Raw genomic sequence first — 287,318 nt, 5'->3', positions numbered from 1 at the left:
AGTCTGTCCTCACTCTGGACACTTGCAGTTGTCACACATGGAAATCAAATGTGTGATAAGCTGCAGGATTCAAACACAAGTGTAACTTATTAACACATGTTCATATTTTTATTACACAATCAGAGAGAAAGAAAAAGAGAGAGAGTGCAGGACAGACAGACAGGTGGCAGTCTCAGGTGTATACACTGCTACAAAACAGCACAAGAGAAGGAGGATTTAGTGTTTGTGTTATTACGAAACAAGAAGAGTTCCCAGATGGTACAGTGAACACATGTGTGACTCCTGTGATTAAAGCATCTTTCTTTCAGCGTAACGAGTGAACCGTCAGCTCGTTCAAACACACGTTAAAGTCCGTTTGGCTCGACACCACCGAACAGAGGCAGCAATATAACATAGCTAACATTAACAGTGCAGTGGATCCTGCTTGTGCCGTGATATTCAGGACCGCAAACCGAGCAGCATCACTGACTTTCAGCTTGTTGTGTTTGTGGATATATGACTGACTTTAATTATCCACAAAATCATCACAATCTCTGTAAGATTAAAGTCGACTATATATATTTTTTTTAAAGTAAAGGCTTTAAAACCAAGTTAATTCTGAAAGTACAGACATCGCTAATGTCACATAACTTTCCCGACATGTGGCCAACAATAATGGTTTAATCTTCTTCATTAAAAAAAATATTTGCGCATAAATAAGTGACATAATATTCAGTACTTACTTCTGAAAGTTTACTCTTCCTCCGCTCCGCTTTCTCCGTTTTTTTTCGGCAAAATTATCCACACCACCACCGCACTATGAAGTCTGGGATATGCTGGGCCATGAAGGCTACACCGACCCATCCTTAAAATTCAGGGAAATTAAGGACGCATTTGAGGGCCGCATTTCGAGCAGCCTTTGAATTGGGAAAGCCTTCTCTTGTCGCTGTGACGTAATCGGCCTTAAAATGCGGCCTTTAAGGCTGCAAACCCCAAATCCGGTCATTGGTACTTCCTGGCTTGTGTACTTACTAGGTAACAAAAGCTCAACACTGCCCCAAGCATCCTGGAGCACTTCCGTTGTGTTTTGGAATTTGCATGTGTTTTTTAGTTTGCAAGTGTTTTGGATTTTGCAAGTGTTTTGGAGTTTGCATGTGTTTTTTAGTTTGCAAGTGTTTTGGATTTTGCAAGTGTTTTGGAGTTTGTACGTGTTTTGGAGTTTGCATGTGTTTTTTAGTTTGCAAGTGTTTTGGATTTTGCAAGTGTTTTGGAGTTTGTACGTGTTTTGGAGTTTGCATGTGTTTTTTAGTTTGCAAGTGTTTTGGATTTTGCATGTGCTTTGGAGTTTGTACGTGCTTTGTCTCTAGGGGCCACCGTACCCTTTTGCTGACCTGTCAAGGTGTGGACTCCATAGACCCCTGATAGCAACAGAGTCCTTAAATCCTGTAAGTTGCAAGCTGGGGCTTCCATAGATGGGAATTTGGAGGTGAAGTCAATCCTTCAAACTTTTCCTGAACCATTTTTTCTTTGTGACAGGGCGAATTATCCTGCCGAAAGAGGCCACAGCCATCAAGGAGTACCATTTCCACGAGAGGGTGTGGCTGGTCTGTAACAATGCTTAGGTAGGGTATACGTGTCAAAGTAACATTCACATGGATGGCAGGACCCAAGGATTCCCAGCAGAACATTGTTCAAAGCATCACACACATTACACAACAAACTGTGATGCATTGCGTTTTCTGACACCTTTCGATCAGAACCAACATTAACATTTTTATCATTATTAGCTCCAGTAGGTAATCTGTTGGATCGGACCACACAAGCCAACCTTTGGGAAGCAAAGGTTGGCTTGTGTGGTCACATGCATCAATGAACCTTGGCCGCCCATGACCCTGTTGCTGGTTCACCTGTGTTCCTTCCGTGGACTAATTTTGATAGATGCTGACCACTGCAGACTGCTCACTCTCTTATCATATATAAATCGAAAAGAATTTTAGTTAATAATATTGGCATAAACCCGAGCTACGAGCAAATCACTGGGGATTGAGGTAAACAAACCCAGTATGCCACATAAAAGTAAAACTACAACACTACTACAAAAACAACCTTACAATTTTTCTTAATGCGGGAATGGATTTTAGCACAAAGGGTTAAAAAAGAACAAGAAAGCATTTTTATAGTAAGCGACGACTCTCCTCTACAAGGACAGTTGCAGACACACACTTTATTTACTAGCTTTGTCTGTGTGATGGCTCATATGTGTGCCTAAGATGTGTGCATAAGATACAAAGATAATTAAAATGGCAAGCCTGAGAATGTAACAGACAGTAAGGTGCCAAAAGTTTTACTTTTTCTGTCTTGCCTCTATCTAATTCATTTACTACAGTGTCTGGTTTTCTGGCAGGGTGGTCAGAGATAATGTTAATCTTGGTCAGCAGCAGTGGGAAGTCATGCAGCTCCACACAACACAACGGATTGGAATGATAACGAAATATAGTCAGAGGCAGACACAGGGAACTTATCTTGGTGCTGAAAAGTTTGCAAGTGGCCATGTGTGACAATACAATCCTTGAGTCATTCTGTTATGTTGATTTTATTGCATATTACAATCTGATGCTAAACACTAAAACCTGACAACACGACAAACCCTACGCCAATGTTTTAATGTCATGCTCACATGTTTTCCATGTGTATAATAATATAAAATAATATAAAGTAGGTTCAGAATGAAAAGGCAAACCCAGGTAAGAATGGGTGAGAGCTGACAAGTGCTAGTTACCAGTGAGTTAAATAGAGCAGGTGAATAAATAACCTTTTCTCTTTTTTAATTTCAGTACAGGGATCATTCAAGTTTCTAATTGACAACTCATCAGACTCCCCGCTATTATGACTTCATTATATCTGAAGAGATAAAAATTAATGAGTAGCAGAGGCCCTGGATGGATATGCCAAACTTAGCATTCATTTACATTAAAGAGGGAAACTTTCAGTTGGCCAGAAGCATATCTGTAATGACTTTAATCTACGAGAACTTCTAATTTAATGCCATAGTTCATTCATTGTTATTATTCTTTATGACCTTGTATATTTATTACTTTAAGCTCCCGTGTTCCAATTCCGCTTGATGATCCCTCATTACGCACATTTATTCTTAATGTTTACTTTTTCTAAACCCATTCTTCTGTAATTTCTTGACCCCCTTTTAGTGCTGCAGTTCCATTTCCACTCTCTCCTTTCTCTCCTTCTCCTCCGACAGGGATAGGTTTCATTACTGTAGTCAATCTGGGCCCAGTGGACAGCTCCTCGGCGGCACTCTGCACCTCAATATAATCCTTTTAATTAAAGGCCTGCCCCCCCCCACCGCTGCCGCCCTGCTCCCGCCTCTGCCCTTTTCTCACATGGCGCCAGCCTTTTGTTCACCCAAGCACTCACCAGCTCGCTTCATGTCAAGCCACGCTCTTGCCATTTCAAAAGAGGAGACGTCACCTTTGTCTCTACCCCTTTCATGTGGCTTTAATCTCTGCCGCAATATTGCAAAAAGTGTTTTGTGTCCGTGTGGGTGTGTGTGTCAGAGTGACTGGTGCTGTCTGTGTGTGAGGTTCATCTAGCTTAGGGCTCATCAGGGTTAAATCAGCCTTTAAAAGAGCCTGATTGCCTGTGATTGGGTGCTGATAAGAGGCCAAAAGGTGGGGTGGCATTTAGGCTGAACTGTGCTGTAGATTCTCTATATTGATTCGCCATTATAAAAGCCCTTCCCACCTGTTATTCTTCTCTGGTTTTGTTAATAGAAGGCATCTTCTTCAAACTTGTTGAATTTGGCGATTTATGTCTTTCCTTTTATTTACTGTGTGTTATCGGGCTGTGATGCCTTTTGTCTGTCTGTCAAAAAGAAATAATAGCGAAATCTGTCCATACAACCCTACGCTAAGCAACAGCAGCAGTTTATTGTTACCTATATGCAAAAAAAGGAAACTGAGTTAATCAGTTGACTTGAGTCAGACAGGCTCATTACTTGGATTACATATCACCAGCCATAATGTTTTTTCCTCTTCTGTGCATCTGTTTTGTTTTGGGTCGTTTTTTTTGTTTTTGTTTTTTCATTCCAGGGCCATTAGAGGAGCTTTATCATGCCATCGTCACCACCCCAGCCCCCAACAAGCCCAGCTTGGTTCTTGTCTTCTCCTATTCCCCCGATGACTCCCTGATTGATAAGAAAAACTTCTTAGCCCTCCCTCCACCCGTCTTGCCCTTGACCCGTCTCCATGCACTATTCATTGAGGTTGTTAAAAGTCACATCGGGCTTGCTTGGATTGTCTGCTGTTTGAAGCAGGGGGGGCGTTATCAATCACACTGCAGAGGATCTCTCCACTTCCTGGCCCCCAACCTCTAGGGTTTTATGCATGCGTGCTGGTTTGCGAGAGTGAGTGCACTCTGTCCCGAGTAGACAGGGCATTTATTCACTCAACTTGCAAGTCTGTTGGTGGTTGGCGGCCATAGCTAAAATGGTCTCCACCTCAGTCTGTCTCGCTTGCTCTCTGTCCCATCTTTCAGACTGGGATGTTAGCATGCGCAACAAGCAGCCAAAGCCTTGGCCCCTTTGACAGGCAGACTGTGGGGAATAAGACAAGTTGGAAAAGAGGAAGATGAAGGAGAAAAAGGACCGAGTCACAGTGGTGCCCTAGAAGGGTCAGCTCGGGTGTTGGCGCTGCCTCATTAAGAATCATGCAGCGCTGAGTTTAATGACCATGCACGGATGAACGACGCAGGCCGGAGCTGTGCTGCATAGAGGACGCTATCATGAAGACAGAAATTGGAGACTGGAATGTCTGTTTGTGGAATCAAAAGTACAATTAGAGAGATATGGCAAAGCATGCACACAGCACTGCACACGTGCTTTGACCTTTCGTGTCACTCACAAATCATGCCAGCCTTCCTTCCATGTTGTCTCTCATTATGTTGTGATCGATTGAAGGAGACAACGGGTTATTCACGAGCAACACTTGCAGGTCAATACGGTTCTCCCTATCTGCCTTCAGTGGGTGACTGTTTTATTCTCTCATTAAATGGGATTCGACACTGCCATCCTGTTTGCATTTGGCCGTATCTCTCCATGACAACCAATTAATGCATGTTCAGGCACCCCTACAGTAACCCAGTTAAAGGATACAGAGTAATTCAGCTAAACACGGGATGGCAGCTTGGTGTCTCTTTTTACCACCACCTCCTTGAAGCATAAAGGGTTAACTTCCTATGGCCACATTTTCATTTCCTGTAGTGGGCTGTTCATATTGGTTGGAGGTGTTTATGTGGAACTCTCTTTCTCTGTTTATTACACTGCCAATGACAGATCAGGCTCTCTGACCCCTCTGGCTAGCTTTAAATAAAAGGAGTTTATTCCAAGGCAGCAGCCTCACTGTAGACCGCTGACATGAAAGCGCCTGAAGAGTGCCAGGAAAGCAAACGGCCTGTTAAAGGGAAATTATATTCCTAAACAAGGTTTGACAATAAACGCATGAGGGGGACAGATAAACAAAAGGTACTGTACCTCCTCTTATTGCTTTTCAACAGAGTGTATGAAAAGGCACAGGGGATTTGGTGTGCTTACTGTGCTGTGTTTACTGGTTCTACTAAATATTTTTGCTCACCTTTGGCTTTCCTCTGCTACATCTGACTCTACCATATGCTGTTTATTGGCTGGCTTTTCGCAGATCTCTAATTCAAAGTCACATTAACCTCACTTTGTGATGGAAGACTATTAAAGTTAAATACGCTATAACCAGACATCCCTGTCAGTTTGAGGACATAATCAATCAGTCAAACTGTCAGTTTCCATTTTGTTTTAGAAATGGCTTCTTTCAACTTTGAGAACGGGAGCCAGAGTTTCTTAAAAACACAGCATAGGCATGCTGACGACATTATAATTTGCAATATATCCAGACACAATTCATGTAAAACTACTCCATCCATGTGTATCAACTGAGAATTTCTAAATTAGCCATAATTTTGCAAGAAATCATGAGTGGATGTGGCCATAGGTCATGTCCTTAACAACGTCTATTTAATGGATCTGATTCAAATTACAGTAGCAGAGCAGCAAATTGCCCAAGGATAATGTGAGGAGAAAAAAATGATGCAATAAATGATCCAAGAAGTATAAACACTGGCATTTTTCTTTTAATAAAACATTAAGATTTATTAGATTGGCAACGGGAATAACCTTGAAGCGAAAACGCTCGGTAGCCTTTCGAATCCTATGGAGTAGCGCATGAGAAGGGGGGAAAGCATCCTTGTACGCTGAGATGTTTTGTATCATTACATGCAGCCATTATGTCAGGCACTACTGAGCATGCTCTGAGCTGTCCAGCAGTCCATCGGGGGGCGTTGTTATCTCTTCACAGAGTCGTTTCAGTCTCTGTGTTCCCCCCAAAGAGTCAATGTTGCAGCACATCAGAAAGAGCCCTCGCCTCATTAAGCCATTGATATTCTGTGATGCTGGCGCCCTGCTGAACACCATATATAGGGACGGCAGTGCCAGGAGAAGGACACAGTGTGTGTTTTATGACGAGAGTCTACTAATACGGAGGAAAATGATATTATCATGTGGATATGGGCACTGTCTAGTATGTGGATGTGTGTCTGTGTGGAGTTGTGCGATTAGTGTGTTCACTGGAAACTGTGTGACGGAGAGTGAGAGTGCAAGTATGTAAGTGTGTGTGTGTGTGTGTGTGTGTGTGTGTGTGTGTGTGTGTGTGTGTGTGTGTGTGTGTGTGTGTGTGTGTGTGAGCGTGAGCGCGTGAGAGAGAGAGAAACTCAGTATTGCATCCACAGCCCTGGGCAAACCCACTGTTATAAATACTGCATTCTAATGGTGACTTTATGGTGTTGCCTGTGTGAGACTATGGCCCCCGGGGGACCACTTCCCCACAGATATTCTCCTCCCTCATCTTCCTCCCCCTTCTCCCCTTTTCTTTTCTCCCCCGCTATATTCTCCCGTTTCCCCTCACTCAGAATTTACAGCCTGACTGGGTAAGACGGGAGCTGTAAATCCCCTCCACCCCACCCCCACCTTCACTGAATTATTTATCTGTAGGCCGCGTGACACAAGCAGCAGATGAGGACCCTGGTTAAGGAGATAAAAGGTGGAGAAAGTTGGGGCCTAATTGACCATGATGGTGAGGTAATGGAGAAATATTCGACGCATGTTAGGGCGGAGCGATTTTACTACATTAAGAAGTGTTATGTGCGGTGGTGTTTTAGTAAATAAAAGGAGACTGGCAACGCGTTCGGGCGCTCGGGTTTGTTCGTGTGTCTGTATGCGCTGCACAACAGGATTACTGTATGAATGCTATCGGTGTTAGGAGCTTAAGACATCTTGAGCTATGTGTGAGTCAGCAGCAATGTCAATGAGTCATTTGTTTCATTTTGCATCTCCAAACAAAACGCAGACCTGAAAACAGCGGGAAGGAAAACTCTTTAATTAAATCATCCAGGCTTTCAGCAACACGCTCATCTCGCTGTGCAACGTCTCTATCTTTCCTCTGTTTTCCCACACTGATGCAACCACTTCCTATATATTGTACTGTTCAAATGATAAATGGTGATAAGAGCGGGCCATTAATACACTGCACCACAAAAGTCAAAGGGGACGGGACGGAAAAGTGAATGTGATGTTCTCTCAATGCCTCCACCCCCTCTTCCCCGACTTCAGTTCTAATAGCGCTGCAGCCTCTGTGAGTGCAGCCCGATTTTTCTCCCTTTCATGCACTGTATTAAGCAATGACATGGCAGGATTGCGCCGACCCCAGGATGTCAACCACCTCATTCTGATGACCTCCAAGTTTCCTTCTAACAAATGCCTCTGGCTCAGGGCCAGGGGCTTCTATAGAGTTAGGGTGTCTGACAAGAAAAGCGAGGGACAGGGGTGGTTGGGCAGGAGAGAGAGAGAGGAGGTAAGGAGGAGGATATCTGCAACACTAATAGATCGTTATCGCTCCCCCTCACCATTGGCCTGGAAGAACACCAGGAGCAGCATGTCTACTGAGATAAATAAAAGAAAGCCTCCAGATCGATCCTCCCCACCCCTCTGGTTTTCAAGGGGCCTTGGTGTGACCTTTCCACATGATAACGTGGTCACAAAGGTCACCTCCCACCCCACCCCCACAGAGGCGAGCCGAGGGTGGGTGGTGGAGAATCGGGATGGAGGGGAAATTATTCTCCCCACCCACCACTCCAACTCCAAAGGAGTCCCAAGGAAGATTGACAGAGTCACAGCAGCGGATTGATCAGATGACGATTGTCAGGTTGACCTTTTCTGAAATGCATCAGGAGGTCAAAAGATGGCACGTCCTCCCCCTGCTCAATGCCGAGGTAAGCGGTGCCACATCCCTCGCGTCACTGTCTTATTTGTGTCAAGTGACAGCAAGGGAGCAATCTAAAGAGCAGTGGTGCTGGGATCACATCTCTGTTATTCCTCAGTTGAGAAAGGTTACAGAAACAATCTATAGGAATTTAGATTCACTGCCTGTCATCAGCATTCTCCATAACAAACCGTTGTCTCCTGAGGAGAAATCCACATTCATTCTCAGAAGACAATGAGACAATGTTTTCCTTAGGCCATTTGGTAAATGTGTATCGTTACCTGGTAGAATATATATTTCTGCTGACAGTTGTTCCCTTGATGGTTGTTTATTGTGTCAAGGCAAACACAGGATATACACGGATGATAATATGGTGTTTGAACAAAGACTCATAAAAAGCGTCTTTGCTGATGTCTTTCTCATCCTGTCTTCCAGAAAATATACGTTTCATTTGCATTACTTTCACTGGGAGGATTTGGCTCTCACTGCATGTCTTTATTAACGTGCAGCTGAATTACTCCTTTTTTCACTTTGCAAAAGTCAATAACCTGAATTCGCAAGGTTCTTTGAAACCAAACAGCATGTTGGTGGTTTACTTTTTCTATTTTGAATAGGAACCTTATTATACACTCGCACGATACACAAAAATGCATCCAATTTATTTCCTCCTTTCATCCAGCTCAGTGTCGTCAGTTTTGATTGAATAGGGACAGCCTGTTCTGCAGCTCATAACCTTGACACAGGTAAATAAAGACGTAAGCAAGAGTCCAGATTAGGTCTTATCTTGAGTAAAGGTACTGCTTGGTGTCAGGTGCAGGGGCGAGGTGATGAAGATAATAAGCCTTTTTTCAGATGGGAGAGGACACCTTTAATTCCCTCTGTGCTCCACTGAAGAGAAAGTATTCCTCAATGTCTTATCTCTGCATCATCTCCTCTCGCTGAGCGAAGAGCCTGGACACATCTTAGAGATAGCAAAGCAGCACCTATAGATTGCAGGCTAGCACTTCATATCCAATCACAGCTGTAATCACAGCTACTAACAAATTCATAGAGAGGGGAAAAAAAGTTTCAGTGTGTCCCAGAATTTATTTCAAAATGGTGGCAAAACTGGCTTGTATTTCCTATTTTCATGCATAATGTACTGTGCATAATGTACGGTGCGCGCCACTATCCCCAGCGACGGTCTGTGCATGCCCAGGTTGCTGGTGACTAGAGCTAAACACTTAGTGTAATTGAAGAAGGCAATGTGCAGAAATCAAGACGGATTGGTGCTGCAAACGAGGGCCACCTCCCTGGAGCCTCAGTCTATTAACACTGTCACTCTGCTCATCAGCCCAGCACCTGCTTGCTCCCCCTCTTGGCTGACTTTAATCATGCTCACTAATAAAAGCCAATATATCACAAAACTACTGTAAATGATGTAGCATAGGACCTGCTGTTAACATGGTAGACACACAGGTAACTTAAACAGACAAAAAAAAGAGTTCACTATAAACCCATGTGGTTTAGTTTGACATACTAACACACTGTGGGCCAGTGGGATCACTCAGGTAAAATGATGAACCCGAGTCACAACAGGAAAGGTGTGGATGGGAAAGGGGGGTATTATTTGGCTACCACACTACCTGTCTTAGAGGGCCAGATAGCCCATGTGGATGTTTAGAATGACTGCGTGCAATAAAGATGAATTGCTCCTCCTCTGTGTTTATGACTTGGCGTCGGTGTGTTGTCAGAGGCAATATAGCAGAGATGGTAAACAGAAACAGGTGCATTTGTTTACTGCTAATGGGAACTAGTAAAGCTACAATGCTAATGTCCTCTTCAGTAGCAGACTCTGGGCATCTGCTTGGTGGGAAGTCATTATTGTCAATATGCATCAGTAATCAAACAAAGCAGTTAAAGCAACTGATATGTATCTTTGAGCACGGCAAATGTGGAAACACCAGAATCAAGAGCTTGCTTGGGATAAACTATGGCGGGGGGGAGCAAATGCAATGGCGTGGTACTCAAATTACCTTTGATTTGCTATTCAAAAGTTATGTTCACGTTGGTTACTGATACAGATCGCTGGCTAATAATGCAAAACCTCTCGGGTAATGACAGTGAATTTTAATTGGAAGGGGAAAAGAACAAGCAAGCTTAAAATTGTAATATCCTTCCCATTTTAAAATTGCCCACTTTATTTCATCCAATATATTACAGTGGATGGAAAACTCCCTGGCCACCCTATTCCAGCTTCTTGGAGCCATCTTATGCCAAGGAAGTTGTTCCTTAATATGTTGGATTAAGGTAATAGTCAATATAGAGGTACTTTAAATTTCTCAGAAATTGTCTGGCACTGGCAAACTGAACACCAGACTTGAGAAGACATACATAGAAATCAGGATATTCTCACACAACCATTTCTATGGTTTATAGTTCATGGTTCAAAAAAGAAAAAATGTCCAGCGAGCAGCAGTTTTGTGTGATAATGTCTTGATGAGGTCAGAGAAGAGCAGCCAGAATGCTTCAAACTGATATATAAACTAATATAAGCAGACATACTACAATAGCCACTCCTGTAGAATAATAAAGTGAAAGAAACTAAGGCGTATTCATAGAGGGTCAGCCTGGGCAGATGTGTCTAAAAGAATTTTTGCTCCAACATTTAGATAGCAGGGTCAGAATTTGGTGCAAACAACATGGAAGCACGGATCCATTCAGCCTTGTGTGGTTTAGGCTGCTGGAACTGTAATGATGTGAGAGATGTTTTCTTGGCATACTTTGAGCCCCTTAGTACTAACAGAGCATCATTTAAATGCCACAGCCTACATGATTATTGTCGTGGAGCATGTCCACCCCTTTGTTTGCCATTTTCTGGTGGCTTCTTTCAGCAGGATAACTTGTTACTTCACAAAGCTTAGATCATCTCAAACTGGATTCTTGAACATGGCAGTTCACAGTAGTCAAATGGCTTTCACAGTCACTGGATCACAATCCAGTGGAGCGTCTATGGGATCTGTGCAAATATCCAGTACTGTAAGCTTTCCAATATATCAATTAATTAAATACTAGTGAAAACAGGCTTGTGAAATAATTTCCACCTGATTGAGCCATTATAAAATCGGATCTGTCCCATGAATAAATATTAAAAGGAAGCTACAGTGTATTTGGCAGTGGAGATAAAATCTTACAGTACAGGATGCCCTACAGTTGCACCTGCAGGCGCCAAACACTGATAGTTTGTTTTGTAAAAATACTGTATTGTATATATTACTGTATTAATATAGAGTACCTTTATTCAGTTTGATAGGTTTGTAGCTTGAACCTATTCGCTGGAACGTTGAAGACAATATAATTACACAGCAAGCAAGACACGAAGTAGGCAAAGTTCTTCATGTTTCTCGTGCACGGGAGAGAACCGGACAAACGCCGTTCCTTCGCTTGAACCCAGTTGCTCTCGTCCGCTCCCCCGTAACACTGCTCTTTTATTGAGGTTACATGAATATGCATAGGTTCATTAACATATGACGTCTACATACAAACAAAGAGTACCTTGCCCGTGTGTGTGTGTGTGTGTGTGTGTGTGTGTGTGTGTGTGTGTGTGTGTGTGTGTGTGTGTGTGTGTGTGTGTGTGGGGTCAGAGTGTGACCCCATGAATGACTTCCCCAAACCTGCTGGTCTGGAAGTCCAACAGTTCATCTAAACAAAAGGCACTTAGCCTAAAACAGATATAGCCACGTTTGTCCTACCATAAAACAATAAGAGAACGTACGACCTCTCCCATGCTCCCAGAGTGCTCTCTAATGCACACAAAGTTTGCAGACTATCAAGGATCAAACCTCTACCAATCTACAACTAATTATAAAACTCTAAGCATATATAAGTAGATATTTCTAAGCATAAATGACAATCAACAATACAAAACCTAACACAGTTTCAAGGACTTACACTTCACCAGTGAAAATGCTTAAACTTTAAACTTTCTCTTTTCTTTTGGTTTTTCATTGTGGGGGGGGGGGGGGGGGGGTTACTGGTATTTTTTTTCTTATCAACATGTATCAACATGCTCTGCAAAAAGACATTTCACTTTGTGACCTCACTAATAGCAAAAGTTATTTGTGTGTTGTCAGGGGGAATGAGTTGTCAGTGCCTGAGGTCGACAAAGAGCCAAGTGCCTGAACACGGGCCTCTGCTGCCTTGACGGATGCAAGGAAGAATACAGTGAAGCAATGGCAGCAGAACACCCCCCCCCCCCCCCCTCCACACACACACACACACACACACACCGCTACACCTTCAGTTCTCAGCCACCCTATAATGGAGAGTGCTTTTAAAGACAGTGAAGCCACAACACAATGTCAGAATCAAGCTCGTGGAGGAAAAAAACATCAGGAGACAGAAGAGCAAAAAAAGGGAAGTGTGCAAAAGAACGAAGCAGGATGGGCAACCAGTAAAGCAGGCTGGTCATGCGTCAACATAAAGACTCAGATCCAACACAGGAAATGAAAAGGAGGTGGAGGGATTTAAGGAATTGGAAGGATTGGGGGGGGTAAAGGAAAAAAGGAAGGCAAGGAAGAAATCAATATTTCTGCAACGTGGCCACTCCAGCCACTTCCAATGACAGCAAACATCATGAAAAGATATGGGAGCAGGGAAAGGGAAAGAAATGAAAGAGATAAGAAGAGAACAGTAAAGTAAATGACATCTGAAGCTATTTCCTCCAGGGCCCTGCCTAGTGTCGAGCCCGGAGGTCTCAGCGGAGTTATAGGCAGAGTTAAATTTCTATTAGCTCTGAAAGGAAATTTAAGTTCTCTGTCTCTGGAGAAAGACTCAAGTAGAGACGCAAAGTACCCCCATTGTCATGTGACAGATGACAATAGCGTGACCTTAAAACTAGCCACAAGATTCACCTCCAAATAGTTACTGTCGGTGAAAATAGTTCAAAGTGGGAGGAAGACATTTATGATCATGATGTGTTAATTTAAGGTTACAAGCTTCCAGAGCTTTAAAGCAAGCAATTTGTGCTTCTAGGTCAGGAGATATCAGCTTTGATGGAGATTTTTTTTTCCTTTTTAGAAGCAATGGAGGACACTTGACAGTGGGCTCGATGATGATTGTAATGGTACTAATAATGACTGTGATTGTTCTTTTGCTTTTACAGCTTCCAGTTTCACAACTCACAATTAGATAAGTTTTCGTTGTCCTTTCTGACAGACGTCTCCCCCCACCCTCACACCACCACCACCAAAGCTATTAGTGTTATAGACCTCTCCAAACATCGTCATATATAGAGACACGTAAGTGAACTCTATATAGGAGGCTCAATCAAAAGAATTATTATGTGTGCTGAGCTTAGTTTGGTTCGATTCTTTCAAATGTGCTCAATTAAGTCATAAAAGGAGGGTTTTTTTTTCTCTTTTTTTTAAGCAGACTGCAGAAAGAATTTCTCCACCAGGATTTTAAGGAACATTTAATTTTGACCATAATTGATCTTTTTTTAAAAGTTTATAGTCGCCACCTGTGCATCCCTTTTCTTACATTTAGAGGTTCGGTTGTTAGCAAGACAGTTTTTTTTTCTTTAATTTCATTGTTGTTGACAGTGTAGTCTGCATGCATCTCCTTCCTCTTCTCCCTGCTGTGTTGCCCAAAGGCGTTCCCGAAAAAGATAAAACATCTTGACTTAAAAAAGAAGCAGGAAAAGAAGCTTATACATGTTGCATGACTGAGAACGTTCCTTCAAGCTTGATAATAACCGTGTACAGATTGTTTATGTTTAACACTTAAACCCCCACGGACTGTCTCAATACACATGAATGGCAGATATGCAAGTACTTACATGAATCTTTGTAGAATTTTTGTGTACCAGACCTTTGCACACTTCTATGAGCCACCTGGAATGTACTGATTTGACGCTTTCAGCTTTGGGATCACAGTCCTAGTCTTCAATTTTCATGGAGATCAGTGTGATCGGTATTCAAGTGGTGTCTGATGGTCAGTCCACTTCTGAATCTCTACCCATACCCACTCATTGCAGTGATCTAGTTCAGCAGGTTCAGGCCCTTGCAAAAGAGCAGGAGGGACAGTAAATCATCTTGGTATATGATACACATCGTGGAGACTTGAGCGATGGCCTTGGAATGATGTTTGTCACATGTGCATTGAATTCTTGATGAATTCCTGTCGGCCTTGTGGCAAGAACTCCAGTATTCATGTGGGGCTCTGAGGATTTTCCTACAGTCTGTCCAGGGAACCACTCAGGTTGGTCTGCCTAGCCTTAGAGCAGGGATGTCAAACTCGTTTTAAACTGTGGGCCATATACTAGCCTAGTTTGATCTTGTGGGCCAAACCAGTGAAACAGTGTAAAGAAGTTTAATCAGACATGTAATCCCTGAGATATTTTAATATAAAAAAGAATTCCAATTTCAACAATATATCTCAGTTTTTATAAAACAGGAGCTTTCCATCACTTAATGGTTTACCTATTATTCATTTACTTTAGTGTAGCATGAATGGTGTTTATCAGTAGGGAAAGCTGTAAAACCAATAAAAAAAACCCAGTTCAAAGTCTAAAATTTATGTCATCTTTCCAGTAGTTTGGCTTGGAGTCTTGGCCAGTATTGGTCCCCCAGCCTTATGTTTGAAACCTCTGCGTTAGAGTTTTGGTTATGTACACTCTTCAGTAGGTGGTGCTTTGGATCTGTAACACTGGTCCTAATGATGGGTCAGCACATGCGCATGATCAGCTTGCAGTGAGGGGCTTCATGTTCTGGAGGGGCAGATTATTGGATCTGCAATGTGTTAGCATAGCTGGGTGAGTACCTGTTGTTAGCAGTTCCCTCATTTGTGCTGTTGACTTATTTAAGAGTTCTGTGGTTCACGTCTGGCCCAGGCCCTTTCCAGCTTTTAAGGACTGAGGCTTCTTTTCTGGTGATTTTCTGTTGTTGAGAGCTGTTTTGCAATTCTTCTTCTACACATATTTCAAGTATTGTCCAGTCTCATCTCTGGGTGAGCCTTTTGCTGCTTCTCCACTGCAGACACAATATGGGTCTTTTGAGAACAAGCCTTTTATTCTTTTGACCTCTGCACCTCTGTTGTATGTCTTCAGCCTATAGCAACCAAAGCTTCTTTGTGGCAGGCTGTAGAGCCTTATTTATGTACATCTTGTTATATCTCGTATCCATCCAAGACCTGACTCTCAAGCCCCCTTCTGCATCTCGATTAGCAACCTCCAGGCCCTGTTGCACTGGCATAGCCATAAATATGTTTTTCATCACTAACAATTATGCAGAGAGTGGAAAAGAATAGGAAAAAATAAATAGCTAGAAATTGAATACATTGTTTTTTAATTGTTGAATATTCTGTTATTTGCATTATTTTTTACTATAACAGAGGTGGGCTTTGTGGAACCCAAAACAAAAGAAGCAGCCAATAGCAATAAAGCCAAGCAGGCTAAAACACATTCATATTACTATCACAAATGTGAAAAGACAGATTAATATGACATTTTAGAATTTCAATAAACTCAAAAAATACAGTACTTTCATAACCACTTGCTTTGCACTGAGCATCCCAATTCTCCTGCTAAATAAAGCAAATGCCTCCTCACAAAGTGTGCACTGCACACACACACAGTCTTATTGTTTTCCTTGCTGTTTTCCTGGTGCATTTTATGTTGTAGAGGGGGGCCTGACTTTGATGGAGCAGGTGATTTTAGGCTGTGCCGTTAGCAGCAGAGAGATAGAATATCTTCCTAAGGCCTATGGATAGCACTTTTTATGAGCTGCTCATTGCTGGAGCTACATCAACCTGTCCAAGGCCACCATTGCACTAGGGTCTTTAACTCCCTGCCTCCATTATCCACCTCCATCATTTCCTGTATCATACAAGCTTTTTTTTAGTTTGTGTTTAGTATGAAGAAAAATACAATTATTTAACTGGACAAATGAGATAAATTAAAAAGTGCTATTGCTATTTATTTAATACATTTAAGAGATGATCATAGCAAATACCATTTTTAAAGCAAATTAATTAATCCTAATGACAACCCAACCCTTACAAAATGTACTCCCAACAAGTAGATAAGGAAACTGCTTAAATAACCAATTACACTTTGTTCAGGTTGTGCAGATTTACACTCACACACACTTTCTGAACAACCCACTTATACACAAACAGCCACACATATGTTTTTTTCAGTCTTTTACCAGAGATCAGTGGTGTGTTTTGGCATTAAACATTACCACAAGCGCTTCCTGTTTCATATAATCCATCCTTAACCTCACAACCACCCACTTGCCATCATCGCTCTGCTCTGCTCACTGACCCTGGTTCACCATATTAGTAATATTTCACCCTTAGATCAACACATCTATGATAAGGCAAGGGGCTGGTGAGAGGATGGAAGGGGGGGAGAAGAAAAGACGTGGAGGATGGGATGCGATATCAACAGCAAAGCGAAATTATTGCCAATCAGATTTTATTCACAGCTCAACTGCTAGACAAATTGCGGCTCATGCCGTTTGCCATGGGTCAGGGCGCTGCGTAATTTCATTTTAATAAGTCATTTTCCAGGGAGGGATGACACTGCAACACACACAAGTACACATGCCTGGGCACACGCATATGCACTCACACATGGCCTCACACTCAGACGTATCACCGCCCTCTCATACAAACAAGACTATGGGACCATGTCTCGAGGGTTGATATTTTATGGAGTGAAAGAATTGGATACACCACCAGTGATCTTGAGAGTGACTTTAGTATGAGAGAAGGGCAATACATAAGAAAGAGAAACCTGATTGAAAAGGTCACCCAATACTGTGTTTGCGTTTATTCTATCTGTTTTTGTTTTTGTTTTTTTTAAATTGGCTGCAAGAAATGCAGCAAAAGGGGGCACGGACATGGAGAAAATTAGATAAATTAGAGAAAAAAAAATACGATCATTTTAGACCTTTATTTTTTGGTCCTGGACAACTTTAATTTTTCAAAATTATTTGTAAAATCATTTACATGTAACTCAGAAATAAATGACAGACCTATATATTTTGAAAAGAACCCAAATGTAGTTACGCCAATGCTCATTTTACTGCATATCTGAATAAACAACACTGAAAAGAAGATGAGTATCACATCACAGAACTGTAGGTGGGCAACTTTGAACGTGTAGATACCAAATTATAGATGTACATTAAATGTGCCAAAATATATGCCTTTTTTTTCTTTACTCTGTATCCATCTGCTCCATTACAATTCTCCACAAGGTGTGAGTTGAGCCAAATTGATTGGATTAATATATATCTGGGTAAATAAACAACTCGTGCCTTGGGGGGCTTTCTCTGCAGCATTTCTTCAGAACTCCTCAGGAATCAAAGGCGCTAATATCAACAGCTGCCATGTGGAATAACATCATGCACTCATGAAAATGCAAGTCCCATATATATCAACATCAAGAAGAAACCTGTGAGAGTTACCGTGTCAGCGAAGAAATGTACAGTCAAATCAAATTCCCGGTGCTGCAAAAAAAAAAAAAAAAAATCACTTCTAAATACACCATAAATTCTTGATAAAAATGTGCACTGGATTCAAAGGCTGTTGCACAGGCTGCCTGTCATGTTCATAACTGGGTCTTTGAAGTCAGCTGTCAGTGGTCGATGCTAAACCATCTTCAGAGGTGCGTCAGTGCTCCTGTTCTTTCAAGTTCCCCTCCAGCGGCCAGTTAGCGGGGTGATGTTCATTCTGAACGTGCAGTTGCTGCTCTGGAGATAGGCCTGGTCAATCCTCCTGTCAGAGATTTCATCCTCCTAGAAGACATGTTTGCGTAAAGTCTAGCCATCCTCAAAGAGAATGGAAGTCTGCAGGCGTATTCAGTGGGGTGCAAAATACAGGGTTTCCAGACACAGAATTTTAATGTACTGTATTTCTCTTTATGATTTCCATATTGAGGAGGACTTTGGGAAAAGAAAAAACTAAAATCATGTTATTTGGGGCAGAATGTAGTACGCCAAAGCTCATCAGACTCATTGTATGTAAACATATCTGTCGCGGCTTCCTGATTAAGGTCCCCATTTGCTACCAGAAGTATATTTTGAAGCTTATACGAGAAACTAAACAGGACATTCAGAAATACTGGGTCAGCACAGTCAAGCATGACAGCCAGCAGAAATACCACCAAGTCGGGAAGCTATAGTCTGAGGTGCGGAAATGGAGATAGCAGCACAACTAAAGATACAGCCTGCAAGAAGAGAGCAATAGTCCTCAACAGATAGGGAGCCCTAGGGCTAAAAGATAGGCCCATAGCAGCAGAAACATTTGTGACAAAATGGCTGACATTATCTTTTAATTAGATTCACGCTGTTTACTAGCTTGTTTGTACCCTCATTTATACATTACCTGATATGGCTTTTCTTTATCTCATGTAGGCTTGTAGGAGCTGATGGTGACGGTGGCGGCAATGATATACACAAGGTAAAGAAGCAATGTTCACGTAACGCTTTCTCCAATAAAACTGAATCTTTTTGCTTCACGTTTATATACCAACCAAGTAGGTGAATAACTTTTGCGTAACTCAAGTGATTTTTAACAATCTAACTGTTCCAAGAGGAAATGCCACGGACGGCCCAAGGCGGACGAATTTATCTTTCTGAGCAGTGGCTTATGTGGGAGGTAGAACTTCACAAATGTACTCCTCCAGCTCATATGTAATATTCTATAATGCGATGTATGCACACATACATCAGTTTAATGGAAGATGCAAATTTCCTCATTAAAGACAGAAGCACAAGTCCCTCTTACACAGAGTCAATCCATAATTAGCTTGTTCCCCTCACTGGCCCTGAAGCATTTGCTTTAGTACTGTGTGGGGCCAACAAGCTCAGTTAGCCTCCCTCTCGGTGCCCTGTGTCATATTATAAATGTTGCAAAGTTAGGCACTTATGGGTTAGTTTCAGGAATATCATGTGGCAATTTAAAGTATGAGATTCATAGGACAGATTAGGGGTAGTGGTATCTTAATTGTTCCAAGTAAAGGAAAAACAGATTTCTCCTTTTGTTTTTTAATTCATTTATTTTTGAAAACTAAATCAAAGACACAGCCGCTATCATTATAGTGGTGCCGTTTTACTCTTACTCCAAATTATAACATAATGTAAAGATATGAGAAAGGAGGAAGTTTCAAAGATGTCTAGAAAAAGAGCCAAAAGAACTTCCTGCACCCATCGTTTCAAAGTGGCCGTCACTACAGTGCAATAAAACATCCTTATTGCTCTGCTAGTTGTTACATCAACACATTAAGCAGTCTAATAGTTTGAGCAAACTTGGTGACCTGGGATGGATTCAAATCAGTTCATTTTTTTCAGACCCGTGATTTTCAGGCGTCCACCTTAACTTCAGTAACCTGAGATTCAGGCTTCTATATATACCCAGCTTTACACAGGTTTTCTTGTCAATATTTCACTTCGGGAAATAGCACATTCCTTTTCGGCCTCAGTCAACAGTAAGTGACCACCTAGGAAACAACAGTGGAACCAACCCACCAGAGAAATCAACTGCTAAAGCCTGAGTCCTTTGGCTAACACAGGGCCCCAGAGGAAATGTGTATTCTTTGACTGAGTGCCAAGTGGTTGCTTGAGGTACCAAAAGGTATACAGTGGTTCACTGGAAATTCTTTTCAATTGCTTTGGTTGCTACCAGTGCGACTTGAAATGAAGAAGATTTTAACTTTTTACCTTTATATTTTATACCTTGATGCAACACAGTCTCCATTTCCAATCTAAGTCAGAAGTTTTACTACCACATGGGTAGTAGTTAGCAAGTCAGTAGCTGTGTCCCAAAACCTAGGCTGCATCCTTTGGAGGACCCGGCCTTCGCAGTCTTTGTGGGCTAGGTCCTTCGAAAACCAAGAAGGCCGGAAGTGCGAGGCTGTGAAATGGGACGGCTTTCAGATTTGCGTCACCGCTGGACACTGCCGTAAATTCTCAACTATCTCATACTTCTGTTTAATCAGTTTTCTGTTTGGCGTTGATTCAGCTGTGTTAAAACCCCGGAGGAACCCAATAATAAAGTTTTATTTAATCTAATCTAATCTAATAACTTAGATCTGAAAATGATGAAGCTGGGAGTCCGCTGTTCTCGCCGGCTCTAGGGACCCTTGAACCCACGGCTAGCTATCGAACGGGTGGGTAACAGACGTCTCCGAAAACGTTGGAGCACTTTTTTCAAATATGTGATATCGTGATAAACCGAGCAGATATTTGAAGTTTGCACAGCTACATTCTCGCCTGAAAATATGTTAAAAGTTTATTTTATGACCCAGAAAGAATAATAAGAGTAATATTAAAACTAAGTAGCTGCCACCATATTTGGAAACTGGAATTGGCTGGGTCGCGCTATGAATTCTGGGATACGGTGGGCCATGAAGGATACACCCGACCCATCCTTCAAATCTGGGGAAAAGGAGGACGCATTTGTCGGCCGCATTTGGAGTCTACGAATTGGGACAGCCTTCGTCGCGTTGCTGTGACGTAATCGGTCTACAAATGCGGCCTCAGGAGGATGCAGCCTGCGTTTGGGGACACAGCTAGTGTCTTCCATGCAGACTACAGGAGACTATGGCAGTTTTCTAGCCATCAAAATGATCACAAGAATCTTTTCGTTGCAGCATCCTCTTTGCGACCATTTTCACTCGGCGACAGCCAGTATCTCCCAGCAATTGTTGGCCAATGGACCAATGTGGTTGAGATCTTACCTACCTGATTGTTGATAGCACTGCAGACCTCCGAAAGTGACGTTAAACTCTCCCCAAGGCATTAATCTCACATCTTGAATTGGACTGTCTAAAAAAAAAGAAAAAAGTAAAGAAAAAAACTGCAAGTGAGACAAAGTGCAAACAGATTGTTTTTATTAGAACTTTAAACAATGCGATTTCTATTATAAGCCATTATCACAGGCTTTTTAGATGTTTGTTTGTTTGTTTTGTTCAGGCTCATTGAATCCGTCACTGTTTACATCTGCCTTGCAGTCATCTGCTTAGTATGTATCCCCACAGGCTGCTGTGTGATTGGGGTGAATGCTCATCTTCTAAGACACTTTAGACCTTTCACTGACAATATCCTTGTTTACCTCTAGCGTTTTCTTGCTCAGTGCATTCCCCATTTAAACACCACAGTGGTCAACATTCACTTTCTTAGAGTATGTTAAACTATTCTTAGCCGGTGACCCAGTATCAACATTGGACCTGAAATGTATAGTATATCACGTCTCTGTCTTGTGCTGACTTTTCACTTTGTTATATTTAGTTTGTCTAGATTGCTAAAGTACTCTGGGCACTGTCATATGTCTTCATACCTGTCAAAGCATGAAGACACATGTTATCTGAAATAATGGTTTAGGATAAATGACAATGATGCAGGGTGTGCAGAACAGAGGTGATTTTCTTTCTAATGCATTTTATCACCAACTTAGTGAATGTCCGATATGCTGAGACATAACAATGTTCTCTAGTGTTTTTCCCTGTAGTGATGCATTTTAACTACTCTCTAATCAGCAAAAACACTGTTTTCATGCAGATGTTTTAGAGAATCCTTTTTTTCCCCCATGACAATTACGCAAGCACACAAGCATTCAATTAGGCACGCCAAGTGCCCTTGTTGAGGTCACTCCTTTCACAGCTTAAAGGTGGAGATTCCATTTGAATTTTCACCTCTTTTATTCCTCGGTCAATCTGGGATTCTTTAGTTCTCTTAAATAATGCATGTTTCTGCTTGTGGTGGAGGGATAAAGTGGCTCTTAACGTGAGCTCCCACCCAATACGAGGCTCTCCCTGTCAGGGGGCCAGGTGAGCCGCCTCTGAGCATGCCACCACTGCTGTGGAGGTAACTTTCATGCTCCACTGGGCAAACATTTTCCAGGTCACATTTTTCAATTACACTGAGAGGCAGGTCCCCCAGGCAACCCCCCCCCAGCAACAACCAGCGAAGCACACACACACACACACACACACACACACACACATAAACAGACTAACCTCCTCACCCTCCCCCTTCCACCCTGCCATTCCCACACTCATCCTGTGTTTAGCAGGATAGCATCTCCTCCTTCACCACCTATCTTGAAAAAACACAGTTTAGGTTTGGGGAGAAAACACTGTGTTTATAGGGGTGACAACAGATTAGGTTGCCATTTTATGAACTCGGCAAACAAAAAGCAAGGCATGCAAACTGATGAGCAAATTGAGTTATAGGCAAACTGTCCCTTAGCAGCCAGACAGAGGACTCTTTGTTCTGTTAAATCTGTCAAAGTTCCTCAAGTTCAGCATGAGGTGTTTATCTCCTTATCTGAATACTTTGAAGTTTCACCCTCTGTGTGTTGCCTCAGGCGTATGGTGAGATATGAGGAGAGTCTGCTTCATCTGCCTAATGCTGCTTGTGTAGCTAATAGTCCAGAAAACACTGCTCTGTGAGGCCACAAACGAGCACTTTAAATGATTCATCTTTGGCTGTCACATGAGAGCAACTTGCCACGCTCTGCCACTCTGTCACTCATGATTTCAAACAATCTGAAGGTGTTAGAGAAGTCAGAGGATACCAGCGTCTGTTAAGAGATATAGAGCACTCTCTGCTCAGTTACCTGCCCTATTTTTCAACGAAAAATGTTTGTGATATTGCAAGTATCTCAGAATTTCATAACTGTCAACTGATTACATTTAAAGAAAAAAAAAAACAGTGAGCAGAACTTTTAATTTATCATTCTCCCAAGTATTGGCTGTAAGGGCTTGTAGCTGTCCAGCAGCTACTGACAAGCCAGTATACGTACATGTTCTTACCACTCTGTCCTTCAGTTGTGCATAATACCCTCATGCTGCCATCCTCACACTTTCAATGTCATGTTTAGCAGGTAATCAATAAAGTTCCATTTTGACTTGCTCAAATCGTCCGAGTTATTACAATCTGCCCTGAATATTAAAACCCATCAAACTGCTGTCACAATTGCCTCTTTTCCACTAGTACCTACTCGGTTTCTGTAATTTTCCGTTACAACTGAGTACCACCTTAATGTGGGTGGGGTCGTTACAGCAACGCTGTCCTGTGGGGTAATGCGAAACTAACATAACACAACATTGGAGGCCATTGAGCCGATGGTAGACTTGTTGCTAAACCAATGGTATACCTATGTGCCTCGTCACTAGACGACGATGTTGGTTTGTGTGACCCTGTAATCATTTCCCACGTTTGCGGGTTTGATTCTTGAAGGAGTCATTCTCATGACTCATTCAGTAGTCCCGCTCTCTGTCCCATCAGTGACATGCAGTCTCTTGATACTCAACTCTTTGACCAACCCTTGATCGTGGCTCAAGAGTTGGCAGTTCGTCTTGTAATCGGACACTGGTGGCACCAGTGTCCGGCAGCCTCGCCTCTGTCAGTGTGCCCCAGGGCAGCTGTGGCTACAATGTAGCTTTCCATCACCAATGGGTGGATGACTGTAGTGTAAAGCGCTTTGGGGTCCTTAGGGACTAAGTAAACCGCCAGTCTATTTACCTGGTGGTTGTGGGTAACGCATCCTTATTTCAGTTTTCAGCTTTATTTGTCATATGCAAGTAAGCACACGGTCAACACTGCAATGAAATGTGTTTGACGAGCAGAAGACAAGTCTCTCAGCTGTAATAAACAATATAACACTATAAGTTAAAAAGTTGTATAGGTCAAAATTTCTGTAATGTGTTTCATTTTAAGCCAGTTCAAACTCCAAACTCCCATTAATCTGTGTCCTCAATCATGGCTACAACCTGACTGCTGATGCATGAGCTGTATCAGATATTACAGACTACACTCTGGTTCAGGCTAAATATTGCAGCAGATAGATTAAAAACAGCACTCAGATCAGATACCAAAAAACAATATTCGAGCATCCACTCAAAGCAAACCAGCACATACGAACAGAGCACATGGCAAACATTGTTGACTCCCTTGAACAAGATCTTATTTAAAAGCAAAATCAAAAAAGATCACATGGTGTGCCAGCTGATTTCATTATTTCATTCACTCAAACCTTAAGTTGTGGTTATGAGACATTAAGATCCTTTAACAAATTAAATGCTAATCCATATAATGGATTTGATAAGCCGAGAAACAAGTATGATACATAAGATACTAGCTATGCCTGTTACCACAAAACCACAACTGTGTGCAGTGCACCTGTCAATGCAACAGCAGAATTTGCTCTCATATAAATTGGTTCAACTATTGATTAGCTATTCGGGCACCGGTGCAAGACAAACACTATCTTTGGCATTTCTTAATTCTCTCATGGATTTTTACTCAAAATTATTTGCAAAACACATGTCTCTTTCATAATGTCTCTGAATTAAATTAGTTGACACATGGCAACAGTTCCTTGGTAACCCTTGCTAACAAACTTACATTTGCTAACAAACTCAGAAAATATGCAGAGGTGTATGGCAGCATCAACAAGAAAATAATTTAGAGCCTTTAAATGTTGTGGTAAGAAAATACATATAAATTTCAACTTCTCTGAAGTCTCAAAGCAGATTGGAAAACCTAGCACCTCCTGCTAGGTTTGCCAAAAAAATGATATAATTAGATGCTCATTTGCAATAGTAGCAATACAAAGGGTGCCATCGTTGCGTCTTCCAGTTAACACACAGCTTCACACAGCACCTGCCCTCACTCTCAGCTGATGTAGCTGGTGTTCACAACACTACAAGACACTTTATGAGGAATTTCAAGAGGTCAGTAAAGCTCCTGTTTCAACAATGGTTAAGTACTAAACAGTTATCATCAACTTTAGCTTCAGACCACGTGCGCACGGGCTAACGTTAGCACTCCATTATTAGCGAGTCACTCTTGATTCATCATCGTTAGTGGCTATGGCTAATAATAAAGCTATAAGATTATATCAGCTCAACATTATCAGTCCTGTAACACTGATAGATAGTGTTAATTTAAAAGTTTCTTTTAAAGTCGCAGATTTAAGATGAAAACGTCCAGCATCATCAAAACAGAAAAAGCAGTGGCCTACCTTACCAGCCGTATTTAATCCAGTGCCAAGTCAGCTGAAGTAACGCACTGCCTCAGAAAACCTAAAAACATAGTGGAAATGTTATCCAGTATCAGGTATTTTCCTGGGTATCAGTACTAAAGTCTAGCATCTTGACAACCTTACCGCCACAAGAAAAATAGTTCAATAAGTATTTAAAAGGGCTTCAAGTCACCAGTGCACATGGGAAAATGGGATTTTTGCAATAACCCGATGATGCACAAATTATAATAAATTACAACAAGTATAGATCAATCAGACTGAATATGTTCGGCACAAGAGTAAAGCTGAAAGTTGTGCTCATGATGATGATCATTGTGATGCCATGTAGGAATCTTCTGCTTTATAAAACTGTCTGGCTCTATTTCCCACAATACATACGTAATACCTGTGTTATATTGCAGAAATCCTCAAAACCGATGCCTTTTTTATGTTAGGGATTATTACTGTTGTAAACAAAAGATACCTTTCTTTTGAGTCACTAGAAGGTTTGACAAAGGATCACTAAGCCATTTTAGGAATGAAAACACATTGCGTATGCCTTCATTTAAGTGGTGATAACAGAAAAAAATGACCACAGCTGAGCAATGAGTCATGGAGTTGTGTGAGACTGTGCAGGCAGAGAGGATGGCACTGCAGGCGAGTTGGATGAGAGCCAGGGACACTGTGTCAGTGGGGTCAGAGCAAGCTGGCATGACTGGTGAAAGCACATAAGAGGGCACACGAGCATCCGCAAACATGCACACGAAAAAAACTACAATTAATAAAACATGAGTAAAAGCCACTCTAAGTGATAATAATTTAAGCTATTTACATGTTTACACATTCAGAATATCTCTGCCCTCCTCCCTTCGTTGCACACTCACAGTTAAACGTGTTCAGCAGCGTCTAAGTCTTTCTGTAAAATGTAAATGCAGATTCACAAGCATCTTTCCTGACAAACCTTTTGGCAAGAAAGCATCATTATACTGTTCCGGCAGACGGAGAGGAACATTTTTAAAAGAAAATACATTAAATCGCAGACAGACTATTTCATTTCTGTCATCTGCCAGACTTTGTCATGCTCTCATCCATCTGTTTATGCGTAATATTATGCATGTGGACCCACCAGCGCTAGCAACAACCCCTAGGCATGACTATGTCATACCTGCTGATTCTCCCTCAAACACCTGCTGCCTCTGATCTTAGCATCAACTAGTATTGCTTAGTTTTAAGGTTGTATCCCCCATGTAAAATGTGTGCTGACAATCACCTTCTCCAGTATGCTAAATGTGTCACAGGGCAGGTGTCTCAGAAAAGGTAGTGTGTAGCATCAGTACCACACAGGAGTGTTAATTAGACACACTGACAACAGAGTCAGGGCTGCTGCGATTGACGTACGAAGCTCCTATGACGGTTAGCACACACAAAAACGCTTGACTCTGACAGTGTGTCGGTGCAGTGATCACCATAGAAAGAGAGTTGACAGATTTCAAGCCAAAATTAACCAGCTCCAAGTAAAATACAGTGCAGAACAAAATTCAAGCAGATTTGGAAAGCAATGCTGTTCTGTCAATCTGAGACAAGGGGTTATTTAAACAGAAAGAGAATTTTTAATCACAACGAAAGCTGTGCCACAGTGAAAAATGACATCCCTGATCCAGGTGATAATGTATAATAAATGCAGGCAATATACTAATTCTTTCTTCTTCACAATGCACAGGGGGTAATCTGGACATGTTGTTGCTTTACTTTGTCTTAACAAAGAGCACTGGTAGCTTCCCACTAATTAAATATACAGCATATAAAGACTGCTGAAAGAAATCCCCCAAAAAATAAATAAGCTGTAATCTGAATGAAGGATAGCAGACTTAGGGTCACGTAACTTGCACTCAGTACAAAGCGACGGTCTATCACTCTGCTTTTTCCAGATCCTCACGTTCTCTGTCACGTGCATGTAAAAATACACACAAGAGCAAGCATACAACGTATGGCATTACAGCCTGCAACACTCGACATCAGTGCAGACAGATCCAACAGCTGCTAATTGACAGCAGTAAGGAGAGAGCCAGAGGAGGGGGAGATATTTTTAATTACACACCTCAATCTCCATGGCTGCAAAGGGCGGGAGGACAGAAGTCGCGCCAACAGGTTGAGATGGAGATGAAGTGAAACGGCGGCGGGGGAAAATCGCTGGGTGACATTTTCAGTGGCTTCTTTCTGCTGAATGATGTTTGCACGACAGTAAGCAATCTATCACATGCACACAAGATCAACCCAGAAACAGCCGCTGATTGATTGGAGATCAAATTGCAAATGTATATATATTGTTCAGTGGTTGTCTGTCTGTCTGTCTGTGTGTGTTAGCCCTGTGATAGACTGGTGACCTGTCCAGGGTGTACCCTGCCTCTGGCAGAGTGTTGGGCTGATACAACAGTATTCTCCACGACAGCTTAATCACAGAGTCATGTTTTGAACACTGTGATGGAATCTAAGGCACGACTGCCCTGCCCTGATGTTTTTGTGTGATTCTGCTCCCTTTTTCACAAAAGCTACAGATTAGAAGTCAGATGCAGCCACTGGCAACAAGAGCACTAATCCAGTCGGTACGTTCATCTACAGATCCTAATCCTTTAACGCCACGACCAAGCGTGTGTAATTTCCTGCTGTAAATGTACTTATTTTTCCTGTATGCCATCAGGCTTTTTTTCCTCTGCTACCCGTTCACATCAGAAGAAAACGGTACAGAAGGCAGGTTTGCTGTGATCTCTACACCATAGGCTATGTGATGAATTTTAAATTCCGCTTAGCCATAAAATTGAATCTATCAAGTCTCCAGTGCACCACCTGCCCCCTGTATTTCTCACTCCAAACCTCTCCTCCCTTGAGTTTTATCATTTTGTACAATCTGAGTCCTCCTGTTCAGCTCTGAGTTGGGACAGTTAGATTATCTATATGAGAGATTTAGATAAAGAAAAAATGACTGTGGCTTCACCTAAAATGACCCAAGATATTACTACTGTAGTTTGCTTTCCAGTTGTACAAATTCAAAACAAGTGAGGACTATTAAAGTGCAAGCATTATATTGCAAAGATGTGCTGTCTGAGATAAAAGCCCTGCCCTGCCTTGACAGATCGAGCTAAATATCTACCTAGACGCCACATAGACTAATCCCTATTCAAGATTGGAAGTTCTGTGCAAGGCTGTAACTGCCTTTCACTCACAGCGGGGCCAAGCACAACTTGCAAGGGTTAGTTCTAAATGCGAAGTCCACAGCGATATATTTTCTGCAAAACACTTTTCAAAGATGTTTCCTTGGAGGTATTGAAGGGAACGTGTTTGAATAGCATGTGCTCTCAGCACTTGGCACTGAAGTAAAATTATTTTGACTTCACATACCTGACATCGCCTGCCCAAACACACTGGACTCTGAGCTCAAAGGGAACAGGCTACAAAAGCACTTTTCCAGCCCTAGGAAACAGCTGTAGTAATAAACTAATTCCAAATCTAATATTTTAGGAAACTCTGAGCCATCAATCAGAAATTTGATGATAGTTATTTAGTAACAAAGAGAATAATATATATTTTTTTGTATAGCACTTTTAAAAACACATTAAAGATAAGTGCACACGCCCAATCACACAGTCAGACATACAACATTAGCATTTCTAACATTTATTCCTCATACACACTTCCATATCTGCATCAGAAGAAGCAAGGGCAGCTAAAAAATAATGGACAAAAGGTTTAGGAAAAGCTAACATAAAAAACAAATAGTTTAGGATTTAACATAACAGTCAAAACAGGGATGAACTGATCAGCTCATGATCAGATGAACGGAGCGGCTGGCTGTTGTTATAAGATCTCAGCTATACAATATATGCAGGAGCCTCGCCATGTAGGGTTTCATATGTTATTTGTCCTTTTTTAAAATTAATTCTGTATTTTACTGGAAGCCGGAGAAAAGAAAGAGAGTAGGTGTGATGTGTGAGCACTGGTTAGTGTTTGTTAGCAGCCTAGCTGCTGCATTCTGGACCAGCTGAAGATGGACAAGAGAGGACAGAGAGATGTACATGAAAATTGAGTTACAGTACTGAAAATGGTAGAAAATTCAAGTTTGTAATTAATGTTCCAGTATTGTTGGGAGTCGGTTTGATTTTTGCCAATTTTCCTAGTGAAGGAAGCATTAGTGTGCTCATTAGTTAACAATTCCACCTTTATGATTCTTTAAATTGCAATAACAATATTTACCTGTTGTGTTTTCCCCGAGCGCCAAAAAAGCTGCTTAGCTGGATGAAAGTACTTTGTTCTTGAAATGTGATATATGTGAAAAAAAATCCTGTTTTAGGTTGGTGAGTTTTTCGTTTTGGGGTTGTTGGGTTTGTTTTGATTTTTTTCCAGATTTATAGTTATTGCAAACATACAAAAGGCTCAACTCGGGCTCAACTCAACCGGCTGGGCCCTCTTTAAGTGTTTGCATATTCTCCCTGCGCCTGCATGTGTTCTCTCTGAGTACTCTGGCTTCCTTCCCACAGTCCAGAGACATGCATGTTAGGTTAAACTGTGATTCTAATTAGGCCCTAGGTGTGAGGTGAGTGGTCTGTGTCTCTGTGTTAGCAAAGCTGCAAACCAACAACAAAGTGTATCCCGCCTTTCATTCTATGACAGCTGGGACAGGCTCCAGCTCCCCATGACACTAAAATGAATAACAGGAAGAAAACAATTCAACATTTGGATGTATGGATGGCTGTATGGAATGACTATGAAAACTTTAGTTTAGTTAACTTTAGTTGTGTTCATATTTAGCTGACCTTATGTTGAGTAGCTACCTGTCTAGAAACCTTCATAATATTTATTCTGAATAAATAAAATCAAAATGTAACCTTTTACACCTTTGTGCTTGTACTCAGCCCTTCATAGCATGCAGAGAGTTCGAACATGGCTTTGATTGTAAAAGGCTATATTTTAACTTAAGCCATGATGTTTTCCTCATCCTTATCATGTTGGTTTACTGCCCAAAACTAACCAAATATGAAGTGAAAATGAAAGTAAACAGCAGGTCAAAACAACATTTAAATTCAAACACCACATACTCAAGTCTCCTGGGTGAAAGTCCTTTGATTTATGCCACTGGCATTCCCTTCGAGCTCCCTATGCAGACTTTTGATGCGCTTTCAAAGCACTCCTCCTATATGTCTTTTCAGCAAGGCATCGGCACCGTGATTATATGAGGTGATGTACTAAGCAAACCAGCTGGTAGAGGAGGCTGCTTGCTGGCAGTATCTATAGGAGTGATAACAACTGATAGCAGCTATTTAATCAGCTGATAACATTTATAACAGATGGGAAAACTTTCCCCTGCCAATCTTTGTCCAGAAATATTTCTTTGTTGCCTAGCAACATCACTGTGACTTAAGACTCCACAAAGTCACTGACCACCTAAAGAAATAGTCCTACACAAAGCCCCTGTCAGTTTTGCATCCCAGTTTTTGTATGGCTAAAGTAAATGAGATGTAGCACGTTAATTAGCTTTACACTGGATGGTACATTTAACTCTATATAAATAAGCATTTCAATTAATATAATCAATGTGAATGTACTTATTTATCTCGTTCACATGACTTAAAGCTATTCTAATGGAAATAGACTCAAGGAAGGGGACGTGGCTTAATAATTAGAAGGGAGCAAACCACTCATTTGTGCACTTAAATTAAAGTAAAAATAGCTCTCACATATCTGCTGGGACCTAATTTTAAATTCAAAATCAAAGAAAAGCATTTATGGTGAGCTGCAGGTCCTATTCTCTCATCGCAGCGTTCGTAAGAATATTTGAATTTTTTTGCATTATAACTTTGGTGACCTTGCAAATGACTTTCTGTCCGAGAGTGCCAGTAAACTGTTGATAAGTACGGCATTAAAGTGACTTTCAGGTTTCATTCAATTGCATTTATGTGCATCTGATGTGCCAAATTTAAATTTTACTGTATATTCCTCCCAGGCTAAAAGGGTTAAATTAAATAGGTTTCACCTTATGCAGCTGTGACCACGCTCAAATACATTTAAAGCTAAAAGTTAACATTTAACATTTTCATCATTATTTCATCTCAGATCCTGAGTTGTGTGAGCAACAAATCCTTGTAAAATGTGAGACTGCATGTTCCCTGACATCAATGCAAGAATGGCAAAAATATTAAGTTTATCACATTCAGAAATGAGAGGGACACAAGGCTGCTTGAATAATGAATGAATAAGCACCACATATCAACATACCCCCATTGCATCAAACCATTTCCCCTCTGCTTTCTCTACTTCATTTTTTCTCCCATTTATCACTAATTTGTAGCCATGGAAATCAGCATAAATCCACTAAACCCAGGAGAGAATTGGTAATGACATCTTTCACCAGAGAACATTTTGGTAAAAGGGAGACATGCTCGCGAGCCTGCAGGGTGAGGATTAGACAGCGTCTGTTATGCAATCCATACTTGTCATAAACTACAATCTCACTTGTGTTGCCTGGGATATTGAGATGTGCATTAGCACAGAGGAGAGGAGATTATCATCATGAAGGATGGCAAGCTGTTTCTCTCCTCTATTCTCATGCACACACATTCAAATCTTTTACTTGACAAATCACTTCTGTTGCATAAACAAGAAGTGTTGAGATGTTCTCCAAAAAAAAAAGGTGGTTCTGAACGAGTCTTTTCACTTCAGAATCAGTGTGAGACTTCAGCAAGCGCACTTTGGATTCTGTGTGCAACTACATGTTTACTATGCAAGTGGCGAAGTGACTCAGCTCTTTAAAGATAAATGACTCCACAGAGTTTTGTGTAGATGATCAGATTAAAACCGCACTAATGAACTTTTTTTTTCTAACAGTAGGTCAAATGGCTCCCTGTATGGTAAAAAAATAATGACGCTAATGACAAAAAAGAAAGATCACCCAGCTCTGCGGTTCCCTTCACCTCTGTGGAGAATGCCTGACCCCAGGTATTGTTTTGGCTCTTTCCCACAATTTCTCACAGCTCAAGTGTTGCTTTTGGTTGCAGCAAGCAAAAAATCCAATTAAAAACTAACTTTATACTAACTGCTCGACAGGAGACAAAGTTAGTGCCAAGCTACAGAGTTTAGCTTTTAGCAGTTACAGAACAGATATTTGCATCCTGATCTCATGTCAAAGACTTTATGGAGAGTAAATATTCAACTTTTGAGCACAGGTCTGAGGGACTGTGCTGTATCCATTTTCCATGCCTCAAACACTGCTCCATCCATTCATTGTCTTCTGATAAGCTGGAGTCTATCCCAGTTGCCCAACCTGTGAGAGGCAGGGTACACCCTGAACACGTTACCAATCTTAGCCCAAAATCTACACACTCATGCGCTGATGGATTCCTCAGAGGCAACTCTGGGTTTGGCATTTTCCACAAGGTTATTGATTGAACCAACAACCTTCTATTTAGCAGACAACCCACTCTAAGCCACAGCTGCCCATAGTAGCCCATTCAGACTCACCAGTTAATCTAACATTTATGTCTCTGGACTGTGGGAGGAAGCTCAAATCCCAGGAGACAACGTGCAAATCACTGCAACACCAACGTAAAAGTACATTTTAGGATTTTGAATTTAATGCATTTTGGCACCCCTTGCAAAATTACAGCCATAACTATTATTGCTTGTACTGTGCAAGTCTGAAAAGTAATGAAAGGCAGAGTCAACAGCAAATCGGTAAAAACTCCAACAGTATTTAACTCAAGCTAAAAAAAAAAAAGAAGAAGAAAGAAGTGGAAGCTAAAATGGCACCCCAGAGATACATATACAAATAGCTCGTGAGGAAAAGTTCTCACTCTGTCATTCTCCTTCTCACTTCTCTTCTTCCTCTCCAGTCTACATTTCTCCCACAGTCTCCAGCGTCTTTCGATATCCCTTCTCCTTCATGATTGTACAACTCACCCAGCGTCTTTAAACTCTTGCAATTCCTTTCTCTGTCTTGTAGGCATTGTTAGGCATTGCTCTGTAAACAGTGAGAAAGTGGAAACTTTCTGGCGAACACTGTCTTGGCAGTCAAGCATAGCAAAGCAATAGCAAAATATCCTTCCTTTTTCCACAGTGGCGGTCTGCGCTGTCTTTTAGCTGACATGTTCAAATCAATAATTCACTTTCAGTGAGTGCTGGTGTTTTTGCATGTGTGTGTGTGAGAGAGAGAGGGAGAGAGAGGAAGAGCTTGTCTACATGTGTGCGTTTGTTTTTGAGACTCGTATCGGCCATCAGGAAGGTCTCAGTGTTCTGTGTGTCTGACAGATCGACGTGTAGGTTTATCAGGCAGATCCTTGGCCTGATATCATTTTCACAGGCAATTAAAGTCTGCAGCAGGTGCTGGATCTCAGCTAATAAGGACTTACATACTGTCTGTCTTTAAGGTTGAGTGACAGAAAAATAGAGAGAACACCGAAGCGTTAGTTCATCACAAGCGAACGTCTGTGTGTTTCTGCAGGAGTAGCAGCGGGTTGTGTGTATCATTGCATGTGTGCGTATGATCTTGGAGACACGTGTAGGTGTGTGACAAGGCCATGGACATTAATATTCTTACTGCATAAGCAGGTTTGCCACTGGCACTATTATCTTTGTGGAAAAACAAAATGAACAGCACAATCCGTTTCCAAAATGGCCTCGGCACGGTGCAGAGGATAATCATATAATTTGCAGATTTAATTGGAAATATAAATCCCAATGCACACACCATTACGGGCAGCTTTGATATACACTTTGCCGATTGATGCATGATGACACCTCGCAAATGTGGAGGGTCACCCGTGTCACTTTTAAATATCACAGCACCCCAGGAAACCTGATTGGAGCACCAACAACACATTTAAATAGCTGTCCTCACATATTGCTGAGCGAAATTACCTTTTCGACTGTCTCTGCCTGCTGCAGATTAGATTGGCTATATTTTTTTTCTGTGGTCATTTTCTCCATTTGACAGAGCATGGCACAACTCAGGTTGTTGCTGTTGGGGGGGATTTTTGCATTAAATTTTACTAATACCGCCGGTGTGCTGTATTCCGACATTTCAGTCTTGTATTATATGGAGTATGTGATAGGGCTATTATAGCATTATGATATTTCATCTGGCAGTGAGCGAGGTTGTATGGTGGTCCACCTGAAAAGGCTGCAGGCTCCTTGTACATCGCCATACAGTATTGCAGCAGAGTGTAATGCTTTATCAATAAACCACTGGACCGTTTGCTGTTTTCATAATGGAGTCGTGAAAGCCAGCGCTGGCTCCTAATTACCAAGGCAAACAGGGCTTGGCAGCAATTCAGTGGAAAAAGTGCAGAGGAAAGGGATGGGAATAAGAGAAGGGAAAGGACACAAAAGGAAAGACCTAAAAAAGAACACAATTTCATTCCCAACTCAAAGCTAATTATATCTGTTGAAGCAGGAGGAAGGCCGTGTTATGCCCAGTGGACCAACCTCAGAGTTGGTATCAAGATCCCTATCGCCGCCTTATGTCTGCTGCTCTGATAAGACAAGTCCAATTCAAATGTGCCCTCTAAACTTTACCTTCTACACTGTAGTAACTTTATCAGAGACTAAGGTAATGCTGGTGGCAAGGAATGTATGTCATTAAGGAATCCAAGGCTGCTGTACACGGTACCACTGGCAAGATTTTAAAATGATAGGAAAATCAGACAAGAGAAAAAAAAACACCAGCACATCAGCAGGGGCTTTTAATCTATACTAAATAAGAAATAGTGGTTGTTAAAATTGGGAAAAAAGAACCAAACAAAACACAATTTAAAGGGGCTTTTAGTGAGGTTGTGGGCTGATGTGCACCTCTGCTAATTGGCCACAAGGATTGCTCTTTTGTGCTTCTGTTTGCATAAAAAGGGGGGTTTGAGCAAAGAGAAGATAAAGTAATTTTTTTTATTTGAAATTAAAGTGAAGTGGCAATGCTTCTACGATCCACTCTTTGACACCTTAAAAAAACAAGTACGCCATGGGTCAGGCCACTACTTACGTCCAAATTGACCAGCACTGACATTTCTTGAGTTTTGCCAGTTAAATAGTTGTTTGTTTGTTTGTTTGTCTGCTTTTTTGTTGTTTGAGAGAATGTGGGGTAGGTCTTAACCCAAAACCAAAGGGCATCACTTAGCATTAACAGCCTGAGCCTCTTTAATTTCAGCATAATTCACTGTTGGAAATAGGGATGAAGCTTAGCTTCAGCAACCACGCCTTGCATTCTGATTGAACCTATATCTGTGGTATGTTTGAGTAATGATGTTCAGTCTTTACCTTTTGGGATTTAGAAGTTGCCCCTGGTGTGAGGCAGTGGGCAAACAAGAGGGGTTGTTCCTTGCGTCTTCGGGTCAGGGAATGGGTCCTGACTGTCGTCTGCACTGATGCGCCAATGACAGTTTAAAGTACCGGGCCTTCTTGGAGTCCCTGGGTGGGGTGCTTAAGGGTGCTCTACGTGGGGATTCTGTCGCCTTACTGGGAGTCTTCATTGGTAAATGGTAAATGACCTGTCCCTAAGGATTAGTAAAGCGCTTTACACATCAGTCATCCGCCCAGTCACACACTGGTGATGGCAAGCTACATTGTAGCCACAGCTGCCCTAGGACGCACTGACAGAGGCAAGGCTGCCGGACACTGGCGCCACCGGGCCCTCTGACCACCACCAGTAGGCAACGGGTGAAGTGTCTTGCCCAAGAACGCAACAATCGAGACTGTCCAAGCCGTGGCCCGAACCGCAACCTGCCGATTACAAGACGAACGGCCAACTATTGAGCCACGATCGCCCCAAGATCAAGTGGGCAATGACAGTGAGACTATAGGGGGATGTGATTGGGAGGAAGTGCCTGCTAGCTCAGAACCCGAGCGGTGTTCTGTTACTGGACTTCTGTAACAGCCACAAGCTGCAATTTGTCCATAACAAACACCATGTTTGAACATAACATAAGTAGGCCACAGGTCAATGAGTGATTTTGTAATCATATCATCATATCTGTGTTCTGGATACTCGGGTGAAGAGAGGTTCTGAGCTGCCAAGTGATTACCACCTGGTGGTGGGTTGGATCAGGTGGCGGGGGAGGAGGCTGGACAGACCTGGGGCACCTAAACGTATTGTGAGGGTGTGCTGGGAATGCCTGGCAAAGATCTTCAACTCCCACCTCTTCAACTCTCACCTCCAGCAGAGCTTCAACATTCCCCTCAAGCAGATGGTGGACACCGGAGGTGCAGGGAACCATCAGGCTGAAGAAGGAGTCCTATCAGGCTTGATTAGCCTGTGGGACTTCGGAGGCAGCTGATATATGCCCACAGGCCAAGCAGAAGGCGACTTGGATGTGGTAGCCTCCAGCTCACACTGAGAATGAGAATCAGCACCTCCAATCCCCTGAACGGCTACCCTGAGGTACCCTTGAGCAAGGTACCATCCCCACACGCTGCTCCCCGGGCGCTGCACTGGTGGCTGCCCACTGCTTCACTGAGTGAATGGGTTAAATGCAGAGAAGAATTTCCCCACGGGGATCAATAAAAGTGTACATTATTATCATTATTATTATTAAGTCTTCGGCCATGGTCCTCAGCCGGAAAAAGGTGCAGTGCCCACTCTAGGTCACGGACGAGTTACTGCCCCAAGTAGAGGAATTTAAGTATCTTGTTGTCTTGTTCATGAGTGAGGGAAGCAGGAGATTGACAGACAGATTGGTGCTGCAGCTGCAGTGATGCAGACGCTGTACCGGTTCATCCTGGTAAAGAGAGAGCTGAGTGTAAAAGTAAAGCTCTTTACTGGTCAATCTACATAATCCCTCTCACCTGTGATCACGAGCTTTGGGTAGCGGCCAAAAGAACACGATCGTGGATACAAGCGGTTTCTCCAAAGGGTGGCTATCCTCTCCCTTGGAGATAGGGTGATGACTTCCAGCTGAAGGAAGTGGCCAGGGAAAGGGAGGTCTGGGCTTTTCTGCTTAGGCTGCTGCTCCTGCGACCCGGCCCGGGATAAGCAGTAGAAAGTTGATGGATGGATGGATTTAGAAGTCACACAGCTATCCACAAATGTCTTTTTGGCCTTTACTACTTCAGGAACACCTCCCTTAATCCTGCATCACCACCTCCACCACCCCACCCTGCTCTCGGGTGAAAATAGATATGGCGTTAAGAGCATATTGATCCAAGAGACTCTAACAACAGCACTTTACCATATGACAACAAAAAACTGCTGTACGTTTGTAATGTAAGCTGTTAGGCAAAATGACTTTGACAGTCTTTGATTAAAACCCTAAAGTCATTCCATTTATCACTGGCCTCACTGTTTGAGCAGGTGTTAAATCAATAAGTTAAATTTCTGAAGTTTAAAGATGTACATTGGAAAAATTCAAAAACAATCATATCTTATTATTGGTCATATTATGGAGTGGCTGAAATTATGTATTCTGTATTCTAGGGTGCCTTCACGTTTTTGTAGATAAATATAATTACATTGCGATTTTCAAATAAATTACATTGAAATTCCACTTAATTACAGAGGAGTTGCACCCTTAGTCACGAGCCATGCTATAAAGTGTTACTGAACATTTTTCCAGTTACAGAAACTTTGTGGTGGAATGAGTGCATGAAGAGAGGGAAAAAATAGAGGGGAATGCACAGCAGAGATCCTGGTACGTTGGATAATTAGGCAGAGATTGGAGAGTGGCAGACAGAATGGGAGACAGGCACACTGGCTGATTCACATGCTCACAGAAAGCAGCAGCCAGCAGCCATCTCACGACAAACATCTGAGAAACTCTTTTCCAGACAGATGAGATCAGAGTTTGGTCTCCTTCATAGCAAGGGGAGGTGGGGGCTTTACGACAGGCATAATTAAAGTCGCCTCAGACTGAGTACTTTCACTTTTCCTCAGTCTCTGATGAGCCCAATTCTCTGAAGTCTGTCCCTTTAGGTCAAACACTCTGAACACAGGCATGTTAAAGTAACCTCCTTTTATCCTAATGATCATAACCCATAGCTAATAGAGCACCAAAAGCCGGCTAAAATGATTCAGAAAGTGGCCTGAATATATTCAATTATAATGATAGAGTTAGCAATGGCACAGTGGAGGCAGTGGTGACTTTCCAAGCCCTAAATGTGCTGCGGTCATCAAGATCATTATTTTTTCATGTGTTGCAAGAGATGGAAAAAAGGACATGATCGGGATCAAAAGCACACAGGGAGCATTCCTAGTTTCTTTGTCAATTTACATTTTTACCAATGCTTTATAAGGCACATGGTAAACTTAATGTTCATGTTACTGTGGCGTTCTGCGTTCATAACCCTCTTAACGCTTAGATTTTATCTAAATCGAGAAGTGTATTTTAAAACTGTGCATCTCATTTATTTGCCTGGCATTCGACCATGAACCCCCGCCCCCCTCCCCAAAAGAAGCACACACAAAAAAACACCCAAAAGCAAAAGGGAACTGTGACAAAATTTAAATTAGCTTCGTTTTTTAAATCTTAATCGAAATGATAGCAATATGGATTTGGGAAGAGGGTGTGAATGCAGGAAATGAAAAGCTTCTTCGTGCCAAGGGAGAAAAAAAAACTTTGCATTGACAAAGTGGCACAGAAAGGAAATAAATGCTTGTTGAATTCTTCACTATCACTGCATACAACACCAGGCTGATGAAATTGTAACAAGCATGATTATTACAATTATTCGCGAGTCTAATAGGCTACGTTCACACTGAAGGTCTTAATGCTCAATACCGATTTTTTGATCAAATCTGATTTTTTTGTCTGCTTGTTCACACTACAAATAAAATGTGCCGCAAACGCGCTCTAGTGTGAACCCTCAAAGCGCAAAAGAAGACGTCACACACAACACGCTCTGTTTAGACCCAGACCAACCAGTTTTGTTTGACTTATGGCCCTTAATATAAAGACTTGTTTCGGACTCTACGTTTCCCAATTTTGCTTTAAGTTATAAAGTTATTTTGTTATTTACAAACGGCCTAATAATTATTCTTATTGCTGTTTTAGAGAGGAGCAGTGCTTCAAAGGATAGTTGCAGATTTCTGTCAGAATCTGCAGATTATACAGTACAAATAAAATGTTCACGTTGTCTTCCCAACAGTTTCACTAACATCTACACTGGATGGCCAGGAAGCGTTCACGATGTCTTCTCCGGCGCTGATAATTGGCGTCTGTCTTGTGTCAGTGACGTAAAAGACGGCTTTAATGCGACATGACCATTCAAACAGCAGTCGCTTTCTAAAACATCAGATATGTATCGGATTCAGTACCACATACGAAAGTGACCCAGATAGGATTTGAAAATATTGGATTTGTGCCGTTCACACTGTCATAGCATGATCGGATATGGGTCGCAAAAAAGTCGGAATTGATGCGCTTTCGCCTGCAGTGTGAACGTATAGTCTTGTAGGCCATGTAGCAGTTCCCCATTTTGCTGCAATATCATCTTTTCAGACTGCAGGGCTCTTTTTTCTTTTCTCTCTTTTTTTCAGAGATGCAAAAGTGGTGTTAGGAAATAAATAGTGAGAGAAGCTGATTTAGTTTTTGTCAATGAGTTTGAGTATATTCTAATGGCTGTTTGGTGAAGGAGCTTGTTCTTGTTCTTCTATTCATGTGAACATACACACACATATGTGAATGTGTGTGTGTGTGTGTGTGTGTGTGTGTGTGTGTGTGTGTGTGTGTGTGTGTGTGTGTGTGTGTGTGTGTGTGTGTGTGTGTGTTGTTTTGGTGGTGGTGAGGGGGGAGTTGTTTGTTTTGTTTTTTATTTCAAGGGCCAACACATCGGTGGGGTGATGAAGGATGACAGTTTCCCATTTTTAATTGCCATGGTTCCTGTTGCCTGGTTGCCTGGGGGGGACAGGAAGGGTGCAGACACAAATATTCTCTAATGAGTATTAATCTAATCACTGTCTGATATAAACAAGGATTCTGTAATGATGTCAGACCCCTACCGCCATCACTACCTAACTCTGGCATTTAGGCTCAGGGAATTAGCATTTCTTAAAAAAAAAAAAGTCTTGACAAATTGAAGGACATTCTTATGGCAGGGGGCTATAATGATGGCTAGAAAAATTGCCTCACCCATTTCTTTTCAAGAAAGTATTTGACTCTCAAAGGGGCAACTTTTCAGTTATTAATTATGGCACGGTGTTTCCTTGGGAACTGAATGTGCCTGGTGCCAGCGGCTTTGCCAGGTTCTGAAATTTGTCTTACCTGTGATGTAAAAACGATCAGGTTGATCAGAAGTGCACCGTAATAAAGGTAACTGCACATATAGCTCAAGGAAAATATGTGTCTGTGTTTCAAGAGCTCTTGGCGTTGAGGAGATTACTTATCTGCTGTTGTCATACACACTAGCAATGGCGCTCACTCCAGGGGGAAATATAGCTACTTGTGTACTCACCTTAACAAAGAAAACAGAGAAAACTGCACCCTTGTCTGCCTTGTTTACCTCACTAGATTGAGAGGGTTACCTCCAAGGGCAAGGGGACATGAATAATGCCTACCACCTGCACCTGTTTCCTCTGGATGCTGCGGCTTTAATTACCTCAATTAGCATTTGGGAGATTGTTTGTAAGGATCTGTATCTACAGTGATGGAGCATACGCTCAAAGGGGATGCTAACTCATTGGAAAACACAGACAAATTGTCTTCCACTGTAACCTTCTGCAGCAGTTGTGACTCCGAGCGTACTTAGAATGAGTTCTGTGCTCAGACAGAGAGATAACGATAATGTGTTGACACATGATCAAATAACATGCCATGCTGCTAAAACTTAGTGCAATGAAAAAGTAAGACGGAGATGTAATCTGTGATCTGCAGGAAAACAAAACGGCATAATTTAAAGATGCAAGATGACAGAAATGTGAACTAATAGAATTTCTCTCCTCGCTATGACAGTTTATTAGAAGTCTGCAGGGGGAACTGTGCAGGTTTCAGCCCTCTTTTGTTGAGTCTTCGAGTCCAAAGTATACCGCACCATGATTTTGTTCCTGCTTTACCCAGTGATCTGTAACATGTGATTTGTCCCCTTTCATTTCCATAATGGCTTCTTGAGCTCCCTCATGGAAACATACGGAGAACCCTTCTCACTGTATAGGATTTGTCCTGCACTAATGGAGCTGAGATTGGATTCTGGCACTTATGTGTGCCTAGATGATTCCTCCTTTTTAGCGCCGTTCTCCTTTGCCTCATACATAATACATAGGTTTAAAGCAGTATTGCTTTGCAGGAGATCTCATTTATTAACATGGGAGTCTCACGGGGATCAGAAAGCTCAGCATCAAAGTTTGCTTCAGCTCTGCTCTCATCATGACTAGGAACACTTGGGATTTCCACCAACAGGTTGGATTATCATCAGTATTATCAGTGACTGTGTTTTTAAACAAACTGCCTGTCTGCAGTTAATAAGGAAAGACCATTTGTTAAATGCTCACTGTATTTTTTTTCCTGATAAGATCAGTAGAAATCCAAAAGCTTGAACATTTCTTAGGAGGGAATGCTGCAGAAGGTGTAGACCTCAGTTTAGGAGCATCATCCATATTTAAAATAAGAATGGGGAACAGCTAAAAGACCTAGCTGAAAAGATCAGAGAAGTGAACCATGAATAGGTAAGGTGTTAGCGTTCAGCTATATAAGCAAAGCCTTGAATTCTGAATTTAACTAGAATGAAATAAATAGGGGTTATATTGTTGATATGGGATTGCTGAGGACGACTTACAGGAAACTGTGGGTTGCAGTGATTTGAAAGGCAAAGGGTTTAAAATAAAACTTACCTTTTAAGGCGCAACACTTACACAAATGTAATATTTAACAGAAAAAGGAAAGCATCTCTGCAAATCTGCATCCAACAGTCGGAAGCCCCGAAAAAGAACTCTTGCCCCAAGTCTGACCCGAACTTAAAATAGTGCTAGCCCAGAACAATTACCTCTCTCCCTTTTTATACCTCTCACTCGCTCGCTCACTCCAAGAGGGAGGCACATCTCCATAAGTTATTTCATTATCTCACAGCTCCGCTTTCTCCCTCTCTGCTTTGTTTTTCTATCTCCCTGCGTGTATTGCTTCCTTTGGGAGGTCACACAGAAGGGTATGGGATTATCTACTAAACAGAGGACATTCCAGAAATGATTTTGCAGTCAAAGTGTTGGATATAATAATCTGAGCTGTCACACGTCTGCAGCGTTTATTGGCTGTTTGGTAAATGGCTGCGTTCAAGTCATCACCTTTTACATTTCTTTTTCTATTTAGAAAAAAAAACACACTTTGACTTTCTTTTTTGTTTCTTTTACATACACTTAGATTTGGGCTGTTGAGAGTCAGAACATTAAATTTGTTGTTATGAACTTAATTCAAGGTTGTGCCGGTTAATGGCTTCTAAAAGAATGACTAAACACCAGCTGTGAAATAGTCAACAGCGAAATGCTTAAAGGTGTCGAAATGGTCAATGAAACAACTGGAGCTTTATACGACGAAGGAAAAAAATCATTTGATACTCCAGATATTTGGCTTCTTTGTTATTTCATAGCAAAATTATCCACAGTGCTCTTTGGTGGGTGATGGTTTTAATGACTGCTGAGTGTCATTAGGCAAACAGTAGAAATTATAGGAACTGTTCAGTGTGAGAAGATACACAAAATCATCTTTTGATTGTCTTCTAATGTTGCAGAGGCAGTTGCATTGTAATTAGCAGTACTTAGTAATCTGAGGTAGACGAAAACAGTTTTTTTTCAAAGCCCCTTTTGATACAGCCTCATCTTGAGGCAAACAACAGTTTCAGAGGTGTTACGAGGAGATTATTTTTGCGGTTGAAGCTTAACTCCGTGTTAGTGTTCAAAAAGAAGTTATACAAAAAGTAAGCCTTTAATTTATAAAAAGATTTTTTTTATTCGCTGGCTGTGTGTTTGCCTGTGTTACATGGATGGTCTTGTGACTTTGATCAAACGAGTTCAATTAAAGAGCGCGATGAGCACAAAGTCCCGCGCGTACGTGTGTTTGAGAGTGCGTGTGCATACAGTGTGACTATAAGTGTTTGAAGGTGTGGGTTCCCGCATGTCTCTGTCCTCTCCTGGTCTGACTCTGTAGTGCTTTGATTTGAGCGCGGTGATCCAGCTAAAACTCGGAGCAAATACGCGGATTAGGCCGCAGCAGTGCCGATAACACTCTGATCAAAGTGGCCCCGCTGCTCCGACAGGCACAGAGAGGAAAATATGTTAAAGGAAGAGGCACTGCACACACACATACACACACAGTCAAAGTCACACACTTTTTATCTCCACTAACAGACAGACAGACAGGAAGAGATTGTCCTGTTTTATTTTCCTATTTTCCAACGGCTCTGCTGTCAATAGCTCGGCAGAGAATTTATTCCAATCAGTCCGGGCAGAGTCCATCCCCAGGGTTGCCGAGACCAATAACAAATTTCTGTTCTTCCCTAATGGGGCGCATTCAATCACCCTCCTGCTTTTCTTTTATACTGTCTCCATTTTACAGTTGTATCATTAACTTCTAACAAACACACACAGTGAAAGGATCTTTGGGCAGCAACGATCAGTTTATTGTCTAAAGGTTTCAAACCTTATACTGATTCTTTTTTTTAATCATTGTTGTACCACAGCCTGCATGATCTACCCACACAGGTATTTTCACTTGTGTTATCTGGTTAAATCTGATTCTAAGACTCTAAGACTGAAGGGGGAACACAGCTGATTGTTATCTCCCTCTCTATTGTTTTTCTGTGTGTGTGTTTTCATCTGCCATTGTATGAAAAGCACAGGCTGTACTAATAAAGTTTAACACTTGCTTTGTTATATTCCTAGTAAGCCTTAGCAGTGTCACGATGACAGCACCAGCACATTAGCAGGCCACTGAAACATGGAATTCAGCCTTCATTCGTTCAATTATTTGCCACTGTGTGTTCACACGTTGTGTGAGATGTCAAAATGGTGTCTGTGAAAAAAAAAAAGCTGCTGTGCGCTTTTACACTTTAATTTCGCGTTGTGGTGACGTCATAGTGAACCATTAGTTTTTCACCCGTCTTCCATATAAGAAGTATCTTGAACAAAGTTAATGTTTTTACTGATAGTCATACTTATTTCATAGGAATGTAAGTGTCAGTACTGAGGATGAAACGGGTTCAGCTATCAGTCTAAAATCAGACATAAGATAAGATAAGATAAGATAAGATAAGATAAGATAAGATAAGATAAGATAAGATAAGACTTTATTGATCCCACAACGGGGAAATTTTTGCGTCACCTCAGCTCAGGTACAGATATGTGAAGGAAATACAAAAATACAAATAAGTACAATCAATGAAAAAAAGTAAGATAATACACTATATACAATGGTAGCATACACAGTATGTGATTATGGATATAGTTGGAAATATTTTAAGACATAAACTATATAGCTTGGAAGGTCATGGAAGGTCCATTATGCATGAAGTGGTGACCGTGGATGTTCATAAGATACAGAGTATGACTATGTAATGACATGCTTACTCACTGGTTTAGATCCCATTACTACACTAGGCTTAACACTGTTACTTAAATCAATAGAAAATGACCAAAAGGAATATTCCAGCTGATAACAGAAAACTCAAAATGCTGTAGCATCAATTTGGAAACCAAAATTGACCCTTTATGTTCACAAAACGGTATGTTTCATACTTGATTTATGCAGAATTTCTGCTTGTTCATAAAGCTTTAAACTTAATATTGTAATCATATAAGTGTTCATTATACATGTTTATGCACTAAAAATGTGACTCATTTGTTCCTCTTTGCACTAAATGGCCGTGTTATACGTTCTGTTCACTTTCCACCTTTAAGCAACAGCAGGTGCACATTTATCGGAGGGAAAATCAACTTGTCTGTAATATTGACGACCTAATTAATTTAGAGGACAATCTCTCCTATTAGTGTAAATCTTCCTCTGTCTTTACTGTACTCTGTGTACACAAATGCACAAATGGTAGTAATGAGTATTATCTATGCATTACATTTTAATAATTTTAACAGTTTAAGTTAAATGTGGTCACTCAGCCGCCTGGGAGAAGGTATTTCAGTTCATTACATTTACACTTATTTCGCTGCCATATACAGTAGATATCAGAGTCGAACCCCCTGAAGGAGTCTTGCTGCAGTCCAGCAGCAGAGCTGAGGAGTTTAAGGGTTGAAGTGCTTTCCCTTCTGCCGGCACCAGCTCATTACTTATCCATGAAGGACTGTTAACCACACTGAAATAGAATCAGATCTATTCACAACAATGGTTTTAATTAGATCTCCGTGTGTGCACCACAGTGCGTGTGGATCTGTGTGTGTATACGGAGTGTGTGCTTGTCAGTGGACAGCAGCAACCTTGAAACCTGGGAATCCCAGGTGAAACGTGACGATGCACTTCGTGTGTTTATCACCTAAGACTAATTGATTAATGTGTTTCACCGCTGATGTCGTCCAGAAAACAAATGGCCCTCACCACACACACACACACACACACACACACACACACACACACACACAAACACACACACATTGTTGAACTTTATGTAATTAACGCCTGAATGGACCATGTTTTTCAGATGCGCCAGAGCTGATGTGGAAAATAGGAGGGGATTAATGCAACCCTCTCTTAATTCCACAGTCTGCTTCAACACAAGAGGCTGACCCGATATAGTCAGTGAATCCTATGTAGTTAATAGGGTAATTAATACTTAAGTCGTCTTAACACTGTACCATTTTCTATGGTACCGTGACATCACACCTTGTGTCCACGAAGGGCGTCAAGGGATTTTGGAACAAATCTCTTCTCAACCATCCAATTAAAAAGCTCATCAACACGCATATTTTTTTTCCATTTGCCTGCTTGGTGTGGCAACATGCTGCTTGCAACACAAGCGGCTATTACCGAGATTATTATTCAAGATCACCTCAACACTGCAATCATATACTTTATTCAGCATGTGAAAGCACTATTATGGGATTAATTGAAGCTTGAAAATATTTCACATTAATCCTGTCATATATCATATTTCACAGTCTGATGTCTGGTCAGTCTGATCTTTGAGTAAGGTTAAGTGTGACATGTCAAGGACTCACGTGAGCCGGGAGGGGGGGTAGGAGAAGCAAAAGGAGTGCCTGATCGGAGCGATGGGTGACAAAGGAAAAGGGGAGTGGAGAAGATAGAAGAAGACTACGAGGAAGAAAAGGTGAACGAGAGAGAGAGAAAGTAGGGTGTGATTTCCTGTGCGACAGAGCCCCATAGCAGACACAGAAGGAACAGCAGGTAAGCAGCGCTGTGAAGAGAGATCCTACGCTGATATATTTTGTCATGTCACATCACTTCATCCATTGTGGCCGCTGAAAAGACTTGTTTTTGTTGTTGTTGTTGTTATTCTATGAAAATAGTTAATTAATTAAGGTAATGTATCCAGAGAAAAGCAGGTAAAGAGTCAACATGATATACTCTTCTTTTCTTCTTTCCACTGTCTTGGTCTACATGGAATTTATCAATCAGACTGAACAATGACTTTGCCTGCTGGGGTTCATCAAGCTTTTCAAGGACCAGACTCTGACAGAAAATGTTAAAGTAGAAATTAGTTCTAAGAAACTCTATTTATATGAGACTAAATCCACTGAGAAGGGGAAAACATGACTTCACTATTGTCTCCTAAAAGAAACACAGAAGGCTGGTGGGTAATAAAACTAAGCCTTTGGTAATATCTTAAATCCCATTTGATTTAAAACAAAACTCTGTTGGCAACCTCGCCTTTTTTTTTTCTTTCAACATTCTTTCCTCTGGAAGCTCAAAGTTCTTGATTGTATAATATATAAATACACTTCTTGAATTTCCTGTAGCGCCATACTATTGTATTGAGTGCAGTATTGTTCTTTTGCTTTTTATGCTCACATATCAGTGGATAAAAAAAAAATACTTACAATCAACACATAATAAATAAGAAATTAATTCTATTTAAGTCAAACTCCTTTCATTGCAATATCATGTGTATTTAATTTACTTGACAGTAGGCTTTTTGGTTGTAAGAGGTTAGTTGTTTGGTCCCAATCAATCACATAATCAGTAATCATCTAAAAAAAAAACCTTATTAGGAGGTAGTGAATAAACTAATGGTCATAATCAGAATCAGAGAAAAGGACACAAGTATTAACACTAATCCTTCTGGGATATTGCAGGTATTATAAGTGCACAGGTGTGAAAATATATGTTGTGGCGTACAAAACGTGATGGAGTACAGCGAGCTGGGTTCAGTCCGGTTCGGTGTGTGTCGGTCTGACCCAAGTAGATGAATTAAAGTGTCTGATAGCAGCAGGAAGGAACATTTGTAGTACAACTGATGGCTCAAATCCACCAATTTGACTTCCCCTCTCAAACAGTCCACTCTTTATTAATGTTTTACTGCTTTAATTAGGCTTAATTACACTTCTATTGGTGGCTGCAGAATGAAGACCATTAGAGAGTTGTTGGTGATGACCAAGTAGATGAAAGATACATTTTAGTACTAGCTTACTTTCTTTTGTCTGAGCGAGCTCAAATGAGGCAAACTGTGAAGTACTCTAAATGCAGGTATCCTGATTAATACATTCACTTTTTTTTTTTTTGCTTTTATTTCATTTTGTGAAACTTTAATCCAAAACCAGTGCTGAGAAAAGCAAACTAGTTCGATCAAAATGCAAATTATGACTGTATTATAAGCATTATGAATAGTCCTGCAAACATAAATTCCTCCTCACAAGATTTTTAAACTAAGGGACCCATTCAATGGAAGTTACAGTTTCTCTATCATAGTTTTATTTTTAACAGATTCTTAGGTTGTATTGGCTTAAAAAAAACGTTTAAAAGAAAAATGAAGGATAGCTCTGTTTAAACCCAACCACAATAGTTTTCTAAGCCCAGCTAAAATGTTTTTAGCCTTATACCAAACTCCTTGTAAAAGCAAAACAAAAAAACAAAGTAAGTCATATATTCCCATGTTGAAGTTGAACTACAGTGTCTTGAATTATTATTTTTCCATCACAGTAGTATATATATTGCAAACAAGCGTCCTTTGGTGTGTTTTTATGATATCTGGAACAACACTAAATGAGAACACCTTTGAACATTGCAGGAAGAAAATAAATAAGTACAGTATTCTTAAGCATGGACTGTGCAGCATGCACCTAGTTGCCATGCTTATACACTGATTATGCTAGTGTTTTGAAACCAAGCATGTTGAGCAAGGCTTAGGTCTACCTTAAAAAGCAAGGACACCGCATATAAAAAAGCACCACCCCAAAATACCACCCTCCATCGTCCTATCTATGCAGAGATTGAAAGCATAAAGTCACCTTAAAAGTCTTTAATGAGGTCATAGATCAAGTACCATAGACTTCTACGATCTAACTTCTTTTTACAAGCAGAGGTGTCGCCCCCTGCTGTCCATAAGAAATAATGGAGGCTTCAAGGACTTCCAAGTTGGCTTCACTTTTCAGCTCATGTCCATCTCTTATATACAGTCTAAGGATTCATCAACAGCCAAACCTTACAGGGCTTAGTTTAAACTTTTTACCTTTAAATATGTGTTACTGCGCACACTCATATGTGTTTCTGATGTTACGAGCTTTGATCAGTGAAGAAACAGCATGCTTTTTTTTGAAGGTAACATCCAAACTGTCAGACTAAAAACCACAGAATTCAGTGACATTATGAGTCAGACGTTTAATTGCACACTAAAAAAGAGATGAAAGGTCAGCGTGGTCAACAAAATGGCCACAATGCTCTGCGACTGTACTACATACTGTTTTCAAGCCTTAAATATGACACATCCAGGGAAAAGCCAATGAGACAAGTGTGACCACTCTCAATTGTGTGCCTCCTCTAAATGTGATGACTACACACAACGATGCGGCACAATAGTAAGTGGCATAGCAGGGTCCAAATAAGCAGCTGAATGAATGCATTTTTCAGACACCATTATTCGGATGTGGCGATGCGCGCACAACAAACGTACCCCACAACAAACGGAGGCATCTGGAGGAGAGAAAAAAAGTTCCTTTCACTGAGCTGGCATGATAAGAGCGTCTGTATTTCCACTCCCTTTATCACTTCCAGTCCCAGACAATGGATTGAATTTCAAAAGCCAATAAACAAGGGAGATGTCCATTCTGCATGGCAGTTATCACAAGCTAGCGTCCCACTCTCATTTGCTCACCCTCCCTCCCTCCTTCTCTTCCTTCCCCTTTTTTCTGAAATGAGCAGGAAAAAAGAGATGAAAATTAAAAGTGGGGAGGGAGAGCTGTGAGAGAAGAAAAGGAGCAGAGGAGATGAGACACCTTCATGCTCTGGCTCTTCTTTCATTGGACTGATAAAGGAAAGCATCAAGGCCAGGGGTGGATGTGGGTTTTTTCTTTTCTGTTAACTGAATGAGGCTTTTGAGGGTGATAGTGAGGAGCCGCTCCCCTGAGAGATGTTTGGAGGAACGGGGAGTGGTGAGCCAACATAATAAATATTCTTATCTGTTATTGTCATTGTAATGGGACAGGGCAGAGGGAGGGAGGATGCAACAGCGGATAGCTCTGTTGGTGCCAAGGGACCTGACTGTGTTGACATGCAGAGGAGAGAAAATCAAAGGGAGAGATGGAAAGTGAGAAGGGAAGGGGCGAGCATAAAAGATTTTAAGCCAGGGGGAGTTTGTGTGTAATTATTGATGGGTTGTCCTGGTAGGGAAAGAGGATATGGAACAAGAAAAGGTGACAGGCAAGCTTTTCTCCCACAGCCCATTTACTGTATCACTCACTGCCAGGTGTTCTCAACAGGTGAGAGGGAGTGCAGTTAAGTTCAAAGGCATTTCATAAATGAGCTATTATGTCGGCTTTCTTATATCTTCACTTTGAGGAAACATCAGTTGTGACACTGAATTAAATGCCTAAAAGACAAACGTACTTGGTATTAGGATTTTTGCACCAAAACCAGTTCATTCAGTTCATCTGATCACTTATGCTGTAGTTAAATGTTTGGTGAGCTTCAAGTGCAAAAGTGCCTTGATGAGGGAAATATGATCTGTATTGCAAATAGTGCTGCATTGAAGCTTTGTTAATATTAGGAAATGAGGTCGTAATTGAAAGGAACAAACACAGGCAATCAGTAGAAAACAGGAAATGAAGAGGAAACTTTAATGTTTTGTCTACTTCCACTTTCTACCTCTGTGAACTTGAACCCAGATCAAAGGCATTAGTGGGCTTTGTCGCTTGTAGTGAACAATGGGTCTTTGTGAAACATAAAAATGCTGCTGTTTTTCTTTTGTTGTTGTTGTTGTTTCATTAGGGCCCATCTCCACAAATTCCAGTTTCTGGGACATTATTTTTTCAGACATTCAGCTGTAAGGCCCAGGATTTTCCAAGACGGGAACATTTTTGGGGCCGGGAGCCTAGTTTCAAGTGAATATCGTATTTTCTGTGGTGCTAGAGGTTGTATATTAATCAAATATACTTCCTAAAGAAAAAAAAAACACCTTAGGCAGTTAACCCTAAGGAGTAATAAAGAGGCGATATTGAGTCAGGAGGGTTATATATAGACCACCAATCCATTTTAACAAATGCTGCCCGGTTTCTTCTCATGGGGGGAGCCTTCACTGCGAGCACCGTGTAATGAAAGTCTTCTTCATTACTCACATGACTAACTCATCACATTGATTTGCACTTTGGTAATTTATGAACACTAAAAGGGGAAATAACTAACCACAGATTGCCTGTGTTTTATCTAATCCTTGCTATATCATATGACGTTGATAGCTGCATCTCAGGTTAAGTGGATGACGGCCTGGCATCGGTGCCGCACTGGGTTTAGCTACGCCGACAGATACCATTTCTAATTGTAAAATTCCTGCTAAAGTCATTAAATGAAAGATTACCTCTTGTTGTGTCTGCTTTTTATAATTTGGACTAGTGTTTGCACATTGGTGTCCATCTGTGAAGCTCCATGGCTATGCAGAGAGAAAGATTATGGGAATTTCTTCTATGCAGAGGCTATGCACTCGCAAGGAATCGTCCAAAAAACAGTTGACTGTTTGGTGAGAGGTGAATGCTGATTGGCCGATACGCTGGCTGAAACAGGAGACATGACAAATGTAGTGGAGTTCACATTGAGGAGTAAGAAACACAAAAACTAAGAAAGATCAAAGAAACCTGTCAAAAGCAATGGCTCGATGTGGATCTGCAAACCTCTGCACTACAAATAGCCCTTTCTCACTCGAACCGTCCTGTGACGTCATCTGTATGCGGCATGAACGCCACAACAATGGAGGACGTCAAGGCGATGGTATACCTGCTGCTCAGTCTGTGGCTTTTCGTCAGACTTGGGAATCACATTGGTTTTTGTGTAGCTATTTCCCAAATTTCCAGGTTTCAAACAAGGCGGTTTTGATTTTTGTGAAGGAGATGCCTTAATGGCTCATCGAGTGATGCCACTGACTAGCCAATCGGTAATCGGTAGCATCCCTCAGATTACTTGGAAACCCGACCGAGCGGCAACTAAAAAAATACCTGGTACCAAGTGCTACCACCTAATGGAAAAACCTAAACCCTAACCTGAGCCGAGCAGTGCTGTGCTGAACCAGCCCAAGGAGGTATAGTAGGAAAGGACTATAATGCGTGGGCAGTCCATTACCAGTTCAAGGGCAGCTACAGACTGGCCATCCTTCTGAAGAGAGGGTCAGATGCGGGCAGCGTCAAAGATACGAGCTACAACTGGTCTACAACTGATCTGTCCACAAGCCAGCCACAGAGGAGAGTGAAGTTACAATATTCAAAGAGCAGAAGTAAAGCTAAGTGTTAAAAAATAATGAAAAGCATCCACTGCAGTCACTGTCTGTGCATTTTTTGCTGTATTTTTTTTTATCTTTAATGATTTTTTCATGCTTCTCCTATTCCTGGTTGATGATATAAATAATTGGCAAACTACGTGGTTACGTAAATAACAAAGTAGATGTAATCATGTTATACTATTCCTACATTGTTAAATAGCAGGGTCTAGAGGTGCGTCTGCAGGAAGTCCACACTGTAAAGTGTGGCCCGCTGAAGCTGCTAGCAATCTCATACAACCAGTGGCTAATGGTGCTTTTATGTGTTTCCCATCTATACAGTGGGGCAAAAAAGTATTTAGTCAGCCACCGATTGTGCAAGTTCCCCCACCTAAAATGATGACAGAGGTCAGTAATTTGCAGGGCAATTTCCTTTAATCTGACACAACTGATGTCAGATTCATATTCAACAAGTCATTGTTTTCTCTCATTTTTTCCTGCAGTCACGTACAAGCACAATTTCTTTACTTTTCCAGCTGACGACATCTTTCAAAAGGCAGAATGCAAAAACAGATCATCGAGTTGTCTTTAAAAAGATGACAAGTTACTATTTGGTCATCAGTTTGTTGTATTTATACATTTCTGCAGACTGCATGATATATTTGCACAAGAGATTTTCTCTCTGTCTGGCAATGTTTGTCTGTCTCTTGGTGCACCACTGTACTATCTAAATGTGCTAAATGCAGTAAACATAATTACTATTATACCATCTAAATCAAATTTTAGCATTGTCGTCATCCATCTTCACGTGCACACTGCAGCCCTGAAATTTTATAGACATTTACAGTGGGGCAAAAAAGTATTTAGTCAGCCACCGATTGTGCAAGTTCCCCCACTTAAAATGATGACAGAGGTCAGTAATTTGCACCAGAGGTACACTTCAACTGTGAGAGACAGAATGTGAAAAAAAAATCCATGAATCCACATGGTAGGATTTGTAAAGAATTTATTCATAAATTAGGGTGGAAAATAAGTATTTGGTCACCTCAAACAAGGAAAATCTCTGGCTCTCACAGACCTGTAACGTCTTCTGTAAGAAGCTTTTCTGTCCCCCACTCGTTACCTGTATGAATGGCACCTGTTTGAACTCATCATCTGTATAAAAGACACCTGTCCACAGCCTCAAACAGTCAGACTCCAAACTCCGCCATGGCCAAGACCAAAGAGCTTTCGAAGGACACCAGGAAAAGTATTGTAGACCTGCACCAGACTGGGAAGAGTGAATCTACAATAGGCAAGCAGCTTGGTGTGAAAAAATCAACTGTGGGAGCAATCATCAGAAAATGGAAGACATACAAGACCACTGATAATCTCCCACGATCTGGGGCTCCACGCAAGATCTCATCCCGTGGAGTCAAAATGATCATGAGAACGGTGAGCAAAGATCCCAGAACCACACGGGGGGACCTGGTGAATGACCTGCAGAGAGCTGGGACCAAAGTAACAAAGGTCACCATCTTTAACACACTACAACGGCAGGGAATCAAATCCCGCAGTGCCAGACGTGTTCCGCTGCTGAAGCCAGTGCATGTCCAGGCCCGTCTGAAGTTTGCCAGAGAGCACATGGATGATACAGCAGAGGATTGGGAGAATGTCATGTGGTCAGATGAAACCAAAGTAGAACTTTTTGGTATCAACTCAACTCGTCGTGTTTGGAGGAAGAAGAATACTGAGTTGCATCCCAAGAACACCATACCTACTGTGAAGCATGGGGGTGGAAACATCATGCTATGGGGCTGTTTTTCTGCCAAGGGGACAGGACGACTGATCCGTGTTAAGGACAGAATGAATGGGGCCATGTATCGTGAGATTTTGAGCCAAAACCTCCTTCCATCAGTGAGAACTTTGAAGATGAAACGAGGCTGGGTCTTCCAACATGACAATGATCCAAAACACACCACCCGGGCAACAAAGGAGTGGCTCCGTAAGAAGCATTTGAAAGTCCTGGAGTGGCCTAGCCAGTCTCCAGACCTCAACCCCATAGAAAATCTGTGGCGGGAGTTGAAAGTCCGTGTTGCTCGGCGATAGCCCCAAAACATCACTGCTCTCGAGAAGATCTGCATGGAGGAATGGGCCAAAATACCAGCTACTGTGTGTGCAAACCTGGTAAAGACCTATAGTAAACGTCTGACCTCTGTTATTGCCAACAAAGGTTATGTTACAAAGTATTGAGTTGTATTTTTGTTATTGACCAAATACTTATTTTCCACCCTGATTTACGAATAAATTCTTTACAAATCCTACCATGTGGATTCATGGATTTTTTTTTTCACATTCTGTCTCTCACAGTTGAAGTGTACCTCTGGTGCAAATTACTGACCTCTGTCATCATTTTAAGTGGGGGAACTTGCACAATCGGTGGCTGACTAAATACTTTTTTGCCCCACTGTATGTTGCATCTTCACTGTGTGTAAACAAACACCTGGTTATTCTCTGTGCCACCTATGAGTCCTGGTTACATCCAGCTGCTGCTTATCGTTCCAACACCACCTAACAGAGCATCTTTTTGCACACATCTGCTGAACTTCATATATCATCATTGGCTATATTGATTCATCATCTGTACACACCACACTCCAAGACCATGCGCCCCGTTAAATGGTCAGCTCTGGACATTTACTGTGAGTTATCATGGTAGGGTTCTACCTATAGACTCAACAGACTGGTCTCCAATGCCCAGTGGACAATTACAATGTCCAGCATGCAACAATGTATTTTCAGCTAAATGGACTTGCTGTAACATACCGCTTTAGCCCTGGGACTTATATATACATTCTCTTAACAAGTTCTTGATGTATGTGATGTATATTCCATTTAAAGCACACCCTAACTCTCCTCTTTATAGACAAGACGTCACACAGAGCTTTTAAAACATGAAATAGCCTGTGTTCTGCACGTCTCACAGCCTAATAGACTGACACGTCAAAGCTCCTCTAAGGGACTGGTTTGCTTTTACTCGTTTTCTGTAAAGATCACTGTAAAGTGAAGCGGGTGCTGATATTTGCTGTAAGGCAGATGTGGGTGGAAAAGTGTGATTCTTTTACTTTGGATGTCTTTTAAAGTGCACATGTTGCCAAAAGTTGTATTACCGAAATCCACCTGTGTTATTTATTTTGTGGTGAAGGCACACACAGAACAACCATGAACACAAGTCAAAGCTTCACAAGCAAACATGGACATAGTGTTCTCTGTCTTATTGTGATTTCCTTGTAGTTTAGGCAAGCTGGCTGCCAGCCTCCACGCTCAGTCTGATCAATTATTTAAGCTACCTTGAGCTCTCTGGGTTTTCCCGGGATTTATTAGGTCCAGCTGCTGGAAGTCTGGGACAATGAAAAACATGATGCATGGAGAGAGAGAGACAAAACCACAGAGACTCATCAGCCATGTGCCACTTAATGCCAAGCAGGGAGCATGAGTAGTGGAAGAGCTGCTTTTCAAAGCAGTGTATGCGATGATGTCTTTGCTTCCCAGCGGACTGCATGCTGGCGGGAAAGTTTGGCAAGTTGAGTGCCCATTCTGCGGTGGATGATGGTGCAAGTGACATGATAGCAGACTGCGCCTGAGATATGATGCTTTAAAGTGAAAGGAATGAGATATGGGGGAGAGGGGGAAAAAAGAAAGGCAGAGAAAAGAATGGTGTGTGTGTTGTTTGCCTGAGCAAGAGTTTATTTGTGCAGATGCTGCTTAGCATTTGTGTGTGCGCGTGTGTGCATGTTTTCTCCCACACAGTGGCAGCCTGCAGCAGTAATGAACAGGGCCTAGGGATAGCTGAGAGGATGGGAGGTGGCAGATCATAAATAATCATTTATCCCACCGTTTCCCCTGCTTCGCTGCCTGACAGACCAGTGGCTACACAGGCAGGGAGCAGCCAGCAGCGCGAGCTGAGACGCAGCTGCATCAGCCAGGATGCATATGTGGCCTCGGTGCTTTGGGGCAGATTTTCTTCCCAGCAGGTCCGTCTCGTTGATACTCCAGCGAAATAGGCGAGAGGAGAAACTACAAAATAGTGAAAATGATTTGTAACCCGTGCAAGAAACACAGAGAACATTTGCACAGAAGAGCCGCCACGGAGACAAAGCCGCTAACAAGAAAGGCTGCTATAAACTTTGAGAGAGTATCAAGTAATGAAAAGGTAAATGAAAATCAGAAGCTGGTCTGTATTGTTTTCGTGTTATTTATCTTAAAATCAATAGCCACCTCACCCATTAACTTTTAATGTGTACTTCCAATTGGAGCCTGAAATTAAACAGTGCTGGAGGAAATCAGCAGCACATAATGGCAGAGCCCTGGGGGGAAATTCACTCATAAACACAGGTTTGCCGTTCCTGCGGAGGAGGGGTATCCACTTGTGAGTGGCAAAAATTCATTTTGAGCACAGGGGTGATAAACCGAAGATCTATGCTGCACTTAAAACCATCGTCAAAAAGCTTAGTGCTATTAGTCAGGCAACAAGAAGCATTCGCGATCTTTCACAATAGTGGAGCCTATTGAAGTGCAATGGCTTGTGCATCCCAGCAGCAGGATACTGATGAAAGGAGATGCAGAGAAAGAGATATTGTACTTTCTTGGTATCCATAAGTCCCAGAGCTCCAAACTTTGTATTGCATTCACGCTTGATGAGAATTTTCTTAGCAAGCAAGGAGATGGGTATAAAACAGAATTTTCTAGAAAAGCACATTGTTCAGACTGTGCAGGAATAGTTTCACACTGTGAGATTTCCTTTGGAAATGCACTCGTTTTTAGAGAGAGAATAGAGATTTTTCCTCTTTTTTCCTTCCCTTCCTGTCTTTCTTAGCTGCTGCCTAACTACATAGAGGGACATGTGTGAGCTCTAACTAATACAAACTACAGTGACTGCACTCAACACTCAGAGAGCAACATTAATCAGTGCTCCAGCACCTCGGTCTTCTCCAGCCAAGCAGAGTAAATCAGGAAGAAGTTGGACAGAGAAAAAAGAGGAAATGGCTCTGATTTAATTTATGGTTTCCGCTTTCATGTCGCCACATGCCTGACTAAGTGTCAAAGTGGCATTTATGATGTATGAAATTAAATTACGGAGGAACACCGCCACACACAAAGCACAACACACCTGCAATGTGTTCTTATCTCAGCAGCTTTACTTGAAAAGGTTTCCTCAGTCCTCTCTTTTTGCCTGTCTACACATCACAGCAAGAAACCAAATTAAATCTATATTATGCTCGTAATCAAAAAGAAACTCTTTTCGGGACATTTTTAAAAAAAATTGGATTAACATTTTGTGCATTTTCACTCATATTGACATAAATTTGAGTAAACCTGCAGAGAAAATAAAAATGCCTTTTTTTAATGAACGCTTTGATGAGAAAGTACTGTTATGTTTTTCGTTAACTCTCTCAGAGCTTAGATTTGTACAGTTCCGCTTTGAATGTCTACAGTAGGCCCCAATATGCCGAGAGGCAGGAGTGTCATGGGCTGATTAATGACAGAGAAACGATGGATGTATATTGAACTTAGTCTTCCCAGTGCCCACTGGTCAGATGGTTACGTGCAGTAAGGACCAGAACTTATACACAACATAATGATGTAGCATTTTATGAATCCCTACTGAGAAATTGTCTTAATGTTCTCTCCTTCCAGGTGGTTTAGAGCAGGGGGTCAGATACAGTTCAGGGCTGCTACAGCTGGTAAACACTCAGTGAGTTGTAAGTCTATCAAATGCACACTAGGCAAGGTGAAAACACTAGAGCTGATTTGTGGTGAATCTGGAAGCTAAACTGTAATTTTGAGCATCATTTTCAGTCGACAATTTGCTTACAAATAATGGAGATATTTTATTGTAACTAAAAAAAAACAGGCAAATGTAGATGAGATTCTCTGGAGTAACAGAGCTTTACTAAATGAATTCTTATTGAAGTTTTGCCATCTTGGAGCAGTTATTTTGGCCTTTTTTAGCGTCTGTCTAGTTGCCAGTGGTCACCTGAAAATAACAGCAATGTATAAAAGCAGCATTAAAATATGATTTAAAAAATCCTTAAAAACTGCTCTAAAAATCTTGTGATTTCACACCCAAAAAAAATGAAGAGCACTTGAACAAAGCACTTACGTATATTTTTGCTGTGGTAACAGGTAGATACTCCTGTCACCGCACAGTTAAAACTGCAGTGAACCTCATCTGTGGACATGCATCAGTGCACCAATATGACTGCCTTATATGCATCCCTATTTGAAGATATATCTCAACAGTTTTCTACGTATGATTGTTTGCATGTCATGTCTATAATGGGCTGGGATCTTAAACTGATCGCGATCAGACTGGCCAAATACCAGCAAAACTGTTAACACTAACGACACCCTCAAACATTAGTTATCTGAGCTTAGAACCAGAGCACAAATGCTCCTGCCACCTCAAAATGTAGAAATTGTTTAGACCCAGTATGATGTTAAATCAACAAACATCATTGATAGAGTCCAGTTCCCACAAGAAGCTTGTCTTACAAAAATGAATTACTTCTTTTTTGTCCGTAGGTGAAGAGCAAAATATCTTGTACATTATTGCTCCTCTCCTCTCCGCAACATCAAAACATCTGCATCCATCTTTCTTCATCATTTTTCCATTATGCCACCTTTAAACAGTGCAATCCATGCACAGGCATAATTCCTACTACGAAGTCGCAGGTTTTGTGGATCCCATGAAGCCACAACTTGTCTTTTATTTTCGCAGCTGACGGTGACAGACTGCGTTTGCTGTGAATTAATTGTGACAGAGTCGCACTATAAAATTCACATTATTCTGCCTTCTGTTGGAAATGACAATTAGAATATATGCACGGGAGGAACTGAAAGACTCTGTGGACTTCCTATGTATTCCGGTTGTCTAAATAATGTACTGCAGGTGCTTTTACCCACTCCCCAAAAAGACAACACTTTGATATTGCACATAACCAGTCAACAACCAGAGTAGCTACAACTAATCAAAATGCAAAAAAAAAGAATGAAACTAACAGCTGTGTTGAGGTGGATCTGTTTGGATGACTGCAAAAACACAGGTGAAACCTGTCTAGTTTGTGTTAATAGTGGAGAACACAAAGGATGTTTTATTAGGAAATTTACTTAAATTTGCCTTTCCAATTATGCTTAATGAAAGAACATAAACTAGACCAGGATTTTTGTTGCCTTACCGTATATGATGTTCAAGGCTGCTGCAAAGCAGTCGGACGGCAAAAATATAGTTTTGTTTTTAAATGTTCTGCTGCAATTACCTGACACATTAGTGTCCCATTTTAAAGCCTTCACGCCCTCCTTTTTAAACCACTTTTGTCATGTCTTACCTTCTAATCTATCTTGCCTACCACCTGGCATACAAGCTACGGTCTGCTTTTCACTGTGGCTGAAAAACCACAACGCTCAAAAAAGCCTTTCTAGGCTTGTTGCTGTATAATGTTGTCTACCTCTAATATTATCTCAGCCTAAAGAAGCACAGTACATCTTTGCTTTATACAACTTTGAGATGTGATTCATGCATATTTATCACTTTGTATTATTGAAAAGCTTTTAGGGTTCCGACAGGTAACAGCAATCTAATTAAGTCAGTTTGACCTAGCATTTTAGATTTTATGCAGCTACTTAGCCGTGAGAGGCATTTATCTGTGGCTAAAATTCATTCTGGCCCTTCCAATCTGAATAATGAGGCTTTGTCTAATCCCCGACCTGGTAATGCTTCCTCCTCTTTTCCTCTGTGCTTAGATTCTTCCCACTTCAACTTACCTTCCTTAATCTTGTGTCGGCTTCTTCTCACAGGCAGTGGCCTCTGTTTTTTGCTTTTGTTTTTATACACGGGTGAAAATCTGCTGAGTAACTCCTACCGCCACCTCCTAACTCCTTCCTTCTCACCCCAGCCCCTCACGTAGACACACACTCATACACACACACCTACAGAAAGTGATGGGAGGAAGAGGGGAGGAGAAGGTGAAGGGGGGTTGCTGCTGCTGCTGACGTTATGCGGCTCACAGGACTTGCCCGTAAATGAACTCATTTTTCATCCTGCCTCTCTCCCTCCTCCCCCTCCTGTTAATGACTGGCACTTTCCTCATACGGAGCGCCGGCCCTCTGAAGAGCCTGGCGAGTGACAGAGCACCATTCATCTCCTCATGACGGAGGACAGGGGGGTAGGGTGAGAGCGGGAGGTAGGGCTGGCAGACGGACACGCGGACAGATGCAGGGGAAGAAAGAGACGAAGACAGGTTGCAAGCAAGGCTAGATTAAGGAACACTTCTAACAGTGGGAGCAGGTAAGAGATAAAAGCATATAGGGAAGGGGAACTGGCTGCCACAGATGGGACGGGCACATGTTCTTCTTTGCTGTGCCAAGCAGCTTAAATGCCAGATGAACCATCAAGTAAATCAATAATCAGCATATTTGATATTGATTTTTTTTTTTGCTTTGCTTTCTCTCTTTGATCAATACAGTGGAGTACAAGAGCCTTATCCCTGCTAATAAAAACTTTCTTCCTTGCTGTTTCATGAGATTAGCAACTTTATTATTTGACCAGTGTTTTCCAGCTTGTGGCCATTATCGGCACAAAACAAACACCTGGTAGAGTAGATATGATTTTCATTGTTGGGTAAAAACTCTTTCTTCTCAAGACCGAGCTAAATCAGAAAGATTGTCAGGAAAGCCAAAATAATCTGCACATAAAGCCAGACGACATGGCTACAAGTGAATTTAACAGGCAGCTGAATATGATGATTGTGTCTGATAGACCACTGAGAGAGAGCCCATTAAAGCAACAGCCTACTGCTGCAGATTCAGGCACAAATCTTGGATGCTCAGCACTACCTAACAATACAATATATTTTAAATATCAAAGTCTCCCCCTACCCTCTACTTGAAAGTCTAGTAAAAGTCAGAAACTTTGTTCTTCGGACTACAGCAGTGGTGATCAGCTTGATCTGGAAAGATGTGCACACTTCCTTTTCTCTTATAATACACAAATAAAGCTTAAGATACAAGTAAATATGAATTATTTTTGATCACCAGGAGAGTGTCAACTCATCATAAGGTCAAAAGGAAAAAGTGACATCAGATATTTTAGTCAATACCTTTTTTATTAATGCAGAAATGTCGTGTTTTATAAAAAAGAGTAAATTAACCAAATCCAATTCTGTAGGGCAGCAGTTTGATAGCCAGGCCTTACCACCCAGATACTTCCCTCCTCCATGGGACACCATGATGTTCCCAAGCCAGCCAAGAAGAATAATCTAAGTCTCCTGGGTCTTCCCCGGGGCCTCGTCTGACTGGAGCATGCGTAAAACACCTCAACTAGGTGTCATCCAGGAAGCATCACAGTGAGCCTGAACCACTTCCTTTACATGTGAAAGAGAATCAACACTGCTCTTAAGGTCTAGCAAATGAGCTGAGCTCGACCTCCTATTTTCAGGGATTTGTTGAGTGTTTTGCTTGCTGAAGGACAAACTGACACAAGAAGCCAGCAATTCAACTGTAACAGGTGACCCGTTCTCTACTTGAGACCCACAGCACCTACACTCACAGATAGTAGTGTTTTGTCTCTGAGCTCTTGTCCTATTCTAACACTGAAGTTTCACTTCAACACCTCAACATGACTTCTTCGAAAGTCATATTGATTTTCCAGTGTATTAAAAAAAGTATCATCACCATTCCAGGCCTTCCAGTCTTTGTTTCTATGCTCTTGAGCATGTTATGTTACTGATTTGTGCTAAAGCAACATGCATTTACCTTTATTAACCCAGAAGATTTACAATTTGTAAAAGACGATTTCACATAAAAACATGCACAGGTGGCAGCATGTACTTATATTGTCCTTTGGAGATTTCTAGTAAACACACACACTTGTACTGGCACAGATTTGAATTTAAAAAAGAAATGAAAGCAAAGATGTGATGTGAGATAATATTGCAGTTTGTTAATGCTTTAAAACTTTTAAATTAAAATTCAAATAGTAACATAATTGGTCATGTAAGCCTTAAACAAAGAAGATGAGCAGTTAGTCCCACAAAGACCCCAGAGTTCCTCGAGATATCAAATATCAAATTATCATAAGTGCTTAGAAGATGTCTGCCATTGGTGAAATCATCCCGAGCTCTTGATTAAGAGCACTGAGCAGATCAAATACACCCTCTCATTACATATAATTAGATAAAGTATAAATATGCATGAGCCACGGATGAGCATCTCCATCTCTTGATCGCTTTTAGGGGTCAACTTTCTTGCTCTTTCACAGACTGTGGAACACTGTGTCAACTCAGGTGTGCTCCAAAACAAGTCTGATTAAAAATTCAAGCAAGCAGTGGAGAAAAACACGCCCCACTGTTCAACACAAATCTAATTGCATCGCCTGTTTCCTCTGCTATCGCATTACCTGTTGGCGAGATGACGGATCGCTGAGCCCAAACAATGCTATTAGAAATTTGGTGCCACTGACTCAGATCGCAGGTTCAGTTTTGCAAGTAAACATTGTTGTGATACTGGAGAGTCTGATTAATTATGATAAAACAATTATGTTTATGACAGAAGCACTGGTAGACTAATGTCTCGGAAAACTCAAATCCATAATCATAAATAATTAAATTTTACAAAATGTCACCTTTTTAATGAATTCTGTGGGCTTAGAATTGAAGGAGTTTAGAGCTTGATTTTGCACGTTGGGATTACTGGGATTATGTTGTGGTGCTGACAAAGTGGTAAAGCTGCTACCCATAGTGTTTTTACCCTTTTTAACTTCCATGAAATAAAAAAAAAAGTTCTCAGGAACACAGGTTGCTGTCTTTTTTGGTTTTTTGGGTTGTTTTTTTTTGGGGGGGGGGGTTCAATCTTCACCAAAAACCCTGAAATAGACAGTGATTTGACATCGCAGACTGCCTTGACCTTGAATTGATCCAACGAATTCAATGGGACTTGATTTTTATTTGGCAGACACACACTTCCACAGTGGTTTGTACAAGAATCCAATCAGTGTGAGACTTTTTAAAACTTTCTGTCAATGGTTCTTTGCCACGTAAGAAAAAAGAAGAAAGAATACAATGAAGATGATGATGTGGAAAAAAGCAGATCACAAAATCAGCCTGCACCTGTGTTAAAAAATAAAAATAAAATGAACTACAAGGAATTTAGACTGACTGTACTTATACATACATATAATAGGCAAATGATTTTAAACCTCAGAATGCATATCATCAGCCATGAGTCAGTGTTTCTGTGTATTTGTGCATGTGCACATGCTGTGAAAAGCTGTTTGTTTTTAGATTTTTTTTCTCCCGCTGTGTGTGGCAGATGGAGTCAGGCTCAAAGTGACACAGCTATAAAGCAACACCTGGTGGAGATGGGCTGGTCAACCGCTACATCTGTGGCCATCGGGATTGAGTGCGTGTATGAGTGTGTAGATACATGTGTGTGCCTTACAGCCAGCAGAAGTGTTGGCACACCGCGACCAGTGTGGGTGATGGTGCCAGCCTGAATTATCGGTGAGATGTGCCAAAAAAAACGGGAAAACACATCAGCTAGAAGATGCAAAAATTTAAAAAAAGGTAGGTGTGGAAATATGGATTACCTGATTTTTATTTTTAGGCACTGTATGCATGTAGCATTTGATAAAATAAAAAGTATTTGCAACGCTTTGCAAATTGAGTGGCTTACAGTAAAACAGAGATATGACTTTTACAATGAAGAGTTTATTTTCCTCTTAAATTAAGGTAAGGCTGGGGTGCTAGCTCAATTTCCATTTCCCTAGGTCATTAACTGCCTTGCCCCCAGCTTTCCTGTCTTCTCTCCACTCACCTAAAACAATAAAGGTAAAGAAGCCCCAAAAAATAAATTAATCAACTTGATCTTCTAGCGTTTGTGAAATGCAGCAGTCATAGATAAAATGTTTCGCTCACAAACACATGTTTGGTTTGCCTTAATTTAGTTTGCATAAATTATTCCCTCAAACAGGGAAGAACAGATTTTACAGAATTTCCATACCATTCGTAACTACATGATCAAATAAAAAGTATCTGCTGCTATAGAAACATAAACCTTTAAACAATTATAAATGATAATCTAATGCACAAATGAAATGCCTGTGTTATGCTCTAAAGCTACGAAAAAAGAAACCTCGGAGATAAGTGCCTTTATAACTCATGCACATGAATTCCAGACAGCGTCAGTGAGAATCAGGTCGGGACATTGTCTGAATTTGCCCTTTTTCACAAGTAGCACACAGCAGGAGACAGTCCTCTTTAGATCCATTCTCACCAGAGGAACAGCCAAGCCCACTAACATCAAGTGTTGTCCAGAAGTGGCCACGGCCACCCGCAGGCATCTTATCGTCAAGCACATCCTCATACAGTAGGACCAAAGAAACATCCAGTAAGCTCTGCTTTTTCCAGGAGAGCTTTGTTTTTGGAGAGCCATTTCCCTGCAACACTTGTTCGCACTTGGACAACAGCATGCCAAATTTAAATAGTTGTTGCTTTTGAGCTTTATTAAGAATTAAATAAAAATGCAGCAAGTGTTGCTGATTTGTTAAATTAGTTGAAATTTATGTGCCACGTGGTGTACTTCTAAATGTCAATCATCTCATCCTATAACTGATAAGAATGAGTGATTAAAACCATGACAATGACTACTTGATGTGCAGTCATTTGCTACTGAAGAAACCAAGGTAGCTGTTTCAGCCTGGCTACCTCCATGTGCTCATAGGTGGTTGCTGCACTTTTTGCATTTCTCTCAGTAGAATGGAAATTCTTTTAATTAGACCGTTTAAAGATGCTGCAGCTGATCCGACCTCCTATGGGAACAGTTGAAAGATGGAGGAAGGACCTTTGCAGCATGTTCAGGAATAATTACACTTAAAACGCTAATTACTGTTTATATTTTTAAGCATAGTATTATTAGTATTTTTTTTTATTTGTCCTGTCCTACAATGAGTTGCTGTGATGATTTAGCAGCTATTCATGCTATTCAGCTCCTTTAGTTTCATGTGAGACAGGAAGGATGGCGCAATCTGCATTTCCATAAACATTTCCTAATATGGTAGTTACTGTGCAACATGAAAAAAAACAACAACAACAAAGACCAGCTGTTTTCACTGCTTTTTATTTCACAGGAAAGTAAATGCAACCAAAATTCTTCATATTCTTCAATTCAAATTTTCTTGCCCTTCAAATGTATTTGCCTGTGCTGTTCATCATAAACAGCAGATTATAACTGTACCTACTTTGATATATCTGCATGGTTAAGAGATTGATGCAGCCATCTCCACCCTATCAGCCATGACATAGCATGACAGAGACTAACATTATCATAAAAGAGCATCAATTTAACTCCAGTAACGTTTAGATAGCTGTGTTTTGTTTATTCACCTTTTGTTCATTACTTATCTGCTTTAATCATTTATGCATTCCTCCTGGCTATTTGTAGTAACAGCTGATTAGATCTTTCACATAGCCCATGGCTAGCACAGAAATACCCCCTAGGGTACTTCTGCCCCTGGTAGGGAATCAACAACTTGTAGAAAAATTCAGGCCTGTATTGCATATGTGAAAATATTTTACGCCAGAACGTGGCTATCAACTTCCCAACCACCACACAATACAAATATAGTCTCATAGACAATGATGGGGGGGAAGTGTCAACGTGCATCATACAGCAAATAATCTTGTTTAAGTCAGTTACAAGATCTGAATGTGAAAAAGATAACAGTCCTTTTCTGAAGTTGTAAAACACACAACAAAAGCTGGTACATAAACTTTACTTTCTTCTTCATATCACCAAACACATGCGGCAAAATTAAAAACTCATTACATTTGAAATGCTGACTAAAGTTTCTCAAGTTTGCATGTCGGGTGACTCCTGCTTCTTCTGCTGTGTCTCTACCTGCCTCTGCCCACCTTACTTCACAGTTAGCCATTCGGAGCCCTTTCTTGTACCAGCAGCCCACAGCCCAGCCAGTCAGAAGTCATTACACCCGCTATTAACTCCTGCTCAGCTTCATTAGGCATGCAAATTGAGGAGGGACAAAGACTTGAAAAACTTTACTCTGTTCCACACCCCCCTCCTCCTCCCTCTCTTTCTTTCCTTCCCATCCTCCCCGCTGCCAAACTCCCACCTGTGTTCAATTAAGCCTGGATCTGTATTGAATAGTCTGATGTGAGAATTTGTGTCGAGTCTCCATAGTATGGAGAATCTAATTGGCAAAATATCTGACAACTGCAGGTTCAGTAGCGTGACCTTAGAGGTTTGAAAAAAACAAAAAACAAATCTGGGCTTGCTGACTGCATTGCTGTCACAGGGTGATTATCAGTTTGCAACATGATGCACTCACAAAGTACACAACTTTACTGTCATCGTGCAGCCTTTCCTCCAGATTCCTCATTGTGTTAAATTTCACACTGTGGATAATGTGAAATTGTGAATGGCAGTTACCACAAATAGCTTCTTCAAATATTCACATGGATCACTATTATTTCAAAATTTCAGCAGTTTATTATGTGCAATCACGCACAACTGAAGGTGAATGTGGAGATCTACAATTTACCAATGTGCTAAGCTGGTCATAATTTTAAATGGTGTAGGTTTCACATTTCACTCCATGACCTCCATTCCTCTTTAGTAACCCTCTTTTTGTCTCTGCTGTCTAAAGCCACCAACATCAGAGGCAAGGCCAACATGGGTCAGGGCCAATCCCTTGCTCTGACGGAGCATAAATGTATTACCAGCGGGCTGAATTACCAAGGGATAACACGGCGTGTCGTGACATGCCACTGTGCATCACACAACAGGTTCAAACAGGTGGAAAATGTATTCAGAAGAGAGGAATAAAATCAGCCTCTGTCAGAGTCACACCTTTAACACAATCTGTATTCAACTGTATCTTATGCTGCGAGACAAGCTTTGAGCAGCAGATTGGATATTAGGGTTATGGATTTTAAATCAAATAATGACACTTATTTATCAATGAGAGAAATTAGCACAGAAACAATGACAAATTCTGCAAAGTCTTCCAACGTTAGTATCATTGTGCTTTAATGTGACAATACTGTGATCTTACCCAAAGCCAGTCAGTCTGCTCACCTTTGTCATCAATGCAGAAGGATCAAGACTTAGGAGCAGTCAGCAGTCAGCTGCGCTTTGGAGGTTTAGAGCAGATATTCTGTAGTAAACAGTGCCTTCCACTGATTCATATGAGAACTACACTGCTACGACAGCCATGTACAAAAGATGGAACTCCAGATAACAGGTGCTGAGATTATCATAGTTACCCAGGGTCCTTTATTTTTTGGCTAAACCTTCTCCTTGCCTTTGTCCGTCCATAAACCCAGCAGATCACGAGTGTTGCTGTACATCTCTGACACGAGATAAAATATAAATAACATGTAAAGGAAATGTGTGGTGAAAATTTGATTGTAAATTTTAAGCAGGTCTGTCTATATAATCGGTGTACTTCTATCCACGCACATGAACATGTAGGCCTTCTTACCATCAGAAGCAGGATGAAGTGTTGAAGCATGTCTCTGTGAAAATCTTGCCAGTGCTAAATGGTGTCGTGATGCGGACGGCCCAGAGACCAAGGGCCAGCCGGAGGACAGGTGGCAAGCTAATCATGTGGAAAATGAGAGCCTGGAAGGAAAGTGTAAGGGTGGGGATAGGAGCTGATGAGGGGTGTCCACCTTGTGCTCACAGGTCCTGGCCCGACTGGGAACACGACCAGCTCTGCGATCCTCCGTTCTGTATGCCAAGTTAGCCCCCATTTACACCCAACATTACCACAACTGTATTATCCATCCAGTGTTTCTCACTTGACCCCCCCGTGTGACCCTCATTAAACAATTTCACAAAAAATACCTCAGTAGGTCATTACACCAACATAAAGAGGATAGGTGATACATGGTTAGTGTACAAATGCAGAATTCACTGCATGTTCATTACACAAAAAAAACCTAAAAGCAATGTGAAAAGTTGTTGCGTCTCTGGCCTCAAACCTCAGCTAATAGCTGTGCAAGTAATGTCTTATAGAGATTTCTTATACTAGCAGCGATGTTAAAGGGAGACTGTAAATACGAGTGGATGGGAGTCATTCCAACCAGAAATGCCATTTATTAAGATACTGCAGCTTTTATTGACTACAGGGCACTGTAGTCACAATAGTATTAATTAAAGGTTAATGATGAATAGCAGGATGTAATACTGTGAAAAAAGCAGCACCAGAAGATAAGCTCTGAAAAATCAGTATATATAGATTCAAAGAAATAACAGTCCAAAGTTTAATCTTATTAGCAAACATTAACTAGACAGTATTAGCTAATCTGTTGATTTTTAATACTTTTGTAATTCAAAAGGTGCTTCTGATTTTGTGGTGTAATCGTATCATGTATACCTGATGTGCTAAACATTATTTTGTTACAGATTCAGCATCAGTTTGCCGAAAATTAGTCTGCAAATAGCTTTTATTAACTTTTAGTAAATAACAAAGGTTGTTTTGTTTTTTAGTCATACCCACCCATAATGGTGGACTCGAAATCAGAGGTGTCAGACTCGCACCAGCCGTGCTAGTAAAACTACTGCCTAATAACCCATTAAAAACCACCTCCAGATTGTTCCCCTGACTTTCAGAGATTTAAGTGCACATTCAATAGATGAGATGTGTTTTTTTAAGAGAAAGTGCTATTTAAACAAAATGTCTCACTTTTTTTCACATTACAAAGGAATGCTGCAGTAAAAAAAATAAAAATAAAATCTAAGAAACGCTTCAGTGCTGTTCACTGGGTTTACACTGTAAGAAATAAAGAAAGAAGGGACAGGAATTAACAGTAATTTCTAGATCAGTATTTCCCAACCTTTTGGAGCCATTTTTGCTTTCTTCGGACTACTGCTCATCTGGGTCGGAATTTTCTCCATGACCCAGGTCAGATTGACAATTTTTTATTTATTTATTTTTAATACTTATCTATTTCTCTATCAAATATTTATCGCTGCATTGTCTCACCCACAGCATGGCCATTATGTAATTTCTTCTTGGACTTCTTCTGTTTTACTGGCAGTTTTACTGGCCCATTTAATTAGAGCAGGCAGTTGTACTGCCCTCTAGTGGAAGAGCATGTAATTAATCTGCCCGTTACGCCGAACCAGATAAGCTTCAACGGCACACCCGATCATTTCTCACGGCACACCTATGTGCCGTGGCACAGTGGTTGGGAAACACTGTCCTGGATAATATGCTATTTTTTATATATGGTTACTTTTCCCATTGTTGTGTACTTTTTCAGTGTTTTCTCTGTAACGTTGCCGATCTCCGACTGTATTCCCATGTGATGTCTTTGTTGTGTGTGCAAGTCGGGGGGTCCTATTCCTCTGCGGGGCAACCTGCATATGGCCATTAAAGCATTCATTCAATTCAATTCAATACTGAAAAAGGGAACTTTTCTGTTAAATTGAATACTAACAACAAAAATCAATACATTTTCTTTCATTTAATAGTCTATCTCTTACTTGGTGTATGACTAGGCCATGGATTGCCTCCATATCAGCAGGAAGTCTGCAGAGCTAATAGATTACAGTTAAAGGTTATGATTTAAAGCCATCGTCGTTTTCAAATCTACACATTTTTCAATGTGGGCATTGTGTCATAACATCGGTTTTAGATACGGGCGACACGGGCGGTTGCCCGGGGCGGCATCACAGGCATCGGCAAAAAATAAATAAATAAATTACTCATGCTGCCCCGACATCATGCCAGCGCATATCGGGAATGTCGTAGGCACCGATTGGTTTTCTATCGCCCATTTGCTGGGAGTAAGGGCGCCCTCCGTTTGCGAGGTGCGCCTGCCGCTTGCTGCACAGGGAGGAGAGGGCGTCTAATAACCAACTCACAAAATAAAACAAAATTAAAACAAACCAACAAACACGAAAACACCAGACATTATGATACAGACTAATAATTAGCACCGATGTTTTTTCGAAATTCTATACGCGAAAAGTGAGCGCGAGAGCCCTCAGTGCGCCTGCTTGCTAGTGATGTGCGGATCGATCCTGAAATATCGATTCCTCCGATACCAGTCATTTATGTTTTAGAATCGATTCTCACATTAAAATATCGATATTTTAGTAATTTAGGGTAAATTTGTAGTTTACCATTAACATGAACACAGTGGAAAGTAACCATATCATTCAGATTGTCTACATTCGAAGGAACTACTTCCTCTTCCGCCTTTCATAGTAATGTGCGAAATACGACTGCATAAATGTCTGCAGCCCCTTGGCATGCGCACTCACAACAATGGCTGAGCGTAATTGGAGTCATGTATTTTACCTCCACAAACAGCTGAGCTGGTTTGCGATACATGTGGCAAAAAAGTGAGGTGTTGTGGCAACACCACTAACCTTGTCAAACACCTCAGAGTCAATCATATCACAGAATACGAAAAGCCTATGTTGAGGCGAACTGAAGAGGAGGAGAGGGACAGGTGCTGCTAGGGCGAGACAGACGTCTCTCATGGAGTCCTTTAGTGCTGCAGGCAAGCAAGGTGTTCAAATAGCGCACAACTTCAGTTTTTTTATTTCTATATGATGAACTCTGCATTATTAAGTGATAAGAACAAGTAATCTGTTGTCCTTTAATCATTATGGCACTTAAATTTGAGATACAGTAAATAAAATAAGTTTTTGTACAAAGTATCGGTATCGGATCAGTATCGTTGATACCACCCTGAATTTTACTTGGTATTGGATCGGAAAGGAAATCAGTGGTATCGCACATCACTACTGCTTGCTGCTGAAGTCAAAGTAAACTTTATTGTCATCTCCGCTACATACAGTCCAGTATATAGAGACACGAGACAACGTGGCTCCAGTTACAGCAGTGCAAGAAAACAAACAATAAATATAAGAAGAGTAAGAAAATAAATATAGACTTTAGGACTGGGGGTAAAGGATCAATAACAATTTAAAATTTATAATTTACAGTTTGATTATTTAAAGTCTCACACACAACCTGTCGACAGGGCAGGGGGGCGGCTGCTTCCAAATAGAGCACATTTCATTCATAATGTTGTAAATCCAAGCCCATTATGTATTATTATGTATTCATGATTTGAACCCTGGGTTGTGCGAAATCCCAGAAATAAACCCTAGACAAAGCATATCTGTGAACTAAGGTGTAGGTCTATTAGGTTATCTTGTGGTGATCCTCGGGTTGGGGGATGGGTGTTCATACTGGAGTGCAAAATTAAAACCAATGGAAGATGGACAAGAAAAGTTCAAAGCCATCAGGTGCTCAGTTTAGAAAAAATAGAAAAGAAGAGGAGGAGAAATGAGCAAAATATACAGGTAAGCGGACGTGTCATTGGATAATGGCAGGTCATCCTGAAACAATCAGAATCAGAATACTTTATTAATCCCTAAGAAAATTATTTGGGTTACAGTTGCTGAAATGGTAAAAATAGTAACAGTAACAGACTAAACTCCAAACAATACATCATGTTACAGATTTTACACATTTAAGAAATAGCACTAATATATACAGATCACTCAGTTATAAATATTAAGGATTAACAGAGGCGATTATAAATAAATATCAAGAAAATTGACAAGAATATTACAGAGTAGAAAAGTGCATGTGTTCAGCACAATATTACAGTTTTTTACAGACGCTAGGACACATTTCTCAATACTTACGTCACTTTTGCAGAACTCCTCACACAGTGAGCACAACAGAAGTCTATGTGGGCTAAACTGAGGATCAGTTATCATTGTTTTGGCACAAAATGCATTCAATGACTACATCTCTCAAATTTCATGAATTATTTTCTCACTCACAAAAACTGCCATAAATCTTTGTACGTACAGGACATTTTGCATGTACTTACATACTGTTTTCAAAACTGTTAAACTTATGGCCAAAACAATAACACAATGCAAAACTTGAAAAGACAGCAAAATCCAACAGCAATATTTTATTGAAACATATTTTAAATCTAAAAATGCAGTTTAACCAGCCACAGCTTATTCCCATTGTAGATGAACATCTACACAGGTGTTACTCCTTCAATTTTTCAACTCCTTCAATTCTGGCAGCCAGAAGATTCTTTCCTAGGTGTATTGCCCTAGATGACATAAGATGTGATGTGGATGAGAACCTGTGGCCAAATGGAGAAGACCGAGTAGAATAGCATTACTATTGTATGTGTATCAGTGGATGGTGTGTATACAAATTCTTGTATTTTGGGATTACTTAGTGCAAAAAAATAAAAACACATAAACAAATATTAACGAATTCTGCATGATGTCTGATTCATTCCAGTAACATATATTGAAATTATAAACAGAGATGTGTCCTTGTTTTACACAAGAAAACACTGTGTAATGCTACATGTTGTTAGTGTTTTTTAGGTCATTGTTTTGTGGGTGACAAAGTGTGTTTGTCGGCTGTCAACCTTTGCTAGTGTTCTGGAAGAATGAGTTTATTTGAGACCTGAATAAAGTGTTTTGGTACACTGAAAAAAAGGGACTGGCCATCTCTTGGATTTATGTAAGCATCTTGCATGCATTTAACACAATTGCCTCATGTTTTAAAGTTAAATGTAACTATATAGTGTAAAAACTACATGATATGCAGAAAGGGTGTATTAAATTGTTCATATCATGTTCAGGTGACGTAAGTCAATAAGATAGCAACGTTAAATCTCGTGAAACCACGCGTGATTTCATCTCGCGGGCTTTGGATCGTGGTTTAAAAAAGGCATCCATCTCAGTCAAGTCGAGCAGCCAACTCTACGTTTTTGGTATGTCTTGATTTTTTGAATTCATTTTTACCATAATTCAGCCAAATGTAGTTAAACGTCTAGAGTGTCGCCATGTAACATGCTAAAAAAGAGCCGTTAGCTTATTTGCTGTTTTATCTGTTGTCAAAGAATTGGCGCTTTTTCATTTGAATTTGTCTTTGGCACAAGAGCCGTAATATCACATTAAACCTAATTACGAGGCACTCATAACATAATTTGGTTTTCTGTGTGAATAGATTTGTCAACTGACTCTTCAGTTACATTGTGTATTTACTGCACCGTGGTGTTAGTGAGATTTTGGACATTGAACAGCTTTAGCTAATATCATCAGCGGCATTATGCTAGCTTACATCCCTACCCCTCCTGCCCTCACCTGCTGTCCTTTTGTTTTTGTTTTTTTTGCTGCACATTGAGAGATGACCTCTATTCTGCATTTCACCAGGAGTCAGCTGATGGATTGTGGGTTCAAGGTGTTATGGTAAGAAAGTATATTCTATTTTCGTTTCTGTAACTTAATTATAATAGGTTTTTTATAATTATTAGGTGCATGCATACTCACCCTATTAATACAACTGAGAGATCCAAAATCTGCCATAGGTTTAACTTATACCTGTATGTATTGCCAGAAAGGTGATTACTGGACTCGCATTAATGCACACTTGAACTGAAATGAGGTTGTAACTTGTGGGTTGTTGGGTTGCAAATCAGAAACAAACATCTTTGGATTTTTTTTAATCCCATAAGATCTGGAAACACAGTTTTTATTCAACAAAAAATTACTGATTAACCAAGCACAGTGCCTGCTGTTATTTCAAAATAATTTTATGTCATTTCAGATAAAATGCAGCATTCCAGTGCATCCCAACCTTGCCTTTACAGTCAAGGTTTCTGACGGAGCTGAGTTTTTCTCTGACAGTCTGCTGAAAGTGTTTGCAAAGTGATCGGGGGAACAGGGCACAAAGCTAAAGGATGTAGCGGCCATAATGACAGTAAGAACTTTAAAATTCTTTAACTACAAAGTGTATATGTATTGCATTAGGTCAGTAAAAGATTTTTATGCTACATCCATTGAAACAGTCAACTATTACCTGTGAGTAATGATTCCACTAAAAGGATGCCATAATTTTCGTCATGCATTTACTGGCCCACTGAGAAAAAATTATCTTTTTTTAAAAATAAATGTTCTGGAAACTATATATCCATAAAGTTGATGTCAAACAGGAACTTTTGATATTGCTTTGTAGATGCTGGTGTTGCATGTTGACTGGTTTAAAAAGTCAAGAGTTTTTGTCTGGGATCATTTTCTTCTGTGCTACTGAAAAGTTCACAAATCTCTGTTTTCTTTGTTATAATAGTCAAGGATGACATTAATGCTCGGAGTCCCTCATCAAAGTGCTCCGCATCTGTGTGAAAGACAATTGCAACATCTTGGTGCAGGAGTTCATGGTGAGTGTTTTATGAGTAGATTGTGGCTTTGCAACATTTAAAAATGCATTTAGTTATCCACTTGATCCTCATTGGACTGGTTAGGACCAGTAGTCCTCTTTAATAATTTGAAGTTCACATGAGGCCTGGTAGTGAACTCGGCCGCCGGCCCTTGAGGCCCCATCCCCACCCCTGTATTAGGGGTCACATCAGTGTGAAAAAACTTTAAATTTGTCATTCTAATGAACAAAGGAAAATCCCACCAATATTTATATTAGCTTTTGTTTGAAAAAATGACCAACTGACCAACAGCTAACCAAATTGTGGGGCTGAAAGTCTAAATTCTAACATCTTCTGAGTGACATAACCTGGATTTCTGATGGGCCGGTGTCTTTCTAACAAAAACTAATGTAAAGCATTTGAAATTATTATGTTTTTCACCCTCTCTTAGAAACTCTGTTAGACCATGAATGGCAGCATGGCAGGCCACTCTTTGGCTATAGCTATTTACTATGTTGCTTGCATTGGTTTAAATTACTCTAACATTAGAACTGGTAGATTCAAAAGAGATGAGTTTAAAAAGGAATCTTAAAGAAATGTTTTGTGTTTAACCAGGACTTGACTGAGGCCACTGCACAGATTGAGAAAACCACAATGAACATCTGTCTCCAGAGGATGCACCAGGCAATGACTTTTCTGATGTTGTTCTTCAAGATCTGGATAACGTGACCTTTGCAGTAGCCATGCTGTTTGGACCTTTTTTATTCCTTCAACATGAGTTACCCATCACAACTCTGCTACACTTTTGAGGTGATTCAATGGGTGGTAATGGAGTTGGATGCAACTCAGCTCTCAAGAAAAGCTCACAACTAAGACAAAACTGCTCCTGCAACGAAGCTCACTGTTATGCATGTGAGGTGACCAGCTCTAGGTGAGAGGACATTTAAATCTCACACTTGTTCTGCTGCATTTTTGAAGCTCAATTCCAGGAACGGATCGCAGGGTTCATTTTTATATACTCTGCAACTGCCATGAGGACGAGCCGTTTTTGTTGTTGTTTGTTTTTCCTTTTGCTCTGTACAAGTTCTGTTTGTCTGTTTGGCAGCATTTTTAAATTTCTCTTTGTATTTTTTCTTTCTTTTACTAGTGAAGAGATGTAGCGTGAACAGTTATACAGTCTAAATATCCCATATGGGTCGTGTGAAATGGTATTTTCAGTTTCATTCAGTTGAAGTAAAGAACGTTGAATATTTCTAAGTGTGCTGTTTTGAACCAAGATGTCACAGTATGATCAGTGCTGTAATTTTTGACAGTCACTGTATCAATGTTATTTTTGCGTCTCTTGAATAAAGGTTTTGACCTGCAAGTGCTAATTTCTTTAGTTATTGGGGTAAAATGGGTAGTGTTAATAGGAAGGTGTTTGCCAATTCAGTAACCTAATTTAATGTTAATGGAAACTAACATTACCTCAAATTGTTTAGTCATAATTGTTGTTTAACTGAATCTTGACGTTAGAGGCCTTAAATAGAATGTTTTGTATTGTTCTTTCCCAACATTTTTCAAAAGAAACAGTCCAATTTCTTTGCTGTGATTGATTCCAGAGAACACGGAAGAACTGACATTATTTAACTGTTGATTTATATAGATTCAGTAGAGGAGTAATGTCAGTTTAATTCTTTACCTACTGTCAATGCAGTGAAATTAGACATTTTGTTTTGAAAGGTTACTGGTGGATGCCAGCAACCATCTTGGAAGAGAACAATACAATCTGTTATAAGGCCTCCATTTGAAAATTGTGTATTTGATACTAGAATATAATAGCAAAATGTAATTTGAAGATAACATGTAGTATTTAAGTGACCAAGTAGTATTGGGTAAAAGTTATTGAATCGTGTTGGGATAACGTGAGAAAATTGTGAAGGATTAAAATATTCCAAGAGCTCAAATTACTTCATCAAAACATGTTTAAGTCACATTTTATCAACACAAATTGCACAAGTTTATTGAACATGAATAAATTGTGTTAATTTAACTCAATTGTTTAAGTTGCTGCCAAAGCAAAACATCTGTGTGCAACAAATGTCCACCATTGAATTAAGTAAATCCAACAACATATTTTTTTCAGTGTAGTTGTAGTGCATTTTGAATGTGAAATGAACTGCTTTGCCAAGGTGAGGGTCAGTTAGGAGAATTGTGTGAAGAGTTTTGCAAAAGTGACCTAAGTATTGAGAAATGTGTCCTAGCGGCTGTAAAAAACTGTAATTAGTCATTGTCAGTTCTTGATTTGTCCTGTTCTCATTGTATGGCGGATAATGATGGCTGTTTGGTAGCTGTTTGCATACCCTCTCTCTCTTCATGTATGTGTGTTTCTCTGGTGAAATTCAGTATGGTTCCAACAAGTTTTATGTTAATGTACAATCCATAATATGTTTTGTGTGTGTGTGTGTGTGTGTGTGTGTGTGTGTGTGTGTGTGTGTGTGTGTGTGTGTGTGTGTGTGTGTGTGTGTGTGTGTGTGTACAAATATATTTGATTTTGTTGTATTTTGTAATCCCGGATGTTGTGCACCTTTTCCAGCATGTGTTCGTGTGTCACTCTACTTGCAACCTTCGTCTTGTTCCTCCCATGTGCCAGATCATCACCATCGCCAGTACTGATTATTTCAATAAATTGCACTATTAATACAATGCAAGTCTTGTGAACTTTCAGTTTGGGTATGTGTCTTTTTAAATAATCTCATCTTGTGTGTGAAGTTATTTTACAACCTATTCGCTGGTAGTATTCATCTGTCATTGTAATGATTGTTTCATGCCACTTTATTGCAATACTTCTTTTTGGCCTCAGTGGGGCACTGTAGTGAGCTGTAAGGGCAGAATAGAGCAGACAAAGAAAAAGCATTACTTTAAAGTGAATAAACCCTTTCAGAAAAACAGAGAGTTTGTACCTAAATACTCCACTGTAAACAGCAATAGCTTTTTTGGTTGGAATCAGATTAAAGACAGTGGTGAGATTAAACAAAAACAGTAGTTTTAAAGTAGTTAAGTACTTTTAACACCCAAAGGAGCAACCTCCAAAGCGGAAAATTAAGCTAACGCTAAAGTGCCAAAAACTGCAGCTCCCCTAGGTGCCACTAGAGACTGGCTCAAAAGCGAAGTCAGTTCCCATAGATTCCCATATTAAATGGCCAGCTTTGCAACAATATTGACCTCTATGGATAGTTTCTGCCCTCATAACAACAGTATTGTCCTGTTTCTGATCTTTATTGTTAGGTAGTTGCTAGCCGACATGCATAAATCAACCTTTGTGGATATAGATAAGACATTATTACGGAAGAAATAAAATTGTTTTTCTAAGGTGCTGTAGGTGAAAAACACTACAACTGGCTCATTTCAGCCTGATCACAGGTGTTTGCTTGGATACACAATGTCATCATAAGATCATATATTGATTGATACAATCAAGCCTGATATGTACCTCTATGACAATTTTGGTTGATTAGCTCGTGATGTGTTAGAAGAGTTTGCAAACACATACACAGAGATATTTTACATCATATCAAAAGATAACTCATCCACCTGATACCTCAGTTAGGGATGTGGTTGATTGACAGGTGTCCTAACATAGGCAGCTGCAGGCCATTGGTGTTTGTGTTTTTGGTATTTTTTGGAGCACTTTAATTGCTTATCTAACTAATAGTATGGTATGCTGTGTGCTACAGACCTTTCAAGAAGTTTGTTTTTTGTTTTGGTGAGTCAAATTTTAGTTTTTTATTAGTCCATTACTTCGCACTTATGTGTCCATGTGTTGCAACCATACAGCTTCTGAATGCAGATTGCTAACCAAGCTTAATAGTGTTAGCTACTGCCCTATACCCATACCCATACATAATTTCAAATATATAATTTCATAGATAGATAGAGTCATGTATGAGTGCAACTTTATTTAAGCTAAAATAACATGCACAAAAGTACAGATTGAGCCAAGGTTGAATGTGGTAACTGAAACGTTAATTCTAGTATTAGAATGTGATACATAAGTTATTAAATGGCTTTAGGTAAGCCTGTATTGGTTTAATTTTAAATACCTCCAATGCATTAATTGTGTAGTCGTGAATGTGAAAACAGGATGTAATGTTGAAAATGTCATTTCTAAATAGATGTAGCTCGAAAAATCTCAGCTAGTAGTTTTCTCTCAAAACGATCTCAAATGTCAAGCATAGTGAATGCATTCCAGAGCCCACTTTGAAGAAAGTGCGACAGAGAGCCACGATGTTGGAGCCATAAAAGCTAAAACATCTTCACAGAGCAGAGGACCACAACAATGTCTGTCTCCTGGGCTAGCCCTTCTTTGAGAAAATAAAAAGGGCTGCAGGGAAGGAAAAACAGGTCAATATCACAGTGTTTTTCAGTGGGGAATATTGCTGTATGTGTTTGAATAACATCCTGAGGGGAAATATTGATCAACACTAGAGCATGAAAGAGAAAGCTCCCTAAATGCCTTCAAATTGTTCCTAAATTGCTGTCAAATTAATGCCATTCACATTATGTTATCGGCATTTGGTGGGAGGAAGTGAGATTCTTGGGTGAAATTGAGTGTGTTGCATTTGCAAGTATTGTTTTAAATATTTATTTTATTGTACACTTGAGTGCTTAAATTCAGACTATTACAATGTTAACCCAAATGGTTTTTATTATAACTCTGTAAATCACCAAGCATAATCCATATAAATCAAATCTGATCATACTTTTCCTCCTTTTTCAGTTCACCTTTTTCCATAGTGAAAAAATTAGCTACATTATTAAGGTTTTCTGATCCATATAAATAATAATGTTATCGCTTGTGTGATCGGTGAGAACAGCGGCGCTACCCCTTCTGCCCCACAGAAGAAAAAAAAACACTCTAGCGTGATGACACCAATTGCAATTTAGATGTAGTGTCACACCCCTCCAACCCCACACCCACCCCTCGACTTGGGAAGGCAGAGGAAAATTAAATCACGTAACTCAGGGGTTTCTTTTTTAGTGCAGAACCCCAAATTAGAAATTTAGTCTCTCATCCTACGATACAGACTCATTAATATTTATTGGTACTTTTACTTTGTGGGAACACACTAAAAGTAGAGCTGTGACCCACTTTGGGCCTGATCCACAGTTTAAGAATACAGATTATGCTCCATTTTAGATGCAACTGAATGCTAGTAATGGAGTGAGAAGACATTAAATGTAAAACAAATGACATTAAATCCCTTTAGTGAATATGACAAGTATATTATAAATGCCAGGAAACTAAGAGATGCACAGAGGAGAAAAAGACATTTCTTGCTTTAGAAAGAAATGTCTTATCAAAGTTGCCAGAAGGGGAATCAACTCCCTATCCATATGTTACATAAGGTGATGTTCCATGACATCCATCCTGACTCAGACACCTTTTAGCCAAACTGCAGTAACACTGTTCTGCTTGCACATCCATCTGGTCCAGTACTACCAGTGGCAGCCAGAAAACAGGACAGTAACATGAGTTAGCTGCAAAGGTTGCTAAATATAAAGAGAACAGTCAGCGCAGGTATTTTTACCCTTTTAGAGTTCAACACCACTCACATTGCCATAATATCAGGAGCTGCGTGGTTATAATGAAGCATGTAAAGTGTTCTTTCCGAAATAAGGTTTAATGGCATATGCATCACGCCAAGTTGAATGGAGTGTTTGGCTGTACTCTGAGCAGCTCCCTGTCTGTTAAAGATAGATCAGCAAGCAAGATGAGGAGAGAAAATAGCATGGGAAACAGGGGAAGAAGGCGAAAAGCCTTTTTGTCCCCGTCACCCTATTAATTTGAGGAGAACGAGGAAATGCCAGCAGGATTAAATGCATTACTCCGACGGCTTTTTCCCCACTTCTTTTTTTTTTTTTTTTTTTTTTTTACAAGTTCAAATTAAAGGATGGGGTGGAAGGAGGGGTGGGGTGGGCATGGAGGAGGGTGGAGTAAGAGAAGAAAGGTGTTAATTGCTTGCCAATCGATAATTCTATAATTACTTTGTGACAAATGGCTGGTTGGCGGTGCTAGGGTAGGTTCAAAGGAGGGTGGGGAGAAGGGTGGTCAGTGGGTGTGGATGTTAAAAGGGATCGGCCATGATCAGGAACGGAAATATTTGCTTTTGTGCCTGCAAGCCCGGCTGCCCCAGGGATTTGTGACAGAGAATTTATGCCAGGTTTAAGCGCGGAGCTGAATCCACCTGGGGCGGACGTCTTAGTGGGGGGAGTGCATGTACACACATGCATGTACTGACACTCAGGCTACGAGTCTCGGCACAGTTTACCTGATATTTCTCCTCAGGCTGAGTGAGTCTACACGAGACAATGGCCAAGGAGAGTATAAAAGCATATTAAAGACAGGCTGGCAGATTATCATTTTTGCACCATTAAACTGTCACGCCGATTCAAGAGGAGAGAGGGCTGTAAAAGGAAACCTGGAGAGAGGGGTTTGAATTTGGCTAGAAGACTTTGAGTCTTCTAATGCCTGTCACAGTTCACTATTTTCCAATCACAGTTTCATTATGCCAGCCAGGCTTGAAGTGATGGGAGTCTCTTCGAGCCGTAGGGGGAGCTTTAGGCAGACAGCAGGTGGGCTATCTGGAGACCTGTACAGGTCAGGGCACCATGACACCTGGCGCCCCCTAGCTGCTATGGCTGGGCGGGGGAGGGTCAGCAGGGCCAACAGGAGATTGATGGCCCACCTTCATTCATGTCGAATCACCTGTCAGCACGCCCCTGGCACTGAATCCATTTTGTTCCAAGCCACCATTAACCTTGGACCACTTGGATTCATTCCTCGTCTCCGTGGACCAGGCCCCAGCAACCTTTGTCTACTTCAGCTGCCAAACTAGTTACTGGCTTTAACTTTTATCATGTGCACTGAGCTTCCATCAATACGGTTGACTTTTAAACGGTAAACATTGAGATGTGTTTGCAGAGAAAAAGCAAGACTTTATTCATTCTCTGAATTTGGGAAGACTTCAAAAAGCCCAGTGATGCAGTAATTGATGACATCAATCTCAGGGCCGTTCACCCCACACCCCCTTACTCTACATAGTTTTGGATATATCTACTGTACTGTCATTGTTACATGCTGTTTTAGGATTTGATATTGTATGCATGATCCATCCATATATGAAGCATGGTTATGAGCAGATGTTTGATCATTTCACAGGCCTATAAAAGGGCGATTGGGCTGCCAGTGGCCGCTGTAATATTGATTGATGGTGGGCAGGTGGGGGCCACAGTGCTGCCCTCAGACAGACTCTGTTTATTTATACAGTCTGCCGTCTGCCCACCTTATCCACCACAGGGCTGCATTCAGTGAATTTACAGTCGTAGGGAGGAGAGAGAATATGCTAATGATGCCGCGCAGCCCTGAGAAGAAACAAAACATTTTCAATTCAAAGTTTTCCACACCATACTATCAGGTGTATCACATTCAATCTTGAATGCATGTTCAACACATAGTGTGGTGTATACAGTAACCCAGCTCTCCACAGTACCAAAGCAATATTTGCAACTCTGTTCCCTGGGGCATACATAAATTGGATCCAATAATGAGAGGCAGTAATGATTGTCTGCATATTTGGTGTTGATTTTCAATTATATATTGCTGATATTATTGTCCTGGGTGCTGTGCAGTGTGGTGTTAAACTGAACTATTGTGTAGAAATGGATTCAGTGTCATATGCAAAGGAAGCACTGTCTTTAGACAAAATTTTGCTGTAGCCAGCCTCTTGCCAAGCTTATTCAAATCAGTAATCCGCGTGACCGGTACGCATGCATTTGCAGCCTGCGAGGTGCCGCTAAAACTTCCACTGTTTGAACAGAAACTAAAACAGAAAAAGAAAATCAAAAGGTGCACATAGCAATAGCATAGCGCACTGTATATACCCTATTTCAGTGACAGAGAAAGATAAAATGAGAGAGAGGGAGATAGTCCTCTCCACACCATTAGGGATGCTGAATACTGAAGTCCTTCTTCAATTCTAATTTTCTAAGCTTTGAAGGAGCCGGTGGTTGGATGTGGGCTGCCTCTCAGAGCATGTCTTCGGTTCCACTGAGCACACAGTAGCTTAGGGATCAGCCTGTGTCTCTGACAGGAATGTGTGCCACTGAGTGTTGGCCTGTCCGCTGAACAGAGCTGCGAGCCTCAGATCAGTGGCATTGGCTGGCCTACGGGTTGTTCTTTATGGCTGTGTCGCTGAGTGGCTGGCTCTCTGCTGTGCACACGGCAGCCCTCCAGATGGATGCTGGGACAGCGGAGGCCACAGGGCTGAAAATCCCATCAAGCAGCAGTTCCAGCCCCTTGCACTGAGAAGATGAAGCGCACCGGCACACCAGGGGACACAGGCCAAACCCTTCTGCACCTCCATCACCCTCTCCCTCTCTCTCTCCCCCCCAACCCCAATCCCTTCATGTACCTCTTTCCTTCCTCCCTTCATCCCTCTGTTCCCCTTTTTTCTTCCTTTTACAGGAGAAGACTGCATGCCCAACCAGCCAGAATATGGAGTGTGGCCCTTGGGGTCTATGGCCCTTGCTTGTTAAATAAAGGAGCTGACTGGCTGATTGATAGACCCTCAGCAGTGCCTGCACCTCACATGTTTCCCAGTTCGCTGCCTCATATATGAATCCTTTGCTGGTCAGGCCTGCGTTAGCATTTGTTAAATGCAGTATTTGATGGATGGCACCAATTTTCCTCCAAAACCTAGATGAGCCACCTAAGCACCTTTCCCACTCCCCTGGTTTCTTCTCAGGTGAAGCCCATGAGCGTGAGGGGACATAAGTGTGCTAAAACAGTATCAATCAAACAAACTTGTGCAAGGCTGCAGCGGCAACTCAGTGTTTCAATAACGCATACGTTCTGCCATGCTAGACAATTCATTCCACCTCTTACCCCCACCGAGGCACAGAGGAGGTGCCCTGTCGGCTGTCTTCACCTAACTCCTTAATTAGACAATTCTGTCACTATTTTCTTACAGATATTACACAATAATTTATTACAGTATACTAAAACATAGGAATATTCCATTAAGAGCTTAATATATTTTTCAGAACACTGCTAAAGTGCTATTTATCAGTACTGTGAAGCTAAAGGTGTTGTCAGTTGTTTGTTTTATATGATCAATGGTTATTCGTCTATCAGCTATTGATTCAGTGCGTAACACAAATCCCAAAGAAAGCAGAAAAAAAGGAAGTGCCATGAAGTATATTAACTTATTAAAGTTATTCAATACATAATTGGTCTTGCACACTGTGCTCTACTATCACATCAACCCTCAAGCTGACAAATCTTGCTATCAGCACTGACTATGTCCCTGTAATGCCAGAGGCATGCTCTGAAATCGACAAAGGCTGCAGAGGAGTGTCAGCCTGATGCAGTGCATCGAACAGACAGGTGAAAAAGATAAACAGATGCGAGACCAGTCTCTGGGGTGTTGGGTTCATTTGTTACCTAGCGAGGACAGACATATTCCTGTCAGACAAGCCGTGGCAACACCAGATGCGAGGTCATTCTAGTTACGGAGAGAAAATCTTGGGTTAAGGACAAAGATTCTCACTTCACACAAGAGATGGCCATGAGGTTTTATTTCCCCTGTGGTCATCTACGATAAATGCTCATTCCACATTTAGCTCCAAGGAGCCAGAACGCTTTTTTAATAAAAGTGAGGCTTATTTGTCACTGTCACCTCCACAGTTCGGTTACTATGGGTGATCTGACAATAATTCAGACAAAGTACGTTCACTTAAAATTATTTTTGTGAATGAGTGACCTTATTTAGAAATGTATAAAACATACGATTCATTAATTACTTTTTTTTGTAGTGGTTAATTAACAGTAAGTCGAATAATAACATTTCAACAATATATGCAAACATTTCTGGGGGAAAAGACAATTTTCCAACTTAATTGTATTTCATGTAATGTCCTTTTTGCCAGATTTTCTCAACAACTGGATGTAATAAGCCAAGGAATGTCTAACATTTTATAAGTATTAGGTTTTTCTGTGAGAGAGATGTTTTTGATTTAATACACAGAGCGCAATCTATAATGAATAGTATGCGCTTTGCTGCGTAGGACAGAGAGCAGACACACTGAAGTCTTATAGAGGATATGGGAAGGTACTTGAGACACACTGGCTCCTAACCAGAACAACTGGCGTCTCTCCTCTGCAGATGGACACACAGGTGGGCTCACAGGTGGAGAAGGAAGAGGGGGAGGGCTCTGCCAGTTTTGTGTCCTTCTCGTTGTATGTGTGCGCGCACGTCTGCTCATGTGTGCAAACGCTTGTGTGTGTGTGCGTGTGTATAGGTGCAACATCTGGACCATGGTCCACTGACATGTCAGCAAAAGGTATCATCAGTGAAGCTACACTGCACCCTTCTGGACAACCGCAGCAGCACATGGCCTAAACAGTCTTCACGTCTAGGTTCGTTTTTACTGTCGGAAGAAACTTGATTAAAAGCTCTTAAGAGAGCTTGTTTTATTTAAATCTTTTTCCTTTTGTTTTTAACACATTAAAATACAGTGAACAACAACATTTAAGTATCTTTAAAAATATATAAACACACAGCTTTTGGAAACCTTAAAAGGTATGTTTCCATACACTGAACTAAGTCTTAAGATAATTCATTAAACTGGTATTTCTTCTGCATACAAGCATCTCCACTTCTAATCCTTTTCCAACCTTTCTCCCAGAAATCTCTCAGATGGTCCTAAAGCTCCTAAAGATCTTACATAAATTATTGTTCAGTCTATGAAAAGATAGGCACAGCCAAACAATATGATTGTAGAAAGAACACTGACAAATAATATTGATCCGGGGAGCGCACAGACAGCTAATCAATGAATGTATGTCCTCCCTGCACAGGCTGCAAGTCCAGATCAATTTTGAAGACAGATGAGACATTGGCAAATAAAGCGAAGTAGTTCTGAAGCATATCCCGCTGTTGTGAAATGGAATAAATTCCCAAAACATATGAAAGATCGACTCTAGCTATGAGGAATGGAGATGCCAGACTGTTTGAACTCAGAAAGAGCAGTCGTGTTTTATGCCGTAATTGTAATAAATATTGTGGCTTCTATCTCACAGTGTAGTAAGTTTATCTTTCTTATTCTTGGTGTCTAGTCATACACTTTTATATCACTTGCTCTCTGGCCTCACATCATGAACCACCTGATGATTTATTGATCTGAACACAGCCTCCAAATAACCCGCAGAATGGTTTCATCACCTTGTCATTATTGCCCCATGATGAGCAGGTTTCAAAAAGTTGGAAAAGTCCCTCAAGGGTGTCTCTTTCAATATTGAACTGATCAGCACATTAGTTTTCATGTATTGCAGACTTAAAAGAGGTTATAGGTTGTTACTGGCTTGCTGATTGCATGGTCAGCTTACTGACCTAAATTTCACATTATTTTTCTTCCATGCTTGTATCCTTAAGATTTTATTTATTTTGTGTGTAAAAAGTCAGACGGGCATTGTTGGGGGATTAAAAACAACTGTCAGGCATATCTAACAATTTAATATTGATTTTTTTTTTCATGCAAAAGGTCTTCAAGCACAAAATATGACAAGCCTGGATTCTTTAAAGCATTAATGTGCAAGTTTGCACCACCTTTCTTCAACACAGCCTGAATTCTTTCAGCTAAACTTTCTGGTAAGCAGTCTTCAGAAATAGTTCTCCATACTTCTCGAAGGACATTCAAAGCTCTTCTTTGGATGTCGGCTGCCTTTTGTTCTGTTTTATGTCAAAATTATTCCACACTGCGTCAAAATGTTGATGTTTGGGCTCTAGGGAGGACAATTTATCTATCCAGGTATGCTTTTACTGTACTGTCAGTGTGTTTGGGATCATTGTCAAGTTTTTAGCTGCTGCCAATTAGATACCTTCCAGATGGTGTTGCATGGTGGATCAAAATCTGGCAGTGCTTTTCTGCATCAGTTTTGCCAAGATCCTGAGACCACTGGATGAACTGCAGTCCAAAACCATGACAGAGCAGTTGTTCTGTTGTTGCTCTGCAGACACTAACTGTTGTACATCTTCTGACCTACTCCATACATACTGACAATTTGAACTGAAAATTTCATATTGTGATCCATCAGTGCATCAGACTCGCTGCCCCTGGTTTTCATCCCAGTTTTTGTGTAATTTACCATGCCTCGGCCTTTTCTCTGTGTTCCACTTGCTTAAGGATGGGTTCTTGACAACCCCCCTTAAACTGAGACCATTTCTGATGAGCCTTCAGAAAAAAGTAGATGGATCAATTGAAAGGCCAGATGCATCTCATGTTGTGTGTAAGGTCTGGATTCTTTTCCCATTTCTTAAGAACATGATTTTTAGACACTCTGCTGTAATTTTTTAGGCCAGTTGCTTCTTTTTTTTCTTGTTGCAAAAAATGTATTTTATGCCTGTCAGCCTGTGTTATCTTTGGCATTTTTCATACATTCAACAAATTCTGATTTTCTGCAACAAGCTGTAGCAACAAAGTGCCTAAAGATACAATTTAGAAAAAGGTTTTGTTTTTCGGTTCGTGCCAAGTTGTCTGTGTAGTGAACACTGGTGCATCCCTTGAGTTATGTGCTTTTATTGTGCTTGAATGATTATAAGTCAGAATTATAAGAATCAAGTGGCTTAACAAACAAAAATATATTCCAGTGAAAAACAGTCACAAGGACTGGACTGAAACCAAGTCTGACTCCTTGGAAGCAAAATATAAATAAATGAGGGATGGCTCAAGACTTTTACACAGTGCTGTACATTCATACAAACTGGCATTGGATATGCTGCCCTTTCACATTGGGGAAGAAGAAACCTTCAGTCAAAGATTCAGCTTTCAGTCTTGTTATGTGGCAAGGTGGTCTTAGACTGAAATAGCCTTAGAGATTGGCTTGGCCCAGATGCTAAGTGAGAACAGCTATAAATAGGTAGAACAGCTGTGATGTCAAAAGGCAAAAACAAAATTCAGTGGATGTCAACATAGAAGCTACATTTCAAATGGCAAAAGTTCAGCATGAACCCACAATAGGTCAAAAACAGAAACCATGAGAATATTTAAATTAATCCACAGGAAGTCAAAAAGGGACATCATTAAAGTTGATTTATCCATTTATTCAATTTTAAAAGGATTTTGAATTTATGTCAAAATTTAAAACAAATAACAATGAAACAGACAAAACCAATAACAAGGTTGGGTTCTTGGATAGCCTTTGATATGCCAGTCAGAGGAATATGTTACTTAACGTATTCTAGTTTGACGAGAAGATCAATATCTGTTGCACCTCTTGATAATAGCATACATGATATTACATACTGTACTTTGATCTATAACGGTGTTGGGGGAAAAAAATAAATAAATGGACATTTGTAGCTACATAGTGAAAAAAATGATAGAAAAGCCTGAGGAGCAAAGACATTGTGTTCTGCAACATTAACATTACACTTCAACCCATTTACACATCACAAATATTACCTCACAATCAATACATTCCCATTTCCAGAAAAGTTCAGATGTTGTGTAATATTTATATAACTGCAAGATACATTTATATAAAATTGCACCTTGTGAGTTGTATACATTGTTTGTTTGTTTTTAATTAACAGTTGAGCAATAGTTTTAAGCAACTTCTTTTATCAACCCCGTTTCTTGAACTCAGAAGACCAAATGATGATGCAAATTAAAAGCAAAATGTTTTGTCTTTGTTTTCCCCTGACACATAATTTCAGCTGCTCAAAACCTTGGTCTCCAGTATAGGCAGGCCAGTTTAGCACCAGGACTCTCCATGATCTTACTGAAATAGCCAAGGCCTTCCCTTAAAATAATATTAATAAAATTAAAATAAAAGCCATACATTGCCCAGAAAACTGTGTGCAGTGTTCAGCATTGAGTAAAATGTCATTTAAACTGTGCCCTGCTAATAGGCAAATGAGTACAATTTTGACTGGCAAGAACACAGGACAGGTTTCACTTGTCTTCATTCATTTTAAATGAAAAAAAGTAGTGATGTGTGTGGATCTTGCTTAATTTTTTTTTTCTTCCTTGAATAGCAGAGATAATGTGCATTAACTGATACAATAACAATGTTTTTGGTCCAGTTAGTTTAAAGAAGTGTCATTCTACCACCTCCAATTAAATATGGGCCTGAAGTAATTAGCAAATAGTAATATTCTCTTCTTTTATTCTCTTTACTCTGTATTGACATTTCTTTTAAAATAGGGCTGTGATAAATGCATTTAAAAAAAATCGAATAATCACTTTGCAAATAGTTATTAATAACAGGCACATCACTGCCGTTTAATTAATCAAACAAACCAAGATTACAAATAAAATCATTGTAGCATTACAAGTGATTATTAAATTACACTAAATTTACAAAACCTATCATTTTCATTTTTTTAAATTATACCAAAAAAATGCTACAGAACTGCTTATTATTTTGGACGTGGCAAACACTGCATAAGACATGAAAGTATTACTGCCTTTTTAGCTGCATACAAGCTTAGCCAAGATCATTAAAAGAACTGCGAGATACTTCAGACGGCCTGAGAAAACCATTACCTGAGTCAGAAAGGACAACTTTCAAAGCTTAATAAAAAGGAGTCTCGTTCTTGTCTAAGAGTAGTTACATGACTCGGTGTTGCATTAGTGAGAGCTGTGCACTTTGTAATGATTAAACCTCAAGCACTGATTCTAATGAATGAAGCATTAAAGATAACTTCCTGAGAAGTATCCAATAACGACACCCCTTCAGTCGTCCTCCCACCACAGTCTGTTTGGCTTAAGCTGAAATTCAAAGTGCTGCGAGGCTCAAATAACAACTTTATAGCATTCACTGGCAATTAAGCTTAACTTCTTTCACAGTTAGTAAATCCCCTTTTTAACAAATGTCTCAAGTATGTGGCTTAAAGCAGCACAGATAGTTTTAAAAATCTTACAGACACACAAAAATATGCTTAACTAATGAGTTTTAAAACATACCTTCGTTACTGTAAAATAATAAGTGGTTTGGCACATTAGTCTTGCTAGATCTGGTAAGACAAGTAGCTTATGGTGGCCATTGTTGGCTAATATTGCAAGCATACAAACATAAAAGATCGGTGTCTATCACATTTTACCATTTACAAGATTAATTCTGCCAGACACCAGAAGTTATACGATTTCAGTTTAAATCACACTAAGCTATGATTCATTATACCATAAAATACTAAAGACAATGTTGTAATTATTAGTTTAAATCAAATTGGGGAGAAAAAAAATCAGTGATGATGAGATTTTAAATGTTTTTGAGTGACAATGTTCACATTTGTAAAGTAATGTGCTGTTAAAATTTTAATTTCTATAAAAAATAAAAAAAAAACATTTTTTCCCCCACAAATCTGTCCATATAACATCCATCCACCCATCCATCAATAAAAGGACTTGTGAAGCTTGTCCCACAAGCAAATCGGAGCGTAAAATAATGAAGACTGTTATTTACCTCCTGCTACACCCAAAGAAAATAGGCAATTTCATCCAGGTCTACAGGATAGTCTGTGAGGTGCAATGGTTCCTTGATATCAAATCTCTCCCCCTTGTAGCTTCTCCAATGGCCAGCTGGGAGGTAGATGTCTCTCTCTTGCTTTCCAGGCTCTAAAACTGGGGCTACCATGAGGTCATCCCCAATCAGGAACTGGGAGTCAATTTTATAGGCTGTCTCATCACCTGTGGCAATCCACCACACTGGTCGTATGATTGGGTCCCCAGTGCTCAGCACCTCGCTGGCCAGCTCCAGGACCCTTGGTGCCACAAGACTTTCATGGAGGGCGGTGTATTTCCGAGCAATTTCAACTACATCATCGCCGTACTCCCACGGTGGAATAGAAAACTGCATAGAGGGCATGAAGGCTGACAGCTCCAACCAGCGGATATAAAGTTCTCGGTCAGGTAATCCACGATTTCCATATGTGCGGTTCACATGCGCATTCCCTCCAATCATATCTGGTAAAATGAACTGGTAGCCCAGAATGCTGATGGTAAGCACTGCAGGAATAACAGATTTGAGACCCAACTCATACCCCCAAACTGAGTCTCTGTCAATTGGTCTGAAAAAGCAGGATATGTTCTGGGACTGGTAACCACTGCGCGCCTCAGCTCTGTCATTGTACAGGCTTGCCATTTCTGTGTAACGTCTTGTGAAAATACTCGGGTCCCGAATGGATTCCAAAGTCTTAAATTTCCATGGTAAGTAGTTAGCCTCTCCTGCCTCAAATTTAAAAGAGGACACCCCATACCTGGATCGCAGTGAACGTAACTGGGAGGCAAACCAATCACGGGTTTCAGGGTTTGTGAAATCCAAGATGCCACCAATGCCATTCCACCAACGCACTAAGGCTGACAGTTGGCCTGTAGGTTCTCGGACAAACAATCCCCTCTCCACACAGGTATGGAAGTTTTCTGAATCATGATTAACAAAAGGGTGAATCCAGAGAGACACCATAAAATCATCTGACTTCAGCTTATGAAACATAGCAGAGGCATTGGGGAACTTAACTGGGTCAAACTCAAAGTCCCCATAGTGGCGGGAATAGCCATCATCCAGTTCCATTTGGCTACAATTGAAGTTATACTTGCGAATGTTCGCAGCATATGTCAATAGCTTTTCTTGGTCAATGTCAGTTTTATGTAATGCCCATGTTGACCAACTGGGATGGCGAAACATAACTTCGGCAGGCACTTTGTTTGGCTTGTTGAAGTATCTGCGGACCATGTACTTGTGTATGGATGTTACATCCGATCCCACACAAACTCTGTAGCTAAGTTCCGCACATGGCATCTCCCCTGGGTTTGGCTTAAAGGAACTATCATTATACCGTGCTTGGAAGTACATGGTCTTCTCTGTGTCATTCCAACCCAAATGGAAGGGCACAGAGTTATTGATCTTGATGGCAGTGGCATTAGATGAAATCCAGTAACTCTCTAAAATTCCACCAAACTCATCACGATTCGAGTAGATGTCACTAGTAACAAATGGTTTTGGAGCCTGTTGGCCAGAAATAGAAATAGGCCAGTGTTGAACTGCTGACACTGCGCCTCCATACCAGTGTGCAAACTTGTATGTCATTGCATGCTCTACGGGAATATCAGGAACCACTTCCTCCCAGCGCACACGGTAGCATTGGACAGTATCCTTGGGCCGTACTGTCTCAATGAAAAAAATCAGTTTTCTGTCTGTGGTGCGGACGCAGCTCAGAATCTCACCTTCTTTAGAGCAGGAGTCTAAATCAAGGGTCCCTGACCTGTCAAGATTCAAAAATAACTATAAGCATTATCTCTTTACACAAATCTCACATTTCTGTTAAATGACAAAAAGTTCAGCACATATTTAAAATAATGGATTTGTATATCTAAAGGTCTCATTTTTTCTGTATATGGAAACTTAAATAGCAAAAAAATAAATAAAATTAATTGAAATACCAACCTGAAATCCATTCTGAAAACGATAGACCCTCCCTGGTTTCGGATGATGTAGCCATCTTTATTCAGATCCAGCAGCTCAGTCTTAAGCAGTTCCGCTTTGCGTAAAGAGGCTATGTAGTAACACCACGCAGTCACAGCTGCAATCACCAGCACTAGCCCGATTACTCCAGCTCCAACTAAGGGTCGAGTGTCCTTGCTGAGTTTCTGCTTGGGGATAACATCTGTAATTGTGCCCCCCGCTCCACCTGGCACCACTTGGTACATGTTTGTGCTGTTCAATGTGCAAATCCCAAAGTAGCTTTTCCACAGATCATCAATATGTTTTACAGGAAACCTCTTCTGTTTGACACTTGGAAGCTTGTCACATCTGTTTTTCTTCCTGCCATGACAACGATATACCAGTCTTTTAAAAAAAATAAAAAATTGGTGACGATGCAATATTTGTAGATTTCATATTAACACAGTATTTTGAGGAAATCAAACTTCAATTACTATTTTGATTCTTTATAAGAAAAATGTGCAGGTGTTTTAGTGCATTCATGTTTCTTTCAGTAGCAAACAGTCAGAATATACCAATGAAACTATCAAAGGACCTCCAGGAAAACAACCCCAGCCCCATCGGTGCTCTCAGTCCTTCTTGTTTCCCTGTCAGTTCAAAGCCTCCACTACATTTCCTGGGTTGTCTTACATGCTCTGCATTGCTGAACAAAGTGATTTCACAGCACTTAAAGGTATTAGGCTGTCAGAATGTAAACTTTAAAGATGTGTTTGAGATTTAACCAAACAAATCTACTGCCAATTACCCATAAAAAAAATAAGTAGATGTTCCCAGCAGTAATTCTAACCTATGAGTTCAAAATTGAAAGAATACTCATTTGTATGTAAGGAGGCGCAGAAGCAGAAAAGGGGATTTGGGCCTTAAACCTCTGCCAATGTCAGGAAGGAAAGTAAAGAATACTAAACATTGTGTTCTATCAAGCCCAACAAACCAAAACTCCAAGTAACCCACACATCATTCGGTGCAAGTTTGACAGCAGAGTAAACAAGTCTAACAAAAAGAAAACAGACAGAGATCCATTTGTAGTGCACCTCCCAGCGAAGGGAAGGCAGAAACTCTTATGGGTAAACTAATTAATGGCTGATGTTAGTTATTGTGGCTTTAACTAATCAGAGGAGATCTGATAAGAATGCACAGCCGATCTAGCGGAGTTCAGTCCTCTCCAACTCAGCTACATGCTCACTAGTCCTAACTACACTTGATGCTCATGCTCTGCCCTGGCAGCAGGGGTCGATAATAAACAAATGCTGGCTATTAATTAGCAATCTAATTGACTGATTCTGTGTTCAACCAGCCCTGGTATAGATTTCCCCCAACAGCAGTAGTGATAACATAAGCCTATCATTAATTAACAGAGAACTAACTGCTGGTAGCTCTGAGATTCAATCAAGCTGCTGGACCCAGTTAGGAAATTTACCAAGAAAGTCAGAAGATCATTTACCATTTCTAGGAGTTATTTCTTCTTTATTGTAATGGAAAACTACAAGGGTGGGTTTAAGAAGTTAACCTATGACAGTTTGTGATTTGATATTGATCATATCAGGCTGAAACCAACACTTTGGTCAACATTAATAGGTTTTTTCCACCAAGAAGTACCTAATTGTTTCATCCACACAATCCTGGAAAACTGTGCAAGAGGCCACAGTGACATCTTTCCATTTCTTACAAATATGCACGTGTGTGTAGACCAAATGATTTTTGCTTAGTTTTATGGAGCTAAAATTTAAAAAATAAAAATAAAAATGTGGCCAATCCTTTCTGCTCCAGTTTCAACGGCTTCTCACAAACAAACTCAAAGTTTTCAAGTACAGCATGTTCTTCTTCTAAAAGCTTTACACTGCATTTTTTTTGTTTAAGGTATTATCAAGAGGGCTCATATGCACCATTTCAGCTGATTCACTATCTACCATCACATGGAGGAAAAACAAACAGTGAAGTGCTGATAAAATCAGAGTAGCCGTATGAGAAAGAAACCCTCCATCAGTCTAAATCTAAGCTCGTGCGTGTGTGCAAAATTGACTGTTGTGTGCTGTGGAGTTTTTGCTTATATATCTGTCTCTTATTAACTGCATAAATCGTGCACTACAGACAATAACAGCGCATTTCTAAGCATGTCTGTGTCTGTCGATGTATAGAGACCAGTCGTTGGTTTTGCGCCTTAGTAGGTGGTACGAGAAAGAAGAAAAATAACACGTAATCCATGTGCACTATAATTTTCGCTCACACTTGTTGCCCTTTTCTCTTCGGTTTGTTAGATTTTAAATTACATTTATAGTTTATTTTTGTGTTGTTTTTTTTGCCTACCGATCAGCAGCAGTCCCCCCGTCGACTCTAAGTACAACTTGTTTGCTTCTGTTCACACAAACAGCCCGTGAAAGGAATCAAAGCGTGCTGCTGGGTCTCCGCCCTGCACACGTCCATAAACGCCTGGGAAATGTAGTTCAGCAGAAAAGCAGCGCTCTGTGTTTTCTCATTCTGCTGCGCATGTGACAGTGTTGCATGCAAATTACGCAATACTTCACAAAGAACCCGATGAACCTAAAAGTCACCAAAAAAGTGCAGTGTATACAGAAGTGAGGAGTTGATCCTTAGCAAAGTGAGGGTAATGCTTCCTTTATTTGCATCGATAGTGACACTCTTTCACTGCATTTGCTCTGGTAGTTGAAGACGGCATCATACTGTATCATTGTACTGATTCCCTTTTAATTGACACACGTTTTCCTCAGAAGATTAAAATTACAAAACTTCACGTACAGCACCTTAGGGCCTCAGAGCCTCATTTGATCTTCAAAATCATCCCATGAGAAGATCTTTGGTACCGATTGAGCACTTAACTGCAAAAGTTTCCTTGCATTACACAATGAGATAACAGCTGCGCTTGTACACTCTACATGATTCACTCTTACACCTTGTCTCACTGGGTTAATTAACAGAGAATTAAGGAAAAGTTAACAATTGCTGGAGAGTAGCCTCAGGCTCTCCGTGGATCTTGGAAACCAGAGCTCTAATAATCCTAATAAAGGCTTTCAGACACAAACTCTGGGTGTATGATGTAGTGTCCAGCTTGGTAGGGCTTCACCACATGGAAACAGCTGTAGCAACCACTGCTGAGGAACCAAAAGAGAGAAAAAGGACTATCAGCAGCTATTATTAAATGCACCAAAACAAAAATGGGGATATATTTCAATATATCACATTCGACTAAATAATCACCTGTTATCCCGGCTGCTGTTAGAACAGCACCTCTGGTATTTTGTCTGTACAAAGCTGCAAGGAGCTGCAGGAGTTTGGGCTCTTGTTTGAAGCGGAGCAGCTGTATTTTGCCTGTTCGAAAGAAGAAAAAAAAAGTTTTTTAATAGAATTACTAGGTTATAAATCAATAATGTTCATCAACCCTGAGACCATAAGAACAGGCCAAAGGTTATTTGCCTACCTGAGCTGCTGTGTTGAATGTGGATGAACATGCTTTTGATAACCAAGTCTGCTGCAAAGAGAATCACTCTAAATCACTGAGTATTTATCTCTGGTCTGTTGATGGAATATACAGAATATATTTACCTTTGTGGGCTCTTCAAAGCAGTGCTGAGGTGGATGTCAGTGCTCGGGGAAGGCTCGGTCAGTTGTAGTTTCTGCAGTTTATCAGCAGAGGGCATGGCTTGTACTGTTGATGGGTTGACAGGGGGCATGTGTTGTGTTTTGTCGGTTGTATTTAGATAGCTGTCAGAACAAGTTGCAACAGGACCGTGAAATGAAAAATGTCTGACAGGGGGGAAAAGAGGGCGGCTGAAGTCCACAGGGGGCAAGGGATGAAGAAGTGCATGGGTTGACCTATTGTTTGACTGAAGGCTCCTGGGAAACAGAAAGTCCTTGGGAGGCAAAGAACAAATGGGACACATACATGTAAATTTTCTTAACTCTATTCATCCTTGCATGAATAAATAAGCACGGAGAAATTCCTGCATAATAGTAGGATACAGCTGTTATGATTCACAGAAAAATGTGCCCAACCAGTCAATTAGTAGGACACTTTTTTTTAATATAGCCAAACAAAATACAATGCATAGAGCAGTAGGTATAATTGCCTCAGATAATCCTGTCTGCCTGAAATGAGCTATATTTTTCATATTTTCTGAATCACCCAGGGTGATATAGTATAACTTCTCATTTTGGAGACAAATTTGAAAAAAAGAATAAAGAAATTCCAAAATTTCCAACAGTCACTCCGGCCTTTCATTCACACAGATCACGTAGGCAGTATTGAAAGCTGTGTGTCTTACCGCCCGGGGCTGAGGGTTGTTCCTACGGTGGGCAGAGGTTGGTCGAAGTTGAGCTCTTTTCACTGTGCCTGGAGATCTGAACTGTTCATTGTACACTGTGATGTATAGTTGGGGAACCATCTTCACTGACTGCCTTACTTACTTTTCCACGGCTTACATCCAGATCAGCCTGCCTGAATGGAGCATGCAGCATCACTCACCTCCCCCTGACACCTGCTAACTCCACCCCTTCCCCGAAAACAGTGTACCTCCTCTTTGTATTACCTTTGTCTGTGTGTTTGTTTGTTTGTTTGTTTGGAAATATTGTCTAATATTTATGGAGGTTTATTATTCCTGGAGTGTGAATACCACCTATTTCACTGTCATATTTATATATTATTTATTCTATATTTATATAACAACATGACATTTCTCTTGCATCAGTAGTTATAAATTCTGCATGAAACCCTGTCAACCTCCAAACTGATAAAACTTTTTGTTTAACCTGGAGCTATTCTGATTAATGTACTCTGTTGGAAGGAAAGCAGATTAAGGGCATCCTTGCTGAAGCAGAAAAACTCTTTGTGCTACCTGAGCACTCGGCCACTAATCCTCCTTAGCTGCAAGCCCCCTGCAGAGACACACATACCTGGGGTCACAGCCCATGACCTATTTCCCTCCCAGGGGCCTTTACAAATAAGCCAACACCAATCTCCAACACTTCTGGCCGTTCGGCTGCCTCGTAGTTAAAATAAACTCAGCGCTATCAGATCAGCAGAAAAGGAGTGAAACAGCAGAGAAATGGGGCTTCTAAAAATCTTCACCACCACCACAACCACCACCACCCAGTGTCACCTCTGTTCACTGTCAGCTTGCCACATAAGCATTAATAATTTACCAAGCGCTGTAGGGTGCCTTTGTGTCTCCAGCGCTCTCACTGACTTATCTGTGACAGGAACTGGCTGTTCATCTAGTGAAGCGGTTGGGGCCTCGCTTGACAGCCATGTTAAGCCCAGTCAAATCCACGCGAACAGATGCAGAGCAGAGGATATGGGGAATCATAGTAATGATCTGGCAGGAGTGTCCTTCACAGGAGCTCAAATCAGATCCAGGGCTGTGCGTTCCCAGCTTTGATACAGTTTTCATACAGCTTGAAACAACTTCTTTATTTCGTTTCATTTTGTTTCAAACGGCACACTCGGAGCCTGTTAATGTAAGTAATTTTCACAGTTAAGTGACTTCAAGTGTAATGAAAGGTACAAACATCTTTTTTTTTAAAAAACAAACAAACAAACAAAAAATTTACATTTCAAAGTAAATTCCCACTTTATATGAGATGCATGTGATCATGCAAAGAGGCTTCCTGCTGCACACCCGGCAAATGTCCAACATGTGCAGAGCTGACTTCAAAGCGCTTGTCATGGAGTCGGTGGTCGTAGTCGTAGTGGATTCAGTGGTGCTTAGTTTTAACTGCTGCTTTTAGTTTTGTGTAGAGAAAACCGAAATTCTGTTAAAAGAGAAAGAATAGGTTATTTTAAACTGGTAGTGCTTTTAGACTACGCAGAATGACGAATAAACAGTGCTGTAGCTGCACTGTCTACAGTTCCTTGTAAACAGTGCAGTTACATGGAAATATGGAATACAGTATGATTAGATAATATAATATGGACGTCAAAGAGTGCATTAACACACCTGGATTGCGTAGTAAACAATACCCAGGTAAGCAGCAATGCAGCCTCCCAGGAACAGATCAAAGGCTGCAGGCTTCACTCTGAATTAAAAAATGCACATTAGAGTTTTAATGGCTTATTAAATTTAACATATACACTAAAATTTAAAAACAGATATAATAATACCAATATCTACCTGTACATGACTATTGGTTGGCTCATTTGATCAAAGAAGGTAATATCAGGATCCCTGCAGGAAGAAATGTTGTTGATCATTATTATTGTTGTCGTGGTATGACCGATTGGATTGAAAAGATGTTCTTTCTACTCAGATAGCTGTATTTTTTTACCTCTTGTCCTGTCGGAAGGTGTGTCTGTGGACTTGCTGCAGATAGCGCTTGAATTCGTGCTCCAGTGAGTTGACCAGCAAGATATGACTGGGTTCCTTATCCAGCAGCTGAGTAGCCCGAGGGACTGATGTCAGGAAGGACATCAAACTGGAGATACGACTGTCCTGAATGTCCTGAATTACAGATTTGGATGTGGGTTTTGCAGAGGGGAAAAAAGAAATCACACAAAACTCAGCTTCTACTCTGCATGCATCAGTTCTTATGATTTAAAAAATAGACTCTGTTTAGACTTTTTCAGTTACATGTAGATATAAATCTTTAAGAAATGACATTAAAACATGTTTGAATAAATAACCTCAGTGATCCATCCCTAACCTTCAGATGATCATGAGGAATAAGCTGCTGAAAGACTCAAACACTGTGTCATGTCTCTAAACTAACACCAGAGGTCAGCACTTCTCTGTACATACCAATCAAAATAACTGGGAACTTACCAGCTGGCCCTTGAAAACTTGCACATCCTTTGGTGAACCCTTGTGAAAAATAAACACACAGTTATGACACATTAACATGGCTATTTTAAAGCAATGCTGACGTAATGAAAATTTTTTATTATATTTTCAGTATGCTGTGTTTTCATGCATTCAGTCACCTTGTCAGAGAGATTGTACATGTAGCGGGCCAGCGCTTCTGCTATGATGATGCCATTTCGCTTAAGTTTCCGGAAATCCACTTTTGACCTAGAGGTGATAGTCACATGAGTAAATATCTTTTAATGCCCTGTGAAAATACACTTGACTCAACAATCTGTTGGACAAAAACACAGTTTTGTATTTTTGCTTACGTACACCACCGCGGTGGATTTTAAATCAAACAATCAAGACGTGTTTGAAGTGCAGGCTTTCAACGTTGATTCAGAGGGTTTTACATGATAAAAATCTGCCTAGCTGAACTGTGAACAATGAGTTTTGCAGCATTTGGCTGAATCTAAGTAGAGAGTATAGCCCTGTACACTTCCAAATTCATCCTGCTGCTTACATAAGCAGTCAAATCATCAATAAACAATAGTGACCCAGTCCCAACGTCTCCCACACGTGCCTATGCTATAACATTGACTCCACAATGTTTAACAGATGCTTCAGATTACGAGCTGTTTCTATCCATCTCTGCACTTCTCTCTTCCCATAATTCTGGGACAAGTTCGACTTTCATTCATCTGTCAAAAGACTTTTTTCCCACACAACTGGGTAGGCTCAGATGTTTCAGATGTTTTCTGACAAAGAGTAATCTGGCCTCCCTTTTCTTTATTATAACCAATGATTTTCACCCTCTGTACTTCCATCCCAAAGGCTTCTTTAAATTGTAGATTGATCCATGATCTATCTCCTCAAAAGGGTTCTTGACTTGGTTAGATATTGTGAAGTTGTCTTAACCATGGAAATAATTCTGTGATCATGTACTTTAGCTGCCTTTTTTGGTCTAACCAAACCACAGACCCACGCCTTTTTAAGAATATACTTGCGTTCTCTCTATGATAGTTAGTTCTGAATTTTTCAGCCTAATGATGGCTCCCCTCACCTCCACTGATATCGCTCTGAGTCTTATATTAAAAATTACAGTGAAACACTATAAAACAAATTGAACGCTTTGAGTCAAACTGAGATATTATATCTGCTTCATTAGTCATGAAATGCAAGGGAACAGTCCTCAGCTGGCTATGAGACTGCTTGTCAGTGTATTGTCTAATTAATTTTGAGCCTCTGAAACTGAAGGACTGGATATATAAATAAATGTCTGTCGGTGTAAACCTTTTGTAAAAGCTGAAAAGCTGACTTTATTCACACATTAATTCTTTTACTTAAAATACACTATTGTGGTGTACAGGGACAAACAACCTGGGCCTCAATGCTCTCAAATACTACTAATAATAATATCCATAAACAAAACTTGCATGGTGTCTAGCATAGAGCCACGAAGTTCAGATTTAGGATCTTCCAGATGAGACAGAGTGAAGCCCAGGATCCTGCGTAGGCTGTAGCGCTCATGCTCCCAGGCTACAGTAGACTCCACAAGATTGATCTTTTTATGAACCAACCCCACCTTCACCCAGGGAAATCTGGAGGAAACCACCTGGAGGGCAATTAAATAAGATATTTGCACAAATGACTAAGACTGATGAGATCTGGTTGCTTTTCTTGCACGTGTAGAAACAGCTCCGCTGGTTACCTCCTCCAGTTGTTGGATGAAAGACTGCATTGGCGTGTCGGGTTTAGGAGGGCGGGAGACGTGCATGTACAGCTCATCGCCGTTGGCCAGTGTATCCAAGCACAGGACAAATGCCACATTGTCATGGAGAAGGCTGGACTCTGGATGGAAAATATTTAGCTTTAAAAACCTGACATTTTGTGTTTTAATTCACATTAGCACATACAGCACACAGCCCACTCATGTTCAGTGAGTGGCAAAGCTGAAAACTCACCAGCGTGGTCCAAATTCTCTTCAATCCACCTCTTTGTTCCAAGGAAATTGTATTTTCCTCCTCCGGTCAAGGAGAACATTAAATTAAATCTAAAACACACACATACACACACAAAAAAAACAAAATTATTCAACAGCTTAACTTATTAACTATAACTGACCTGCACTGGCTGTTAGTTTTCCTCAAGGGTATTTCCGATCACTATCAGTCACTCAAAGCAACATCATTAGAGCCATGCAATTACAAAAGCTTTCACAGTCCAGCTGAGGTTACAATGAAAGCTAAGTTTGAAGATAGGTGTGGTCCCTGAGTAGTGAGTAACGAGGCCCTAATTTTCCTTTCCTGTTTTACTTTTCAGTGTATACTTCCTCCATACAGAATACAGTATCTTTATCCAGCAGCATATTATCTTGTTCAAAGACAGGCACAGCGGGAAAATTCATTGGAATTGCTGCGTGTTCATCTGCTTTGTAGAGACATTTATTAACTTTGCCTTTGCTTTGTAATCTTACAATGAATTGGAACTTACTTTGGTCTGGTTCTGGGACTACTGTAGAGTTTTTGGAAGAGACGGGCCAACTCAATTAGGATTGTGACACCACCGGCATTTGAGTCTGCTCCATAAGACAACCACTGTAAAATGCACACAAGCACATATCCATTTATCTGCTAAAATTTACACCTAATTTTAGAGGTGTTTTACGATTTGACTCACAGGGGCAAGCCCATAAGAGTCATAGTGGGCTGCGATGACTATAGTGGGTGCATCCTCTACTGCTCCTAGAAGAACTCCCTGAAATAAACATCCCCAGGCATATATCACAGAACCAAAGTGCATTTGCAAGCAGATTGAAAATTATTTAACTGATATTGGATGATCGAATCAATTTTATTCCTCTATGGGGAATTATTGGGTCCCAAACGCACCTCCAGTGTGATTATAGCATTGTCAGTGGTGGCCTTAATTGGGGCATTGTTGATCACTAAAATCTGAAAAGCTGTAGCCGTGACCATACTGCGGAGGACTGTCAACAAAAGAAGAAATGCACCAGAACCGTTAGTAATACCATACCATAACTTTCTTTTTAGTTTTCCCCGGGCATTAGTCCAAACAACCACCATTAAGCATTTGCATGTATCTCGTTGTTGTATCACTTACCTCTGACAAAAATGGATGATGTCCGGGTGGCTGCAGCCTGTTTCACCTCCTCATACATGCAGAGCAGCTGTTCATCCTCAGGTGCCACATACACTGGCATGAGGGTCTCCTTAAGCAAGGTCTCGCTTTCACTCACCATAAATGACTGAGAGACAAAATGCTTTACTTCAACCAAAGGGCAGAGAAACAATTGTAATCTTGATTAAGAGATTCTTAATATCTTCCTTATAATCCTGTTTTCTTCTGATTTCCTTAGTAATTGAGTGATGTGTCAATAACAGAATGAATGCTTTTAAGTATTATAATACCTCTACTGCATTGTGAGGGATACTGGAGATATTTTGGGGCAGCAGGATCAGGATGGCAGCTGCATTTTGTCGTTGGGCCTCGGAGTATTTTTCTGTAGTGAAGTCTTCCACCTTCATTATCACACAGCGGCGGGTTAACGACGGCTCTTCTGCTGAGCGTGCCTCCGCAACAACAATGGCTCCACGACAGCCTCGGCGGACGAGACAAGAGAAGGCAAATGATACATAAATACCAACTTGGGCAACATAGAAACTCTACTTTAAACGCAGCTTCCTCTTCCTGTTTTTTTACACAGAAAAAAAGCCTTTAGCAAACCAATCTGTTTCCAGTGGCAGTGACCACAAGCTCTCAGTGGTCAAGAAATATTAGTTCCCTCAGTCAGCTGTAATTTTTAGGTTAAAAAAAATCCTGTTGGAAGACCTTGCCTCGGCTTTCCAGCTAATCTGCACATTTTAAAAAAAATACACTGAAAATGGTTTCCTTAGAATTTGAAACATAATTTATGCTCAGAATAGGTTCTATATAATTATCCAGTTTTTCCTATATTCCTATAAAATGCTCTAAAATTGGTTACCAGATTTGTAGTGGTTTCATGAGCACCCAGGTTAAACTATAATTTGAGTTTAGCACAGACAAACTCTCTTCCTGGAACATACTGATTTCAAAATATCCTTTCAGCACCAAAGCTTGAATATGCATCATGTGGCACATTTAAGGTCAAACAAAAAACAAGCAAGACTTTAAATTTAGAAGCAATTTTATGCTACAGATTTGTCATTTTTCTTTTTTTATAATATATAGGTGTGTCTGAACTTACCATACTTATGCTGTCCCAGGTTGTACTGTTGCATCCTATAGGCAGTGAACTCATAGGACGACACGGCAGGGAGAGCGGAGCCATGCAGAGACTGCACGCAAAGCAGCAGTGCAATGGCAGCTGTGCTCTGCAACATGATGTGGCATCCAGTTGTGATCTCAGGCTAGGGAGGATGGTTAATGTTAGACTTCATAAGAGACCAGACTTCCTTCAGTGCTGTACAAAAGTCTGGAGCCACCCTTCATTTATTGCTTCCACGAAGCCAGGCGTTCTTGGAATTTTTATTTAAAGTGGTCTTTAGCAATAATTCTTCATGCTTTCTGAAGATCGTTAGACAGGGGCTTGTTTTTACTTATACTGAAACCAGTCCTTGTACCTGATTATTTTAAGAGCTAAGCCACTTAACACTAACATACAAATTGAACAAGTGGAGGAAAAGTGGAAGGCCTAAAAACTATCTAGAGCAGATGAACGCTATTTGGAAGTCATGTTCTTAAGAGATAAGATAATAATAATAATAATAATAATGGATTGGATTTATATAGCGCTTTTCAAGGCACCCAAAGCGCTTTACAATTCCATTATTCAGTCACTCTCACATTCACACACACAAGATCCACTAAATCCACCTGACACAGAACTCAAGAGACGCATCAGTTGGCCTTCAGTTGGCCTACTGTTCACTGAATCCTCAACAGTGGAAGGATGGGTGTCAAGAAGCAATTTAGAATCCAGGGATGGGGAGAAAAGGCTGAGGTGTGCCAAATTATACAAGAACTGTGAGCAAAATCAGTGGCAATTGTAAATTTTTGGTTCAAATCATCATTAATATGTACAGATTTCTACCTGTAATTGGTACAACAAGCCTACAGCTTAAATGGTGGAGGCTCTGTCATGCTTTCGGGCTCTTGTCAAAACTGATGGAATTATCAGTGCCGAAAAGTGTCATCAGATTTTGATCCACCATGCAATACCATTTGAAAAGCATTATGAGAATGATCCCAAACATACTCCCAATGCAGTAAAAGCATACCTGGAAAGAAAAACACAAAATGGCTCACTATTAATCATGGATTGGTTTCCCCAGAGCTTTGACCTCAATATTAACAACATCCAAAAAGAGCTTTGATTGCACTTCTAGGCCTGGAGAACTATTCCTGAAGATAACTCAAAGAAGAAGCCTGAAGAAGAGAATTCAGGCTGTATTGAAGAATAAAGGTGGTCATACCAAATATTAACTTTCAAGCTGGTTAGAATTGTATAAACTGTTTTTGCCTTTTAAACCGTATTTCCATTTATGTTTCCACATGTTAGATATAAAGAAATGAGGGGTGACTCAAGACATTTGCACATTATATCTATTATAATATTTTGTGTTTAAATAAAGTCTTTGATAGGGCCAGCAGTGTAAGGCAGAACAGATAAGGGGACAGTAATCACCCTATTCACCACAGGTTTTACAAATACCATACAAGTTTCTAGATGGATGAAAATGAGGTATTCATCATCACCTACTAACCAGTATATGAATCTTAACCAGGAATTCCTTCGATAAGGAGCCCTTCTCTGTTCACAGTGACATTTCCGAACACAAAGTCAGTCACTAACAGAAAATGTTCCTTACCTGTCTTCCTGAAGTCTTTTCTCATGAGGCTTTCTTTCTTCCTTCCTCAACTTCGGTGTTACTCCTTCCACATGGACACATGCTACCGTTAACTCCTGGGATTCAAGGCATCTAGGTAAGCCACCATTCACCATCTGCTCCAGAGGGATCAACTCAAAGCTAATCACAAATGCCCAACCCCCTGCACTCACTACTCCATCAATCTATTGTTCCCTCCCTCCCCACCTTGCCCACCTTGGACGTAATGTCATATACTTCAGTAGGCAATCACCCATTACCAGCAGAGTCTCTGCAGGGAAGGCAAGGAAACTCTTCCAGCCAGTAGCTGTTTGTTTCATCTCCTGCAGGGAAAACTACCAGAGTCTAAAGAATATAACTGGATATTACAGAGTCACACGGCACCATCAAAGTTGAGATATCTAATATTTATTTTAATTTTTTTTTGATATGTTGTACTATACACAGAACTTTAACACTATTAAAATCTAAATGGAACCTGTTCACAATCATCATAACAACAAATAAAAAGCTTCAGTCTGTGTATGAATTATTTCCCACATGTGAAAGTAAACAAAAAACACACAACTGCAAATAAATAGCATCAATTACAAGAAATTACCCTAAACTCAAGTCAGTGAAGAAGTCAGCTACACCTTAATTTATACATCAGCCACAAGTATTGCAATCGGTAGAAGATAATTGTGATGACTTGTGTGAAAATCCATTAGGATGATGTTAATGGTGGAAAAAAAAATACAGCTCCACAGTCACACGCAATCACTTCCTCATCATATATGCTAACTGTGCATCCACCTACTAGCTACACTGGTGACATTTTAAATTACCTACTGTGCTGTTGATGGACTTTTCTACTTTTTGCACATGATTTTATTGTCTAAACACATGGCACCTTTTTGCAAAATGTAAACTATTTTTAGTGTGCACTTTTCTAAATCAAATGCTGCAGGAACACTGAGGTTCTATCAGGGATAAAAGGGAAATAAGCAATATTTTCTGAATTGTTAATTCAGATAAATAGTTTTTTAGTTATCTCTATCCAATCAACTTTTAGTTGTTTTATGCTATAAATACGGTACTACTTCCTTATATATAGTACAGTGCAAAGGTTCATCTCTTGATGACCACCACTACAAACTTAAACGTAAACAACAAAAAGCAAAAGCAAGATCACAAAGCAAGAGTCCTTTAGGAGGTAAACATTACACACTGTATCTCCAATCGCATCAATCTTTTAGATCTTGATTGTTACTGGTGCTTTTTGTAGTCTTTCATTATCATAACAGAAAAACATAAAAGAAATCAACACATTATCAGCTTTGACAGAACCCCCAGAAACACAGCCGCACATCTAACAAGAGACTCAAAATGAGGCTCTGCACCGTAGATGCGCAGTATTTGTAACTCCTTGAATATTCGTCAGTACTTCTTGTTACTATACACTGCAATTGAATGTAAAGTGCACACAGACTCACATGTACGTTATCAGCTACGTTTCATTCAAGCTGTAGAGCTCATCGATTTTGAAATTATTTTAAAGAGATGGTGTCTCTGAATGCTTCATGATCATGAACAGTGGTACACTTCTAAAAGCTCATTACTTGAATTTTTCTGAAGCAGCTGGCGCGACCTTACGTGATCATTTCTTTTGGAGTCGATTCACGTTCAAGTGACTTTTACCATCAACCAAAAAATAAATGTTGTCTGCAGAGTTCTGCCAATCTCAGAGTAATAAAATCATTAAAAAGAAAGAAGGAAAACAAAGAATGCTCTTTCAGTACATTTAAACAACAAATAATAATAATGGATTGCATTTATATAGCACTTTTCAGGACCCTCAAAGCGCTGTACAATTCTACTATTCATTCACTCTCACATTCATACACTGGTGGAGGCAAGCTACAGTTGTAGCCACAGCTGCCCTGGGGCAGACTGACAGAGGCGAGGCTGCCATATCGCGCCATCGGTCCCTCTGGCCATCACCAGCAGGCGGTAGGTGAAGTGTCTTCCCCAAGGACACAACGACCGAGACTGTCCGAGCCGGGGCTCGAACCGGCAACCTTCCGGTTACATGACGAACTGCCAACTCTTTGAGCCACGATCGCCCCACAAATAAACAGTTTCTATAGAACCTGAAAATAGTGAATGGCATAAAGCACTGTCAACATATGCTACACGTACAGATCCTGTCCCCACATCAATGAGTTCTATTGTTACTCAAGTAATATGCACTCGTTTCATACTTTACAAAAAAAACGTAAAAATGAAAAGGGATGGCATGTTAATGTTCCTATCTAAAAAAAGAAGAAGAATGACGGGAAAATATAAGATTAAAAAAAGAAAATCAGCATCCAAGCATTATGAGATCACTTCAACATGCTTCAGAACCCTGTATGTGTGACCAACACTACATCCCTACCAATGTATTTCCCATTTCCCACCCCTTTTCTTTCTACTACTTTCCTAAGTTTATGTGAACCGTCACCTAGGGAGGCTAATGCAGACAAACACACTTTAAGTACACATTTACTCGCTGAGCTGACACTATATGGTTTCACTAGATTTACTGATATTACAGTATGTGAACCTAAATGAGATTAACTATGTTTCTGAAAGTACATTAATGTCTCCTCAGCACAAGGATGTGCTAAGGGCTCAATAAAAACGGATAAATTATCTGCACAGGCTGGTCATCTGGGCACAGTGTTAACAGGCAACATGCATTTTTCTGCTTCTTTTTTTTTTTAAACTAAATATAAAACAACGGCCCAGTACAATCTTTGTGTTAAAGATAAACATGTAAAAGAAAAAATAAATAAAAAGAAAGGAATCTGGATTACTACTTTATTATAGCATTAGTGTTTTATCGGCAGCTGGATGATTTAGCACGGTGTTCCTGGGCTTAATCGCACACATCATGTTTGACACATATATACACAGGAAGACAAAGCAGACTGGCTGAAAGAAAAGAAAAAGAAAAACAATGGCCACTACAAAGCTTCCGATCTCTTCTTGTCCTTTGTGTACATCAGTAGAAGAAGTCATCTGCTTGGATGGGCAGATGACGCGGTAATAACAACCTGTCACCATCACACGTATTTGGTTGAGCTCCTGTCATTTTACAGTTTTTTTTCTTCACCAGCGTTGCACCATCGCGGTCTGTTTAAGCCAGAAAATCCACAAGCATGAGATGGAAGTTCAAACAAAGTCGTGTGTTTCTCTTAGAGGTAATGTTTCTGCCATCAGTCGAGTCCCTTTTGAACCAACAATGCAGAAGTAAGATGCACAGATCCTACCATAGGAGGAACATGCACAGATACTGTACATATTCAATTTTCGCATTTATAAACCCTTGGTTGTTGTTTTTTTCCCTTTGTGCCTTTGCCAGCCTTTAATTTTTCTTCCTCTGTTGCCACTCTGGTCAGTTGTTGGCCTCAGTACAGGTGGCATGGAGGAGACTGTGTAGGTGGGGTTAGTGCTACTGGATTTGACAGGCTGTGGAGGGAGCAGCCTGGCAGCACATACAAGTGGGGTTGACTGCTTTAGGAGGGATCAGATCCAGATCCTCATCATCAGGAATCTCATCAAGTCGGTAACCGTCCTTCAGGAGCTGGATGTTCAGGTCCTGGTTGATCTGCTGTGAAACCCGAAGAAACAAGTATCAGGCATCAACTTTCTATGCTGATTCTAGAAATATATAGCATAGATCAATAGAGAGAAAATAAATCTTTGTAGTCTAAATTAATAAAAAGACACACAAAGCAGAAATATAGCAGAGTACAGAGAACTTACTAATGTAATGGCTTGAGTCAAGAACCCCAAAAATATAAATAATTTATATATTTATTCTACTCTAAGTGGAAGAAATGAAAAGGAACAAATCTATCCGGATGACAATTATGGAGAAGTCATTACAGGTGAGTGTGAGTGAAAGATCTAAGACGCCAGTGTACACTTGAATGGACGCACATACGCACAGACATCTGGTGTGACAAAGGAAGTGTGTGATCACATGGCGGTTTTCGTGATTTCACCACACGATGCTGTGAAACAATATAATATGTGTATAAATACCTGGTCCCTCAGACATCTCACCTCGGCTGAGGAATATCCTGATGAGGAGTATCTGGACATGTCAAAGTCATCGTCACTGCAAGACACGACATCAGTGGTTAGACATTAAAAATGGGGTGGGGGGGCGTCGATGAAACAGTAAGTTGTAGTGATAATGAAATAGTGGGAATTGAAGCCGGTCGCAGCAGTTGCAGTAACAAAACAAAACTCAGTCTACTGATTCATGACTGCCCGTATCACATTTACAGCCTCTATTGGGGTTATTTATTCTCCAGATAAAGATATTTAAATTTTAAGACTTGCAAACCTCCACAGTTCCACTAGAAACTCAGAAGCTATTATCCAGCATAATGCATGCAGTTTACACTACCTGAGCAGCACTTCTCTTTGAAAAGGGATTATATTAATTAAAGGTGTTATATTCATCTTTCAAAGAAAATCTGAATGTAACCTTTGAAGGGAAACACAAAGTGGTGAAATTTCCAAACTACTGGACCTCACAGAAACATTTTTTCCTACCGTAGTTTCATGTTAAACACTCTTAGTTAAGACAAAGCTGTCGTAAATCGCTTATTACAGCCTGATGAATGTCACTCATGCACGATGAGATATGCGCTCATGAGATCTGATCATTAGCATAACCAACGCCTCCATAACTACTCTATATTTAGCAGAGTCAGTGGAGGCTTTAGAGGACCAGAAACTATTAAAAATGTGTGTTTGATCAGGGCTGTAGTGAGAAAAAGGAACTAAAAGTGTTAATTAGAATGTGATACAACATCTTTGGTAAGTGGTCCGTGACTAACATGAAATTTATCAAATGACGGAGATAAGAAATAACAGAATATTATAGCCTGCATTAGGTTGTGTTAAAGTGTTGAGTGATGCTGGACAAACAACAGCAGAACGACTGTGAGGCATTTGGCTGAGAGACTTTTAGGAAAAATGACTGTATCATGTATGTGGCAATGAAAAAATATGTAATTAAAAATAGTAAATTAAATTTTCTTTCATTTCTGTATCATATTTAAGCTCAAAATGTATTCAGACAAAGGTTTTGTCTATTTTTGTCCTGTTGCCTTCGTAGAGAAAGATGATATAGAGATATAGAGAGAGTAAAACAGGGAGACATTGAGTGAAGGACGTGTACATGAATCTAAAATGTGAACAATGAACAAATGGGCATCCCGCGAGGCTATGAGTCAGAGAAAGCTTGTCAGACAGAGTATATGATGCAATACATGATGTAAGCTTTGTTGGCTATCAGAGAGCTCGTTTTACAAGAGCGGGTTTGCCACATGTAGCAACACAAGGGGGTGCGAAGGGTGGGACTCATCTGTGTCAAATACTGTCCTGCTGGCACAGGGTGGATGTGAGCGCTCTCTTTGAGCTGCTTTTGCCTGTCCAAATCCTCACCCCGCTATCCTCTAATCCGGAGCCCTGGGAGAGGCTTTGCCCCTTTTTAGGATACCGGCTGTTAGGGACTCTCTCAAGTTACTCTTTGGATTAATATGCCGACGTGACAGAGAAAGGCCTACAAAAAATACAAGTTCTACAAGGCAGTTGTATTTTTAGCTCATCTGCACTCTTCCTAAAAATCTGTCTGTAAAAAAAAATGATTTTAATTAAGTCGACGTGACAACATGTACGGTACCTACCTGTCTGTGTCCAGCGCTACCAGAGGCTTCTCATCTGGGCTCTGGTCTAAGGAGGAGTAGCCTTTGTTTGGCACCACCAGCCTTCAAAAGAGAATGGAGAAGAGCACACTTCTATATTAGAAGTAAACTTAAAAAAGCAATCAGCACATGTCCTTCACATTTGTGAAGAAATCTAACACAACATTACCTGCAATACCTGCAAATGTAAAAGTCATAGAATCAAATAACAGCATTTGATATTTGTGATATGTATGCCATCCATCCACCATCCATTCCATTCATTTCCCCCTAAAAAGAGGCTAATCTGTAGCTTTCCAACTGCAGGCAGTGCCAGATTATCTTTCTGCCTGAGAGAATGTGGGTTAAGATCAGTGGGTAGCCTTTCTTATAGTTCCACTAATCCACCAGGGAGTGGGATTAAACAGATGCGACAGTAATACTGCGGGTTGCACTTGTTTCACTCACAATGTTTTAACACTTGTATCAGCCTTCCCACTCACAAACCACCAAATTTGCCTTTGCTAAAAAGCCCAATTGCATTCTGCTATAGCATTAAGGAGTCTGATGGCATCCAAAGCAGCCCTGCAGCAAATAAAGCCTTTTCAGAGGACGCACAGTCCTCATGTTTTGCATTTCAGGAGCTTTGAGCTTCAGACCTGAATGGGGAACTGAAGATAGAAAAAAATGCTAATGAGCGCAAAGTGTAACATTTGTGGCTGAGCGGGTCAGAATAACAGAGAAACAAACAGGCAGTGGAAGCCGCTACCTTGTCCTGGCATTCTTCTTGGGTTGTTGATTGACAGGACTTCCCACGGTGCCATTCTTCACCGATCCCTTCCTGGCAAGGTCCCTCTGTTTCTCTGGGCAACCACAGGATGCGAGGTCATCAGTAAATGCACCAATTAAGCTAAAAACACTGGCATTGTTCCTTGACTGTTTTTTTTTTTTTTTTAAATCGAGTTTCCTGTTTTCATGTCAAAATTGCTTTATCCAAATGCAGCCTATATAATACAGTATGCCACAGTGTAGCGAACCAAGGCTACTGTGCGGTGCAAGGTCATTTTAATATGGCATCTATTAGGACTGTCCCATATCAGCCAAGTTTTGATTGGTTGTTTAGCCACAAAAAAAGAAAAAAACATCAAGGTCAACAAGAAGAAGTGGCAACACACACAGCATCCGTTAGACAGCTGGTCTCTGAAGTTATTAGACAGTAAGAAAGACTGAAAATAATAAGGAAAATAATTTCATTGACATCCAGTATAGATAAGAAATATCACATGGTGCTTGATGTTTACGGCCTCATGTTGACTTTGGATGACACAGCAAAGCAAACCTGCATACTGTGGTATCCCACAGCAAAGGTAATTGATTTCTAAATGATAAACATGAAGACATGTCATGCATTGATTTGCGGTGTGTTGACTACAATACCTATTTGGACCTGCAGCGGCGAGGGCTTGTAGTTCATGGCCACACTTTCTCCCTTAGTGTCAGGCTCTGCCTCTGAGGTGGAAGATGCTGCGGGGTCCTAGAGAAAAAGAAAGATGTGTTAGGTTGTGTTTCTTTATTTATGACTGGCATTTAACTCTTTACTGTAGAGGTATGTGAGACTGAACAAAGTCCAGTCAACTCACTCAGACGAGAGTGATTGTCTGATTTATTACTAACCAACAAAGCTGGCAAATCAGCCTGCTTTAGAACCTACTCGGGTAAAGCACCCTGGAAAGTTTCCTGCAGCCTTCTATCGCTGCTTGGATTGCAGCATCAATAGGCTTGAGTGTTCGGCCTATGTTAGCAGCTCTCTCTTTCATGTGTGAGCAAGTGGTGATTGCATGGGGAGTTGGCTGTGGGAGAACAGAGGGGGTTGCTGTTGAAGCCACGCTTTCGCCAGATTGAGAGAGGGGAGGTAGGCCGCACTTGGCCTCCTCTCCTCACAGAGCTGCACATTATGTTGATCCCACAGGCCTCCCCTTGTTGCGCTGTGTGGGACTCAGTGGGCCACATGAACGAAGGCTACCAGGCATTTGGCTTTCGATAACTTTGAATACTCTCCAGAGAAACGGGTGCTATATTTAAAAAAGGCTTTAAGCAAATAAATATCTGGAGCTGAAATTTGACACTTTAAGTTAAAAAATTCATACCAGTGGTGTATCTGAAATAGCGTATGCTCCCTGTCTGAATATGCTATGACAATTTAAAATGAATAAGTAGTGGTGGATGGCTAAAACACTTACAGTACTATACCAGTTCAGGTCAATTCTAAAAGACAAATAGAGCTGATCTGTAATCATTTAGCAGAGACAGTAAATAGATTACTGTTCCTCTCGGAGAGGACATGATGCTGCGTTTTGCAATTGTAAAGAATGCAAACCAGAACCGCACCAAAATGTAATGGGTTAATATTTTTAGAATTGCTGAATAATAAAAGAGATGCTTTGCAGTTACATATCAGTCTGTTTATGGGTGAAAAAAGCTGAGTAAGCAGACAGTGCTGGCAATTATGTAACATTAGATAAGATAAACCTATTGTGCCTCATTTAAGGAGCACAGTATTCATCTACAAATTATATACAGCCAACAGTTTTGCATTTACAGTAAACACGTCTGCATTTTATTTATATATTATGCACTCTGTGCCAGTTGGACATGTAGAGCTCCAAGGACAGTAGAGCAAAGTCGATGATCTTCTGTGCTGTGTTGACGACTCTCTGGATTGCTGTCTTTTCCTGAGCAGTGCAGCTGGCAAACCTCACTGGGATGTAGCATGCCAGTGCACTTTCAATAGAGCATCTACAGAAAGACAAACAGCAGCTCTGTCCTCTGACAAGTTACAATTATGACCTCAAGAAAAAGATAAGCTGAAAGATAAAAAGCTATTTTCAACAAGTGACCCATAGCAGGTAGCTCTGCATGTTTGATTGAGGAGTTTTTACACTGGATGCCCTTCCTGACACAACTCCAAAGGGGATTTGTGTCTCCTCCCAGGATCAAACCAGGGATCTTTCACATATTAGACAAATGTGAAACAAGTGCAGCCCAATGTGCTATGGAGCCACCCGCAATGTATGTTAGATCCAAATTCCAAACAACTGTAAAACAGAGTAGTTTGTGTGTGCATTTTCAGCAGCGCAACCATTAAAACAAAAAACAAAAAATCATGAAAACTGCAATAGTGGATACGATACACACATTAAAGGAGGTTGTGAAATCACAGCACACAGATGAGGTATTCCCACCATAACAAGCACAAATGTCTTCTGTTCTGTGACAGGCCCATCCCTTAGAACCTCAGGCTTACCCACCGGATTTTTACTTTGCTTCTTCGTGCTTTCCTTCCACTACAGAAAGATGCTGTGATGTTGTACGGTCACACCGCCTGTCAAATAAATCCTTTTGAAATTTTTCAGCAGAGCCTGCCAGTGAATAATGAATAGGATTCGGTATTAAGCTGTTTGTGACAGAAATTCCTGCCACTTCTTAAAAAATAGGACAGCACAATTACAGACGGCAAGTAGCAGGTACCCACGATAAGCAAGTTAAAACAGGCCCTGGAATATGACAACCCAGAACACCTTGTATTAGGTAGAAAGTTGGCCCAAAGAATTGAATTTAACATTTCCAAACCCAAATGATAATCAAGCCATTGTGGAGGATATTAGGTGGCAATGAGATGCAATGAGATGAGATTAAATTGAACTAGATCTTATAAAACATGCATTAAGAGCATAGATATTCCCCAAAGACCCTGTATTGACTGCTGACAACTACTGATGAAAGATTAAAGGATGATCTATGACACTTGGGGCATTATATTTATTTATATGTATGACAATAAAACATGGGCCATCGGCCTGACCTTCATCGTGCATTCGCATACACATTCATCCACTCTGTCGTCCTGCTTGCAACCTCTTTTCTACCTGTGATGATGAAGTGCCACAAGGTTGCTGACACGGCATAAGCACCAAGCGATTGCTAGGATTATGCATCACGGCCATCCACTAGCCAATAGCAGCTAAGACTGATACATCAGGTGGCCTTTAAAACAACTGAATGCTTTCCTTATGCAAGGCAGTGATGACTATATTGCTGTCTCAGTGCGTTGCAGGGAAATCTTCCATAAATAGATGTAGCCTACAGTAATCACTGTCAGATGTTCTTGTGCTGAAGAGCATAAAAGGGAAGTTCTCAGGGAAGTTGCTTTTTTTTCCCACTGAAAGAAAAAATATCATATAGAAAAGGAATTAAACGGCTCAAACTTGAGTATTAATCTGATTTATTTGTGTGAAACAGAGTCCTGACAAAGAGGCAGGTGCCATGAGCATTCAAGCATCTCATTCACAATGAAGTTATTAGCATTAAAATGCACGGCCATATGTGGCTCAGTGGCTGAGATCGTGAGCTGAACTATAAAATAATATTTTTAAACCCACATCGCCTTTTACAGTTGAAAGATGAAAAGGAATACACAATGTGATTTCAAGACTTTTAGGGCACGTGCTGACCAACGCCACTGTATGCACAGCCTAAGCAGGGCCATCTCTGATTCAGCTTCACAAGGAAACCTCTCTGGATCAAACACGAGTGCAGACGGATCTGATCTTAACACAGCAAGGTGATCGCTGCTGCACAAAGCAAACGAGACTTTGTGAGGGAAGCCTGTTCTTGTGTGATTTCCTCAGGGGTAGTAAGGCTGGAAAAGCACGGGTATAATGTGAACAGTATGACTTGGAGCACTGCTTTTGCCTAACCCCCTGAGGCAAACGCTTAAAAAGAAAAAAAAAAGAAAAAAGGGCAGCTGTTTGAGGCTGCTTTGTTTCACATGTGAAGAAGAAGGCTTCTGTGTTAGTAATATCTGGCAGTGATGTCCTGTTGATATAAAAGCACTTAAAAATGAACGCAAAACTGAACGCAGGGAATGAGGCCAGTTGTTCAATTTGTCAATAGTGACCACGACTTATTTCAAATCTAGAGAGAGAGAAACATTATAAGCAGAAGGAAACGGTAATGACGTAAGTTGCTGGTGCTGAAGTAAATCCATTTCAATTTTTTCTGACAGGTCTCGAAACTTGTCAGTGGGTAAAATATGCAGGGACTATCCTCTTACTTTGGGCCTGCTCGAGCCAACTATTACCACACTTCAGTCCGCAGTATGGGTATTCACGCCATTTGGACTCACCCATCCCGACCCAAATAAGACGTCACCAAATGACGAAATGTGAAAACAGTGAGCTGTGTCAGCTATTGATGTAAACAAGCGCATACTGACGTGAATTTGAAAGAATCACGATTTCTGCAAAGTGCGCAGTTTAATTGCTTTGAGAAAAAAAAGTAACGGCTTGTTCATCTATCAGTTATTACATGTAATGCTAATATATTTATCGTACAGAGAAACCAACAGACGCGTTCCTTTCCTTTCCATCTATAGATGGTCGATTTACACCCATCCCACAGAGCCAGCTTGTCCCAGAGCTCCAAATTTTTATCAGCTAGCTCAGAGGCAGATTACATGACACGGCTATCACTATAAAACCACACAGGCGACACTAAAACTTGCCCTTTTGCCTACATTATAAACTGATTTGCATGAGATTTGTATTTTGTTTTTTGGGTGGGGGGATTTGTCTTTCGTCTCTTACCAGAGGCTGTGTCTCTCCGTTAACTGGAGGCACTTGGAACCTGTCGATTTCTTCCATCATTTTGCCAAAGCGTCGCAGAAAACGATGCAGGGGTTTAAGCTGTACGTCGAATGTACTCGAACTATGCCAGGTTTATGGTGGTCGGCAGTCGGCATCCTTCGTTAATCAGCATGATAGCTGCTCGTTTTCTTCCATCCTGACAGAGGTGACTCGACAGCAAAACAGCAGTACCGCCCCACTTCCGGGTCTATAAATTATTCAGGCAAAAACCGTCCAATCAGAGATGAGATCCCCACTGGAACTGCGCCGTGAACCAAATTCGTTTTTTCAGTTAGAATTGCAAAGGCAAGCATACGTGCGTTTTTGTGTTTTTTGTTTTGTTTTGGGGGGATTTTGGAGGGGGAAGGGTGTTTGTTTGATTTTTTTTTTAAATTTAATATAAAAATACACTTGTTTCCTTTCCATAATAAACTCTCCTTATTTAGTATAATTATGTCAAAAGCATTTAGACCACTTTTTTTTTCCTTTAGCTGATAAAATTAGAATAATACTGCTAAAATAGTTCACTAATAAAAATGTTCAAGTGTTGTCTGAGGGACTGAACACATCCAGCAGTCTCCGGCTCTGCGCCAACCAAAACTGGTTGTCTTGACAACCTATATACAGCAGCAGGCTACGAGCAGACAGCCCCTTGTTCTTTCTTTCTTTTCTATTCTTTTTTTTTTTTTAGCTTTTAACTAGTTTAATTTTGTTTTGTTTTTCCCTTTTTTCTTTCGAACTTTCTAAACTAGCTTTAAAAATCAAATTGAAAATGCCGGTGCCTAACAACAACGCAGCGTTTGCAAGGAAGGTAAACGTCAGCTCAGTTTAGCTGGCCTGAATTAGCTAACTAGAATATTCATGGTGTAGCTTCACGGATAAGTAAAGCAATTGTTAAGGACCTACTGTAATATAACCCACCGTATAGCTGATTGTTGGTTATTTTCGCACAGGGGTCAAACGTTCAGAAGGTACCTGGAGCAAAGTCAACGAAAGCTGCCACTAAGAAAAAGGTGGGTGTGTTTATTGGATAGGTTTTGGCGTTTGGGTGACGGAAAGAGAAGAGTGATGAATATACTATATCATAACATAATGTGATTTTTATTCATAAATGTCTTCTCTATGCAACGTTACAGGATGAGGAAGAGGCTGTGGAGACGGGGACTGGATGGGAAGAGTGGTCTCAGGGGAAAGCCCTTGTGAGGCCTCCAGATCAGATGGAGCTTACTGAGGCTGTAAGAGAAGGATGGAAATACTAATTTCTCAGGTTTAAGACAACCATGTGGGCTGAACTGAAGAAATTTGCGCAGACTTTGATGCTGTTCTTTATCATTCAGTGCCTATATTAAAATTGTTAGCTATAATTAAATTAATTGTCCTTGTGTTAAGGATCTCTCTATGTTGATAATGAATAGGAGCTGAAGGAGGACATCACAAGGATTCTGACTGCAAACAACCCACACGCCCCTCAAAATATTGTCCGCTACAGCGTCAAGGTAAAGAAGCTAGATCCAGATGGAAAAATCAAAATCACTGTTTATAGATGCAATGAAAGTATACAAAATACAGATTAAGATGTGGACTGTAGACTGATGATTGCTTCACTGTGAGCCTCTTACGTTTAGCATAAGAATAACTTGTTTGCCGCAAGTGTTATTTGTTTCATCTCAAATAATTTGATACAATCTATGCAGGTAGTCCCCATGCATTCGCTTCTCCTCTCTCTTTTAATTTATAACCAGACTAAACAAGCACATTTCGTTTCTCTCAGGAGCGTTCCTACAAGCCTATCAATGTTGTGGATCAGATGGCGGTTCACTGTGTTTTAGAGGGCAGCCTTGTGCATCAAGACTCTGAAGAGGCTCGTAAACTTAGAGTCAAGGAAGGCTTAGCTCAAGGTATTTACTGAAACATCCTACAACAGAGGATAATATGTATAGATTTTGCTCTACTTTATATATATGATGTATAAGATAAGTCAAAAAGTCTTTAACCACCCTGTATTTCTTTATATTTTGCAAGGGGGAAAAGACATTAATTGAACATTTATTGAAAAGGAAATGGAAATACATTATATACATATAGTAAATATAGCAGTAGTAGTAGTAGCTGTAGTAAAAACAATACTGTATTTAGTACAGTATAGTAATGGACTTCCTCCATACATAGTGTTGACGATGTCACCAAAAACTTTAAAACTGGGATTCATTACTCTATAAAACCTGTTTCCACTGATTTTTAATGCAGTTCTTGTATAAGTTGCTCCCCAGTTCCCTTGTGTTGTTAAAATGGCTTCTTGACACTTTCCACTTGTCCAGTTTTCTCTGATTTTTTTAAGGACACACTGCACACTATGCTGAGATATGGCAAGTTTTTAGCTCATACCTATTTTGGAAAATATTGCTTAAAACCACTTTAAAAACTTATGAGAAAGTCTGGCTCATTGAAAAACAAAATATAAAGAAATGACGGTTGCTTTCACTCTGTAGTCAAAAAAAGAAACAAACCCAAAAACTAATGATTTATTCTCAGAATTTGTTTTTGTTGCCTGTAGTGTTATATTTTCCCCTCTGTTGTAGTTGACACTTGATGCCTCAAGGTGTCGCTTTTGCCTTGCAACATAAAATGTGAGAAATACCCTGTTTCGCAAAAAGTGAGATCCCAATAGTGAGATATCAGAGATATAATAGATTTTTTTTATGTGTCTAGAGATTGCAACAGTTGATGCCACAGCAGAGTCTGAAGAGGAGAAAGCAGAAGCCTCGGTGAAAATTTTTTATAAAATAAATCTTTTCCTAAACTTAACTCTTTAAAGCGTAAATTAGTCAAAGTTTGACTTGCACTACAAATATCTGTTTGTTGGTTTTCCACAGGTTAATCCTATAGTGGATGGAGGGGATGTGGAGGAAGCTGCCGATGAGGACAGACCAGACAGTGCTGTCTCCAGAATCAACAAGAAAGAGCCAAAAGTGACTAACCAGTTTAACTTCAGTAATCGAGCCTCTCAGACTCTCAATAATCCAATGAGGGTAGGTAGGAGAGGCAAAGCCAGTATTTTGTGCAATGGTTGAAGTATTTGCTTTTAATAATAAAGTGCATTAAAAACAGTTTCAATGAGTAGATAGAGAGATTAACATAAACTCAAAAGTTTCAGTGAAGTCATTCTTAATTTCCTTGCAGGATAGAATCTGCCAGACTGAACCTCCTCCACGAAGCAGCTTCTCTGCTACTGCTAATCAGGTACTGGATTCCCTGATGTGATTAAAGGATATGTTTAGGCCACATTTGTTTTCTCTCTGTTGAGCATCAGCGAATATTTGTTCCCCTATCATTTGATGCTAATAACTCTGTTATTGGCAGTGGGAGATCTATGATGCATACGTGCAGGAGCTGCAGAAACAAGAGAAAAACAAAGAGAAGCAGAAAGGCATGCACTCACAAAAAGATAATGGCAAAAGCAAAAAGGTGATGCTGATGGAGACTCAGGTAAGTTGACGACTGAAAAACTTTACAGCCTAAACTCAACATGCATCTAATATTTGTATTTTAGCACATTTACATTTAATATGGTTTACACATTCATTTAACAATCAAAAAATCTGGGAGGTGACACAAGGTCCTTAGGGATTTTTTCAGGAAGGGCATCCGCTGCCACGGTAACCCTTTGGGAATAAAGGAGCAGACAAAAGTTGCTTTATCTTGCTGCCATACAAACCATGTATATAACACCATATTAATGCATTACTAAGGGTTTTCACTGAGCTACTCATAAAACAAAATCACTAAATGACACCATAATTTTTATGTTCTCATAATAGTCATGTTTATTGTTTATTGCATGCTTTTGCAATGTTTTCATCCAGTGTAATGTCACATTTCTGTTATAGAGTGAAGATGTCACCAAATGGACCATGGCATCAAAGATCCTTGAACGAACGATCAGTCAGAATACATTTGATGACATAGCACAAGGTTTGTTTTGTTATTGTACATAACAGATAAAGAACAATGAACTACAGCCTGATTTCATAATCAAGCAAGGACATTCTCATCTCTTTTCTTCTCCTCTAATTTCTCTCCTTCTATACCGTTTCAGATTTTAAATACTTTGAGGATGCCTCTGATGAGTTTAGGGAGCAGGAGGGAACCCTTCTCCCCTTGTGGAAGTTTCAATATGACAAAGCCAAGACACTGTCTGTCACTGCCCTCTGCTGGTAGGTTGACTCACTGGCTCTAGAACGTTACCTCAGAGAGATGACTGGATTTCAATGATTGTTTGTTTCCTCTGCTGGCATGATACTGAGTCACCTGTCCTTAACAGGAATAATAAATATCAGGACCTTTTTGCTGTGGGATTGGGATCATGTAAGTTCAAAGGCAGAGAGCTGTTAGTAAGCACCTCATCTGTCACCGTCTTAGACAACTTAAATTTATCTAAATTGTGTTTTCTTTCTTTTTTAAACAAATGCTGTAAATTAATAATCTATCTTTTTTTGCAAACCACTCACTTGTGTCCCTCTCTTGGCCAGACAACTTCAGTAGACAGGGATGTGGCATGCTTCTCTTCTACTCGCTGAAAAACCCTGCCTTCCCAGAGTACATCTACCCCACCAGTTCTGGTGTCATGTGCCTCGACATTCATGCACAGCATTCCCACCTGGTGGCAGTGGGCTTCTACGATGGCTGTGTGGCTGTCTACAGCTTGAAGGAGGAGGGACAGGAGCCTGTTTACAAGAGTACAGCCAAGACTGGCAAGCACACAGATCCTGTCTGGCAGGTGCGAGTGGATGGCATGACAGTGGTGGATAGGGTGACAGAAATTCAGGATGTGTGCACTGTTCAGTCTAATTTCTGTCACATCTTTGCTTACTTTGTGTCCACTTATGCATTTTGCCATTTTGAGAGCTGAAAATAGCACTAAGAACAGCCTACTTTCACTCATGTCATTCATGCTACTGCAACCCAATACAGTGTACTTTTTTTTTCTAGGTCCGCTGGCAGAGTGATGATATGGACAACAACCACAATTTCTATTCTGTGTCGTCTGATGGCCGAGTTGTGTCCTGGACACTCGTCAAGGTTAGCCGAGGAGATATACATTTTGTTGCCGTATTATATCTGTAGCTTGCACTCAAATTAGGTTCAAATTTCTCATGTGCACTGCACAAAAGCAGTTTGCTTTGGCTTTTGTATTTGTTTAAATCTAAGGAAGAATCACTGTGTGTTTACATGATTGCAGAATGAGCTGGTTTTCACAGACATCATCAGACTGACACTGAATGGTGCAGTTTCTGAGGGCACAGAAGGTGCACAGGCTCCCAGCATTGGTAAAGCTTCACTCAAATATAGTTGTTACTGTATTGATGGTAAAAGAATGCAACATTCTTTCAGTCTGGTATATCAGGGTGGTGTCTGTAATAACGTGTCTAAATAAGGTCCTTAACGTTCTTTTTTCACAGCGTCTGGTACATCATTCGACTCCCACAAACAGATTGACTACATGTTCCTAGTTGGAACAGAGGAGGGAAAAATACACAAGGTATGTATCAAGGATTTCATGCAGGTTTTGTAGCCACATGGCTAAATCCAAGAAAAAGGCCAGATTTTGTTCACTGGTAAATGTGACCTGCTTAAAACATTGTTTAGAGAGCTGTGTGCGTGCCAACCTTGTCAGTGCTCCAAGATAATGATTGTTGAATGAAAATGACACTTCCTTCCAGATTCTCACCAGAATCACACCAGAGAAGGACTTTGGTCACAGTTACTGGAGAGGTGTTGATGGGCGCACAAGCTAGTAAACAACGGTCTGGAAAAAGGTTGCGATGAAAACTAGAAAAGGGCAATTCTCCATTTTACAACCCACATAACATGTTTCAGTAAAACTACTTCAAGATAATAAGAGGTAAAAATCAAATTTCCATCTAACCGCCATATTAATAATAATCAGTGTATTATGTTTTGTAACGAATAAAAATAAATATATTCTTATTAACATTAATCTTTTATGGCAGTCCCTTGGTTTTTATGTTAAAAGGGTTACATATTAACTACAAAGCATCACCTTTTTGCATGGTTATTGTTTAGAAACACCATGCTTTGGAAATTGCGTATTGTTACATTGACCATAAAAGTAACACCTATTACTATAAAATTGTTCAGTTCTTACCACAAAGCAGATTCAGACACAGATATTAACCTAAAACTGACAAAATAGCTTTAGAATTATTCAGCTCATTTAACTATTTTAAAGAGCCATAGCAGTGGTTTTCATTAGGTATGAATCAGTAAACGTACACATTATAGCTGTGTGCGTCTATAATGCATACATTATAATTCATATGAAAATCAGATTATAAACCTTATTGCTAAACAAAGTTTATATGCATAGATGAAGGCATTCTAAGGTATTGTAATACGTGCTACACCCTGCTATCATTCTGATCAAAGGTTGCGGTAATTTAGTTTATCTTGCTGTTGTCTGTCTGTACAACTCTTAAGGATAATCATGGCTTTACACCATCTGCCCCTATCTGTTCTGAAGGATGGTTTCTCATTTTGTTCTTGGTACACTTGGTGCTCAGGAGTAAACAACTAGACATTTGAACATGCAATTTGTTTTGTGACGATTTGGGAACTTCATAGACTTAATTTTAAGCAGTTAATGTCTCTCCTTAAGAAGAGGCTCTCTGTCCTCTTCAGACAGTTTAAGTAGTTTTGGGCTAACTGCCTCTTTCTTCTGTCCTCTATGCTGTTCCCCTGCATGGTTTGGTTGCTATAGGACATTTGCCCCCCGAATGTGAGGTGAGCTCCACTGGCAGGGGTATAAACCACTGCAGGTGGTCAGTCATCCAGGTGAAAAATATAGTGTTAAATAAATTAAATGAATGATTCTTGTTGATTTTTGTAGGGAAAATAAATACAAGTTTTCTGATGCAATCTTTCTCATTATAATTTTATTCAGTTTAACTTTGGTTTCAAAGGTTTCTACCCATTGCCCGTAAAAGGCTGATGGAGTATTGTCATCACCCCACCAGGCGGGCAGGTGGCGTGGACACCTAAGTTTGTGAATGTGATAACTTGAGAACAAGGTGACATAATGTCGGAGCTTCAAACTGATATCATAGGTGCATCTACTAAAAATTATGAGTTTGAGAGGTCAGAGGTCACCTTTTTTGAAAATCTTGTGAATGCGATAATTTCAAAACCCATAACCCTGAAGGTGGGAGATGAACATTTTTTGGCTTGGAACCACAGTTTTAGGACATCAGTAAAATGTTTTCTCAGTTTGAAACTGTTTTTTCAGTTTTCCTGGACCCTGATATTCATTTATTAGCACAGAACTGTTTAAACACTTTAGATATTAATGCAAAGAGCAAAAGTTGATGAAAATTAACATAGTGGGAAGTATCTCACATTGCCATAAAGAGAATGCAGTGTGATCATGTATGAGGATAATTTGTCATTTCTCTGTAATTACTCACACAGGCTTGTTCCCATGTTGTTCAGAAGACAGCATTGTAAAATCAAATTATTTATGATAATAAATTATTAACATTTGATCCTGAGTTTGATCCTGATCCATAAGTAAAACCAGCCATTAATTTAATGTACTAGCTGGCTGTGTTGTACTTTGACTTGATTGAATTTTTTTTACAAATTATAACACGAACAATAAGTACATACATAATTATATCCTCTACATTTTGGTCTGTACACCATGTTTCTCACCTTCCTCTCTTTGCAGACTTGCCAAAAAAAAAACATGGCCTGTATGATAAAATATGTTCTGTCTCCTCAAGCTTCAAAGGTGCAGAGCCCCAGAAGAGGACAGATTACAAATCTTTCACTTAGCTGCAGGTCAACAAACAATCTACCAGCGCTCAGAAATTCAACAGTTTTACCAACACCCTATAAAGCTGGTTTTATCCCAGATTGTCTAACCTGTCCTGTCTATAAATCTGCTGCTATTCGGCTCTTTTTAAATTCTGTTCTGTCAATGCCAAACATTGAAAATCTAAAAGGTAATTCAAAGTTGAGCTAAAGTGAATTGTAATTATTACTCTAGATTAAAACAAGCTATTGTACTTGAAAGACTTTTTATATTAGCTGTCAGTGAAAAACTCTACCCAGATATGTAAAATATTCTCAAAGAAATATTCAATTTTAGGTTTTTCATAATTTCATTTTAGAAATGTAGCTCAAGTCATGGACATGTTGAAATATCTCGACAAACTTGACAAACATGGAGGTACAGACTCTTCACATGTTAAGTACATTGGAGACACCAATCAGGTATATGAATCCTTAAAACTACCACTTTTGAGTAAGGAAATGTTTACATTTTAACAAAATCAAAATATTGAAATTATTGGCTTTAATTAGATACCTTTATAGTAATGCAGTAAGTTGTTTTGTAGTTGTCTTCTGACTATTCAACAATCCTTCAGCACAGTCTTGTTATTCAAACTTTGGTATCTGAAGTTGGTGATGTCAGACAATGAAAATACTACATTTTATTTATACCGTATATGTGGCCCAAATTAAGACTTTGCCTTCTTTTCTCAGTGCTCTAAGACTTACTCAAGCCAGTTTCTGGAGACCTACGATGCCCACAGCATGGCGGTGGATACCGTAAAGTGGAACTACTTCCATCCAAAGGTTTTCGTCTCTTGTAGTTCAGACTGGACTGTCAAAATCTGGGACCATACCATCAAGTAAGACTCAAACAAAGTAATACTGTGAAAGATACTTGCACCAGCTGTAAATATGACATCATTTGCACTGTAGACACTTTACACACTGTGTCTGATCTACTGGGCTTTACGGACAATAATTTGAAAAATATCAAGTGATGCCTTGTTGATGCCAGAAGAACGAACAGTAACTCAAACAATCACTCACCCGTCACAACCAAGTTATTTGCAGTTGATGCAGATGGGCTACAGCAGCAGAAGAACACACCTCGTGACACTTCTGTCGCCTAACAGCAGGAAACTGAAGACGACATGATAATAATCTCATTCATCCTCATTCTTCTTCTAGCTGAAGGAAAATATATGAGACATTCTTTTGTTTAACAGGAAACATATGTTGCAGTTAGTTATAGAGTAGCAGTACAAGTAAAATCTTTATGTCATCATCCTTAGCAACTCTACTAATTCGCTTAAAAATATCTATCTGTGTCTATTCAGTGAAGAAGGAAAAGGTAATTATCAGTCCTACAAGCTTTTTGTATTGCATATTAGTCTTTATTACCTCCTTATAGCCATCATGGCCCAGCATCATTTCCTGACTTTATTTGACTAATCCAAAGTGCCTCCCACGACTTGCCAACACAGGCTGCTTGAATGAATAATGATAGTAATCATCAGCCCATTATTAGAGATAGGGCTTTCAAGTATGATTTGCAATAAAGTACCCTAAAGATACAAGGGACATTGTTTTCTGGAGAAAAAAGATATGGCTAAAACAACTTTTCGTAAACTCTACCACATAGGTGGGAGGTGTGGGAGCCCTGCTTTTGCTGAGGCTCATCTATCCTGTGAAACTGTCAGAGATGTCATTAGCTATTCCCAAATGAACTGAGGTCCTTGTCGCTATATAAATGTGATGCATCAAGTCTATTAATCACATAAAAAGTCTGCAAAATATGCACTTTTGTAATTAACAACTTGGATGAAAACCTTGAATCCTGGTAGCTCTGCCTCTTCATTTACAGGAGTGTGCAGTACTATTCAGCTGTAAACAAACATCTCATAAATGACTCTGTGTCAGATTTATTAACAATTTGCACCTTATTTTATACATATTCTACACCTAGCCATGTGCATGTTGTGCATCGAAGACTCACAACAGATTTAGACTCATTGTGTCTGTCACCTAGGTAAAGTAATCAGTTACAACGGCTTCTACAAACAATGGCGAGAGAGCATCCTTTTTAGTTCCACCAGCCACGCATATTACTTCCTGCCGTAGTAAATCAAACAACAGTTACCCACATGCTGCATGTGCAAATTGTTTTAACGTGTTAGCAAAGTTACAACCTATAAAAGTGTTACTTACTTTTTGCTCACTTTCACAGACACATGCACACGCTCTCTTTCTTCTCAATATTTAAACAAGACCTGCAGGTACCCAGTTCCAACTCTTAGAAATATCTCATTTCATGAGATATTCTTTTTTCCGGTAGTGTTCCACAAGTTAATAATGAGGAGAAATGGTGTGAAGCAACCTTCTGTTTGATGTCCATACATTTTCTCTGACTGGCCCTGATTAGGCATCGGTGTCTGGAAACAGGTGGATCATAGAAATAAAGTTCTGCTTTATGTTACGAAACCAATTTGTTCTTTATGGCAACAGGTCATACCTTTACACTGAGAGTCTTTCTCTCTGTAGACTCTAACAAGTAAGTGTTCTTGTTTAAATTTTATAGACATGTTGTGTCTCATGCGGTATACTGAAAATCATATTTCCCTCTCTGATATAATGTTTCGATGTTTTTCCAGCACTCCAATGTTCGTCTTTGACCTACAAGCAGCGGTTGGGGATGTTGCCTGGTCTCCATACTCGTCCACTGTATTTGCTGCTGTAACAACAGATGGAACAGTAAGAGTCTCTCTACATTATTTCCTAAATTTTGCAACCCGCAGCATGAGCGTAATAGATTTTGCATGTTTTGGCCCAAGAAATACTCGTCTAAACTACAGTGTGTGGATTATCCTCAGCTTTATCAAGAATGCTTAATTGATAGGACTAGAAAAATGTAGATATCACAACTGTGTCAAGCTAATTGATTAACAGTGTGGTTACATATGAAATATAATATATTCATAGTTTAGAGTTGCAGAGAATGAGAACACAACCAGTAACCAAAAGCTTGTCTGAAAACTGTGATTGCAGCCACCACACGTGCTGCTTACCTGAAGTCCCTTTTTAGACTTGCACTTCTTTCCTTTAATTCAATGGCATTTGAACCTGTCAGCTGTCATCAGGTAGATGTGAAGGTTACGTATGTTCGAAACAGATTGACAAAGCCAATAACGTTAGTTATCCCATGTCTTAAGCTTGACACTTTCCAAACTGAACATGTGAGATAACAAACAGCAGCACCAGCTACCACCTGCCACCCACTTTATTATTATCCTCATAATATAGTTATAGACTCAGTTGGCTAAGCCCTCGGCCTAGCCTCAGGCAATCAAGTTTGTTCAAACACAGCTTCATGTAGCAAAAGCGCTTCCTGCTCTCCCAGTAGTTATTGATTTCAGCCAAAAGTAATTTCACTGGATGCTGTGCTGCTTATCTCCACATATTTTCTTAGTATGGCTGCAAGCTGTCCCCATCTGTTTGTCTTCACAGCCTGCGCCACATTATAAAAGTCCAGAGTGTTGTGTCTGACACATTTCCTGTCCAGCGTGCCAGTGTGAAGTCGAGTGAGAGTGACAGGGAGGAAATGAGAGATGAGCAATTTGAGAGACACCTTATGTGGCAGTGTGTGCATGTGTGTCTCGTCCTCTCCAGTGCCAGGATTCGGTCACAATATGCCCTGTAGTATGCCCACTATCATAATTATGCAAATGATTTTACATCCAAGCCCAAGTCTTGATCAGACATTTACGTGAGAAACCATCCATTTTCACACCAAATTCACAATTTGTAATCTTAGTTATACATATTGCTACTTGTGGGAGCAATGCATATATCAACACTTTAATTGTTTAATTATAAATATCTTCTATGAACGAAGATATCTAGAACGTTTGTGATTCTTGGTTATTTTAGCCTTTAAAACTGGATCAAAGGCTATTTTTAACCATTTAAAAAACTCATTTTAAGTTCATGAGTTGGCATATATTTCACATAATATTTGTTCTTTAGAAACCAGAAGTGCCAAGATTGTAATTTACCATTTTTTCCCAGTGTGCTGAGCTCAAAATTGAATGGATCTGGTTAGACTGGTTTTAGGGATGCTTTGGCATAAACAGCTCTACATATTTGATGATTACTGAGTATGCAGGCACTAATAGTTCAAACTTTAAAGAATGACAAAATGACAGCAGAATCACATTCACTGTTGGGTTCTCAGCGCGTGATGTTAATCGGCATAATCTTCCCTAGGATACCAGTCTCCTTGCAGTACATTTGCAATTTTCTGTGACAAGTGTCTGATTAGCCTTGAGTGACTCAGCATGAGTTGTGTCCTCCCTGACGTGTATATACTGTTGATGACAACCTGACCTGCTGCTGTTGTCTCCACACTATAAAATGTCAGGCACTGTGTGTGTGTGTGTGTGTGTGTGTGTGTGTGTGTGTGTGTGTGTGTGTGTGTGTGTGTGTGTGTGTGTGTGTGTGTGTGTGTGTGTGTGTGTGTGTGTGAGAGAGAGAGAGAGAGAGAGCATGTATGCGTACTTGCTTGTGTGCATGGGTTCATAAGGATAATGACTTGCCTGGCGGGCTGAGGTGTAAGAATGACACAGACTTGTGTGGTGCAAACAAATATCTCTTCGCTCTATCTGTCCCTGCCTCTCCATCTGAGCCGACTGTCAGGGAAATAAAGTGTCAGCATGAAATAATAAAAAGTCCAGACTCATCTGCACATTATTAGCCTTCAAGTCCATATTTGCTTCCCGTGCATTTGCTGTTAACCTTTTGCACACAGACTGCTGCATCTTTTTATTTAGCATAACTTTTGTGGAACTTTTGGATTGCCATCAAAAATGTTGGATTGGATTGCCAAATGTTAAGGTCAAGTGAAAAAAAAAATTGATGTAATTGTCAATGCAACTTAAGTGAAGTTTGCTCTGAGGCATTTTAGTCCTTTGCACATTTGATTTCATTACCACCAAGTCTGCAATGAAATGATTACAGTGGTTAAACTATTAAACTATTAAAAATCCTTATTACATAAAGCTTTGTTCTCTCCAGTATAGGTTTGGCACTTTAGAAGTATAAATTCATCACAGTAAAATGTCTCTCTGCTTCAAGTTCTTGCATGAATTACAGATGTAGTCTGTGCCCTGCAATCAGGCATGACTAATGTTACATTAGTGCTTAAATGTGAACAGCAAAAACACCGTAGTTAATGGCTGCAGTGACAAGAGGTTGCAGAAAGTCACCATGCCCTGGTGGAGTATGATGATTGGTTACAAATTATGACTATGACACTTTGTGTGTAACTGATGCACACAGACAGTGTGAATCCAAGTGATCCACGCACAGTCATCTTTCTGATAAAAGGAGTGGGCTGCGCTTTGCAGTGGAATCGTCTAAAATGCACTCAAACAGAAAGAAATCTGTGATCTGGTTTCTTCTGGATAACAATGGCTGTAAACTCATTGGTATGTTGGACCTGCCAACACAGTGCACAAAACACACATGCTCATGTGGACAGCAATGCACACTCACTGAATTACTAGGAACACCCTTCCTTTCACCAGATGGTCAGTCTTGCCTCCCTGCAGAGAACTGTGCACCACCACAAAGAAGAAACACATGCAGGCCTTACTTACTTGAAATATCTGAATACTTCCTATTGTTGTTCTCAGTTTATGAGATGTGGGTTTGTTGCACATACAAACATTGTTGTTTTGGTCTACCACTGAAATGTAAGTCAATTAATCAGAGGGTCACAACTATTAAAAGATTGATAAATCTGTACCACTGGTATGATCGCTCCTCTTTTTCAGGTTCATGTTTTTGACCTGAGCGTCAACAAATACGAGGCGATCTGCCAGCAGCTGGTGGTGGACAAAAAGAAGACCAAGCTGACCCACGTCGAGTTTAATCCCATCCATCCTGTCATCATAGTGGGTGATGACCGAGGCTATGTCACCAGCTTCAAACTCTCTCCCAACCTCCGCAAGAAGCCGAAGGTTAGAGTCTTAACAAGCTTACCGCACCATTCGCGACTTCCACTTGTTCCACATCAATTAAAGCAAATCAAATGATTCATTCAGTCCAGTGTCCTGACCCCGAGCTAATTTTACTAAATAGCAAGTCTCTCCCACCCCCACCCTCCATTAGCATTACTAATTGCCTTTGTTGCTTTTTTCCCTTTATATTTATCCCAGTTAACAATTAGCCTCATTGTGTAGTGTTCTTAGTAAATGAATGAGTGTATGAAAAGCTACAATATAAAAGAAAGCTTACAGCATTTTTTTTCTGTGCTCTGAGTTTGGGATTTTAAAATGGTGAGGGCATAGAGTGCTAAAACATTACGGAGAAAATGAAGAGTAAAAAAGTATTTTTTGCTCTTCATTTTCGTATTTTTAAACTTGTAGCTATGAAATAAATCAAAAATTTACTTTGGTCAACTCACAATTTATAAGTCCCTGAAGACGCTGTTGCCACTTATGCTAATGGTTAATGGGCTGTGGAGTAATCACATCACTCTGTCTGAACATAAAAGAAACCGGGTGGCACGCTGAGTCACAACACTTTAATCAGGACACATTTAAAGTCAGCCCTACAGCCTCTCTATTCTTCCTGTGCATTGTTCACAATGGTGCATGTAAAATAGAATAAATTCTAATGACCAGTGTAATATGCATGCTGCATTATACATGGTATTGCCAAAACACAAACAGGTCCCTTTCACCTGCCCGCATAAACACGGTTTATAAAAGTACAGCATAATAAGGCATGTACACACATACACACACTCACAACACTGCCTCATTAGCGACCTAGGACCGTAGCCCTAAAGCATACAATTGGGGAATAATTGCTCAGTTCAGCACCAGTGACAGGGCTCAGAGCAATTTGGAAGCTACTGAAGCAAATAAGTATAAGACAGTAACACCCACAGTTAATATTATCAATAATATATCTTGTAAAATTCATATCTTAGCCTACCAAAACTATAAATATACCCAAAAGTGGTCTAGCCAAACTAGCCAATGTGTTGTACTTACCAATTGTAAGGGTTTCTATAAAGTAGATCATAGTCTTGGCGCTAGTACTATAAAAGAGTCCAACCCTTCTGTTATCTTTTAGTGCTCTTCTCTTCTCCCCAGTTTCTAAGTCATTGTTTGGACATTCCAGAATGAACTGCAGCTTTTAGTGTCCAAAATAGAAAATATGCAATGCACATCTCAGCAATAAACAGTCACTAACTAGACAGCATTACATACAATTGTTGTACTGTCCAGTAGATTCTGCCGTGTTACTCAGTGAGTCCATTAACATCAAATGACCCTGTGTATGTTCAGTACAACACACTGTTTAGCTGTTTTCAACATGAATGTGTTCATCTCATCTCAGCCTCCTACTTTCATGCCCACAAATCAGTGATGGGTCGATCATAAAAGTCGCATTATGAAGTATTTTATGACTTATCGTTATTGCCTCTTAAATAAAACTTCCATATTAAAATTTAGTTTTCTACATAATTTGTGTAGCATTGCCAAAAAATGAGAAGACATCAAATTGAAGGCCTTACAGTAAATGGAGAAAATTAGTACACATTCATATTATACACAGACAAGTCTGCCGTTTTATGTTTTTGGAAAATAACCAGAAAAATAAGTATTTGGAAAAATAAATCCGGATATATTCAATTTGAGACAAAACCTTTATGACTGAGATCAGTTTTGAAGCTTTATTCACTTTGAGTTTAGCCTTTCACTCTGCTCTGTGAAAACTCATCACTGCCCAGATATATTATCTTGAGATATGATGGTCTTTCTTCAGAGGAACACCTTTGACTATTTCAAATGTCAAAATAGCCACACCGAAATATACAGCAAATATATTTTTTCCAGGGTTAAATTGAGGCGTTAGCTGCTCAGCTGTCATTTTTCACTATGTTCAGTTATGACTAGTTCTAGAAATATTCACTGCATCCCACCTACATACAGATACGTTAAATAGTACAGCACATACATTTTTTTGCTTTTAATATTAACAGTGTTTGAGTTGGTAAACAAATTGTCAAACGTCTGACTGTTTTCTTTTAGTAAGATGAAAAGTTCACACGAGATGCTTCGCTTCAGAATTGATTACATAGTTATTTCCATAGGTTTTTGAAAAATGACACTTTTTAAATATAATTTTTATATAAATTTAATACAAAGTCCTCCATTTTCATCATTTCATACTCTTTTTTTTATTTAAAATACCACAGCACTTTAGAAGGCTTGAACTTCATCGCAACACAGAGGTTTGCAACAGGGTGTAGTCAATACCTGCAGGGGATGGCCTAATCAACAAATGTCCTTTTTTATTGAATATAATGATTTGGATGAAGTAATATCTAATGTGGATTGGTAGTTACAGTGTAACAGATGGATACACGTATATCATTGGTTAATACATACTGTTGCATCTGCTCATTAATGTGCCCACATGCCATTCTATTTTTACCTGTGGCTTTTTGAGGTTTATTCTGTTGGGCCTCTTAAATCAAAGCCGTATTAAGTATGAGTAAAGCCTGTAACAATTGTAGAGGAGCTTTGATAAGTTCTAATAAATATCCTCTCACAGAAGTGAAATTAACTCCTGCAGCAAAATAGAACTAAAGCTGTGCCATATTATATCGCTCTTAAGAGGCTGTGCTTTACTACACCCAGGAGGATTTAATGTCATCTCACCATAACTTTGGAAGATGGCTTTGAATTTGCCCTTTAGGCAGTAGCTCTGTGTCTCCATAGCAGATTTCACTATATTCAATAGACTAACATAAAATCTCTGCTACTTTTGACCCTGCATCCATTTCAATTTTTGTCTGCTTTTATTATCTTGCCCTCCTTTTTAACTCCCTGCTGGGTTTGTGGTTTCCCACAGTGCTTGGTAAGTATAAGGTCAAGTAATTTCTCATCTGTACGCGTGTGTGTGTGTGTGTGTGTGTGTGTGTGTGTGTGTGTGTGTGTGTGTGTGTGTGTGTGTAATGTCTATAGGCCAAGAAAGGTCATGAGCTGCCTAAGGGACCAGAAGTGGAGGTAGCGAAAATGGAGAAGCTCCTCAGCCTGCTAAGAGAACCAGACCAAAACTCAAGTTAAGGTGGTCACCTTGGTTTCTAAGCCAAACACAAATAGAGTGTTTCATTGCCGTTCATGAAAAACACTTATTTTGTTCACTCTATTCAGTAAACATCACATGACAACAAACCGATATGTATATGTTTATTAAAATGTGTTCTTCCAGCTTAAGTTAAGATGTCCATCATTTATTCATAATCACATCATATTTGTTGTTGAAATTGCTGTTCTTGGTGCACATTAACCAGGCATTATGATTTGTCTGACCTCCTCTGCAGGCATGTATAAAGCTCATTTCATATGTATGGTACAAGTTAATTAAGCTAAATAGCAAGGGGGAAAGTCACAGCATTGGACAGGGAGATAAATTACCCTACTAGACTGGGCACTTGTGGACCACATCCAAACAACTGGCACACATAGTCCTGGGCACCGTTCCAGGGATGGTAGCCTTTTAATGTTCCATCTACTGAATGGTTTCTGCCTTTATTTTTTGTTTTCATTCCTCTCATTCTTAATGATCTGCAGTAAAGCGCCGCCCAATGCTCTAATGCTCACCTAGAATAACATTTTGCTCTTTGTCTCCCAAGTTCTTTTTCTTTCTGTCTTTCTGCCATAGAGAGTTCCTTTATCCTTTGGGTCTAGATGTGATCACATCCAGCAATTTCTCCCTTATGAGTAATTCATTACATTACAATTTCTCCAAGTGTGGTTGGAGAACGCTGCCTGATCATCTCATGTTTGCAGATGTGTAATAAATGAGAGTGCCTGTGTTGTAGTAATGAGAATGTGGCTGCAGTTATACAGTTATGTTGTTATTGCAGTAATAGGAAGCATAAAGGGTGGAAGCTTGGCTAAAGCACTGCCAGGTTTGCTTATTTTCAGCTTTCTGGGTTCTTGCAGCTGCGTGTATAACACATGAGGATTATATGGAAGTGTGGTCAAGTCTTTAGGGAGAGCACTTCTACTACAAAGGTCATAAATTCACTGAATCTTCGCTAGCATGTCCAGAAAATAATTTTACCCTTAGGGCACTGACTTTTAAGCATCATTATTACGTGATATTCAGCAAGTTTCTGGAATATGTGGCAATTAATTGTTGATCAGTTAATCAGTGATTCATTCAACCTCAATATATTTATGTATTTATATAATATCTAATATATGTTTAAAGATATGAACTTCTTTGTTTTCTGACTTTCTCTAAACTTAATCCATTTACTCATATTGTGTTTCATATGAAAAAGAAAATGATGAAAAGGAGTATATTAGCAGTAGGTATATTTTCACGCATGGAGTAGGAATATATTTTGAGAACCTTTTCTTTCTTGCTCCTTTTTGATGTACGTGTGATCTCAGCTGTAATAGTGGAGAAGTGGTTGAGTCTTAATAATTTGCAATGGGATGTTGGTAAAACTGAAGATCTTTACGTGATCAGCGTGTGATTCTGTCCAAAGCGAGCTGCCTGTCACACATGGCTGCAGGCAGATGTCACTATGAGGGCTGCTATTTCAACTAAGCATCGCTAGTTCTTATACAACACCCATAGCAAAAGCACTGTGCCTCACAGTCCACTGATATTTATGAGTGACAGTGACACACACAGACTCCACACGGGCTCAAGTCCCTGTTCTGAGTAACATACTGTTTCTCTTTTTTTTCAGGCCAACATATGAAATAAGAGGATATATATTTAGAAACCTCCAACAAGTACTAGTCATTCTTCATGTACTGAACCCCCCTTTCTCTCAGTCTGTACGTAACCTGCAGACATCCTTGTGACCATGTGTTCCTCTCGAGGCTTTTTGTGTGTGCGTTAAACACAGATTCGCACCGGCACTCCCCCGTGTGTTTTGTCAAACCAGTTACCAGATTTGACAAGTGATCGCTGTTTAAAAATAGTTCTCTCACTCCACAACAACTCATCCTTTCTGTTTTTGTGAGGCATTTCTGATTTTAGAGCGACAGCTGATTTCTTTATTTTTTTTTAAATTTTTTATTTTTTTGACACTAGGAGAGGACAAGCTTCGTTATTGCTTGCAGTCAGGCTCAGTGCTCCTTCACTTCCCTCTCCTGTGGAGGAGTACGCTGAGGTCATAGCTTGTTGCTACACTTGACTCATTCTTCATCAGTCAGGAGGTTAACAGGTACTTGTGCTCGTTCATCTGCTGGGTTTCTGCTTCACTTGGAGCCAGCACAGGCTGCCTTTCTGGGCTAGAAGGAACCCTGCAGGCTCGGTAGAGGATTAGACAGAGGAGGAGAAGGAGGATGGCAACAAAGGTGTTGCAGGCGATGGCCACCAGTGCAGCTGTGGACAGTCCTGTGCTTCCTTCTGATTCCATATTTAAGACTGGACAGCAGTTCCCAGTGATGTTTAACCTAAATTTGAGCTTTTAAGTTGGCTCCTTGATGTCCTTAGTTCATTAGTAAGACCAAGCAGCAGCATATTTATTTAGAAAGCATGAATCTATAGGAGGTGATGTCCACAGAAGAACTTAACATATATCTCCATCATATAGTTAATTATGGTAATTATTGTGGGATAAAATTAATATGTAATATGAACATCAAAGTGGAGTGTTCCCTTCCACAAAGCGCACACTGTATTGTGCAGAATTTTTAGAGAAGACAAGCACAGGAAAGTTGGCTTGCATGTGTCACTTAAGATATGAATGTTTGCTCCTCAAGGTTCTGTTTTTCCTGATAGCTTCTTTAGGGTGACACACCAGTGCTCCGACATACAGAGGAGGCTCGCAGCACTTTCTCCCAGTGATGATTTCACAATAGTCTGTATTGTCAAAACACTGCTTATGATTCCAGTAAACGCCTGCAACTGTCTGTAAGAGAGAAACAAATAGAACAATTAGGAATAATTGAACACCTGTGGAGCATGAAATGGAAAGTGGAGCACAGTATGTCTCAGTTAACTCATCAATCTTTTCAATCAGTCTCCTTCTCCTTGCTGTTCATTGTTTTATATCAGTTTTATACTATATACTAATATATGTGTAACATTTGTACTATTTTTTAATGCCATCTCCGTCTAATTAATGTCTTTTATAATAGAAGTCAGCATTTGAGAGCACACACAGGCACAGAAGAACACAGGGATGAGGATCAAAACACTGGACACATAGGCAGGATGTATAAACAAAAGATTAATTTCAGTTTGACTTGCTGTAAACCCAAATAACCACGAACACGCTCAAAAACACACGAGGAACTGAACACAGGAACACGAGAACAGAGGAAGCAGATAGGAGGAAGCAGGCGTAAACACAGGCTGTGCAGGCAACCTGATAAACAACAGTGATAGGGACAGGATTAGAAACAAACAGGGAACTAATTGAATACAGGTTAAGCTAACATGGGAGGCACCAACAATTAAATAAAGAGGGAAAAAAACAAAGTCTGAAGACAAAACGATGGCATCACTCCTCCTCCTCACAGTGTAATGAATTCAGGTCAGACTCAGTGTCCTTCCATTTTGTGGACCGTTATTGTGATAATGCATCAGCTCATTTCCTTAGATGTCTCATTTAAAATGACACAAAAACTTTGTAAAAAGATAATTAGCTCATATCTGTACCTCAGTTTTTTATTTCTTCACTAAACTTGAATTATTATTTTCAGTAAAATATAGTCCTAGAGAGTGTATTTTAAAATAAAACTCATATATCTCAAAGGCTGGATCTTGTGATCTGTGTCAGGATAGGTAATGTGGATTCGAAGATCAGGTTCATGACTTTTTACTTGATGATCAATGATCCTTTTGAGCCATTTGAGAAAGAAAACTTGAGGAAAGCCTTTGCAAGAATACTGACTCCAAAAAATGCTTCATGACTGAACTGATGGCAATTTTGATTTGACTTTGATTTAAAAAAAAAAAAAAAAAAAAGCCATTCAAACTGTAATCCAGCATGCTAATTTTTTACTACTACACAATATGGTTTGTTTCTACTCTTTACACACTTATTAACCAAATTAATTATCATTTTTAGTAAACAGAAAAGCACACTGTATTGCCTGAACAGACAGAAATCCCCTACTTTGAGGAAGAAGTGAGAAAGAGTGTTCAGTAAGACTGTTGACTTAAAAAAAAAAGATTAAAAAATCACCAGAGTAAATTTTACTGTATCATATAATAAGTCACCTTGTTTCCCCGAGAACAGGCAACTAAACTTAGAAGGTGGATTCCAGATATCTTCTTTATTGTGAGTATTAATATATTATATATAAAGTACTATTACCAAGGATTTTCTCAGTTAACCATGCAGAACAATGGTACTGTAGTGGTATATTGAACTTACTTTCAAAACAAATGCTGAACCTCAACACTAGCTCATAAATGCTACTGGTAAACACTAAATCATTACTGGCCAGAGGATTCTTGGGCAAGGTAGCTAGGTAAACCTCACCACTGTTTTCAATCATGCAAACACTAAAAACAACACATCTACAAGGTCTAAACTCAAAATTACCGAAATAGCATTAAATCGGTCATGATGGTTAGCCACCCCTGGTATGAATGGAACATCTGTTTGGAGCTATATGAAAGCCTTCCCTTCCAGCTGAGTGGCTACGCAGGCAGCGAAAGGGAGCATATGCCCCATTTGTACACAATTATGCACACCATATCTACTGTGTTAAGCTTAAATTTTATACAGCCGCCGCTAGGTTGATGCAAATTGATCGCAGGCCACTGTAGCTTCACATGCACCAGCTCTGCTTGCACACGAGAATTCGATTTCATCTGGCTCCACAACCACAGCTAATAGAGTTAGCGCTGCTTTTGAAGCAATAATATCAGTTTGTGATTGTTACTAATCCAAATCAACCAATGGACTGTGCATTCCTACTAATCGCATCCTGTTTCCCTGCATAACTCACATGCTACAAACTCGCTGCACACTGTGCACTTTGATTCACCAAAATAAAGTTGTGGTAACCTACTCTCTCCCCCTCTCTCTCTCTCTTTCTCACACATACATGCATACATGGTTGCTGTGCTCATCTTTCTTGACAACTGAATATCTTTAATAAAGGTGGACCAGTTGCTAATGTAGATGCACATTAACCAGACAGAAATTCACTCCCATTATTTTCCCATTTGGAGGATTAGCATGTCAATATGTTTACACTGCAAAAGCACTTACCAGTGAACAGTGAACTTATGTTGCGTGTGAATAGTGTTGTCCCGAAGATCGCTTTTTGAATCTTGTTACTTTCTAAAAACATGAAAATTCATTTTATTTGTGAATATTTTATTGTAAATGAAACACGTCACTTCATTTTACTCATTGCTATCATCATTGCCATGTAAAAGCACAGAGGCATCTAGAGTTTAAGGCACTACAATCGTTGCTCATCACTGATCTTGGGATTTGAGGCCTGTCCTGATCTTTGCTCTGCATTCTCAAGTTAGTGCTGAATAGCATGAGTACAGCCACTTCCCGTGAGGAAAAAAACGCCTCTTCAAACCCAGTGAATCACATGGATATAACCCTCTATGTGTTATTCACGTGACTCAGTTGAATCTAGCATGATGTCTATCAGTCAGTCTTAAATCTGCTTGTCTCACCTAACTATTGAGAAGCCCTTCTAATTCCAATATCTGCATGGAAGTGACAGCGCTGTCACACCTAGACTCGCTATCACCTCTTATCAGTCTCATGTTAATCAGAGTCCCCTGCGTCAGTTGATTTCATACCCCCACATGTGCAGTTGGAGACCTGGCTGCCTGCAGAGTGTGACAGGTGGATCTGATAAAGTCACAGAACATTTGATCTGGATTTGGTGCAGCCTTCAATCCTCAGGTGGAAAGGAAGCTCCATTTTTTTCACTCTTTAGTGATTAAGGAGGATACCTCAGTCACAACTGGTGATCTCCCCCTGATCTCATAACTCGCTGCGTACTTAAATAGCACCAGCTGGCCCCAGTCCTATGGAAAACATAATTCTAATAACAATCTTAACTTCAAAACACTAAGAATGTTAAGACTTTCCAATTTGTTTTTATCACGCTATGTGTTGCTATGGAGCAAAGTCTTACATTCACAGTAGTTGCACACTTACCCGACACACTGAGGCATCAGTTTTTCTACTGTTCTTTGAATAAATATCCCAGCGTATAAGTCAGCCATCTTCCATTATTCACATGGATAACAGTTCCTTCTCCAGCTGTCTGCCATACTCTGCTCTCCCCTCTGTCTCCCCCGTTTCTTTTCCTTCTCCACCTGCTCCGCTGCACTACAGACAACTGAAGACGAGGCAGGACTGCGCACTGTCTGCCAGAGAGCTCTCCAACAGCAGAGATTCAGAGGGGCGAGAGGGAGAGAGAGAGCGAGAGCGCGAGAGGAGGGGCCGTGCAAGTGGATGTCAGTGGTGATATCAAGCGTAGGGAGAGGGGAATGGTTTGGATGTAATTACACAGGCCTCCTGCTGCAGACAGGAGGAGGGGGTGTGAAGGTTGTTACGGGGAACAAGCAAAGCTGCCTGTCAGACAAAACAATGACTTCTGCCTTGCATCGCAGTTCACAGTATGGCCAAACAAATAATTTCAGCTGTCAAAAGCAGGAAACTGGGAATCAAACAAGGAGAAGCTAAATTAAGACTCAATCATAGACATGGTTTGTGGAACTCCGAGCACAATGCTCATAACTAATCTTCTAATTGAGGGCCCGGTGGCGCCTGTGTCTGGCAGCCTCGCCTCTGTCAGTGTGCCCCAGGGCAGCTGTGGCTACAATGTAGCTTGCTATCGCCAGTGTGTGAATGTGTGTGTGAATGGGTGGATGACTGAATGTAGTGTAAAGCGCTTTGGGGTCCTATGGACTAGAAAAGCGCTATACAAATGCAGGCCATTTACCAAAGTGTCCAGCAGCACCTTGTCCACTTTGATCCTACAAGTGTCCCTGACCCCGTGGAGTGTAATAGTGATCCATTTATGTTTTTTTAATATGATTTACTCCAAGTGGAAAAAAAAAAAACTTTTAAGTCAGAACATATGTTCTCTTCTTTTGCAGCTTATCTCAATACTACAATCAAAGTGTCAACATATCACTGCGGTTGAAAGTTCCTGTAAGTAACAGTATCATATGAGCTGCATTAACACAGAGATGTAGTCAAGACTACTAAATATCTGAATAAGCAGAGTGAGACAATCAGTAATGCAGCATTTGTGGCGCACACAGCATACCCTCATGTAACAAGTCACCAAACGAGGAGATCGTGTTCTGTTGCAAAAACAGGTTTCTGCTGCAGATTCGGTCAAATTGTTCTGTCTCGTGATCTTTTATTGTTCAGGTTACTCCAAGTTTGACACGTTTGAGGTCAGTGTGGTGTATTAAGAAGTATTTATAGCAATGTATGATGGGTTTACTTGATTAAACTTGTCTGATTACAGCCAATTCTGGTCGATAGAATCGTAATGTTACAGTTTGCTGTGGATGACTAAGCGCACGTTAACGTTAACACATTTCAGTCAGACTAATATAAAAGAATCCGTCCTCTGTTTTCATGGCTCACTGTCAGAAGCTAGAGACACTAGAGCATTTAGCTTGAGGCCCCTCTGCAGGACAAAAGAATAATGACAGGGCAAACAAATGTGATTACTGCTGGCTTTAGGGTGCTGCTTTGGACCTGTGTTGCAAAAGGAATTGTGGAGTCATTGTCAGATTTTACCATGCTTACAAAAGCATCTGCATTGTGCAGTAACTGATTTCGTATCTATTTTCTGTTTGCTTTTCTGTATACTGTTGGTGATTCACCTGATTAGGACCCAGTATGTTGAAAATGTTATGGCTTTTCAGTCTACAAGGTGTTGTTTTCAGTGTGTGGACAATACGCACTTGTCCTATTATTGGCTTCTCTTTCAAACAACATGCCGCATATTGTCAGATTAAATATTTGTGCCTTGTAATTTACAGATCTAATTTTAGTCTTGCTGTTGCGCTTTTAAACATCACGACATGTAGTTCGTAAGGCTTTCAATTTCTGCTGACTGTTGTCCAGATAGCAGTGCGCTGTGCTGCACAATCTTGAGAACTGTTTAGGAGAGATAAGGTTGTATAACGTTCTCTGTGTCTTTCACGCTGACCTGCAGTGTGGCTTTTCCACCTCTGTTTAATGCGCATTTGTATTTCATGGTTCAGTGGGGTTACCGTTCTATTTTAAGTTTTCATTTAATTTAACGAAATACCCAAAAAAGCACAGTTATCCTTAAATAAGATGTTCATGAAGTCAATGTTTCAGTCGTATGCCGCTTCCTGAATGTACTGAAAGTTTGACTTTGTCTGTGGTGTGTCTCATTTTTTTCAGCAGTCAAGCAGTGTAAGATTTAAGTATTTTAAAATGTACTTCTATCACTTTGGTGTGCCACTTTTTATGTGTAATGTATGCAATACATCGTCGTGTTTGTCTCTGAATAGAAGTTACAGTCTTTATGGTTGCCTTTGCATGATAATTTTTGTAATTTCCTGGAGCACAGATACTTGGGGGCCGCTGTAGCAGCGCACCGAGCCGAAACACGCCCACACGTAGAGTTGATTAACATAACTTATCAGAATGGAACTGTAAGGCTGCAGGACGTGCAGTTCACACAAACAATCTGTTTTCAAACTGGCTGCACTTTTTAATTCAGTGAAGTCGTGCTAGTCTAAGCCTGCATTTGCCTTTGTGTAGAGTGTGATGACGTAGCAGAGATACAGGACAGCCAAGCACACCCAGTCAACTGTGCTGGCACAGTTTGTTCCCAGGTAGCGCTGTGATTAATACATACATTTATGTCATCACATGCAGCGATTCCACTTATATTTAACTGTGGTGATTGTAGTGTTGTGTGTGCTTTGGCCTTTTTAACATTGCAGGGTTTCCCTTAGAGCCCGTTTTACTAAATTCCACCTAGTTAGGTTCAAATATGCCCCTTCACAACTTTAACCCTGAATGTTAAAAAAATTATGCTTACCCAGTAGTACTGTACAATAGTACATTATAAATCTTTGCTTTGAGTAACAATTTGACTTCTCACACTCACACTTGGTTGTGATTCTGTTTTACGATGGAGACATATAACACTGGCTGCTTCATCAATATCACATTTACAGTAGTGATGGTGATTTTGAAAATAAAAACTTAAACTAGAAATGTTGCCAATGAGGTGCAATGTTGTGCTTTTCTACTTTATAATGGTGTTTAGTTCTCAAGATTAATCGTGACCTTGCCTGTATAGCTGCATGCAATTCATACGTCCAGCTGTGAAAGTAATATATATAAATGAATGAATTTGTTCTCGTTAGATTGCTGTGGGTGATCATACAGACATGAGGATGACAGACTAATTGGAGGGAGTTTGTGTCTAAAAATGGGCTATGTGCACAATATCCTTATAACAGGTGAACAATGGCTGCATGTTGATTTACTTGAACAAGCCTGTGGTGAGCGGATCAAATGTAAACACTGGTTCAGTCAAAGGATACAGTTCAAGGAAATCTGAACTTTTGTACAGGGGAGTTAATGTGCTAAAGACCACAAAGTTGTTTCATCTTAACTGCTTGCCCAGGTAATAAACACAGTTTAAATCTATTACTTGACCATTAGGTCGTACGGTTGCCATAAAAAGTTTTCCGTGTGGTGGAATTTAGCATCTAACTGCACGTACGTCACACATGGTAAATGTCAACAGCCATTGTTTGTGTTCTGTGTGATCACAGTTTTCATGCACAGGACAAATTGCAGCACGTCAGAAAAAAACTTTTTGGTTTGTGCTTAAAGTATTTTTTTTTTTTTAATTAGTCTCAGTTGGAAAAAAAATTGCAGGCCCATAAAAAATGAACAAAAAAATGACAATAGTATAAAAAAATGTTGACCCAAACATTTTTTTCAGCACCATTTCATAAGCCTGAGCGCATTACATTATTAAATTCTTACATAACAGGGTAATCATCTCTCTCAACAACCATCCACCTAAACTACCATTAGCATCTGTAATGATCAGGACTTGGGAGTGCTTCACGAGGCCAAAGTCATTGTCGGCATAAGCAGCATCATTGTTGACGTGGGTGTCTTTGAGCTCCCCTATTAACACAGCAGACTTCTACAAATACAGGCTGACATTTTCTCAAACGACTGCAAATGTATTTTATCAAATGTGCTGACCTTCAGCGTCAACAAATTCAATTTCATTGTTAGTCAGTTAGCATTAAATGTAACGACGATGGCGTTCAAGGTAGCACTCTTCAGATATTATGGATTGTATTCAGGGTAAAGATGAGTTCAGGCCCCCAACTTTACTCTTGTGTTTGATGCTCACACACTGTCCCCGACAACATTTCCAGAAGGTAAAACTATAGCTATAAAAACCCACTGGACCTTAAATAGAGCACAGCTAACAGGCAGTCTAAGCTGTCTGGTCAAACCAGTGGAGGGTTTCACAGTGAAAGCATCACAGCAAAAATAGAGCTGCGAGAGAAATGGATATTAAAGTTCATGATCCAAATGTATCTGAAATAGGCTACTGTGTCTATTTGTTATCTATCTAGCTTATGCCATTTACCCCAAAGCATGTGACCTAATGGAATTTTTTTTAAAATTGAGGCAAAAGTCTTTAATTCTGAGAAACAATATACATTTTGAAAATTAACAACAGTACCCATTTTTTCACCCATCCATCAGTCCCATTCTTTGGAACACAATAGAAATAATTAATTATAATCATAATTAATCAGATTTGACAGTCATTCACTGTCACTAAAAGGAAGAACTGATTTGGTTTTGGTTGTCAAGGGTCAACAAAACACTTTCTTGGTAATAACACAAGAATTAATTAATATCACAAATGTCCGATAGGATAAACATGGTGACATTTCATATTGAAAAGGCCATCAGTTCCATCATAATGTTTGTAAAAACTCTGTAACCCAGAAAACAGATGGAAATCTCCCATTTTACCTATCCTATAGATGCATGTGGTAAGCAGTAATATTTAGGTCAGCTGTGGTGTTTAAACAATGGTAATTGGCATTCAGGTGCCCCAGAAAGTAACCCCCACACAATTACATGACAGTACCAGCCTGAACTGTTGATACAAGCCATGATGGATCCATTGTCTCATGTTGTTTTACCCTAATTGTGAGCCTGCCATCCACATATTGTGGCAGAAATTGAGACTCATCAAGCTAGGAAACATTTTTCCAGTCTTCTGTTATTCAGTTCTGGTGAGCCTGTGTGAACTGTAGCTTCAGTTTCCTGTTCTTAGCTGACAGGAGTGGCACACAGTGTGCTCTTCTGCTGCTGTAGCTGATCTGCTTCGAGGTTCAACATGTTGTACATTCAGAGACGCTCTTCTGATTCTTTACTTTTGTGCTGATCCCAGCAGATCAGCACTTTCTGAAATAGTCAGACGATATTAAATTCCAGTCATCATTAAACTATATGTGACTAAGCGGACATGAATTCAACCTGACTGGCTGGCAGATGCATGGTAGAAATTCTAGTCTTAGTATGAAAAAAGAAGAAAGGACCTTTTCGTTTTTGAATATCAGGTATCTAAATGCATATCGCTCTTTCTCTGCTTGCACAGCATCATTCCCACAGTGATCCTATTTCATTTATTCCAACTAGATCAAACTGCTGCCGGATAGGAGGAATGTGTCATGCGATATGTACACATGAAGGGTCTATGCAGTGCTAATGGAAGCGACTTGTTTGAGTGGCCTATTTATGCGCACCTCGCATGAGTCATGGAGTGCTCTCCAAATTTACCGGCTGTAATGCGGCTAACAACACAACAGTACAGCTTCATGATGAATTATTGATGTGAATGCAAGCTGAAAAATAATATGATTCACTATTCTTGTGCTCACAAAGATGGAAGTCATAATCTCTTTTTGAGGCAACATGAAACATATAAATGGAAACTATTTTAATTAATTGTGCATGTGTGAAATTTTCTTCGGCACATATTATGGTCGTCATTTTCCTGTCACAAAGTCTGTCTTGATCCCTTGATAATCTTACAAAGTGCTTTTCAAGTCGCCTTATCCCCGCGCTCATTTTATCTTTTTTTTTTCCATCCCGTCCTTTCGCGTTTTGCTTTGGTGTGACATCAAAGAGGTTGCACTACAATCACGCTGCATTTCTCTTTCAAGTAAAGGGAGATAATAGAACAAGATTACTGCCAAAAGTGATTTGTTAAGTGCATTAGAATAACTGCTGAAACTTGGCAGCGGGCCTGTTACATCAGAGGGACTGCTATGAATTGCACCTGCAAGTAGGAGAGGTTTGAAAGAAGAAGAAGAAAAAACACTGCATAACTGCAAACCAAATTGCAAACTGCAGATTTTAGTTTCTCTATATGTGGAGCATGTATGTGTAATACGTCTCTCCCTGGGGACCAGGGAAAGCATCATTACCCTGCAGATAGCTGTGCAATATATGAAAACAGTCTGAAAGGCTTGTTTTTCAGTAGCAACAAGAAAACAGTTATGAGTCATGAGTTGAGACTGAAATGGACGTACAGGATCATGACTCTCCCGCTTAAACCCGTCTGAATCATCCCTTTATTCCCTCCCACCTTTAGGCCACTTTATGTTGCTTCATGAAAGGATGAGTTTTGTTTGACCATGTGAGAGGCTGAGCAATCTGCCACACAGAGGGCAGATCTGCTATATTTAGCTGGGCATATGCTGCGACATATCAAACTACAGGGAAAAGTCCCGGCATGGAAGGTCGTAGTTCAAGGCTCAAGTTGTGAACTTGAGGCTGTGCAGGTCTGTATAAATACTTTGAATTGTGTGTATTCAGGGTAAATTATTGAAAAGCGATAGGTCGTAGGGTCTAACAGGGTGCAGACATAGAGATCTCAAATGCATGTAACATGATGCTTGGTTTGAGTTTACTTTTATGTGATCGTAATGCCAAATTTTACTCAGTCGTGACAGACCACACAGGAAGGAACGCAACTGCAGCAATAGCTCTTCAGTCAACAAGACAGAATAATTAAAGTGGCAAGAAATGTCTGGAACTGATTTTAATACACATATATTTTTAAAAATGCATTTAGGCAGCAGGCTCGTGCGAACACAGCTGAAGAAAAAGAGTAAACACCAAATGCCAAATATTCTAACATCCAGTCCAAATATGGGGCAAGTCCCCCCAAAATATTACAAGATACTTTATTTCCCATTGTGTAGTATCTTCAGGAGTTCTCTCATCAGACCCTTGCTGTCTGGTAAATGCAAGCAACTTTTAAACCTCACAGCCTAAGTTTGTAACACATCTTTAAGTCTCATGAAAAAAAAAAATACAATAAAAAAACAGCAATTGTAGATAATCATAAACACGAGGCACAAAGTCAGGGATATAACTTGTAATATAATTTTTCCAGCATTGGTTTACATTTATATTAACTGCTGTGTTTATAATCAATCATCACACTAGGCAAATAAAGCTACAGAAGCAGAACTTGTGACTGGATTTGATTTCACAATTGTGTGTTTTAACATTTCTGTCATCAGAGGAAAAATTAATTTATTCTTCTTATGAATTATTTATTCTTCCAAAAGTCTCTGTGTGAACCATGGTGGCCGCCGATACGCTGCACTGCGATACACATATTTCACATGCTCTTTGTAACTGCTACAGGAATGAAAATAACATTTGTTTGTTTACACAATCATTTTCATAATAATTCCAGGTTTGATGCACAGCAGGGGATTATCTATAAATACAGTGAAGCTAATTAAGACACTCTGTGTTCTTGAAAAGGTCAATTGGGCTTCTACCTCGGAGAGATACATTTGTAAGTTATACTCTACACTCCTAAATTATTTTCATATTTCATTGTTATCAGTTGTTGTCTTTTCAGATTCTTTATCCACCATTGTGGTTTAACATAACTGGTTTTATTATCATTAAAGAAGGCATTACGTTCAGGATCTTTATCACTCGAGCTATGAGCAACAGTAAACAGTGGATTGTTTACACCTTTGTGGAAAGCTGCCTTTTGCAATCAAATCTGGAAAGACATTAGTCACTGAAGTCTACATGCCCACCAGATTTTACATTCACTGATTTTTTGTAAGGAACAACATAGACAGTAAAGTAAGCACTGTACAGGCTAAAGTAAACATGAGGTGAGTCTGAATCCTTTCGTTGGCACCTGAGCTCGTAATGAGTCTTCAACTCTCTGCTCTCTCTGCATCCACTGCACTAAAAATCCATCTGCAACACAAAGTACATTAAATGAATGACTAATTTTTCTATATTATATGTAGTGGTGAATAGTCAGTAGTGGCAAGTCTCCCATGTACAATTAAATCTATATATTATATTTATTCGATATGCATTACATGTTGTACACTGCTCCAAAAATTAAAGGTACACTCTGTAATCAGAGTATTGATCTGGTCAGTTAAGTAACAGAAGCTTTTGTTAATTAGTTTCAGCTGCTTTGATGTTAATTAAATTAACAGCAGGTACACAACAGGGACAACAGTCAAAACAGGATTTTTTTTATTACTAAACAAATATGTTGGACTGCGTTCTTCCATTTGCACAACATCTCTAAAATTAGAAATATCCCGTCTCAGAGTGACGCTGAAAAACTTCATGCATTTATTACTTCCAGGCTGGACTACTGTAATTTTTTATTATCAAGATGTCCTAAAAACTCCCTGAAAGCCTTCAGCTAATCCAAAATGCTGCAGTAAAAGTACTGACAGGGACTAGAAAGAGAGAGCAGATTTCTCCTGTTTTGGCTTCCCTTCATTGGCTTCCTGTTAAATCCAGAATTCAAAATCCTGCTCCTCACATACAAGGTCGTAAATATTTAGGCCCCATCTTGTCTTAATGACCTTGTAGTACCATATCACCCTATTAGAGCACTTCGCTCTCGCTCTGCAGGCCTACTTGTTGTTCCTAGAGTATTTAAAAGTAGAATGGGAGGGAGAGCCTTCAGTTTTCAAGCCCCTCTTCCGTGGAACCAGCTTCCAGTTTGGATTCGGGAGACAGACACTATCTCTACTTTTAAGATTAGGCTTAAAACTTTCCTTTTTGATAAAGCATATAGTTAGGGCTGGACCAGGTGACCCTGAATCCTCCCTTAGTTATGCTGCCATAGGTGTAGGCTGCTGGGGGATTCCCATGATGCACTGAGTATTTCTTCTTCAGTCACCTTTCTCACTCACTATGTGTTTATACACCTCTCTGCATTGAATCATACTTGTTATTAATTTCTGTCTTTCTTCCACAGCATGTCTTTTGTGCCCTCTTTCTCCCCTCACCTCAACCAGTCGGAGCAGATGGCCCCGCCCCTCCCTGAGCCTGGTTCTGCTAGAGGTTTCTTCCTGTTAAAAGGGAGTTTTTCCTTCCCACTGTGGCCAAAGCGCTTGCTCATAGGCGATCGTATAATTGTTGGGTTTTTCTCTGTATGTACTATTGTAGGGTCCACCTTACAATATAATGCACCTTTAGGCGCCTTCAGCATAGCCTCAAAAGCTTGGAGGAGAATCCAGGAGAGCTGGACCGGGCTGTAGAAGGTCCTTAGCCCGTCAGCAGGAGTAACTGCTCGATTGTGCAAGAAGAAACAGAATGAGGACTACAGAATGACCTCCAGCAGCCCACTGGTGTGAATATCTCTGACCAAACAATCAGAAACAGTTGTCATGAGGGTGGCTTGAGGGCCTGACGTCCTCTAGTGGGCCCTGTGCTCACTGCCCAATATCATGAAGCACACCTGGCATTTAGCCTAAAATACTGGAATTGCCAGGTTCACCACTGGCGCCGTGTGCTTTTCACAGATTAGAGCAGGTTTACCCTGAGCACATGTGACAGACATGAAAGGGTCTGGAGAAGCCTTGAAAAATGTTATGCTGCCTGTAACAATTTTCAGCATAAGTAGTTTGGTGGTGGGTCAGTGATGGAGGCATATCCATCAAGGGACACGCAGACTTCTACAGACTATGCAACGGCATCCTGACTGCCATTAGGTATCAGGATGAAATGCTTGGACACATTTCAGACCTTATATTGGTGCAGTGTTCTGGGTTCCTCCTGGTGTATGATAATGCCCAGGCTCATATGGTGAGAGTATGCAGGCAGTTCCCTGGAAGGAATTGATACCACTAACTGGCCACCACACTTGCCTGATCTAAATCCAACAGATCACCTCTGGGACATTATGTTTCAGACAATCCAGTGCCACCAGATTGCATCTCAGACTGTCCACAGTTTCAGTGATGTCCTAATCCAGATCTTCCAATCTCATTAGAAGCATGCCCTGATGTTATCAGGCACGCATACAAGCACATGAGGGGCTACACGAACTACTCAGTACCATCAAACGATGTGGCGTCCTTTTATTCCTAACACATTAGATCTAAGTGTTCCTTTAAATTTTTTTGAGCAGTGTATATTATATATATTTAATGTGACCTTTTACGCTGTAATATTAAGGTTCCAATAAAAGATTAGGCTTGTATTTGTCACCCTCATTCAAGTCAAGTCAAAAATCATTGACTTGACTTTCACTAATACGCATGACAATAATAATAGTACTAACATAACTCATGAAATTAGCTATGTGTAGGGTCATGTCTCAAGTTATAGTTGCAATATTCCAATATAAAGTTTTTAGAAATTCACTTGAGAAGTTTTTATGAGTGGCAACAGTGCTGAGGCTGTCTTACTGTGGTAAAATGAACAGTGCAGGAGATGGCGATGATGAGAAGCCCGATGATGACTGAGGCAATAGCCACGTAGAGCGCGTTCCTGCCCAGCCGCCTGGAGCCTTCGTAGTCTCCGCTGTAGTAACTGTTTCTAGACTGGAAGAGAGAAATCACTGTAAAGAGTAAAAACTCACCGGCAAATCTGCTAAAAACACAAAATGTGGTACGCAGAGCTCTCTGAAAAGTCTATGAAAAAAGTTTAATCAGTGGTTTTGTTTTTTGTTTTTTTTTTATTTGCCAAGTGAAAGTTTATTTCCATCAACAGGCAGCATGAAAATGTAATTTTCCAAAGCGGAAGATGAAGTAAGTTTGTTTGATGGGCAGAGCAGGTGTCTGTGTGACTGGGTTACATCTTAGGGTCCAGCACATCAGAACACTGTGTAAGCGTTACATTTAAAGCAGCCTGGACAAGAACATGTTTCATTTCTCTCTGACTCATTATTTCCTTAATATTAGAGCACAGAGCATGCATAGTCTAACACAGAGGCGTGGGCAATTCATTCTCCCAAGGGGCCACGTGACACACTGGAACTGTTGTGGAAGACCAGAGCAATAAGCTGAACTCTGCTCAGTATTTATCTCTTTATAAACTGCTACTGGTAAGAGTAGATGCTACTATCAGTCGTTAGCTGTGGGCTCTTGGGAAAATTAATTGCCCGCCCATGGTCTGACATGATATTAAAACCCCATCAAGTTTTATTGTTTAGACTTACCATGATAGAGAAGACCAAAGCCACAATGTTGACGGGATATGCAGGACAAAAGCATGTAAAAATGGTCAAACAAAGGTAGCTTTGAAGAGGAGGTGGTAGTTCCTCTACATAACCACTGTCGAAAAATTCGCTCCCACTTAAGGAGCTCTTTAACTGTGGATTTAGCACTCCAAGTGCCATCGAATCTGACAGCAAGAGGTGAAAAACCGAAATTTAAAAATGTTACAGAGAAAACAGAAGCTAAAAGAGTGTTCTAAATACAGCAGGAGAGCGTTTAAGTCTAACTTTTAACTTTGGAAAAAAATAATGAAACCAACAGCTTAAAACTCAGCTTGAAAAGTCTGGTCTTGTATACCGGGTCTAATCCTTCCTCAAAGCTGGGAAAAAATGAAGTTTGTAGGGAGAGAAGGCGAAGCAGAGCTGGGAGAGGATCACTAACCCTGCTGGCCTCCATCCAGAACTCTGACCCTGATAGAAGTGTGAGGGATCAGACTGTTTACCACTGCTGGCAGCCCACACAAACATAGTCACTGCACTGCAAGATGGATTCATGTTCTTAGCACAGCACGACACATGCATGGAACTTCTGATGAAACAATGCACCCTGTTTTTTAGTTTGTCGGGTTAAAGACTGTGAAAATTATGAATATGGGAACAAGTCCTTCAGGCATATTCACTGTATTTGTTTACTCTGTCAACTCTATCCATGCAGTTTTGGTGAAAGTTCTGTTGTTAAATTTGCTACCGAAGGGAAGTCTATGAATACTTCAACCCACCAAAATTGGGAGGACTTTCATAGACTACAGGTAAAAGTGGATGCAGACTTCTTGCAAGACTTCTTGTTGTTTCGTTCAGTACAGGAGTCTTTGTGGTGGGTCAAAATGTAACTTTATTATTCTGCACTTGTAGTTCTATCAAGTGTGACAAGATACCCAACACCACTGGCTGAAATGTAGCCCCAAACCATGACAGAGCCTCCACCATGCTTGACAGATTTTCATGCCAGTTGTTTTTTCTCTGTTTTCCTTCCTTAAAAATGGCTTCTTGACAGCTTTCCTTCTACTGAGACTATTTCTGATGAGGCTTCAGCTAACAGTAGATCAAGATCTGTATCTCTTAGGTCCTATGTCAGGTCTTGGCTGAATTGTTTTTTAAAGACATGACTTTCAGGTATTATTCATCTGCTGTAGATAGTTCTTTAGGCCACTTCCTTTTTTGTCCTCCACCGCTTTCAACAAATTTTTTACAGACATGCAGCACACCTTGCTGAGATATGCCAAGTTTTCAGATAATAGCGGCTTGGGAATCACGGTGTTGGTGCTAAAATATGTCTATGTCTGTCAATCTATGTTACCTTTGGTATTTTTTATAGTCAACTAAAAAATGGGAACGAATTATGTGTTTTTGTGACAGGCTGCTAGTAACAATGTGCCTAAAGATAGGATTCTCTGTCACTCATCACTGGAGTTAGGTGGAGTTTATATGTTGGAATGACTCACAGTCCAGCGTTTAGTAGTTTAAATTAACACAGACCAAAATGTTTTTCGCACCAGGCTGCAAACATGTTTATCCCTACTGTAAGGTTGTGCATTTGATTAAGGGAGCGAATCCAGCCTCAAATGGCCATTCTGTGAACTGCAACTTTTGGCACTCGTGTTTTGGCTTCATTTTTCAGCCTCAGCAGTTGAAGTTTGGCAGTTACATACGCCGACTATTTGTGCCAGTATACCAATTTAAGAGGTGGCATTTGCTCTTAAGATTTCAAACACGCAGGTCAGTTCACATGACTTCAGTGCGCATGTGAACAAATGTTGGGTTAAAAAAAAAAAGGAGTCACAAACACTTTAGAATAATTTATTAGGATTTTCAAATTGAAACTGTCAGGAAAAAAAACAAAGAAAAAAAAAGAAGAAAAAAAAAGAAAAGCATTGCTGTAAAGCTTGGCGGGGGACAGCCCAAATCTTAAACTTTAACCGAGCTCATGTAGAGCTACAAACTCCATTCAAAGCATTGGCCCTTTTCCTTACAACAGCACAACAAAAGACATCATTAAAATCAATATACAAGGGGAACAAGATCTCAAAACAGAAAAATATAGTTTCTTTTTTTTCTGAAAATAAGTCTTAATGCCGCAGAATTATCCACTTGTCGTCTGCTATTACCAATAATAGTACTATTTTCATTTGTAAGGTAAAAAATAACTTATTGCTTTATTGTAAGTTAAAAAGTTACAGTGTTGGTGTCCAGCAGTAGTTTGTTTTTTTTTTCTTTTATCATGTCCCAGCCCGTCTGACAGAGGAACTACTGGCTGGATCAGGAAGTTTTCTGCTGTGCTGAACATCAAACAGGCTGCAGCAAGAAGGCTGAACAAACAGGCTACTTGTTTTTGCAAAGGTTGAATTTGTTCCAGCTTTTTGACTTTTCCTGCCAGCCAGCGCCGTCTTGTACTGAGGCCCCCGTATCAGAGCCGACTGGGAGCGAGACCCTGTTCCATTTCTGGTTCCCTGCCCAAAACCCTGTCTGTTCACCACCACACTGAGCAGCAACTATATATAAACAGTTATCTGTTGGTTCCAGAGGTGCACAAATTTATTAAAACGAAGTGTGGAATGGGAGAGAGTCAGGGGGGAGAAGAGCAGATGAACCCAAATGGAGCAGGGCAAACGTTCTGTTTTTTTTTTTTTCAGTACCAAAGGAAAAAAAGGCAATCAAAACGCTCCTTCGCTGACGAAAGTAGTTCCATATTACACCTTGATGTATGCGCACAAACACTCACTCGCACGCACGCACGCACACACGCAGACGCAATCACATGCACCTTCAATAGTGATAAGAGGAAAGAACATGATCGTGATTTTTCTACAACTGCTTCTCTGAGAATGTCCTTCATTTGTTTGTCACGGTGGAGAACACCGCATAAAAGAATTTTCTTAAAAGAATTAAAATAAACAAAAACATTAAGAAGAGAAACGCGCAAAAAAAAAAATATATAATATTTTCAAAAATCAGGAAGTGAAGTCAAGTCCCGAATCGCCAGAAACCCCTTATTTCTCCTGTTTTAAAGTTGTTAATCATCCAAAGTCCCATCGTGGTTTCATAAACTGTTTTCCACGAAGACGCAAGAGACAAATTCGCTTATTTTTTTCTCTCTCTTTTTTTTTTGAAAGACTTAAATCAAACAAACAAAAATATGACCTGGTAACAAACAAACAAAAATGTGTCAACTGAAAAAAAATATGTCAGACAAGCTCGTGGAAGTTTATTCGCCAACAGCTATCCTGGATAGCGTTGCGCTGAAGTGACGCTAGAGTGGACTGCCCCACAGTGTACACATAATGGCGTATGCATACCCATAAAAGTAGTGAGATGACCGCAGAGAGTAGTAAATGACATCCAGTCAAATTGCTGTTAACCCTTTTCCAAACCAACCAATGACATGCCAGCCGGTTCAGTGACCCCTCCCTCCCACACCCATCCCACACCCACCCTACCTCACCCAATGTCTATTTACAATATTTTACAGGAAGACATAAAAACATTGCTTTAAAACCAATTACAGAATAAAATACCTTACAGATTATTATGTCAATATTAATAACAATATTACAAAGGTTTTTTTTTGTTTGTTTTTAGAGACTACCAAAATATACATTTAACTTTTGTTGTTGTTGTTGGTTGTTGTTTTTTTTCCCTCCATGTTTCTGTGAGACTCGAGTTAAAAAAAGGACTGTGTTGGATTTGTTCTTCCTTTGTTAAAAACGGCTTTGAGACCCATCTCATCTCGCACAGCTTTCTTTTTTTTGCCTTCTTTCTGCTTCTGTTAACATCAGCACGACAGCTGGGAAGGATTCACGATGGAAGTGAAGTTTAAAATGACGATAATAAAAACTCAAAATAGTTGTCTGTGTCTTTGTCAACGGTGACAAATGTTTCCTCGGAGATTTTTTTTTTTTTTTTTTTTTTTTTGCAGTTTCTTTTTCTCAGCTTCAAAAGGAAAAAAATGGATAACTGAGGGGGGAGAGGGGGTGGGCTCTAGTTATTAGACTACATGATGAGGACAAAAGAGGAGAAAACAGGGAAGTTATGTTGAAGTGAGATTAGTACAGCAGAAACAAGAGTTCTGGATTTAAAAAGATATTCAGTCGGTGGGCGGAGCCATATGGAGCCAGGAGAGCCCGGTAAAGAGCCGGTGGCCGGCCAATCAGGTTGTGCCATCAGTGGGCAGTCAGCATTGTGATTGGCTCATCAGCAGAGGAGACGCCCTCCCATCCCTCGGTGACCTGAGACTTCTCAGTGGTAGCCATTAGTGAAGGCAGTAGCAATCAGAGGACCCTGAGGACACACACATACACACACATAGAGGCAAAGATGAATACACTTCTAGCAGCTTTGTCAACACACGTGTGCATTCATGCATGCATGTAAGTCTGAGTTGGTGGGTGAGGAAGGGAGCATGTGACCTACCCCTATACCATGGCTGAACCCTGTGCTGGGGGCGGGGCTAGCTGCACTGATGTAGCTGCTGACTCCTGAGTCCTGATTGGCTGCAGCGTACAGGTCAGCCATTGGTCCAGGGCTGCTGGTGCCCAGGAAGCCAGCTGTGCGTGAAGGGGTGGAGCCTGAGAGCCAGGAGAGTCTTAAACACTGGAGGGTTTTCTCTCTCACACACACACACACATAGAAACATGCACATGTCTAAAAATATTCCTTTATTTCTCCAACCAGGCCATCACGCACGCGCTCATTGTGAGTAAGGCGAGCATGCAAATTTGTAAACATGCACACACTCCTGCTGTTCACACTCTTTCGCAGACAAACAGGGACATACCTCTAACTACCGCGGCGGCTGCTGCAGCTGCTGCCATTGGTCCGTATGCAGTCAGGGGAATGGCTGAGGATTACACAACAAACAAAACTGTCACACAACACGTATGTCATGATCTACAGCTCAGTGTGGCTGAACAGAGAGCTGACCCAGAGATCTGACATGTCATTTAAATACCACTGGTGTAAGGTTTAATGATCCAACATCCTATAGCATCTGGCTTGATGCATTAAATAAGATACAAAATGATGGCTAAAATCAAAGAGGATGGCGTTTCCAAGTAAAAATGTAAGTACAGCTCAGAGCCACTAGATGTCAGTGTAAAGGCGCAGCTGCTTGTAGATCGGCTGCATGCACAACACATCCAAAGGCTAAAAGTATTTACCGGCAGAGTTAGGAGCAACCTAAAAGCTTTTAGCCCAATATATCATCATATCTTGTCACCTCTGTCAGAAGTAGTCTTCAAAGAAAAATGGAACTCGTTAGATCGTTTAGTGTACATCCATAAATCGCTCCATCAATTTCCTTAACTGCTTATCCAGTTGAAGGTTGATGGGAGGCTGTAGCCCACCCAAGATGAGTTTAGGCAAGACGCATGGTAGACCCGGGGTAGGTCACTGGTCAGTGGGTTCGAAAAGAGAGACAGACAATCACACACTTTTACATTCACACCTATGGCCAATCACAGATTAACCTAACATGCATGTCTTTGGACTGTGGGAGGAGACAGCATGCAAACTCCGCACAGAATCCAGCCGGCCAGGAGGTCTGAGCCAGAAACCTTCTTACTATAACAGTGCTAACCAATACCTGGGGGTTCATATTTTATGGTGCTTAAGGGAAAAAGACATTTTAAGGCGACCTCCACAGTAGCTTCGCAAAAACAACCGATATGTTCACAGAAACTACTTAAAGTTTGATTCTTGAAAAGTCTTACAAGGTCGTTTGCATTACCTTTGAACCCTATTTCTACCTGCTGCTGGATTGCCTCACGTGTACATAGGCGGACTATTTCTTAAATCAAAAATTAAATCTAAATCTGATTTTAAAAGTAAAAGTAAACAGGTTTGTTTTTTGGGTTATGCTGCTTTTGTTTTTGAAGAAGTATCCCAGTGATTCAGGGTTACTGCATTTAGTAAAGATGGTCTTCGTGGTTTAACTTGGGTTTCTGCTGCTAAAGAGCTTCGGGTTTTCTTTTTAGGTTCTCAGAGGGGTTGCGGCAACACTCACCTGCCAGCTCAGGAGGGTGGGATGATGTCAGGAGGGGGGTCCTCTCTAAATGGAATTCTAGAAACAGAGAAGATCCAGAGAGAGAAAAATGTCTTTGTAAATAGTCGCCATCCACCAGCCATACTACAAAGGCACACACGCACACAGAGACAATGTCAACACAGATGCACGAGCACAGAAAGTAAAAACAAAAGAGAACAAAACAAAAAAAGAAAACCTACTGTAAGGACAGGCAGGAAGGTGGGAGCAAAGGAAAAGGAGGGGCGATACGGCCAATTGAATGGGGCTTACATAAGCAGATCAAATAAACAAAGAAGAATATAAGAGGAAGAAGGTCTAATATCACAAATGAAAGGCAAAAAACATCAGTAACTAACATTCGAAACAGAAGACAGTGTTTCAGAAAGTGCAGAGGGTTTAAGTTACAGACAAGAGCACTTTAAAATCACACTTGCTGCAGCTGAAATGAAGGCGGCATGACACGCGAATCTGAGCGCGCACATGAACCTCTAGCCACGTGGCCGTTGCTGTTCATACATGTTTCGCCTCGCACTGTTAAAAACTGTCAGCATGCTGCAGCCTGTAGCCTTTAGCCTTTACTCTGTCCCTGTCTGCAGGCCTAAAGAGAGTCAGTGAGCTGTGTGGCTTATGCAGACGTACCTGGGAACTGGTAGGTGTATCCGGGCGCGATACCAGAGTAACTGCGGCTGGTGTAGGTAGCAGTCTGAAAACCCGGGTAGCCTGTTGGAGAGAGAAAGAGAGAGAGGATTAATTGACTGTATAAAGGAGCATGATGGCGAACTCAGAAAATGAGTTTTAGGGGAGGCTGCTTGGTGTGTGAGCAGAAATCACGATGAGTACACACAGGCAGATCTAGCCATCTGATCTATCCAGGTTTATTTTTGGAACCACCTCAAGAGTGCAGTCATACATTCACCTGCTGCAGTGGCAGTTAGCTAAGCGATCTCCTATAAGCTAATTTCCTCTGCTCTTGTACAACAGAGTGCAGCTACGAAGGAGTTACAGTAAAGATGGCTATTATTAACTACTGAGTGATTTAAGGTCATTTATTTGATTTTGCTTTCCCTCATCCGGGGTTCATTTTAATCAACCTCGGAATATTTCGAAATTTAAGGCGACGCTCCGGACACTTGGTGATCCAGGCATACACATTAGCTTAACGTCTGCGGGAAATGGGGTCATTAGAGATGAATTACACATGAGCCAGACCTAGTAGTATGAGTCACTGACATTTACAGGCCCTTACTGAGATTATGTATTACGATCTGAAATTTGCCAGTAGAGGGCATCAAACAACCACAAACTACAGCTGATGTAGCTCTCGGTTTTGATTTCTCAATGAGGATCTCTTCATACTGTATTTTTACTCCAGCGTGTGGAGCCCTTCAGTCCGTGACCTCTAAACATTCGATACATCACAGAGAATAACGTCATTGAAAGCAGGCGTTTAGCTTACGTAGCCTAAATATTTCTGAACGGAGGGTGCACCTACAATATGACATTTCTTAATTTTTAAAGCAGCTCCTTCAGTGTGAATGAGGAAACCTAAGAAATGCGTTCAAATTGCTGAGCTATTCCCAGTTAAATTAATGCACAGAAGACATTTTCAAGGCACTACTGAAATTTGAGTCAATATTGTGATTTGGTTCCTTTTCTGTTATTTCTGATCAGCAACACATACAGAAATATGTCTCGTTTCGGTGTTTTTCCACATTCTAGATGTCTGAGTTTATTCTACTGTTACTTTTTTTGAGTATTTTTAGAATAAGTACAATCTAAAACTAAGCTACACACACATACTTGCATAATCTATTATTTCTGTCTTCGTAAAGAAAAATGGTGTCAGTCAGTGCTAGCACTTGATTAACAGTGATTTTTTCAGATACTGCATTTGCTGTTTGTTTAATACTTTACCTAACATGCCAATGCCCAGCATAAAAGCGTCCATCCCGTAGGGCATCACCCTGGAACGGCCTCTGGCTGAGCCTGTCGGCGTCATCACCTCCTTGGGCTGGGCTTTCTTGCACTCCACCTGAAGCAAAGAAAACAGGGAGTTAGTAAAAAAAAACTACTGAAATAAAGACACTCAACAGTTACGCCACATGATTCGGTCTGGCAGTTGGGACACTGGGAACAAATCCCTACACCACCGAGTAAACCACGCTCTAAATATTTTTTACAGCTCACGTCCGTACCATTTTGTTGTTGATCTCATGGAAGTGGATCTCACACACTTTCTCAACCACATCTTCATTCTCAAAGGTAACAAAACCAAAACCTGGAAAAGAGCGAGAGAAAAAAACTCTTAAAGAAACCCTTGTAACATTTGAGCAACATTTGAAAGCATGTTGAATTTTCCACCTTTACACGGGCTCTGGATATGAGTGGTTATAATGAGATGGAAGAACGAGCACAGTTATCAGAAAACATGTGATCACTTTAATGTCTCCCTTTTGTAACGTGCAACCCAAAGAGCTGAGGCCAACCTCACAGGTCTTGCTTGTCAATTAAGGTGTTAGCATCATGGAGGAGAGGGGGGATAGGGCGTGGCTAACTCCACCCTGCTCCTTTCTTTCTCCCCCCTTCCCCACTTGTCTTAACTTAGATCCTGACTTTGTATAAACAGAAGTAGGCGAGAGCGAGGAAAGACAACGTTAAGAAAAATTTGTTTGTTTGAATTTTTTTTTAGCTAGATCACCAGAGCTAATGACTCCATCGTGGTCCCACTTAAGCGTATCAACATAATGCGGGCGGGTGCACATTTGAGTATAACTCTGGGTACGCACCTCTATGTCTGTTGGTTGTTTTGTCAAACATGAGCATGGCATCATCGACCTGTGAGAACAAAGCACAGAATAGATGAGCTCGGACATCTTAACACGCGCGCGCGCGTGCACATCATTACACAGCATGGGGTGCCATTGTCCCTCTTTAGCATCGGAGTAAGAGGAGAAAACAGATGGAGAGGGTGGAGGGCAGAGACTTGGGCGGGGTGACAGGTGACAAAGGAGAGAAGAAAAAAAGAATGGAAGGGTGAGAGGGGAAGAGAGCGACGGGGAAAACAGGGGGAAAGAGGGCGCCGTGTAAAAAATTAAAATGAAATGCAATATATCAGCGGTAAAAAAGAGGCGCTGAATGTTTCCCATTCTTCGCTCTGCCTCCAGGACGGAGGCAGAGTTCTTACAAACTCTGTCCCGCTCTCGCCCTTCTTTTGCTTTCGTTTGTTCACCCTCGCTGTCTTTCTTTCCCTCTCTGCAAAGTTTACCATTCCCATGGAGACCATGCAAAGAATTTCAATTAGAAGAATTCACCCCCCCCCCCCCCCCCCCCCACAAGCACATACACCCACTCCAGCTCATTTCAATGGCTGGAGAGAAAAGAAGAAGGGCTGATAAATAATGCTGTGATGAATAACAGCAATAAGAAGATTGAAAAAAGTTAAAAGTCTTGATGGCAGGTAGGAAGCCTGCCAGTGAGCATTCTGGATTATAGAGTAGAGAACGAAGTGAGCTGAGGTTTTTGTCAACACGCTCTCCTTTTATTCTACTTCTCCCTCCACTTTCCTTTTTGCACTCACTCCACTGCCCTATTCATATTCCACCTCCTCCCCCCCTTTTTTTTTTATCCCATTCCCTCCCTCCCTGCTTCGTCCTTCACTGGCAGGAAAGTTAGCAGCTTCTGACGGCATAAGGAGACACACGGAGAAGCCAAGGCCTGGGATCAAGGTGGAAGTAAAAACTTTCACATTTTCAGTCTTTAGCAGCAAAACAACAGAGACACATGAGCGTGACTGCATGGACAGCTTCAACATTATATCATGATTATTTCAAGAAAACAACAATATATTTAAAAAGAAGACTGAACGTCGTATCGACGCTCGCAGCTTGCAGGCGGCAGCATTTGTAAGTGTAAGTAAATGAAGAGCATTTACCAACCTTCTTTTCCAATGAGCTGCTGTCACTGATGATACACTTCCTAATTACAAGTGTGAATCTATTGAAACAAGGTGCCAGCAGCAGCTGCAGGAGCGTTACAGTGCAATGGTAGTGAGTGACACAGCAGTATATACAGTGACACAGCAGAAATTCAAACGTGAGCACAAAACTAGCCCAGGTTGTGCTTTCCCTGGGACATTTAAGTAAAACTATAAAATAACTGCGTCGTGCTTTAGTTTAACAGTAACTACAGTAACTTAACCTTGCAACTTGTCAGCAGCCTGCACAGTATTGTCACACAATAAAGATGAAAGTGTTTTCTACCTGTTGTTTCTCAGGGTCGAGCTTTCTAATCAGCTGCTTAAAGCCCTGCTCTAACACCGTGTAACCGCATCAGTAATTTCCATCCGCCGTTCGCTCTTCCTGTCATATGGAGAGTGCTCTAGCATGCTCGGTTGAGTCATTTGTTTACTGTTGGGTCCCACATCACGGGCTGCTAGTATCTCCTGCTTCATAGCCTGCTTTGTACTCAAGGGTGTGTTTTTGCCATGTTTGTTATTTCCACCTTTAGTGGGTCAAATTTTCTCACATTTTTTCAAAGTACCGTGCTTTGCTTGGAGGGTGCTGCAGCAGCTGCTTTTCTAGCTACCACTCTTGCTGTCAGACATGCCTGGGCCTGTCTCCTTGCTGCTTGCACTGGGGACAATATGGCGTTGCTGTAGCATGTATGATATCGCGATATGATGTTTTTATATCAGTAAAAATAACCATATTATCGGGACGATGATATAATATGCCAAAGCCCTACCACATGGCTATTTTCATTAGGCAGCGCGTGCTGAAACCCAAACCAGTGTAACCTGAGTGCCTGAGGCCTCTGGGTAGGCAGGTCATTTGATTTCTAAAACGTATCTCAGATGAAAAACACACATGCACGCCTTCTCGTCTGATTGAGATCAAGCCTGTGCAAGTGTTTGCACCAACGAAAGTGAAAAATGATATATGCAAAGAGGATCAAGGTTGCGTCTACAGCCCTCCTCACTCTCATCCTTGTTAACATATAGCATGGGACACACACACGCAAACACACACAGAGCTCCCCCCTGTGCTCGTCTTGCTGTCCTTCATTCAGTTTTTATCCTGCAACCCCCTCCTCCTCCTCCCTTCCCCTCTCCTTTCCTCTCCCCCTCATGTCTTCCAGCCTTCCGGTCATCCAGACTCAATGACACAGCAGAGAGCCAGGGAAGAGGACAGCAAGTAGACAGCTGCAGGCCAACATGTTATCATAAGAGTAGAGTTACACTCACAGCTAGTCCTCCTGTTAGCATTAGCAACATCTATTCTGGAAGAGATTAGCAAACCCTGCCAGCCAGAGGAGATTTTAAGTATTGGAAACAGAAAAAAAATTACAGATAATAAGCAGTATAGTAGTGCAAACATGGTTCTGCTAATTGTCCTCCATGAGAACAGAAAGATCTGCAGACTGTGGCCACACACCAGCCCCCCTCGCCTTTGCCAAAACCAATAAGGAGAAGATCTCACGATGTCCACTGCCCAGGGTGCTGTAAGACAATCTGATTGGATAGCTGTGAGTTCTGAGATTGACTTAGCAGCAGCTCTATCGCTAACTACTCAGCATGCATGCAGAGCCGAAGTAAACTTAAGGTCATATTCTCATAGTTCTGACATTCTCAGATGTACAGAGAACGAGGGTCAGCCGAGATCTCGAGCTGCTTCCCGAGAGCGGCATTAAAAATAACCACTTTTTAGTGAAGCGTACCGCTATTGTACTGAAGAACAAGTGTTTGCTGACAAGTCCATTACACTTTTCTGCCAGATTATGAAAGGTGGCATTCACATTTTTTTCCCCGCCGTCTCCTCACATCTCCCTCCCTCGTTTCATTCTCGCTCGCTCTCTCCGGCCATCTCTCTCTAAACAGGCCAGCAGACAAAGTGTTCAGTCAAGCCTTCTAATCGCCAGCTCACATGGGTGAGTGGAGTCCCAACTTTTCCCGTCTGCCCTGTCCATGCTGCTTTTTTCATCCTATCCGCTCCTTCGTTTGCTTGCTAACCTACTCTCTGGGTTTACTCAAAAATGAAGATTTGAAATCATCGGGCTTTTCGTGTAGGATACAGAGAGGCAGGGTAAACAGGCATGAAAACAGAGATTTCCTTTGGATTAAACCTAATTGATTGTACGCCCAAAATGCCTGAAATGCTAATGCCTGAAATGTTAAACACACTTCTGTGTGTGGACAGATCTTATATTCAGCTTTGGCCAAAAAAAAAAAAAAAAAAAGAGCCACATGAGCTTGAGGGAAATTACAAGACCCTCATTTCAGACTTCTAATCGAAACATGGCTGCTGCAGTCTCATTGGCCTGGGAACATTTAGCAAGAGGCCCTCAGATTTTTTCAACTAGGAAATCACATGTAAACAAAAGCCTCTGACTCCTCAGGTTGGCCCAGAACACCTGACGCGTCAACAACCGAGCAGCCACCCTAGTCCAAGTAGTGAAGTTTATCTAGGTGTTCTTAGAGGCTTGCTAAAAAACAACAACAACTTCGGCACATATCAAAGACTTGCATAAGATGCAGAGTGCATTCTGTGTTTTCCTTGCAAGGCGGTACCACAGTATGAAAATAAACAGGACACTGAGTCCTGCTCCAACCAAACCTGCACCTTGTAACCAGGCTCAGATAATAAACAAGAAATACCTCCCGCTCAGCAGGAATGCACTGTGGGATCGCCGCTATCCACGATACAGCTTTGGTCTCACGTGTCCAAACAGTCCAAATATTCCCTCATCCTGCGGAGGGAGTGTTGTCTTAGATATGAGTGTCTGTAATCACCGGGGAGAAATGATTCGGCACACAGACTGCAAACAGCCATTTTAAGCGAGTGCACCGAGGAGAAACGTGTCACATGTCACAACAGCCACCTGAATCGGTGCCACGGGTCACACGCTCGCAAATCCAGGTCTTCCGTGAGCACGCGGGCCGGAATTAAACGGCGTTCTTTAAATTTGAACCAGTACCTGAAATACAGTAATACCTCAAGCATGAGTCAGAGGCCAACTGAGAGAAAACACAGGCAGACACGAGGCAGAAGGAGCTTCGTGCTGTTAATTTCTTCCAACCCATTAGGCCCACATCCTGAAGCAATGCTCATTTTCAGACTGTCCTGCTCACCAACGGCGGCAGAGGCGCACACTTAATGTTTGTGACAACTGGATTGCCGGCTGTGAGCCTCGCTCTCCGTCTGCATGGGCACAAATGCATGCAAGCTCACATCCACGACGATGCCACTGTCACACTTTCACGAGCACGCCCGTCTTTCCATTCATGCAAATACACACTTCTCGCACATTTTTTTTTAAAGGAAACGCACAAAAAAAGCACTGGATTATAGCGGGACAATGGGCGAAGGCAGGTCACCACGGCAACAAGCTGAGAGCGACTAGAGCAGGGTGTGTGTTTGTGTGTGTGAGATGGGAGGGTGTCTGAAGTACTGATTTTGGGTAAGGTGGGGGGGCTGTTACAGGAGCAGCTGTTGCATTTGATTAGTTAATACTGAAAAGGCTGATCTCCATTCGCGCACACAGTAGTTTGCTAAAAACTAACCCAACATGCCACGCTTTATGGATAATTTAACACACTTATTTCTCATCAGATTGGTCCTTTTTCCCCCCCTTTAATAATCACTTTTGCCCCTCACTACTATCTCAGCATTCCTCCTTCCCTCTGCCCTTCAACCTTTTTCTGAGTTCCCCTCCCACTCTCTCTCCACGGGGGGTTTCTTCTTCCCTTTCAGTCCCCTGCCATCTCCCTCTCCCTCTTCCCCTCCTGCTTTTTTTTTTTTAACCTCCCTCTACCCCCGGCCACTCATCTGTCTCCACAGCATGTGTTTGCCTTTCACCAAATTTCTTTCAAAAGAGCTAAGCAGGCCAAATGCAGAAGCCAGAAATGCTAATATGTGATCAGAAAAGAGCAAAAACAGCCAACAACAGAGATAAACTAACAAACTAAGTCATGCTAAAGCTGACGGAGCAGAACCACCGATGACCACACAGCATTTTCTTTGTTTCCCCTCTTTGATATTTGCACTCTTTAGAGAAACCCACTCTGAGGACTTCTGAAGAAGCTAGCTAAGGTTAAAAGGATGTATAACAGCGCAGCATTTGTTTCTTTCACTTTCACTGCGTGCCTTCGTTTCACTTTTTCTCCTAAAATAGGTCTGCTTTCTCTTTTTAAGGTGTCTCGACTTGAACCGAAAAACGGACATGCTTAAAACAAAAGCCATAAAAGTTTTTTTTTTCTCTGTGGAAAAAAAACGTTTAAAAGGAAAGTTAAAAAAAACTTTTAGCTGGACAGAGTCAGTAGATGAATATAATCTATCAAAGGCATGCAGTCCATTAGAGCAGCCAAGCCCAACCAGAGGTACCCCAGGGTGTGCTTATGCAGCTACCAGAAGGTACACGGACAGATTGCGGGCAAGCTGAAGTAATTTGATACAATTTTTATCAAGTAATTTGATCAAAGTACTGTAACACCTGAACACAACAATTCCCCACTTATAGTGTGAAAACTTGTTAGAAGCTAACAGTAAGCTTGAAAACCACTGAAAAATGATTCACTTCAAAAATAACTGATTGAAATGTTTCTGTACTTTATTAAATTGTGAACTAAAAGTAGATGAAACACCTTAACGCTCATAAATTGTAAAAAGTTTAAAGTGTTGGCTAATGGAATGGAATTGTTAGGCTAATCGAAAAGCTAATTCTTCCTTAAAACTAAGAGAGGAGCTGCAAGCAGCCAAATGCTGACAAAATATTAGCATCCACCTTAAGAAATCTGGGTTAAAAGTAGAAGATGTAAACACCACACACCCACACGATACAATACTATCACAATATCTCACTCATGATAAGATATTAAGCTTTTGTAGTAACATATATTGTGATTTATCACCCTTTTTTCAACTACAAATTATGTCCTCAAGACAGCCAATATCTGTTTTATCCAATAAGATAAAGTTATCTCACTTCAGTTATTAATGTCAAGCACACCAACACCGTCACTTAAACCTGCCACAAATGTTGCCATAAGTCATAATGTTGCAGTTATATACAATCTGTTTCTGATAAAACAGCAATAAACTGTGATAAATTTTAAAAAAAATCACATATCGTCTGCTGCCTGCACACACTTAACCATTACATTTGTGCTCAGCAGCCATCCTGTTCTGCAGAATACAAACAGCTGACAGCCAGTTGAGTCGACGCAATCTGTCTGTATTTATAAATTAAATAGCAATTATCTGCAAATGTCTAAAAACCTCTCTGAGAGTGATTCCAGTCAGTCCCAGTCAGAGTGCAACTGCTTGCAAAAAGGTCGCCCCCTATTATCAGGTGAGATGATAATGATTTATTAAAAAATTGATATGTGTTGTCCCTTTATTGATACAATATAGCTTTGCAACATATCTATCTATCAACTGCCACTTAAAAACCACTAAAATGCTCATATATCTAATATGATGGGTATTATCTGTGAAGGGTAAGTCAAGGTCAGACCAAGGTTGAGCAGCAGCAGTCCAGCTGAAAGACAGCTTTTCAGAGTGAAGGCTTAAGCATGATGGTTGCAAGTATTTAGTAGGTTTGTGCATTTTTTTTACCTTTCCAAACTGGTCAAAATATTGCTTCACATCTTCGATGGTGGTATTGACTGACAGTCCTCCGACAAAGATCTTCTTTGTCCTGGTCACCAGCTAACAGCGCAGAAGGAAAAGAAGAAGAAGGTATCTTTTATCACTAACAACATTAGGTCTGTGCTAGCTGCCTGCGATAAAGACACTTTGTGTTGGTTGGCGTTTGTCTAATCTCAAAGGTTGCTTAAAGCTCTTCTTGGAATTCAGACTAATTGATGTCAATTTAAGGCCTCTGAGGCGTGTGCATGCGAGCAGCATGTGTGCAGGTGAATAATCGGCGCAAGCATCCATTTAGGTGTGAGCCAGAAAATGCATGTGTGTGCGTGTGTGCACGTATACAGGCGGCAGTGCAGGAGCCTGTGTACACAGGGTCATGGTGTCAGGCTGGACAAGTGGATTGTAGCTCCAATTAGATCATGTGCCTGAGTCTAATCCCAGCCAACCAGGGCTCCCTTATTAGGGGTGACACATGACATCATCTCCACTCCTCCTTGCTGTTAACTCCTTCAGGGTGCACTCACCTTGGGCTGAGCCCGGCGGGGAAACGCCACCTTTGGGTCGATCTGTAGGGAAAAGATGAGTCATGATGAGTTTTTGTTGTCGTTTTTTAAGTGATAAATCAATACATTTGATTTGTTTATAAAAAATATATATATAGATATCAATGCTGTACTCTTTCTGTTGTAACAGAAACAGGCAGCAAATGCATAAATAATCTACGACTGGTCATCAGGAAACATATAATCAACTACATTTGCCAAAAAGACATTTACAAGCTGCACACCTTCTACACGTTACTACATGTTCTGCTCCGTACTATTATGTTTGGGGTCAATTAGACCACAGAGATGTCTAATTCACACTCTGTTCCAATAACAGACTTATTAAGGATTTGGGAGCAGTAAGGCTACAAAGGAAGTACCATCATACTAATAACAGACACGGCATAAGCAAGTTTGGATCGCTGGCAACCATAAACACAAGTTATCCAGCCTCAAACGTGTCATTGAATGGTTGGGGGACTGGAAATGCACATAATATATATATAGGAAAGCGATATTAAAATATATCTGACATTTGATTTTTTTTTTTCCCAGCAATGATACCGAATCTCTACCTGCTCTGGTTTTGTTGCTCAAAAGTTCCTGTTCAAAAAACCGCTGCGCACGTCAATGAATTATCACCCTGTTAACTAACTAGAATTTGTTACAACACAGAGCCTCTAAGTCTGGACTACAGGTCCAGAAATAGATCGTATGCTAATCCGCGAATATGTATAGTAGACCCTTGTTTATGCAAGCCCCCGAAAATCCAAACACGGCAGCTAAACAAACACGCATAGTTAACAAAATACACAGTGAGACAGGAATATGTACTTTCTCTGAATTGTGTGTTGAGACACGACTAAATGCATCTTCGCCACAAACTACACAGAGCGGGGCAGTCTTGAATCCAAAATGAGCATCTAAGATTCTGAATATATCACACATAGATTTTTTTTTTTCTAAATCTCACAAATCCTGACAAGCTCCATTTTGGATTAGCTCGATTTGACTGTATCCATATTCCTCCCCACTGGAATGTCTCAGCATTGGTCAAGGTTACAGATAAAATTAGAAGTAAATGAGCTTTGAATGAGCTGGCCTTTAATAATGCTAAATATGCAAAGCTCGGCCTGGCATTTTAAATTTGTGCGGAATCTCGTGTTATTCTCACTCAAACCGACGAGTGAGATGATTTTTAGGTCACAGGACCTTGTAGTGTATTATGGTCTTAGAGTTTCATCTTTGTTCTAATAATTGGATGTGTGAAGCGAAACCCCTCGTGTCTCCCACAGCCGCTATCAGAGGTATTGAATTGATATTGGCAGTAAAAAGTGCCCTGTGAAATAGCTTAAAATAATTAGTTCTAATGTGAACAATACGCACGACACAAAGGAGGGTGTTCGTTCAATATTCAAACAATCCTTTCATCTCGCCCCTGTGATAATTCCCTGCTTCTGATGACAAATCTACTGACACATATATCCTTCGAGGACCTTTAAGTGCTTCACATTTGCCGCCGCTTCGAGAGCACAGCGCTGTGTAACTAAGATGCAGCTGCAGCGTCCTTGGAAGGGATTGCAGAGGGACTTTACACCTTAAAGTGGGACACAAAGATGAGAAGAGCCATGTCACCTCCAGCTGGTCAGCGCACAAAGACTAAGGTGACAAGGACGCACGAAGCCACCAGCGACTATCCGCTACAACCGAGCGCGCTCACAAACAATGACAACACAGCATTTCTGTGTCAGTGTGGACCAAATGTGACATTACAGTGTTACAGATGTGTGCGTTTGCCCGCTACATGATTCAGCTTTTTTAGCCATTTTTATTTAAATGTGTCACAAATAATACTGACTTATAAACTGAACATCGGGTCACTGCCGTGATCAAGCACGATGAACATGAGTAAGAGAATTCATTTTACTCACACCGCGCATTCACACCCAGCATGGCAGCATTTGACCTTGTTCAATAAAAATGTTTTTAAAATAATTAAACATCTTTTTTGTGGCGTCTATGTTTGAAATGTATTTAATGAGAGAAGATATGTATAAACTTAGAGTTAATATCAAAGCTTTTCTTCACATCATTCCAGCCCAAATACTGCAAACTCAGATGCATCAATTTCTACACACTAGTTTCACTGTTTACTAAAAACAATAGAGTTATAGTACAACTGTACTACTGGAAAGAAACTCATTTATATTACAGCGCAATATAATTATCACAATTAAACAACTCCAAGCGTCTGTAACATCCTAATGACATCACCGGTTGGCGTACGTGGGCAAAATGTCCGTTGTTCCTCTTGGCACTGAAGTGCTGAGAGGTCACTGCCTCGGGCTTTCTGTTCAGCCCACCTGCCTTGTACTGTTTTAACACGACAAGAGGGCAGGAGCTGCCTTGAGGCGATCATGTGGCAGAGCATGAGCTGAGAATGACAGCGGTCAGACATCTAACACGAGCCACATTGTCCATTGTTATCACCATTGTAAACACACGAAGAAAAAAACATCAGTTTCTATAAGCTAGTTGTAAACAAGCACTAATGTCCAAGTCTTTTTTTTTATTCATCCAGCAGCATGTTGATTAGTTAAGTTTTCTCGGAAACCGCCTTTCTTTTAAGAAGTGTGAAATCAGTATGTTTGCATGACTCAATTCAATTCAACTGTATTTACATAGCACCAAATCACCATTACAGTCATCTCAAATTACTTTATGATGTAAAATAATAGAGAGAAATCGCCAAGAGGACCCTCGCACCTATGAGCAAGCACTTGTTGACAGTGGGAAGGAAAAACTCCCCTTTAACAGGAAGAAGCCTCCAGCAGAACCAGGCTCTAGAAGGGGCAATTATCTGACGCGACCAATTGGGGGTGAGGGGTTGAAGACGGGACACAAATTATGATTTTTTATGGGCTAATTAAATACCTAAGAAATCAAGATATGTGATCACACTGATGTAGCAGTCTTGCTAATAAATTTTAGGATCAGATTACCCATCATACTTCACATTTTTACAAATTAACAGTATTGTTACAGCTAGTAAATTATCAGAAGCTCTTCAAAATACTGAAGGTTACCAGCTAGGCTACGTTAGGCCTAATGTAATATCTGTAGCAGTGCTACTACAGCTACTGTCATGCCATGCTGTTAAAAAAAAATCGTTCCACTTCAGTGAAGTAACAGAATATATCTAACATGTAATTTCTACATCTGGCAGTACTCAGAGGGAGGCAATAATAAAAATGAAAACTAAAGCATCTATCAGAGTGGCGGATTAGCCTCAAGGAAGACAGATAGGCCACAAAGCAAAAAGTGAAATGACTTAGCCAGGTCACTGTTTGCAACACTCAGAAATAGCTCTTCGGTGGCTTGACATTTGAAAAGAAGCTCGGCCACGTAGCGTTCCCAATCATACTGGTGAAAGCGTAACTACTCAAGAAAAATGTGAAAACCTTTCTAGAAAGAAAAAAAAAGGTGCTTTTCCCAGACTTGACAGACAAGAGTTATAACTGAGTGTTCATGAACTGGTCTAACATCCTGCTTCATGACATCCAACCTCCGCTCATTCTAAGCAGCATAGTGACAGCAGAGCCTGCAGTATGATTTTAGTGGTTTTAGCTTTTAAGACTACTCTAATCTACGACCAATAGTCACCTCGCAGGGCGCGGCGTGTCCACCAGTGTTACAAACTGGAAAACAAAAATCAAAGCATAAATAAATTTTGAAAAAAAATTTAAAAAATGCCAAACCAGTAGATGCGTACGTGTAAAGGTGAGAGAGCACAGAGAGAAAGAGAAGGCATTCATTTGGAAAACAGAGTCAGCCCATGAGAAAGCGGGCCTGTCCAGTGTGGTGGTGCAGTGGGGCAGTCCCAGCAGGCAGCCCCTCTGATTTCATTAATTAACAGGACAAAGAGTACAAAACAGATGGGCCCGTAGAGGAACTGGGGCTCCCGTGCTACCCCCACAGGCACACATACATATACACTTACACACACACATTCACAAGCACCCAAACAATGCAGCGAGAGTGGAAACGCTAACACGAGGATACAAAGTGACATACGTGCAAAGTTCATAGGTGAAAACACAAGCATATACACACAGACATTCAAGCTCTGATACACTGGCCGAGTTTCCAAGACATTCTCGCAAGAAAAGGGCAACCACGTTGATAAAAAGACACCACGGGCTACCGTCATTATGACAAAATAATCAATATGAGCTTAACAAAAGCTATAAACACCCAAGGACACGAAAGGGGCTGACATGTCAATACATGCACACAGTGTAAGAGGGAGACTTGGTTTGGGCTCAGGCCAGCCGGGTCAATCTGCACAGCTGAAGAATGGCACAGTAATTAGTTAACGAAGCTCACTAATGAGGTCCTCCAACCTAACCCCGTCCCTACCGCTTGTAACCCTCTATGTGAGCGCCTAACCCGTGTGGCTGCTGTGCTCGGTTGTGTTTACTGTTGGGGTGGGGGTTTGTGTACATTTAACATGACAAGAGAGCTCTCTCGCTCCACCTTCAGAGCTGCTCCAAGCTTTATCCCGGATCTGATGTCGTGCACGGACCTCAGGAGCCCAATCCAGTTTGTTTCATTCAATCCGATTAGTTGCTTTACAGATCCATACTAATTACAGCACAGTGCCTTCCCTTCTCTCCTATTCTTCACCTTCTCCATCCCCCTTCTCCTTGTTTCGTGCACGTCAGCATTAACAGCTAATCTTCCAATCAGGAGCGAGCAGCCCATCCTGGCATTTAAACTCTCCACTAACCAGGTGTTAGACCACTAGCAACTGCAGACTATGGGGCCTGTGGCCCACAGTGGCTGCTGCTAACATATGTCATGGGCTACAGATGAAAGCGGCTATATTAGCACAATGCTGACGACTTCTTTAGCCTCGCAGACAAGTCGCGCTAAAAGCAGCAATTTCCACCTACTATATAAAACACCTTGAAAAGGACATTCCAGCTTACTTGCGCTAAAAACAAATCACATAAAATAAAAATAATCAGTGTGTTTCTTATCTGTCTGTGCCTTCTATTAAAAATGTTTTCAGTAACCTGTATTCAGCACTACACTGGGCTTTTTAGGGGGTCGTTTTGAGAGACAGAGTTCCCTGTGAAGAAATAGCAAATGCCAAATAATCACACTAATCACCAAAAACCATAATTCACCACCACAATTTTTAAAAAATCTGAAATCACCGCACAGAGGGAGCGAGAAGTGGTCTCTTTTCAGAGAATATCTGGCCTCGTCTTTTACTTCTTCCCGTAACCGGTTCCAGTGAAGCATTTTCTCCAAGAAAACAAATACCAGTTGTGCCCTTCTTCTCCGGCCAGGGAAATACAGCAGCACACCAATGCCCCGAGGCCACACTCTGCCCCCGACAGGAAATCTAACCTCGAACCAAAACAACAACCTCGACAGACCCTCTCACTGAACACAACAGACAGCCTTATTGCATTATAACTGAACAATTACAACAGTTCACTTCATATTTTAACCTGTGACTTTCATTTTCCGAGGGCAGCTAGCACGATGTAACAGGACTGTAAATGTTTAATACCGCTTCTAACCAAGCAGCGTGGACCTTGCACCGGTTAGTTTGCACCTGACTTCTCACCCTGTGCATTTTCTCCTTTTCACATCGCCCGTCCCCGCTTCATGCCTTTCACATATTTTCTCGCAAACCAAAGCTCAGCATAACAAGGCATACACATCACAGCATCAAATATTCTTCCTCGTGCCTGTGAGGAATGCCTCTTTCACGTCTCAGGCTGATCAAACAATACAGTGGAGAGGGAGACTCCAGGTGTGATGCAAAAACGTTCTCTCAAATATGTTTTGTGTAGCGTTTCGAGAATTAAGCTACAAGCAAGGCAAGAAAAAAGAAAATACATCCCAATTTGGCAAATATGAGATTTGCAACAAATAAATTCTGGGCTCAAATTTCCAAAAATGGAACAACAAAATGGCAACCATACCCCCCATTTAAAACGCCTTGTTGGATAAATGGTACCATGGCACGCTTCCCCCCGCAGACTGCTGCCACAACAACCTGAGCAACCCAGCCTTGCATTTGAGTCATTAACATTATTATTGTTTAGCCTTATGCCGTATTTTGGTTTATAATAGGGCAACGCCTAACCCCACCAGTGGCCTGCCAAGCTGAGCTACCAGAGGCGTCCAAAACCAGCGTTCACATCCCACACACACACAAATACAGAGGGTCTGGCTCTCAAAGGCTCTGGCAGCACCTAGTTTTAAGAGGTAACATGACTCACTGAGTAATATTTTGCAGCTTCTTAGAACCTACTTCCAAGCAAGGTGAAAAAGGAATAATAAAAAAATATATATGGAGAGATTACCAGCAGCAGCGCTCATTTTGTAATAAATATCAGGACCTCCAGCAGTGGTGCTTGAAGGTCTGATTATTTCACGAAACTGCATCTTTAAACTTTCTAAATTATGAAGAGTCTCACTTAAAAAAACAAACATGATATCATAATCTTGCGTACTTATAAATGCCCGACAAAACTTGACACCATCTTTGTGCCACCCAATCAACCAAACCTTAAGTCAATGCAAAATAGCTGAGAAGTTGTTATGGAGACATAAATCCCACTGGGCTGTGCAGTTACAGCACCGTCTCCTGAGGCTGGCGTCACCCCCAGCAACAGGCCTGCTCCAACAAACTAACCAACTCTACCTTTCCTCTGCCCCTGGGCCCTGCTGACTTTCTGTGCCACCGATTTTCACTCTCAAATGATCCTATTGTGTGTGTGGTTAGGAAAGACAACAAGCTGACAAAGACACACCCAGTCCCCAATCCTACAACCAATCTGCATTACCCAGACAGAGGCATTCACACTTTAATAGATATTCAAATGTGGGCCTCGGATTCTCACCAAAACAAACCAAAGAGATTCGCACTCGTGCCCAAGTCACTGTCTCTCGCAAAAATATGGATTACCTGAACACAAGGGTGCTGCCTGTCCTCTGGTTTGGTGAGTGGTTTGTGAAATTTGCCCACATTTGTTTTTTCATGTTTAAGCAGTGTAGGAGGGGGAAATCACAGAGACACACACTCACAAATCTCGGAGTTACATCACTATTTAAATTCAGCTGCTCTGACCCCACAGTCTTCCTTCTCCCTGCCATCAGTTTTGGAATCCACTCCCACAATTCTTGCCACCCCCCAAAAACTCTGAGAGCTGCCACTAAAAAAAACTTATCACTTGCTATTTCCTATGAAAAAAAGAAGAAGGGGAAAAACTTGTGAACTCTCTACTGTGCATAAAAACCTGTGAGGGTTTTTGCAAAGGGGCTCCCACCCCATTCAGGTCCCCAGGTAACCATGGCAATGAAGACCAAGAAAGAACGCTTTCATGTTGGCGCCCTGAACCAGGATTTGGAGGGGGAAATGAGCAAAAGAGGAGAGGAGGAGGAGGGGTGTGGGCTCCAAAATGCACTCCTCAACTTTACAAGCCATAGGGTTGGAGGTAAAATGCACCGAGAGAGAGAGAAGGGGTGGGGGGTGGGGGGGAAGAAACAGGCTACACACTCCCAGAGTAAGAAAAGTTGCCCAAGTTGTACCATCCACTTCAAAAGTTTAAGAACTCACCGTTTTAGAATCCAGCTCGTGTCTGTTTTGTGCCAAAACCTTTTCCACACCGGCTTGTTCTGTGTATGTTACAAAGCCGAACCCTCTGTAAAACGCGGGGGGGGAGAAAGCACACGCAAGTGACAAAATCAGAATGCAAACTCACGACAGCTCTCATGGAAAAGCATGGAAGAGCATGAGGCATCCGGTGATAGGACGGCGGAGCGCACACGCCTCCTTCTTACCTCGACCGCTTGGTAACGGGATCCCGCATCACCATGCACTCCTTCACCTCGCCGAATTTGCAGAAGTACTCCTTCAAGCCCTCTGCAAAGACACCGGGGAGACACTGTTAAAGGGGAAGGGAATGAGAGAAGGACTTCTCTCTAAACAGGGCCCTGGTGTGCTGTGCAGTGGCTGAAGCGAGACAATGGGGGTCGGGCGGACCACGTTGTGTTTGTGTGCGTGTGTCCTGCCGAGGTTTATACACCGGGCTCTCTTTGGCCATTCAGCACAACCAGCCCCATTAGGCCCTGCGGACCACAAACAAAGCTACACACTTGGTGACGCTCGCTGTTTTGACACAGCAGCAGCAGAAGCAGCAGCAGTGGAGATAATAACACGGGCCGTCGCAACAAGACTAAACTGTGCCCGTGCGTCAGCCTGCGCTCACGGCTCTTCGAATAAATGAATGAATTGAGCGGAGTGCTACCAATAAGGAAAACAACAACACTAGCGTGGCCCATGATGACGAGCCCAACTTCCAGCTTTAACGCTGATTAATCGATCACTTTTGTGTTTTTTTCCTTTTTTTCTACTCTGAATGCCCTCCTCGGGTTATTAAGAGTGTAACGAGTGCACAGGAAAGGAAGGCAGACAAGTCGTCGTGTGCGCACGATTAATCTTCTGCGTCTCCCGACTCTAAACCTAGAGCTTGATCCTTAATGAATAGGAGGCTTTGATTTGAACTGTTCACCGCGTTTCTCCTTAAAACTTCAAGAAGCCTCGCAGGTTATCGCCACAGCTATTATTAGAGCAAACGTTATATTTAAAAAGGAGTAAACAGGAGGCTTTCATCCAGACTTATTAAAGTAGCGTGCGGGACAGCTCACCTTGTGTTGTCTGCCAACTCAGACCCCCGATGAACATTTTGCTGAATGAGAGAAACAGAAGCTGTAAGTCACAGATTTTTTTTCTCAAAGCGTCTTTTAAGCACAACACATGCACATTCGTGGAGTGAAGGGGGGGATCTGGAGGATCTGTGCGTAATATAGCATCAATAAAGTAAGAAGAAAGCATCGGCCATGTTGCGAAGTCACCAATCGGCCAGTCGGGCCGTTATAATCCCCTAGAGGAGGAGGAGGAGGAAAAAAAGGAGAGGATTTTCCAGATGATGGAAGAGAAGTTACAATGTGGCCTTCTGGTGGAAAAGCGAGAAAAATAAACAAACAAGAGGAGGGGAGGGAGAGAGAAATAACAGGCGGAAAGCAAGCGGTGCGTCTGCGTCTCCTCCGCTGAGTCTATCCATCCCACACATAGAGAGAGAGACACACACACATAACACACACAGCGTGCTTGTCTTTTGTCTCGGCGCGGCTTCGCTCCCCGCACTGAACTCAACTTAAGTCCAAGGTGAACTCAAACCGGGCCGAGAGGCGAGCGAAACACGGGCGCACGGACTCGGGCTGTTACCAGGGGTCGTGGGGGGAGTTGTCCGTGCCGGAGGACAGGCTGCTCTGGCTCCCTTCCGTATCCATTCTGCTCTCCGCTGGTATATTCCCGCACTGTGAGGCGAGGAGAGGCAGTGAAGCTCCACTGCTGCTGCTGCTGCTGCTGCTCCAGACTCAGGGGCGGGCAAGCACGATGGGAGGAGGGGAGGAGGAGGAGGGGTCGGGGAGAGGGGAAGGGGGGAGGGGGCAGCAGAGGTGGGGGTGGGGTGGTTTAAAAAAGAAAAAAAGAGGAGGGGTGAGCGAGGAAGCGCACAGATGCATATACGCTCACAGACAGACTCCGCCTCTACCTCCTTTTCCCGTAGCCTACCCGGGGCCTCGGACCTCCCCTCCTGCGCGCATTGCCTGCCTTTTATTCATGCTGCCAGTGGCGCTCTCTGTGTAGTGTTTCCCCGCCGTTCTCGTCATTGGTTGAATCACAACAGCGTGGCCCATTAATACCCTCCTGGATGTCTTGAAATGTTCGGACGAGAGAACGATTCAATAAATAAACATTTCAAAGACAAGGATCTGATTTAGGACTCACAGGTTTTGTGTGCTAAAACTGTTTTTTTATTGTTGTTGTTTTTTTTTAATTTGCTTGTTAGGTCTCTGTTAGGTCTCTGTCACTCATTAGTAATCTCTTCATATCAGCAAGGTTTGGGCTGCTCTACAGGAAGACATAATGGAAAAAAATGGCTTCCTGTGGTGCCAGGTTAGGCCTCAGGTGACATGAAGCATCTGTAACCAGGATACAGTTTGTGAAACAGCCATCGCTGACTGGAAGCTGCTCTTTTATTTTCATATTGCATATGTCAGCGAGGTCCTGCTTTCTATCTGTGTTATATATTGGTTCTCACACGTGATCTCACTGAGTCATAATTAAATGTGATCATATATGATCTGATTTAAACTTGGGCCTACGATGTCAGGATGTTATTTGATCTTATATATAATGTAATCAGTGCCATAGTGATGTATCATGTGATATTATACAATGTAATGCAATTTTATTAATGTGATGTAATGTATACTGATTGATAGGTGAAGTGGATAACCTTCATCATGTCATTTCAGGCTGCTGAACCAACAGCACACTCCAACCATACTAATTGGACAGGAATGGCTCAGGGAACACTTAAGGCAGAGGTGTCAAAAATAAGGCCTGGGGACCAGAATCAGCCCGACAAAGAGTCCAGTCTGGTCCACTGGATGACTTTACAAATTGTGAAGGAGGGCTTAAATTTTGGGGTTTTTAAATGTATTTTTAATAAGTTTTCCAGCTTTTTCTGATGAAGTCCTCCCATTCATATCACACCTTATCATATCACTTCCTTATTTTTCAATTGGATAAAACAATCCTTTGAAGCGGAAGCCAGAAGTGCCGTTATAAAACTACAGAAATTTCTATATTTTTTTTACAATATGTCCAAAATAAAATGATATTGTCTGTTTCAGTTTTATAATTACAGGGCAGTTTGGTCAACGAGCTAACAACATTTATTTTTCTGGAATTTTACACATTTATTTCTTACAGTTTAAGCCCAAACAGTGACACATTTCTTTCATTGACTAGAGCAGCATTTCTAGTCTGGAATCCCTGACTTAAGGTATGAACTGACCCGACTCCTGAAACCTCTGAATTCAATCCCAAAATGCCACCACAGCAAACAAGGATGCCCTCCAAACATCCCAGCTCCAGACACCAGGGGATATTCCTCAGATCGATGACCGAACACTGCTTTTTTTATCAGCACGAGAAAAAATGAGACAATATTGGGCGAGTGGTTTTAATGTTGTGCGTCATCCGTGTGTGCATCTCTTTTATGCAATGTAATGTTGAATGTCTTGTCCTAGTTCATTTGTATTGTTGTCATTAACCTTGTCCTCACAATCATTAGTCTTTTAAACCATCATGAAGTCCCTCTTTTCGAATTACCCTCCATCCTCATTCACCCTTAGTCCACTTGTTCCCTTCAACCTAGCACCCACAGCCATCCCTCCCATCAAATCAAGCATTGCCTGTTTGCATTCTTCACCCTTCATCAATTCTTCATCCAGTTACCCAATCACAGTACTACCCTCATCTAAAGTTAACCCTACCTAACCACCTTCTCTCTGTCTTACTACATGACAGGCCACCCTAACCAGCTAAGTGGAAGATTAGCAGCTTTACTTCTAAGTCAGCCTTTCTCTTGGCCGCGGTCAGCCTGGTCAGCTGAGGCAGTTTCGTCACATACCTCAGCTGCTCCGGCCAAAGTGAAACAAGTGTAGCGCTCACAAAGGAGCGTGAAGTGCACTTGTTTTCACTCACCACATTAAAACTCAGACACTGGAAACTAAAAGTTAACAGCATGCTGCTGTCAAAGCTACGGACCCAGGTTGTTTTGTTGAGCTTTATTGGCCGAGATTAAAAATACTACAAACAATAATAATCCATAAATACTATTTTTTCTGTCAACTCCGATCACATCAGCAAGCAATCCCTTGTCTCTGTGTGTGTGCTGCAAGTTAGAGGACAGACTGAGCAATGATCAAACACAACCCTGCACCTGACTAAAAAGTGTTCAGTCATGAAGAGTTAACTTTTCCCACCACCGCATGATGATCTGTGCATGTGCTGGTTCTGAGATGGGCCGCGGGGGGTTTGTGTGTGTGTGGCAGTGGTTGTGGGTGGGGGGGTGGGGGGGGGGGGGTGTTGAGTCAGTGAGGAGAGGCAGGTCAGGGGGAGGGTGTGACTGGCCTGGCGGACCATAGCGAGGGAACAGTATGTAGGACAGGGCCTTGCACTAGCTAACCTATCCTGGCTGGAGCCGTGGTTGGGTGTACTGAATTTCTGCATGCATGATCAATGGCAGTGAATAAAAAAAAGAGAGAGAGAGGAGAAAGACAGCAGCGTGGGGGAGGGGAAGGAACAAGTTGGAGCAACATGAAAAGATATAGAGAGGTTAAAGGGAAAAAAGTTCTGGTTTTACCTGAACTGTTGTGATATTGAAGCGTGCTGTTTCTCTAAGCGATTATTATTTAAAGACAAGAAATACAATGAGAGAACTGTTGGGAAACAGATTTTTGTAGCCTGAGAAACTTTGACTAAGTTGTTTTATGGGCTTAAGCAACAGCTTTGGCAGATTTTAGTGTGTGTGAAAGCAAAATTTGCACAGTTATGTGTGTGAGTGTATGTGCCTGGGTAAGTGTATGAGAAAGGTTTTCAGTGCATTCATTCCACGTCTCATTTTGGCTTTTGCTCTATGCATCTTCATCCCTCTGTCTCCTTGTCACAGAAGTTTGTCCAATCCTTGGCCTTTGTTTCCTTGACTGCATCTGACCCAGAGTAAGATTCCATTGTTGGTGAGTGAACTTTGACCTCTCGGGGCCTGGGACCTACTCTACGCCACCCTCCAGGCAGCTCCAAAGGGCGAGGCGAGAAGTGGCGTCGAGAGAATGGTGCTAGAGAGCCAGGTTCTGATCATCTGAAAAGCTAGTGGGGGAGCCTCGGTGGACAGTTTTTCAGAGCCAGGAGCCGTCATTTGAATGTGACGCAAAATGTAAACAAGTAGTTCCAGGAAGACATCATTGAGTTAAACGTAGTCAATGGATAATGAAAAGGGATGAAAATGGAGTGTTTGTACAAGCAATAAGAAAAAAAAAAAAGAAAGAAAAAAAGAAAATCCTTTAAGGCGGAAGCCAGGAGGCCATTTTAAAGCGCTCCATTTGCTGTGGGTGTTTTTTCCACCTGGCAGGTGGCGAGCTGAAGAAATCATTACATGAGAGAGAGGAGAAGGGAGGAAACGAGCACACCTGTGCTTGTGCCAGGAGCCCCACCTCTTCTCCAATCACAATCCCTGCATCCCCCAGGGGAAGGTGTGGCAAAGGAAGAGACAAAGGGAGGAGTGAAAGGCAGAGGAAGGAAGAGATTGCGGGGGAGATTTACATGCCTCTCTTAACAGTTGACTGAGGGTTGAGTTAACCTTTTATTAATCAAACGCACACAAAACAAACTGGACTGGGGGTTCTGGGGAGACTTCCAAAGGTGGCTGCGGGCTTCCTGTAAGCACCAACACACCACAAACTATTTACCTTGATGACTATTTCTGTCTGACAGCCACATGAGTGTAAGCAGCGGCGGAAATCTGCACTGTAATACCACACAGACAGTTGGGCAGACGAATGCAGGAACAGTACACTCACACACACAAGCTGCACAAAGGCTTCTGCCTACACATCAGCAGAGACCTAACACTTAAAGACAGATTGTCAATACTGCACTCGCCACCATGGAAATTGGTCGGGGAATCACAGTTTGTTAAAGGACTGTCTATCCATCACTGCTGCCCTGAGTGCTTTATTAACTTGCGGATAACTAATTATCTGCTATCTCTTGTCACATCTACAAAGCCTTGCTCAGCATTGCATTAAATCACCACATCCGCTAGGTCAAAAATTAGATCTTTATTTAAATGCAATGCATAATACCTTTTTAAAAAATGCATTAAAGTAGGTTCTCACCTACAGGGAAACAACAGCGAGTGTTTACGAAGGTAGCTGTGATGATGAAGGTGTTTATTTATATTTACAGTACACGCTCCATCCTACATGTTTTCACCCTGACCTTTTTCAGGGGTTGAGATGATGTCACAGAGTAATTGCTGGAAATGACATAATGACACAGATGGAGTCACGACCATCTCTGAGAACATCGTTGTGCTGACCTAAACTAAGAGGACCGTGTGGTGACTCATCTCTTTTCTTTATAACATGGTGTTTAACACATGATGGATTTCGCACCAGGGCCTTGGAGAGCAACAACGGATGGAAAGATGGAAAAAAATCAAAACAAGAAAGGGAGAGTGAACATGAGAAATACAAATAAGATGGGTTAGAGGTAGTGTGTGTGTGTGTGTGTGTGTGTGTGTGTGTGTGTGTGTGTGTGTGTGTGTGTGTGTGTGTGTAGATTTGGAAGAGAGAGAGATGGATGGATGTAGCTGGATGTTGTTGTTGGGGGTGATGGGAGAGAACCAAGAAAGACTGTTTTGTATTGATGGCAAGAAATCCATGCTCTCTCCAAAGTACCTTACAGTCACAGTCACACACACACACACACACACACACACACACACACACACACACACACACACACACACACACACACACACACACTTACGAACAAGTGGAGTTATAGTGTGTCCCTGTATCTCTTTTAATCCTTTTTCCACTCCCCCCCTCCATTTCTTTTCACAGGACCTATCAACACCATTCCTAGCTGCTATTTATAGAAGACCACTGTCCCCCCCGTCCCCCTGCTTGCGTGTGTAGATCCGTATGTGTGAGTGAGTGTGTTTCAGGGGAACCTCGATAAACCTGTGCTTTTCACTCCTAATCTCAATGTGGCGCGATTCACTGAACAGGATACATGGGGAAGCCAGTTACAGAGATATATGTGTGCACGCGGGGGAGGGTGCGTGAATACGCTTGATTTATCCCACCTGTCCACTTGTTTCCGGTGTGTGTGTGTGTGTGTGTGTGTGTGTGTGTGTGTGTGTGTCAATCCACAACTGGCTGCTGAAATGTGTTCCACGAAGGCCTGGGAACACCCAATCATCCCTGGAAAGTGTGCTTATTTATTGCTGTGGATGTGTCTGTACGCACACGTGTATGGTAATTTTTGAGTCCTACTGGATATATCGAGATTCTTTTTATATCAACACATAGTTTAGTACAGTACAGCTGCGTTACTGCTGTGCTGCAGTGTGCAGGGCCTACAGCCTGATGGTGGTTATTGATTTATGAGCTCACAGTTAAATTGCACCCTGCTTTGTGGTCTAATCAGCAACTGACACACTGAGTCTTCACACCATCAGTTTGTATGTATTTTAAAGTAATACTTTACTTCGTTTCCGCTTCATGACCTAGGATCTGTAGGTTTATTAAATGTTTTCATGAGTGACATAGTTTATCGTTATGTATAGGATCAAGTAGGAGAGTATACCTTTAAATGTCTCCAGATGTAGTAAAGTAGTCCAACAAAACAGAAATATAAAATATATTTTTTATAACTTTGTTAACTCAACTACCAAAACGAGTTATTCACCGCCTACTGAAGTTCATCAGTGTGGAAGAAAGGCTGTTTAAGTAACTTTGAACGGCATGGATGTCAGTGCCAGACGAGCTGGTCAGAGTATTTCAGAAACTGCTGATGCGCTGGGAATTTTCACACAGAATCGTTTCTAGGGTTGAAAATGCCTCGTTGATGCCAGAGGTCACAGGAGCATGTCCAGACTGATGCAAGCTAATAAAACAGTAACTCAAATACAACAGTTACAAACAAGGTATGCAGAAGAGCTTTTGAACCTTGAAGTGGATAGGTTACAGTGGCAGAAGACCACACCGGGTGTCACTTTTGTCAGCTAAGAACAGGAAACTGAGACTGCAGTTGACACGGGCTCATCAAATTTAGATAACAGATATGAGGAAAATGTTGCCTGGTTTGATGAGTCTCAGTTTCTGCCTCAACATTTAGATGGCAGGGTCAGAATTTGGTATTAATGACATGGATGCATGGATCCATCTTGTCTTGCATCAGTGGTTCAGGCTTGTGGTGTAATAGGGGATATTTTCTTGGTACACTTGGGCATCTTAGTACCAACCATTGTTTAAACACCACAGCCTACCTGAGCATTGCTGATGACCTCGTCCATCCCTTGATGACCACAGTGTACCATCTTCCGATGGCAGCTTCCAGCAGGATAATGCACAACAAAGTCTAGCTCATCTCAAACTGGTTTCTTAAACGTTGCAGTGAGTTTGCTGTACTCAATCCAACAGAGCACCTCTGGGATGCGGTGGAACGGGAGATTCACGTCACGGATGTGCAGCAGACAAATCGGCAGCAGCTGGGTGACTACATGTCAATATGGACCAAAATCTCTGAGAAATGTTTGCAGCACCTCGTTGAATCTATGCCATAAAGAATTAAAACAGCTCTGAAAGCAAAAGGGCAACCAACCAAATACTAGCAATCTGTATCTAATAAAGTGGCCCTTTATGCAATTGTGGAGCTGCTAGAGATGAAAACAGATGAAAACACCAGACTCGCTATAATCAAATTATTTTCTCTTAGCAATAAAAAAAATTATCATCTTTCTCCTGATTATTTTCCATTTGCGAATTGTGTCCCCAGCTTTATTCTTTTTAATAATTTTCCTTCTTGCATAGTTTAGCTCGCATAGTCAGTCACCGTTAGCAAATGCTAGTAGCTAGCACTCTGTTAGTGGCTAAAGAGTGTTGTTGGAAAACAAAAAACAAAACAAAAAAAAACAGAAAATGAATGCTGCACCTAAACAGGTTTTTCCTCACACTTTAAAACCAACTCTCCTTGTGATGTCCATACTGTCTAAAACACTCTCATTACTGTAGCTAAATTAGATTTTTTTTTTTTTTTTTTTTTTAGCCACTTCCTAGCCAAAGTTGCAAAACAACGATTCAGGAAATCATTTTAGGGTGAGCTAAAATGGTTTTTATGTCACATCCCCAATCCCATGTGCTATTATAAGATATATTAAAGGTGTATTCAAGGATGGTGAAAATGTAGATTCTATGACAATGATTTAATGTGCCTGAACACCAGATCAAATAGGGTGATAATGAGCAAAGGATTTACTTTGAGAAACAATAGGAGAAAGCAGGTAGGACCTGAATGGGCAGTAAAAAAAAAAAAAAAAGATTTAAAAAATGGTGGGTGCATGTATTGTTACATATGCAGTGTGTGCTTCTGTGTGCATGTGTGTGTGCAGCTGTGCAGTGCCAGAGCAAAGGGAGGAGAGAGCAGAGGGGGTCCATTATAGGTCTTTGTGTGGCTCAGATTGTCCTCTTCTCTGGGAAAGTGGAAACTCAACACTCCAGTCCAGAGGTCTGGTTACCAGGTGAGAGAGAGGGAAAGAAAAGAAAAAAGGAAAAAAACACAGCGTGAGAGGGAGGCAATGAAAACTGCATAGGTGTGGAAAGAGAAAACACCATGAGACTTGCAGTCTAGGAACTGGAAACAGATGGAAACTGAGAGAGATGAACCCAGATACAAGACAAACAACGATCTGATTAAAATCACAAGAGTCCAAAATGGGATGATCAAAGTGGACTTATTTTTGAAATGTACTGCATGAAGTCCTGCCCTATTTTATGTAACTTTTGGTAAAATAGTGGTAGGAAGTTAACATGACGTAATCAGTTTCATGTCTCGTGTATAAATCAGTCATGCATGACTATAAGGAGTTCAGATCATGGCCTCATTTGAAGCCCTAACCAAACACAAGAAATGAATGCAAACTTGTCCCATCACAATGATTTTTTTAAAAAAAACAACAACAATAAGAAACAAAAACAAACTTAAAGCATAAAACAACTAAACTGGCACCGGTGGCACTAAATGTATTATGGTACAACTCCTCCTAGTGGCCATGTTTGGGATATTCTCATTTCAAACTTAACTTTTCCCATTCTGACAAATGAAACAAGCTTCACACATTTTCTACCTGAAAATGTACATTTATTTAATCATTTCACTTTTTACAAATTATGTATATTTATATATATGTATATACTTTACAAACACCACCTTAAACCCCGAACACCAAAGTTTACAAATTACCATGAGATAGTATGCTGTCCAGTTAGGATAAAGACAAACTCAAATATCAGATATAATCAAGCTTTTAAGACGTTTGTGATAAGGAATTGGAAGTACAGATAATCAAATCTAAATGTTCAAAAAGAAATCTTCATTTTTATTGACTGCTGTCACCAAGAAAAAGGGACGTAATTTGCTCATTTCCAGATTAAGAGTAGTGCTGTGTGATTCACATTTTCTAATAATCCACAATTACCTTACAGTGGGACGTCCTCTATCTAAAAAAAGCCATTTTAAGCTCCCTACCCCTGTTAAAACAATCTACATTTGATTGTTGTCTCTTGCAAAGACAAGGTTTGAATAGCAGGTGGGTGCTGCCGGTGTGCTCACAGTAAGAGATGACCATCTTAAGGATATCACAGCTCTGTGGCATCATACAGAGCCAAGAGCTTGTGGTGATAACTTGTACATATGCTGACCTTGTTATCTGAGACCTTGTTATAAATCAGCATCTGTTAGCGTAACGGTAAATGACAGAAAATAAGGACAAACATAACAGCTCCACTTTGAAATAAGGAAACCAGAACATATTTGGGACACTTCTGCCTCTCTTTGAAGATACCAGGGGGAAATTTCTACTTGACATGTCCTTTCTTAACGAGCCGTCACAGAACTGTAAAATAAAAAATAAATAAATAAATAAAAAACAGTGATAATGTCAGAAACCTTTGGTTGAATTCAGAGTCTTATACAGTACTACTATTGACGTGTCAGTTTGTGTGGGCGGAGAGGGAGATAGGGAGGGGGCTGCAGGAGTGACCATGTGCGTTTGACAGGAGTGTTTTTGTGGATGGCTCCTCTGTTTCTCCCCCGACATTGTCTGGAGTGGATTGTGGAGGCGGTAGCTCTGAGAACAGCTGCTTCTGACAAACCCTGTGTAAACACTATGTGTGTCACTCGGGGATTGAGTGTGCATGCGTGTGTATGCAAATGTGTGTGTGTGTGTGTGTGTGTGTGTTCACTCAATGGCTGTTAGGATACTTCTAAAACTGTAAAGAGAAGACTAATGTCCATCTGATCAATCTGAGCCACGTGTTATACACGGCTGCAAATTGCAAACTCTCTCGGATTTTAAAGATTTCTCTATTTTCAAAAGCCTATAAATGTAACCTCTGTCTCACACTAATGCAAAACACCTCCTGAAAGTGATTGCAACGAATGGTAATTCATCTTTACAAACACTGGAGGCAACTGAACCGTGTCTGCAGCAGCTCTCGGGCCAGGTATGAACCGTATGTATGTTCAGCAACATGCACGTGTGCCTATGTATATATCAATAAAAGTGAGCAGATGGACGTGTATGAGCATGTTCGTGTGTTTGTGTGTGTGGTTACACGCAAGCAGGCAGACATCACTGTCCTCCGTTGTAAGCATAATCTGCCTTGTTGTGCATGACCAGTCTGTTCTCGACAAAGTAGAAGCTGTCTGACCGAGTCTCATAAGGACACTCCACCATCTGATGGACTGCAAAACAGATGATAAATGCATGTCAGTGAAAACGTTTTAAATATCCATGTAAGTAAAACTTAAAAATAAAAACAAAACAAAAAAAAACCTTCAGTAACTATTGCTCCTTGAGAAAAGACTCAGCAACATCACAAGGTATAGTGTATGCATACAGATACCCAAGTAAATATAACTGTTTATTAAAACAGTAATGCTGTGTGTATTATACACTGTCATGTATGCTAACGTACTGGAAAAGCAATAAAAATTACATCTTTCAAAGTTTTTTTTTTGCTTTTTTTTTTTAAGTTCTTTGTGTTTTGCTTCATCTGATCCCTCTGTGATAGTCGAGTGTAGATTACCAGACAAAACTTTGGCAAGAAACCGACACAGACTGTCTGGATTTCGACTATGTTTAGCTAGCTCGTTACTGAAGCTTCATATTAGCTTTGGCTAAAGTTTGTTTTGTGTGTTGTTGCTTCAAGAAGGATTTCTTCCTGGCCAGAGTGAAGAGTAGCAACTATCACAGCAGCCAAAAACAGTTTCAAAGTACATATGGCATTTATGGTTAGTATTATAGTATTAAGGCAGGATTAAAAACCTAAACCATGGCCAAGTGTTGAAGAAAATGGCATAATGTCTCATACAGAGAATTTGTGTGATGTTCTGGATACAATTAGAGCCGCATTTCCAAAAACACAACACTCTGTAAAATTTATTTAAGAGTCTATCTAAAAAACATGCTGGGATGGGGGCAAACAAAAGCCTGGGAAAGGAAGTGGTACTAAAAAAAAAATTTTCTAACTGACCTGCTAAAGTGGCAGCAGGTCAGCAACAAGACTAGGCATAAAAAGAGAGGCAGAGGTTGGAAAGAAAAGCATCTGGACTTGTTTAACTTCCCTGAAGACCTTACACCTCTCATCCGAAAAGCTTCTTCAGTTCTAAGACCAAATGGTGGAGAGTCCCAGGTATTTAAGCCCTAATGGGAGCTGTCTTCAAGAAACCTAAAGACGTCCGGTCGCTTTTCCTTCCGAGCTCCTTAGATTACCATGGCCTGCATGACTACATGAGTGTCTCAAAAGTAAAGATTGTCAATTGTTCACCAATCTACAGAAAAACAGTGAACAATTGAACACTGAACAGTTTCAGAATAATTTTGCTCAATGTAAAGATGTGAAGACTTTAAATATATCATCATCTACAGTAAGGCAAGGCAAGGCAAGGCAAGGCAAGGCAAGGCAAGGCAAGTTTATTTGTATAGCACAATTCAACAACAAGGTGATTCAAAGTGCTTTACAGAGACATTAGAAACAAGAACAAATAAAAAGCATGATTTAAAATTGATTAAAACAAGCAAATAAACTAACTAACTAATTAACAAACAAACAAACAAACAAACAAACAAACAAAACAGTATATAAAATCAAAACAGATAAAATCAGAACAGTAGATAAAATCAGTAGTTAAATGTAAGTTTTGAAATTTAAGCTTAAAGTGTGGATTTGGTGCTTTATTCAAATGCTGCTGAGAACAGGTGAGTCTTCAACCTGGATTTAAATAAACTGAGTGTTTCAGCTGATCTGAGGCTTTCTGGGAGTTTGTTCCAGATATAAGGAGCATAAAAGCTGAATGCAGCTTCTCCGTGTCTGGTTCTGACTCTGGGAACTGATAAAAGACCGGATCCAGATGACCTGAGGGATCTGGATGGTTCATACTGGGTCAGGAGGTCATTGATGTATTTTGGTCCTAAACCATTCAGAGCTTTATAGGCCAGCATCAGAACTTTAAAGTCTATCCTCTGACGGACAGGCAGCCAGTGTAAGGACCTCAGAGCTGGACTGATGTGGTCCACTTTTTTGGTCTTAGTGAGGACTCGAGCAGCAGAGTTCTGAATGAGCTGTAGTTGTCTGACTGATTTTTTAGGTAGACCTGTAAAGATGCTGTTACAGTAATCAAGCCTACTAAAGATGAATGCATGGACTAGTTTTTCCAGGTCCTGTTGAGACATCAGATCTTTTATCCTTGATATATTCTTGAGGTGATAGTAAGCTGACTTTGTTATTGTCTTAATGTGTTTTTCTAAGTTTAGGTCTGCATCCATCACTACACCCAAATTTCTCGCCTGGTTTGTGGTTTTTAGATGTATAGATTGAAGTTCTCTGGTGACCTGTAATCGTTTTTCTTTGGCGCCAAAGACTATTACCTCAGTTTTGTTTTTGTTTAGCTGGAGAAAATTGTGGCACAACCAGTCATTGATTTCCTCAATGCATTTACCAAGAGCCTGTACAGGGCCTCGGTCTCCTGGTGACATTGTGATATATATTTGTGTGTCATCTGCATAGCTGTGATAGTTTATTTTGTTGTTGTTTATAATCTGTGCCAGTGGGAGCATGTAGATGTTAAACAGAAGGGGTCCCAAGATGGAACCTTGGGGAACTCCACATGTGATACTTGTCTGCTCAGATGTGAAGTTACCTATTGATACAAAGTATTTCCTGTTTTCTACGTATGTTTTGAACCAGTTTAGTACAGTTCCTGAAAGACCTGTCCAGTTCTCCAGTCGTTTGAGTAATATGTTGTGGTCAACTGTATCAAATGCTGCACTGAGATCCAGTAAAACTAGGACTGACATTTTTCCACTGTCTGTATTCAGACATATGTCATTAAACACTTTGGTCAGAGTGGTTTCAGTGCTGTGGTTCTGTCTAAAACCTGACTGGAAGGCATCGTAGCAATTATTCTGTTTTAAGAAGTAACTGAGCTGTTGAGAAACTGCTTTTTCAATGATCTTACTTAAAAACGGGAGATTTGAGATCGGCCTGTAGTTGTTCATTTGTGTCTTGTCAAGATTGTCCTTTTTCAGTATAGGTTTGATTACAGCAGTTTTTAGTGATTCTGGAAACACACCTGATAATAAAGAAAAGTTGACGATCTGTAACAGGTCTGACTCTAAAGTCTTTGAGACCTTTTTGAAAAAACTTGTTGGCAGGACATCTAAACAGCAGGAGGAGGAGTTCAGTTTACCTAAGATGTCCTCCAGGTCTTTGCTGTTAATAGGTTGAAACTGTTTCATGGTGTTTAAACAGTTTTTTGGTGGACACAGTACATATCCTGGATCTGCTGTTGATGTACCAATTGCTTGTCTAATTTTTTGGATTTTTTCAGTGAAGAATTTGGCAAAGTCATTGCAGGCCATGGTCGAATGAAGTTCAGCTGCCACTGACACAGGAGGGTTTGTTAGCCTGTCAACTGTAGAAAATAAGACCCGAGCATTATGGCTGTTTTTAGTGATGATGTCAGAGAAGTAGGACCTCCTTGCATTCCTCAGTTGTAAATTATAATTGTGAAGTTTCTCTTTATAAATGTCATAATGAACCTGGAGGTTTGTTTTTCTCCATCTGCGCTCAGCTTTCCTACACTCTCTTTTTTCTTTTTTCACCAGTGTGGAGTTTCTCCATGGAGACTTTTTCCTTCCAGAGATAACCTTCACCTTAATGGGAGCAATAGTGTCCATTACATTTAACATGTTAGCATTGAAGCTATTGACGAGCTCATTGACTGACCCTGACCCTCTGGGCAGGTCAGGTGTTAATGGGAAGACCTGGTTAAAAATTGCACTACTGTGTTCAGTTATACACCGTTTTGTGATCACTGCTGTTGATATATTTGTGAGGGCTGAGATTTTACTTTCAAAGAAAACACAGTAATGATCAGATAGGCCCACATCAGACACAGTAACCTTTGAAATGCTCAGGCCTTTGGAGATCAGTAGGTCAAGAGTGTGTCCTCTATTATGTGTGGCCTCTGTTACATGCTGAGTCAGCCCAAAGTTGCCCAGAGTGTTACTCAGGTCTTTAGTCCCTTTGTCCTGAGGGTTGTCCACATGAATGTTAAAATCCCCAGCAATAATTACACAGTCAAAATCAACACAGATCACAGACAGCAGTTCACTGAGGTCATTAAAAAAGTCTGTGCAGTATTTGGGAGGCCTGTAAACATTAAGAAACACAACTTTGGATGGGGCCTTCAGCTGTAAAGCCACATATTCAAAAGACTGAAAACTTCCAGGAGATAGCTGCTTACATTGAAATGATTCATTAAATAAGACAGCAACCCCTCCTCCTCTCCTGCTCGGCCTGACCTCACTGATAAAACTGTAGTTAGGAGGGGTCGTCTCGATGAGAACAGCTCCACTGTTACTTTGGTCCAACCAAGTTTCAGTTAAAAACATAAAATCAAGGCTGTGCTCAGTGATTAAATCATTAATTAAAAATGTTTTCCCAGCTAGAGATCTAATGTTTAATAAAGCCAACTTAAGTGTTTTAGAGGTATTACTTGTCCCCTCGTGTTTGGGAGCAGTCTGTGGCACACAAGGTATGTTTACTATGTTTAAAGATCTTTTAGAGTGCAGCTCTCTGTGTTTTGACCAGGCCACATGTCTCCTGTCACCTAAAAGTACAGAAATTTTAAAACCTTCTAGTAAACAGGGTCCCAGCTTCTCCTGGGAAAAGTCATCACTGCCATAATCCTCACAGCCCGGACCCTTCACACATCACGCATCAGACTGCGGAGACAGGGCATGAAGAGGAACTAAGGGGGGCGAGGCTGGGCAATGTGACTTCGATTGCTCTGTTGAGGGTGGGGCTCGATGGCGAACCTTTGGCCGCTCTGGTGGGAGGTTTATGGGGGACAAAAAGGGATTGGGACGGGGGGTAGATCTGAGCCCAGCATTGACCCGCTCCATCATCTCCTCAGTGAATTTCAGGTGTGGGGAGGAGGGAGAAAGGGAGGGGGAGGAGGGTGATGGCCTGTCAGGGGTTTGGGGGACTGGGGAAGGTCGTGGTCCCTTGTCCTGGTCGTTGGTGTTGTTGAGAGAGTTGGAGGCAAATAGGGACCCCTCTTCTTGCCTTAGATGTCTCTCCTTTCTGAGGCTCTTCCTCAGATGCCATGGATGTCTCTCCTTTCTGAGGCTCTTCCCGGGTGGGGGCAAATGGAGCTCCTCCTCAAGGTTTCTGCTGGGCTTTGTCTGTTCTTGGAGTACTGTTTGTTCCTCTTTATGAGATAACTCCTCGTTTATCTCAGCCTTGGCACCAAGCACGGATGGATGACGTATGGAATAAAACAAGTTGGAGGTGAACAGTTTCACCCCTGACTTGTTAAAATTAAATCCATTTGCTTTGAACAGATGCCTGCGTTCCCAAAAATTATTAAAGTTGTCGATAAAGTGCACTGAGTGGTCAGCACATGCTGATATAAGCCATTTATTCAGTGTAAACAACCTGCTGAATCTCTCGTCTCCTCCTCTGACCGGCGGTACAGGTCCACTGATGAATACAGCTGCATTCAGAGAGTTTACAGTATTTAATAATCCAGTAAAGTGCCGTTTCAGAACCTCCGACTGTTGTTTGGACACATCGTTTGACCCTGTATGCAGAACAATGTTTGGCACAGTTGGATATTCATCTGCAATTTGAAGAATTCTCTCCTTCAGGTTGTTGACCATATCGTTAGGAAAGCAGAGGACTTTAGTGTTCTTACCGCACATCCTTTGTACATCCTTTACGGCAGAGTCACCCACAATCAGAGTTTCAGGCCTAGCCTTTAGCTTTCCCTGTGGCCTTTCACTTTTCAACAGATTTTCAGACCTTATTTCGCTGCTTTTAGATGGATGGTTGTCCGATATAGATCCAGGGTCCTTTGATAGTGGAGCAAATCTGTTCTGCAGTTTCACATTCAGTTGTTTTGGAGGTTTGTTGTTAACCTTCCTATTCACGGTTGTCCAGTCCTGTTTCCTCCCGTATATAGGGGTAGAAGAGCTTCTCTGTCTCGTAGGAAGTGAAGGCCAGTCGGTTTCAGAGATTTCAGCTCGCTGTGCCCTGCCTGTGATACGTCCTCCCCCTTCCAGGAGACATGATTTATGTCTTGGTTTTGCACCAAGACAGTCTAAGGGGGGATTATCACTTGAGGATTTATAATAATGCACAGTCTACTTTCTTGGTCATGTTATCTGTGCTCCTTAGCTGTGTACTAGCTTGCTCATCGCCATTGTTTTGAATCAAAGGCAAGGTTGTTTCATTTCCACACAGTCCATTTACCTCCACGTTTACTTCTAAGCGATGAATTTTTGTCTCCAGTACTGCAATCTTCTGCAGGAGGCTGTGGTAGTCATCTGTGGAGAGGGAAGGCATCTTGTTGCTAGTTAGCCTAGCGGTTAGCACCTTTCCAGGCTATTGAGGCTGCTCGGTGCCCAGACGCTGTAATCAGGCTTCAGCTGTGTCTAGGCCACAGACACACGGAGCGCTGAGGACAAGGTAACCATAAAATGTTGCTGTTTCTGTTAAGAACACTCTAGTCCTAATGATCTACAAGTGTCCAGAAGTTATCGCAGGTAAGCTCACACGGAAAAAAGGGAAAAAATCAGCATAAAAATCAATATAAGAAGCAAAGCATTCAAGAGCAAAGAGATGAAGCGTCCACACTCACAAAGGGGAGGAGGGGAGGATATTACAGTAGGTAATATCATCAAGATTCAGAGAATCTGGAGAAATCTCTGTGCGCAGTGGACAATGGCCTTCAAGCCTTCAGGCAGCACTGCATTAAAAACAGGCATGATTCTATCCTGGAAATCATGGACTCAGGAATACTTCTAGAAATCACTGTCTGTGAACACAGTTCACTGTGCTATCCACAAATTCAGGTTAAAGTGCTATCAAGTGAAGAAAAAGCTATAATGTGCACATGATTGAGAAATGCTGAAGAGGGAACATCTGAATTGTTATCAGTTCCAAACCCTGCATCTCTGACGTGATGGGGGTGCATTAATGCCTACTGAATTAGCAGCTTGCACATTTGGAAAAAGACACCTTCAAAGCTAAAAGGTATATACAGGTTTTAGTGCAACGTATCCCCCCGTCCAGACGACGTCTTTTTCAGTGAAACCCTTGGATATCTCAGCAAGACAATGCTAAACTGTGTACTGTGTCTATTACAACAGCATGGCTTCATTGTCGAAGACTTCTCACCAACTGAAATTTTTAATTCATCATAAAATTAAAATCACAAAACGTTTCTAATTATAATTTAGTTATTTGGTACTGCTCAATAACTATATTCTTATATTAGATACGAATAGGATAACATTTAGGTCCAGCAGCTGGTTCCCAGAGATCATTTATGGACTGTCCATAAATGATCGTGTAACACATTTTAGAGATGTGCTGCTGCCATTAAATTTAAAAGGATCTCATTTTTTTTCTTAAAATTATATTTTTTTGATTGTAAATATTTGATATGCTTTCTATGTTCTCCTTTGAATAAAATATTGGTATAGGAGATTTGCAAATCATTCAAGCATTCTGTTTTTATTTACATTTGACAGTGTGACAACTCTTTTGGAATTGGGGTTGTACCTATGTAAGAGCAGAAATAGGTCAGGCTTAATAAAACTGCAAAAACCTTTTGGCTAGCTGCTGATATGTGTATCAGTGATGACGTCGCCAGCAAAAGTCCTGCTAAAATGTAACCAAATGTTTACTGTTGTGCTTAGATGCATGACAAATAGGGATTTAAAAATCCATTGAAGCAAATGTCAAGAATAGGAAATGCTGATGTATTCCTTTGGTATGTGCATGGTACAAAATACCAAAAGTTAGTCTTCTTCTAGACAATCAACATTTGATAAAACGCTATCACTTTTCCACAGTTTGCTGTTAAAATCTCCACGTGGGAAGGTTTCGGCATTTGTATGCTCTTGTTATGGTTATAAGTTTTAAAAAGGTGACTCACCCAGGCTCTCAGACAGCTGAGGGAACTCATAGATATGCTCACAGGTATTACGGCTGTTCGGGATGCAGAAGCCAAAGTCAAAATCAAAGCTCTTCAGCAGGTGATCACGGAAGTAGTGCCTTTCGATCATGCGAAAGTTGCTTAGAGGCCGGTTCCCAACCGTGAATTCCACCCTGAGTGAATGAAGTAAGAAAGAAAGAGGGAAGAAAGGAGATCAGGGTGTTAACAACTGCAGGTTTTGCGTTCTTATATAATTCGAAAATTAGAAGCTTATTACAGTCACATGGATAGTAGGCATGGGCGTGTAGCTGATAGAAGATAATGCTGTAATTGTTTTCACTGTTTGCGTACGGAGCAGGTGAGGTGTGCGTAGATTATGCGTGAGTCACTCACGTGGCTCCCACGGTCCGCAGCTGCAGGAATGCTGGGGTGAACTGGTAGCGTACAAACCGGCCTGTGCTAGCGTCTGACTCTCTGTTCTCCTCATCATCATCTGATACCAACAAGATTAGGCAGAGATGTTTTCTGTGATCCATACTGAAGACTATTTTTAATCAAAATAACAGGTGACAGATGTTTCCAAACCCAGCTTATTTAAAACCATTTAGGAACCCTTGTCAGGAGGGTCAAGCCCTTTGGAGGCAGCTACTTATGACTGTCATCTGCACCTGCATTACAGAAGCTACTTTTGATTGCTTCCTTATTCACAAGGGGTGACCTCCACAGAACCTTTCCTGATTTGTGTTTCCCCTCAGTTCCAGGTGTCTCTTCCTGGGCTTGAACCAGGGATTTCCCTCTTTTTTTCTTTTTTTTTTTGTTGCTTCTTAGGCAAATAAACAATAACAGCAACAGTAACAAAAAACACTACTATGGAGCTAATCTGCATCTACATTACCACATAAATAAAACACAAGCAGTGAGCTAATACACACTACCTGTATGTGGGGGTTTGGCAATCTCAAACAGGACCGTGTCTGTCTCCAGGTCTCTGATCTTGAAGCGGACAAATTCGATGTTGTAAATATTGTCCTCGGGTTTACAGAGGTACCCTGTAAATAATGAGAGAGACCAAAGGAGTTATTCCCCCCGGAATCATTCCCGAGCTATCGCTCTTAAAATATAAAAGCAGGCTGCTTTTGTATTTTTGCAAAATGTGTTACAGACAATGCTCAGACTCTGATTACACAGCTTTGCGTCCACATTTGCACATGCAACTTTGAATATATACACATACACTGTTTATTTTATGGCATACAACCATAAAATGAGTCGAACTGTGGAGCTTTTGCCTCAGTGCAGGTCTATCAGGGATCAAAATGCACAGCCACACTCTGTGTTCTTATATTAAAGGGTAGATCAATATAAGCATTGATCGTGCTTTTACAATTTAGTTGTCATAAACAAAGACATTATCACACAAAGCTTGTTATTTGGCTTCCACGATTTTAATTCTCTTTCTTAGATCATGTGCTCTCGACAGCTATACATGTAGGCCATAGCACATATCATAATCTACTCAGCTGTATTTTTTTTAATTTAACGAAGACCTTACCTAAGACCACCCAGATCAGCCCCACTGTGTACACAGCAGTGCTTTGTTTTGTTTGTCGGACATTTGTTAGGAGTTTAAAGTCCTAATATGATCTTTGGCACTAGCCAACTGTGACAATAGAAAACGTCTGCTATTTATTACAATTCAAGTGCCCATTAAGATGCTTAAAAATAGAAAGACTGGCTACTGCCGTGACAGTTGTTTGTGTTGTCAGGTATGTATTTCTCCTCTCCATCTCGAACAGCATGTTATTAGGGTATCGCTTGCTCTAGATTTATGTCAAAATTTAATCTGCTGTTTCAAAGACAGAGGCTCAAACCTCGAGTAGCTACTCGCAGTCCCAGCACGTCCTCCGGGGTCATGTGTCCAGTCCGTGCCCGGAGGTCTTCCTCCGTGACGGCCCTGCCGTCCACCTGCTGGCTCCTTCGGGACTTGAGCCTCTTCAGAACTCCTCCGCCTGGCTTGCGGTCCCGCGGAGGAGCCGCAGTGCCGTGCCCGCCGCTGGTGACATTTTCAGCAACAGGCAGGTCGCCGCGGGATTTGGCTCCGCTCATCCTCCCCCTACTCCTCAGCTTCCCTCCTATTTAAACGAGTGCTTATCTAAAGGCTTGAAAAAGAAGAAGAAGATGGCGCCGGGGATGTCGAATGTCGAAAGAGCTGTGGGTGAACGGTCAAGCGCTTGTTTTTGTAAGCGCATGCTGTACAGTTGCCATGACAACCTGCTTGGCGAGCCTAGAGCCCGGTGAACTGTGGAACTTCCCCGAGACTTCCACAAGGGGGGGTGGATGATGCATTAGCTCTTAAAATAAAATAAAATAAAATAAAATAAAATAAAATAAAATAAAATAAAATAAAATAAAATAAAATAGATAATAATTTCCATCATGTAGAATGAATTCTTTGCTTATCAGTACTCTTAAACTGCAGCTTTGTATTAAAAACTGTTATAACATTGAAACGCTGTACGTATCTGTAATGTAAAAATCTGTAAAGTATCACCTATAGACTCACCTATAGTTGGATAAAAGCAGCTGAGTATGAGTATAAACTAACACAGGCTAAAATAAAAATAAAAAATCCTACTTTGAGATCTTTACACCACTGCTGATTAATAAGGAAGTACCTTTTATTGGTTGTGATTGGTTCTGTGATGATGAAATGTATTTTTACCGTTCTGTATTGATATGTTCCCGCATCCGAAAACGTCACTAACACACACATAAACACATCTAGCACTGAAATAATTATTAAAAAGCCTTCTTAGTTTTCAAAGAAGTCACTCTTCTCAGATTTGCACAAAGTTCACTTGTGAGTTGTTTCTTGTTCTCGGCGCATGCAACGCAAATTAATGTCGTAAAGACTCAGGTGTTATGCAAATTCAGGTTTACTGTGTGAGTGCTGATGCCTGCTGTTAAAAAACCCAAGGTACCCTCGCTGCCATGAAGCAGTATGAGCTGGACGGATCTTATTCCTTTTCTCTCTGGGCAAAGTGGCTTTTCATCTCAGTTAGAACCTGTTAATCCAGTCCACTGAAAAGGAAACTACCGTCAAGTTAGATAAACTCACAGAGAACCTCCGGACTAAATTTTCAAAACAACAAGGAGTTGGAAGGGGTTTTGCTGTCGTTCAATTAATGGTAAGTGAGTTAAGTCATTTATTTATTTATTAAATTTTTCCAGGTATGTTCAAGCACTAGATACTGGTCCACCTTTTCAAACTGAGAATTTACCTTGCGCTAATGCAATAAACTAGCTGTTTTATTCCCGTTCCTTAAATCTCAGAGTCCTAAAACTTATCTTACCTGTTACAATTCTTAAGCCACACAGGAAGCTAACACTAGGTCAGAGTATTAAAAGGAAAAAATAGAGTACGAAAAATTATTCCACAGAAGCTTTAAGCAAAGAAATTTCCCATTTAACTCACGAGACGCTCCTTTTACAGGCTAGTAAAATGTCGCCTATTTAATTTAATACTAATACTAATTTAATTTAATAAGCTATTAGGCTGCAAAGCAGTGAAATATAAAATGATGTTAGCATATTATGTCACATAAAGATTTTTGTGGTTTTAATAATTTCAAAACTCGATAATATTTTTTCTTTGTGGATCCAAATGTGAAAGACTTTAACCAGCACTTCTTACTGTCAGCTCTGCTTTCATACTCAAACAAAAACATATATTTCAGCCAAACAACCTCTCCGGGCCCGACTCCTGTTAATGCACTTTTATTTTGAAGTGCACACACGCTTCTTCCGGTCTCCTGGTGTTTTCGCTGGAGGCAGCGTGGCTCGGACTGTGAGGCGGGTGGAGGGAGTGTCTGCTGGGTGTATGAGTTGGCTGACGTCTTGTTGGTGTGAATGAGCTGAAAACACACACACGTACACACACACACACACACACTTGGTCTGACAACAGCTCGGCAGGCGAGACGATCACGGGAAACGGAGGAACAGTTTTCTTTTATATCTTCTTCCCGCTTCCTTCCCCCCTTCCATCTTTATGACTTCGTGAAGACGAAAGGTAAACACACACTTGCACGCAAAAAGATTGAAAGAAAACTTTATAAAAAGCTAAGTGCTTATGTTGTTATCTTAATAATGGGAAGGGGTAAGTTTAGGGACAGGTGCACAACCTTTGTGACAGTGTAATGGGTGTTTTCCAAGCTTTGTGAAATAATTTGGCTGACCTACATCCTCATTATCAGTCCTCGCATCCTTACTTAAGAGCTGTGTCCAGAACACACAAGCTCGGATCACTCTTTCATTTCGCTTATATCGCCTTTCTTTGTCCACTTTGAGAGGACCCAGAGCCGGACACCGGCTCGGAGTTCACTATTGACGCGTCTACTAGTAACTTATTAACAACTCGAAATGAAACACAGGGATATAACGCTGGTTTAGCTGGTGAAGTCGTTTCGATTGGCTCTTTGAGACCAAACTGACGTCGAAGTAAGCGCGCTCTCACAGCATCACTGGGGAGAATAAATTGACCTAAACATAAAAACTAAAGGCAGCCAGTGTGGCCTTGACACGACAACGGGGGCACTAAAGGCAAACAGAGATAAAGAAAGTTAAAAGCCTGCAAGCAAAGTGCTACAGGAGACCGAGCTCTGCAGAAACCATCGAAAATAACTGACAAAAGCAAGGGCTGAAAGCCTTCTCTCCTCCAGAGTGTTTGTTTCTTAGGAATTTAGCTGCTGGGAAAATAGAGGAGGGGTAGAAACAAACTAGACACTTAAAAACAAAATTAAAAAAAATCATTGGGTGGTGCACACAGCTGTAGTCCAACCTGATTTCATTACACAATATCTTGCACACCTAGAGGTGTTGTGTTTAAGAAGTGTAGCAAAGAAGAAAAAAAGTAAATTGCATATCCCATGTAAAAATACCTAAGTGCACACATACTGAAAACTGCTGTTTGGAATCTAAACAGTTTATGCAAACCAGCTGCAGATTGATAACAATGCTCTATGAGCATTTTCTATTCTTTCTCAAGCTGTACTAGTTAGTGTTGAGAGTGTTAAAACTGCAGGGTGTGGAGTTACCGGTTTTAGTCTTACAGGACAAACCAGATGACATGCTGCACACAATGCCTGTGGTATTTAGTGTAGCAGATTTGGTCACATATTGTATTACTGTTATCTTTTTCACACGGTGTGTAAATTTGGCCCTTTTTTTGTGAGTGGGGAGGGAGGGAGGCCATTTCTGTTGGTCAAAGTGCTCATGTGACAGGTTGCTCAGGACAGTTGCAGTTTGTTTATCTTTTAGTGGTTTCAGATCAATGCCAGCTCCGGGTTTTGACTGTGCCAGAGTTGTAGATTGTATTATAGATGTATGGTACGGTTCACCAGGCCTGTTCCCTGCTTGCCTGTTTTGATCTTGATTACTTTTCCTTTCAGGTGTTCCCTCAATGCTTGGCACTTTCATCGTTGTGTAATACTTAACATTTGTAAATGTTATCACTTGGACCTGTTCAGAGCAGTTTATCTTGCTCATTCTCAATCAGTTAATTTTAGTTTCCCATTTTACGTACCACTAAACATCCTCAGTCAAGATGAGTCATCACACGCTGTCAGAGCTTCACTGTGTGTGAGAGTCTTACCATTTAACTATTTTAATTTTAGCTGGAGAAAAAGAGAAACAATCAAGGAAAGGTTCAGTGCATTTTATGTTATCAAAAGACCAAATCAAAGACTGAAACCTGAGGGAAAAAATATTAAAGCGAGTGGCAGGAAGACTTTTTTTTAAATAGTGGCTGATGTTTGTTCAGAATGATTGATTAGTTTCTCTTTGCTTCTGTAGTAGAGTAATGCACTTTAAAAAATCTAGACAAACCAGACCATTCCTGTCTTCTTTGTGACAACATAACCGACTGGCTTTTTCTGTTCTGAGTATGAAATGGGTTTTCATTAATGGAAATTTGGAGTTTGCTGTGGATAAACATGTTCTGTTCTTCACTCGTCCTGTTTCAGCAACTCGGCCATGGAGAGCTCCGTCGAGGCTTCCAAGACTAGGGTCATGTCGAAACCCAAGCCACCGCTGGCCCCCAAACCTGGCCTCGCTCCCAAGCCCTTCTCTTTGCAGAAGAATACCACCATCCGCTCCATTCATGCCCCAAAGACGCTCCCCGCTACGTCGAAAATTCAAAACTCAGAGCCTTTGACCCCTCGTGCTCAAAAAACATCTCAGCCGGCTGTCACCTCAAATGCCAAACCAGGCTCTCAAAGTGAGCTTCCCAAAAGTCACCCAACAACAACCAAAGCTAGTGAAGCAGGTAAAGAGGAAACTCGTGACTCTAGTGTAGGAAAAACAGCCTCACAAACCAGTCGGCCCGAAGAGACAAAGAAAACTGAGCTCGTCCAGAAAGACATCATCCAAACAAACGACAAAGCTTCTGGAGATGTTGCAACTAATTCAGAGCAGAACAACGGAAAAGCGAAGGAAGATGAAGCTCGAGCTTCTGTTGTCAAAATGCGGAATCACTCAGGTAGCGATGGAGCCTCTTCAACCGATGAAACATTTAGTTGGGGTGGTGCTAGGAAGCGTCTGTCCATGGAGCTCACCTCGAAGTTTGAGTCAGGCGGTCTTTCTCTGCCCCCCCAGCCTACCATAGCTATCTCCACACACAACACCAAACGTGATTCAAATAAGCCAGCATCTCCTGCTCCAGAGCAGAAGCAGGCATCTCCAGAGCCGAAGCAGGCATCTCCGGAGCCGAAGCAGGCATCGCCGGAGCAGAAGCAGGCATCTCCGGAGCCGAAGCAGGCATCGCCGGAGCAGAAGCAGGCATCGCCGGAGCCGAAGCAGGCATCTCCGGAGCCGAAGCAGGCATCTCCGGAGCCGAAGCAGGCATCGCCGGAGCAGAAGCAGGCATCTCCGGAGCAGAAGCAGGCATCGCCGGAGCCGAAGCAGGCATCTCCGGAGCCGAAGCAGGCATCGCCGGAGCAGAAACAGGCATCTCCGGAGCCGAAGCAGGCATCGCCGGAGCAGAAGCAGGCATCTCCGGAGCAGAAGCAGGCATCGCCGGAGCAGAAGCAGGCATCTCCGGAGCCGAAGCAGGCATCTCCGGAGCCGAAGCAGGCATCTCCGGAGCAGAAACAGGCATCTCCGGAGCAGAAGCAGGCATCTCCGGAGCAGAAGCAGGCATCTCCGGAGCAGAAACAGGCATCTCCGGAGCAGAAGCAGGCATCTCCGGAGCAGAAGCAGGCATCGCCGGAGCCGAAGCAGGCATCGCCGAAGCAGGCATCTCCGGAGCAGAAACAGGCATCTCCGGAGCCGAAGCAGGCATCTCCGGAGCAGAAGCAGGCATCTCCGGAGCAGAAGCAGGCATCTCCGGAGCCGAAGCAGGCATCTCCGGAGCCGAAGCAGGCATCGCCGGAGCCGAAGCAGGCATCTCCGGAGCCGAAGCAGGCATCGCCGGAGCCGAAGCAGGCATCGCCGGAGCCGAAGCAGGCATCGCCGGAGCCGAAGCAGGCATCGCCGGAGCCGAAGCAGGCATCTCCAGAGCCTTCAAACAGAGAGAGCGATGACGGTGGAGTGAAAGAGGACTACACCGGGGGAAACAGCATTAAAAACAGAATCAGTCAACTGTTTGACTCTGCGTCGAGGCCGGAGGCCATGCCGAAGAGGGATGAACCGGAAATCTTAACCGGTATAGGAGGGGTGAAGGAGCGCATCAAAAATTGGGCTGCAGAAACAACTTCTGAGGGTCCAAAGATGGAGAAGAAGCCTCCGGCTACATCCCGAGCACGCTCCAGAAGGTGAGTAAGGCTCTGCAGTTTGTGTGCAGTGACAAGATTAGACACAAAGAAAAGGAAGTGAGCATTCATTTGCAAGCACAGGTTCAAATCCCAAAGCCTATCTTCGTTGGTCAGATGTAGATGATTTATGACTTTGTGTCTAGGAAGCCTTAACCTTAAATGTGATTCATTTGTTGATTTGGGTGAGCAAATGTTGGATAAAAAACTTTTTATGTGGGTGTGTGATTGTATGTGGTTTCTCTTGATTTAGATTTTCTTTATGTTAGTGGTTTGGATTTACGAGGACATACAGGCATTTCTTATTTAGACAGAAAGCACGGCCCCAGTTTCTGGTTTCTGTGAGCAGCTGTAGCAAGAGTGCAAGTCTAGAACTGTTGAGGAAGGAAAGTTTGTGTTGCTCTCTTGATGCTCCTCCGTGTTCAGTGTGTTTGGAAAGTAATCCGGGCGTGGTAAATGAAAAATGCTGCTGCAGTATCGATGTTGCAGCCAGATTTATGTCCTTAAATAACCAAGGTTAGATAAGAAAGCAAACTAAGCTACCGAAGTGTGTGAGGTTTGAGATTAGACATCCAGCTGTCTGCACATAGCTTCAGGTATTTAGCCATTCCCTATAGTGGATGTTAATGGGATTTTAGTTGTGTTTGCTTACAGTTTCCTAAATAACATTTAGGGAAATGAATCTTTCAGAAAATCTGCATCTTGACTATATTTTTGAGAGTTTTCACTGTCAGAAGTTTTCAGTGGAACTACTACTCCATGTACTGAATACGCATTATTATCTCTGAAGCACTGCTGACTGTGTGGAAATGCCATCAAGACTATTTAAGTGACCAGTCACTGAGTGGATAAGTAAAAACCTTGTTTTTTTACTCATGTTGAAATCAGACCTTTTAAGTAAATGCTCACAATTTCCAGGTAATTTATGCTCTCACTGACAGCTGGATTAGATATATACCTCTCTTTGCCCTTATGCTGGGTGTCATAAATATGTCACATGCTTCCTGGATTCCTATGAGGCTGCCAGCAAACCAATGAAGACTCGTGGAAGTCACTGGTCTGAATAAGCATTAGATCCACTGCTCTCTGTAAAACTTTGTTAACATTAAAGTTGACTTTTTGTGTTGGTTAAAAGCGACGCGCAAGGTGTTATTTCGCGAACTTCCAGGGTGCAAATAGGCCGGTTCCCCCAGCGCTACACTAAGCTAAACATTTGCTTTGTATTTAATGTACAGACAGACGTACACACAGGGTGGTGTCAATCTTCTGTTGTAGGTCTAGGTCTAGTTGTTGTCTGTTACTTTCATGTTAATCTCTAGAAACAACCTACCAGAAGTTTTCTTGTTTGTGTTTGTAGTCATGTGGTATAGACCAATCACATTAGAGCAGGGTTTGCTGTTTTTTATCTGCCTACAAAATGACTGCTATATGTAACAGGACACCTAGCTATCAGCTCAGTGACTCTTGAATGTTGAGAACAAAAAGCCCCCAAAACAAAACAAGAACAAAACGTCATTAAAACTCTGTTGTTCACAATGAAAAGCTATGATTGCTCTCTCCTCCACAGCTTTGAGCCCGCAACTTCTCCAACAGAAGTGAAAACACCAAAAACTTCAAATCTCAGACTTTCTGCCGAAGAAATGCCGCAGAGTCCGACTGTGGACCTCCCGTCAAAGGTCTCTCCTGTTGAACAACCAACAAAGTCCCCAACAGAAATGCTAAAAGGTGTTCGAACTGAAAAGAAATCATCGGAAAGTGCTGCAGAGAGCCCACAAGAGGCGAACAAATCAACAGAGGTTGACGTCCAGTTGCGCACCCCTAACTTGAGTGAAGATGTACCAAAGAGGGACAATGTCAAACGTCGCTCTGTTCGCTTTGGCACCGTGCAGAGTGATGATGGTGGGCCTCCACTGATCCTAGGCTCGGATTCTGATTCTGACACTGAAGACGAAGAAGAAGGAGAAGAAGAAGAAGGAGAAGAAGAAGAAGGAGGAGAAGAAGAAGAAGAAGAAGAGGAGGAGGAGGAGGAGGAGGAGAGTCCTGGAGTTACAGCTGAAAAGAAAGTCCCTGATTTAGTGCCTGTCTATAAAAGAGTAGAAATTTTTCAGAAAAAACATGATGAGAGTCAACAGCAAGAAGAAGAAAGACTGAAACATCTGAAATTTGAAGAACAGCGGCGAGCAGAGGAGACGGAACAAGCAAGGCTTCAGCTAGAACAGGAGCAGAAAAGAGTGGAAGAAGAGAAGGAAAAAGAAAGGGAAAGACAGAGGGAAGAGCTCAGGCTTAAGGAAGAGGAGAGGGCAAGGCAGAAAGAGGAGCAAATTAAACAAGAGATGGAGGAGAAGGAAAGGGAGAGGCTAAAGGAAGAGGAGAGACTGAGGAAGGAAAGAGAAAGACAGAGACTAAAAGAAGCGCAAGAGAGAGATAAAGAGCTAAAGCTGAAACAGGAGGAGGATGAAGAGAGAAAAAGAAGGGAACAGGAGAGGAAAATCCAGCAGGAGAAAGAGGCAGAGATGGAGAGGAAGAGGCTGTTAGAAAAACAGAAAGAAGAGGAGAGAAAGGAAGAGGAAAGAAAGATGAAGATTGAGAAAGAAAAAATGGAGCTGGAAATGAAAATCCAGCAGGAGAAAGAGGCAGAGATGGAGAGGAAGAGGCTGTTAGAAAAACAGAAAGAAGAGGAGAGAAAGGAAGAGGAAAGGAGGCAGATTGAGAAAGAAAAACTGGAGTTGGAGATGAAAATCCAGCAGGAAAAAGAGGCAGAGATGGAGAGGAAGAGGCTGTTAGAAAAACAGAAAGAAGAGGAGAGAAGGGAAGAGGAAAGAAAGAGGAAGATTGAGAAAGAAAAACTGGAGCTGGAAATGAAAATCCAGCAGGAGAAAGAGGCAGAGATGGAGAGGAAGAGGCTGTTAGAAAAACAGAAAGAAGAGGAGAGAAAGGAAGAGGAAAGGAGGCAGATTGAGAAAGAAAAACTGGAGTTGGAGATGAAAATCCAGCAGGAAAAAGAGGCAGAGATGGAGAGGAAGAGGCTCATAGAAAAACAGAAAGAAGAGGAGAGAAGGGAAGAGGAAAGAAAGATGAAGATTGAGAAAGAAAGACTAGAGAAGCAGGAGCAGGAGAGAAAAATGCAAGAGGAACTGGAAAGAAGGCAGGCAGACCAACTCAAAGAAAAGCAAAGACTAGAGGACGAGAGAGAAACAAAGCAATCTGGGTTGAACAACATGCAAGAGGAGAGTTTGGTGCGCAGATCAAAGCCTCATCTAAACTATTTTGAATCTGAAGATTGGCCTCAGGAGTCAAAATCACCACATTCCCCCTCACCAAACACCTCTGGGCCCACAGAGAATCTGATGGATGTGGTTTATGATGACTTCTCGGTCAAACAGAATCCGATCAACATAGAATTTGATGATTTTTCAGTCAAACCGATAAAAGTGATCTCACGGCGTATAACAGAAAGCAGTCCAGTTTTCCGTAGTTGGGATGACTTTCTGGATATAGAGGAAGTGAAGGGACTGGTGCCTGTGGACGTCAAAACTGAGAGAGCCAAGGAAGACAAAATGGAAAAACCAGAGCAGTGTCCGAATACACCTCCTTTGCAGGAGAGAGAATGGGTGGAGGAGATAAAAGATGAGCCAGAAGAGGAGCAGCTCATCTCTCTAGACGTGAAGAAAGAGGAGCAGCTCATCTCTGTAGATGTAAAGAAAGAGGAGCAGCTCATCTCTCTAGACATGAAGAAAGAGGAGAAGCTCATCTCTGTAGATGTAAAGAAAGAGGAGCAGCTCATCTCTCTAGATGTGGAGGAGGAGGAAGAGGAGAAGGAGACAGAAACCGAGGATGAGGACGAGATGGAAGAAGACAACCAAGAGGTGAGCCCTATTTGGTTAGGTTCTAGCTATATTTGTATTTCTGTCACGCTTGATTAGATTTTTGTTTTGTGGACATCACTATGGTTATATGAAAGCTCCAACTGTTCACTTATGCAGAAAGGGTGAGGTTAGGAACAGAAGCAGGGGTGTGCACCACTAGTAAATGTGGTTATTTTGTCAATGAATCACATCAGCCAGGCAGCCATACACACCTCACCTGCACCAGCATTTTGCCATTCCTGTAAGACAAGGAGAGAAATATCTTGTCGTACTTGCTTCAGTGTGGTTAAGTCACAGCTTAAGAACTCATGACTGTGTTAGTGTGTGTGCGTGTACTTGTATTACTCATGTTAACACAGCTGGGGAGACTCCTTCATTTTAACTATCCTTATATAACTGCCTTATAAAGTAAGGCTGGGTCCAGGAAATGATACTGTTAATTCTCAGGGAAATTACTGTACTGTTTTCTGAAGGCAACATAAACATAAACATATCTCAATAGTACCCCCCCCCCCCCCCCGAAGTGATTACTTGTTTTATTACAGCGAGAAACATCAAAGAAGGCTAGGGCGAGGTAAACTGCTAATGTGCACGTTTCAATGTTTCTGCTCTTAAAATTACTGCCATTCATTGTGGTAAGCGCGAGATCAGAATAGAAGTGCGATGACAGTGCGAAGTTTTGACGGCAGAAAGATGGGTTACACTTCCTGTGTGTGTTTCCAGAAGCTGTCTATCTTCTGTGTCTTCTGCTTTCAGTTTGCAAGAAACATTTTTAAGTAGAAGCATCGCAAACATTTTAAAGACGCATGTTACGAGGAAGAAGGTTTGGTATGAATGTGTGGAGAGTGTAAGGCAGGTGTGTGTTACTTAAGAGTGTGCTGTGTGATGATGTGGGCCATAGGGCTATAACCCGTCAGATAATGGGTCATGTGTTTCTATTTCACACGTCTTGTCATATTACCACATTGCAAGCAAATTCGGTTGGTAGTGAAGATGTTAGTTTACACGATTATGTAATATGAAGTGCTGCCTAAAGGTGTAGTTCAGCGTTTTGCAAACAAAAGCATTTATATTCTCTTTTACTGAGAATTTTGTGAGGCAATTAACATTGAAGTTGTGTATGTAGCAAAAATAATGGCATCAGTTGCATAGTTTAACACAAAAGCTGGAAAGAAAGTTTTGTTTCTGCCTCCACTTTCCTGTCCACTCTGCACTACTGTGCTATCCATTAAAGAGAAGAGGCAAAGAAATGACAGTCATATCTTCTTCAGTCATAATGCTGAGTCATTATCAATAGATTTGGTATTGCACTTATCTAACCCTCAGTGTAAAAGTGATTAAAAGTGATTGAGTATTGAGTTGACATTCAGAGACAATGAAGTCGCAGAACAGCTGCAGTGCAAGACTGACGTCTGCAAATAAACATGATCACTTTACAGTTTGCAGTTTGAAGTTTTAGTTCGCCAAGTTTAGTTGTTCCAAAAATGCTTCGATGTGTTTGATTTCACATGTCTATGTGTCCTGTTTCACAACACGTGTGAGTTTGTCTTGCTGAAATAAGGTATATGATGCACTAATGCGTCACAGGTGCACAGACTGTCTCCTGATAAAATATCACATTTCGATTGGTCAGACCACAAACTGTTCCACTGCTCGTTAGTTCATAATAAGCGAGCTTGTGAACGCAGCTGCAATCTATGTTCGCTGACTGTTGGGTCATTCCATCTCAAATTTGCTCAGTCATCTCTGATTTACATAAAAGATTTATTGTCCAAAGTTTGAACATGTGTAATGAGTGCTGTGAAAGTTTAGTTTCATATATCAACTACTTTTCAGGATATATCTTTTGGAAAAAAAGGTTAGTCGACCCACTTTCAGGCACGTTTTTTGAAATCTGAGGCAGTGTTTGAACATGAATATTTGAAAAACTATTAAAGATGAAAGATTTTCTCAGTATCAAAATGAATCAGGATCTGTAATTTGGAATGGATACATTTGAAAAAAAGATAATTGGGTACTTAAAATATAAAGAGGCAATCTGTATGCTAACTGTGTGAATGAAGGCCGCAAGAATTGTAACTAATATGTATGAATATGCTACATTGTTGCGTTTTAATACCTGGAATAACCTGAATGATTAGCCTGCTTCAGAGCAGCAGGTCTTGAAATGGGTAGAGAAGGTCTCAGAGGTGAAAAATATGCACATATACCGGTACATTAAAATCATTTTTTTTGTATAATTTTGTTTTTGTTGTACAAATTATAATATTTGCTCAAGTCAGGATGAAAGTTGAGTGAAAGTAGCACTTTCTTTGTTTTTTTTCATGTTAAAAAGAGTTTTATATGTTTTATTTTACAGTATTATGATAAGTAACTATAAACCATTCAGACATTAGGACTACTTGTCTTTTGCAATGTGAGCTTTATTAGTGTGTGTGCTCAAATATAGGGCTTTACATATTTTCCATATTTTAACTACCTAATACTCACATTTTTGATGTATCTGGCCCAAATTACACATTGTAATTAATTTTCATGGTAAGATACATTTTCAGGCTTTTATCTTTTTAGATATTAGAATTTAAACATTGCTGCAAATTTCACTGGGCAAAAAAAATACATATTGAAAATATATTTCAATACGTATTTATAGCAATTATTACATATTCAAACGTTGTACCATGAAATTTTTATGCAAATCGGAGACTTTGGTTTGACATTGTTGTTTTCAGAGCTGCTCCTGAATCCATGTTGTGTTTTTCTCTAATGACTCATGAGAGAAACTTATTGTTATGCAATTTTATATTGTGAAATATTATTCTCACATAGCTGAACTGTTGCCTTAATAGTAGTGAACGGCTGCTATTCTTTGCACCTCACAGTTTTGTCTTAGATGGTCTTTTTTTAATCATTTATATTATTGCATACATTTTACCTGCATCAACCTTTTATGTTTTGTCTTTGTGTTACTTTTTGTTTGAATCTAAGTTTTTCTTTTCCTACTAACTTCTTAGACAGTGTCCAAACTTCTTCTTTTATAATTGAGATTGGAGGTGACAGGTCAAGTAGATAGCAAAGTGAACAGATGTTCAATTTTGACACAGCATTTAAAAAAAATAAAGGCAGCAAACCCAACAAATTCCAGGTGAACAGAGCAGAGCTGCACTTAATGAGAGCAGGGCTGCCAGAGATATGACATTTAAGACAGATGGGCTCACCGCCTGTTTGAACATGCAACATTTTTGCAGACTTAATGAAAACAGTGAACCAACCCTGGACTGTGAGTGTGTGTTTGCTCTGTCAGTGCTGTAGCAAGCAAACCTTACCATACATAACCTATGACATACAGGGCAATGTATGCAACCACTTGAGTGCTGTAAAGGGGCTTTGCTTGTCTGTCTGTGTGAGTACATTCTTATTTGCACCACTGAGTGGCGCTGCTGCTCTTTGACTTTGCACTTCCTCACTGTGTGCTGCAGAAATGGTGAACTTTATCTCATATAAGGCACCTGAAAATCAGCTAAAAGTAAAAGACCTCTGTAACACTAAACTATATGTTTTCATAAGTGTAATCGTTTGTTTTCTTCTTTTCTTTCCCTTTTGATGCAATAATGCCAACCTGAAAACTGACAAAAAGCTTTTCATTTTTAGACAAAGCATACTGGAGAAAATGTTTACTAGGCAAACACAAGGTGTGCAGCTGATCGTGCACCCTCAGTCAGGCTTCTGATTGAAAGAAAGATGAGCAGATGATGGCAGGATGTGATGGTAAGAAGAGCCTAGGTGCTGTGTGGTCAGCATGCCCTCTTTTGGGTCTCTCCAGCAGAGCAGGATGTGAGAATGACCATACATGGTGCCCCATGTCTGCTCTCATTTTCTGTCTCTGTCTCTCAATCTCTCCACCCTGTTTTGAGAGAGAGCCTGTCATCCCCCCTCCCTCACACACAAACACACTCTCTGGCACACAAAGAGGACGGTCTAATCCAGAGACAAGAAAGTTCACGTCTACTGTCTGTGTGTTTTCTGCTGCTTCATTTGCCTTTTCCTCTCACAAAAACCTGGCTCATTCATTGCCTGCATTTACCTACGGATGAGACCGGCAGAGGGAGGTACAGAAAGCACCTTGGCCCAGCCAGGCCGCACCTTTCCTACTTCCCTCGGGATTTTCCACATCCGAGCACAGACCTCCGCTTTGTGTTGACGTTCTGTGAAATCACTCAGGTCTGACGGTGATAAAGGGGTGATCTGTCTCTCTGTACTTGCCTTTGGATGTTTGGAGTGTCAGATGCTTCCCATGTGATTTTTTTTTTCTTCCTGTTTTTGTGAACTCGGAAGTACGTGGGTAGGTTTAGTCAAAGAGGTTTTAGTCAAAGAGATAAAAGGATGTAAATTGCCAACTTTAGACTGAAACCTTCGAAGCTCTTTTTGCTTCCCAAGTGACGACAGAGAGGAGTTTTTGAAGCAGGCTTCAGTCGGTTTGTCTTTTAAATCGATGCTTAATCAATGATGGGAAGCTCTTTCTTTAGGATGCCGCTGTCTCACATCAATCATAGTTAATGTGACAGTGGAATAGTGTCGTCACACTGCAAACACATGGCTGGCTGGACTATTTACTTCTTCACTGACGGCAAATTGTAGACTATTCCAGGAAGTTCGGGTAAGCTGAGTCGTAAAAATATGCAGAGAGAGGAAGCATCCATTTCAAATGACAGATGGACTACGTTTTGTCTTCTGTGATGTCAGAAAAGTTCTTTCTACAAAATATAACTTTTCCTGTGCATACCTTCTGAAATATCAACAGACAGCTGGATCGCAGAGCCAGCTTTCTGACTCACCCGCAAAATCCTTTCATCTCTAATAAAGTTGAACCTCAGTTTCTCTGTTGAACCGGTTCCCATGGTGACCCTGCTGTCAGTGCAGCCAGCTGTGTGAGCTTTTCAAGCATGCAGTACTTTGAAGGAAAACTGTCGGCCGCCCAGCTGCAGGTGGCGGGCTGGGTGGGCAGCCTACGTCGGTCCTTGCAAGGGGCTCTGGAGCTCGTGTGGGGCCAGGAGAAGCAGGAGGAGGAAGAGGATGATAAAGAAGATGAAGAAGAGGAAAGTGGAGATGAAGGAGGAAGGTTTCAGAGGGCCATGTCACCGCTCCGTAGCTTTGCCAGTCGCAGCAGGAGATCCCTGCATCGCTTCTCCATCAGAAGTCGCAAGACTTTGCAGAGGAAAGCCACTAAAACCTGTTCTGTAAGAGCTGACATACACAAAGCAGTAAAAATATACAGTTACAGTAACTATATTTAAAGGCTTTGCTGTCTAATTTCCATTATCATTGTGTGCAATGATCAAAGCCGAAGCTTTTAGGGCGAGTTTTGTTAGAAAATGCTTCAAAACTCCCTGTAACTTATTAGCCTGTTCAAAATTTCCATGGACATGGGTTAAAAGATAACCATGCAAATGTAAATAGGGAGTGCAGCACACAGTGGCAGTGTGTTTCAGGAAGGACAGAGATATCTGATGAAGTTTCCTGCTTGTATTTTCTTTTTTTTATCAGTGCGCAGTCACGGCCTTTCCCTCTCTGTCTGTGGTGTATGTGGGAGATAACGCGCCGGACAATAACAAAGTGTGACACACTTAGACAAGGTTTATCTAACTGTTGTTATTTATGGGTGTCAGCTCCATATCTGCATCTGCCTTTTGTTTGAGCTGGCCGCCTTTGGCTCACAGCCTAACCGTTCTTAGTTAATGCCTTTTTTTCTTCCTATTTCTATCATTGTATGTCATTACATCTCATTACATTATATTATAATAGATTATATTTGATTTTGCAAGCGATCCTTGCACATTTTTTGGAACCAAAAAACATTTTGTTTACACTATATTTAAGTATATAACATGTACATTTGTCTGTAACTTTATCATACATGTGGGTGCACAGGAGAAACAAAGATTATCTCTCCGGCTTAATTCCCTTAATCTGGTGATCTGTCGTTTTGATTCTTGTGGTGACACTCCTTCACAGTCGTTGTGAATCAGATTGTTCCTCATTAAGTTGTACTTTTATTCTCTCCACTTAGCTGCAAACAAGGTTCCTTATACATTCCAGTGACCATGACAAAAATGTTATGCAGGTAAACTATAATCAAGCAGACTCTGTCCTAACTTGTGCAGCACATCCTGCGCCCTCAGCAGCACATTTTATACTGGCAAACACAGAGGTAGTGCTTTTATCCTTTATAGTAGGTGTGCGTGCTACTTAGAAGTTCTTGTCCTAAATCTTCAAATGTTGCTAGATGAATTAAGCTGCACCCTCATGTTTTTAATATATTAGCAGTGGATCCAGTGAAAGATTTAGCTCATAAAAAAAATCCTCTTAATGTTAGGAAAGGGAGGATCGATGTCACTGCATCGCTTTTGCATCTAACAATGCAAATTTATGTTAGGCCGGATATTTATTGTAGAAACACACCTTTACAAAGTTAGTAAATGCTGAGAAAAACACTAGCTTGCCTGACCAATCAACAACAGGACTTGGTGGAAATTAAATTTCATCCCTGGTTCTTACAGTGCAAAAGTGCCCTTGTGCCCTAGATTCTACAGGCCCAGGGTTCCTTATTCACCAGATTTCTATAGCATATAACAAGAATCCGAAAAATGAATTCTGGATTTATTTAACCCTCAGAGATGTAAATCACTATAAGTGCTAAATCTTAATCTAACCCTGTGTTTTGTAGAAGGATAAAAGAGATTTCTTGGGTTTAAAAAAAAAAAAGAATATTCATTTAATTGATGATTGTCTAAGTTAGACTTAAGGTTAGGGTTGGAGTGATTGCTGAGTGCACCTCAGAGGGTTGATATGACATAGGTAAGGAATAAGACTGACCCAAGCATACCCAAGTTAAGTTACAGTGCCATGAAAAAATTTGCGACTTTTCTGACTCCTTCATTTTTTACACATTTGTGTAAAATGCTTAATTGTTTCATATTATCAAACAAATTAATTATTGGACAAAGATGAACTGAGTAAATGCAAAAGACCGTTTCCCAGGGGTGGGCAGCTTACCAAAATCACTCCAACACGCATCCAGGAGGTCACAAAAAAACCCCAGAACAACATCTACTTCACTTGCTGTAAATGATGGAGTCATGAACTCTGCTGTCTACCAGAAAATCCCAGAGGAGAATGTTCGGGTGTTAGTTTGTACCCTGGAGCTTAAACCGAGTTGAGTTATACACCAGGACGATGATCCGAATCACACCAGCACTTCTGAATGGCTTAAAAAACAAAAACAGAGTGAAGTATTTGGAGTGATGTAGTCAAAATTCAGACATAAAATGCGATTGAGATGCTTTGGCCTTAAAAACAACCTCAAAGAGGCTGTTCAAGCTTGAAAACCCTCCCTTGTGGCTGAATTAAAATAATTCTGCAGAGAAGAGTGGGGTAAAATTCCTCCACAGTGATGTGAAAGATTTATTGCCACTTATCATAAATGCTTGATTGCAGTTCTTTCTGCCAAGGGTGGCACAATCTGTTATTATGTTTGAGGGCAATGACTTTCTCATTGCACGGTATACAGAATATTGAACTGGGGAGCATAAAACAAAGAACAAAGAACCCTGAACGTAGGACATGGCAAATACTGGACTATAAATTTATGGCGTGGGGAACATCCCAGAAATTTCCCTTGGGAGTTGGTGGAGACCAAAGCAGAGATAAAAGGAGAGTACGGGAGTACTGGATACTTTTCCAGTTCACAAACGTATCTCTCATTTCTCTGCAATAGTTGCAATATCTTTGCTCAACTTCTAAACATGTTTCTAATATCTAATTTATTGAGCACTCCTTTAGCTATGGCCAAAGTAGGAAGACGAGGCCGTTCGTTTTGAATTTTTAAAACGGAGGAAACTGGCTCCATAGTGTGGCGGTTTACGCATTTGGTTGACAAGCTAAATTTTGCTGGTTCCGTTCCAGACAGAGATAAGAATCCCCTTTGGGGTTGCGGTCAAATCAAATGTGCAGAGCTACCCGCTGTGGTGCCCACTTGTGACGAGGGGTCATCCTAAAGTAACTTTTCTTTTTTGTCTCCAAATCACACGATACAATGCCTCACTGTTTCTTTTATCTCTTGCACAAATGTTTTTCTAACCTTTGCATACTTAAGATTCACCCAAACAGGAATAACTGCATATTTGAAAAATTCTTTTGTTTTCTTATTGAACTCAGCTGGGAAGCATTAGTCAACATTAGAACTTTGTGAGTGACAGCTGCAGCTCTGTGATAAAGGTGGCACAGACACGGGATAAATCGCATCGCAGAGGAAAGGCTTGTGTAAAAAAGCACTTTGTTTTTTCTCTGTATCTGAACATGGAGTGTAGTTATAGGAAAATCACTAGAAGCCTATTCATTTGTGCTGTGATGCTGCCAGATAACAGGCATTGTGCAAATGAAGCTGCCCTGAGCGTCCTGAGTAATAAATGGCCTCACAAAAGAGATGAGATGTTTACTCAACTGTTGTGTTGTATCCAGGTGACAGTGTCTGGCCATTCAGCACTGGGATGCGCCCCTCAACAAAATATGAAGCGAGCATACAGGAATGTTTTACGAGGAAGTGGTTGCTTTTGTTTGGAACATGTTTGCGTGCGTCCGTGTATGCTTGTGTGTGCGTGTGTAGTATAGCATGTGGGCGTGACATCATGAGTGTGCTTAGTTTGTCTCTGTTGAGGCATAAAGGTGTGTACGCCAGTGCGTGTGTGTCTGTGTGCGCATGTTCATGCCCCCGGTGTTCATTGAGGACAGCCCAGCCTCTGTGACCGGCTCATTAAAAGACGCATGCTTGGCTGGTCCTTTCTCTCTGTGTAGCTGGTGAGTTTTGGCTCAGCACACAGTTTAGTTTCTCCTTGTTTTAACTCTACAATTTAAAGTTCTTGTTCATAAATTTATATGACGTAGAGGATCATTTGGGTCGTTGAAAAAAAGGATTTTCAATCCATGAACAGAGCAATAGCTTAGAATTTAAGTTAAGGTATTCAGCCAAATATGTCATTTAGCAGGGAAGCATGATGGTGATCTGCCAGTTAGTACTGTTGACTCATAGAAGAAGGTCCTGGGTTCGAATCCACCATCTGGCCTTTCTGTGTGGAAGCTGCATGCGTTTCCCGTGTTTGTGCGGGTTTACTCCTTCCACAGTCCAAAGACATGCAGTTGGTGGGGTTAGGTTAATTGGTGATTCTAAATTACCCATGTTTCTCTGTCTTACTATAGGTTCTTTACTTTATATACTTGTTGTTTTGATTTTGGGTTATATGAATAAAATAGAATTGACGATTTCTCTGGTTTCTGCATGTGTTTTCCTTTTGAATTTGCCTGAAATTTTCTGTCCATCTCGCAGGATCAGACCAACAGTTTCTCCACAAAAAATGAAGACAAGGACACCGATGCTTTGATAGACTTTGGCCTTATTCATGACCAGCAGGATCCAGTCTGGGAACAAACACCTGAAAGAAACAGGTAGGAAATCATTTGCATTATTTAAAAAAATAAGTAGTTTGAGTTTTCGTTGTACTTGTATGACAATGTTAATCCTCAAGCCTTTAAAACGTTTCTATTTTTTTATTTGTTTGGCCAAATGTCATAATTTAGACTTCGGGAAAGTGTTTAGGAACAGAAATCTTGTGACAGCTTAACCGAATGCAGATGCACATTAAAATGTGCTGTCAGGCATTTGAAAGTTGAGCTCCCTGTGCCCCCTTGTGGTCAACAAAGTTAGGCACATATGCTTAATGGAGTGGTGAAATTAAAAACAAAAAAACAAATTGAAATGAGCCAAAAGCATTTTGGCAATGCCCTATGAACATTCTTCTTCAGCGTTGTTTACACTTTTGTTCTCTTCAGTCCACAGCCAGTCCCTGACGAAGTACCTGAAGTCTCATCTGAAGACACCGCCGATGATCTGAAAGAGCCAGAGTTTGCCCCTTTTCCCGAGGTTAGTGAGTTTTTAAATCTTCCCCTGTGCCATCAACCAAAAAAGGTGACATGGAATTCAGTTGTTACTTTTCAAACTTACTTTAGAAAATATCTGTTTGTGCTTGTGCCTTTCTGTAGTGTGAAGCATGGATAGATGGCAAGATAGATAGAAGCACAAAACAAAGATATCAATGACGTTTGTAACAGATAAACACTAACTCGTCATTGTGGAAATAATTTTATCAACTCCTGAAGAGAGTTATCAAGACAAAAACAAAACCAACTAAACTTTATACACGCTGCCTACATTCACATAGTTATAGATATGTACACGTAACATTGATAATGGAAAACAGTGGCATCCAGAAGACAAGAGTCAGAACTCAGCAAAACAGAAAACTTATTTACGGAGCCAATTCATCCTCATATTCACGTGATTTTTTCAATACAGTTGTGTGAACTTGTGCAGTGAGTCATTGGCTCTGTGCAGTCTTTCCACAGTGTTTTCTCTTCTCTCTCTCTTCTCCCAGCTTATTAAACATATAATTTTCTCTCTGTGCGTGACGTTTTTGTCTGGCTTGAAACAAATTCTGGGCGAAACTCCTGTCGTCTTGCTTTGTACACAATTTCGACTCAACCAGGTCACTAAATTGTTTTTTTTGTTTTTTTTGAGTGACGAAGAGTGACAGCTGATTGAAGCCAGTGTTATTAATTATTCTTATTGCTCTTTTATGTAATATTTATATTGGCTGTATATTTCTTTTGGATGTGTTTCCCCATACTTCTACACATTATGTCATAAAGGGAAGTTTGCAAGCACAGAGTGTGGTTTATGAAATCTTTGACTTTATACAGTGTCATAACTGATTTAAAATCTTTTTTTCTAATGTGTTCAATATGTGACTTCCAGAATATTATATAATTTATTATTTATTGTTACCTTAAGGAATTTAATTTCAGTTACTTTTTATATTTCTAATTATTTTCTAGTAATAAATAATGCACACTTGTGGCCAGTGCGTTTGCTTTTTATTGTTAGATTTTGTATATGTGTCTCTGTACAGAGCTCCACTCCTCTCCTTGACACCAGTGCACAAAGATCCAAGGCGGATCTGGGAAAGAGGCGTATTCGAACACGTCCGTCACGCAGGCTGACCGCAGGGTTAGCTCAGACGGAAACACAGGATTGGGGGACCCAGGACTCCACAGGTTATTAGAGTATCTGTAATGTTCTATGTGAAAGCGTCAGTGGTATAAAGACAGCTGACGATATCGAATTGTTTTGACTCGTGTCTGTGTTTTTCAGTTGAAAAAGAGACCGTTGCAAAAGAAAGGGAGTCAGATTCTGAGGAAGAACAGCCTAAACCCAAGGTAGTCTGTTCCCCGTCCCAGCGAGTGCCAGTGTTTCCTGGTATGAGTCCTGCAGGCTTGCTTGTAAGTTCTCAAAGCATTCAAGAACAACTTCAATTTATTTTAAATGTGTTTTTTTTATTAATAATATATGTAATATGATGCAAATGGGTCTTTCTTTTATTAAATTAAGTACTTATTTGTATTTATTTGCTTTTTTTAAGGCTCAACTTAAAAGGAAAACAGGTGGTGGAGGAACTGCAGTGAAAGAGGAAACCGTAGAAAGCAAAGCTAGCGAAGAGAAGGAACATCAAGATGAAGAAGTGGCACCATCTTCCGTGGAGCTCTCACATTCTCCTCGCACGCCTGCCCGTCTGGCTGGAGCTACACGGGTGCTGCCACTCATAGGCAACAAAGAAGAAGGGTAAGCAGAAAGAAGCGCTGCTCACCAAAACAAATATATATGTTGTGTAAATGATCCAGATATCTTTGGGGAAGATGACTGAAATATCGAAATATCGTCTGTGACATTCAGTGGTGCCTCCTCGCCTGCTTGGCTGAAAGAGCTGAAATCTAAGAAGCGTATGAGTCAGCACGGCAGTGACGCTTAGCCAGACTGAGGTGAGTGATTTAATATAATTAAAAAAGCTTGCCATGATTTTTGTATTTTACTTATATGCTAAAATATGATTCTGAGTATTATTTAAAAATGTAAAAACGTATTACTGTAGCTTTTAATATATAGATTTTTTTAGGTTACAGTACAGAAGTTCCTACATTGCTGTATGACTGTGGGGGAAATAATTATTTGATCACATGCAGAATTTGTAAGTTTGATCACTTGCAAAGACAAACACTTTTATGTTGGTTTAATTTTAGTGGAGAGAGACAGAGTATTAACCAATCAACCAATAATACAGAAAAAAAACCCTGCATTGCATAATAGTAACATGAAATGCTGAAATTTGGTAAAAGTAGTTGATCCCCCAAGCAAAACATGACTGAAGCCATTGCTAGCAAGCACACTGGTTAGATGTGTCTTGTAGTTGGTCACCAGGTTTGCACACATCTGAGGAGGGATTTCGGCCTACTCCCCTTTACAGAAACTTTAAAGAAAGACATGGCAAAGACATGCTCAGTTGGCTGTCTAGGCTGTTGCTTGGCAACTGGAAGCTTCAGCTTCCTCCACAGATTTACTGTCGCACTGGCGTCTGGAGATTGGCTAAACCACAAAATGACCTTAATGTGCTTCTTTTTTAGTCACTCCTTTGTTGCCTCGGCGGTATGTTTTGGGTCATTGTCATGCTTAAAGACCCATCCAAAACTCATCTTCAGTTTTCTGGCTGAAGAAAGGAAGTTTTCATCCAAGATTTTTCAGTACATGGCCCCATCCATTGGGCCTTCAGTGCAGTGAAATTGTCCTGTACTCTTAGCAGAAAAACAACCCCAAAGCATAATGTTTCCATCTCCATGCTTGACTGTGGGGATGGTGTTCTTTGGGTCAGTATTTCTCATGACAGGCCAAATGGCTCAATTTTAATTTCACATGACCACAGCACTTTCTCCCAAGCCTCTCTGAATCATTTAGATGTTCACTGGCAAACCTACGACAGGCCTGAACATGTGCCTTCTTGACCAGGTGGACCCCCACAGCCGCTACAGGATTGCAGTCCATTACGAGTATCTTACCACTGTGCTTGCTAAAGGGTTTCTCTACTAAGTAGAAGGACTAAGTCCTGTTTTTCTTGGTGATCAAATACTTATTTCATTCAGTGACATACATATGGGACTGCATGTTTGCGTGGGTTCTCTCCGGTTACTCCATCTTCCTCCCGCAGCCCTAAGACATGCAGTTAGTGAAGTTAGGTCTTTTTCTAGATTTTTGGTTGATATTCTGTCTCTCTCCATTAAAATGAAACTATCACAAAAAGTAGAGACTGTTGATTTCTTTGTGAGTAAAGTTAGTAATTAAGCAGGGGCTCAAATAATTATTTCCTTCAGTGTAGTTGTCAGTAGGGGGTAAAAGGGTTTTTTAATTACTTTTTCTTATCCAAAAAGTGATCTAATAGTCTTTTGTGCAAAAGGTTTCTTTGAATGACTTGTAGATTCATCAGCTGTTTTTCTGCTACTTCTAACCCTTTTATGACTGGTGCATTGCGTATAATTATAGGGCTTAACAGGATTGGCTGTAGATAAGCATGAACATTTTGACCTTTTTAACATTTGGCTTACTTTGCATTTTTTTCTAAGGCAGGCTATGACAAAACCGACAGCGAAGACAAAAAAAAACCCCAACGGGAAACAGGCCATTATCTTTGCTTTTTTTTTTTCTTCTATCACAATGAGAACCAGACACTGGGGGAAAACATTTTGTACCTAAATGTACTTTATTCTGCTTGATGTGCTTTTAACCTGCCTGTAAAATTAACCCTAACTCTCACAGGTTTTGACTAGCTTAGGGAGAATTATGGAAGTATAAAGGGCTTATGAACACACCAAACACACATTGTGTTACTGATGTTACCACATTATGAGTTTTATATATTCAATGCTTCCATTTGACCTTACTGCATCTTGTCCACCCTTTAGGAAACACCGTGCCATTGCCATTGAGCTCAGCTGCTGCTGCCGGCAGACATGACCGCTCCATCGTGTGCCCAGAGTGCCTTATTTTGTACCTTCACTGGGATGTTCACTTTTGCTGAACGCGCCTTTGAAATTGAATATAATGCCAAGTCTACGTGCCTGTGATGTTTTAATGCCAAGTACATGTTATATGAAATGTTGTTTAAGAAGCTCAGTGGAGAGCAAATACCCCAGTGTCATTTGGAGCAAAGTCATGGACTGTCTGCCTGGATTGTGTAAATTTGTAAGACTGTCATGTACTGACAGGGACTGATGACACTAGGCCTTTAGCAGGATATCTACATTCACACACACGCAGGCCTTTTTATAGTTGTGAGGACACTCGTTGATCACATTGCCTACCCGCTCTCCCAACCCAACTCTTGTCATGTTCTAAATCCAATTTTAACCGCATCATTATCATCAAGTGTGAACCCTCGAAGAGACCTTTGAGGCTCTGGATCCTCACAATGCAGAAGTTCCCTCACTGTGATTTAGAATTATTTTTTTTTTATCCTCATAAACACAGAAATACACGGATGAGGAAACACATGTGTACAGAATTACGAAATATAAATAATGCACCTTGTGTGTATTTAGTTTTAATTGTACAAAAATGCCTTTTATATTGTTTAACCGATCACAAAGCATCTCAAGTAAGGCTTGAAGCACTTTAAGAAAAGTTCTAGCAAATTACCGTCCAAACAGCAGTAGAGTAAAAACTGTAGTGACAGAATCCCGGGATTTTTTTGTGCCTTCTTCATTTTGTTACATCATTAGTGTCTATCTACTTTTTAAAACAAGATCTCACAAGGCTTAATTAAGTACTGCCTGATTTGTTTAACCCACCCACTAGCTGGTTAGAGCGTCAACAGTGGGCTGAGAGGATATTTCTGGGGTGCAATAACAGAGTCAGAAAAAAAACGTTTAAAGGAGAAAAATGCAATAATGTGCTGGAGGTTTTATGTGCCTTTTTAATGTTTAAGAATGAATGTCATCAAAATGGAATTCATTATTGATCAACTTACTGTATGTTAGTGGGAAATTGGGGGAATTTTATTAAAATGTTTTCTATGAAATGAAGTTGAGTGTATTATTTATTTGTTGGTTGATTGATTTATTTTGGACATTGAACTTCCTATTGCATGTATTCAGTGGCAGTAAAGCATAGATACATTAACTGGGCAATATATTAGGTACACCTTACTCATACTGGGTTGGACACCCTTTCCACCTTCAGAGCTACCTTAATCCTTTGTGGCATAGATTCAACCCAGGAGCTGGAAACATTCCTCAGAGATTTTGTCCATATTGTCATGATGGCATCAAACAGTTGCTAGATATTCAGCTGCTGCGCATCCATGATGTGAATCTCCCTTTCCACCACATCCCAAAGGAGCTCTATTGGAATGAGATGTGGTGATTGTGGAGGCCATTTGAGCACAATGAAATCACTGTCAGGTTCAAGAAATCACTTTGAGATAATCTGAGCTTTCTGTCACCTGTGTTATCCTGCTGGAAGCAGCCATCAGAAGATGGGTGTACTGTGATCATTAAGGGATAGACAGGGTCAACAACAATACTCAGGTGGACTGCGGTGTTTAAATAATTCTCTGTTGGTAGCAAAGGGTGCAGGAAAATATCCCTCCACATCATCACACCAGCAGCAGCCCAAACTATTGATATAAGCCCGGATGGATTCATGGTCTTATTTTGTTTATGCCAAATTCTCACTCTATGCTCTGAATGTTACTGCAGAAATCAAGACTGGGAAATGTTTTTCCAATTTTCCATTGTGCAATTCCAGTGAGCTTGTTTGAACTGTAGCCCCAGTTTCTTGTTCTTCGGTGATAGGAGTGGCACCCAGTGTGGTCCCGTCTGCTTTAAGGTTCAATGTGTCATTTGTTCAGAGATGGTCTTTTGTATACCTTGGTTGTAAAAAAATGGCTATTTAAGTTACTTTTTTCATCCTATCAGCTCAAAGCAGTTTGGTCATTGTCCTCTAACTTTTGGCATCAACCAGGAATTTTCACCCAGAGAACTGCAGCTCACTGGATATTTTCTTTTTTTTTTAAAACCATTCTCTGTAAACTCTAGAGATGGTTGTGTGTTAAATCCCAGTAGATCAGCACTTTCTGACATATTCAGACCAGCCCATCTGGTATTATGCCAGATTCAAAGTCAATTAAGTCATCCTTTATGCTCCATTCTGATTCTCAATTTGAACTTCAGGAGGCCGTCTTGACCACATGCCTAAATGCACTTTTTAATGCAGTTTCAGTGTCAATGTGATTGATTGCTTAGATAACAAGCAGTTGAATAGGTGTGCCTAAAAAGTGTTGAGTGACTTCTTCGATTGTGTTTTACAAATCCTTTTGCTCTTGTCGTTTTTTTGGAGTTATTCATAAAAATGTGCCTATTCTTTTGAAATTGCACATAAAGGGAAAATTTGGATGCAATTTCTGTTGGGAACTGGATGAAGAGAAAGGTAAAGAAAGGGGTAGAAGAGTGGAGAGTGGAGAGCAAGATAGCTGGGTGGGGCCAATAGTGCTGAGTGAGACTGATCTCTGTTCATTCTCTTGGCTGGCAGTCAGAGCTTGTACCCACTATAGGATCATGGTCAGGATGGCAGCACAGGCAGAGAGCTGGGCAGCGCTTGCCAGTGTGCCAGGGACAGAGGGCAATCCTATTGAGAAGCAGTGTGATGGACACAATGGGTGCGACAGACTTGCTGCATCAACAGGCTTTTTGCTGCTGTGGCTAGAAATAAACCATAAATACCCCCACTGGCATCCACCAACCGCTCACCAGGCCTCCACACAGATCCTCACTCAGTCACAGACAGAAAGGGCAAAGAAAAGAAAGAGGGAAGACAGAAAACGTGGCTTGTACGGGGTGCATTGAAGCACAAGCCATCAAGGTAAAGAAAAAAAAAGAAAAAGGGAAAAAGAACCAAGATAATTATTTTCCCTTTTTTTTGTTTTCTCTCAAGAACTTCTTCTGTGTGGATCCAGAGGGACTATTAGTGTGCTATTCTAACAGATACAAGTAAGATTTGTGTAAGCTAAACAAAAGTTTGCAGGTTACTTCCTGATTGATTTCTGAACAACAAGATTATGCTAATCTAAACTGTATTATGCAATCCAATCTTGCAGGAAAACCTTTTTCAAGTGCATAAAGTCAATAGCTCATATCTCATCATTTTTATTTGAATGTTTATTTTGTATATCAGGTGTATGTATTTAATCTGACACTAAGCAATGTGATTGTTGTGCTTTGTAGACTAAAAATGACAGACCAGCAGGGAACCCCAGACCAGCTGCCTGCAGAAAAGGGCCAAGGAGGGGCTGGAGCAACATATAAGGTACCAGATTTAACAAGAGGGACTTTTCTGTTAAACAAGCTCAAAAAGACCACGGGCTTATGGACTGCATCATTCAACTGCTCCACCTGTCCCTGTTTTGCAGCTGGTGGTTTTTGAGTATGAGAACTTTCGTGGAAAAAAGGTGGAGCTGTCTGGTGAATGTAAAGATGTGCTGGAGAAGACACAAAGGGTTGGTTCAGTCATTGTGGAGTCGGGACCGTGAGTGACTCAGTTACCCTTCCTTCATTTTCACTGCATGTAGATCCTATTTTGTAGCTGTTACCTTTGCTTTCAACAAATGTGTGCATTTATATGTCTTGCTTATTTTCCATGTTGTCAGATGGGTAGGGTTTGAGCGTCCAAGTTTTGCTGGAGAGCTGTTTGTGCTGGAGAAAGGAGAGTATCCTCGTTGGAGCACCTGGACCAACTGCCAGAGTAGCTACAGCCTGAGCTCCTTTAGGCCTCTGAAAGTGGTATGTACTTGAAATGAAATGAACCTCAGACATTTTGTGATTTTGCAAGGGTTGATGTTAAACATAGTGGAAATATACTGTTTTCTGCAGGACAGTGCAGATCACAAGTTACATCTGTTTGAGAATGCTGGCTTTGAAGGCAGAAAAATGGAGATTGTTGATGATGATGTCCCCAGTCTGTGGGCTCATGGTTTCCAAGACCGTGTGGCCAGTGCTAAGGCTGTCAATGGAACGTAAGTTTCACCATTCTCAGTCTCTCACTACAATGATTTCCACTTATCAGAACTGAAGCCATGAAATGTAAAATAGAAGTGCATTTGTGCAAAATGATACTAAATTTGTGTAAAAATCACTGTCCCAGAAATGTGATACTGTTTCTCTTTCTCGTGAAGGTGGGTAGGATACATGTATCCAGGTTACAGAGGGCGCCAGTATGTGTTTGAGCAAGGAGACTTCAAGCACTGGAATGATTGGGGAGCCACTGCACCTCAGATCCAGTCCGTCCGACGTGTGCGGGACATGCAGTGGCATAAGAGAGGGTGCTATATTGCCCCTGCCCCCGCCCCTGCCCCAGCTCCTGGTCCAGCCCCAGCTCCAGCCCCTGGCCCTACACCACCCAATCCTAACCCTATTCCCAACCCCAAATCCCAAACTCAGCCCGAAGCTTAAACTCCCACCTCTGACACCTTCCACAGAAACTGGTGAATGCTGAAGGCAGCTGGCCAGTCCTTAGTCTCTCATTATTAAAGCTCTTTATTGGTTTAGGCTTTTGGAAAACTGGAACTGAAAAAATTAACCATGCATCTCTGTTGGAAATAAAAGTTTTGGCCCTGATTCTGGTTATTTGTAAATTATTCCATGCCATTTAGTTTGCATAAATTAATACATGGGATTGGAGTGAGAGTGTTAAAACGATCTGTGCATTAGACAAACAACTTATAAGTATATTAAAATTAAGTAAACAATAATTCAGACCAGAAAGAAATAATTATCAACTATTAGTAATTGGCATTAGAAGGGTGCGTGATGTGAAAAAAAACAACTTTGTTTTTTTTGTGACACTAGAAATCCTTGCTACACTACCACTGATAACCTGATATTCTTTTTCAATTATTTAGTCACTGTCGACCTGATGTTTGGTTCTTCTGAGTCTTTGAATCTAGTCAGGCCCCGTTTCTTTTTAACTCTGGGGCATTGTAATTAATGCTCATAAAATTTTTGCTATTTTTATACATTTTTTTTTTTTTACTATTAGGCACTTGTTAGATTGTAAACTAACTGTGATATTCAGCCACTGTTTTGTTGATAAAAACACGATCAGCCCCCTCTTCAGAACCTTTCCCAGCGTTCCTTGGTGTGCTCAACTCTCATTGGTTAACAACTGCATTTATGCCCGCCCACATAAAATGGAACATCCAATCAGAACCAAGATTCATTCAGCAGGCTCGTGAGCTGGGCGGGCAACGCGCAAAATTTGAAAGTTGACCGGAAACAGGGTGGCTGTGTAGAAAATAGTGTGCTCTTAAGCACATAAATATGCCTATATAACTTAGAAAGAGTATAATAGCTACCTAAACGACTAGCTGGTGAGTAATTTCCTAACAGACCGCTTTAATTTTATTCATATGTCAAGAGTGTTTCGTCTTTAATGTTGTTTTATAAGCTAAGTTAGAAAGCGAACGTTACCCACCGTTAGCTTAGCGCGCTAAAGGGGGGCATGTTGTTGACACCAAGTGACAGCTTTTCCTTGGTCTGTAGGTATCAATATTTCGTTAATGCCCTGGATTTAAATCTCGACTTGCTACCTGCTTTTATGCTGTGAAGAGACCATGCTGAAGTTTAAATACGTGAGTCAGGGAAACCTGAAAACACCGTCTTCCTCTGCTGACCCTATCACTAGCCGCAGCTCACGACTCAACCAGCTGTTTCAGGTAAAGTAATGGATCAGTTTAGGTGTAGTTTCGATCTCTTAAAATTCAGTTTAAATACATCCCGAATAGCAGACTCCTGTGAATTCCACTTTTCTTGTTTGTGTATTGTTTTCAGGGACGACTGAGTCTGTGTGGGGAGCAGGGAGGATGCACTTTAGGTCGGGAAGAGTTTCTGGAGGCTTTGCTGCTTCTCTACCAAGAGTGCACTTCCCCAGAACTTATGAAAATACATCATGTGGCAAACTTCGTCAATAAATGTAAGCATACATTTTAAATATGAGCAAGATTTGTTTGTTTTATTTATCAGTCATATCCGTTTTAACAAAACCTGATTATATCAACTGATGAAATTGATTAAGAGCAGTTATATTTGTGATGCACAGTTTTAAAATGCTCTTAAGCATACTACAAGGCTTATGCCTTTTTTGTAATATCTGTAAGGTGGACTTTGATAATTGTACTAAGAGTATGTTGCTGTTGGTCTAGTTAGAATAAGGTGTTTAGCTCATAGTTCGCATTCATAAAAATGTCTTAAAGGTTTTACTTCAAATTTTGAAGCCATAAAGGGTGAAAAAGTTGTTTGTGCTGTGCTGAGCTGAGCTATTCGTGCTTTTTGAAACAGTTTCTGAAGTTGTCTCGGAGCTGCGGGCCCTACAGCCCAGGCTTCAAGACTTTGACCTGCATGCAGTGGTGGGTCGGGGTCGTTTTGCTGAAGTCCGAGTTGTCCGGGAGAAGGCTACTGGAGGTGTTTGTGCACTTAAAGTCATGAAGAAGACAGTTTTACGCACTCAAGAAAATGTAAGTTTCGTCCTCTAAGAACTACATCGTACCAGAGAGTTTTGATATCCATGTCTGGGACACAAAAAGGAAATTTTGGTAGTTTGCTATTTATTTGTTAATAGTTTTTTTTCCAGAAGGAAAACCAGAGGTGGGAGTAATAAAATAAATGTATGCTGGTTCCATTTAAAGTTGTGTGAAAAAGAAAGTTTTAAGGATTCCACTGTAGCAGTCTTGTGCACTTAACAGTTTTGTAGCTTTACAACGTTGCTTCTGTTTGCAGAGGTTTGTGAAAATTTGTTTATGCACAGCAAATAAATGTCTGGGTTCCTCTAGACACTTCAGTCTAGTTGAGGACTGGACCATTGCAACACCTTGATTCTTTTCTTTTTTAGTCATTCGGTTGTAGATTTGTTGCTTTGCTTGGTGTCATTGTTACGTTACATGACCTAGTTTGGGTGTAGCTTTAGCTTTTGGACAGATGTCCTTACTCTCAATCGTCAATACTTTGGCATACAGAGGAGTTCATAGCTACTTCCCACTGCACGCACCCCAGGTACTGTGGGTGAAATAAAAGCCCAAATCATCAGCCTCTAGAACTCCATTTGAGGCATTTTTGTTGATATGCTGTCTTTGATGTTCACCAGTTGTGGTGCTGTGCATTATAGCCAAGCATGTCCACTTTCGTCTTGTCTGTCTGAAGGATATTGCTCTTGAAATCTTGTGGTTTGTTCAGATTCAACTTTGCAAACCTAAACTGAGCTACCATCTTCTTTTTAGATGGGCATTTTCAAATAAGACATACTTCTTCACTCTTTTTTTTTTTAGTTGTGTTGTTACAAACTTTAACATGTTAACTCGAGCCTGAGATGTAGCCCTTTTGTTTTGTTTTTTGAAATTTCTTTGAATATTGGGCCATCTGACCTTTGGATTACTTTGTTGAACTTGTTTTTGCAGAGGTGGTCACATTTGCTGGTGATCAGCAGCATCTGCCTGCTACTTACCCTCTTAATTCCTACACAGTAAGGGTGTACTTCACTGAAAAAAACGTTCTTTTTCTCAAGACTGTAGCTTTTGTTTCAGGATTTCTTTGAATACACTGTCATAGATTAGTGGAACAAATGCCCATTATTAATGTTTAATTAATGTTTATAATACCACTTGTGGTTTGCTCACTACCACAAGTGGAAACCCTATAAAACGGGTAGATTTAGAGTCCGTCTAATGGGAGTGGAAAGGTTCATGTACTTGAGATGGATTTCTGTCAGAATGAAATTCACTGAGAACAATCATGTAATAATAGCATTTATTGAAAAGTATTTATTTAATTATTTTAACACAGAGACAACTATTCACTCTCATATTCAGACCGATGAGCAATTTAGAAACACCAGTTAACCTGGATGCATGGGATAATTATTTTATCTTTTTTTTTTTGTTATAATAGTCCTCTAATAAAATGATTTCCTCAGGAGTATTGAAGTGTATAAAGAATAAGGGGCTTGAATTTTTCACTTTCACATTTACTACACAAGTACTGTTAACTGTGTCTCAGCTACTTGGTGTTTCAAATTTGTACTCCTAAAAAAGTCCACTGGAGAGTGCTGTAGGGCTAAGCACAACAAATGTCACTTGGATCCAATATTTCACAGCTGTGCTCTCTGGCATATGACTAATCGGACAGATCTCCGTCAGAATAGTACATGAGCTGTGACACAAAGGGAGCTGAAGAATGAACAGTTTTAATGAACAAGAAATGTCTTCTTCGTGCCACCTGTGACAGTTTAGTGTAATTTAGTCTCATCTGTCGCTTATAAAAAGAGGGAACAAGAACTGAAGCTAGACGAGAAAGGCAAGAATTCTAATCACCAGAAAAAGTAGATTTTTTTCACAGTTTTATCTGAAATAAAATGCAATTACATTTAACCCACATTCAGTTTCTTAATATGGAAGTTTCTGTGTTTCAGGCACATCTGTTTATATGGCCATTATACTAATCACAGTGTATATTTGTATTGCTTACATTTCAAACAGTATAACTGCTCATTGCTCACCTTCTAACTCTTCAAAGGTGATTTTTCATGAAGAGGAGCGGAGGATCTTGGCTCTGAACAGTAGTCCCTGGATCCCACAGCTGCTGTATGCCTTCCAGGATAAAGATGATGTTTACCTGGTGAGACTGCGGCACATGTTTCTTTTTTTTCTTTTTTATCTTAATGATGAATTGAAATGACTAGTTTGCTAATTTTTTCTGAATCAAAAGAATATTTTAAGGATCTTTTGTAACACACAGAGAAAATGGCACACACACAACATACTGTACTTACTAATACAATATTTGTGCTATATTTGATGTATAAAGCAAAGGCCTTGTATTTTGTAGTGTAGGCCTCGATGTAGTGTTAGTCCCAGTGTTACAAAATAGTACTGACCGTATAGTGACTGGTCATAGTAGATAGCTGCCCTTCCCTAAGCCTGGTTCTGCCTGAGGTGTCTTCCTGTTAAAAGTGAGTTTTTCCTTCCTACTGTTCCATAGTGTTTGCTCAGAGGGGGTTGTTTGACTGTTGGGGGGTTTCTGTATATATATAGTAGGGTCTTTACCTTGCAATATAAAGGCCCTTGAGGCAACTCCTGTTGTGATTTGGTGCTATGAAACAAAAAATTGAGTTGGTATGACATATTAGCTTTCACTCAAAGTATCATAAGCACACTGTGTATTCCCCCAAACTCTAAAATTATACTGTGGGGAAAATGGCTAGACTCAGAAGTAAAACAAACACCCACACTATACATGAACCCTAGAAATACAATCATCAAAATTTGCCTATTGTTACCTGCTTTCTATCTTTGATTTTCAAAATTTGACCAACAAAACTGGCAGTCACTCAAAGTGGCATGTGAAGGAGGAATTATAAAATGACCAATCTGTTTGTACAAGAAAAATATTTTGTAGCAGGGGAAAAAAGGTTTCATCCTTAAGTCGTTATTTTTGCCATCAGTACGTTCCACAGTGACCAGGATTTTTTCATGATAAATCACATCATTCATTACTGACTCCTCCTGTGGCTTTTTAGATGCTGTGCTTGGTTTTAGTTTTTCTTGAAATTAAAAGCTTACTGCAACTAATAAAACAGTATCACATTTTTTTTAAGCTATCACTGTGAAAAATAAGGAGGGAAATCAGAAACTAAACTTAACTGTTTACCATTTAAAACACTCAGTGAATGTATACTCTTTATGCTGCATTATTGTATGAGTAACTAATTAAAGGGGGAAACGTATCCCTTTTAATAATGCAATCTTAGCACTTTGTCAGTTACAGTTAGCTGTTAAACTTACAATGAATCTGTATTTTTCCTTATGATCAAGGCTGTCTTAGGTAGTAGGAAAGAGTGCAGTCAGTTTCTTGTGCAGCTGGGCCTTATATTTTATCCTGCCCTTTTTGTTTTCTTTCTCTCACCATCTATATATGTTCCTTTATGTCCCCTGCATATCTGTTTCAATTCTTCCTCTTTTTTTCTCTCCCCCTCTGTCTCTCTGCTCCTTAACTGAGCATGGAGGAAAATACAAAGCATCCATCTTTATCCGTGTGTCAGAGAGGCACCCAGTCTCCCTGTTGCTAGGTAACACTGGAGAATGCTCCTGTTCATTGAGACTCGCTGACCATTCATGTGCATGGGCTTTGCCTGTTTATGGCTGTATGGCTTTAAACATATAGCTCAAATCAACTTGGCACAGCACCTTTTATTTCAGTGTGCAGACAGCAGGGGAAAAAAAAGAATTTTAGGCAACGTTAACCAAGGCTGATTTATTTTTCCAAACTTTCAAAACTACATGTCTTCAAATGGGCTATGTTATGGTTGCAGTATGTTGCTTTGAGTTAAATGTGTCTTCTTTCATCCTATGATCATTCATTCTAGGCTACACTGGGATTATGCATTTATTCTTGACATATTTTTAGCAATTGAACAGGAATACTTTGACTGCAGTATCATAGATAAATCAGCAATAGTACCCAGTGTTATATAACTGAATCTATAATGAGGAGAACCACCCTATAAGCTTATGCGGAGCAGAGCTTTGATGTAAGCTCAGACACATGGCCCTACACTTGTTGCTTTGTTTTTCCTTCTAAATATAGACACATTTAGAGGCGTTCTTAAAGCTTTTACAGCCTTCAACAACAACACACAATCCTTCAAATGCTATGTACTGGTTATAGTCTTATCCTGCCAGTTCCTCACTTTAAACACATATGCTTTCAGGCGATGGAGTACTTGCCAGGCGGTGACCTGATGTCTCTCCTAAACCGATATGAGGATCAGTTTGATGAGTCCATGGCTCGATTTTATTTGGCTGAGCTGGTAGAGGCCATTCATGCTGTCCACCAGTTGGGCTACGTCCACAGGTAAAATACCCGCTATGAAATCCAACCTGTTATTGATAGAGGATTAGCCAAGTAAGACTTAACAGTAAAACATGATCAATGAAGGAGTGGCAGTGTTCCCGTAGAATGGGTTTCTCGACTTCCAGGTCTATATTAAAAATGTTTTTCTTTCGTTTTCATTGAAAAGGCCACAATAACCGGATCCTGTACATGAGAATTGTTATCGCTTTAACTAATTTAATGTACAGTGTGATGGCAAATGTTATAAAAATGCTGTGGAGTTTGCAAATGTCTCTGTTATGCTTGGAGCAGTAGAGCATTTTACAGTACTCAGACAACAAACAGCTCTGTAAAAGCCGTATCAAATTTCTACTAAACTATCCACTTACAGAGATGTCAAACCAGAGAATATTCTCATTGATCGGACTGGTCATATTAAGCTGGCTGACTTTGGATCAGCTGCCAGGCTGACTGCTAACAAAACGGTAAGTCGAATATAGGCTTTGCTATATGTATTAACTTCACTGGTCTTCACAATGACATTACAGAGTTTCTGTTATGTTTTCCCAGGTGGCCACTTCCACAGTGCCTGTCGGAACCCAGGACTTTCTTTCCCCTGAAGTCCTGACAGCCATGAATGGGGGTTCTAACAGCACCTATGGAGTTGAGTGTGATTGGTGGTCGCTTGGGGTCATTGCCTATGAGATGATTTATGCCCGGTCACCTTTTTCTGAAGCCACTTCGACCAAGACTATCTACAACATCCTTAACTTCCAGGTGCTGACATTGTCATTGTTTATGTATTCAATATCTATAACAGATCAGACACAAACGGTGTAATCAGTATTCCTGTTACGGTCAGTAATATATGCAGTCTAATTTAGGCAATATTTAATCAGTCTATGAAATATTTATTCAATTCTTGTTCAATTTTTTTTTTTTTTGCCTACAGCGTTGCTTAAAGTTTCCAGAGGAGCCACGTACCAGTAAGCAGTTTGTAGACTTGGTACAGAGCTTACTTTGTGGTGCCAAGGAGCGACTGGGTTTCCAGGGACTCCACTGTCACTCTTTCTTCTCCAGCATTGACTGGAACAACTTGCGACAAGGTGAGGAGATTCCTCTCCCTTGAGACTCCTCTGCAATCTTTTTAGTGGACGTGCTCAATTTCACTTGAAATGACATATTCTTGTTGTAATTGTGTTACAACACAGTTGATATATTACTAGTTGTCAAATTCTAATGCTTGGGTTTTTATTCTTTTATATATATATATATATATATATATATATATATATATATATATATATATATATATATATATATATATATATATATATATATATATATATATATATATATATATATATATATATATATATATATATATATATATATATATATATATATATATGTGTGTGTATATATATACACATATACACACGTACGTATATATGTATACGTATATATACGTATGTGTGTGTATAAAAACAAAACCCCACCCAACAGCATCTAGTCTACGTCTGTGTGTGTTCAGGGGGTGAGCTCATAGACAACAATAGTGTTGGTGTTGTCTATAGTAAAATAATGAGATTCTGTGCGCTGTTGGCAGTAAGCCATGGTTTTTTTTTTTTTTGGTTTTTTTTTCCTGAGGAAGGGAAGGCAGACCGTTAAGATCTGCGACTCATCTGTTTCTCAACAGATGCAGCACGCATCGTTTACACAGGCAACACCAGACATGCTCTTTGTAGCGTTTGTTAAATGTTATTGTTGCCAGTGAGTTTCACAGTTTCCCCTGACTGGCCATTGGAAAACACACCCATAACACTCAAATTAATAGATAATTTCAGTGAAGCATGGTCACATTGAAGAGGCACATGCCTATAGTGCTACTGTAATTCACAAGTGTATCTGCAGGGGTGATTGGTGTTTGTTTTGGCTCTACCAAATAGGTATTTTCTGCAGATGACACCCCCCCATTATAAAGTAATTATATAACATTACTATGCCCATGGTTTCCTCTTAGCACTGATTTGTCTATGATAAAGTGTTTAGATTGATAGTTTTTCTTTATTTATTTTTCTCTTTGTTAATTGATTTTGTTTGAGTAGTAGCAAAAAAAACCCTCAAAATACATATTTGTACAAATGTCTGCATTAAAAATATCATCCTTGTTTATTCACAACTGAGCACGGATAGAGCTTTATGCATCAGCTTTGGGTCCAGCTGATTAGCTTGCTCTGCTGCAGTGAGAGAGTGAGTGAGCATGTGTGTATGAGAGAGCGCGAAAGAGAGGAGGGAGGGACAGAGGCAGCATGTGCATCAACGCGCGACTTACTGCTCTCTAGGCTCCCACCGCTCTCCGCTCTCTATTCCTCCTCCCTTCCTTTCTCTCCCCTTTCTCCTTGTGTTTTTTTTTTTTTAATTTTTTAATTTTAATTTTATTTTTTTTTACATTTTTTGTTTTTAAGTACCTTGTTCATAGCGGCTTCCTTTTTCCCTTGCCCTTTCTCTTATTCCCACCTCTCATGCTCTTCCCCTGCAGTTCTCCCGCCTTTCGTTCCTGCGTTGCATGCTGAAGATGACACCTCTAATTTTGAGGAACCGGAGCAGGCAGCCCCCTGGCCAGCCTCAGCAGCCCAGCAAGGAGCTCTGCCGGCGGGCTTCCAGGGCCAGGATCTGCCTTTTCTAGGCTGGTTCTTCAGCAGAGCGTTGATACTGTTGGCCAAAACTGAGTAAGTGGTACCTGTTTACTAGTCATTGTTGGGATCATTCAAAGTAGACTAAAGCCTGTTTTTCCTTTAGACGATGCAGAGACCTTTTGCATGCACCTTTCTAATACCTTTTGTTGGTAAAGACCCCATGCTAGTATTGAATGCTGTTCTGCCATTAGTCTCCTCATTACCACGGCAACAATTTCCAGGTAGCCTTGTTTCAGGTGACCTAGCATGGTGCCCAGGGCAGTTGGTATTGTCCCTGTCATTAGTGTTGTGCCTGTTGGGGCCAAAAAGGGTTTGGCTATATGCTGTGTCAGACAAGGAATGAGAAAAGGGAGGGATCCCCCTGTTCTGTGGTGCTCTCTCCTACTGACTTCTTGTTTTTGTACCTTCAGATCACACGTAAGTGATCCAGTGCGCAGATAGATCAAATGAATGGCTCAGAGGATGTTAGCTGGTGTTATCTTGCCATCGACTGATTGGTATGCGACTGAGTGTGCCGATGAGGTTTGCTGAGAAGTGGAACCCCACACATAGACACACTCCCACCCTCACTGCTGTTATTGTGCCTTCTCTGTTACTGTGAAGCGTAATAGGCTCCTGACTTTTACGGCATGGGTTTTGGGACTGTAATTATACCTAATTGTGTTTGGCTTCTTAACCCCTGATAATAAAGCAAGAGGATGGGTTTTTGTTCTTGCAGCCCCATGCTAGTGCTCTCGCAGGTTAATGGTGCTGGAGACTGCAGATCATGACAGCAGCGGCAACAGAAATGGAGAAAAAGCATTAGCAGATTAGACTAGGAAAAAGGATGAGAGCTCATATTGGGGGAGAGAATTATTTCTATGGTTACAACCGTGATGCTTTTTTTTGGGGTTTTTTTTGTGTGTGTGTGTGTGGGGGGGGTTTTTGTTGTTTTTTTTTTTCCCCTGTCCCCACCCCCCATCTTTACCCGTCTCATCTCCTCCTGTTATTTCTCCCTCTTCTAATGTCTAAGTCGCCTTGCTGTTACACCATCAGTCATCTGTTCAAGGTTTTTAACAGAAGCCAGTCATTTTCTATGCTGCATTTGATTAAGAGGAGCTCAGTGTTCATAAAATGTGTCAGAATTGTGTTGCGTGTGTGGGAGCATGCATATCCGTGTACACATTATTCATTACAATGCCAAATAGGAAAGAGAAATGAACCTAGAGCCAGGCATAATGAAATGCTAATCATCTGTTTTGGGGGTTCCTGCTATTGTTTGTTTTTTCTTCTCCTTTTTGAACTTGTCTGTCTCACTCCTCATTAGTAAAAACTTAACAGCAAAATCCTCTTAAAAACTTGCCTCAAATTTATAAGAAGCTGTCTGTGGTATAGTGTCGGAAAATCATACTAAACACCCATAAAAAATGACATTGTTAGGATTTTTGGCTGGATTAAGGAAATTCTGAGATGGTTAATACAACATGCGCAGTATTTACAGTTTATAAATATCTGTTTTTGCCTGTTTGGAGCTGGACATAAAACGGTGTTATTAGGTCAGTCTGTCTGGTCAGGCATCCAACGTCGTGCCAAATATCTACCGATACTGGGTAAAGGTATATGGGTGCCCATTGTTCCTTCGTTGGCGTCAAATGTAATCCTGTAATATAGGCTATGATTTTTGTCTTACAAGGTACCTTGGCAACACACACACACACACACACACACACACACACACACACACACACACACACACAGTATGTAGGAAATCCATTGAGGACATTCATGGGCTTTTGGAAAAGAAATTTGTGTTTGTACTGAATTCCCGCCATTTACAGTGGTGCCATCAGGGTCAAAGCTTTTCATGGGGGACCCTTTTTTTTTTTTTGAACAAACTGCCCCAGGACATGTACCACATGAATGACCAAAAGAATGTTGGCAATGGTAGGAGAAGAAGAGTCTTCTAGCACTTATATTAAAAACAGAGAAAAAAAATTATGTGTGTGTGTGTATATATATATATATATATATATATATATATATATATATATATATATATATATATATATATATATATATATATATATATATATATATATATTACACACACACACACACTAGTGTGTGTTATTTTATTTTAAGCACAAATTGAAAAAATAAATTGTTATTGGGAATTTTGCATGTCCTACAAAAGATTTCCCCAGAGGTTGCCTTGTTTTCATCACACTGCTTGTTAGTATTACGTGTGTTTGTTTCTTCCTTCAGTAGAGCTGGGCGATATGAGATTTTTTCATATCACGATATGTTTTTTTCATTTCAGGCGATAACGATATCTATCACGATATAAGCCAAATAACTATATTTGTAAGATTTAAATGTGCCGTTGCTCACAAGTAAAATGTGAAATAATCAGCAGCTTGTTTTTATTTAAATATTTATTTCCCATAATAAGTTCAACAGGGTAGATGTACTTAAGGAACATGAGACTTTTTCAGATAAATAAAGGCAAATATTGCAAACTACACAAAAGGCAGCCGCTAAAGCGTTTAAGTTTCAAAATAGAACAAACGAAACAGACTAAATTGTCAATTCCACTTAGAAACAAAATATTAATTCTAAAAATAAATCTTAGTTTGTTTTACAGAAGAACAGACAAAACTGACTAACCTTTGTCAATATCAAATAAACTGAGAACTAAAAGGAAATTCTCAATCTCTCCTTGTTGTATAGCTGAGCTTTTCAAACAGTTTTAACAGTTACTTTAGTCTGACAAAAGCCGAATGACGAATTAGCGCTTCCAGTCAGAGACTGAGGCTACGTCCACACGTACACGGGTATTTTTGAAAACGGAGATTTTCCGTTTTCGTTTTAAAAAATAATCCCGTCCACACATAAAGGCAGAAATGAAGGAAAACGCTGCTATGAACATGCCAAAGCAGCAGGTGGCGCTAGATTCCTAACCGTGCAGAAATGTTGGCCAATCAGAAGTCTAGAAGCCTCGGTGGGAAAAAGTAAACAAAGCTGGGGCATAGAAGCAGAACCGAGTCGTATGTGTGGAGGGACAGTAACTGTGTGTATATGTAAGCATTTAAACACTGCAGAGAGTAGAATTAACAGTAACAGTATTGTAGAAATTCATTTCACCGAAACAATAACGTGGCGCACAGTGTGACGCATGCACCAGTTTATTGTATTTCCAGACTTGCTTTCGGCACATTTACAGTGCACGCTACTCTGTTTTTGTCAGACTTGAAATAGCCGAAATACCTTCACACTACGGAACTTCTATGGCTCTTCCGTTCGACAATCTCTGGAACCATCATCTGTTTTCTCTTCGGTCACGCTCGGTTGATTTTTCTAGTCGGCACACTCATTTCCTCCATTACGCGCTGGCTCCATTACCCGCTGGCTGTTTCCCAAACAAACACACGTGCGGCTTGGCACTTGTGCTGTACGTAACAAGTCACGCGACGTGACGCTGCGGCTGTGATTGGTTCGGCTCTGCGCTGCTTAATTTGGATTGGCTGACCTTTTTTTTTTTTTTTAAGAGGACAAGAGCGGCGAGGTCTATCGCGATAGCTTAATTTCTCTATCGAGTAAAAGTTATATCGCGATACATATCGTTATCGTTCTATCGCCCAGCTCTATCCTTCAGTGTACATGACTGTTATTCATCCTTTTGCGTACCTGATGAGTGCTGCTAAGCCTTTTAACTTTCTTTGTGTCATTGTCTTTCTGAGTCTCTTCAATAATGCAGTTTGCACTGGTTACTCATTTCTTTTTCCTCCACAGTTCAAAAACATGACAGCTCTCCCATTCCTCAGTGGAAAGAGTGGTCTAACATTTTCTCTCTTTTAACCCTCATAATGTCCTCCCGATTTGCATACAATGTGAGCCATCAGGGGTCAAAAGTGTCCCCACTTCATTTGACTGTTTTTTAAAGTATAAAGTATAAATTGTCAATCAATTCAGTGTTACACCTTAGTTTTACTTAAGACCAACACATTAACACAAAATTTACTCAACATTTTACATTTTAGGGCCACCAGACCTTCTTTACAAAAAATAAACCCTGTTTTTTTAGCGAAAACAAATTGAGAAAATTAAATATTTAATTGTTTAGATAATTTTGACTATCTGAATAACTAGAGAGTGCTGTATGTTGAACTTTAGTGAGAATTTTTTTTTTCAAGCGTTTATAAATTTTTAATGGCAGCAAATAATCACACTGGTGGTCCTCAGGGGTCAAAAATGTCCCCACTTCATTTGACTGTTTTTTAAAGTAAAAAGTATAAATTGTCAATCAATTCAGTGTTACACCTTAGTTTTACTTAAGACCAACACATTAACACATAATTTACTCAACATTTTACATTTTAGGGCCACCAGACCTTGTTTACAAAAAATAAACCCTGTTTTTTAGCGAAAATAAAACAAGAAAATTAAATATTTAATTGTTTAGATAATTTTGACTATCTGAATAACTAGAGAGTGCTGTATGTTGAACTTTAGTGAGAATTTTTTTTTTGAACCATTTAAATTTTTTTAATGGCAGCAAATAATCACACTGGTGGTCCTCAGGGGTCAAAAATGTCCCCACTTCATTTGACTGTTTTTTAAAGTAAAAAGTATAAATTGTCAATCAATTCAGTGTTACACCTTAGTTTTACTTAAGACCAACACATTAACACAAAATTTACTCAACATTTTACATTTTAGGGCCACCAGACCTTCTTTACAAAAAATAAACCCTGTTTTTTAGCGAAAACAAATTGAGAAAATTAAATATTTAATTGTTTAGATAATTTTGACTATCTGAATAACTAGAGAGTGCTGTATGTTGAACTTTAGTGAGAAAGTTTTTTTTCAAGCGTTTGAAAATTTTTAATGGCAGCAAATAATCACACTGGTGGTCCTCAGGGGTCAAAAATGTCCCCACTTCATTTGACTGTTTTTTTTAAAGTAAAAAGTATAAATTGTCAATCAATTCAGTGTTACACCTTAGTTTTACTTAAGACCAACACATTAAAACAAAATTTACCCAACATTTTACATTTTAGGGCCACCAGACCTTGTTTACAAAAAATACACCCTGTTTTTTAGCGAAAATAAAACAAGAAAATTAAATATTTAATTAAATTAAATATTAAAAAAAAAATTTTTTTTTTAAAAAAATTCTCACTAAAGTTCAACATACAGAGTGCTGTATGTTGAACTTTAGTGAGAATTCTTTTTTTGAACCATTTATAAATTTTAAATGGCAGCACATAATCACACCTGTGGTCCTCAGGGCTCAAAAATGACCCCGTTTGCTTTGAAGCAACAAGTATAAAATATCATCCATCTCTGTGTTTCAAGGTTTTATTCAACTTTATTCCAACTCATTGCCTGACAGTTTTCTATATTTTGGCATGGTAGGAGGGCATGAGTCTGAGTGAAGGCAAACTTTCATGAGGACAAAGGCGTGTCCATATTTGACCCAAGTGCAGGAGGAAGCTCAGGTTTATTCCTCTGCACTGGTCCCATCATGGACAGCATTCTTTCTGCAGTTGCAGGCCAAGGGGCATATACAGTAAACAAGCTGTTACAGGTGATTGTTTTCTTTTGGAAACCTGCAATGTTAGGGACAACTCGTGTCCTGACTGCAGGACAGACGGTTTGCCATTGCACACGAGCATGTTCCATGTACAGCTGGACCTGCATCACATGCTGCCCATGTTTTTGTCTCAAAGTTCCCTGGTTTACTTGGATGTTCTGTTGGAGGGGACAGAGTCCTCTGAAGGGGACTTGGTGCTCATACAGTCACATCAGTACCAGGATCTTACATCACAGCAGGAGGAACACCCACTTGTGTTTCAAGTCAAGTCAACACCAACACACATCATACACCTCAAATGGGAGCACGTTTGTGTCATGAACGACGATCATCTATTGTGTCTTTATCAAGAAATTATGTCCTTTTTGTGCTTCTATGATTAATCTTGTGTCAGCATGAAAACTTCTCTACCAGACTCAGGATGTCATAAACTGGCCGTAGCGACTCTACTGGATGCACGGCAGTAAGAATCAACACACCCACATATGCCTACAGCTGCATTCGGTCCATTTTTCTTCCTCTCTTGTTGTCCCTCCTTGTTCATCATTGAGTTGGCTGTAGAGCAGGTCATCTGCTAATTGGATGGTTGTTGGTTCAATCTCTGTGTGCTCTAGTCTGGAGTTCTTACCAAGGTGTCCTTGGGCAAGTTACTGAACCCCAACTTGGTCTCTGATGCATCCATTGGCATGTGAACGTTAAAAAGCAGAATACAAGCAGAATACACTGTGTATAATGCTTTCAGTACTCGAGTAGAAAAGCCACTGAAGGAGTATGGGACCTGGCACATGTGCTTGGACTGTGGTAGATCATCTTTCTCTGAGGCACATGAGAGAGTCAGGCATCGTCTGTCACTGGGAAGGTTAGAAGACCAGATCAGTGTTTCCTCACGTTACTGCAAATATTCCTCTGTCTCAGCTGATTCCTCTTTCCTGCTTGATTCTTTGTCTTCATCATAATTGAAATGGATGATGTGTAGTCCTCTGACACATCTTCTATTTCAGTTTCACATTCTGAAACTTCAAGAAGCCCAGTCACTTTCTCTCCAAGCTCCTCAGACTACCATGTCCTGGATGCCTGAGAACCTACTTGAACATAGTTCAGATTCTTCATCACTTTTCTTCACTTCATAGCCTTCTTCCACTTCTGCAGGTGGCTGATGTGCTTTTTCAGAGAAAGGGTAGCATGTGCTCTAAATATTGACAATATTTTCTATATCTTCTAACCCTGGATCTTCCTGAACATTGATTCTCCCTCCTCATTATACTAGAGGACAATATGTGCTTTGTCCTACTGGTCATTGCTTTGCACAACATGGTAAAAAAAAAGTATGCTCATCAAAGTATGCAAATCTCCAGTGCAATGGAGGCTTTTGAGGATACTTTCTGTGTATGTATTATTGTAGAGTCTACCTTACAATACGAAACACTTTGATGCGGCTGTTGTTGTGATTTGGCGCTGTATAAATAAAATTTCATTGAATATAGAGCACCTGCCTCCTCATTGTGCTGCCTGTTGTGGTTGTTATGACCAGTGCTTGACCCCACACATCAGTGATCCAAGATCAAAGATGTTTGAAAACAGTATGGTGTGAAAATACGGCTCTTTGCAACACTTTGTACTTTGGGGTCATTTTTGTCCACGAGGGCCATCAACGTTATAAAATTCAATAAAAACCACATAAATAAATCAAATTACTTGAAACTTATTACAATCATTCATAGTATAGTAATGAATAACTTCTGTTATTTTCAGCCCATTTGATGAATAACAAATACATTTTTGATAGCAAAAGATTTCTTTAGAGGACAAAAATGACCCGTGGACCACATTAAATACTTAAATTCTTCATGGCCACATTATGTTTAGCGTTATTAAAGTATTACCTATGCTTCCTGAAACTCAAGCAAAAATCTCCAGCTAATTTCTTAAATGGCCACATTATCTGTACAAAAACCCACCCACCCCCCATCTCCCACTTGAATTTTGATGTCTAACATCAATTTTTAATTGGCATCTGGCTGAAATGCTTCTGTTTAATCTAGAGGCCTGTGAAAAAGAACTGCCTAGGGTGGTGCTGTTTTTGTTTCAGCAGTACAAGCCGTGTGTGTGTGTGTGTGTGTGTGTGTGTGTGTGTGTGTGTGTGTGTGTGTGTGTGTGTGTGTGTGTGTGTGTGTGTGTGTGTGTGTGTGTGTGTGTGTGTGTGTGTGTGTGTGTGTGTGTGTACACACTTTTCTGTATATTGTATATATGGTGTGTGTGTGTGTGTGTGTGTGTGTGTTTCAGGGGGATGCTTCTCGGTGCAGAGAGGCAAAGGGAGCAGTGCTTGCTTTTCTGATTATTTTTAACACTGTGACTCAGTCTGAGTCAACTTTATTAAAGATCCTTCTGCAGTGTTTGTGAACTCATTCATACAGATTCATTCATTTATTTAGAGGACCTCTATTCATAGTTGCCTTGTCTCTGGTCAGCAAAATGGGAAAAATTCACTTAGTGCTCTCGATTGCTGCAGAGAATGGAAACAAAATGGAACATTACCTTATACAAATAACAACAAAAAAAGAGTGTATTGTACTCACACTGAGTCTTCTGGAGACCAGCCCCACGCAACAGCATATCCCAAATTCTCCTGTCAAATTATTTTGTCAGGCTAACGGCAAACATTCCCGGGTCTGCAGGTCCATTTTGTTCATGCCGTCTGTTTTGTCCTAATCATACTGCAGCAGAAAGAAGAAGAGAAAAAAAAATATACACACACACACACACACACACACACACACACACACACACACACACACACACACACACACACACACACACACACAGTGGGGCAAAAAAGTATTTAGTCAGCCACCGATTGTGCAAGTTCCCCCACTTAAAATGATGACAGAGGTCAGTAATTTGCACCAGAGGTACACTCCAACTGTGAGAGACAGAATGTGAAAAAAAAATCCATGAATTCACATGGTAGGATTTGTAAAGAATTTATGCGTAAATCAGGGTGGAAAATAAGTATTTGGTCACCTCAAACAAGGAAAATCTCTGGCTCTCACAGACCTGTAACGTCTTCTGTAAGAAGCTTTTCTGTCCCCCACTCGTTACCTGTATGAATGGCACCTGTTTGAACTCATCATCTGTATAAAAGACACCTGTCCACAGCCTCAAACAGTCAGACTCCAAACTCCGCCATGGCCAAGACCAAAGAGCTTTCGAAGGACACCAGGAAAAGTATTGTAGACCTGCACCAGACTGGGAAGAGTGAATCTACAATAGGCAAGCAGCTTGGTGTGAAAAAATCAACTGTGGGAGCAATCATCAGAAAATGGAAGACGTACAAGACCACTGATAATCTCCCTCGATCTGGGGCTCCACGCAAGATCTCATCCCGTGGGGTCAAAATGATCATGAGAACGGTGAGCAAAGATCCCAGAACCACACGGGGGGACCTGGTGAATGACCTGCAGAGAGCTGGGACCAAAGTAACAAAGGTCACCATCAGTAACACACTACAACGGCAGGGAATCAAATCCCGCAGTGCCAGATGTGTTCCGCTGCTGAAGCCAGTGCATGTCCAGGCCCGTCTGAAGTTTGCCAGAGAGCACATGGATGATACAGCAGAGGATTGGGAGAATGTCATGTGGTCAGATGAAACCAAAGTAGAACTTTTTGGTATAAACTCAACTCGTCGTGTTTGGAGGAAGAAGAATACTGAGTTGCATCCCAAGAACACCATACCTACTGTGAAGCATGGGGGTGGAAACGTCATGCTATGGGGCTGTTTTTCTGCCAAGGGGACAGGACGACTGATCCGTGTTAAGGACAGAATGAATGGGGCCATGTATCGTGAGATTTTGAGCCAAAACCTCCTTCCATCAGTGAGAACTTTGAAGATGAAACGAGGCTGGGTCTTCCAACATGACAATGATCCAAAACACACCGCCCGGGCAACAAAGGAGTGGCTCCGTAAGAAGCATTTGAAAGTCCTGGAGTGGCCTAGCCAGTCTCCAGACCTCAACCCCATAGAAAATCTGTGGCGGGAGTTGAAGATCCGTGTTGCTAGGCGACAGCCCCAAAACATCACTGCTCTCGAGAAGATCTGCATGGAGGAATGGGCCAAAATACCAGCTACTGTGTGTGCAAACCTGGTAAAGACTTATAGTAAACGTTTGACCTCTGTTATTGCCAACAAAGGTTATGTTACAAAGTATTGAGTTGTATTTTTGTTATTGACCAAATACTTATTTTCCACCCTGATTTACGAATAAATTCTTTACAAATCCTACCATGTGGATTCATGGATTTTTTTTTTTTCTTCACATTCTGTCTCTCACAGTTGAAGTGTACCTCTGGTGCAAATTACTGACCTCTGTCATCATTTTAAGTGGGGGAACTTGCACAATCGGTGGCTGACTAAATACTTTTTTGCCCCACTGTGTGTGTATGTATGTATGTGTGTGTGTGTGTGTGTATGTATATGTATATATATATATATATATATATATATATATATATATATATATATATATATATATATATATATATATATATAAGAGAGAGAGATCTCAGCTGTTCTGTTGTCAAAAGAATAATTGTCATTACTAGATATTCTTCATTCGCCAACTCCAAAGGGAAGGTTGAGTCAGCTTTTATGCTCCTGGTTTCTGTTACTCGTTTATGATGTGTGGGTGTTGTGTCTGCGTTTTGACCGACTTCATTACAGATACAATGACTGTAGGCCTTGCTGTTATGTGTTGTGTCCTTATGTGGCAATATAAGACTGCCAGCCGAGTCCCATTCTTGTTCATTAGTCTGACTGATTATTCGAATCATTGGTTGCATTTTTAATTAATTTTTTTTTTTTTTTTTTTTTGTCATAGTTTGTTGCACAAAAGGAAGATTTTCGAAGCATTTTGTGCTCTCTGGTCTGTTGATTATAAAGAGGTTGACAGGAACTCGCTCGCCAGAGAGAAAACATTGCCCCTAGTTAGAGTGGATATGTCTCTGTGTTTAAATAAAAATTATTGCAATGCACATTTCAAATTATGTGCGCCAGTTTGATTGTTGAAATATTAATGTTTCAAGAATTTCTGTAAATGTTGTTGCCCCAGGTCAGTGTCTGCAGGCCTCAACTCTCCTGCTAAGACCAACTCAATGGAAAAGAAACTGCACCTTAAAAGCAAAGAATTACAAGAAACTCAAGACAAATGTCACAAGGTGAGCATTTACAGCCTGTTTTGGCTCTCATTCTTTGTTTTGTTTTTTTACAAACCTTTGTTAACAAAGCTTTCAGCTTTAACGTAATTTAGTAAATCCACAGTATATTTTGTCTTCTGTCTCTGTTATTTTGGCAAACTCAAAATGCTCCTTTGATAAGCAAATAAATAACATTAACATATTCTGGAAAGAAGGCTTTTTATTTTTAGACAAACTGTGAAATTGGACTTCCATAGTTTGAAACTTTGTTTTGAGCAACATCACTTCATTATTCTGGATTTTATTAGCAGATTTTTTGTGTTTATTCTGGCTGACTGGCCTAACACAGATCAAGGAAGCGTCTGTTGGTGCTGTTATGAGCCAAGTTCATTTTGTAGTGTGAAAAACATAGCAGCTTACTCGTTTTAAAGCATTCTTGGTTGGCCATTTGTTAGAAAAATAATTTACAGCTAATGGACCCCTTATTTATAGTGAAGTAAATAGCCACTTTAAGTACCTTATACTTCTGACGCAGGCAGAAGACAGCTGGGACACAAACCAGCAATGTTAATCAACCTTCAGGTGAAGATTTTAAATAAGTGATGTTTTCACTGCTGTGTTCAGATGGAGCAGGAAATCTCCAGGTTCCAGCGTAAGATGACTGACCTGGAGTCAGTGCTCCACCAGAAGGATGTGGAGCTGAAGGCCTCTGAGACTCAGCGGAGTATCCTGGAGCAAGACCTTGCCACCTACATTACTGAGTGCAGCGTGAGTCATACTGTACTACCAGCATGTCCATTTGTGTTTTATTGAATTAACCTCTTCTACCCTGGAGGCTTTCCATCTGTTATAAAAATGCATCTACCATTTCATGAAGACTGCAAGTGTAGTACAATCACTGAGGCATACAATAATGACTTAAGCATGACAATGCTATATGGGTTTAAGTTCTGTTGTACTAAGTATGGTAGAGTTGCAGTTGGCAACTTTTAGAACAGGTTAAACAAACAAAGTGTTTCCTTTCAAACTTGGGTTTTGATTTAGCAGAAATGTTGATGGCACTATTGGCCATAGTTTTTTTTGAAACTCCCTCTAGCCTTGTAATAAAAAAACTCTGTAAAAATTCCTGTTTAAGTGTCTGTTATACAACTTGAAGTTTTGCAGCTTTTACTGATGAAATTGTGGGTTGTTTTTTCAATTGGAAATGTCAGACAGTAGCCTAGAGCTTAAGTAGTTGAAAAAAAAGAAGGGTAGAATACTGTAAACTAACTTATTTTATTTTCTAAATCTTAGTGCACTTTGTGTTAGTCTGAAACACGTATTTGTTTGCAGAGCCTAAAGCGAAGCTTGGAGGAGGCACGAGTGGAAGTCTCTAGAGAGGATGACAAGGCCATGCAGCTGCTGCACGACATACGCGAACAGAGCAACAAGCTGCAAGAAATTAAGGAGCAAGTATGTAAATTTTCTCATTTAAATGATTCTGAATCCTCCTCCTCATCATGATAATGATGTGGGGCAGATGAAGAATTATTTCATGGACACTTCATGGTATTTATAATAAAACAGTCTAGTGAAATGGGGAAAAATGCCTTTAAACTGCATATGCATACTGTTTTTTGTTTTTTGGGGAAATTATTTGACATGGTGTTGTTTGTACCGTTGTAACTGATAGTGCAGTCCTTGAAAAAGGGATGAGATTACTTTTCCTCTCAGTGTGTCCCTGTCACACAGGGAGGGCTTTCCCTCTAAGGACTCCCTTGTCCTTAGCGCTCAAAGGTCATTCCTGCAGATGGCATAACTGCAAGGTACAAAAGTGGCGACTTGATCATTAATCTACAGATTCATTGACCCTTTAATTAGGGAGATGATACACAGTGTTTACACTTTTTAATATAAATTCATGATTTTAATTGAAAATTATAAATTGAACTGAGGTGAAAATTAAATCTGTACAAAAGAATTTTCGTTCTACCCAACTGAGGAGCTGGATCTGGTCATTATTTAGCTTGCATAACATGTGGTTGCTTTTACAGTAAATTTTATGTTTAATTTAATTAATTGTGTTAACCACTCTGTGCTTATTAACGTCAGGAGTACCATGCCCAGCTGGAGGAGATGCAGGTGACCATCAGGCAGCTGGAGGAGGATCTCTCCGCTGCCCGACGTCGCAGCGACCTCTATGAAGCTGAACTTAGAGACTCGAGACAAACAAGTGAGGAGCTCAAAAGAAAAGCTGTGGAATACCAACAAAGGATCCAGAAGGTATGTAAATGTGTATATGTTTTCACCATATATGTTTATAGTTCATGTCATGTCTAAATCTAAATTGAACCAAATAACAGGAACACTTTGTGCTTTGTATTTTTGATCTGCTCTAAAAAGCAAAGCACAAACCTGTTAAGAGGGATTGGAATGAAACTACAAGTTGCACAACTCATGAATTATGAACATGACTGTGTCACTTTACAGAGAAGATGATTTCTGTTTTGGCTTTTGATCATAAAATACAGTTGGATTCAAGTGAACTGCATTTCCTAGTTTGGGGGCATTTTACTTGGATATCAAGAGTTTAATATTTGACAGTTTTGTTGATGATTAAAAACTATTAGTCTCATTTGAATCGGTACAGTCGTGTGGTTTGGAAGGGCCCAGAATGCCTCCCTTTGGAAGTGATCTGGGCATGGCAGACTGTGAGGAGATCCCAGAGCAGACCCAGGGTGCACTGCTGTAGTGATTACATCTCCCTGCTGACCTAAAAACAGGGGAGGGATCCTTCAGAAGAAAAAATGTGTGAAAAGTGCTTTCTCTGCTGCTGTCCTTACCCTCTTGCAGAATAAATGAATGATAATATGCATACTATAAATCAGAGAAAGGGCCTCATACACTTTATTGTAGGATATTGCAGTAAATATCAAATAGGTTTTTATTCATTCTCTTTCCATCATTAGTAATTTCTGGATCCAAGCTGTTTTTACTCATGTGAATCAAATATTTCAGGATGAATTTATGCTCAATTCTTATCATATTGTTAATGTTTTTAGGCAAAAGAGCAGGGAAAAGCTGAAGTGGAGGAGCTTCTCTCCAAACTTGAAAAGGTTTTCTTCCTTTTTCAAAAATGTGTACAGAGCTTACAGAACTGTATTTACCCCAAAGTTTGATTTTTTTTTCTTCACTTTCTAAATTGTTTTTTATTCCCTTAAGACAAACTCTGAGCAGCAGGTGAAGATTCAGGAGCTCCAAGACAAACTGTCCAAGGTAGGTTTTTTCACAACTGTCTTTCATTGTGTTTTGTGTTGCTTGTTTTTTTTACCTACATTTAAATTACTAAAGACTTTGGATTTTGTAATCTTTCCTATTTATCTGAAAAAGGAAAAAACAACAACAAAAAAGACCACTATTATATGTGTATGTATCCAGGATGAAGCTGTGCAGCCATTTCTGCTGTTGTTCCTTATTTATTCAGCAGAATTGCTTTTGTTTTTTGTCTTTTTTTTGGTTTGTTATGTTTTCTCTTTGTCCTAGTGGGCAGAAATTGCACAAGCATATCAATATGTTTGTCTGGGGATCTACTAACAACCTTTGACCTCCTGATTTTTCCCCAGGCAGTGAAAGCGAGCACAGAAGCCACAGAGCTGCTGCAGAATGTTCGGCAGGCCAAAGAGCGGCTGGAACGAGATCTGGAGCGCCTGAAAGGCAAAACCGACTCTAGTGACACTTTAAAACGTCGTCTTAGGGAGACGGAGGTACCAGACTGACCTGCTAATGCTAATGCTTTCTAGTCCTATGTTAAATAACCTTTTTGACAGTTGGACTACCCTACAATTTTCTGTGTAATTAGCCTTGCTACGTTTTTGTTGTGTAAGCAGGAGGGCAGGAAGACACTTGAGAATCAGGTAAAAAGGCTGGAGATGGTTGAGCGTCGGGAAAATAAGCTGAAGGATGACATTCAGACCAAATCCCAACAGATTCAGCAGATGGCTGAAAAGATCCTGGTGAGAGCTACAGATAAGACTTGCTAATACTCTCCATCACTCCACCCCTAACTTCACCCCACTGCCTACTCAACCAGCCCTCTGTCCATTTATCCTCAACAGATATCGGAGAACATACATGTACACACTACATACTCTTCACTTAGATAGCTGAGCCATCACAAATGGCTACTAGTCATCCAGTATTGGTACATAAATAGGCTTTAACATATTCATGATTTTACCAGTGTCAGCATGAGCAGGCATCACTGCAGTCGACTTGTGGATTTCCAGCTTTTCCATGCAAGTTTCTTTTGTAATGTTTTTGGTGCAGTAGAGCATTTTGCCTAGTTTTTAATTCATCTGCTTCATCTGTGTTTTAGCATTTTTTTTTCTTTGTATGTAATACAGAATTTGTGTGTATATGCCTATAAATTATTATTTTTGTTAAAATGTAGTTGTTTTTTTTTATCTGTGGCCATCATGTTAGATTTATCCATTTACAACTGTAATTTGTCCAGGAACTGGAGGAAAACTTGAGGGATGCCCAGTCAACTGCCCAGAGGATGGAAACGCAACTGGTTCAAAAGGAAAGGCTTTATGAAGACAAGATCAAAGTGAGTCAGCTTAATGTTTCTCAGACTGTTGTAGATATTTTAAAGAAATATTAGCATATATGTTTGCTCCAGTCAGTTTTAGTCAGTCCTGACATTTCAAATAAGTGTAGCTTTGGATTAAATCAGAGCTGTCACATGTCTTACGGTGAGATGTGACACCACACTAATTAATATTTCCACGTCAGGTTATAAATTTACAACCATATCATTGAATGACTGCTTCACATGGGAGGCTGGAATCTAAATAGCAATGTGTCAAATTAAAACGGGATTTATTCACTGGTTCTCGCTCATCAAGGTTCTTGAGGCCCAGATGAAAGCAGACCTGGCTGACAAGGAGAGCCTTGAGGCCAGAAGGGCGCAGCAGGAGGAGGAGTCAAGGGAGAACTGTAAACTCATCAGTGAACAGAAAGCAGTAAGGCAACAAAACCTCATATCATCTCAGGCATTTGCTGTAAATTTTATACTCAGGTTGACACAAAGCCATATTTAAAACGAGTAAAGGTAACTTTAACTTTTGTGATATTAAAAGAAAAACAATATATGCAATTTATCGGCTGCTTAAAGTATTTTATTCCCTTTTACATATACTAAGCATTCCCAATCTAATCTCATTGGGTATAGGCTGTCTCTTATGCATTTATTTTAAGGATTAGACAAATATAATTTTTTGTTTTACACCATAATTTGTTATAGTACTATAGTAGTGATTTTTTTGTTTTGTTTTGAAATGTACAGGTTAAAAAGACAGATTAAATTAGAGTATCCTTCATGTTGCACTATAAAGGCTGGGCTCAAGTTCTAATCTGGTTAATATGGTAGACTTGAGGCAGTTAAGAAGCTTTTAGAGGTAGTCATCTGACATTGACAGTAGACGACTCAGGCAACACCTTAATAGTCTCTAATAGGATTTTTCTGAAGTAAAAGGTTTTTCTACCTTTAAAAAAAATGTGAATGTCCCATATTCTAGCCCGAATCTGGTTATCAGTCAGTGGAGAATATATCCTTGTGTTGGGATGTGATCTACAGCATGTTTTTGCACTTTCTTCTTTCCCAAAGACCATTAATGCTATGGATTCAAAGATGAAGAACCTGGAGCAGCGCATCGCCGAGTTGTCAGAGGCTAACAAGCTGGCTGCTAACAGCAGCATCTACACCCAGAAGAATATGTGAGTTAACTAGACCTTCTGCCCACACTGTGCTTTGATGAGTGTGTCCACACACATTGACTGCACTTACATCTTTGTGCAACATGGCTGATCTGTCCCCGCTGTGTGTATACAGTGTCATCTTTAAGATTAAGTACAGGAAATGCATTTTTCATGTAGTCTTAATAGAATATACAAACCTATTACCAAAGAAGTTAGTCTGCTCTACAAAAACAGAATTCAACAGCTTACTAACCATTTGAATGCTATTTAATTCAAAATGGTACAAAGATGACTTTAAACGCTAAAATATTTTCTTAGTTTCAATTATATACCAGTTACATATTTCAAATAACATACTGATATTAAGTAGCAGTAGGTAATAACTAAGTACAATACAAGCAATGCCAGAGTCTTTAGAAGGTAAAAAGTGAACAGAAAGAGCAAATTAATCAGCAATTCTCAATATAATGTCATCTACAATACATAATATTTTTAGATAATCCTGAGGAATTTCTCTATGCAGGCATCAACACTGAAATAAACATTATAGTTGTGAAACTAAGCTAAGGAGGACTTCAAATAAGCTTTTTAATCCATGAATGCACATTACAACTTTACCATTTGTTTGGAAAAGTAAATGCATATAAACAAGAAGCACTGCTTTTGGGTGTAAAATGGCAAGAATAATAACCATGCACGCTTTATTCTACTTAAGAGGAAAGATAAAGTTTTGGAGCAACATACAATGCCAGATTACATCTTTTTAAGGGAAGGCCTTGCTAACTTCAGCAAGAACATGGCAAACTACATTTTGTGTGCATTACTGCAGCATAGCTCTGCCATAAAATTATAAAACTCTGGCCTGCCTGCGCTTTTGCCTGCAGCGCGAATGGAATATTTTCCTGCACTGCGTTGTTGCAGCACGGGGGGAAAATATGCTTATTATATTATTAAATATGCTTCTCAGGTTCAACATTTGATAACTCGGCTTTGTAGTGTTTTCAAGGAAATATCAGGTTTACATTATTCACATTAATTTCAAATTTGAAAAAAAAATGCAATTAATGTAAATAATGTGAAATTAATTTGCACATTTAATAGAATGAAAATGATTGCATTGTGCTTTTCTTTATATTTTACATCGTATCACGCTTGTTTAATACAATTAGAGATGCACAGACTCTAAATTTCTGTCTAATATTGATTTTTAAGATAATAATTAGTCTAATGGCAGGTACCGATGTTTTAAATTGCTGCACTGTTCATTTTGTATTAGTGCAATTAAATTGTTTACACATTAAGCTCCAACTTTTGTTTTACGAATATAAATTCAAAACAGGAGATATAATTGGCATTTGTTTGTATTTTTGTCAGGAAAGCCCAGGAAGAAATGATCTCAGAGCTTCGACAGCAAAAGTTTTATTTGGAGTCTCAGGCAGGCAAGCTTGAGGCCCAAAATGCCAAACTAGAGGAACATCTGGAGAAGATGAGTCAACAGGAGCAAACCAAGAGAACCCGGCTGCTGGAGCTGGAGAGCAGGCTGCGGGAGGTGAGGCAACAGGAGGCCGAGAGACAGTACAAAATCTGTTCAAGCTCAAGATTAACTAATTCACTTTAGCCGACACACAGTGTAGCCTTACTATCCACAAAAGGGATTAGGGCAGCTGATCAGCAAGCGAGCTCAGATGCTTTTCAGATAAACGGCTAATTAAAAACAGATCTGTAATGGCACTCTTTACAAAATTGCAGTTCTCTTCCTGTATTATCTCTGGAGCAGTGCTGTTTATTAGCTAACAACTGATAAAATCCTAAACCATAAGAAAATGTAGCAGGACCAGAAGTTCTGGCATGGACAGTCAACATTTTACCCTCAAACTGGATGACTGATAATTGCTTGCAAGCATTAAACTCAAGTTATACTCGTATGTATGTAATGTTTTCAGTCACTGAGAAGCGCACCCCTCAATTTCATGATGTCTTTATGAACCCATTGCAAATCTGCTCAATAAAAAGAAGTCCCGGCTTAATTTTGAGGAACACAATGCCCCCTTTCTTCTGAACGCTCTCACCCCCCAGTGTGCTTGTCTGTCGACGCTCCTGGTCGACAGCCTGCTGACTGGATGTCATATTCTACCTCCACACGGTCTTCGCTACTGAGACATGATACACAGATTGGCACTAATTGCTGGCCTCTCTGCACCCTCGCTTAAACACATACACACTGTCCTCACACACACAAATATGTACTTCAGTTGTGATCGGCCGTTCCATCTGTCAAACACTTATGAAACAGCTAAATGAACCCTTGTGTATTTTTCAGCAGACTGAATTTCTGTATTTGCCAGTAAGAAGTGCAGAACCTGAGATTAACTAAAAGTGCATATTCATTCCAGCAGTCTTTCATTAGTAGCACTCTGCTTTCCTAACAATGTGATTAAGGTTAAAGTTATGCTGAAAATGATATTCAAATACAAAGTGTTAAAGGTTCGATTTGTTCAATATCAACGCAGTATTCACACTAACCCTCTCTGTGTTGTAGATGGGCCTAGAACATGAAGAGGAGAAACTGGAGATTAAGAGGCAGGTGTCAGAGTTGACCCTGTCCCTCCAGGAGCGTGAGTCCCAAATCAGCAGCCTACAGGCTGCACGTCTTGCATTAGAGAGTCAGCTGCAGCAAGCTAAGACTGAGCTGGAAGAGACAACTGCTGAGGCTGAGGAGGAGATCACGGCCCTCAGGGTAAGACGAGCAAGAGGAAGCACACATGTATGCAATCACAGTCACCCAAAGTAATGGTGGTATTCACCATTTCCTATATATGGATATAAGCCTGTATTATTAATACAATAATAACTTTTTTTTATAGTGCTGTTAGTATGAATGGCATTCTTTACGATTACACATTATGCATACTCAGATTTGCTTGTATTTTTTCTTTTCATTTGCTCTTCTTCCAGAACCACAGAGACGATATTCAGCGGAAGTTTGATGCCTTAAGAGACAGTTGTTCAGTAAGTGATTCCACAGCCTTTTGTCTGTGCTTTCAGCAGCAGGAGATAAAATTCTTCAAAGGTTTCACAAGACCCTTGAATATATAGTGATTCATGTGTAGCTGCAAAAGATTGTTCTAATGTAACAATGTAGTCTACTGAATCAATCTTTGGCAGCAAAATGCAGCTTGCTGTGCAGAGCACTCTGTTAGCATTTTACTGGTGAATTGTTTTTGTTTTATTTTTTATAAAAGGTGCCATTACAGTTGTCACAAAGACAAAAATCTTTTTGATGCGCAGCTAACACATTACTTCAGTTACCTCTGAGTAGTGCTGAGACCACTTTAATTCAACTGTTAGGTAGCTTCCAATTTGTGCAGTTCTTTTTAAAAATGTACTGTAAATGTAAGATGAACATGTCCATCTATCGTCTTCAACAAATTATCTTATTTGTCATTAGTGGTGCAACGGATCATGGTTGATCCGTAATCCGAACCGATCCCTATCCACAGAAGAAAAGAGAGAAAAAAGAGAGAAAAAAAAAGTATGTGTATGGTGCGCGTGGTGGGTCTGACAAGCATAGTTATGGCCAGCGCTAGTGGTCCAAGTGGAGGAGCAGAGGAGTTTGCGGTATTTAAGCAGCCCTTTGCTGCCCAATCCGACCGGGCTAAAGCTATTACAAAAGCTATTGGGGTGTTTAGCTGCAGACGGGAGGCCGTATTCCGTTGTGCAAAACAAGGGGTTTAAACTGATAAACGTGCTTGAGCCATGCTATGATATCCCGTTGCGCGTCCACTTTAGTGGCAAGATCGTTCCAAGCATGTATGAGCAGCAAAAGTTTAAAGTTATGGCTGAACTGTCCCAGGCACCTTCTGTTGCCCTAACTACTACAAATGGGTGGACCTCCAGGGCAACGGAAAGCTACGTGACCGTGACAGCTCATTATATCACAGCGGAGTGCGATAAGTAAATGTGTTACTTATTAGGCATCACATGTTAAATTTTTGTCTTTTTTCTTTTTTGCTGATCCGAAAATTGATCCGATCCGTGACTTAAAATCTCCTAACCGTGAGATTTTTGATCCGTTGCACCACTATTTGTCATGGAGTTAAAATAGAAACAAATTCTTATTATGTTACATTTAAAGTGAAACAACAGTTTTGTGGTTCATATGTGCCAAAAACATGTTTCCTATTTCTCTGACTGGAAATGACTTGCTGTCACTGTACTCATTACACCTGTAAATTATACTCACTACAGCTGTGCTATTACAATCCCACTTCCAAAGAAGTTGTGATGATATAAATTAAAAACAGAATGCAAAGATTTGGAAATCTCATAAATTTTCTATTTTATTCCTAACAGAATATAGAAAACTTTAAATCTTTAAACTGTAACATTTTACTCTGTCATGAAATATTTGAGGGATGTTTTGAAACTAAATCAGTTAATTAAGTGGCAGCAGATTGGGTAGCAAGAGAAGCAGAGTTTTTCAGAAGATGGACAGAGATTCACCAATTTGCCAAAACTCGCACCTACAAATAATATAATATAAGAATCTTTAATTAGTATTGAACTATGAATATCTTGTCATCTATGGTGCATAATGTCATCAAAATGTTCTGAGAATCTGGAGAAATTTCTGTGTGCAAGAGACAAGACTGAAGATAAAAATTCGATGCCTGTAATCTTTGTGCCATGAGGTAGCACTGCATTAGCAACAGATACAATTCCCTCCCAGAAATCTCTTCATGGACTCGGGAACATTTCTATAAATCACTGTCTATGATCATAGTTCACCGTGCCATCCACAAATGCAGGTTAAAGCTCTGTAACGCAAAGACGTCATATATGCACATGATCCAGAAACGCTGACGTCTTCTCTGGGCCAAAGTTCTTTTAAAATGCACTGAGGTTAAGTGGAAAGCTGTTCTGTGGTCAGATAAATCAAAATGTAAAATTCTTTTTGGGAAACATGGACTTCATGTCCTTTTGACTAAAGAGGAGAGGAACCATCTGGCTTGTTACCAGCGCTCAGTTCAAAAGGCTGCAGCTCTAATGGAATGAGAGTGCATCAGTGCTTGTAGAATTGGCACCATGCACATCTAGAAAGACACCTTCAGTACTGACAGGTGTATACAGGTTTTAGAAAATATATATGCTCCTATCCAGTCAATATCTTTTCCAGGGAAGGGCTTGCATATTTCAGCAAGACGATGCTAAACTGCATACTGCACATATTACAGAGTCGAGTTCTAAACTTCACCAATTGAAAACATTTTGAACATCATGAAATGAAAAAAATTGGAGTTAGAATTATTACAACACAGCCAGTTTTGTGCATAAAGCCTTAAAATGTGTTCTTGTTTGCACGTGTAAACCTTTACCTGTTTGTGCCTCCTCAGGTGATCACTGACCTAGAGGAACAGCTGACACAGCTTAGTCAGGAGAACGCCGAGTTGAATCGCCAGAACTTCTACCTGTCCAAACAGCTTGATGAGGCATCAGATGAGAGAGAGGATCGGCTGCAGCTCAGCCAGGAAGTGGACCGCCTGAGGAGGGAGGTGGCTGACCGTGAGATGCACCTCAACAACCAGAAACAGGTAACAAAAACCGTTTCCAGACAAATTGCTGGCTTCTCAGTGTGTTGAGTGTCATTCAGATGTAAATCATTTTCATGGTAATGTGCCTTGCTTCAGTGAGACATTGCCACAACACTTATTGAATGAGCCTGTTTTATGAACTTACAGGTGAGATTTGACAGTGACACATACCAAGTAACACTTAATATATTAGATCAGAGTTTTCTGCACAAGGCAATTCTATTTTTCTACTTGTTTTAATAACTAGAGGGGTTATATACTAGTATTTATGGGAACACTTCCATAAACATTACAACGCAGCACTGGTAAACAGATCAGACAATATTAAACTAGCTTATAAACTGTGCCTCTGTGTGGCTCAGCTGTTTGAACCGGTGCACACAGTGTAATTTGCTGTTCAATCTCGTCACCAGGTTTTATTAGAAGTAATTAATGAAGTTAGCACTTTTGCTACATGTCATGGATGGTTTTTGCTGCTGTCTAGTGCTGTATGGGGTGTTTAAGCTAAATGTCCTTCTGATAACTAAATGCATGCAGTCAGTGTCTTCTGTCAGCTTCGTGCCATTCACTTACGGTGCTGAGACCATCTCATACCAGCAGCTGAATAGGAAGGAGTGTATCTCTGAAACAGTCTAAACCTAAATTAAAAGATTAGATGCTTACCACAGGTTAGTAGATGGAGTAGAAAGATTCATTATTAATTGCTCAAATATTGCCAGCAGATTAAAAAAGCAACAATTTATAATCCTTTTTGAATTTAATTTACTTTTTTTAAAACACAATTTATTTGTATTTTTTGTCTGAAATATTCAAGGCCAGAGAACCTATTATGATGCATCATAGATCATTGAATAGAGACAACAATCACGTGGTATTGCCAAACGCTGAGAAAGATGTTCTCTTCAGTCTGTTATTTCATTTATGCTCTCAGAACATTGAGACACTGAAGACCACATGCAGCATGTTGGAGGAGCAGGTGGTGGAGCTGGAGTCCCTAAACGATGAGTTGCTGGAGAAGGAGAGGCAGTGGGAGGCTTGGAGAGCAGCTCTGGAAGATGAAAAAAGCCAAGCTGAGAGACGCTCCAGGGACATGCAAAGACTGCTGGACAATGAGAAGCAGAATAGGTGACATTCTTAAATTTATACTTGCGCTTATTACATAGAAAGTGGTCATTGTATGTCATTTCTATTTATAAATTAGTTTATTACAGTCATAACACTTTATTGTTGTGTTCAAAGGCTGCGTGCAGACCAGCGCAGCACTGAGTCTCGCCAGGCAGTAGAGCTGGCAGTCAAAGAGCATAAGGCTGAGATCTTGGCCTTACAACAGGCTTTGAAGGAGCAAAGACTAAAGGCTGAAAGTCTATCTGATACTGTGAGTCTGTTATCCATGAACTAACTTTAACCCCAGCTTCAATCTTTCAAAAATATGGTTTGACTTGTAGCTGGGATGAATTAGAGGTTAACAGGCACTCACATGTTCTCACAGCTCAATGATCTGGAGAAGAAACATGCCATGCTGGAGATGAATGCCCGTAGCTTACAGCAGAAGCTGGAGACTGAGAGAGAACTGAAACAAAGGCTGATGGAAGAGGTAGGAAGTGAAAGTCAATTAACCTGCATGATATTTCTACACATATATTTAAGAAACTTGGGTTTCTTGTTGTTACTTATTGTAACTATTGCTCTATTGCTGCTGTTAGCAAACTGTACCAAAAAGATTTGTGTGCTGGTGTTCATGCAGCAAGCAAAACTGCAGCAGCAGATGGACCTCCAGAAGAGCCACATTTTCCGTTTGACCCAGGGCCTGCAGGATGCTCTGGACCAAACCGACATGCTCAAGACAGAGAGGACCGATCTGGAGTACCAGCTGGAGAATATACAGGTGCTCAGTGCAAACCTCTGCAGTAAGATAAAATACTGTGGTCTCTGGGGAGGAGGAGTCCCAGCTGGATATTAAAATAGTGCCACTGATACCGGTGCATAAGAAGGATAAAGTAATCTTAAGTCATGCAATCCCAGTGGAAATTCTTCTCATAGCTGTCTTCAGAAGTATTTCCTTCTCTGAGCTTTTGTTTTCCTGCCTACAGGCGGTATATTCCCATGAGAAGGTGAAGATGGAGGGGACAATCTCCCAGCAGACTAAACTCATTGACTTCCTCCAGGCCAAAATGGACCAACCCACTAAAAAAAAGAAGGTGTGGGAAAATATTTACAAAATCTATGTACAAACCATGTTACATTAATAATCAGCTTCAAGGTAAAGCCAACTGAGTACTGTTTCCTCTCTGAGCAGGGTATATTTGGGCGGCGGCGGGAAGATGTAGGCACCACAACTAATGGGGCATTAGCTCCACAGGCCCAGCCAGCAGTTCCATTGCAGTACAGTGACATGAAACTAGCTTTGGAGAAGGAGCGCTCAAGGTGTGCAGAGCTGGAGGAGGCTCTGCAGAAGATGAGGATAGAGCTGCGGTCCCTCAGAGAAGAGGGTAAGGACGGAAATCTTGAGTGTTTTTAGTCTTTATAGTTTTTGTTTGTGTGGTGATTACTGAAGTGCCATGTAGCAAGACTAAAAATCTGTCAGAATATTTTATGTAGACAACACTGGATTGTGATCATCCCAGAAAAGGACAAAAGTTCAAATAAATACATCTACCCTCTAGTAAGCCCTTCAGTCTTTGCAAACAGTGTTCTTATAATTCCTTTTCCTCCCAAACTCCCAAAGCGGCTCATTTCAAGGACCATGTAGCCCCTTCCACACCAGCCCAGGCTCGACATCAAATCCTCATGTCAGCCATTGTCAAATCCCCAGAACATCAGCCCAACCCCAGCAGCCTGCTTAACCCCTCCACCCGCTGCAAGGAGACATCTACACCTGAAGGTTAGTCATTCACACACAGACCATAAACAAATATACAGCTCATCTAAATGCAGCCAAATTTGAACCTCAGATTCCCAAATTGAGGCTGTACAGTTTTCTTACAGGAGCATTCCACCTTATGCTAATAAATGGACTCCCCAATCACTTGTCTTGTTTACGTTGTGTTTTGTTTTGTTTTTTAAATGTGTGACCAGTTTCACAAAGCAGGATTATGAAGTGAAATAAAGTTGGATAACTGTTCTCAGAACATGTTAAGACTAGAACTCGCTCCAAACAGGAACATGGGCTGACACAAAGCAACAAAAATCATTGTTTTAGGTTTCATTCACGACATTTATCCAGCTGACTTTGTAATCCTGCTCGTGTCTGTCTCACAAAGCAAAGCAACAGTGGATTGGGCAGGTATCATTGGTTTTAGTCCAGGGTTTCCACCATCACAAAGCAAAATTATATCTTTTTATGCTGTTGATCACCATGGAAACTGAACATTTGCTGAATACTCTGTCATAGCTGTGTAGCTTGCTCAATAGATCACATCCAAAGGTATAAAGAAACAGTCTCCTAATAAACTTCTTTAGGAAAAACCTGAAATAACTATATTTGTATTTTCCAAATTATTGATGAGTCCATTAATACAGTGATTTTTATGATACAGAAGGTGCTTAGGGAGTACTTAGGGAATGTTGCTATACCCTATTTTAGTCTGTATTTACAGACCGGCCTAAAACAATGATTTGCCCAAATCCATAAGAGTGGTTAAGTTGGACTTGCTTTGTGTTTCAAGCTCCTTACTGTCCATGTTCTTTTGGTTTCACTTAGCTATTGTTAGATTCCTCTCCTTTCTTTCTTTTTCCTGTTGCTCCTCACAGAAAAGAGGAGGGTCACGTTTGAAAGTAAGTTAGCAGCCACTACAGTGTCTCTTCACACATGTGCTCATCTGCTGCTCGTGGTAAATTGTGCACCCACATGCTCATTGCTGTATTATACATCTGTCTTCTTGTCCACTGGCTAACTGTAGCTTGACCAAAGGCTTTTTTAGGAGTCAAGTCCCCCCCCCCTCATTTCTGGAGTCATGATTTAGATAGCATATGGTAGGATAGGTACCTTTTCACCTGGAAACATTTTAATACATCCCATGCACACTGGCATGCACAATCTGATTCCAGTCAACTACTTTGGTACTTGAGCTTTCATTTATATGCAATATCTGCATTGAAAAAAATCATTATTTGGATTGCCTCATACTGCTTTAAAGAGCTGGATCTCATTTAACTGTTGCTGACTCTTAAGTAATTAACACTGTAAGTGACTATGCCTATTTTCACTAACTCCTTACACTGCCTACTTGTACTGCTTTATAGAGTTTGGTCATCGTGTGAAAGAAAGAATGCATCACAACATCCCTCATCGTTTCACCGTGGGCCTCAACATGAGGGCTGCCAAGTGTGCCGTCTGCCTGGACACTGTGCATTTTGGACGGCAAGCTGCCACTTGTCTAGGTCTGTATCCTGTGCTGTAGCTGGGCAGACTGAATGTGAAAATATTTCAGAAGATACATTACTGGCCAGCTTTAACAAAAATACTGGAAATAGTTATTATAGCATCGCCATCACATGGTGGAATCAGTCTTGCCTTCCAAGTGTTGTGAGTCTTAGAAAATAAGTTGGATGTGTTCCCAAATCAGCATTTTAGAACAGTACCCTTCCATGTTTTATATGTACAGCTGTACAAATGAAATGTTGATAGATAGAATTTGGATATTTTTTTATGTGATGATCCCTACCATTCTGTATTCTTGCCTTCTTTATTGACAAGATTCAGCATGGTAAAGAACTTTTCACTAAATCCAATCAGATTTTTCATCCTTCTCTTTGTCTCATTGTAGAGTGCCACACTATTTGCCATCCCAAATGCTCGCCGTGTCTTCCGGCCACCTGTGGTCTGCCAGCTGAGTATGCCACTCACTTTTCAGAAGCCCTGTGCCGAGAAAAGGCAAACTCACCTGCACTGCAGGTTAAAGAAGCCAGTGGGCATGTTCGCTTGGAAGGATGGATGAAGCAGCCTAGGTAACTATTTAAGTCCTTACTGCCATCCTGAATGTATGCAGTATGTTATGTACACTGCATTGAATATAGTTTGCCTATTTGTATATTTACTCCTTTAGAAATGGCAAGCGTGGGCAACAAGGCTGGGAGAGGAAATATGTGGTTCTTGATGGAACCAAAGTGTCCATCTATGATACTGAGCCCAGAGAAGGTCAGTACTTCATTAAATTCTTTTTATTTATTTTATTATTTTTCAAGATGACTGATTCTGTCTTTGTTTTTGCTCATAATTCAACTGTATAGTGAATGTTACCATGTAGGTCAAATTGGAGAATCCTCTGTTTTTCTCTTCCCTTCTTTGTAGACTCTGTAAAGGCTGAGGAAGAGTTTGAGCTCTGTCTGCCTGATGGAGAGGTGACTGTCCATGGAGCTGTTGGAGCCTCTGAGCTCATCAACACTGCCAAGTCTGGTACTGGATCAATACTAGTTAATCCCAGTGTACTCAATCTGTTGTAGGATATTAAGTGTATCATCCTCTCTCCAAATTTTGATTTGGATTTACCTCTCCTGTCTAAAATGTTTAAACACAAAATACAGCAAAAATGTTGACGCTTCTGCTCAGCTGTGAAATTAAGCTGCTAGCAGAGGAACAAACTGATGCATTTTTTTTATGTCTGTGCGTAGACATCCCGTATGTGTTGAAGCTGGAATCGCATCCGCACACCACATGTTGGCCTGGCCAGTCCCTCTACTTCATGGCTCCTAGCTTTCCTGACAAGCAGCGCTGGGTGGCAGTACTGGAGTCTGTTGTGGGTGGTAGTCGTGGATCTAGAGAGAAAGTGGATTCTGATGCTGTAAGTATCATGCCTGCATATTACATACCTATGAATGTCCTTGTGTCAGGCTTGATAGCGTTCATAATTTAGGCTTACTGTATTTGGGGTGTTGCAAAAAGCCATTGCCTCCTTTACACAGCACAAGCTTTGTTGTTAGGCCCATATGAATGAGCAAATTAATACAAAGCTGGTTGTGTCATTTTGTGTGAAAATTGGGTAAAATATTGAGTACCTCCATTAAACATCAGCCAGTGCCTTCACTTCTTCTTCTCCCCCTCCCTCTTCTTTCTCTCTCTGCATGTTCTCAACATCCACGTCTTGTGTTTATTTGTTGTCATTGTCTTTTTTCTTTATATAACTATACTGTGTGTGTGTGTGTATCTCCATTCAACTCGGTTGTGTGAATCATATTATAGGCAGGTGTTTCTAAAAGACAGAAGAACCTGTCCCCTCTGGTTCAGGTACAGTAAGTAGCTGCACGAATGCTTGAGCTTCAGTCGACCGATCGACTGAGCATGCAGTAGCTGTACATACATATGACACTGATGCACTATAAGTACAGTCCTTGAATCAGTTCCTGAATATGGTGTGTGTATTCACACAGAAACATATGTAGTGCATGGATGTGAATAGACTGCTGTGCACCATTTATTTGGTGTCCTATGCTATGTCATGCATGATTCTGCAAAGCCCATGCACTGCTTAAGCCCCCCTTCTCAGAAATATGACGTCACACAAACAGACCTTGAGCAATTTAACTTCAGTGTGCAGCTATAGGCTGTTGGCGCTTCTGTGTTTCTTGCAGTTTTAGAAGAAACTGAAGAAATATTTTCTTCCATGTTCTCTGCAAAATGACCCTTAAATTAAAAGTGAAGTAGGAAGTCAAATGGTTCCACAAGTGTATTTCAGTATTCTCAAAAAGTTGCATTGCTGTGTTTTTCAGTTGTATCACTTACTAAATATGGAAAGTTGAACATGCAGCTTGATTACATCGTATCCTTACTGTATGTACAGCATACAGTAAGGATAGTGCAGGGTGTAAAATGTAAATAAGACCAATGACAATGCTTTGCTTATCATTTAACCCCATATTTATTTAAATACTTCAAAGATAACATATGAAATGCATAATCTGTGAAATTTTCGTTGACTCTGTTATTGCTTTTGTGAACATATTTTTTTTTTAAATTAATGCCAGCAGCTTTTCTCCCTTCTGTTCTTTAACCCATATGCAGCACCTTTTTTTCCTGTATCTAAAGGGATTTTTTTCCTCACCTGTTTTGCTTATTATTATTATTATTATTATTATCATCATTATTATCATTAATTCTTATGTTATTGAGCTGTTTTGGATTATTTAAATATTGTTGAGTGTGTGGGGTTTTCCTTCTTGCTAACAATCAACAACTATTTCAGACTTTTTTGCTGGCATCAAATTCAAAATAATACCCCCCCCCCCCCCCCCCCCCCCACAGACAGCATTTCTGTTCCATACTTTGATATGTTATCTGTCTAATATTCTAAATTAGATGAAGGGTCTAAATGATTTCCAAACCATTCCATTCTCATTTATGTGTATTTTACACAGCCTCTCATCTGGTTTTAGAGACTGGCTGTAAGTTGTTGAACTGTATCAGCTTTTTCGAAAAGGCTATGTAACTGCAGATCTAACGCTAAGATAGTTGAGGAGTTTTCTTCCCACTAAACCATAAGAACATTACTGAGGTCAGGCACTAATGTTCAGTGATAAAGCCTCAAGGCCAACATTACTGGAAAAATGGCACTGTGATATTTGCTGAGCTTGTGCTTCATCATTGATTTTAATGTATAAAGTGGAAACAAAGAGCCACTCTCCACAGAACCCATTACAGTCATGAAATGTATAAACTTGGAGGGTTTTATTCTGACCATTTGTCAACAAAAGGCAGTGTGTCCTCAAATTAAAAATATCATTTATTAATGGTCAGACATAGCTCATTTGTGCTTGTCTGTTTTAAACAACATAAAATGTATTTCTTGCTCTGTAGTTGTTCTGTTGTTAGCATTGCAAGTGAGCTTCAGTCTCAACAGGAAAGGCTCTCTCTTTCTCTCCCTGTCTTTCTCACTATCTTTTACTGTTAGCTCATTTAGACACCAGATTCACCTAAATTATGACACATCTTTAATGTTATGTTGCTGTGGTTATTTTGTGGCAGCTTTCCGGCTGGCATCCCTGCTGTGTTAGCTTGTCTTGCTAAAGCTCCCGATTTGCAGGAAGTCTTAATCCGCCTCCTTCCCCTGCTCCATTCTCTCCCTTTCTCTCTCTCTCTCTATAGAAACTTCTGGGCAATTCTCTGCTGAAGCTGGAGGGTGACGACCGTTTGGACATCAACTGCACTCTGCCTCTCACTGACCAGGTATAAAAACAAACATGTAAACAGAGTTAAAAACCTAATTGGTCAGCTTTCTAGTTAGACATCACCATGCTGGATGTTTCTTTCTTTCTTTTTGTTTTTTTAAAGCTCTGGTGATCTCGTCCTTTCTTGCAGATTGTCTTGGTTGGTTCTGAGGAGGGTTTGTATGCTCTGAATGTGATAAAGAACTCTTTGACTCACATCCCGGGCCTGACCTCAGTCTTCCAGATCCAGATCCTGAAGGAGCTTGATAAGCTGCTGATGATCACTGGTCAGTTAATGGAGGCCATTATATTGAAGTTATTTTATGATATTATCAGATTTATGTTTTCCTCGTACACTGTTTCAGCTGTAACATAATGCTTCTGGATAGTGTGCATTTATTGTAACACATTACATCACATTATGGTTATCTTTTAGAAGCCATAATGTGTGCTTTGAAGTAACAGCGAACGAAAGTGAAGTAAAGAGAAGATGATGCGCATCATCTCACACTTGGCATGTTTGATGTGTCATTCAGGGGAGGAGAGGGCACTGTGCCTGGTAGAGATCAAGAAGGTGAAACAGTCTTTGTCACAGTCCCATCTCCCAGCTCAGCCTGACCTCAACCCCTTCATCTTTGAGACAGTCAAAGGATGCCATCTCTTCTCCTCTGGAAAGGTGAGTCATGTTGTAACTTGCAGGGAGCAGAGTCCTTGTGGACTGTTATTGGGTCTGAGTTAAGGAGCTGAACATCACAGTAATGGCATCGTGTTGTGTGCTGCCTGATTGCAGAATTGTTCTTTCTTTACAGATTGATAATGGGCTCTGTATTTGTGCTGCAATGCCCAATAAGATTACAATCCTGCGGCATAATCAAGGCCTCAACAAGTTCTGCATCAGAAAGGTGAATGAGCATTAAAAGTGAACCGCTTACAGTGACGAGACCTTTATTGTGAACAATGGACTTTTTTTTTTTCTAGGAAATATAGATGCTCTGTTTTTCTTCTAGAAATAATGAGTTTAAAAAAAAAAAAATAAAAAATAATAATAATAATTTTGTGTGTGTGTGTTTGCAGGAGATTGAGACATCAGAGCCTTGCAGCTGTATTCACTTCACTGGCTACAGTATCATTATCGGCACCAACAAGTTCTATGAGATTGAGATGAAGCAGTATGTACTGGAAGGTCTGTCAAATGCAGCATTATTGTTTCTTTAGTATTATTTCTTTACAACCAGATGGTGCTCCAACAAAGTCCACTCAAGGGTGTTTCTGTCTCTGTTGGGTTCCAACATTCACACCTGAACAAGCTGAATGATACTAATGATTTCTCTCTGCAGAGTTCTTGGATAAAAACGATGTGACGCTAGCGTCAGCTGTCTTCGCGGCGTCCTCCCACAGCTTCCCCATCTCTATCATCCAGGTCACCACGGCTCCACAGAAGGATGAATACCTGCTCTGTTTCCATGGTTAGACAGTTACTTCTGCTGGCAAACCCTCTCAGTTGAATGTGTATACACACCCCCAAACTAGTGGATAAACAAAGTTGTGGAACAGTTTGTCTTAGAATCTGTATTTGACAAGCGATCTCTAAGCATTTCTAAAGTCATTGTTTTCTTTTTTGGTTACATATTCTATGCTAAATTTAAATAACTCATTTTGTTTATGTATTTATTTTTTGCAGAGTTTGGTGTGTTTGTGGATGCATATGGCCGCAGAAGTAGAAGTGAGGACATCAAATGGAGCCGTCTGCCTCTCTCATTTGGTAAGTGTAAATCTGCATGTTTACTAGAAGTGTAGTTTCTTTGGGCACCGGGTGGAGCAGGTGACCATATCCTGCAATGCAGTGGCCTGGGTTTGAGTCTGACTCTGGGCCTTTTGCTGCACGTCTTCACTCTCTCCCTGCTTTCCTGTCTGGTCTTCACTGTTCTCTCAAATAAAGGCCAAAAAGCCCAAAAATAGTTTTCGTGATTTAAGGATTTTTAGGTTTTTTAAAATAACAAGTTGTATTTCTGTATTTCAGCCTATAGAGAGCCTTACCTATTTGTGACCTACTTCAACTCTCTGGACGTCATTGAGATTCAGGGACATGCGGCTCTTGGGTAAGATTGTTCTCAGCTTTTTTAAATTGTTTATCAAGTTCTTTTTATTTTCCAACTTCGAATTCTGCCATGGCTGATTTTTCTTCTCTTTTTCCAGTCCTCACTCATACGCACATCTGGATATCCCTAACCCACGCTACCTTGGCCCCGCCATTTCCTCTGGAGCCATATACCTGGCTTCATCCTATCAGAACAAACTTCGGGTCATTTGCTGCAAGGGCAACCTTGTCCAAAGCCAAGACGGTGGAGATCTGCAGCGTAGTGGCTCTGGACGCAGGTAATGACACACAAATAGCATTAAATACCATCTGCCAGTCACCTTTATACATAGCATCCCAAATATTTGGAAACTGGTTTGTAGGTCAGCGATGTACATAGAGGGAGATTTCTAAGCACGCTCCATCCTTCTGTTCTGTGTACACTGGTGTTAATGAGTCACTGGGCCTAGCTGGCACTGAGGGGCACAGGTTGGCATCTATAGGTCGTAAGTTTGGCTTAAATGTTTGAACTAGTTAAAAAAACAAAAAAAACAAAACAGGAGAGTAATGCCATCATTTTGTCTTTTGCAGGAAGAAGAGTTCATTTTTTATCTGTAGCAGATTTTAAAAAATGTTGCCGTCATCATTCTTTATTTTACCTAAATTACTTTTTAAAGTTCTGTGTCAAATGTAGAAAGGAAATTTTTGAATAAAGACTGACATCTTCCCTTTTATGACTGGTCTGTTACTCATCGTGACGCTTACTGACTGTGCTTTGCAAGTCAAAGCTTTGTTCTACAGTAATTGTTGTCAGTGACAGAATCCACTCTTATTTAGGAAACCAAATTGAATTTATATGATCAGTCTGTTCTGATTACAAATAGCAGTGCTGTGTATTTATATATTAGCTTATTAAATCAGCTTAATTGCAAGTCCATCAATCTCACCAAATCTGCTGAGTGACCAGAGTCCCACAGTGCCAAACTAAGTCCAAGAACTGAGACAAATAAAAACATTGCCCAACATTTGCCCAATGCTCCTTTTTTCCCTTTTTTTTTTCTTCTTTATTTTAACCTTGGTTCCTCCCGACAGTCCCAACAAGCGTGGTCCTCCTTCCTACAATGAGCACATCTCTAAAAGGCTGGCAGCCAATCCTCTGGTCCATGGAGACCCAGGCACACCACACCGTTACAGAGAGGCTCGCACAGAGTTTCGGCGGGACAAGTCCCCAAGCCGTCCACTGGAGAGAGAGAAGTCTCCTGGCAGAATGCTGGAAAGCCGGATAGTGGGCTCGCCTGGTCGAGCCATGGCAGACCCCCGGTTGGAGCGATCACCAGGCAGGGCCATGGCCGACCCTCGCATGGACCGCTCCCCTGGCAGGATGATGGATGTTCGTAGGGAGAGATCCCCTGGACGTTTTGAAGAGCGTCAAAGGCTTCATACTGGCTCCGGACGCACACCCATAAACTCTGTTAACAAGGTTTGTCAAGAAATTCTGCATTACATTAACTTAATGTGTAACTGTTAGCAATTAGCTGAATATTTTTGTGTTTTATTGACATACATTGGAAACTGTTGGAGTATGGTAAAAGGTTCAGTACAAAACTTCGGCGTTTCCATCCAGGCGGTTGATTCAGTGGTTCGTGATGCACTTATGCTGCTTTTATGACAGTAGTGGGTTGTGATATCTTGTTTTGAGTGAAATACTATGACTATAGGATGGACTGTTACAGACCTTTAAGGAGTATAAATTTCTCCCCAGACTTTATAGTCTTGCAGTGTTCATGTGGTCTTTTACATTTGTTTAGTTTTGGCTTATACTGTGGATTTTCATGACACTACAGGTGTACTTAACATGGAAAGACCAGCTTTCAAGGCTGTGGACCCTTAGTCTAACTCTTGTGTTAGTGTACATTTTGACTCAAAATCTGTGTATTAACCTGACTTCATGTTGTTGGTTTTACCCTACAGGTGTGGGATCAGTCATCTGTTTGAAGGACAAAAGACCCTCGTGTCCGCTGTGGAAGAAGAAGTTCATGTTTGAAAAGAGAGAAGATGTAGCGGAGAACCAGTGAGAATGTTACCAACTCATGATGAAACACTGCCACACATCTGTTTTGCCCGATATCCAAAGTGAAAAACCCATGGAGGAAAACAACTGTAGCTGTCAGAACGTAGCGAGCACCAGATAAATAAAGAGATGTCATTAGTATCAGGTTATAGTTTTAAATAAAGGTCAACAAAATGCCATATTAACCACCTGAGCAGGGTTTTTTGCGATGCATTGGAGCATGTGTTCTCTACTCCGAGTAGGGATTAGTAATTATATATAATTTCTTCTTCCACAAAGAAAATCTGAGATGAGTTCTCAAGTTAAGACTACTGGGTTTGGCTTGCTTCATTTAACTCTAGCAGCATTAACTACAATGGATAAGCACAGCCATAGCAAGTGATGCCTATATATTTAGTCATTTTATTCAAAATGCCATTAACACATGTGGCTCATTTCCACATGTGCTGTCTACAGCAGCTACAGATCAGGGCAAATGTGTAGCAGATCACCTGTTGTGACACTGAGTATCACTTCTGGCTCCAGCCCTGTGCTCACATGTTAACACACAATCGTTATTGGCTAATTACAATCATTTTCAGCTCGGTCCTTGGTCAGTAATGCTGACCGGACTCGGCTGAAGCATGAATAAACTGAATCAAAATTAATTAATATATAATCCCTCCCAAAAAATACACTCTGTAGAACCACACACTAAAACTGCACTACCCACAATCCCCAGCAGCAATGGAGCAGGACCTTTCTAAATCTTCAGAACGCTATCTGACTGTAAATAGACGAGACATAATTTTATATATATTAAGAAGGAATTTCAAGGCTGGATAAGCCGTGTCTATTTTTGTTAAAGGAAAAAAAAAAAGTGACAGTGTGTCCTCTTGAATGTCCGATGAGTATTCTTTTAATGTCCAAACGTCCTTTATCAAGTGAGTGATTGTATCTCAAACAAACTTGTGTATGCACTTCCATCTGTCAAAGGCAAAACCTCAGTGCTGACCTAAACGACGGGAGGGAAAAAAGATCATGTTTGAAGCTTAAAACATAGTACTTGAGCATTTCTTTTTGTACAATGTCCCCTGCTGTTGTATATAACCCAAAATTGTTTAAAGTGAAGATGAAGAAAAAATCTTTTTGTTTTGTTTTTCTTTTCCCTGATCCGTTAATGGCATGGATATATATATATATCTCGAAAATGAAATGGGGTGTTGTCTTCTGCTTCTGCCTCATTTGGGTTATATTTTTAATCTACATTTTTAAAAACAAAGCACGTGAATAACACTTTCTATCTTTAAACTCTCATGTATTTGCACAGTAAATTCACACAACTATATTATATAACTTTTTTTTTTCTTTCTTTAAGGAATTCTTGGCAAGTTAAAACATCCAGTCCAATCACAACAAATGCTAAAGTCCATCCACGCTCATTCGGTTCACGTGGCTAAGATGGATGCATTTCTGTACATCATGATCTGATGTATAGAAATAGAATATTTTGTGGATTTTAGCAGTATTTTTTGAATGTAAACAAACGAGATGCCAAACTTTAACTTGCCCAGTTTGCCTGTCAACAGTTAGGCGCTCACTAGGAGGATTTCTTCGCCTTTAAGTCCCCTATGATTATTTTTAAGATGGTTAAAATCTTCCTGAATGTATTTTAAAGCCAATACAGCCGATTCGTTGGTCTCAATGTTCAACAACAACAAAAACAAAGCACCAAATGCTTTAAATTGCACATGTCTTCTTCTCTCTATAGGACTCTGTACAAAAGGGTTATCCATCGTATTTGATTTTATTTTTAGATTCTTTTAAATTTGTATTCTCATTCACATGATCTTTAATCATAATGCTGTAACGCTGGATATGATATTGATGTCTGCTAACAAATGTTTAATTAGCGTTCCCTGTAGAGATTTTGTCACAGAGTATTAAATATTATAATCATTGCATTTCACTTCGATTGTGCCTCCTTCTGTTGTGCTTGTGTGTCTCTTTACAAAGACATTTAAACTTATCTCTGAGTGGATAAGCATCATAAAACAGTCACCTCTGAAGCATTTACCCTCTCTGTTTCAAGACGGCCAGTGACACGGCCATTTGTCCACATCCATTGTGTTGGAGAAGGTTTCGTCTATTTATAGGTGTCTGATCCCAGCGCTCAGCCTGCCATTCCAGTCACAGTAGCTGCAGCGGCTGCTTGATCTGAGAGGAACTGAAGAAGAAGCCTTTTTTTTTTTTTTTTTTTTTCTTAACAATAGCATCTGCGTCCTGGGTTAACAATAACTCGTCTAATTGTGTCCTCTGCATGCACGCTGTACACGCTGCGAGACAACACAGACGGCATCTGCTGCTGGTTCGTCCATCGCAATTTATTTAGCAGTAAGACGATCGAGTGCGAGGAGGCTTTAAGTTTATTTAGACCACTCACCTCCCAACCTCGGCTCATTCAGCTCATTTTCACGCGCTGTCACTTTTCTTGACCTGGGAGCCCCGAGTGATGGGGGATGATTTGTTAATGGTGCTGAGAGACACATTGTAAGGACGTGTTCAGTGTCTCACGCAGTATGTCTCACCTAGAGCTGTTGACATCCATGAGCTTAGTACCGCAATCCCTGTGATGAATCTCAACAGTGTGAAGAAGACTGAAGATGCCACTTGATGCTCTGGCTTCTTTCAATTCCTATCTATCTATTAAATTAAGTTAACCATTTGTAGGGACCCAGAACCCACTAAACAACCTGAAAATCTGACATTTTGCCATAAATATCATCAATTTGAATTACCTTGATAGAATAAATTAAGTGATTTAATGTAAGAGCAATGCTGTAATGCACTGCTTTGTCTGGCCAAGGTAAGCAGAGCCAAAGATATTATGTGAAGAAGCATGTTAGAAAGGTTGGCGCCAACAAAGACCTGACAGGTCAGTAAATAACACATAATGAGCTGGTGCTTTTTCAGGCACTCTCATGCGTTTAATCAGATGGGGAACAAGAAATGATTGGCACACAGATCAGAGTTAGAAAGAGACAGTGAATTCAATCTGCAAATGCTTTGCTCTAATACACTGACGTAATCTTTCACAGATCAGGTTTTAGTTCTACATCTTTTGGGTATTTCAAATTCTCAAATTGATTTGTTTTATATTCATTCCCACTGGGTAAATACAGTTTATATTGTATATCTTAAGAAGTATGTTCTTATTTCTCTGCAGTACTTAAATACTTTTTGAATGTAAAGGCTCACAAGCCTGTCAGTGCTACTGCAAAAGAGGCGGGCAGAAGTTTATCGGTCACACAAACCTCTAATCATATCACTTATGCATTTTTGATTAACCTGTGGCTATCATAAAGATCGGTGTGTCACAGAGGTCGAGTTAGGTAGGCTAGTCCAATGTTCTCCTTTCATTTTGCTTTTATAAATAATGCTGTCTATGGAAAGACTATGGACCAACAGATTGACAGATCACACTCTTGCTTTTGTTTTTACTATACAGCACTCTCATTCACTTACAACAATTGCAGTCAGTAGTTCGTACAGACAAGACAATGCCCTGTGGATAGAGTCTTGTTTAAAGTGATTAAGTGCTTTCACCTTCAGTCTGCTCTTGATATTCTAGACCAGTTATTCCACTCTCTTTGTCGAATGCCAATCAGGACTCCACAGGGTGAGCGGCTATGTATGAGAGTGTGTGAGCATGCGATACTGTATATGCTGTATGAAGCATCATTTACCTGTCACTTCCTAAAGAGGGCATAGTTTATAAATATCATCCACTGGAGCGGAGGGCGGAGGGCTACAAAAGGCCACCCACAGCCTCCCTATTGTTCACTGGCATCATTGTTGGTCTGACCTCCCAGCTGCTCAGCCATGGTAAGTGTGTGTGTGTGTGTGCAGTGTTTGTTGGGAGGTGTGTCTTATGGCTTTGAGGATGCTGCAATTGTTTTGATGAGATAAGTAACAGTTTTTCACCTGCATATCATTTAAAAGCACAAATATTTAGCATTTTTGCGGGGGGGATGAAAAGATGACATAACTTTTATTTAATTGTTTGTCAGCAGCTGTTTTGCTGTTTAAACTGCTTTTTCTTACAAAGATGCTTAATCCTATTTATTCATCTCTTCTGACATGCAGTTTTATCTGAACAAACGTGTAGTTTCTGCTTCACCTCTCCTGTCTTTGTGCTAAAAAAAGGCCCCCAAGAAAGCCAAGAAGAGGGCAGCAGAGGGAGCCAACTCCAATGTGTTCTCCATGTTTGAGCAGGCCCAGATCCAGGAATTCAAAGAGGTGAATGCTGCTGAAACCACTTTCTATTTCACGGATTTCCGTTTGGCAGAGAACTGCCGAGAAATATCGCAACGGGTGAATTAATATGCGAGTCGGCTCACCAAGGTTCAGGCATTTCTGCATTAAAAAATAAACTGCACAACGCATTACACAGAAAGGTCTCCACTTTCTTTCTTTGTCTTTCTACTTGCATTGTTCATTGTGGCAGTATGCGCACCTGTCTGTTTGCCCGCTTGCTGGCTTGACAGCAGTAAGGCTTGCGGTATGCTGGTATGAGGGACAGTGGTGCCCAGACATCCAGACTTTGTCATCAGTGATTAGGCTGCAGATGAACTGCAGGGCATGCCCAGGATGCCAGACTAAATCCAAGGGGAGGGGGGAGGGTAACGCGTTATAAATACTAAACAGTGTTCATATATAAAGATGGCCTACCAAAAATTTAAGAGAACCCAAAAAAATAAAACTGTTTGATGTGACTCTGGATGCTTTTTTTTTTCCTGTGCTCTGATCTCAGGCCTTCACCATCATGGACCAGAACAGAGACGGCTTCATCGACAAGAACGATCTGAGGGACACTTTTGCTGCTTTAGGTATGTGGACACCATTCAAAGAAACACTCAAAGTGTTCATCTTCGCTCATGCCGTGCGTTTACATTGACTCTTTGGTGCTGCAGGACGTCTGAATGTGAAACAAGAAGAGATCGACGACATGCTCAAAGAAGCTCCTGGCCCAATCAACTTCACCGTCTTCCTCACCATGTTCGGTGAGAAGCTGAAAGGTAAAAACTGGCCGGCCAGTAAAAACTACATCTAAGTCATGAACACAGCATTGATGCGAATGTATCTCAGTGCTGTTTTGATGTTCCCAGGTGCCGATCCGGAAGAGACCATCCTCAATGCTTTTAAAGTCTTTGACCCTGAGGGTAAAGGGGTCCTGAGGAAGGACTAGTAAGTGGCTTCTCACATTTGTCACGCGGCATCAGCTTGCATATGCAAATTTATTGCAAGTGAGCAAGCTGCCGCTCACAGTTTGACTCAGTCTGACTGCAGTCATTCATCCTCACACAGCTCAGCTCCACAATGATTAAAAACCATTGTGACCTGTACAGTTCATTCACTTGTGAAAAGAAGTCTCGTCATCTCTACAGCGTTTTTTTTCCCCCTACCTTTTTTTCTCCTCTCCAGCGTGACACAGATGCTAACGACACAAGCCGACAGATTCTCAGCTGAAGAGGTACATTGCAGTCCCCCAGCCCATGCTAATTATCATCATTATAACAGTTTTGTGAGTGTGGGTGAGTTGAATTGGAAAAAAAAAAATACAAGGATGAACGTCATCATGACGACCACCTGCGTCCACGTCAGACACATTTTCATGCAAAAAAACAAAAACCCCTGAGTGAATCATCTTAAAACCCTTTTTATGCACACTGGGTTATGGGCTGTGTGGGGATAACATCTGATAAAAGTGGTGTTAATGTCTCCCTTTCTGTTGCTTAGATGGAGCAGATGTTTGCTGCCTTCCCCCCGGATGTGGCTGGAAACCTGGACTACAAAAACCTGGTTCACATCATTACTCATGGAGAGGAGAAGGACCAGGAGTGAACCTTCATTTAAATGCATTCGAGAAGTAGAAAGTCAGTTTGTGTACCCAGCTACGACTTGAAACTGACTCACTGCACATAAAGGAAATGTGGACTATTTACTCAGCTTTTATGACACCATTGCTTCTGTATTGTCCTCACTCGAGAGCAGGGGGAGGATCCTGACAAATAGTCTTTTTCCAGCCTGTAAAAATGGGAAGTTTACAGCATCAAACATCATCAAGTGTCGTGCTCTTTTTCTGCTTTATCCACAGCATATCCCCCACATTCACCTGAGACTGATTAAATTATTTTTCCTTATCATTTTCTATACTAATAACCACATGCCTGTTTTTACCATAGCCACTTGTTAGGTCTTTGCTTGACAGTCTAATAAAGATTTTTAAAGCTACGAGAGCTATGATTCTGCTGTTTTTGCTCAGATTATTGAATGCCAGTGTGGGGAAGATGGTACAGACTCGATAAAGCCTGATTTCCAGTGAATTGTCATTACCTATTCAAGGATCATACAATTACTGCCTGAACAGATGACTATACCAGATACTCCTTAAAATCCATGTTAGGTAGTGCATCTGAGTACTTAAGAATAGCGAGCATGTGCAGCTGGTGAGCCTGTAGAATCCAAAACATGCCTGCATCAGTGTCTGTGTGTGCGCAAAAAGTTGGGTGTGTGTTGGATGTGCATGGAAATGTTTGGCTACTGAAACAAAGGGCTTTACTAAGACAAAGCCCTGTTGTTATTTTAGTGTTGTGGTGATGTAAAGAGGGTAATGCTATACTGAGGAGTTGGGGGGGAGGTTGCTCACAAAAGGATGCCATCGAGTGATCCGCACCACCGTCGCCTTACCCGACTTGAGACCTTGGCAGGGTTAAGCAGGGGGTGTAAATCCTTGATTGTTCCAGTTGAAGTGTTAAGGGCAGGGAGGAGCCAGTTCTGACAGCATCAGGCAGGAGTACCGTGGATACTTCATACTGTGGATGAGACGAGACACGTGGGGAGTGGGGAGGGATGAGTGTTTGGATCGGCTTGGCTATTTCAGCTCCAGTTTTAACTGTCTGCAAGTGCAGCATGTGGTCAGTGAAGGGAAAACGTGCATTTCTCTTTCAATTTTTAGTTTTGTCTGGTAGAAATTACTACTGACAAAATCACTGTCACCTAAATTTGCAGATCCTACCTAGCTCTAAGACTGAGTGTTTGCTGCTCAGGTCCAGGGACAAATGAGAAACAAAGGTTACCAGGCTGCTGCTGAACATACTGAAGAGGCTGGAGTTTGAACAGCCAAGTGTATCCCTCATGACAGCATGGAGAGCAAGACAGAGCCAGAGAGACTGACAGTAGTTTTAGGACTGCCCAGAAAAATCACCCCATGTTACTGTGTTTAACATGTAAACTGGTGGGCAAAAGTCTTGAGCCACGCCTCATTTCTGTACATTTTCATAGAAAATAGGTGTAATGTTTTCTTACAATGTGTGCAAACAAATGGAAATACTCTATGAAAGTACTTTTTAAAAAAAGAGTTTGTACAATTTTACTGAGTTTGAAAGTGAATATTTAATGTGTTCAACTTTATTCTTCAACACGGCCTGAGTTCTCTTAGACAGGCTTTCTCGTCATTTCTTTAAGTAGTCTTCGGGAATAGTTCTCCGGGCTTCTAGAACGACATCCAAAGCTCTTCTTTGGAAGTTGGATGCCTTTTGTTCTCTTCACTGACAAGATGATGCCACACTGCTTCAAAAATGATGAGGTCTGGGCTCTGGGGGCCATGACTGATACTGTTTCATTGTGTGTGTTTTTTGTTTTTTGTTTTTTTCTTGGCCAGATATGCTTTTGCTGCATAGGCGGTGTGTTTGTGATCATTGTCATTGGAGTCAGAATACTTTTTTTAATCCACTGAGACAATGTTGTTAGAGATGCTCACTGAAAATATAAAGATGAAAGATAGAAAGCATAAAAAATATTTGGTCTTTGATCAATGGGTTTTGATCAGTAGCTGCTGATCAGTGGTCATGACAATTTGCATATTAATGATCAAGGAACTGACCTCAGTTCATTCAGTGGGCTGGTTTCAGGTATAAGGTTGGGGAAACCTGCAGTCAGCTGAGACTGAAGAAGTCACTTGAATGAGTGACGAAATATTCCTCCCATTGAAAATGTTACATCCAGATGAGCAGAATCAACCTTTTAGGGTTTACTTACCTGGATGATTGAGCATGCATCAAGACATAAAAAAGAAGTAAAACTACAGCACTTGGAGTGAAATCTGAAATTTAAAGGAAATATTCCAAAATGAAAACACTAGTATGTACCCTACAGACAAGATATAAATTTGAAAATAGTCCAGGTGTCATAACAAGGAGTTGTAAACTTTCATGGCCAAAGGTAGCGATGATTTCCCGTATCTCTTTTACTGAATGCGCTGCTGTAGCGATCCATCACAGGATGGAGAGGGTGTGAAGAGTTGTCCAATACTGACTTTAACGTGGGCAGCATCCTCTTTTCTGAAACCTTTGTCAGTTAATCGGGTTCCGCGCACACAGTGTCATTGGCCTTGCAGATCAGTTTGTTCAGTCTATTGATTGCTGCCTCCACACACTGCAGCATAGTGGATGGCACTGACTGGCCACCACAGACCCATAAAATATCCTGAGCATCGTCTGGCAGATGCAAAAGGACCTCAAGGCTTCAGTACTTTTTGTAGAGAGCTTTTAATGAACTTTTTGTCAGTGTGAACATTGAGGTGTTTTTAATACATATGGATGGAAGCAGGGGCCACTGTGTTCCTGTCCTCCTCATGCCCACAACCAGTTTCTTAGTCTTTGCCATGTTAGGCTGCAGATGGTTTTGCTCGTAGCCTGCAACAAAGCTGTCCACTACACCTTCTTATTATTATTAGTAGTAGTAGCTGTAGTATATTTTTAAAGACACACTGCACACTATGCTGAGATATGCAAAGTTTTCAGCTAATAGCTCTTTAAGAATCAAATTTTTGGCCAAAAATACTATTTCATGCCTGTTAAACTGTTTTTTTGGCATTTTTGGCCAAATTTGTAACAAATGATAACAAATCATTCAATGGCATTTGTTTCATTGCTAATTGTCTGTTATGTGTAGATACAACACTGGTTCATTCTTTGAGTTAGCTGTAGCTTTAAGCTTGAATGATTCACAGGTCACTTTTAAGTCGCTAACAAAATAACAATAATGTATACTAACAGTTCCTCTGAAAATGGTCAGGTACAAGGACTGGACTGGAAATAAGTGAAAAAGCAGCTAAAGTACAGAGAAAAACTTTGAAAGACCTTGGAAAGCCCAGAGTACTATTGATCAAGATCAACGGACTCAATAAACTGATCTGTAAGGCCAGTTACGTTGTGGGGATGGAGCTGTGCTCGCCCTAAGGTGGTATGAGAGAGGTGGATGTTCATCAAGATAAGGTCAATGCTGGACCAAACCTCCCACCCACTCCATAACATGCTGGCCAGTCACAGGACCACATTCAGTGAGAGACTGAGATTATCCACATGCATCACTGAACGACACACAAAATCATTCCTGCCTGTGGTTATTCACTGTAAAACTCCCTCTCAAAGCACAAGTACACACTGCAACAGTTGCACACCCCTAGTTCATGCAATGGGCGTCCCGATTGCTTTCACCACTATGAAAACATTGTCATTCTGAATGACACACAGTATGATGCTAAAATATACATAATCAGGTTTTACAGGCCCGTTAACTCTGAACTCTCAGGTAACAAAAGCAAACCTTTGTCTTACATGAAGTAAGATTAAAAGAAGAAAAATAACAGCACGTTCACGTGACATAAAATCCATGAAAACCAGCCATCATCTCACTGCTGAACACACACAGTGTAATTCTGTAACTCCCTGCAGGAATATTAAAGGAAAGTTACACCAATCATTTATCAGGGGAAGCGTTTTAGTGTGTGCTGAGGGTGCAATTAACACTCTCTCACAGAGGTTTATATTGAGATTTAACACTGTGCCTAAATGGCATTTAGTCTATTTCCACCTCTGAGAAATAATGGATGGATTTTCTGTGAGAACTGTCGATTTGTGCTGAGTGTGTCTGCTCAAAGAAAGCTGACTTAAGCTGTGCAGATAATGACTGTGGTCTGAGTTATCTCCTCGTTTTCTAGTGTAAGGGTAAAATCTTTGTTAACGCACAAGAAAAAGTCTTCTCTCACGTGTTTTTCTTTTAAGATGGACTTTTCTTCAAAGTAACAGAACACAAACGTCACATGTGACAAGTTATCAGTTCGTTATTTATAAGAAATGTTTTCTTAAGCCCTCTAGCACTTTATCCTGAAATCAGGAACTCGTGTTTTCTGAAACTGGCTTTAAAAATAACCGTCAAGAGCTCAGTAGCAGTGCATGTAAATAGCAACATAGTATCCCTAATAACTACTAAAAACCTTCTGTCAGTCGTCTCCTTCTACATGCAAGCTTCTCTTTAGTCACCAGCCATAAATTACCATTTAAAATACTCCATATTTTCCCATCTTTTCTCACAATTAGTCTCTTTCTCTGCTGAGAAGCTGCTTTGAGTCATTTTTTGTATGCATCAATGAGGCATGGGGGTGTATGGTGGGGCTTAGGCCAGAGACCAGTTAATGAAGGTCTGATAATGTGAAGCTACTGCCACCATGTGGCCATTTAAAAATGATGTTGCCTTTTAGCACATTACTCTTTACACGACATTACAGCTACATTTCTTCTTTTATAATTTTACTGTTTTTTAGTTATAAAAATAAATAAATAGAGTCAAAACTTATTTCACTGTCCGTATGTAATCCCAGAAGACACAGGCATTTTGACTAACTACTTACAGTAGTGCATATAACATGCAAGCAGACATAATAAAATCATCAATAATAAAATCTACAGTCCTCGTCATTCCAAACTCTTAAAGGAGGAACACTGGCTTGTGGTTGTCGTTTTCCTTCCTCACCTTCACATCTCCTACTTCCTTTGGAGATGAACAACTCTGACAAAACCTCTCCACAAGAAAGAGTACCTGCTGCACACCCAGAGTCCTCAAAACCTGAGCCCACCTTATTATGTTCTACAGGTGGTCTTAAAAAACACGTTTATTGCCTCACCTCATTTAAGTCATTCAGCCATTTAATTATTTTATTTATTTTGACATGTCTGACTCTCTCCCTGTTTTATTTTCCCCAGAGACCTCGGTCAGCTTCCTCTTTCTCTCTCCTTGCATTGTGAGGCTGAGGAGGATCTCTAGCTTGCCCGGTTAGTAATTTTAATTTTATAATTTTTCCCTGTTTTATTGTGAGCTTGCTCTGCTAACTGTAAACACTGCTATCAGCAAGAATGTACGACATTAAAGATTGAATTAACTAACTAAATTTAGCTGACATAAAAAAATACATTAATAACAAAAGAAATGTAAAAAGCTACATTTAAATCTTCTATGAATGTATAAAATCTAATACCTTTATACTACATAAAGTATTGAAACTCTGGAACAATATGACTTATTAGGGTCCCATATAGTTTTACTGTAGCGTCCCTTCAACACCACTCTCCGCCGCTAGATGTCGCTGGTCCCTGCGTGTTGTGGCTTGTAGGCTGGGGGGGTGGGCTGGCTGGATGTGGACTGCTGGGGGCAGCTGGGTATGTGTGTGTCTGTGAGTGTGTTTAAGACGCGTCGACTGGAGCAGGAGCAGCAGCAGCAGGAGGGGGACTTGAAAACTTCCCTGCGTCCAGTAAGAGCGGGGATTTGGCGATTTAGAGGCTTCCAGTCCAGCTGCGATCGTCGGAGAGGAGGACCGATCCGGTTCTCGGCACTGGAACCATTTCCGGCCAACATGGATGATTTAGGTAAGTTCGTTCGCCGCGGAGGCAACATTAAAGCAGAGTGTGTGCTTTTAGCGTAAACACACAATGCTAGCGCTGGAGGGCTGACCAGCCCGACGACGAAGAGGAGGGGGGCTTTTTCCGCAGGTGGTCAGTAGATGTAGTTGGCTTGTTTAAGTCGCAAGTGTTCCCCGTTGCCAGGTGGGCTGAGTTATCCAGGTTCTGCTGCGAGCAAGTGCGGGGTTAAATGTACAAAAGGGCCTCGCGTGCTGCTGGCACGGGGAGGCATCTCGTTACTACGATAATGAATGTAACAGTCGTCTTATTAGCTGGTAACGTGAAGATAGTCCGCTGGACGGTACGTTTGCACTGTCCTCCTCAACAATGGGTGACGGAGTCGTGCAGGACTGCCGGAACTTTTTCATGCGCACACCTGGGATGAATGCGTGAATCAAACCGCGGCCCCTTTGGCTTTTTTTTTTTTTTTACACTGGTACACTGACCTATGCAGCCCCTCCTGCTGGGTGTCAGGATTATATAAGTGCCGCAGCAGGTGGGAGAGAAACAGTCCCATTAGTGCAGACTCTGGTGACACGCGATCATTGACAGAGTAACACAGTTTGTTTGATCAGTTGGATTCAGCTGATTGTTGCCAAGCACGCGCAGACGAATCCAAGAGACCCGTGTTGCTTCTGCCGGTGGGGGGGGGGTCTAGGTTCTCTTGCTTTAGTAGTTTAACATTCTCACTATGAGCCAGTCAATCCTCAACTTACTTTAGATTGACAAGCTTACAACCGTGCATTTACAAAACTGGAAGAAGCAGCAAGAGGCTGGGAAAGTAAGAGGTACATAAAGGAACAGTTTAGGAACATTTTAAGTGGCAGCAGGTCAGATGATTGCTTATAGAAAAACATTTTAGAGAGGTAGAGTTTCTCTGATGGGCCGGGGTTTACAAATCTGGAGGGAATCTGTAGAAATCTCTGTGTGCAAGGGGACAAGGCCAAAAATTGGGAATTCTTCCAGAAATCATTGTCTGTGAACACGGTTTGTCATGCTATCTGCAAATGCAGGTTAAAGATCTATCGTGCAAAGAAGGAGCCAAACGTGAACATGATCCAGAAACGCTGCAGTTTAAAATGGGCTGAGGCAAAGTAGAAAGCTGTTCTGTGGTCACACGATTTGAAGTTTTAAATTGTTTTAGGAAAATATAAGGGAGACCATCCAGCTTCTTACCAACGCTCAGTTCAAAAGCCTGCATCTGTGCGCGTGGAATTGACACTTTGCACATCTGGAAAAGCAGATGCTGAAAGGGATATACAGATTTTAAAGCAACACATGCTCCCATCAAGGTGACGTATTTTTTAGGGAAGGCTTTATGTATTTTAGCAAGACAATGGTGAACAGCATACTGGATCAATTACAACCACATGGCCTGCCTGCAGTCCCGACCTTTCACCAGCTGAAAACATTTGGATACAGGACTGTTGAGCAGCTTATATCAGACAAGAATGGGACAACAATCCTCTCACAAACGTTCAGCAGCTGCTCTCCTCTGTTCCCAGATGTTTACAGATCGTTGTTAAAAAAAGATGGGATGCTAAACGGTGGTAAACATGATCCTGTCCCAGATTTTTTTTTAAATGTGTTGCTGCCATCAATTTCAGAATGACCTTTATTTATTCATTTTTTTTAATGTAAGATTTTCTCAATTTAAACTATATGTTTTCTATGTTCTACAGTGATTAAATTAGAGGCTTATGAGATTTTCAAGTCATTGCATTCTGTTTTTATTTACATTTTACACAGCATCCCAACTTTTTTGGGAACTGCGATTTATCTCCAGGGAGATAAAAGCATCCAGTGTAATTAAATACTAAATAGAAGTAACGAGGCTTGCACATGGCTATCGGATCAGCAGTTTCTTGTTAGTTTTTCCCCGGTGACTGCATGGTTAAGTTTAGCAGGACATCCACGAAATGCATAGGAGTCAGGTTCATTGGTTGCTATAAAAAACACAACCAGTGTGTTTTTGTGAAGTCAAAGATGATGAATGCCTTGCAAAAGCCATCCAAAGGGGATTAGCACCCTCCGAGAGCTGCAGGTGGACTTGCTGGGAAGAATGTTACAGGCACGGCTTCATCTTTCAGGTTCTGCATGTATAAAATATCAAAAAAGGAATGAAACAATGGTGTTCCTTTTTTTTCTGTTTTCACCTGGATGTAACCCTTTCGGGCCAAAACCCAGATCTCTGCTTTATGCGTTGGTAGTGGGAGTGTACCAAGAAGTCACTCTATATCCAGTCAGCGTTTATGGATACATTCTCAGCTTACACGGGCGAAGGGCTTTCCTTAAAGTAGCTATGTAAAAAAATCCAGCCAAGGGTAATTACCATGTCACAGGGCTGTAAATTCTGTCATCATTTTAGCACAGATATGTAAAAACTGTTGCACACATACGTAGCGAAACGTTGACACCAGATCCTCCCCGTGCGATTGATAGATCTCTGTTATCACGCTGGAGCTATGGAGCTACAGCAGGAAACTTTACCTCCACCTGCTTATGAAAATTGGATGCGCTGAAGGTTTAAAATGGCTTTAGAAGCAGTAGGGGATATAAAGAAGCACCACCGGTGGAGTTTGAGTGAGCCAGTCTGTCTAGTACACAACTCAAAGAGGACAACGAAGTCTAGGTGTATTTTTAGCCCGAGGAGAGTCCGTCTTCAAGAGCTGAGCCAGCAGGAGCACCAGGAAACCTTTCACCATCCTGCTCTCATCTCTCTCTGCCCTGTTTTTCTCACTTTCATTCATTTTTTTTCCTGTCAATTAACTGGCTTGTCTTTACTCCTAAGTCATTTTTTCCTGTGATCCACACATGTTCACACCCAGGGCTTTTGTTATATCACTGTGTTCCTTCCGCAGCGTCCGCGAGAGCAGAGCACTGCTGATCTCAGGCTGGATGTCAGGGTGAATCAGGCCCACATGCAGGGTTTGGGCCTCAGCCAAAATTTATCCTCTTTAAAAACGCTGCACTGCCCCACCCTCTCTCTTCCTACTCCCCACCATTCCTGTGGTGAGCCACATGGGAAACTGCAGGCTCCAATCTATTGACAGTTTTAAGCTGGCTGAGTTTGCAAGAGAGGAGGTTATTTGGCTCAAAGCAGATCGCAAAGCTTGATCGCTTGCAATTATCAGCTTTTTTTTGTTCCTCCCCCTCCTTTGTTTTTCTTATGCAAGACGTGTAATTGTGTTATTTGCATCTCCTTTTGTTTGTGCAGTCCTTGTGGTCTAGGTGCTGTGGCATGTTCTGAGGCAAACTTTCATTGACCTCCCCTCCTCAGCTATCAGTGCTGTAGAGCGTTGCTCCGTGCTTCACTGCCCTGGGCCTGCAACAACACGACATGAATGTCAAACAGCCTAAAAAGTTAACTTCCCTTTTACTGACTAATGCGCAGCACCTTTCAGTATTTCCTTTTTATGTCTGCAAATACAGTAACCGCTGCGTTTGTCTCTCACTCAGATTAATACGTTTCGCTGTCACTTTCTCGGCATCACTTCAAGTGGAACGATTCCTCAGAGCACTGGCGGCGCAGCAGCTGCAGTGTTGGAAATGTCACTCACCTAGTGGGCGTGGGCAAAGCAGTTCTTTTACAAAGTCCAAATGAGATGTGATGTAGCCTAGATACCCAGCAGAGTCTAAATTTAGGTTGGCTTATTGTTTGTAGACCAAAGGAAACATCAGACGCCGCTCACGTGAACATCTGTCATTTTTTTCCCCGCATGTTCTGTGTTACACTGCGACACAGATGTCATGTGTGCCTGAGCGATACTTTTTTATTCTGTCAGCGACGCAAAACGAGCTAGAAACTTTCCCCTTCTCTTTTTTGCACTCACTCGTTTCCAGCAATTGTTCTATTTCTAATTCCAGATTTAGCTAGAAGGCCGTTAATGTTGTCTGCCATCAACAAAGCAGTTGAAGGAAATATCACGAAACCTGCCCGGTAGTTTTTTGCATAATCTTGTGCAGTCTGACCTAAGAAATTATTTTGCAATTATACGTCAATAGATGGTGTAAGGGGAAGCAAACGAGATGAATTTGCAAATAGATGGAAGTACATACCTGAATTTCATGCTAACGTAATGACCTGAATTTCCTTTGATGTGTTATTAAGATTCTTTGAACGAATAGTGTGACAGTTACAGCTACATATGTCAACGGGGGATCTTTCTGAGGTGTCGGGAGGCAAATTTTGTGATCTTTGGACTAGCCATGATTTTGGAAAGGACAGCCACCAAGAGATGAGATGTTTCACTGTGTGACAGACTTCAGGCCAGGGTGAGCCTGATGCTGTCGAAAGCAAGGCAGGAAGTCTACGTTGTGACCGCCAAATTACACTTCCCAAGTGTACCATATTCAGATACAGAATATGTAGATTTACAATTACTTGTAAAAAAAAAAACAAAAAACAAAACATGGAAACATATTCAATTATTTTATGTAACTAAGTATTCAGTTATTAGGCTTAAAGCAGCGATGTCACACTGATTTTTTTTTGTTGTAGCCGATGTACAGCGCACTTGGAGAGAAGTTTAATCACACATTAATTCCCTGAGATATTTTTTATATTAATATATAAAAAAAAGTTTAGTTATACATCTCACTGTTTCTACATGATGAAGAAATAATACATTTTTATAGTGGATAGTGGCAAAACGGGACCTTTTTTTTCATTTAATGGTTTATTGATTACTTGATGGCTTTGGTGTAGTGAATGGTCATGGAGGAGGTCTTTATCAGTAGGAAAAGCTGTAAAACTTGTGGAAATACAGCTAAAAGCCTCAGATTTATTTCACATTTTCTTTGCGCGTTCTCTTTGTCGGGCTGATTCTGCCCCCTTAGCCTTATGCTTGACATCCCTTAAAGAAAAAGAAGACAGATTATCTTTACTGTTGAAGAAAACCTTCATTATCTTTACAAGGACACAATATATTTATTTCCTATTGGGCAAAGGTGTTGTTGCTCTTCCTTTTTTTTGCTCATCGATGTTGCATTGCAGCTTAAAAAATAATTTGAAAGTTATTTACCAGGAATTGAGATTTCTGCAGAAGATGACACTAAGTTGCGTTATTTGAAATAGTGAGTTCAGTACTTTTTGAGTTTAAGAGGAAAGTTGCAGTGTAGCTTTGTCTGCTTCTGTTACTGTTTTTGATTATGGTTGCTCATTGCTGTGCTGAGGTGCAGCTCTAAATCAGTACTGAGTACTGTGAAGTGTAAAAATGTGACTAAGCTTGAAAGTTCACATTATTCAAAATCCTCTGGGGGTTTTTTTTTTTCCAGTAGACCACAGAAAAACCCCTGCAACCACTTGTCTGTAGGGACTCTTGCCCACGCTCGATGATAAGTCTCTAGTGACACATGCATGCAAGTCAGACATTCAGTGTGGCAGCTAAAGGCTAGAGAGAATAGCTCACCTCCTCCTCGGTTTGTCCATCTCTTTGACTTTTAAAAATAACGATTCTGCAGGGCTTTGAAACATATGGTGCACTTACACACACACACTCACTTATATGCACTGAAAACAGAACTTATTCACGCTACTGATCACAGAGCGTTGGTGTGGACACACATCTCTGAATAGGAAGCTGACTAAGCAGCAGCAGCCGTCGCGTTATCTCTTATGGTCTCAGCACACGGTAACAGCAGCCTGCCAGACCGATACTCAAGCAGCTACTATAGAAAAAGCCCTCAAGTTAAAAACAAAAAAACATATTTAGAGTCACAAGATACAAGCGAAACCTCTCCATCTTTAGTATTTCTGGAGCTATAGTCTAACCACAAGCCAGACTGTTGTTACCACAATGTGCACTATTTTATTTTTTTTGGTCAGCTGATTTTTCTGCACTTTTTTTATTGGGCAGCTTCACATTCAGCTTGTAGCCATGATTCTATACTGTTGACTGACATCCTGGTGGGTTGTAGTTTTGGTCATTCTAAATGATGAAGCTGCCACATCTTGTTCCATATTGACTCTCCGAATGACTTCCTTGCTCGAGTTCTTGTCTTTGTTGCTTTTTTTCTGATGTTTCCATTATTTGTGTATACACTAGAAGCCATTGTCAGCCTTCCTCATCCCTGCTAAGCTCTGATGAGTTATGCTCCCTGCTGACTTTGCTGCAAGACTCTCATCCCTGCCAGTCCATCAGTGACTGACAGCTCAGTTGATGCGATGCTGCGGCTCCTTTGATGCGAGCCGGGGAACAGCTGGTGTAACAGTTTTGCATAGACGATGGTAATTGTGAAATTTTGTTTGGTCGCGGTAAGAGGAAGCACCATGTTTTTGTAACTATACTGGCGTTAAAAAAGTGGCCCAGTGCTTCCATTTAAAGCCTCTCCAGCTCCCGTGAATATCACATGGCCTTTCAGATGCTTTTAAGCCTCTCCCCTAATTGCTTCCTAAATGTCATTTTTCATAGAGGTGGCACGTTGATGTGGCTGCAGGCTGAGATAAGACATCACTGCGTTATTAGGAAATGTGTTTGTGCCTAGCAGGTTTCCTCTGCCCTTGGCACAGGTTTAAATAGTCATTAACGCGCTGCCGGTGCTGCCCTACTTTGGGGTATAGAGCTACCACAATGAAAGCTTTTGATGAAATTGGGAAGTTGGGAGAGTGGAGGAAAAATGAGTGTGTGCAAAAGTGTTTGTGTGCGCGAGCGTCTCAGCTGGACTGAGCATTAGCTCTGTTTACAATCAACATCTGGCTTGGTTAAAAGGGTCAGTGCGGACACTCCGATCAGCTCCCATTAATGTTAATGGCAACACTCATGTGAGGATTAGTGCTCCTCAGGTTTATACGGGTGTAGTATTAACATGAGAATACACAATTATAAGTGGCTTCTGGCACTTGGATGGAGTTGATTGTTTTCCAGTGAAATGATCTGGCCCACTTTGCAGACCTCGCTAACCCTCCTCTTCATCCCCTTTCCTTCTGTCCTTGTCTTGCCGGAGGGGACAAAGAGCTGCTTTTTTTTCTGGTGCTATGACCTACTTCAGCCCAGGAAAAGACAAACCCGAACGAGCTGATTAATAAAAGGAGAAAATTGCCCATCTTTTTTTATTTTATTTTGCATAGCAAGCTTTGCAAAGTAACATAAAAACTGAGAATCATTTTCAGCTTGAGATTGTAGTTTATTAAGAAATCTCCTCTTATCTACTTACATGCTTTCTCTGGAGATTTCTCAATTTCTATGATATGATATTATGCATGATGCATGAAGATTAAAGTACGTCAGTTCTTAAGCCAGATTTGTATTAATTCTACCCTGTAACGATTATCTGCAGTTTTATTCGCTTCATTTGAACTATAACAAAGAAAATAGCTGGTATTTGTGTTTTATAGTTACTGTTGTATCAGAAACCGAAGCCATATAACTCACTGGTCTATACTGTAGTTTGTATTTTTACATTTATCTAAAGAAGGAACAGTTAAATCTTAACAGTAAAGTGCAGTTTTGCACGCACACATGTATTGTATATATAGAATTGGGTCAGGGATAATGCACAAAATCTACAGACAGTGTGGCACTTCTGCTTCTCTCTAGATCGGTAACCTGTAGTTTGCCCTCAATTACTCCCTAAATCAGTAGATTCAGCAGCTGACAGCAAACACTAGCATTCTCTGTTTGGTGGTAGGGCTGAAAAAGGTTTGGGTTAATGGGGAAACGTCATCACAGCAGAGACTTCTTTGTAGTCCAGTGCAGACTTCCTGTTATAATTATAAAACCTCAGCATGGCTTTATGCAGATATTCAGGAAGCGCTTCTTTTGCTCGTGGCTCTGCAGTGTATTTTTGCTCTTACTTTCAGTGGAGAGTCATCCATTCAGTATAACAGTGAAAATGATCGTCTCTTTTAGTAGACGACCCCACCCTGCTCTCCCGCATGGTACTGCTGAAGTAATTTCAAGCGGCTTTCACTTCATTCACATGCACACAGTCTCTCAAAACAACCAGACTGGGCATC

General features: G+C 40.7%; 12 protein-coding genes, 2 long non-coding RNA genes and 1 pseudogene across 27 annotated transcripts in view; 7 read left to right on the top strand and 8 right to left on the bottom strand.

Annotated features, from left to right (window-relative positions):
• Positions 1-72,695: 72,695 nt before the first annotated feature.
• Positions 72,696-75,782, top strand: LOC145428939 (uncharacterized). The gene is made up of 4 exons (XR_013909293.1): positions 72,696-73,469; positions 73,828-73,980; positions 74,347-74,437; positions 75,032-75,782. It is a non-coding gene; the product is annotated as an uncharacterized LOC145428939 (long non-coding RNA).
• Positions 75,783-89,792: 14,010 nt separating this feature from the next.
• myorg (myogenesis regulating glycosidase) lies at positions 89,793-94,401 on the bottom strand. The gene is made up of 3 exons (XM_080301943.1): positions 94,266-94,401; positions 91,905-92,282; positions 89,793-91,722 (listed from the first exon to the last, which is right to left on the bottom strand). Exons 2-3 carry the CDS (start codon positions 92,165-92,167, stop codon positions 89,931-89,933), a joined length of 2,055 nt encoding a protein of 684 aa, XP_080158069.1. The 5' UTR covers positions 92,168-92,282; positions 94,266-94,401; the 3' UTR covers positions 89,793-89,930.
• Positions 94,402-94,558: 157 nt separating this feature from the next.
• On the bottom strand, positions 94,559-96,504 carry LOC113022761 (myogenesis regulating glycosidase). Of its 4 annotated transcripts, none has more exons than XM_026168526.2 (5): positions 96,239-96,504; positions 95,520-95,827; positions 95,395-95,445; positions 95,175-95,285; positions 94,559-95,068 (listed from the first exon to the last, which is right to left on the bottom strand). In XM_026168526.2, the coding sequence occupies exons 1-5, from the start codon at positions 96,356-96,358 to the stop codon at positions 94,975-94,977; spliced, it is 684 nt and encodes a 227-aa protein (XP_026024311.2). In that variant the 5' UTR covers positions 96,359-96,504; the 3' UTR covers positions 94,559-94,974. The 4 variants fall into 4 exon arrangements, with proteins under 4 accessions (XP_026024311.2, XP_080158072.1, XP_080158071.1 ...); XM_080301946.1 differs by having other exon boundaries at positions 94,559-95,065; XM_080301945.1 differs by having other exon boundaries at positions 95,395-95,442.
• Positions 96,505-97,362: 858 nt separating this feature from the next.
• LOC113022762 (BOS complex subunit ncln) lies at positions 97,363-104,762 on the bottom strand. Its single transcript, XM_080301944.1, has 16 exons — positions 104,626-104,762; positions 103,002-103,164; positions 102,184-102,374; positions 101,876-102,020; positions 101,644-101,741; positions 101,432-101,509; positions 101,246-101,349; positions 100,717-100,805; positions 100,464-100,603; positions 100,189-100,367; positions 98,890-98,977; positions 98,732-98,770; positions 98,238-98,410; positions 98,084-98,137; positions 97,910-97,988; positions 97,363-97,724 (listed from the first exon to the last, which is right to left on the bottom strand). Exons 2-16 carry the CDS (start codon positions 103,135-103,137, stop codon positions 97,668-97,670), a joined length of 1,650 nt encoding a protein of 549 aa, XP_080158070.1. The 5' UTR covers positions 103,138-103,164; positions 104,626-104,762; the 3' UTR covers positions 97,363-97,667.
• Positions 104,763-107,473: 2,711 nt separating this feature from the next.
• On the bottom strand, positions 107,474-116,260 carry fam219aa (family with sequence similarity 219 member Aa). 2 transcript variants are annotated; one of them, XM_026168521.2, is made up of 6 exons: positions 116,018-116,260; positions 111,810-111,906; positions 111,142-111,235; positions 110,376-110,456; positions 108,739-108,793; positions 107,474-108,280 (listed from the first exon to the last, which is right to left on the bottom strand). In XM_026168521.2, exons 1-6 carry the CDS (start codon positions 116,075-116,077, stop codon positions 108,122-108,124), a joined length of 546 nt encoding a protein of 181 aa, XP_026024306.1. In that variant the 5' UTR covers positions 116,078-116,260; the 3' UTR covers positions 107,474-108,121. The 2 variants fall into 2 exon arrangements, with proteins under 2 accessions (XP_026024306.1, XP_026024304.1); XM_026168519.2 differs by having other exon boundaries at positions 108,718-108,793; positions 116,018-116,249.
• A 398-nt stretch (positions 116,261-116,658) lies between these two features.
• On the top strand, positions 116,659-133,203 carry dnai1.2 (dynein, axonemal, intermediate chain 1, paralog 2). The gene is made up of 20 exons (XM_026168518.2): positions 116,659-116,867; positions 117,010-117,069; positions 117,193-117,291; positions 117,472-117,552; positions 117,828-117,954; positions 118,766-118,821; positions 118,930-119,085; positions 119,237-119,296; positions 119,417-119,542; positions 119,944-120,028; positions 120,153-120,270; positions 120,378-120,421; positions 120,586-120,833; positions 121,046-121,135; positions 121,296-121,383; positions 121,516-121,595; positions 124,622-124,770; positions 126,562-126,661; positions 129,742-129,927; positions 132,952-133,203. Exons 1-20 carry the CDS (start codon positions 116,829-116,831, stop codon positions 133,051-133,053), a joined length of 2,094 nt encoding a protein of 697 aa, XP_026024303.1. The 5' UTR covers positions 116,659-116,828; the 3' UTR covers positions 133,054-133,203.
• Positions 133,204-135,004: 1,801 nt separating this feature from the next.
• Positions 135,005-139,341, bottom strand: LOC145428938 (uncharacterized). The gene is made up of 2 exons (XR_013909292.1): positions 139,107-139,341; positions 135,005-135,869 (listed from the first exon to the last, which is right to left on the bottom strand). It is a non-coding gene; the product is annotated as an uncharacterized LOC145428938 (long non-coding RNA).
• Positions 139,342-146,040: 6,699 nt separating this feature from the next.
• On the bottom strand, positions 146,041-150,967 carry LOC113022760 (transmembrane protein 233). The gene is made up of 3 exons (XM_026168522.2): positions 150,466-150,967; positions 149,714-149,848; positions 146,041-147,248 (listed from the first exon to the last, which is right to left on the bottom strand). The coding sequence occupies exons 1-3, from the start codon at positions 150,643-150,645 to the stop codon at positions 147,237-147,239; spliced, it is 327 nt and encodes a 108-aa protein (XP_026024307.1). The 5' UTR covers positions 150,646-150,967; the 3' UTR covers positions 146,041-147,236.
• A 3,288-nt stretch (positions 150,968-154,255) lies between these two features.
• LOC113022757 (RNA-binding protein Musashi homolog 1-like) lies at positions 154,256-176,205 on the bottom strand. Of its 2 annotated transcripts, XM_026168517.2 has the most exons (14): positions 176,041-176,205; positions 175,461-175,501; positions 174,594-174,675; positions 174,370-174,454; positions 166,707-166,748; positions 166,153-166,245; positions 159,328-159,376; positions 158,737-158,819; positions 158,456-158,573; positions 157,181-157,261; positions 156,521-156,577; positions 155,294-155,356; positions 154,930-155,084; positions 154,256-154,797 (listed from the first exon to the last, which is right to left on the bottom strand). In XM_026168517.2, exons 1-14 carry the CDS (start codon positions 176,103-176,105, stop codon positions 154,756-154,758), a joined length of 1,056 nt encoding a protein of 351 aa, XP_026024302.1. In that variant the 5' UTR covers positions 176,106-176,205; the 3' UTR covers positions 154,256-154,755. The 2 variants fall into 2 exon arrangements, with proteins under 2 accessions (XP_026024302.1, XP_080158068.1); XM_080301942.1 differs by lacking the exons at positions 166,153-166,245; positions 166,707-166,748 and having other exon boundaries at positions 176,041-176,204.
• Positions 176,206-184,574: 8,369 nt separating this feature from the next.
• LOC113022755 (protein unc-119 homolog B-like) lies at positions 184,575-196,714 on the bottom strand. Of its 3 annotated transcripts, XM_026168516.2 has the most exons (6): positions 195,840-196,655; positions 194,904-195,017; positions 194,362-194,461; positions 193,969-194,141; positions 186,072-186,201; positions 184,575-185,350 (listed from the first exon to the last, which is right to left on the bottom strand). In XM_026168516.2, the coding sequence occupies exons 1-5, from the start codon at positions 196,072-196,074 to the stop codon at positions 186,089-186,091; spliced, it is 735 nt and encodes a 244-aa protein (XP_026024301.1). In that variant the 5' UTR covers positions 196,075-196,655; the 3' UTR covers positions 184,575-185,350; positions 186,072-186,088. The 3 variants fall into 3 exon arrangements, with proteins under 3 accessions (XP_026024301.1, XP_026024300.1, XP_080157521.1); XM_026168515.2 differs by having other exon boundaries at positions 184,575-186,201; positions 195,840-196,661; XM_080301395.1 differs by lacking the exon at positions 194,904-195,017 and having other exon boundaries at positions 184,575-186,201; positions 195,840-196,714.
• Positions 196,715-197,879: 1,165 nt separating this feature from the next.
• On the top strand, positions 197,880-220,654 carry LOC113022754 (uncharacterized). 2 transcript variants are annotated; one of them, XM_080301394.1, is made up of 11 exons: positions 197,880-198,040; positions 199,992-201,779; positions 203,344-204,678; positions 204,802-205,642; positions 215,022-215,140; positions 215,525-215,615; positions 216,661-216,805; positions 216,903-217,030; positions 217,171-217,370; positions 217,482-217,567; positions 219,536-220,654. In XM_080301394.1, exons 2-10 carry the CDS (start codon positions 200,002-200,004, stop codon positions 217,555-217,557), a joined length of 4,713 nt encoding a protein of 1,570 aa, XP_080157520.1. In that variant the 5' UTR covers positions 197,880-198,040; positions 199,992-200,001; the 3' UTR covers positions 217,558-217,567; positions 219,536-220,654. The 2 variants fall into 2 exon arrangements, with proteins under 2 accessions (XP_080157520.1, XP_026024289.2); XM_026168504.2 differs by having other exon boundaries at positions 203,344-205,642.
• Positions 220,655-222,172: 1,518 nt separating this feature from the next.
• Positions 222,173-224,242, top strand: LOC113022753 (beta-crystallin B3-like; annotated as a pseudogene). Its single transcript, XR_013909059.1, has 6 exons — positions 222,173-222,491; positions 222,854-222,935; positions 223,039-223,154; positions 223,276-223,408; positions 223,499-223,641; positions 223,801-224,242. The product of XR_013909059.1 is annotated as a beta-crystallin B3-like (transcript).
• Positions 224,243-224,390: 148 nt separating this feature from the next.
• Positions 224,391-269,532, top strand: cita (citron rho-interacting serine/threonine kinase a). Of its 5 annotated transcripts, none has more exons than XM_080301392.1 (49): positions 224,391-224,994; positions 225,167-225,339; positions 225,455-225,596; positions 225,962-226,137; positions 228,188-228,289; positions 230,382-230,524; positions 230,895-230,988; positions 231,074-231,280; positions 231,456-231,609; positions 233,046-233,235; positions 243,883-243,988; positions 244,592-244,735; positions 245,300-245,419; positions 246,059-246,229; positions 247,009-247,062; positions 247,169-247,222; positions 247,570-247,710; positions 247,834-247,959; positions 248,460-248,555; positions 248,854-248,970; positions 249,615-249,724; positions 251,081-251,255; positions 252,246-252,443; positions 252,662-252,715; positions 255,100-255,297; positions 256,229-256,422; positions 256,537-256,672; positions 256,787-256,891; positions 257,042-257,182; positions 257,388-257,495; positions 257,594-257,786; positions 258,023-258,178; positions 259,540-259,677; positions 260,064-260,244; positions 260,343-260,434; positions 260,588-260,692; positions 260,908-261,077; positions 261,476-261,520; positions 263,375-263,455; positions 263,588-263,723; positions 263,973-264,112; positions 264,246-264,338; positions 264,511-264,619; positions 264,774-264,902; positions 265,118-265,198; positions 265,457-265,535; positions 265,633-265,812; positions 266,606-266,993; positions 267,485-269,532. In XM_080301392.1, exons 2-49 carry the CDS (start codon positions 225,238-225,240, stop codon positions 267,506-267,508), a joined length of 6,378 nt encoding a protein of 2,125 aa, XP_080157518.1. In that variant the 5' UTR covers positions 224,391-224,994; positions 225,167-225,237; the 3' UTR covers positions 267,509-269,532. The 5 variants fall into 5 exon arrangements, with proteins under 5 accessions (XP_080157518.1, XP_026024281.2, XP_026024284.2 ...); XM_026168496.2 differs by having other exon boundaries at positions 247,831-247,959; XM_026168499.2 differs by lacking the exon at positions 261,476-261,520.
• Positions 269,533-271,340: 1,808 nt separating this feature from the next.
• myl2a (myosin, light chain 2a, regulatory, cardiac, slow) lies at positions 271,341-273,857 on the top strand. Its single transcript, XM_026166440.2, has 7 exons — positions 271,341-271,448; positions 271,770-271,862; positions 272,377-272,452; positions 272,537-272,641; positions 272,732-272,810; positions 273,048-273,096; positions 273,363-273,857. The coding sequence occupies exons 1-7, from the start codon at positions 271,446-271,448 to the stop codon at positions 273,465-273,467; spliced, it is 510 nt and encodes a 169-aa protein (XP_026022225.1). The 5' UTR covers positions 271,341-271,445; the 3' UTR covers positions 273,468-273,857.
• Positions 273,858-278,993: 5,136 nt separating this feature from the next.
• LOC113022750 (paxillin-like) overlaps positions 278,994-287,318 on the top strand; it is a 37,524-nt gene continuing 29,199 nt past the window's right edge. Inside the window, exon 1 of the mRNA XM_026168493.2 lies at positions 278,994-279,328. Within this exon, the coding sequence (XP_026024278.1) occupies positions 279,124-279,328 (205 nt within the window). The 5' untranslated portion in view covers positions 278,994-279,123. The remainder of the gene's footprint in view (positions 279,329-287,318) is intronic.

Source organism: Astatotilapia calliptera, chromosome 5, assembly GCF_964374335.1.
Source record: "Astatotilapia calliptera chromosome 5, fAstCal68.1, whole genome shotgun sequence".
Classification (NCBI taxonomy): domain Eukaryota; kingdom Metazoa; phylum Chordata; class Actinopteri; order Cichliformes; family Cichlidae; genus Astatotilapia; species Astatotilapia calliptera.
The sequence above is the reverse complement of the archived record's forward strand: the minus strand, read 5'-3'. Positions and strand labels throughout refer to the sequence as shown.

Bases quoted from the DNA above. Each gene is read 5' to 3' on its own strand.
- cita (XM_026168496.2), top strand. From the start codon at position 225,238: ATGCTGAAGTTTAAATACGTGAGTCAGGGAAACCTGAAAACACCGTCT. The intron at 226,138-228,187 runs GTAAGTTTCGTC...AACTCTTCAAAG, and splicing joins TTTTACGCACTCAAGAAAAT to GTGATTTTTCATGAAGAGGA. The intron at 259,678-260,063 runs GTCTGTATCCTG...GTCTCATTGTAG, and splicing joins GCAAGCTGCCACTTGTCTAG to AGTGCCACACTATTTGCCAT.
- fam219aa (XM_026168519.2), bottom strand. From the start codon at position 116,077: ATGATGGAAGAAATCGACAGGTTCCAAGTGCCTCCAGTTAACGGAGAG. The intron at 108,794-110,375 runs GTAGGTACCGTA...CGTGTCTTGCAG, and splicing joins GTAGCGCTGGACACAGACAG to TGACGATGACTTTGACATGT. The intron at 108,281-108,717 runs GTATTTATACAC...CGGGTTTCACAG, and splicing joins TGAGATGTCTGAGGGACCAG to CAGATCAACCAGGACCTGAA.
- LOC113022757 (XM_026168517.2), bottom strand. From the start codon at position 176,105: ATGGATACGGAAGGGAGCCAGAGCAGCCTGTCCTCCGGCACGGACAAC. The intron at 175,502-176,040 runs GTAACAGCCCGA...TCTCTCATTCAG, and splicing joins AACTCCCCCCACGACCCCTG to CAAAATGTTCATCGGGGGTC. The intron at 158,820-159,327 runs GTGCGTACCCAG...GCTCTTTTCCAG, and splicing joins AACAACCAACAGACATAGAG to GTTTTGGTTTTGTTACCTTT.
- myl2a (XM_026166440.2), top strand. The intron at 271,863-272,376 runs GTGAATGCTGCT...CTCTGATCTCAG, and splicing joins AGATCCAGGAATTCAAAGAG to GCCTTCACCATCATGGACCA. The intron at 272,453-272,536 runs GTATGTGGACAC...TTGGTGCTGCAG, and splicing joins GGACACTTTTGCTGCTTTAG to GACGTCTGAATGTGAAACAA.
- LOC113022760 (XM_026168522.2), bottom strand. From the start codon at position 150,645: ATGGCACTTGGAGTGCTAAATCCACAGTTAAAGAGCTCCTTAAGTGGG. The intron at 149,849-150,465 runs GTAAGTCTAAAC...TCTCTCTTCCAG, and splicing joins CTTTGGTCTTCTCTATCATG to TCTAGAAACAGTTACTACAG.
- LOC113022762 (XM_080301944.1), bottom strand. From the start codon at position 103,137: ATGTTGCAGAGCACAGCTGCCATTGCACTGCTGCTTTGCGTGCAGTCT. The intron at 100,368-100,463 runs GTAACCAGCGGA...ATTGCCCTCCAG, and splicing joins TCATCCAACAACTGGAGGAG to GTGGTTTCCTCCAGATTTCC. The intron at 98,771-98,889 runs GTGACTGAATGC...ATTTTTCACAAG, and splicing joins TGTACAATCTCTCTGACAAG to GGTTCACCAAAGGATGTGCA.
- LOC113022761 (XM_026168526.2), bottom strand. From the start codon at position 96,358: ATGGTTCCCCAACTATACATCACAGTGTACAATGAACAGTTCAGATCT. The intron at 95,446-95,519 runs GTAAATATATTC...TTCTCTTTGCAG, and splicing joins GCTTTGAAGAGCCCACAAAG to CAGACTTGGTTATCAAAAGC. The intron at 95,286-95,394 runs GTAGGCAAATAA...TCTTTCGAACAG, and splicing joins CATTCAACACAGCAGCTCAG to GCAAAATACAGCTGCTCCGC.
- LOC113022755 (XM_026168515.2), bottom strand. From the start codon at position 196,074: ATGAGCGGAGCCAAATCCCGCGGCGACCTGCCTGTTGCTGAAAATGTC. The intron at 194,142-194,361 runs GTGAGTGACTCA...TCATTCACTCAG, and splicing joins CTGCGGACCGTGGGAGCCAC to GGTGGAATTCACGGTTGGGA. The intron at 186,202-193,968 runs GTGAGTCACCTT...TCTGTTTTGCAG, and splicing joins TCAGCTGTCTGAGAGCCTGG to TCCATCAGATGGTGGAGTGT.
- dnai1.2 (XM_026168518.2), top strand. From the start codon at position 116,829: ATGCCGGTGCCTAACAACAACGCAGCGTTTGCAAGGAAG. The intron at 117,070-117,192 runs GTGGGTGTGTTT...GCAACGTTACAG, and splicing joins AAGCTGCCACTAAGAAAAAG to GATGAGGAAGAGGCTGTGGA. The intron at 118,822-118,929 runs GTGAAAATTTTT...GGTTTTCCACAG, and splicing joins AGGAGAAAGCAGAAGCCTCG to GTTAATCCTATAGTGGATGG.
- myorg (XM_080301943.1), bottom strand. From the start codon at position 92,167: ATGTACCAAGTGGTGCCAGGTGGAGCGGGGGGCACAATTACAGATGTT. The intron at 91,723-91,904 runs GTTGGTATTTCA...GAATCTTGACAG, and splicing joins GTTTTCAGAATGGATTTCAG to GTCAGGGACCCTTGATTTAG.
- LOC113022754 (XM_026168504.2), top strand. From the start codon at position 200,002: ATGGAGAGCTCCGTCGAGGCTTCCAAGACTAGGGTCATGTCGAAACCC. The intron at 201,780-203,343 runs GTGAGTAAGGCT...TCTCCTCCACAG, and splicing joins TCCCGAGCACGCTCCAGAAG to CTTTGAGCCCGCAACTTCTC. The intron at 205,643-215,021 runs GTGAGCCCTATT...TCCATCTCGCAG, and splicing joins TGGAAGAAGACAACCAAGAG to GATCAGACCAACAGTTTCTC.